Raw genomic sequence first — 277033 nt, 5'->3', positions numbered from 1 at the left:
TGCCAAGAAAACATAGGAAAAAGCAATACAATTAACTAAAACGACCCAAGACGTCCTTAAAAACCGTAAGATTTAAAAAAAAAAAAAAGTTTTTCATTCATCAAGCCATTACTCAACAATCAACATTACGAGGGAGAGGACCGAAGAGAAGGGGCTGTGTGGGAGAGAAACGAAAAAAAAAAATAAATAAAATAAAAGACAAAGAAAACAAATTTAATGATATTTTAATCATTTTGTGAGTGAATAATACTCATTATTATTAGTGAATATTGTTCGCTTACCAATTTTTTTTTTGTTATAATAATAAAGCTGTTTGAAGTATATTTTTGTATATTTTTATCAAAATAATTTTTTTTTGTGAGACTCCTAGGAATGAATTCGTCCAACGGATCAATTGCTAGAAATTTGTGGAACGTGCATGCATGGAATGAGGCAATTAACATGCTATAGCTCCCCCAGTTTTGCTTGACTCAAAGGCGACGATGATGATGATCTCCTACGTTAAATGAGTGGGACCCAAAGACCCGTGGAGTAATCGAAGGGCTAGCTTGGGAGGCAGGCTTCAGTGAGAATCCCCATTGACACGTGCAAATGTGGCCACCAAGGCAGCAAAGGTGACGTGCGGTGCAGAGGTCCTGGGCTGAGAGGTTGTCAGATCGACCACGTGGAATCTGTCGGGACATCGGAACCTGGTCAACCTTATCCTTGTGCGGTGTATATCACGTATCCTATCTAAATCGTAATAAAGGATCAGATGGGTGAATTGCCTGCTGAAAGTCCCCAGCCACACAGTGTGAATCAGCGATGGAGTCCAGGAGCCTTACGTTTACGTGGGACCGACCCAACCCAACTAAGATAAGCCCTACATGTCCGTCCGCATCAGGTTTCTAAATTCTAATCATGTGGTTCACACTGCAGCCTGAATGATTTGATTTCTTTCTATAATTAGTCAAACTAGAGGCACGCACGTAAATGGAAAATGGAAAATTACCTGCAATAGACGTTGAGGTCTTTTGTCTCTGTCTTTGTCTCTGCCGAGAGTAGCTGAATCCCAGCGGACAACTATGAATTGTCTTCGTCCTTCTGCAAATAATTAGACACACTAGGCACTAGCTAGTAGCTACCACCCCAATTCACACACGTAATCACAATTCCTTTTTCTAGGATTACCCCACTTTCGGAAAAAAATTGTATAATTATTTATGCTTTTTAGAGAGGACGGTCCAAATTAAATTTTACATGCATTATATAAAATCTTTAAATAATGTGGCAAAAATGGAGGAGACTTGGTACACAGGGGATGCTCATCCGTCCCCTGTGTGCATTTTATTATAAAAAAATAATTTTTTATTAAAAAGTTGGCTTTAATGTCCCATCAAAACCAACTTTTTTAATAAAAATTTATTTTTTTATTATATATGGGTGATGGGGGACGGATGAGTGTCCCCCATCCAGCATTTCCCAAAATGGAGAGGTTATTACTCATCTTGAGGGAGTGCTTTTTGTTTATTCTTTGTAAGGCGAAAACTCTACTTCACTTGTAATTTTTGATTATTTATTATTTCTGTAAAATAAAAGTAAAAACAAGAAAACTAAAACGCAAATTTAGGTAAAATGTAATTAAAACTCACACGACTGCAAATGATGTTTAATTGTTGGACCCTAATCTCAATAATAAATTCACTTTCGTGTGAAAAAAGAAGACAAATGAATTGGAAAAGTTCAATTAAAGCACCAAGTCAGCATCCAATTAATTGACATGGAGATCTGGGCCCCACCCACACACAAGTGGGGGGGTGGGGGGAGTGGGATTAACATGTTTGAATGTAGAGGTGACGTGTAATTGTCATGCCAAAGTCCATCACATATCAGTTTAGTGACAACCCACTTGGATGAGTGATCGAGTGGTGTCTCCCATTCTAGACGCGCCGCCTTTGGCACAACGATTCCTTTCTTCGCAGCACAATACCATGCAGCCTCGTCATAAATAAAAAGGAACGCATTACGCATACATAATTAGCCTCGTCTCAACAGTAAATGATGTTATTTTTAATTTATTAAATAATATTATTCAAATGACGCTAATTAATTAAAGATATAGTTTTTTTTTTTTTTTTATTTTTTTGGGTGTAGTGAATGCATTTGAAAAGCCTATAGAATAAACTTACTTTTTCTTTTTATCTTTTTTTCTTAGCTAATCGGGGGAAAGGGGAAGGGGGGACAAGGGACTCTAGCTAGAGTAAACTTATCATTTGGGCGAGTATGACATTCTAAGCAAGTAGAAAAATGCACAAACTTCAAACAGAAAACAAAAAATTATGCACAGCACTACTGAACTTCCAATGATTTTGGAAATGATAAAAGAATAATAAAATATATATAGAGAGAGTTGACACCGTGGTGGAATATGGATTCATGAAGAGAGAGAGAAATTAAAAACTAAGAAAAAGAGGAAAAAAAACAGAATTCAATAAACACTTCTGGGATGCTCGCTCAGAACAAAACAAAAACTAACAACTTAAGATCATTGTTTACTAAGAAAAAGAAAACGTTATCATTATTGTTTGATGGTAGAGATCGATTATTTTCTTTTGTTTGAATCTATAGATATATATATAATATAATAAAATTGCAAGAATAAAAAATATTACATTCCTTCTCAATGATGACTTCAGGTGAGGTGACAAGAATATATATATATATATATATATATATATATATATAAAATTTTAATCAATTTTATAGTTCAAAGGCAGCTAGAGATGGAACTGGAGTTGTTATGAAGTTTGTAGCCAATCATAATTGATAACCTGGAACAAGATTCCTATTTGAATTAATTATTTAGATATACTAAAAACAAGTATAAATTTTCAAAATTGTCGGCGATTAAAAAAATCTTAATTACCAGAAATCACCTGACATGGGGAATCACCTTTTATTCTAAGAACATGGGAATCACTTGAAAATTAATACAAGCATCTCCGGTTTGAAACAATAAAAAAATTACTGGGCATATCTTCTTTTTAAAGCCACTAGGAAAAAAGTTATCCTTAATTAATGTTCTTTAATTATATCGATAACTCTAGTTTAGACTTCTAAAGTGGAGGCTATAATGACCATACCTTGTGCGCAACCATTATCATTTATCACTACTGGGGTTTGAAAAGTTCTGTTAATTAAACAACCACAATCTGTTTATATATATATATATTAAATATTGGAACGTACACTTTTATTTTTCCTTAAGTTTAAATATTGGAGCACGTACAAAACAACGAGATTCGGACAACAATAGTGATTATTAAGTTGAATAATACACTAGAGCTAGGTTCCTCATACCGTGCTTAGTACTGAAAACAATGGTAAAACAAGCTAACGTAAGGAAAATGAATATTAATATTACAAAATAATTTTCAGATGTATATATATATATATATACGTTATTTTTCTAAGTGTCTTATATTGCTTTAGTGCAATATTAGCCATAAATATATATACACATACAGCTCTTCGAGTATGGAATCAATTAGTTTGCGGCTTTATGGTCAAGTTATAGATGTAACAACCTATAGGCTAGATTAAAGTGTTTTTTTTTTTTTTTTTTTTTTTTTTTTTTTTTTTTTTTGAACAAAGTAGCATGTGCTACCCAATATATTGCTAAAAAAGCCCAAGGCTTACATCATGAGAAAGAGGTACAAGACCCCTACAACTCTAAGTCAGAAGGATCTGACTTAAAAACAGCTGCCTTAGCAGAAACTCAAACTTTACAAGAATTACATTGGAGTCTCTCTCTACATTAACGCACACTCTCAAAATAAAAGAGGGCCTATCTAGCATTTAGCCACTAAAAATTCCAGTAAAATTTAAGCAATACAAAGACAGGCTGTACTAGAAGAAACAAGAGAATGCACAACACAGCAGCAGAAACACCCAAAGCAGGACGCCGGCAGTGGAGGAGGGCCAACACTCCGCCGGAGCGGCGGCGCGTGTAGAACACGCGCCGGCACCAGAAGCACCCAGCAGCAGATTCGACGCCGCAGACCCCAAGCGCCGACAAGCGCGGCTTACAACGGCGGAACGTGGCCTTCACGCGCAGTCCGAGCGTAAAGGCTCTCTGGCGCGTGAAGACCACGCGCCGATCTCCGGTGGACCTCGCGGCCGAAACTCCCGGCAGTAGGGGCGGAAGACGACGGGTAACACAGCTGGGTGGCGCGTGTCTAACAGAAGTCGACAGAAGTGCGTAGATCTGGCGTCGAAAAACCGAGAAAAAAACAAACTTAAAACCGGCCAAAGCACTCTGTCGGCGACACCGGAAGCCGACCACTCCACAAACCGGACATCTTGAGTTGGATCTCACTGCCAAAACACCATAAGAAAGAAACAACAGAACAAAAACAACACAAGCCACCATAGCCCAAAAGGGCTAGGGGAAAACCAGCCACCACCGGTACAACCCGGGGGGAACAAAATCTCTACAGCTCAAAAGGCTGAGAGAGAAGCAAAAGGCACAGCCGGGAGGAGGGAGGCAGGCCTCCCTCCTCCGGCCAGACAGCAAGTCACCGAAGAGTCTCTCAGAAACAATAGACTTAGAACCAGGCCAAAAAAAAAAAGCTTCCTCCCGCTAGATTAAAGTGTCTTAGTACTATGTATGTGCATGATAGTAAGCCATTGAATACTGATAGATAAGTAAAGCCGCCACAATAGAAAAATGCTACCTTTTGGTTAGTGTCGATAGAATATTAGGCCGCCGTGAAAGTCAGCTGTGAATCGTGGTGATATGTTATGATTCTAAATATCTCACATGGCTTAAGTGCAATTCTAACCGTGTACATATAAGCCTATTAGCACCCTCTTCTTACAAGCTAGTTTTCAATAGTAAGTTCTACCTGAGATTTTGTATCGGTATATATATATATATATATATATATATATATATATATTTTCGGATATGATCAATAATTTCATGGTTGCAATCTTACCCTTCAATATAAGATGCTTCCTTTTGTGTGTGTTTATGAGATTTTTTTTTTTTTTTTTGGGTGGTTTTGACTTATTTGTTAATGTATTTGTCTTTAGAAGAGAAAACAAAGAAAATACATATGTCGCCAAAATTCATTTGAAAGAAATGAAATGAAAAAAAAATTAAATTAAGGGACATTAGTGGTCCACATTTGATTAAGCAAAATCAAAGTTGTTGAAAGTTTAGTAAGGAGCAGTACGTAAATAATTAAAGGTAGACATCAAGCTTGACAAATGCCCCCTAAACGCCACTGAATGGCGTAATTATCAATTAAAAAGAATAAGCAAGTTGGAGACGCACTGCCCCCTCAAGCACAATTGGCCATGTGGTCGCCACCAAACCCATTTGTCGTCTTTCCTCTTAGATCACCATCGGCTCCAAATTGGTTTGCCTAATCTAAAAACTGCTAATCAACTTGGTCAGTAGTTGAATAATATCCAACGGTTGGAATGAGCTTGGAAAATGAGAGATGTTGAGACGCACGGTATGTTAGGCCAAGGCCAAAAAATGTCAAAAGTAGATAGAGTCAAAAGGGAAATGTATATATCACCAATATGATATATATATCATCGCTATTAAAGAGAAATGATTGTTATACAACTCTTTACACAATTCTTGTACAACTCTTACAACTTGTTTTCAAACTAACCATTGGATTTGTTTTCTTACATGTGATCCTACATATCTTATGTTTGATTTTTAAAAAAATTGTTGGAGTTGTATAAGAGTTGTACAAAAGTTGTAAATGTATCATATCTCAAATCATAAACGGCCTTAAAAACAGAGCTTACAATTACTTATTACATGGGACGAACACGTGGAAAAACACTTTCACTTTGAACAACTATCCAAGTAGACAAATGAGTGGCGCATAGACAGTCAAGTCAAACCAATAATTTTTAATTCGTGAGCAACGCCCGAGTTAGAGTGGGCACATGCATGTAGACTGAAACCATCCAGACGGGAACTGTCCAGTATCCAATCATATATTATTATTATTATTGTCTATGCCCAAGACCAGGAGCAAGTCAAGTGACGTAGGATGTCTTCTGTCTATTTTCACAGCTTTTACTTTTGTTCCTAATTCTGCTGGGCCGTTCTGGCAATCAGGCCCTATATGGTACCCTCGAGTCAACATCGCTTTCTTCTTTTCCCCACTCTCCCAAGTAATTATATACTCGTTTGCTAACGTTTTCTAAACAACGGGTTGGACACACAAGCTACAAATGACAAGCACAAATATTATTAACTGATCAATGAATTATTTGATTCTATACACCTTTAGCTAATTCCTACCGGATGTGGTAGGCCTGTAACTCTATTAAGTCTCTTTCCACCGTCCCTCAGTCCCCGCCACGCATATTCTCCTGTATCTTTTATATACAATATAACCCTTACAAATTTTCAATTAATCCAACTTCTCTCATACATGAATGTAATATGTAAAACATATCTTCTTGTGTGTGTACATTTTTACTATATGCCAAAATAACACAATGATATGAGTGAGTTCATCACCACCAACAAGCACACCCTGTAAAGAAAGAAAAAGAAAATAGAGTAGGCAACATCCCCATTCCCCTGTTTATGTCCCTAAACTTAATAAGAAAACATAATAGAAATGGCCAAAAAAAAAAAAAAAAAATATGGAGAATATTTAGTAGATGTTTCCTTCGTGATGATCCAAAGAGAAGCACCTGCCCACCTGCTATCTCTAACATAAGCATAGCCATAAACAGACTCACAAAGATAATAATTGCAATTCAAAAACTGCATATTTACGTAACAAATTAATCCAAGAGTCTTGAGGATTACAATATTTTAACGGAAGTTGCATGCAATTAAAAGAAGACTCAGGATATAAAAATTTCAAAAGATCAGTCCAGAAGAACTCCTGGTACGTACTATAAGTATTAACTTTAATTGGGGGGGTGGGGGTGGACTTCACTTGTAATCGGAAAGGAAAAAACGTCACCGAGTCCATTCCATTGTGGGATCAGCAGCTAATGCTACTCTACACTTTTTAATGTGATTGAATTAATTATTAAAACAAAAAAAAAAAAAAAAAAGGGAGGGGGGAACTCTAAAAACAGTTCCCAAATGCGCATCATTGGGGATGGGCATGTACCATTACCATATCTTATTTTGTAAGAACTAATCTCTGATGCTAAATTCATTAGAATTTTTCTCAGTATGTATTGAGGATGAGGACTCTTATATTCCATTGAACAAGTTTGCGTGTTACTGCTGGCTACTAGTGACTGGCTCAATAGGTTGCCAGACTCTTGAAAGACGTAAATTAACCTAACCACTAGCACAACTCCAGCTAATTAATCATCAAACCTGTAAAAATGGTCATTTGACATATTTAGAAGGTACAGAATACAATAAACTTGTGAGAACCAACCTGGACAGGGAATTCTGAATTTCAAAATTCAATGCAGAAATCAGGGAATTGATAGCTCATTAAGGTCCTGAGGGTTCCACATGCGTAGGGGAACCTCATCAAGAATATTGATGCGACATTGGAATGAAACTTCATACTTCTTGAGCTAATTTCAATTTTCACGGAGACACCAAGAGCTATGGCCTCACCTTTAAACCTATGCGCCGTATGGTTGGGACTACTCCAAAAAGTCCTCAAATTAGAGATTTAGTCAATTATGGACTACTCCAAAAAGTCCTCAAATTAGAGATTTAGTCAACATTAAAGGCTACCAGCTGCCCCCCACCCCCCTCCTTTTCTCTTATTGATAAGTTACACACGCATCCTGTGGGTCTAAAATCTAGGACTTATTGGGGAAAGTACTACTTGAGCCCAAATTTATTGGCAGGAGCTAGTAACTCAATTTGAAACATGGTAATATTAAAATCATCAATTTATCTGATAAAAAAAGGCCTAAAGGGCCCATTGCTGCCCTTAACTGAACACTTGTCCACCATGATCTCTTCCACAGTAACTCAATGCTCTTTGAAACGCATACTAGGACACATTTTTTTCTAAGTGTTATTCATCTATAAAAAATCATAACCCTATAGATTTTTCAAGCACTCCATAGTTAGTTTATACTTGCAAGGAGGCTTAGTGTTCATGAATATTTACTGCCATAATTGTTTTTCATTTCATATAAAACTTTCTTTCTTTTTTTAAGATAAGTGAGTGACCCCAAGGGAATGGATGGGTGTGGTACCTGGCCGGTTGTGCTACCCCATCGAGTTAGCTATAAAACCTCCCGTCTCTCCAAGTATAAACAAAGTTGACAGAAATGATATTGAGGTTTTTGAACATAATTATACCTGAAGCCACTCATCTTTACAACAACACACCTATAGAACAAAACTTAGCACCAATAAGTTCATGTATAAATGTCCATTCTATACATTCAACAACTGTCTCCCTTGCTATTTGTTGATTGTATCATATATATATATATAATAGGAGAATCACTCAGAACATTGCATAATATTGTGACAAGTGGCGTATTAAAATGCAGTCAAGTATTCATTTTAAGTTAAACGGTGAGTTTAGGTTTGTGTTAAAATGTGGTAGTGAACTCAGTCTCTATTTGCATGCTAAATAAAAACTAAATCCCTATTTTTTCTCTCCAAAAAAAAAAACCTGAACCCTATTTTGGTGTGTGTTTGTGCTATCTTTATACGTGAAATAACATAATTTCAGAGGGCCTTTCAAAATTTATACATGAATTATGTGATCTCTTACTATACAAAATTACGGGTTAGTTTTAAAATTTGCACTCGTGGATGTATGTAGTGCTGTTATTAAATCTACCAGGAGCAACGACACTCAAGAAAAGAATAGAGTGCTGAAGTAAAGATTTTTTTTTTTTTTTTTTAGGTGGTTCTATAGAGGTTGAATTTAACGTTAATTTAGTCTAGGGTATCTATTTAATCCAAAATTATGTTGCATTAACGTATCTTTATGTTTTATATATACATTTTTTGTGACTGTAAACTCATTTTTTCCTTAAATGTTTGTTTATCGAAAAAGTTTTTTGAATCAAACATCGATCTGAATTTGGGTTTGGGTTGAGATTTGAATTTATCTTTGCTTTGTTTGTGAAATATTTGGTTGAGCGGTTATTTATTTGAATGTTTTGTCTTTTTTTTTTTTTTTTTTTTAATTATTCATTTGTTTGATTTGTCAGATTTTTAGGCACTTTTTGTAAGTACAAGCAAAAGAAGGAAAAAATTTATTGGATTATTATATTTGAATGTTTTGTCTTTTTTTTTTATTATTATTATTCATTTGTCAGATTTGTCAGATTTTTAGGAATTTTTTGTAAGTACAGGCAAAAGAAGGAAAAAATTTATTGGATTATTACACAGCAAAGGAACATAAATACTTTCAAAACACAAAAGAGATGTTGAGTGAAATATTTTGTTTTATTTTGTTTTGTATATATATATACTGTTTATTTTGCTGTGCATTTTTTAATGTCTGAAATTATATTGGTTTTATTTATATTGAAATATAATAGGTATCACATCAACAATATCAAAGAGTCCAACTAATTGTCTATTGATACTTTGATAATCAGAAACTAGGTTTTATTCTTGCTATTCATTTAATTAAAACTACACCTATGTAAACAATGATTTTAACATGTTTTATGGGATTTTTTTTACCAATTGGTATGATTTACTCAAATTTTTAGGCATTAAATATTGAGTAAAAGATTTTGATTTATTTTGTATTCATTTAAAAGAGAAGAAAAAAGAAAAAACCTTTTAATTTTGCTATGTATTTTTTTTTTCAAAAGTTTAAAATTATATGGTTTTTATTTATATTGGAAGAGGAATCAATAGGAGGAGAGCCTATAATCAAGATAATTTACAATATACGTTCACGTATTTTCATTCTTAATTATTCCTAAATTTTTATTTTGTTTCTTAAATTAAATGTAGCATTCTAATAGAATAATTCAAAACTTTTTTTTAAACTACTTTGCACATTATCTATTACTTTTTAAACATAAACACGTGGAATCAATAGAAGGAGAATCAGTATAATAGGGGAATCAATAGAAGGAGAGCCTATAATCGTGACATGTGGCATCTCATACAGTTGACAAATGTACTTATTTTTGTGTTAAAGCAGTTTTCTTTTCCTAGAAAATACTGTAACCTATAATCGTGACATGTGACATCTCATACAGTTGAAAAGTGTACTTATTTTGTGCTAAAGCAGTTTTCTTTTCCTAAAAAAAAAAAAAAACTGTATGATAACTGTCGTGTAAACCAAATATCTGAAATCAAATAACTGTCATGTGTCAAAGCCACAAACTACAAAAGACGGAAACATTAGATTTTGTAGCAACATAAATTCTGTAGGTTTTACAAAAAACGAATAATGAATATACAGCCACCACCGAAATCATAAATCATAAATCCTATACGGGGGAAGTACGTTCATTGTATATGTAGGAGTTTGAAATCCTAGAGGTAGGGAAAAAAATGAAAAGACAAACCATATATGAGTGTTTTTTAATTCTGTCTTTATTTTTTTGGTGGTTTTGTTCGTCTGTTTTTCGTTTTTTATCTTTAATTTCTGTTTTAATTTATATATTGGAAAAAATGTATACAAAAAAGTAATGTATTGTTGTTCATTTTTCTCTGGGTATAAAAGGCACATCGTTTACGTGCATAATTGATTGAGGATACTGAGAAAAAGTATACAAAAAAGATAAATTTTTTTCCTATTATAACAGTATTTTTCGTTTTTCGTTGGTTTGTCCTTACTTTATGTGGTTTTGTTCTTTCACTTTCGTTTTGGTGCTTATTTTATGTTCTAATTTATATATTATTATTTTTATTCAAATTGCTTACTTTTCCTTTTGTAAATTTCACAATAAATTCAGGGAAATAATAGAGAGAGAGAGAGAGAGAGAGATTCCTGTTTGTCTTTCTTTGTATTGAAATAGATATCATACCAACAATATGAGAGATTTTTGCTAATGTTCCTAATTTTGTCTCTATAAATTTGGTTGATCAATTTGATTAGCTTTTTATATTGTAGCAGCTTATAGGGTTGATGTTATGAGATTTTTTTTTGTTCCCGTTTGTGTGATTTATTTGGATTTTCAGGCATTTTTTGGAATATATTTGTTTGTTGTACAGAAAAGGAACAAAAACTCTACCAAAGCACTGAATAGATAATTAATTTACAATGAATTCAATAAAATAATTGAGAGAGAGAGAGATTCACGTTTGTCTTTATTTTATGTGGTTGTGTCATTTTGAATAACAATAGGAAATTCTCTCTCTTGCCATACTTTTAAAACATAGATTCTCTTTACGAAATTTTACTTTGAATTCAGAAAAATGATGGTGAGAGAGAATTTTCTATCATTGTATTTGGTACAAGGTATGACGATTTTTTTATTTATGTTGTTGTCCATTGAGTATTTTTTTTGCATATGTAATGCAGTGTTTATGTGTGTAATTGATTGACAACATTGGGAAAAAGTATACAGAAAAGAATTCCTATTATATTAGTGTTTTTCATTTTTTTGTTTGTTTGTCTTTATTTTTATGTTGTTATATTCTTCCATTTTTGTTTTTTGTCCTTATTTTCTGTTCTAATTTATATATATATATATATATTTAATTTCTGTTCTCAAAGTAGTTTCTTTTAAGTTTTGAAATTAAATTATAATAAAGAATCCTGCACATAGTGCGGGTTATGAGCTAGTTTTTAGTAAGACTTGGACCAGCATCTTGTCTACACCCACCTCTTGGCCACCTGAACCGCTGCTCAGGAGGTCTCTATTATGCCACGTAAAACGTCAAGTTATCACACACTTCCAATTTCATCATAGTATAACAAATTATCTGATGAAAGCCAATTGACTGAAGCTACTTGCCTCTAAAAAACTACTAACAAAGAAATGCCATCCTATCAGAAACTTTACATGGCTCAAAACAACATCAGAAGACAAACACATGTTTTTATAAGGCTCGTGCACACATGTTCTGATTAATAATATGTGAGACTCCGTCAACAAATAATTCACTTCATAATCGGCACGTGTTTCTTATTATTTGAAACATTAGACAAAAACAGTGAGCAGAAAAAAGACAAGCAGAGAGAAAATGTCCTTAACTTTATAATTTTCTTTTGGCCAAGCGTAAAATAAATAACTGCACCATGGATACAGAATCAACGGCTTTTATTTCTTATCCCCTTATTTAATAGTATTAACAATAAAGATCATCCCAACAAATGCTTTCCAGAACTCTACCAAAGCATTAACATTTCATTTAGGTGTCACCCAAAACTGGATATCCTATTACTTATTGCATCTCCAAAAAACAATTCAGATCAATAATCCACCAATAACACACTATCTTAAAGACCCAATTCACGAACCATCAACTTATGGTCAAATTAACCACAACCCAACAAAGACAACTTACAAATTTCGATGCCCAGCACTTCATTCCTCCTGTTTCCTTGTTACATTATTCTTCTTGCCGTATATCAAACCAGTTTCCTGAAGAAGAAAAAAATTCCCAAATCGCAGAAATTAATAAAACAAGTAATATTGGTATAATAATAAGCTACAATTCGGGGATCTTTAATTGCATATAGGAAAAGCGTTTGAGCAACACCTGAGAGTCGGGAATTGGTTTTCGTTTCTCAACGTAGCGATTAGGATCCGAAGCTGCAAGCGCTGCCCTTTCCTGCAACCAAAAGAACACACCAAGCCTCAGCCCAATCAAAAGCAGTTGAATTTGCTGTGCCCGAATCGAGATCAAGAACGAACAGGGACAACCACCTCTTGTTCGCGCCTGAGGTCTCGGGAGGGCTTGACCCAAAGGTAGTAAGCTAGGGATCCGGCCACGACCCACGAAGCCAGGTTGGTTCCTCCTCTAAGGCCTCCCATCGCATTGCCTACGAAGGACCTCGCATTTCCCAATGCTCTTCTCCAACTGCTCGCCATCGAACCGAAATTCAGAGCTTGTTAGGGCTTCTTCGCTAATGGAATTTCTAGGGTTTAAGCCCAATTTAGGGTTTTGACCTTTGGTTTTATCGATTCTTTCATTTAATGTCTGCTAATTTAACTGCAAGGAATTGCGACCAGTGAGAACGATATAATGGCCAATGGCCAACAGGATTGGGAAATTTTTTTGTACACGTGTCTCGAAGTTACGGGGTAATTGAATGACTCGCCGCCTGTGTCCAACAGGCTTTGGAGAGGCTGTGGGACCATGCGACAACCTGCAATCCTATTTTTTCATCTCTTTAAGTTGTTCAAATTTTTAAAGTTTTGGCAGTTTAATAACAAGAAATTCTGATCTGTCCAATTTGTGCTCCTCAATGAGCCAACGGTTCTGATAGCTGCTACGCCTCTTCTAACCAAAATAATTAAGAAAATGCTACACTCTTAAAACGCTAACATTTTGCGCTCCCTATCGTGACAATGCTACTCTCCGCGGATGGAATTAGGAATTTTTACGGAAGGGGGTTAAGGTATGGATGAGAACTATGTTAAGACATGGACTGATGAGCTAGCACCAAAAAATTCTAATTCAAGATAAATTAACAGGAAGTGGAAACACCTCCAATTTTTAGAGAGAAACATGAGCTTCCTTGCATAATAGGAATACTCCAAGACAACTTATATCATCTTCATTGTAACAATTATGTTAATTCTACCTAAAAATCTCTTTACGATGGTCTAGAGGGCCCCCTTATCCCCTTATCCCTTGAGCCAAGTGGGGCATGCATGAATGAGTTGTTTGGGCCAGTAGATCCAGAGCAAATAGGCTTGACTTGGACATTCTCAAGTGAGACGACTAGCGCACTCGATCATTACTTGTTGAGGAGAAATACTTCTCTCAATTCATGCTCTGAAAGAGTCACACATACACCCTAATACATGTTCCTTGTTGTTGAGGGCTCCTAGCTGATAATCGCATGTCCCTTTCAAGCTCAAATTGGATCACATACAGTATCTACCCATGGCCATTCACCTCTAAAAGTGTCCCCAGATCTCCCTCCTCCACTCTCAGGCTTTTTGCTGCTTCTAAGGCCTCAACTTCAAACACTATCCTCAACCCACCAGCAAGCAAACTATTCGCCTTAATTCACACATTCCTTCGATTCAATCTATTAAATTAATATTTATCGTATTCACATTTACACTATCTCCTTAAAATATGTGATTCTTGGGTATGTTTCAGCATACTCAAAAACTTGTCCGATATGTTTCAACATTTGACACCATAAAGAGAAATTTCGGTCATTTTGGTGCCGAAACTTGCAACAAGTCCATAGGCATAACAGAAACCAAACTAGACACGCTATTCTCCATATCAATATCTACAGGAGTTATGTTATTTGCACATACTCGTCATGTATATACATTGTACACACACTCACAATGAGTGTGTGACTCATGCATGTAGGGCCCATGTAAAATGAGTTCCACATGCATGAGTCCCACATCCATTGTAAGTGTAGGTACAAAATATGTAAGGTGTGTTATTTTTATATCACATTAGTGTAAATCAAGTGTACATCATGATACATCGAGTGTAAGACCCCATACATGTGAGACTACATGCATGAATTCTACACCCAATGTGTCTTGGTATGCCCTTTATGTACACCAAGATGATATAAAAAATATATATATATATCATTAGCCGGGTACAAAAACCATTTTTCCATCTGGGGAGGAGTCATTCTTGTGTACAAAGTGACAAAAGGAAAAGCACAAACCACCAGACCCTTAAAGAAGTATTCTGGTCCCCAACTACAAACATATAAAACCAAATAACAACAAAGAAGACAGGACAGATACTAAAACGACAATTGACACCACAGGCTAGATAGATACTACGGTAGGGGAGGCTTCAATCTCTCATGGATCGCCTGGGATGCAATCATACTCGCACAGAGAGAGAGAGAGAGAGAGAGAGAGAGATGGAAGCGGGAGAGAGACCGATACAACTAGCCACGTTTCATTTTCTCCCCCACTTCCCACAATGACCAACTTTACAGCAATGAAAGCAAAGCAATCTCACATGGGCACCAACTGCCTTAATTTGCTTTCCTCTATCTGATTCTCTCTCTTGGCCTCATTTGCAATTTATTTTCATTGTAGGGGCCTCATTTTTCTTCAAGATGCGCGACTTTGGTCACATCTTTGCTGGATCTGTTGTATTTCATGTGACTCTTGACAAGCTGCCCAGCTGCAATGGCAGACAACAGGGAGAGCTCCCCTGCCAAAACTGCACCAGCTACAATGGTGGCCAAAAGCCTTGAGTTTGATCCTGGTGACTCTTTGTTCGCACCCTTGACACCGAGTAAATTCAAGCAAGCGGACTGAGAGGCAAGTTGAGTCCCGCCTCCAACAGTACCCACCTGACAGAAACAAAAGAAATCAAACGAGCCATTAAGTTTCATATCAGTAATTTAACTAAGGCACATAATCCCCTCAAACTACCACCTCATTGTCAATGTACCCTCCAAACTATCAATTGTGTCAATGTCCCTCCTTAAACTACCAAAAAATGTCAATGTCCCCCTAATAACAAAAATGCCCTTCATAAAATTATTAAAATAAAATAAAAACTAAAAAAAAATTATTAAAAAAATATAAAATAACAAAAATTTATTCCAAAAAAAAATAAAAAATTAAAACTGTTTTTCATTTTATTTTTTTAAAAAATAATTTTCAGTTTTTTTTTTCATTTGTTTTATTTTTTAAAAATAAATAAATAAATTTCAGTTATTTTTTCTTTTTTCTTAAAAAAAAAATTGTTCTTTTTCGTTTTTTAATTTAATAAGAACTGGTTTTTCTTCTACTTTATTTTTTCATTTGTTTTATTTTAAAAAAAAAAAAAAATTAAAGTTATTTTTTGTTTTCTTTTTTAAAAACAAATTAAAAGAATTTGTTCTTTTTTTAATTATTTTTTTTTCGTTTTTTATTTAATTTTTTTAAATAATTTTTTTTTTATTATTTTTTTTAGTTTTTTAGTTTTAGTTTTAATTTTTTGAATTTGAGGACATTTTTGTCTTATTAAAAAAAAAAATAGGGTCAATTTTGTCTTTTTGTTAGTCTTAGGGGGAACAATGACATTTTTTGATAGTTTAGGAGGAATATTGACACAATTGATAGTTTAGGGGGTACATTGACAATTGAGTAGTAGTTTGAGGAGTTATATGTACTTTTCCCCTTAACTAATTATAACTATGACCATTCGGAATTTCCAATTACCTCAATAGAAGGCATGGTCACAGAGACGTGAAGATCCTTCCCATCATTGACGGCTTCCATCATGGTGATGCAATTAGAACTCTCCACATTTTGTGCTGGATCTTGGCCAGTGGCAATGAAGACTGCAGAAACAATGTTGCTGGCATGGGCATTATATCCACCAAGAGCACCAGCAACTGCAGATCCAGCGAGGTTTTTGAGCACGTTGAGCTCTACCAGGGCAGCTACGTTGGTCTTCAAAACTTTCTTCACCACCTCTTCCTTGATTATCGCCTCACAAACAACAGATTTCCCACGTCCTTCAATCCAATTTATGGCGGCAGGTTTCTTGTCCGAACAAAAATTACCTGGACAATTAAGTAACACGTAAGTACCAGGAAACTAAACTGAAATCGCCATGCTTCATCCAATTATCTATTTGCTAAATCAATGACACTCACACCAACCTAAGGTAGTATACTCACATACATCCAAATGAAGAGAGATATCTAAAGAGTGAGCAGATGCAATAGTTATATCTTTCTTATTTGTAATGTTAAATAATTCTAGCATCCCAAAAAAGACAGCTGCTTATTAAAAGGAGTAGACTACTTAAAATAATATGACTTGAAAGGGCAGATCTTTGAAAATTTCCTCACAGTTGAGGGCCAGAATTAGCTCTGACAATTATTTCTCAATAAGAAATAGGAATGCAGACGCAGTGATGTACAAACTACTCATAATGTTCTTTTCAAGATATAAATGAATGCATCCTCAAACAAAACTACAGCTGTCATGTGAGAAATCTGCTAGTTGTTGTACAAATTGACTACTTACATAGAAAACTTAAATGCACTTTTTTCTGTTTTCAAAACTAGAAATACACTTTTGGACATGTTAGACATCCATCTAAGGGGATGCCTCGAAAATGAGTAACGCTAGAAGTCCCTCTTTTGTCATTTTTGTATCCCTTCAAGAATGATGTGACTTTTAAAATTACCATTGACCTTGTGATAGATCATTATTAAATTTTAATCAAGTGGTGATTTTAAAAGCCACATCATTTTTAGAGGGACACAAGAGTGACAAAAAAGTGACTCCTAGAATTACTCTTCAAAAAGACTGGTAGAAAATGACTCAAATTTCAAAATAATTAGAAAAAATATAGAGCTCAGCTCAAACTGTAAGCCAGTGTGAAAGTATCAACATATTAAATGACAGCAATACTATGTATAAGTATAATAAACCCCCAAACGACTCCATCAACAGATGCTGACAAGTGCCATGTTAATGATATTGAAATACCATCAAGAAGGACAGGAAGTCCACAATTGCGGGCAACAAGGACAAGAAGCTCTAAAACTTCCAAGAAACAGTGAGGAAGGAATATGCTTTTCTAACTCAGTAAAAGATATAGGGCTTGAGTAAGATGATTTAAAAAAATAAAAAATAAAAAAAAAATCAGAATCAGTAGAATAATTGAATAAACCAAAACAGTAGGCTTAAACCAATTTCAATGGCCACTGAACTGGAAATTCTGAGCTACTATAGTAGCAAAGTGCAAGGAACTAACCAGAGATGCCAATAACATCCATGTCAGGGAAATCACTTTGAAGGAAATCCAGGACGTTCTGAACCCCTTTCGACACCATGTTCATCCCCATCGCATCCCCAGTGCTGCAGCTAAATCTGATATAGAGATTCTTCCCAGCCATACCACAATGAATGCCTTGCAGCCTCGCAAATCTACTTGACCTGCAACCCAAGAAACAAATAGCACCATGACTGAAATTTCTTAAAACTAATGCTCCCTTTAACTTCAATTAGTCGCACTCTTCACTTAATAATATTAATTTGTTTCGGATTCGAGATACCAAGAACCTCACTCATTGCCTAATACAACTATATAACTCAATTGAAGCGACCGTTTCATTTGTTTTCATTCTCTGTAGAGAGAAGTGTGTTGTTGATGAAATTTTCTTAAAAACAATTTTTTGGTTTCAAAACACAAATCTGGATCTACCAAAAAATACTTTTCACGTTTGTATCGCAACAAAACACTTGTTCAGACCAAAACCAAAAATACAAATTTCAAAAACATAATCAAATATTCCCTAATTACTGATTTTATTTTTCCCTCTTTCTTGGAAACGAAACGTTAAATCTGATTTTCTGAACGTTACCATCACTAGTTTTCTTTTCCCTTTCTGGATAGGCTCCGAGGGCCACTAACGTCACTTCCTCTTTACAGTTTTGCTCAAGTATCTCAGAAAACAAACAGAAAGCATATAAACCCACTGGCCAATCAACACCAACAAGACCAGAACAGACGTGTCCACGGTATCAAAAAATTATGAACGTCAACAGATTTCAATTGAGAGGGAAGGAAAAATGAAAAGAAAAGACAAATCAAAACCCAAGTCAAACACAAAAGAGAACCGTAAATACAGACAAACCAATCAGAAACATCAATTGAGAGTTTAAAGCAAACAGTAAATCAACCCAAAAAAAAAAACCCCATAAACTCGGGAGAAAATGGAATCCCGAGAATAAACCTGACCTGTTGAAAACCACGGACAGAGTGTCGAAATTGAGTGGATCCTCCAAGAAGAACTTCAAATCCGAAGCCCTCTTGGCCGAGCCAAACCGGACCACCGGGGCTCTCGTCATCGCGTCCCTCAACAACGTGCTGTCTGCTCCACCAGAGGCGTGAATGGCCTTGCACCCTCGGTTGGTGCTAGCAACGAGGCACCCCTCCGTGGTGGCCATGGGCACCCAGTACTCGAACCCGTCGAGCAGCAACGGCCCGGCGATCCCCACCGGAATCTGCACGTACCCCACTGGCATTTCGCAGCACTGCCCCAGAATTGACTCGTAATCGAACCCTTCCAGAGGCAAACCCTGCAGCGACCTCCCCGTCGTTCTCTGCAGCGCTTCTCTCCGAATTGAAGCCGCTCGCTTGCAGTCCCCGAGCCTCGATTCCAGCAAGTACGACGGAGTTGTACAGTCGACGACCGATTTAATAATCTCATCATCCTCTTCGGAAGACAGAGATTGAATTACAGGCTCAGGATCGGGCGATTTGGATGATGAAGGAGCAATGCGAGGGGTACGGTCGTCGACGAGAAAGTTCTGGTGGTGGGGGTCGTCGAGGTCCCACGCTTCATGGGAAGCGCGTGAGATGAATGACTGGACGAAGTCGATGCCGAAGAAGCCGAGGAGATAGATGAAGGAAGCTATGAGGGAGACAATGGCGGCGATCTCGGAGAGCGTGACCACGTGGAGCGGCGTCGAGTTTCGGATCTTGTCGCGCCACCGGTGGAGCAGGTAGTATGCCACCGAGAAGAAGAGCGTGAAGAACACCGCGTTCGTCAGGTACAACGGCAGAGGCAGCGCGTCCGATGCTCTCGGCGTTGGCGAAGGAGACCGATCATCCACGGCTCCTAACGACGACGATCTTCCGCTTTGTGCGTTGTGATCGGTCTTTCGCTGTGGCGGAGGCCTTGGTGGCCGCCTGCGAATGTCCATTGCACTACGATTTTTTTATTTTTTTTTCCTGTTAAATCCTCCTCCTTCTCTCGTTTACCGAGTGGTAAATTGGGGAAAAGTGACAAAAAATGACAGAATAGAGACTTAGAGAGAGCGGGACGTGAGTGACAAAGCGCAGTTTCAGGACCAAGAAGTGGCGAGTATTATATAGCCGGAGAGTGTATACACGTGTCTGATGCTGCCGTGGTTGAGGCCCATGTTTGGTCCTTGACAACTCATTCCTCCCGCTACCTCGCAAGCGCTTGACCAATTTTCTTTAACCAAGTAAAAAAGCCAAAAACAAAAAATTGTGAAAATAAAAAGTTCTTTATAAATTACCGTTGGCCTTTTTCTAATAGTCTCACCAAATTTTAGTAGCCGAAATAATATTTTAACTATTCATGAGAATAGGAGCGGTGCTTCGTAACGAGAAAGGTGAGGTGATCTTGGCAGCGGCTCAATTTTTCCCCTAGGTTTCGAATCTTAGCATGGCTGAGGCGGACCAGGCAATTGCTATGTGGAAGGCTGTTGATATCTGTGAGGAGTTGGGCTATACAAAGGTTGTGTTTGAGGGCTATTCTTTGTTGATTGTGGAGTCTTTGAACCAAGGTTTTCCTTGCTTGAAGAACTATGGACAAATTATTGAGGATACTCGGGTGGTTTTGAAGAGCTTCTATTTCTCTACCGTGCAACATGTGAAGAGGGGTGCTAATCAAGCTGCCCATATGCTTGCAACTCTGGCTTTGTCTCAATTGATTAATTGTGTTTTGAGATGGGCTTGTCTCTCTGCTATTCGTCATATTGTAATGACGGAGCAAGTTTTTTCTTAATTGATTAATGAGACCCATATTTTCAAAAAAAAAATGAAAATTATTCACTATCACTATTTAATTTTTAAATAATACTTTTTTAGATTTCTTTATTCTTTTTCTATTTAATCTATTTTGAATGTTTGTCTTTTCTTAACAGTTATATTTTTTAATATTTGTCTTTTTCTAACGGCCATATTTACGAATATTTGTCTTATTTTAATAGTCATATTTTTAAAAATCTGTTTTTTCCTAACGACCATATTTTTAAAAATATGTTGAAATTTTGCAACTCTCGATAGAAGGGCGACTATTTCAGAAGTAGGAGTTGGGAGAAGAAAATTGGAGAAATAAAGGAAAAAAGTGGTGCCGTACTAATTCGCGTGAAGAAGAAAAAAAAAAAAAAAAAAAAAAAAAAAAAAAAAAAAAAGAGGAGAGAGAGAGAGAGAAAAATGACATTTTTTTTTATAGTTTTTTGTTAAATCAGTAAGGCTGTTGTAAGTGATTTTTATGCGTTTTCACCCAAATAGCTAAAAAATTATTTTGTTGAGATTATTAAGAATGCTCTTATCAAGTTAATCACGAAAATAAAAATGTAGAGTACTGTATAATAGTTTATGTGACACTCGTCTTAATAAAAGAGTAAAGTTATAAATCATATTTATTTTATTACTATCTCATCTTACGGACGTGTTAATGTCAATTAATTCTTGGTATTGTTACGTCATGTCTAGGTCTGTACAAACAGGGCAGTTATAACCGCTTTCAAAAGTGGTTATAAATAACCGCTAACCGCCTAGACGGAGATGCTTAGCGGTTTTAGGGGGGCGATTAGTAGCTTACTAACTGCCTACCCTTAATATATATATATATATATATAAAATTTGTTTGTATTTGGTTATTTAGATTTATTAATTTTGTACCAAAAGTTCTAAAAATTATTATTATTTATTTTTTTTGAAGAAATTAAAACCTACAAAAAACCGGTAAAAAGCCCAAAATAAAAAGCAGTTTTCAAACCGCCGGTTATAAACATAATAACCGTTAACCGGCAGTTATAAAAATAACCAGTAACTGCTTAGGCAGAGGCGGTTGCGGTTGTTAAAATTCAATAACTGCCTTTGGCAATTGCGGTTAATAGTTTTAATCAATAACCGCTAACCGTAACCGATTGTATACCCTTAAGCACGTCAGTATTCTAAGATAAAAATATGTTTTTTAACGTTACTTTTTATAAAATGAACAATATTATAAATTGCACTCTTGTTCCATTCGATGCCATGTCAACTTTTGGTACAAAAGAAAAATAAAAATCTCCGAGCTAATGGATGCTGTCATTAGGCCACTAAAATAAAAATGAGACGAAAGTATAATATATAATATTTCTCTATATATATATATATGAAATGTTCCATGAATTTGTAAACAAAATTGTCATAGAATACTGTAAAAATCTTTCAATTAATGTTCGGGTACAATGAACTAATATAAAATATGGTTACATTCAGTTAGAGAGTGAGGTGGAAACCTCTGCTTGTTTTATATGGTGTAAGATGCTTGGTCAGATGGAAAACAAGGCTGCGGCCTGACAGGCCTGTCACCTGTGGCTTCGGAGGACTTGGGGGCCGGGGCTGCCATTGTTTGTCATGGTATGGAAACGAGTGTCAGTGACGGTGAGTGGCCCCAACAATTTAGCCAAAGTTTCTACGTTCGTCGTACACGACGACGGAAACCAGAGTGGCCTGCTTCACGTTTTCAATTAAAAAAATTTGAGTTTTCAGTTCCGGCAATATACAGTAAATCGGTGAAATTTGGGCAGCTTTTTTTTAACATCACCTTCATTACCGGAAAGAAGCCCCAAAAAATGAATTTTAAGTGACCAACGGTTAATACAAATACAAGAGTAAAACAAGGTGATTCCACCGCCCGAAGGTAAAAGCTCTGCCCATAGGCCAGTGCAGTAACCAGAGATAAATAATCTACACCCACTAAATCAAGATAAAACCTGACTTAAAGCAGCTATCAAATATAACAGACTAATATTACATGAACATACATTTGGGCCTCTCAATACAATAAAGCACAACTCAACTAAAGATAAGAAGTCTGGTCTAGCTAAAAGCCACCTAAAAGCCCATATAATATCAACCCATTACAAAGATACACTGTGAAAATACAATAATATACAAACCCAAGCAGAAAAAAATTTACTGCCCTCGCTAGAAAAGAGCTAGCCATTGCCTGAGTCGACGCGTGCAAGACACGCGCCATCTCCCGAGACCCCAACAGCATCCAACCACCATAAACCACCACCAACTTCCACGAACTAAGCTGAGTAACGAAGCGTAGCCCTCACGCGATGATCCGGGAAACTAGTTCCCGGTGCGTGCAGGCCACGCGCCGGTCAGGGACAGTAGTGAAGGTGATGTTACCTATTCGGGACAGTAAATTGTTGAGAATCCGAATTCGAATCCTAAAACTTTGTGTTTGAGTTTTGATAAAATATTGATCAAAGCGATAAGAAGGGTGACACCACAGCATCCAACACTGGCCAATTTCATAAGGGAATGAAGCTACAGCTGCTCGAAAATGGAGAATAGGGGCTTCATATGGCCACGTAGTTTTACTAGTGTTTAGATCGGGTGGAGCACTTTTAGGAAGCTTGTAGTCACTGCCCTTCACTTTTAGTTGCGTTTTGTGCTTTGCCTTTGTTAACACTTTTTCAAAAAAGAATATGTTTAAAAAAAAGCTTTTGTTTCTTCTTTTCGGCAATGGCTCTGTGAAAAAAGTTAGATGCCATCATATTCATGCCAACACGTCTCAAACCTTCCAGCTTTCCCACCTACCATCTGTTGTATTTCTAGTAACAACATGAACAAGTCAACAATCCACAAGATAAAAACAAACAGAAAAAATTAGACTGTTCTTTCCCTTAGAAATGGCTAATCTCTGACATTACGACACGCGTCGTGGTTTCTGGCTAGCCTATATAGCTACGCAAATTGGAGCTTAGTTTCCCGACAACGATTTCAAGAAAAAACCCCTATTGGGCCTTTTTTTCATGATCAATGAGCCAAGCAGTGGATGGCGGCCACCGACAAACTGGGCCTGCGGACAAGGATCGTGGTGCAAATTGGATCCCTGAAAAATGATTTGTGAAGGGACGAAATACCGTCTCCTCCTTTCGCTCTTTTTTTAATTTTTAAATAAAAAATAATAAAATAGTGTCTTTTAATATCACATTAAATGACACTTTTATAATTTTATTAATTTTTAAATTAAAAAAAAAAAAAAAAAAAAGGTAATGGGGGGACGAAAACCGTCATCCCATGTATCAGCTCTCTTAATAATTTAGTTAGTAAATTGAGAGATAATTTATATAAAATTTATTTGCTCAAATAATTTTTAAATTGTCCGATAAATCTTATATAAGCTAATCTCACATGTGTTGTCGAAATTATTTTATTAAAAAATTGCTAAAAATTTTTATCTGATTTACATCCCCTTCGGTGACACTACTACCATACCTAGATGAGGTTCTTAGTCCATAAAATTTCAATATATCCAAATATATCGGTATATCAATAGCTTTAAAGGAGGCTGTTAGTATATATGCATGAGACACCCCTTCTTCGTTTAAGTGGTCAGGCAATTTAAAATTTTTTTAAGAAGATAGATTCGTATGAGTGGAGACCCTTTTTTTTTTTTTTTTTTTTTCTGTCTCTATAGAATAAAGCTAGTTTCAAGTATAAATAGACGTAAAACCAGTGATGGAATATTTTTTTTTTTTTTTTTTTGAATAAATAGCATGTGCCATCATTAATTCTGCAAACAACCCATAGGCTTACAACTTGAAAGTAAGGGGCAAGACCTCCCAACTCTCTAAGCCAGAAGGATATGGTTTAGTAAAACAGCTGCCTAAGCAGAAATACAAATTTTACAATAATGACACTTGAGCCTCTCTTACAATAACGTTCACTCTCTAAAGAAAGATGGTTGATCTAACAATTAGCCAACAAATATTCCCATAAAATTTGATCTAAACACAAGCAGGCTGTGACCGGAGAAAGACAAGATAATAATATAAACACAAAAAGCAGAAACACCAAAAAACAAGCTGCCAACAATAGAGAAGGAGGCCAAAGACGCCGGACGGCGGCACGTGTCCTACACGCGCCATCACTGGAACCACCCAGATGAAGATCCAATGCCGTAAAACCGGTTGCCACAATGCATAGCCTGAAAAAGGCGGAGCGTGGCCCTCACGTACACCAAAGAGCAGTGAGAGCCCAGGAGCGTGGACACCACGCGCCGATCACCGATGACCGACACGACCGGAGCTTGCGGCGGCAGGGGTGGAAGATGGAGGGAAACGCGGCTGGGGGGCGCATGTCAATCAGAAGTCGGTGGAGAAGTGTAGATCTGGCTTCCAAAATCAAAGGAAAAAATGTGAAAAAACCAGCCAAAAATATCCCGTCGACGACACGTTGGCTCGGCCACTCCCCCATTGAAAACGTCTTGAGATGAACAATCCTGTCAAAATGAAAGAAATAACAAAGAAATGCAAATAACAAGCCACTATAGCCCAAAAAGGCTAGGAGAATGTCAACTACCACCGGATTTAGGTTGGGAGAAAACTAACCCCAATGGACTAATTCAAGAGGAACAAAAAACACCCTGACTCATGAGGAGCCAAAGGAAAATCACCACCAAGAGGGAGTGGCAGCAGTGATGGAATTTGAAGCCGTTTCCAAGTCATCATTTCATACGTACGTGGTCGGTGGTTATGTTCAAAGTCGTATTCCCCCTCCTTTCTTCCTCATTGTTGTTTCATTTCCCTCCCCAAGACTTATTAAGGCTTGGGAGTTAACTCGAAGACGAACCACTGTTGCAACATTATCCTGATTTGCTTAAGCGGCATGAAGCACGATGCATAGGAAGTCTTCCATTGGACCACCTCAATCTGTTTTGGAAAATGATTGACTAGACGTAGCTATTTTTTATTTTTTTTAAAAAAAAGAAAGAAAGAAAGACAAAGGAGGTAATCAGAGGTGACTACTTTACCTAAATGTGGCTATGATAGTATCTGGAAGTTGGGCAATTGTACAAGAGTGAGCTATACGGCGGAAAATTGCATGCGCTCCTTCAAGCCCAATAGATTCATAACTTTATTGTTCAGCTCAGCTCAACTGAGAACACCAACGGTACCCAAACCAATAAAATAGTAAACCAAAAGTTTTTCATTTCGAAACTCGACCTAACCGGAAGTGGAGAACAACTTAGTTCTAAGAAGACATCTACAAACGTGATTCACATACAATATATTTTTCAAAATAAGGCAACGAATTTAAGATTAATTGGTGCAAATTCGATATCCTCTCTTTTAAGGCTGTAAATGAATCTAACCGTTTGGAAACCGTATTAATTCGATTCAAATTTAGTTAATTTATTATACAAATCAGGCTTAAACATAACTATATATAAGTTTGTTTATTCAACGTGACAAACTCATATAAATTTGGTTTCACTCTTACAAGTTAATATAATATCATTTTTATTATTTTATAATACTATTTTTTTAAAAAAAAAAATTGTAATGAAAATATCTTAAATATTTTAAAAAATGAATATGATTTATTTTTTTTGCCTAATGTGATAGATAAATCTTGAATCATTGTGATTATGAGTTTTAATATAAATATGTGTGTAGTGAATGTGGTTATAAACTACAAATCATAAGTATAAATTTGAGATTGAATTGTTTAAAATTATACTAAATACTACATTTCATGAGAAAAAAAAAAATTATATATGAGTTACTACTAATATAGTGTTGGTGATATTAATTATTAGGGAAAATTATAGTTTAGCCCCCCAAATTACCATCCGTTTTGCGCTTAGCCCCACAAACTATCAACACTCCGACTCCGGCCTACCAAACTACCAAAACCTTTGAAAAAGGCCCCATTTGGCGAAATATCTCCATATTACCCCTGCCACGTGTCATTTTTCAATTAAAAAAAAATAAAAATTAAAAACTAAAAAAACTAAATTTTTATTTTTATTTTAAAAAAAAAAAGAAAAAAAAAAAGAAAAGAAAATATGGGGTGGCTACCGAGCCACCCCCTTGGGGAGTGGGGTGGCGCGCGGCCACCCCCAGAGGCGGCGCCACCTCTGGGGTGGCTCGCAGGCCACCCCCGAGCCCTAGGGGTGGCTTACGGGCCACCCCGAAGTCCATTTGGGGTGGCCCGAAAGCCACCCCTAGGGCTCTAGGGGTGGCGCGTGGCCACCCCCAGCGGCCAGGGTGGTCTGCGAACCACCCTAGAGGTGGCGCCGGCCACCTCTGGGGGTGGCTCGCAGGCCACCGCACTCCCCAAGGGGGTGGCTCGACAGCCACCCCATATTTTCTTTTCTTTTTTTAAATAAAAATAAAAATAAAAATTTAGTTTTTTTAGTTTTTAGTTTTTATTTTTTATTATTTTTTAATTGAAAAATGACACATGACAGGGGTAATATGGAGATATTTCGCCAAATGGAGCCTTTTTCAAAGGTTTTGGTAGTTTGGTAGGCCGGAGTCAGAGTGTTGGCAGTTTGTGGGGCTAAGCGCAAAACAGGTGGTAATTTGGGGGGCTAAACTATAATTTTCCCTAATTATTATAAGTTTATAAATACAAATTAATTTAATTAATTAAATCAAATTGTAATCTTAATAATAGTTAAGTAACTAACTACTATTAGTATAGATTTACGAAAAAATAAATAATAAAGATGTTTATTTTATAAGGAAAATGAATAAGTTGATTGAATTTTTTGTAAATAAGCTTCAATTCGTTAAAAAAAAATAAGAATTTGAATAGTGTATTTAACTTGGTGAGAAATTAAAATTGAATACATATTGGCCCTGTTTACTAAACCACTTCCCCTCCCTCCCCCTCCCTTTCTTCCTTTTTCGTACAGGAGCTGTCAGTTTGAAATTGACGCACACTCCATGAGCTGGCTTCTTCAATAAGCCAAGGCTTTCAATTTTCCAATTTCACCCTTCTTTACTGTTCATGTCAAACAAAGGGGCTAAGACCGGTCTGCATCTTCACTGCAGCGCAGCCTTTGTATTACTTGTTCTCCTTTATCTTTTCTATCTCCCCATCCCTTCTACTGCAGCGACAGAAATTTTTCTAACACCCGCCAAAACTTCATCCTCCTCTTTTTCCCTCTCTCAGCTCATTCACTTCCCTCAAAATATCTAAAATAAACCAAGAAAATGCGATCACCTCTCTTCTCTCACTTCGTCCACGGCTAAAGAGGTAGGTCTATTCAAACGCCCAACAAATTTGAAAATCTGGTCTTTCATAGTCGAAGAAAATCTCCAAATAGATTTGACGAATTTCTTTCTCCTGATCTCACACAGACCATGCATGTGCTCATTTTCCATTTTACCCTTAATTTCATTCTTCATTCTTTGTAATCTAGCCACTTTGCACAGTGCGTAGACCTTATGCCCAACAAATTTCTGCAACCCACAGTAGCAAGACTCTGCACTAGTTGAAAACTCGTCTCCCTAAACCTCTCACTCCACTGACCCAGCTGACTCCATCAATTCCATGTCTTCCTTGACAGGCGATTTTCATCAATAGCCATTATTTCCTACATTTTCACCTCAACCACTCTACGATTAGCCCAAGAGACAGACGATACGCTCCAAATTTTGCCTATAAATGTCTTCAATGTCTTCCCCAAGGCAGCAGCAGCAGACGTTAGTGAAGCTTGGGTCCAAGACACTTCGTTCTGCACGGGGTAGCAGGTGCTTGGCCTTCAGCGGTGCAGGCTCGGCCGGACGGACGCCGACTTCTACAGCCACGGGTCCACGTACCAGATCACGTTCACAGGTGTGCTTTTTTTTCCTCTTCCCAGATTTTGATCATTTAAAGTGAAATATTTGGTGATTTGAATGCCAGCTCTTGATACATGTAGTTTGCATGCATGTCATTGTGATTTTGGTTTTTTCTTGTTGGAAGGAAAATTTGGAAAGGTGAGAATAAAAGAATGTGTCTCCATACAAAACAATGACAAATTAGTCAAGGAAAAATTACTCAAACACAAACGCTAATCATACAAGACGTTTATCATCAAACTAACGAACAAATTTGACAAGAGGATATCCAAATATTTTGATAGTTTGTATTCCGTAGGTCTGAATTATTTGTAATCATAGGACAATCCATCCCACTACTTCTGGGTTCTAGATTTCAAATGAAATAATGAACCCTCTGAATTTAATACATTCATCAATGTTAAAAAAACATGTAAAGTTGGCTGAATCTAAGTCGAATCCGGTAATTTCACTCAATAATTTCACTGCCATAATACCAATATGATTAACCCAGATCTTCTCTGAGGTTTTTAGGAGGCTGCCAGTTTTTTTTATTGGGGTATTTCATGTTTGTTGTCTCCCTGTATGTGAGGTTCTGTCTGATTAGGAATTTGGGTGTTTAGTTGCTGTTTGTATATAGCAGAATTTATTTGTTAATCCTTTTCGGAGGGTTTGTCCCTAATTAGGATGTTGGTTCCTTTTCTCTTGGGTATCTAGATTTCTTCCAGTTAAATGCAACCAGACGAAATAATCTTTTAGTATTTTCAGAAATCTTAAAAGATTAGCACATCCAAACGCCCTATAAAGCCTTAAAGCATTTAATTTGTAACTCCTGACTTCAGTGTGATTTTCCAGAGTTAAAAAATAAAAAATAAAAAATAAAGAAAATAATATTAGAGGTCATCATCTTTTCTGTTTAATTTATTTCTTTAGCTCAAATTTAGTTAAAGACTGACTAGCCAAATGTAAATGCCCTAACCCTTCCACACCCTTAGAATTAAACAGAAAAGATGAGTAACCAACAGGGCCAAACAACATATCAATCTCCATCTGGAAAACAAATAAAATCATGCATTTTTTGATCATTTTTAAATAAAACAATTACACAACATAAATTATTAATTGTATACTTGTGTTTGTCACCGTTCACTCCAGTGCCCACGGTACTACCTACGATCACGTGCGACAACTAAAAAGGTATGATGCTGTGGGCAAATTTCAACGATTGATTATCTGTTTTAAACTTTGTGACGTGTTTTAATGTCATTTATATTCCTTAACATCTATTGTTTTTTTTTTTTTTTTTTATTGCACATATATATGAAACATTTTCATAGATGTCATATGTGAATACCCCACGAAAGTCCCCAAGGAAGCATCCTGTACCAACCCCATCCACCACAGGGTCGAAACCCCGTAAAATGAAATGGACCGAAGAGCATGAGTTAACACTAGTTTATGAACTGTTGGATCTGGCAACACAAGGTGTGCGACAGTCATTCAAGGGCCATTTCGCAAACATTACTGCTAATTTGAACAAACGTATTGTGGGAGATGGCGTCCAGTACAGTCAGGATCAGGTGTCGAAGAAGATAGGAAAATTGAGAGAAAATTGGAAGAACTTCACTGACCTCCTTACTGGCCACGTTGCGACCGGAGCGGGCTGGAACGAGGTGGACAACACGGTCGCTCTCGATGAGCGTCAATGGGAACAACTGAAAACAGTAATTCTACCAATATCATTTGTTCAATTACTCTATGAACTTGACAAATGTTATTCGTCCCCTAACAGATTCACAATGTGTTGCAGCAATACGGCACCAAGAAATTTTACAAATTCAGGAAGGGTGCGCCGGCGAACTACTCCCTATTGAACAACATCTTTGGAGGGACAACTGCAACTGGTCGGTATAGACATGCTAGCACACGTTCCCCCCCGGAAAGTTCGGACAGCGACGAGGTCGCATGCGTAGACCTGAACCTCACACCGGCCATAATCGACCTCACCGAACCCCAACAGCCTCCCCCACGGACTCACAAGAAGAAGGGTAAGCGGGTTGCGTCCCCGACAAACCAGTCGCCACACAGTAGTAAAAGGTCGTCGAAAGGAGAGGCGGTTATGCATGACCTCAATCAAGAATTCTACAAAATCGCAGATCACATTGAGCGTACACTGATCAAGACCGAGACCGTTGGATCTGTTGGAAATGCAGGTTGTAGCACCGGGCGTGGACGAGATTGGCTCCTTGATGCAGTTGCCATAATCAAGACATTGGCCGTTGAGTTTGGATTGAATGCGCATCAACAACGTAAGGCGTGTGAAGCCATGTCTGTCAACAATTACGCGAAGCTTTTCGTAGCAATGGAAGATGCGTGCCAGAGAGACTGGATGATGAGTTTTGTTCGGGGCGATGACGATTGAACCTTGTTTATATTTCGTTCTTGGCATTTCACTAGACATTTTAATGCCTTTTAGATGTGTTTTTAGTTTGGATATGTTATGACTTATTACCTTGGTTATGTAGTGATATTTTCGACTTTATGATATTTAGATTCCGTACTTATTCCTATTTAGTTATATTAATAAGTTGTTAGTATCATGTAGGTAATATTTTTTTATATGATTAATTGACATGGATGGCCCTGGTACATCGAGCTCGAACTTCGACGCTGTAAACAGGGTAGATATTATGGATGACGAACCCAATTTGGATAATATGGATGACGATGAAGATGAAAACGATGGGCCAAGGTACACACAAGAAGTCCTTGAACAGTTAGAGAACGCATTTCATAGACTGTTCAGTGTGCTTCAAGAATTGAATTATACGATGCAACACATGGACCGAGTTGTGCGCATTCCGCAACGCACGTCTTCCTTGACGGGTGCAATGTGGATCCATTGGGTTTTGAGCAATCCTAACCCGAATACATGCTATGAGCGCTTCAGAATGTTTCCCCCCACATTCATGAAACTATGTTGCACCTTAAAACATAATGGTTATCTCGGAAATAGCCGCTATGTTAAAATCACTGAGCAAGTAGCAGCCTTTTGCCTAATAGTTGCACAGGCACAGTCACAGAGGACGGTGTGTGACAGGCTGCAGCGATCAACTGCCACAATTAGCAAATATTGTCATCGCGTATGCAAGGCACTTTGCAGGTTGGGAAAGACAATCATACAACCTTGTAGCACCGAGATTCCTCATCCTTACGTCGCCAGTGATACTAGATACTACCCGTGGTTTAAGGTAGTCAAATTTTATTATGTGTGTTTGTTTGTCATTATTCAAATTTTAACCATTATCCAATTTCAGTATTGTATAGGTGCTATCGATGGCACGCATCTGATGGCACGTGTGACGAACCACAGTGACGTCCCTTTTCGAGGCAAAAGCTCAACTCCGACACAAAATGTTATGTGCGTGACGAACTTAGACCTTTGTTTCACGTTTGTCTGCAGTGGTTGGGAGGGTAGCGCACACGACGCAAGAATTTTCACTGAGACAATAAACGATCCAACCATGAACTTCCCAACGCCAGACGAAGGTACTATAGTATCATCAAGTGTCCTTATCGGCATAATACTTTACTATTTAGACAAGGCTATACTTACAATAAATGAAAAAACATGTATTTTGTAGGATACTATTATTTAGTGGATTCAGCTTATGGTTGCTACAAGGGGTTCTTACCTCCATATCGGAACGAAAGATATCACTTGGAAACCTTTCGCCGGGGCCGACCCCAACCCAGGACTGATAAAGAGTTGTTTAACTATCGGCATTCATCATTGCGATCGACGGTGGAGCGTACATTTGGGATTTTGAAGAATCGGTTCCCAATTTTGGAAAATATGCCCCCGTACGAGGTACCAGACCAACGATTACTGGTGATTGCGTGTTGTACTATACACAACTTCATCCGCAAGGACTGTGGGGATATTGATCCATTATTCAGACACGCTCTACAACAGCTATACGGCGAAGCTTGGATTGATGTATCACAGCGGGTTAATATGCCAGGTGAAACGCATGTAACACCTGGACTACGACCAGATCAATCACGGTCGAGTGCAACGTACATGGGGGCATATCGGAATACAATGAAAAATAGCATGTGGGAGTGGAACAATGTGACATAAACGTCAACATGACCAAAGTTTGTATATTAAGTGATGGATATGTTTTGTTGTTTATGACAAGTAATGTGGTTGTAATTGTTTTAATGACTTAAGTCTCCGATATGTTGAGTTGTAATAGATTAGAGACGGGTATGGTATTTGACCAATGATATTTAACTTAAGTAATGTATATGTTTATAACACGAAGGATTGTGTAATTCTATTTTTCATAGTATTAAATACACAAAGTCTTTTTGTGTCAATACATGTTCGGAATGCTATATTTTTAATAACACCATGACAAAAAAATGTAGATAACATTCAAAATACAGAGGTGCTCAATTTGGTGCATATATAGATATAACATTCAAAATGAAAACATACAAATAAACTATATCCATAATTGTTATTTTAACATTAACTTAGTATTTGTAGTTCCACTATAACCACACACATAAAATACTAAAAGCAAAATCACTACTAACAACGCAGTTTTAACCATCATCCAAGTTGTATTTTGACCCAACCCAAACTCTCGCCGTATTTTATCATAATGCTTTTTGCATTTTTTTCCAATCATTGCATCAACTTTGTCATTTTGACCCAATTCTAAGTCCCGCCGCAGTTTGTCGTAATGTTGCTTGCACTTTCCCTCAATAAATGCTTCAAATTTGTCATTATCAACAACCCTTTTGTCTTCCATTTCTTTCAGGTATTTCGCCAAACCCTTCTCGTAAGGTGACATTTCCTTATCAGCCCATACAAAAAAATCACAATCACCAGCTTTCTGGATGGGAAGAAAACAAAAATGTCATAAAATATTGGATGACAACATATAACACAAAGCTAATATCTGAAATTACCTTGTATTTAAGACATCCGTACCACTTTTTACCGGGGTTGCTCGAGGTCCAAGAGTACCTTATTCGTGCAGGAACTCCACATTTACATAACGGAGGACCACTTGAGAAATCACTAGTTGTAGACATATTTACGCGTGCCTGTATCAAGAAGCATATCGAAAAAATTAAATTTGAACAAAAATTTAGATAAAATATTAAAACTAAAATAAATAAATAACATACACAAAAGAATAAAAAAGTGAAAGAAAACCACTTTAATGTTAGAGGTCATCATTTTGTTTTTGGATAATTTTAAGGCAGAATCACATTACTTGTATTTAGCTTACTATTCCTGCAAGACCTAAACCGTGCACAAAACTAAGTGCTCATGCAAACTGAAGTACCAACTTCTGACTCCAAGCCCTCATCCATCACTCTTGCTCTATAGCAATAATGGTAGCATCATTTTTCCTCAAAAGGAAAAAACTTGTTCATCAGGAAAACAAACACATAGCTAGGAAAGTACAAAAAGAATCAAAACCACATATAACTAGCACTAATACTGCACAAACTGCCATATAACCTTCTAGAGAACACAACATGAGCAGAGGATTCCAAATTGAAGGTGAGCAGACGTGAAGATTTTATATTACTAAAACTAGTCTACTGCTACTGATATTTAATGCTCTATCGTATTAAACCATACTCTCATAATTTGTTCACAGAAACTTGTTCATCGGGAAAACAAACACATAGCTAGGAAAGTACAAAAAGAATCAAAACCACATATAATCAATTGGAATATAACTAGCACTAATACTGCACAAACTGCCATATAACCTTCTATAGAACACAACATCAGCAGAGGATTCCAAATTGAAGGTGAGCAGACGTGAAGAGTTTATATTACTAAAACTAGTCTACTGCTACTGATATTGATAGTAATATTTGGGAAAAGAGTCATTGAGGAGAGTAACAAGCATAAAACATCAAGGCATGTTAATGCTCTATCGTATTAAACCGTACTCTCATAATTTGTTCACATAAATGGTTCAAAATTTAAACCACTGAACTTTTGCATTCAAATACTTGCACAACATAAATGGTTCAAAATTTACAGGAAAACAAATAGGAAACGAGAGCAACAGAGTAATATTTATTGAGACAAACACGAGCAAATGAAGCTGAAGCTCATGGACTGACCTGGAAACCTCTTCCCAGAGGACGGCTCTTTTTTAACGGAGAGAGAGGCACGGCGTCAAGGCAAGAGACTAGGTTCATGGAAACTCCAACACTCACACCCACAGAGAGAGAGAGTGAGGAGAGATAGGGAGATTAGCTTGCTTTTTTGGGCTGTTGGTGTGGGTTCGGTTTAGAGGTTGAGGGAAGAGGATGGGGAGATAGAAAAGATAAAGGAGAACAAGAAATACAGAGAGGTTGCGCTGCAGACCGGTCTTAGCCGTGGACGAAGTGAGAGAAGAGAGGTGATCGCATTTTTTTGGTTTATTTTAGATATTTTGAGGGAAGTGAATGAGCTGAGAGAGGGAAAAAGAGGAGGATGAAGTTTTGGCGGGTGTTAGAAAAATTTCTGTCGCTGCAGTAGAAGGGATGGGGAGATAGAAAAGATAAAGGAGAACAAGTAATGTTTAAAAGTCAGGTCCTTCTTCAAAAAAAAAAAAAAAAAAAAGTCAGGTCCTTGATTTTTTTGTGCACCGCCACCAATGAAAATACTTGTCAATATTCCAAAACTATAGAGAGGCTTCTGGTACTGACAGTTGTTTGAGTATCTGTTAAAGTTCTTATTTATTTATTCTTTTGGCAAAAAGTTTAGATTTTTTTTTTTTTTTTTTTTTTTTTTTTTTTTTTTTTTTGCTGTTCTACAAACATAGAATAGAATTTTACCCCAAGACTTGTAATTAAGCCGAGTATTAAATAATTATGTTAGGTTCGTTTAATTTTATTCTTAACATGAATTGATTAGCTAGATAAGTTGAATTTATTTATTTTTCAAATGAACTTAAACTTGTTCATGAATTTTTCAAGTAGTTTTTTTTTTCTTTTTAAATTCATACTAATTATTAATTAATTAATGATAATATTTTATTATTATAGTTAATTAGATAAATTAACTCGAACCTTAAACAATCCAATCATAATTCTATATATATATACGCACACACATTCATCTACGAGGGGTGCTACACATGCACCCCTCATCCACCCTTCATCCTCCATTTACAATAAAAAAATTAATTGTAAGCAAAAAGGTATCAGAGACACCTTTTTGTTTAAAATTAATTTTTTTAAGTAAAAGAGGTGGACAAAGGGGGGATGAGGGGAGGATTTTTAGCATTTCCCTTCATCTACACATAAACACATATACTTATGATTCTATCAAGACTTATAAATTATAATTACAATAGTTTAAGCTATAGTTATTATATTAAAAAAAGAAAAAGAAAAAAAGAAAAAAAGAAAAAAGAAAAAGAAAAACTAGAAACATTAAAACATGGGCCGCATAAAAAACCTAGAAACGTTTTAAACATGGGCTGCATCAAGTTCAGAGCTGAGACGTCCACATTGGAGAGTCCGGAGGCTCACTGTAATCCCAGTCTGGCTCAGTACACGGATAGCAATTAGGAGGACTGGCCCAAATGAAATAAGAAAAAGAAAAAAAGTCATGAAAGAAATGTGTATGATGAAAACAACAATCAATTACAATTTTGGAGCAAGACCCCTTTATTTTTGACTGAAATTTCTTATAAATTGATTTATAGAAAATTTGATACAAATTATATTTAAAATTGATATGTGTGCCATTTGGCATGTGAAAAACACACGTTTTAATAGCATGTGAAAAGCACTCGCTTTTTAAATAGTATTAATAAAAAAATATGTGTTCCCAAGGGGTAGCTCAATCAGATGAGGACCACGCCTCATGAAGCGGAGGTCACTAGTTCGAATCTCCCCTCCTCCTTCTTATGTAATACATGCCACTCTTGTATGTTTATAGCAAATTTATCACAGACTTGTTTGTAAGAAATTTGTGTCCCTTTATTTTAGTTTCGCAACCCAATTTTTTAAAACCAAATTAAATTAGCTTTTGAAAAAAAATCGAACACCAAAAACGTCCTACTTTACGTAGTACATGAGATTTCTATAATGGATAAATGGTACAGCTGATTGAAATAAAGGTTGCTTAAATAGCTGATTGAATAAAAATAAAGATAAAATGGAATAAAAATGTTGAATATAACATTTATGTATTACCTTTCTAATTATTATTATTATTTTTTCAAAAGCTTACTAATAATGTCAAACACTACCGATAAGGCGATAAGGCGATAAGGTACAGTTGTCCAAAATCCTACAACTACATGGTGGGAAATATCCTCAACAATTAATAGGTGGACTTATCTATTAATTAAGCCCATTTATCAGTCAAGAAGGCCCAACTCTGTAGTCCAGCTGGCAAAGCTTGAAGCCCAAGCCTATCCGGGAGCAAGGTTGGCGAAACCCAAGAAAAGCTATGGAGATATTGAGGTTATGAGATACTCGGAGACGTACCGGAAACGTCGAGGCCCACGTTCCAAATACAGAGGAATTCGTGTTCTGAAACGTGGAGAAACATGATCCAAAGAAGTGAGCTCCCACATTTTAGAGACACTTGAAGACCCATATTCCAGCCACATGGAGACCCACGATCAGAGAGTTGGCCTCCTCTATATTCGGGGAAACCACTATAGATACATGCAGACATCCAAATATGCTCTATCTGAAATTATTGTTATTAATATATTGAGATACATGAATAATTCTACATGCATATTAAGTGTCCATAAAAAAATGAGGTGGCTTTTAAAATTATCATTGGGCATGTGATTGATCAAATGATGATTTTGATTAAATGGTAATTTTAAAAGCTACCTTATTTTTTGATGAACACTTAATGTATTATTAGAATTACTCGAGATACATTCTATCCAAAAGTTGACTTAAGCATTGGAGTGGGACTACCTGACACTCTCAGCAAGCTCTTCTGTTGATCTTAATTCATTGTTTTGCGGAGAGAATGGAAAACTTTCTAGGAGCTTGCCCTATGAGGCTACTTCTTCCTTTTTTTTTTAAAAAAAAAGATAAAAATCAAAAATAAAAAATAAAAAGAAAGAATAAAAGGGGGAAAATTCCAATGCTACCCCGTTATTTACTTGCCTTCCAAAGGTTCTAGACAGGTACCGAATGCATCTGTGGAGTATTTGGATGCATCTGTTGTACTATTATGCCCGGTCGGCGGTCAATGCCGTGTCATAGAAATTCAAACTATCAAAGTTAAGGTTAAAATATAACTTGATCCTTAAAAATCCTCCAATTTGTAGTTTTTGCAACATGACCTAAAATAGTTAAAATTTACTGAGATAAAAGTTATAAAAATTTAAGAGACAAAGGTTATAAGCACTTAAGAAATAAGAATTATAATGTTATTTGTGTAAATTAAATTTATTATTGTTAATGTAGATGTAAAAAAGACGTATAACATTCAGACTATTTCTCTATAAATAAAATTTTAGATATAATTGAATAGTAAAGAAAAAATGTAGCCAAAAAAATGTCTCGGTGTATAAATGAAATGTAAGTCATAGCCGGATCACCTTAATTATCTTTGTCTTTCTTTTTTATTTTCATGTATTTCCTAGTAAAATCACGTGTATGACAATGATTTAAAAAAGCAACAACAATATTTTTTTTCCCTTTAAATTAGATTAAAAAACCCATTCATAAAATAATAGATTGGAATAATTTATTTTAATTCAAAACATCAAACTGACATGTGCCTTCATCTACCTTCTATCCAAAAATTGACGAAAGTTTATGTAAACATCTCTCTAAAAAATTGACGCGTGTTATATGTCTAATTAAAAATAATAAAAAAATTAAAATAAAAGCTTTAATTTAAAAAAAATGAAAAAAAAGGAGGGGTGGGCTCGAGGCCACTCCCGTTTGGCTTGGGGTGTCCAAACCACCTTGGCCACCTCAAAGAGCTAAACTTTAAACATTTCTTTTTTTCCATTTTGTCTAAAGGGTGGTTCGAGCAACACCTCTCTCTTTTTTTTTTTTTTTAATTTTTAATTTTTAATTTTTAATTAAGCATATGACACGTGTCAATTTTTTAAAGGTATTGATATAGACTTTTGTCAATTTTTGATAGGGGTGTAAATCCGGACCGGATATATCCGGCCAGGAAACCGGCTCCAGGCATTACCCGGCTCCGGGAAACCGGGAAATCCGGTTGGAACCCGGGTACCCGGGGTACCCGGAGCCGGAGCCGGGTATTTATTTCAAAAAATCCCGGATATACCCGGGTACCCGGATCCGGGTAGCTTCAGCAATTAAAAAAAATAAATTTACCTCCTTACCCTTGCATTACATGGCTTAGGAACTTAAATAGGAAGGGCCTTTTAGTCTTTTTTCCAAACATTTGGTTGCCCTACCTTTTTTGGTTTTCCCCCAAGCCCGCAAGCCGCCGTTCTCACAAATCTGTCAAAATTCTCCTTACTTTGATGGTTGGAAGGCGTTTGAGAGTAACCCATTTCATCCGACTGATAACCCTGGTGAAGAAAAGGAAGCCCACGTGCAGCACCAGTTGCAATGTTGAGCCGTTTGTCCCAGTCAAGGACTTCAAGGGCCCCTGTCCGATTTCTCAGCAAAAGATCTAAGCTCCCATTGACCATATATTCATACACAAGGAGGTTCTCCTCGTCGAAAGAGCAGTACCCAAGCAATGGGACTAGATTTTGGTGCTTTACCTTTTCCAAAGTTTCCATTTCAGCAATAAATTCTTGGTGACCCTGTGTTTTAGCTTCGCATAGCTTCTTAACTGCAACTGTTTTTTCCATTAGGCCAGAATACAGTTCCAAAACCTCCATCTCCAGTTATGTTTGTCTTGCCGAAATTGTCGTTGGCTTCAAGAATATCAACCAAGGTTAATTTCAGAAGAGGCTGCTCAAACATGGCTACATTGATGATGCTCAAAGGTTCCTTCGATCTGCTGCTTCTTTAGAACTAAGATTCTGATCTTTAAAACAATTTTTAATATACAACCCGGACCGGATACCCGGTTTTACCCGGATACCCGGGTAAAGTATCCGGGTAAAACCGGGTACCCGGACACTCTGGATACCCGGGTCCGGGCCCGGGTGTTTAAATCCTAAAGCCCGGGGACCCGGAGCCGGTTCTCGGGTTTCACCCAATACCCAGGAACCCGCTCCGGATTTACACCCCTAATTTTTGAATAGAAAATTAGACGGAAGTACCATTTCTGTCTTTAACTATAAATGAGATACTATTTATAATACAAAATGAATTAAAAAATTAAAAAAAAAAAAAAAAAATCTTTAAATCACTTGGATAAAAACATATTTGAAAGCTTATATATTACTGGTATAAAAAGACGAGAAAGAAAGAAAAGTGTGGAATATTGGGGTGAGAGTTGGAGACTTTCCGGAAATGGCAGCTCAGAAGGGAAGCGTGTGTGTGACCGGTGCCGGAGGGTTCGTCGCCTCGTGGCTCGTCAAGCTTCTCCTCTCTAAGAACTATTTTGTCCACGCAACCGTTAGACAACCCGGTAGTTACCCTATCATTTTTCTTTGTTTCTTTCTTTCTCGCCTTCCGTTCTACTATATTCTAGTACCATCTTGTGTATTTGATGCTTACTTTTTACGCGTTGACATTTTAAAGATTCTCTGTTTCATCAATCTTGCAATGAAAATTACCGTTCTTTGTGTAATATACTGTTTTAAGTTTTAGTCTTTGTCACTGTCCCTTGCGTATCTGTGAAGAGCGAAGTCATTTCCAAGACGAAGAAGGCATGTCTTTTACTCGGTTGCAATTCGAATAGAGTTCAACCACCTAATCTATTTGTGCAAAATAAAACAACAGCGGTCCCAAAAGCTTAAACTTATCAGAAATTATAAATTTAATAATTTAATCAATCCTTTAAAACGCTCCCCACGATTGTAAGCTTAAACTCTTCTTGTAGAGTTATGCTCGAATTCATAATTTCTAAATCACTAGTTATCCCGAAAGCTTAAATTTATAAGAAATATCAAATTTAATTATTTAATTAATACCTTAACAATTTATTTAAAAAACTATGAAAATCAAATGGATGCACCTTCAAGAACAACTCAAAACCCAGAGTAAGAATTTTCTGTGGAATGACCTTGAATGTCATTTACTACTTTCATATTTAGAACAAATTCGTATCCAGCAAAAATTTAGAATTTATCCCTATCTAGGAGAATTACTTTTGATTTGCACCTAAATGGTTTTTTGAAGGCTCTTTAAGATGAACTTCTTGGAGATTCTGTGCAGGAGATGCAAAGTATGCTCATTTGAGTAACTTTGAGAATGCATCGGAAAACCTGAGACTGTTGAAGGCAGACTTATTGGATTACAACTCTATACATTCAGCAGTTGAAGGGTGCATAGGAGTATTCCATGTTGCTAGTCCAGTTCCTTCAACTAGTACTGTACCAAACCCTGAGGCAAGAATACTTAACTTTGATTTTTCTTTTTCCCCTTATGTCATCACTTTTGCATTTATTGGCATAGAATCTGTCAAGAAACATCCTTAATAACATACTTGTAACAATTGAACATGCAATGCAATGTAGTCATTCTGATATTACCTTCCTAAGCTATATATTTTCATATACCTTTTGTGAAGGTAGAGGTGATTGAACCTGCTGTAAAGGGCACGCTTAACGTGCTTAAAGCAAGCCTTGAAGCAAAAGTTAAGCGAGTTGTTGTTGTGTCCTCTTCGGCTGCTGTGTTCAAGAATCCATCATGGCCCAAAGATCAAGTGATGGACGAAACATGCTGGTCTGATAAGGAATACTGTAGGACTACTAAGGTAACCAATCAGAAAATGCAATTGTGTTTAGCTCATAGCTCTATTTTATACACTGCATTGTTCCAATACATTTTTATTGATATCTGTTGCATAACAATTGTCCAAATCTTTCTATGTGTACTCTGAATGTATAATTATGCCTTTCTACCAGAACTGGTATTGTCTTTCTAAAACAGAAGCAGAAAGTCAGGCACTGGAGTTTGCTAAAAGAAACGGGCTTGATGTAGTAACTGTATGCCCTACACTTGTTTTGGGGCCAATTCTGCAGCCTACAGTGAATGCAAGTAGCTTAGTTCTCATTAGACTTCTGAAAGGTACTTACCTGTGACATATATATCTGTATTGTATAATTCCAATTTTTTTTTTTTTTAAATGTTATGTTTATTAATAGTAATCTTTTTGTCACAGAAGACCTTTTGTAATTGTATCTAAAGGTGTTAATGTGTTTTTCACTCTCTGTGTGTGCCAATGAGGATGACTATTAGCATCTCGAGTTAAAGTTTCATGCTTTGAAAAATCATATACACAATTTAGGATTAAGTCCAGAATGCTTGAATATACTTTTCTTTTTTCTGCACCACATCGTTCTCACTGTTCCTTAGTTTTTCAGCAAGTGGCTGTAGTGGTACCTTTTTGTTAGGTTGCAGTTGCTAATGATTAATGTATTTGAGAGAGTTTCCTAAACGCAGTTTCTGTTAAGTTGCAAGGAAGGGGCTACAATTCTCTAAATTTTTACTATCTTATCAATTGCTTTCAAGCAGAAGGGTATGAATCAGTAGAAAACAAGGTCCGACCGATCGTTGACGTACGTGATGTAGCTGAGGCACTGATCCTCGTATATGAGAAGCCTGAGGCTGAAGCAAGATACATATGCACAGCACACACTACCACGGAAAAGGGTCTGGTGGACATGCTTAAGAGTATATACCCCCACTATAACTATCCTAAGAAGTAAGCTTCTCTTTAAGCTATTTATTTAACTAAGGGGATATTTTCAACTTGATATCTATTGATTGATCAATGTGGTCATGTAAATGGGAAAACAAGGAACTAAGTATCATCCTTAGTAACTTTTATTTTCTAGTCCTGTATATAACGCATATATACTGGTTGCATTGGCAGCTTTATCGAAGTGCAGGAAGAAGGTGTCAGGTTGAGTTCCGAGAAATTGCAAAGTTTAGGTTGGAGCTACCGGCCATTGAAGGAAACTCTCATTGATTCTGTCGAAAGTTATCGTGAGGCCAGGCTCTTGGATTGAAAAGAGGTGGTTTTAACTTCCCAAGTAAGGGTAGGTTTTGTTAAGAGGACAATTTGGCTTAATAAATGATTCGAACAATTTGAATCTCTCTTGTAAACTCAATGTATGTTTGAGTTGTGCTCCTCGAGATTGATTTACTTATCAAAAAGAGTCTGTACGTACCTCGACCTCCCTATGTTAAGGCATATGGCTGTTTAAATATAATCAGTTGTAGTCTTGTAGATTATATATATAACTGCTTTATTGGTTGTCATATCAAATTTTGTTTCGCTGTTATGGTTCAGACAGGGGCTGCAGAGCCTTGTTGTCTCTTTTAGTGCATGAATTTCTGTAAAATTTAAGGAATCTGATAACAGGGAATTTCAATCCCTTTAAATCAATGTCTTAAGCAAAACTATAATGCTGATGAAATCTGGTTTCTTCTAGAATCCAGACTGTGGGCTTGACAATGTTTTCAACAAAAAAAGAAATGGAAATATCCTTCCTTGCTTTCTTCGAAGTTATTCTTGTTTTTTGATGAAGAAAGTTACTGAAACCTCTAAATAGATTAGATTCTTGTGCCCCAAACAATGAACTATTATCTCCCCCAACCCAAGGGCCCCGACCACGATGTCTTGTGGTCCCTTTAATTACAGTATTGCCTGTACTAAAAGTGTGGCCCAAGACAGGTGTATTTGGACCCCCTTCGAACTCAAAGCCCAGCCAATGCCTTGTTACGTAACATATATGTCTCTATTGCGTACCCACTAACCGGCCGACGGTGACCCTCTTGTTTTTTTTCCAATTATAATATCACTACCTGACCAAAATACAAAAAATATAATGAACACGTAAATTCATGCTTACTTGAGAGCTAAGTCACATCTTGCTGATTGGAATTTAGCCGATAAAGAATTTTCCTAGCTTCTTTAAATCCGTTATAATTACTTGCGCTGTTTTCTAAGTTTCGGTCACTGGCTTTTTTGTTATTAGATCATCAACTTTTTTTGACTTTCTCACACTGGACAGGCATCACCCCATATATATGTCTTACAACTTCGGAAAGATTTATTTTTTTGGTAAATCTTTGCCCAAGCCTATTTACAATGAGAGGCGATATATAGGGGACGGGAAAGCAAGCCCTTTTTCATAAAAAAAAAAATCACATCAAATGATACTTTTTTTTTTATTATATTTGATTTTTTTTTTATTTATTAAAAAGGGCATGTTGGGGGACGGTTTTTGGTCCTCCAAAAATCATTTCCCATTCACAATGCCTTCCCCCTCCTATGAAGAGGCACCCATTTTCTTAGAGAGAGTCGTCTTGCCTCTTATGTATTCTATTCATCTATTTGTATCAATTTACTTAAAATGAAAATGAGTCATTTAATGATTAAGATTATATTCATAAATCTAACGAATTCTATTAAATATAATGATTAGATTATATTCAAATGCAATAAAACGAATTCTTGACGATAAAATGAATATATTTTTTTTTTTTGCCATTTAATTTAATTTCGTGATCCATGTATCAGGCTAGAGGCTGGGGGTAGAGGGTACAAACTACAAAATGAGAAGTTGAATTTGTTTGAGTAGAATGGGGTTGAGCACTTGTGATCACTACTCGTGAAATAGTATATAAGCATACCTACCCGTTCGTTTAACGAAGGAAAATAATGATTCATGTCACAACCTGCATCATCATATAAATTTGTTTATTCAACGTGACAAACTCATATAAATTTGGTTTCACTCTTACAAGTTAATATAATATCATTTTTATTATTTTATAATACTATTTTTTAAAAAAAAAAATTGTAATGAAAATATCTTAAATATTTAAAAAAATGAATATGATTTATTTATTTTGCCTAATGTGATAGATAAATCTTGAATCATTGTGATTATGAGTTTTAATATAAATATGTGTGTAGTGAATGTGGTTATAAACTACAAATCATAAGTATAAATTTGAGATTGAATTGTTTAAAATTATACTAAATACTACATTTCATGAGAAAAAAAAAATTATATATGAGTTACTACTAATATAGTGTTGGTGATATTAATTATTATAAGTTTATAAATACAAATTAATTTAATTAATTAAATCAAATTGTAATCTTAATAATAGTTAAGTAACTAACTACTATTAGTATAGATTTACGAAAAAATATAAATAATAAAGATGTTTATTTTATAAGGAAAATGAATAAGTTGATTGAATTATTTGTAAATAAACTTGAATTCGTTAAAAAAAAAAAAAAAAAGAATTTAAATAGTGTATTTAACTTGGTGAGAAATTAAAATTGAATACATATTATTTCTCTTACCTCAGAATGACTTGATGTAATGTTTAAAAGTCAGGTCCTTGATTTTTTTGTGCACCGCCACCAATGAACATACTTGTCAATACTCCAAAACTATAGAGAGGCTTCTGGTACTGACAGTTGTTTGAGTATCTGTTAAAGTTCTTATTTATTTATTCTTTTGGCAAAAAGTTTAGATTTTTTTTTTTTTTTTTTTTTTTCTACAAACATAGAATAGAATTTTACCCCAAGACTTGTAATTAAGCCGAGTATTAAATATTTATGTTAGGTTCGTTTAATTTTATCCTTAACATGAATTGATTAGCTAGATAAGTTGAATTTATTTATTTTTCAAATGAACTTAAACTTGTTCATGAATTTTTGAAGTAGTTTTTTTTCTTTGTAAATTCATACTAATTATTAATTAATTAATGATAATATTTTATTATTATAGTTAATTAGATAAATTAACTCGAATCTTAAACAATCCAATCATAATTCTATATATATATACACACACATTCATCTACGAGGGGTGCTACACATGCACCCCTCATCCACCCTTCATCCTCCATTTACAATAAAAAAAAAATTGATTGTAAGCAAAAAGGTGTCTCTGATGTCACATCAGAGACACATTTTTGTTTAAAATTAATTTTTTTAAGCAAAAGAGGTGGACAAATGGGAGATGAGGGGAGGATTTTTAGCATTTCCCTTCATTTACACATAAACACATATACTTATGATTCTATCAAGACTTATAAATTATAATTACAATAGTTTAAGCTATATTTATTATATTAAAAAAAGAAAAAAAGAAAAGAAAAACTAGAAACATTAAAACATGGGCCGCATAAAAAACCTAGAAACGTTTTAAACATGGGCTGCATCAAGTTCAGAGCTGAGACGTCCACATTGGAGAGTCCGGAGGCTCATTGTAATCCCAGTCTGGCTCAGTACACAGATAGCGATTAGGAGGACTGGCCCAAATGAAATAAGAAAAAGAAAAAAAGTCATGAAAGAAATGTGTATGATGAAAACAACAATCAATTACAATTTTGGAGCAAGACCCCTTTATTTTTGACTGAAATTTCTTATAAATTGATTTATAGAAAATTTGATACAAATTATATTTAAAATTGATATGTGTGTCATTTGGCATGTGAAAAACACACGTTTTAATAGCATGTGAAAAGCATACGCTTTTTAAATAGCATTAATAAGAAAATATGTGTCTCCAAGAGGTAGCTCAATCAGATGAGGATCACGCCTCATAAAGCGGAGGTCATTAGTTCGAATCTCCCCTCCTCCTTCTTGTGTAATACATGCCACTCTTGTATGTTTATAGCAAATTTATCACAGACTTGTTTGTAAGAAATTTGTGTCCCTTTATTTTAGTTTGGCAACCCAATTTTTTAAAACCAAATTAAATTTGCTTTTGAAAAAAAATCGAACACCATAAACGTCCTACTTTACGTAATACATGAAATTTCTATAATGGATAAACGTCCTACTCGGAGACGTATCGGAAACGTCGAGGCTCACGTTCCAAATATGGAGGAATCTGTGTTCCGAAACGTGGAGAAACATGATCCAGAGAAGTGAGCACCCACATTTTAGAGACGCTTGAAGACCCATATTCCAGCCACATGGAGACCCACGATCAGAGAGTTGGCCTCCTCTATATTCGGGGAAACCAACTCAAATCTTCACTATAGATACATGCAGACATTCAAATATGCTCTATCTGAAGTTATTGTTATTAATATATTGAGATACATGAATAATTCTACATGCATATTAAGTGTCCATAAAAAAATGAGGTGACTTTTAAAATCATCATTGGGCATGTGATTGATCAAATGGTAATTTTAAAAGCCACCTCATTTTTTGATGGACACTTAATGTATTATTAGAATTACTCGAGATACATTCTCTTAAAAAACTGACTCAAGCATTGAAGTGGGACTAGCTGACACTCTTAGCAAGCTCTTTTGTTGATCTTAATTCATTGTTTTGCATAGAAAGCAAAGAACTTTATAGAAGCTTGCCCCATGAGGCTACTTCTTCCCTTTTTTTTTTTTTTTTTTAAAAAAAAGATAAAAATAAGAAATAAAAAATAAAAAGAAAGAAAGAAAAGGGGAAAAATTCCAACGCTACCCCGTTATCTACTTGCCTTCCAAAGGTTCTAGACAGGTACCGAACACATCTGCGGAGTATTAGGATGCATCTGCTGTACTATTATGCCCGGTCGGCGGTCAATGCCGTGTCGTAGAAATTCAAACTATCAAAATTAAGGTTAAAATATAATTTGATCCTTAAAAATCCTCCAATTTTTAGTTTTTGCAACATGACCTAAAATAGTTAAAATTTATTGAGATAAAAATTATAAGAATTTAAGAGACAATAGTTACAAGCACTTAAGAAATAAGAATTATAATGTTATTTTTGTAAATTAAATTTATTATTGTTAATGTAGGTGTAAAAAAGACGTATAACGTTCAGACTATTTCTCTATAAATAAAATCTTATATATAATTAAGTAATAAAGAAAAATTGTAGCAAAAAAAAATGTCTTTGGCGTGTAAATGTAAGTCAGTCAGATCACCTTAATTATCTGTCTTTTTTATTTTTTATTTTTTATTTTCATGTATTTCCTAGTAAAATCACGTGTATCAATGATTTAAAAAAGCAACAACAATATATTTTTTTCCCTTTAAATTAGATTAAAAAAACCCATTCATAAAATAATAGATTGGAATAATTTATTTCAATTCAAAACATCAAACTGACATGTGCCTTTTTCACATGATTGCACATTTATTAAGCTTGTATTGAAGGAAATTCTCTTAGCCTAATTTGAAAAAGATAAAAATAATTTGTATAAAAAATATAAGAAATAAATTAGAAAAAAAATTATAGAATTATGAGTTCATTTTGGTGTTTATTAATTTATTTTATGTTTATTTTATTGTTTTTAAAATTGTTAATACAAACAAAAAAAATTAAAATTTTGTTTGAATGATTTAGAAAAAAAAATAAAAAAATTGTGTTGCACAAAATCTTCATAGTGGGGTCGTTGCTTGCCAAACATGAATTTTAAACAAATAAGAAATAATGAAAATGCAAACACGCAAACACCCTGTACACTGAATCTCAAACTTTAACATAAATTTAAGAGTAGCATTAAAGTTAAGGATTAAATACGTTTGACTCATTGTGGGTAAAGGTTTTATTTTGTTGCTTTCTGTAATTTATTTTATATAGTAGATAGTACATCGTTTATGATTAAAGAGAGAAATAACACATTCGTTTAACTTCCATTCAAAAATTGATAGAAATTTATGTAAACATCTATAAAAAGCTGACATGTATCATATGTCTAATCATAAATATTAAAAAAACTAAAAATAATAAAAACTAAAACATCCAAGAGACATACTTTAAACAATTTTTTTTTTTTTTTTTAATTAGCATATAACACGTGTCAATTTCTTAGAAGTATTGATGTATACTTATATCAATTTTTGAAAAAAAAATTAAAAAATAGTATTATCTTTATTTTTAGTCATAAATGAAATATTATTTATAATACAAAATTAATTACATGGGGACAAAAAAATAAAATAAAATCTTTAAACAACTTGGTCAAAAACATATTTGAAAGCTTTATATATTACTGGGTATAAAAAGACGAGAAAGAAAGAAGAGTGGAATATTGGGGTGAGAGTTGGAAACTTTCCGGAAATGGCGGCTCAGAAGGGAAGCGTGTGTGTTACCGGTGCCGGAGGGTTCGTCGCCTCGTGGCTCGTCAAGCTTCTCCTCTCTAAGAACTATTTTGTCCATGCTACCGTTAGACAACCCGGTAGTTACCCTATCATTTTTCTTTGTTTCTTTCTTTCTCGCCTTCCATTCTACTATATTCTAGTACTATCTTGTGTATTTGATGCATACTTTTTACGCGTTGACAGCTTAAAGATTCTCTGTTTCATCAATCTTGCAATGAAAATTACCTTCCTTTGTGTAATATACTGTTTTAAGTTTTAGTCTTTGTCTCTGTGACTCTGTCCCTTGCGTATCTGTGAAGAGCGATGTCCTTTCCAAGACAAAGAAGGCATGTCATTTACTCGGTTGCAATTCGAATAGAGTTCAACCACCTAATCTATTTGTGCAAAATAAAACAACAGCGGTCCCAAAAGCTTTAACTTATCAGAAATTATAAATTTAATAATTTAATCAATCCTTTAAAACGCTCCCCACGATTGTAAGCTTAAACTCTTCTTCTAGTGTTATGCTCGAATTCATAACTTCTAAATCACTAGTTATCCCGAAAGCTGAAATTTATAAGAAATATCAAATTTAATTATTTAATTAATACCTTAACAATTTATTTAAAAAACTATGAAAATCAATTGAATGCACCTTCAAGAACAACTCAAAACCCAGAGCAAGAATTTTCTGTGGAATGACCTTGAATGTCATTTACTACTTTCATATTTAGAACAAATTCATATCCAGCAAAAATTTAGAATTTATCCCTTTCTAGGAGAATTACTTTTGATTTGCACCTAAATGGTTTTTTGAAGGCTCTTTAAGATGAACTTCTTGGAGATTCTGTGCAGGAGATGCAAAGTATGCTCATTTGAGTAAGTTTGAGAATGCATCGGAAAACTTGAGACTGTTGAAGGCAGACTTATTGGATTACAACTCTATACATTCAGCAGTTGAAGGGTGCATAGGAGTATTCCATGTTGCTAGTCCAGTTCCTTCAACTAGTACTGTAACAAACCCTGAGGCAAGAATACTTAACTTTGATTTTTCTTTTCCCCCGTATGTCATCACTTTTGCATTTATTGGCATAGAATCTGTCAAGAAACATCCTTAATAACATACTTGTAACAATTGAACATGCAATGCAATGTAGTCATTCTGATATTACCTTCCTAAGCTATATATTTTCATATACCTTTTGTGAAGGTAGAGGTGATGGAGCCTGCTGTAGAGGGCACACTTAACGTGCTTAAAGCAAGCCTTGAAGCAAAAGTTAAGCGAGTTGTTGTTGTGTCCGCTTCGGCTGCTGTGTTCAGGAATCCATCATGGCCCAAAGATCAAGTGATGGACGAAACATGCTGGTCTGATAAGGAATACTGTAGGACTACTAAGGTAACCAATCAGAAAATGCAATTGTGTTTAGCTCATAGCTCTATTTTATACACTGCCTTGTTCCAATACATTTTTATTGATATCTGTTGCATAACAATTGTCCAAATCTTTCTATGTGTACTCTGAATATATAATTATGCCTTTCTACCAGAACTGGTATTTTCTTTCTAAAACAGAAGCAGAAAGTCAGGCACTGGAGTTTGCTAAAAGAAACGGGCTTGATGTAGTAACTATATGCCCTACACTTGTTTTGGGGCCAATTCTGCAGCCTGCAGTGAATGCAAGTAGCTTAGTTCTCATTAGACTTCTGAAAGGTACTTACCTGTGACATATATATCTGTATTTTATAATTCCAATTTTATTTTATTTTATTTTTTTTAAAAAAATGTTATGTTTATTAATAGTTATTTTTTTGTCACAGAAGACCTTTTGTAATTGTATCTAAAGGTGTTAATGTGTTTTTCACTCTCTGTGTGTGCCAATGAGGATGACTATTAGCATCTCGAGTTAAAGTTTCATGCTTTGAAAAATCATATACACAATTTAGGATTAAGTCCAGAATGCTTGAATATACTTTTCTTTTTTCTGCACCACATCGTTCTCACTGTTCCTTAGTTTTTCAGCAAGTGATACCTTTTTGTTAGGTTGCAGTTGCTAATGATTAATGTATTTGAGAGAGTTTCCTAAACGCAGTTTCTGTTAAGTTGCAAGGAAGGGGCTACAAGTCTCTAAATTTTTACTATCTTATCAATGCTTTCAAGCAGAAGGTTATGAATCAGTAGAAAACAAGGTCCGGCCAATCGTTGACGTACGTGATGTAGCTGAGGCACTGATCCTGGAATATGAGAAGCCTGAGGCTAAAGGAAGATACATATGCACAGCACACACTACCACGGAAAAGGGTCTGGTGGACATGCTTAAGAGTATATACCCCCACTATAACTATCCTAAGAAGTAAGCTTCTCTTTAAGCTATTTATTTAACTAAGGGGATATTTTCAACTTGATATCTGTTGATTGATCATTGTGGTCATGTAAATGGGAAAACAAGGAACTAAGTATCATCCTTAGTAACTTTTATTTTCTAGTCCTGTATATAACGCATATATACTGGTTGCATTGGCAGCTTTATCGAAGTGCAGGAAGAAGGTGTCAGGTTGAGTTCCGAGAAATTGCAAAGTTTAGGTTGGAGCTACCGGCCATTGAAGGAAACTCTCATTGATTCCGTCGAAAGTTATCGTGAGGCCAGGCTCTTGGATTGAAAAAGGTGGTTTTAACTTCACAAGTAAGGGTAGGTTTTGTTAAGAGGACAATTTGGCTTAATAAATGATTCGAACAATTTGAATCTCTCTTGTAAACTCAATGTATGTTTGAGGTGTGCTCCTCGAGATTGATTTACTTAACAAAAAGAGTCTGTACCTCGACCTCCCTATGTTAAGGCATATGGCTGTTTAAATATAATCAGTTGTAGTCTTGTAGATTATATATATCACTGCTTTATTGGTTGTCATATCAAATTTTGTTTCGCTGTTATGGTTCAGAGAGGGGCTGCAGAGCCTTGTTGTCTCTCTTAAGTGCATGAATTTCTGTAAAATTTAAGGAATCTGATAACAGGGAATTTCAATCCCTTTAAATCAATGTCTTAAGCAAAACTATAATGCTGATGAAATCTGGTTTCTTCTAGAATCCAGACTGTGGGCTTGACAATGTTTTCAACAAAAAAAGAAATGGAAATATCCTTCCTTGCTTTCTTCGAAGTTATTCTTGTTTTTTGATGAAGAAAGTTACTGAAACCTCTAAATAGATTAGATTCTTGTGCCCCAAACAATGAACTATTATCTCCCCCAACCCAAGGGCCCCGACCACGATGTCTTGTGGTCCCTTTAATTACAGTATTGCCTGTACTAAAAGTGTGGCCCAAGACAGGTGTATTTGGACCTCCTTCGAACTCAAAGCCCAGCCAATGCCTTGTTACGTAACATATATGTCTCTATTGCGTACCCACTAACCGGCCGACGGTGACCCTCTTGTTTTTTCCAATTATAATATCACTATCTGACCAAAATACAAAAAATATAATGAACACGTAAATTCATGCTTACTTGAGAGCTAAGTCACATCTTGCTGATTGGAATTTAGCCGATAAAGAATTTTCCTAGCTTCTTTAAATCCGTTATAATTACTTGCGCAGTTTTTCAAGTTTCGGTCGCTGGCTTTTTTGTTATTAGATCATCAACTTCTTTTGACTTTCTCACACTGGACATGCATCACCCCATATATATGTCTTACAACTTTGCAAAGATTTTTTGTTTTGGTAAATCTTTGCCCAAGCCTATTCACAATGAGAGGCGATATATAGGGGACCGGAAAGCAAGCCCTTTTTCATAAAAAAAATTCACATCAAATAATACTTTTTTTTTTTTATTATATTTGATTTTTTTTTTTATTAAAAAGGGCATGTTGGGGGACGGTTTTTGGTCCTCCAAAAATCATTTCCCATTCACAATGCCTTCCCCCTCCTATGAAGAGGCACCCCTTTTCTTAGAGAGAGACGTCTTGCCTCTTATGTATTATATTCATCTATTTGTATCAATTTACTTAAAATGAAAATGAGTCATTTAATGATTAAGATTATATTTCATAAATCTAACGAATTCTATTAAATATAATGATTAGATTATATATATTTCACATTCTATTAAATGCAATAAAATGAATTCTTGACGATAAAATGAATTTTTTTTTTTTTTTTGCCATTTAATTTAATTTCGTGATCCATGTATCAGGCTAGAGGCTGGGGGTAGAGGGTACAAACTACAAAATGAGAAGTTGAATTTGTTTGAGTAGAATGGGGTTGAGCACTTGTGATCACTGCTCGTGAAATAGTATATGAGCATACCTACCCGTTCGTTTAACGAAGGAAAATAATGATTCATGTCACAACCTGCATCATCCAACGTGAGGGTCCCTTTCTTGACTATACTTTTACATTACACGGACAGCTCCTCAACCTTTATCCAAATCCTTTCTTCTGTATTACGTATATCTACGTACCAATTAGCGACGGAACCGGTATTTTCAATATTTAAATTAGGGGTTAAGTAAAAGAAATTCGGGGTTAAGTTAGATTGTTAAATATATATATATATTTTATTAAAGTCTAAATTCTTTAGAGATTTTGAATTTATAAGCCGCGGTAAAAATGAAAGTGTTTTGTTCCTTTTCAAAAGAATCATTTGACGGAGATTATGAATTCATGTTAAACTAGAAAGAATCCAATGGAAGAACCAAAAAGTGCAACAAGTCTACCTCCGGTCTTTTCAACACACACGTATCAACGTAGGATGCCAGAAACATAGAGAGAATTTAACATAAAAATTTAGAGGGAAAATTCTGGATATTACAAATTTACTAATGAATATATATATATATATATATATTTTATGTTTGATTTATTGGTTATGTAAGAGGAAAAGACCAAAAACACCCGGTGTTAGGTCGTTGTTGCCTGTTGGCCTTTGTATGTGCTGAACACCCTTATTTATCAGTACGTGCAAAAGCAAAAGCTAACGGATTACGGACTGTTTTAGATGAGAGAGGTTTTTTTTTTTAATTTTTTAATTTTTTCTGGGTTGGGGGAAAACATTATATGATGATGGTAGGGTCCCACAACCACAACCTCCACAAGCTGTCGGCTTTTGTTTGAGAACTCTGGAAGACAAAAGGGACCCTACTTTTTTTCCTTCTCTTTCACACTCTTTCCCTTCCCTTCCTCCCCCTCTCCCCCCCCCCCCCCCTCCGCTGCAAATCATGACTCTCTCTCTCCTCCTCCAACGCCACCCATGAAGAAACCAAAAGAAAAGGAAAATCAAAATCCCTTCTCTCCTTTCCCTTTCCTTTTTCTTTCCCTTTCCCTGCTTCTACCGCACTACTAAAACCAAACCACCAATACTGTTGGTGCTAATACATGTATTAATACACCAAGAATCTTTTACAGTCTCTGACTTGACCACCTTTTCGTAGCCCAGCCCATGCTTTCTCTATTTTTCATCATCCAATCCCACCACCGACCTCTTGGCCCATCATCCCCACCTCCTCTATTCTAGGGTTTTCCTTTTTTTTTTTTTTTTTTTTTTCTTTCTTTCTACTTTCTCTCCCTCTTTTTTTTCGCTTATTATCGATTCTTTAGGGCTTATTACCTCCATCACTGTGCTTTCCGATCTCTTCCTTCTCATTCACGATTAGCTCCCCCACCCCCTCTGTTTCTTGGATTCCCTTTCCAAATTCTATATGGATATCCAGGATATCTCGTCGTCAAAATCTAGGGTTTTTCTAGGGTTTTTCCTTTAATATGCTGCTTTCTGGTTATTGGGTCGACTTTAGTATCTCCAATTTGATCGTATTTTTTCGAGAATCTTGGGCTTTTTCTATCTGAACTTCAATTGGGTTTTTTCTTTCATCACTTGAAAATTGTCATTCATGGCGTACCAGTCGATTCCGGGTCCGGGTTCGGGATCGAGTTCTGGTTCTGGGTTTCAGTTCTTGAATTCCCCTTTTGGTGATACGACCTATACCAAGGTCTTTGTCGGGGGACTGGCCTGGGAGACACAGAGCGAGACTATGCGACGCTACTTCGAGCAGTTCGGTGAAATTCTAGAAGCCGTCGTGATCACTGACAAGAATACTGGTCGATCAAAAGGCTATGGTTTTGTGAGTATTTATTGTTTTCAGTTTCTGGGTTTTTGTTATCTTCTATCTTTCTTCTGAAATGAGTATGAGTATATAGTGTACGTAGATGCCAATCATAATCGTTTCACGCGATGATCTTAGAATTGATCAGAGCGGTCTGTATGCCACTTTGAAATTTGGAAACTTCAGCTGTTTGTATTTATCGATATGTGCTTTCTTGAGTTTATTGGTGTTATACATATCATCTGCGCTAGTTAATGTATGTGAATCTGCCTTGTTCAGTGTCAATGGGGAATTATTTGTTTGACTATTGAGTGACTTGATTTTCGTTCGGATTTACATGGAGGGTTTAGGTGACTTTTCGCGACCCTGAGGCTGCTAGGCGAGCCTGTGCTGATCCAACTCCAATTATTGATGGCAGGCGGGCAAATTGTAATTTGGCTTCGGTTGGGCGACCCCGGCCTTCTATGCCTTATGGTATGATATTTTTGCTGGCATTTGTCCTAATAATTTTCCTTTGGAGATTTCACTTTTAGGTCATATTATTATATATCTGAGGTAGAATTTTTTTAAAAGATTCATGACACTGTTATCTCGCACTTTTCAAAATGTTGAAAATGTTGCCATCTGGATTAACTTTCTTTGAACTCTCCATTCTTGTACTCAACTTAAGTTTATTATCTATTATCGGAGGTTTGATTTCTGTGTATCACCAGTTGGGATGCTGCCCTACTTAAATGACATATTGACTGATAACTTCATTTTGGCATAGCGGTGGATGTCCCCATCTGCCTTGTTGGTCATATTGGTAATGTATAGCAGATATTTTTTTTGATAGGTAATGTATAGGTAATGTATAGCAGATTTATGCTGTTGAGGGAATGAATATTTGACATACACTTTGTGTTACTATGTTAAAGTGGACACTGATTTTGTCAACCTCAAGCCATTCTACAAGCTTTTTGTATTTGCATGAAGTAAGCAGTTGGTAGGGCAATAAAGGTGCCTACACGTCAATTTGTGTCCCTTTTTTATTTTTTTATAGAAAAATTACTTCTTATTAAACGTAGAAGTAATACTAAAAATTTAAGATAATTGAGCTAGTTTGATTTTTAATTTCATCCAGTTTAATTTTTGGGGCCCTTTAATTCATCTATATTTGTTAGTCTTCTTAAGTACTATTTATTTCTTCTGTTTTCCTTTATGTGTTTGCTTATTATAGGACGTCTAAGACCAGCAGCCCCATACGTTGGAAGTTTGCAAGCCACCCGGGGGGCTTACATGGGAAGTTTTGGCTACCAGCAACCAGTTTCTTACAACTACCAACAAGGATTGATGTATCCTCCTTATGGGTAAGTTGTGCATTTCAAAGGCAATAGTCGGCTTAGATTGTCTATGTTTGAGTTTCAAGCCCAAACTCCTAATTTAGAAAAAAAGTATCATTTTATTCTTCTTGATTTTTTTTAATAGAAGCTTAAGTGAAAATTAAATTCTAATAATTGCATTTGTGGACACCTAAATAGAAATGCTTTGGCAAGTAGTGACATGCCTTTTTTTTCCCTCTTTCTCTTAACCTATTACTTTGCTTAGATGGCTCACTCGGAATATGAAAAATAATTGAGTTGATTCAATTCTGCAATTATTGTTTGCATCTTTATCTGGCAAAAGCTCTATATTTCATTTTTTTTGGCTAGTTGTTGGGAGGTATTTTTGTTAAATGTAACACTTTTTCTCATCTCAGCATGTATTTCTCTCATGGGCTTATGTGCACATACACTCACTGCTATTATTTATTATGGGACTAGGTGATAGACCTCGGGTTAGTGCCTATCAGAAGCTGAATGTTCTCCACTTGTGCTCTATATATGCTTGTTAACATATGTGCGAGGTTCAGCAACCTGGGAATAATTGGTGACCACATTACTTAATTAAGTGCATGCCCTTTGCAACTACTATATTTTTCGTGTTTTTTTTTTGTGTTGCATATGCCGATCACAACATGTGACTTCACTTAGGATGGAAATAAGAGTACTCGGGTCATTCCTTCAGAAATCAGGGTTGAATTCATCCAGCGTACAGTGATGTGACATGTTGTGATTGGTAATTGCAGGAATGCAAAAAGTGGTAGTTGCAGAGGATATGTGGCCCAGATCAATGTTTATGAACAGGCAAGAATCATGATAGAGTTTGTTTGATAAGGAGCACAGATTGAGTTGTTAGTCTCTGCATTTAGTTGATGTATTCTTTAGGCCTGCATGAGATGGCTCATCAGTAGGATAGGGACCAATTAAACCTATGGTTTACTTGGGAAACATTAGTAATTTCACTGTTATGAATGATGTTGTATGTTGTTCATCTCATGTAAGGGTCCAAGATATGTTTGCCATTTATACCAGATTTGTGCATCTAAATAATCTGGTCTAGTGCTAATCTTTTAAAAAAATTTCAATGGTGGTTTTATCTTGCAGGTATCAAGCATATGGGCCTGAATATGTCTATCCACAGGTCCAAACTTTCAGCTGTAATTGAAACCTACATTTTATAGCAGTTGAAAAGAATACGACTATACTGCATGTTTCTTGCAATAATTTTTTGTGTTGTATTTCTTCCTGCAGGGTGTTTACAACCCTTATGCAGGTCAGCAATACTATCAGATTTATGGAGTACCTGGGACAGTTAACACTGCTGTTTATCCTTATGGACATCTGGGTCAAACTATTCCTGGTGGTCATGGTTATGCGGCAGTGCCCAGTTATGCTATGCCGGGTCATCAGATAGTACAGTTTGGTGGACCTAGTGTTAATGCAATAACAACTTCACCTATGCCTACAATTCAATCACCATATCCTACAGGTACTTTCTCTGTCCTAGAAACTAATCTTTGTTACTTAACAACATGAATTGCCACTTGCACTTGGGAAAGAGAATTACACCATATGAAAGATTTTAATCCTTTTTCTGCTATCAATTTTCCAGAAAACATACCTTTGTATTTTTTCTTTGCAAAACTATTGTTTATTGCTGCATCGAATGGTTCTTTTATGTTACTCAAGCCTTCTTGATGAACCTCACCATTAAAATCAAGCCTTTAATGTTTAATTCAGCAATTTACCGTAGAATCCAAACAGTTTCGACAGAAAATATTCGATACAAGCTAGAAAGTAAGCTGAAAAAAAAAACTTCTTATTTAAATGATATACCAAATCTTGTATTATAGCATATGCATCAGTACCATCCATAAGATAGTTAAATGAGAAAGTTGTAAAACACCTTGAAAGATCCAGGAAGTTAATTTCTGAGTAAATGGTGATGGAATCAGACTAAAATTAGACATTTGATGAGTAGATGAGATAAAGGTGTGGATAAAGATGAATGATTAAAATAGGGAAATAGTAGGGAGTTCACATCGAAGAAAGCAAAGGAGCTTTTACCAAAAATGAGGCAATAAAGCAAGTCTTCCATTCTTGCTGCCAAAAGGGGGAGTCAAACTCAAAATCACACTTGCTTAGTAAATTTCTTCTTATCAAGATCAGCACATTGTATATTCCTGATTAGGGTAAGTACATTTGTCTTGTCAGGTATGGCAGCACCTGTTGCAGCACCACAGTTTATGGTTCCTGCTCCTTCTCCTCAGTATATGCAAGGTAGCGGTTCTGACCAAACAGGGTGAGGGGTTGATCAAGGTGAGTGCTACATCTTAGGATAGATATTGCACATGATCATACCCATATATGCGACATGCCACCTGAATGATCTTATTGTTGGAGACTGTTGTTTGCTTTCAGGTATCCTTAGATTGCAGCAGGACTAAGAGCAGCGGAACTGCTACTTGAGTGGCGGGCTTCGGATCTAGCCTTGCAAATTATATATTTTGCATTCTAGAGGTACAAATTCCAAATTTATTTATTTATATTCTCTGAACATCTAATATGTTTACTCTAAATTAATATGAAATAATGGAGAAGTAGAATGTACAAGTTTTTTTTTTTTTTTGGGGGGGGGGTGTTTATTTGTTAGTTTTGGATCTTATTTTTCTGGTTTTTACATTGATTTGAAGGAGCTTCTCTTCAGCCCAACTTCACATCCCAAATTCTACTTGTTTCTAATTTAAGTATTTATGCCGGACATGGTCTTATATCACTTGTATGTTGTGCAGGTCGTACGTAGTCATTCTCACCAGAGAAGTCAAATCAAATGTCTGAGTCGCTCCAGATGGAGGAGAAGGGATATGGAAGATGCGGGCTGCTCTTCCTTTAGGACCTTTACCCTAGTGTATCTAAACCCTCGTATAATGCCTCTGCTCAGGATGAGTAGCAGGCAGCCATGGATTGATGGGTGCTGGAATCGGTTTCTAGCAGCCATGTAGGAATAAAACAGTGTAAAAATCATCACTTAGAATCAACATATGATTCTTTTGTAGTCTAGCCCCTGCATTTTGGGTGTATAGATAGTCTCTGGTGGTCTGTGTGGTGTTGGGTCCATTGTATTTAAATGCGATTTGAGTTCTGTGCATATTAGTGCTAGGATTTTTATTTTTTTTGTCAAAAATTCAACTCCTGCATCTTGGACGATTTTTAGAACCTGGCTTCAAAACATGGAGACGCAGGTACATATCCTATTTGAGAACAATTTTTGTGTGTACTAATATTCCTTCAGATTTGAAGGCGTGTCTTCCAGCAGGTAGGCAACTATACAAGATCCTCAATATAGGTTGGATTATTGGTCATTAAATTATCTTTTCCTTGCTATAGTTTTTTAATAAATTTCAAACTGAGCCAATGTTACTCGAGCCCAGTTCTGTATTGAGGATCAGGGTCCTTTTTTTCTGAGCATCAAATCAAGGGTCCTTCAAGGTACTTAGGCCCCTTTTATAAAGGGATAGAAAGAATATAGATAGACTAAAATGATGGTCTTTGAACTCTTCTTTTATGTCCCAGCACGTGCAAGCTAGATACAGTGTAGGATGTTATGTCCAAAGTTCGTTTTCTTTGCAAGTTGTTTATAGAGAATGTTGCGCAGGCGGCATTATTTTGTTGTTGGACAAGGTCCTCACCATTTTTCTGTCCTGTTAGCCTCGACAGAGGATTCAGAGATTATCTTCCCTTGAATTTCCACGATTACCCATGATTCTGTATCTTAGTGAGATGGCACATTTTAATTTTCTTTGGATTCATGCAACATGTGTATGCACATAAGGTTTTAGAAGTGCTTAATTCTGTTGAGCTTTTCACTGGATCATAGGGGATTTCTAGGCTTTTGATGGGGCCTGCTCTGGTAGGTGGGTAGTCGAAATTATTGTGTAAATTATATGCATTTGTATATATATATATATATATATATATATATATATATGTCAATTTAATAGACTAAATTGGAAATATTTTTTTTGTGACATAATTTGAAAGAAAACTTTGTTGTTCTTTGTCCAATCAATCAGACGGGCAGATTCCTTCTCACCAAAGGAATTGATGAAAAAGCTTGTAAATGATGAGACTGCCTACACTGTATATATTCCACAACTATGTTTTGTTGAGTCATAAGTGGAGTCCCCATAGGCACCTAAATCATTTTGCATGTAGTGGGCCAGGGATAATTGTGGTAGGTCGGTTCTTTGTCTTTTAGGTGGCATTATCGAACACAGCTGTTGTTGGCTCCACTGGCATTGACAAACAAGTATTGTGGAAGCAACAATTACGGCTTTGGGCTTTTGTTTTTTTTCATTTCCCGGCCATTCAATTTGGTTCAGAGGCAAATGCGAGAGAACTATGTTGCTCAATTGCTGATCCTCATTATTATTATAAGCAAAAAGACCAAAAATTCATTAACAGTTTGAGCTCGGTTTAAAAATTGGTTTAAGTAATCTAGACTTGTATCAAATGGATCTCTAGGGTACAAAAAAGAATCTTAATGATTCCTCTACTATGCTCCTGTATTAATTCTCTTCGAAATTATAATTTTACCTCCAAATATAAAGGAAAAGAAAAGTGCTGGTTTGTAAGGGGGTTCAAAAGAAAAAAAAATTGTACAGAATTTGGATAGAATGATTGATTTGATATGAGAGCATATCACGAGGATAAAATTATAATTTTAAGAAGTCATGGGCTATGTACCATATTAAACATAATGCCTTATTTATTCGAAAAATGCTATGTATTATATTTTTATTTTACTGTCGATGATGTAGCACTGCAAATTAGTCATTGGTTCAACTCTTCTTAAACAAAAAGTCAATGTTACATGTTACACCGTCATTCCACTTACATCTTACTAGCTGATGTGACAGTGTCCATCTGTCCAGTAAGATGATGTGAGATAAAAATATAATGTATAATATTATTCAAGGGCTTTGTAGTGTCATATCAACAAAGTAGATAAAAATATGGTGTATAGCATTATCTTATTTATATATGAGTAATATTATAAATTATATTCTTATCTCACAATTTTAATGTGGTAATCTTAAATAACTCTTTGAATAAGTTCTTGTTAAAAAAAAAAGAAAAAGTAATGCTACATCGAACACAAGTATTCCACAAATTTTTCATAAAACTTATGTGACAAAGTCTAATAGTCATTGAATATATTCTTTTTAACAAGAGTTACTAGACCTTCTTACGTCAGCATTGCGGTATACAAACATAGTATATAACAAATTTTTTTTTTTTTTTTTTTTTTCTTTGTAAGGTGTATATATATATATATTTAGGTGGAGGGTTATTTGTTTTTCAAAAAGTATGTATTTTGGGTCTAAAAGGCAACATACATTTGTTGGACGAGTTTCTAGGTCCTGGGCTGGGCCTATAAACAATGATATGACAACTCCCAAAACCAGCCCAACCATTGTACACACTTCACTCTCGTCCAATCCAATTCCAAATCGCCGCTTTGTTCTCTCTCTTTCCGAGCAGAGGCAAAATCATGGCGACCACTTCACCAGCCAAAGAACCCACTGAAACCCCATCCAAACCGCCACCCCTTATCTCCCAGAGCCCCATCACCCCCCCGCCCGTCAAGCCCGAGACTCCCACCACCACAACTCCCACCACCACCACCACCACCACCTCCACTCCTAGGCCTCCTGATCCACCGCCTTCCGATGCCGACGTCATCCAAGTCCCCAGCTACTCCCGTAAGTCCCTTCTTCACCCTACAAAAACCTTTAAAGTTTTCGTCTTTACACGTTTTGTGGTACTGGGTCAGTTATTTATTAACTAATTGGGCTAAATCCTCGGATCTTAGGTTGGTTCTCATGGAGCAAAATCCACGACTGCGAGGTCCGGTTCGTCCCGGAGTTCTTCGACTCTGCCTCTCACTCCAAGAACCCCAGGTTGTACATGTACTACAGGAACTCCATCGTCAAGCAGTTCAGGGCCAACCCTTCGAGAAAGCTCACTTTTACGGACGCAAGAAAGACCCTGGTAGGCGACGTGGGTTCCATCCGCAGGGTCTTCGATTTCCTGGAGGCCTGGGGTCTGGTCAACTACTCGCCCTCCGCGCACAACAAGCCACTCAAGTGGGAAGACAAGGAGAGTAAGTCGGACGCCAAAGGCGGCGGCGGAGCTGCTGCGACGGTTGAGTCTTCCGCCGCGGCGGCGGCTTCCAATAGAGAGAGTTCTAACAAGGTGGTGTGCAGTGGGTGCAAGCTCGTTTGCAGTATTGCTTGCTTTGCTTGTGATAAGGTGAGTTTGGGCGTGTTTTTCTGCTTGCTGGCAATGTAAAAGTTTTTTGCTTTTTACTCAGCGGTATGCTTATCGTTGCAAATTTCGGATATGTATGTATAGAAGGGAATTTCAATTCGATGGGTGGGAACTCTTAGTGCATCTGTAATTTGACTCTGAAGATTGTTGATTTCATAAAAAAATGGTTTAGAGAAAGGACCGCTACTAAATTTTTAGATTTTTTTTTTTTCCTTTCTTTTTCTCTTGCGCGAGGTAGATTTTTTAAAATGCAGTATAAGTGTAACACCTCACCAAAATTCGGTAACATAGGTATATGCATATTATCTATGCGTACTCGTGTCTTGTTGTATATGTGGAAAAATTTGGGGTTAGAGGATTTTCAGCATCATCATCATCATCATCATCATCATCATCTGTGGCTTGTATTGTAAGGTCGAGCCATAAAGTTGTGAGATCTGTTTGATGCAAATCACAAATAGTTGAGTTCCTCGTAGGATATTATTTATTACTGCATACTGCAGTTAGTGGCTTATCCCTTTTTTTATGACCGTATTTGTTATGCATCTGCTCACTATTATGCTCCTGTGTTTCAGTGTTTTTCTTTTCTTTTTATTTTTTTCCTTGTCTATTTCCTTCACTGGAATGTGGCTGATCCTTGAAATCCCTCTTTGTTTATCAGTATGACTTGACTCTCTGTGCAAGATGCTATGTTCGTGGGAACTACCGGGTTGGTGTCAACTCTTCAGATTTCAGGCGGGTTGAGATCAGTGAAGATATGAAGGCAGATTGGACAGAAAAAGAAACTTTGTATCTTCTAGAAGCTATTATGCATTATGGTGATGACTGGAAGAGGGTTGCACAACTTGTTGGTGGAAGAAGCGAGAAGGAATGTGTCGCTCAGTTCATGAAGCTTCCTTTTGGGGAGCAATATCTTAAATATCCAAACTCTGGGGAGGTTGATAACAAGTATAATGCAATGAAGGATCAAGTTGATGCTGGATGTGGTTTAGAAAACTCTGGTGCATCATTCCCCAGTAAAAGAATGTGTCTCACACCTCTTGCAGATGCAAGCAACCCAATTATGGCTCAGGTATATAGATATGTGGCTGTTTCAGAGTTCCGTGTTAGGCATGGGGTTAATTTGTTCAGAGAACCTGATTACTACTCAAATAAACAGGACCTTAGGATTAGGAATTTAGGGCAAGTGGATGATGCTAGCACCCATAACAAAGGTTACTTATTTCATGAGCATCATTTTGTAGGCGTAGGTATTTTAATGGAGTCTTCTTTCTAAAGAACTGTATTTAGTTGGTTTAGACTGAGAGGGCTTCTTCTTGTGAAAAACTCAATAAGCTGAACATAAGTGCTCTAATAATAACCATAGCCTTCATGTCTGCTGTGGTATTTATGGAGGGAAAGGAATGGTAGGAGTTTTGAGGACCGGGAGAGGACTTTAGAGGAGATTAAGGCTTTATTTTTCTATATTTTGTATCTTTGGAAAGCTGTTTTTGTTTTCCTTTTGGTGATTAGTTATCATGATTTTCTTACTCTTTTTTCTTATTTTAGCTAGGTGTTTTCTTTTGTATACTTCTTGTATATCTGAGTGCCTTACGCGTTTAATGATATTTTGATTATTTATTAAAAAAAAAAAAAACCATAGCCGTGGTCCTCCCTATAAGGTTTTCATTATGACCATTTCAGTCTGTGGCTTGTCTTATAGTACAGGTGTACCTGGGTCACTTCTAGTCTACCTTTTTTTAGTATTATGTTTGGAAACTCGACCAGATGGATTGAGGTTATGACTTTTTGAGTGAGTGAGATTTTGCAGTTTATGGCTATCTTTTAATATTCAGCCAATCAATCCAAGTTGAGGGGCGAGTCAAAGTCATCTTTCAGGTCTACTTGGAAAGATTATAAACATTTATTTTGATATCAACGTCGTTAATGTTAAATGTGCTTTATCCAAATATATGAGTTGGCAGTACTGCTCTTTATTTATTTATTTTGATTGAAAGCAATGCTGTTCTTCAAAAGGTCAAATTTGACATTTATGCTTGGAACACTTCTCAGGCTGCATTTCTTTCAACTCTGGCTGGTGTAAACGTTGCAGAAGCTGCTGCCCGAGCAGCGGTTATGAGTCTCTCTCAGGTGGGCCATGGAGCAAATAGAGAGCATCTTGGTACTCTTGCCAGGAATACAAAATTGCAAGGTATAAGTCGTTCTGATCAGGAACTTGTCTCAATCATTTAGGATTTGGATTTGCTTTCTTGGCTGCGTTGGGCTGGAATTGGGCTTAGGATGTTAGCGGTTTGCTGTGGAAATCAGCACAAAGTTGACAAGTTTTCAATTTTAAGGGATTTCAAAAAGTGTTACCCAATTGATTTGCGACGTAACTCTACAGGTCAATTGGGACCATTTTGCAAATTTCAGCAAAACATAGGACAGCCTTAACATGCCTTTTAAATAGTCAAATAAGTGGTACCCAGAACCTGAGTTGGGGGATATACCAATGTTGAGACCACCCCAACTTTCCGTAAATTAATGGCTTATTTCTGATGCAGAAACTGAGGTTGCATCCAATGGCGACACCACCCAGGGTTCATTGGATGGAGCTTTTGTAGAAGCGAATTCACAGATTCAGAAGGAACAGCTAGATGTGGAGAGAGCAATTTCTGAGATTACACAGCAGGTTTGCATGATTCTGTGTCATATTTATATGCTTCTGTAACATTATGCATAATTTGCTGACAATTTGGAGTTTAATGCAGATGAAAGCGATACAAAATAAGCTTGTTCATTTTGAGGATCTAGATTTGCGGATGGAGAAAGAATGGCAACAATTGGAGCAAATGAAGAACATGCTCTTTGTCGATCAGCTTGCCCTCTTGTTTCATAGAAGTTCTGAAGAACGAATGGAACAAAAGAATATAAGAACAGATTGACGTCACATGATTCATGAATGTCTATACACTAATCTATTTTTGCCCCAGCTGTCTATTTTACTTACCAATGGGATCTCCCAAACCTACTCTCAAATTGAATTGGTTGGACCGTAGTAGTTGCAAAGCGGCGCACCTGTTATCCTGTCCTGACTAGTCTAACAAAAGAGAGCAATAAACCGCCCATTTAAGGAATGGAGTTTAAGTGGGTAGTGACTAATCTTGTCCTTTATCTTTGGCATGTGTGTATTTGTATGCAAATATATAATTGGGTTGATGGGCAGATCTGATCTCACGTCTTCAGGTATCCAAATCCACCAATGTCATTTTTGGAAGAAAAGGATTGGGATGCATTGAAGTGATAGATAAATCTGCACAGAACGTGTATGACTAAATAGCAATCTGTTTGCTGAGCAACTCGTTGATTGAATTCAGGGAATTTACTTCAATATCATTCAGGGGGACCGACCTAAAAAAATTTTAGATGTAACATGTTCGATGTACAAAGCTAGTGAGCCAGAACTCTAAACCAAAACTTTATGTTCTGGTTAATGTTTTCTCAAATAAACCTGAAGGATGCTACAGCCTGCAAAAACCAATTAAGAGATGCATTTCAGTAAATTAGTGATAAGCCACTTCCTTGGAACATGCAAATATTGTCTAAATGCTTAAACTTTAACAGTAACTAATGTTTGAGACTATTTTTCCACCTTGCTCGAAACTGGTTTTGCATAAAATTGAGATAAGGAAGAAAATACTGAAAAGTTATTCTCTGCCATTCTTAAATTCTTGAACCAACAATGTTAAAACATTTCGTTGGAACAAATTGGTTCTTGTAAAATTGAAATTGATGTGGCAATCTACACGATTTTCACATGCTGTTATATAGGTAAAAAAAATTAAGCAATAAAATTTGACAGGTAAATTTAATTGCTTGGTGGAGGAAGAAAAAGATCTTATATACATGTGTGTGCGCGCGTATAAAAGGAGCTAAGCAAGAATACGTCACTTCACCTTCTCAATGTTGAAACTGTATTTCTCTGATTCTTCCTCCATAAACTGCAGGGAAATATTGAACAATCAGTATCTAGTATTGAATGTGCATTGTGCGCCTTGGACAAACTGACAATCATATGGAAGCACAAAGACTTTAATGTTGCCAGATCTACCTGTCCGGTCACAGTATATAGTCTGTTGATCCAGCCATTGGATGCCATCCCAATTGCTGAAAGTAAACGTCTGCGACTTTCACCGGGATTTTGTAGCGAATACTCGATATAATAGAACCCTGTTTTTGAATGAAATTAAAAAATTAAAATCATTTACATTGATGTAAAGAATGATATATATGTAGAATGTATGTATGTCTAGGTGTTGTCTTTCAAGACCATTAGCATAGGAGATTCCATGCAATGACGTTGCCGTTAAATAAGAGGATGTTTGTCCGAAATTCATCTGTTCAAACAGTTATTTTGGACTGTCTGGACGCGGATCGGAACAGGTGAGGCCTGAACAGCCTATATTTACATTGTCAGAGTGGCTGCAAAAGGATACGCAGTTAATTACCATTTGAGGCTTTACAGTCTATGAGTTTCGCTGCCACGCCAGGAGGCCTTTGCCAGCTTCTATCCAGTCCATTAACCTGTTTGAACACATTTAACATGTAAAAATGGCATGTAATTAGATGAACAAGCTTCCTACTGAAGAATATATATTTAGATTCTGTAAAATCCCACCAGAGTCTCAGCAAAAGCATCAACTTTGCCCAAAGACTCCATCCTGGTAAAATCCGCTCCAAGCCCCGTAATCACAACGCTGACTGAAGCAACCCATTAAGCGATTTCAATAGAGAGGGATAAAATACTGAATACATGGATCCATCAGGAAACTACCATTTGAACTGGATGCCTCTCCTGGGTAGAAAGCTGTTATCGATTTAAATCCATTAGGCTCTCCTGCGCCCACTTGCCAATCTGCATAAAAACAATCAGCCATTGGCATTAACAACCACAAGCTGTACTCAAAACATAAATCAACATTAAAAAAAAATTAGTAAATACTGTTCACCTTGAGGAATCAGTATCTTGAACTTGTTCGCGTCGTCTGTATAAACACGAAAATTCTCTGGTACATCTGAAAACTCATATGATATTGAATTTGAACAATAACTTAGGATCAAGTACAATCTTTAAGAACCCAGAAAGAAAAAGTACGGGAAAAACAGAGACAGGAATTTTCACCGTTCTCAGCCAATGCATTTGGAATGATCAACGGAAAAGTTGCAGTAGCTGCTATCTGAAGCACAAACTCTCTTCTTTTTGCTCCGAATCCTTCTTGTACCCGAAAACTGACAAGAAGATACATAATCAAAGAACAAATTACAAAGAGAAGGAAAAAGACCAAAACTTATGGTGGTTTCCTGTACCGTGATTCTCGATGTTGTTGTTCGCTGTTCTTGCAACATAGTACATTATGTTTTGTGCCGGAAGAAACCGAACCAAGAGTCTCAGTAGTTATGTCACGCGCCAGAACATGGAAACTAGTAGTATTCGGATTTCGTGGACCTTTCTTATTGGATGAAGCTGTGAAGTGGCAGACGGGAGGTCGCAGCGACAATGGATACGGTGAGGAAACAGACGCCATGCTTTCTAGATATGCTTCCCGGCCATATCCGCTTTTTAGCTATTCTTTTTTCTATTTTTTTTTTAAAAAAAAATGTTTTGGATAAAGTTTTATTTAAATTAGGTTTGGAAAATTTCCTCTAATTTAATACACTAATATATTAAATTAGAATAAAATTTTCAACTCAAATTTTTTTTTTTTAAAAAAATTATTCTTTTATATTTGGCTATTTTATTTTATTTTTTATATCAAACCTCATTGAGAAAAGAAAAACTAAAGGTATCATTTTTTTTTTCGTAGGGTTTCAAAATCTTTGTTGAATTTATGCTGAATATTTCATTTTTATTTTATTTTCTCTTGTTAACCAGTTGAATATTTAAGTACTTTTATTCACCATGAGCATGTCAGTATAAGGAATTTATACGTACTTATTTAAATACGTATTTCGTATCCAACAAATTTAGGAACCCACCATGCCACGTCACCTGTGTGCCCTAAGAGTAGCATTACTCTTTTCTCAATGAAGATTTAACGGAGTTTGACTTGTCATCATAGCCTGATAGGTTTGGATTTGTATGACTCATTAAAAAAAAGCAGTATGGATATATGTTATTAATAATAAATTTATTTGATAAAATTTTATTTCAAATTAAAATAGATTTTTTTTTTTTAATTCAGTCTATATATATAATAAAAAATACATATGAAAATTACATGTTTTAAAAATAAATAGTAATTTAGTAAATTAAATTAAAATATTTTTTTTTTTAAAATTTTACTTTAGGAAAAACAATTTTTTCATTTTAAATTAAAAAAAGGACACATTTCTCAGCAAAAGATGGATCGAAGCCAAAAGAGTCATTTGTCGGTTACTTCCGTCTTTTTCTTTACTACTAACAAGATTCCACGGCATTGGTAATCATGAAATAAAATAAAAATCTTGCCGACCTGAATTTGTGGTCGAAAATTGCAATCACACAGTGATGGGAAACTAATAAGTCAATTTTTTTATTGAGTCCCCATTTTTTAAAAATCTGTTGAGGTCAAATTTTTCGTTATTACCAATTGGAAAAAGAAAAAGGCGTCTTTGCAAGAAAGCCGCTTTAATGCACATCTCTTTCCAATAAGCATCCAAGGAATATTATATATATTATATTATATTATATTATATTATATAATATTATTAAAATTAATTGTGATTAACGTAATAATGTAATTTGAACTGTCACGTCAGTTTGTAAAGAATCGTAGTAAAAATTATAATGCGTCGGAGAGGCCTTGTGGGGCTTACCCACCCAAATAGAATAGTGGATTGTCGGAGACTTGCTCGGACAAGTGAGATAAAAATTTATTTATTACTGTTCAAATTATTTGCTGTACAGTACTAAAATTGACAGAATCTCTGTCCTCCAAAGGTGGTGGCTATTAAGTCAAATACAACTCTAGGTTTTGATTATCTGCTTACTATTGTATTATATCCCTTTATGGACCAACTACCCATCACCAACCCTCCTCGGCTATTATTATTATTCTGCAAAACCCAATGTTTTTGAATCTCTGTGGAATTCAATACACAAAGACGAGAGCAATTATTGTAATTGTAGTTATATAATTGAAGATTACTTGGAACGTAAAGAAAAAGAAAAGAACAAAGAGCAAAATACAAAATTGACAGACCCTATCCCTACAACACTGCACGTACGAAAACCAGCGTACTCGCTTTTTGTCTGTGATAGGTGTCATTGCTGAAGATATTTTTAGTGTTTATCTGCAACGTGGCATTTTTTTGTAGCGAGTATCCAAAATTAATACTCGAGCTGGTGGGTTTGTACGAAAGCAAATTAGGGGGGCTTTTTACCTGCCCTTTTTTAATAAAGGTCCGCTCCGTATGAGGCAAGGCATGAAAAAGAGGAAAACCCCAAATTTTTTAAAAATATAAAAATATAAAAATAAATAAATATTCAGAATTCTCGCAATTCTTTATTAGAAAAAGCTCTCCGGAGCACCACTGCGTTTCCGTTCCGAAACCCTAGAATTTGCTCCTCTCTCTAATTTTCGAGCTCCGCTATTTTTTTCTCTAAATTATTGGTGAGTCACACTGATTTTTTCCGATTATTTTCCGGTTTTCCTTCATTTTTGCTGTATTTTTCGTTCTTCTTTAACTCCAAATTTTGGAAATTATATTTTTTTCCTTTTTATTTTCCGTAATGTTTTATTTTTCTTTGGTTTAATCTTTAATTAAAAATTAAATTTTGCGAGATCCACGTTGAGGAAATTTGAGGGAAAAAAAATAATACAAACAAATCTTCACTCTTGCAAGGTTTTATGCTAGTTTTGCAGTAAATGTTAGGGTTTTCTTCTTTGTAACTTTCACTAGATTTTGCCTAAGAATGTCTCCGAGATTTGATGAGCCAAACTCACTTCTAGGTTTGAATTCTCAAGCTCACAATTAAAGATCAGTGCTTTCACATATTCACTCACAGAAGTTTGAATTTCACTTTCATTTATTTTAAATAATAATTATCAGTGTGAATCGTAGATTACAAGTTGTTTGGATAATCTAATAGTACATTGCCAAGTTTCCTTCTTTGTTTTTGTTTTGTAGATTGGTGCTTGTTGGCTAATATAATAGTGTTTCGCGTACTAGGGTTTGTTTTGATAATCTGAGAGTAAAATTTCAAAGCTCCTTCTTTCTTTTGGGCTTGTAGATTAGGGTTTGCAGGCATTGTATGAAAAGTTAGCAGTGGAAGAGAAAGATGTCAGGATCAGAGACGGGAGTGATGGCGAGTAGAGAGGCCTTCAGCGTGGGGCTTCAGCAGAAGACTCAGCCGCTCGTACAGAACATGCGCTTGGCGTTCGGTGTCGACAGCGGTTCCGTTTACAAGCCCGTCGGCGCGGCTACAGCAGCCTCAACCTCGACCTCGACCTCGCCGACTTACCAACCCTCCGGCGATGGTGGATCCACCACCGCTATCGCCGGTGGTGGGGCCATGGTTAATGTGAATGTGAGCAGTATGGGTGGTAGTGGCGGTGAGACCGTGAAGAGGAAGAGAGGGAGACCCAGGAAGTACGGGCCAGATGGAGCTATGGCATTGGGTCTCACCCCTGCGCCTCAGTCTGTCACGGTAAACCAGTCAGGTGGAGTCTTTTCTTCTCCTCCTCCTCTTCCTTCGGTTCCTACACCGCCTTCTGGAGGCCCAGCCTCACCCACTTCGTTCAAGAAAGCTAGGGGTAGACCGCCCGGTTCTAGCAAGAAGCAACAATTGGAAGCTCTGGGTAACCGTTATTTTCCTTGAATCTTTATGGGTTTGATGTCTTTTGCAGTTTATTGGTCTGTCGCGTGTTTAGTTTAATTGGAATGTTTGAGATATTTTGGTTTTTAAGTCAATAGGAGTTTTGACCTGTTCTCATTCTTAATTTGATTATCTTGGTGCTTTACTTAATAGATTTTTTTTCCGCCTCAGCTGCCTGAGGGTTTTTTGGTCCGGGTTTCTGACAGGGAATGGAATGGTTGGTGTTGATATAATAAAGGACTATGACTCTGTTAGAAAGAATAGGAAAGCAATAGAGTTATGCAGGAGCTTGGGAACTGTTAGATCTGTTTGTCAGATTCCTGATTCGGAATTACTTTTCTACCCCTGCTTGTTATTTGCCCGTTGCTACTCTTGGTGATTGGAATTTTAATGAATTTCCTGTTAATTTTTATGTATATTATGCGAGATATAGTGAGTTGTAAAAACTAATGGTTTTTTAATTACAGAATTTTTCTAATTGCAAAGTTTTCTGCTAATCTGACATTACACAATTTCTTCTAATTGTTTTTACATATTTGCAATATATGACTCCATATTGTGGTCAATCTGAGCTTTGTACTCTGTATTTTTAATTTTTTTTTTTTTTCTCTCTGATGGAAAGGAAAAAAAAATACCACATAAGTACAGTTCCCCAGCCCTCTTCCCAAACCAAAAAAAAAAAAAAAAAAAAAAGGGGGATGGAAGAAAAAGTGAAGATGACCTTTCATATTTATAACAGGAATGTCCTATGTCAAATAAAAACAAAAACAGAAAAGAAAGGAATCTATATCCAATGGGTTTGGTAATGTATTTTGATTCCTCTTTATTGCCTTCCTATTTAGTGCAGTGGACGTCGTTCATGTGTTATTGGGCTGTAAATTACATTGGCATAATTATTATCTCATGGAGGATTCTGCTTGCAGGATCAGCAGGTGTTGGGTTTACACCACATGTTATCACTGTGAAAGCTGGAGAGGTCTGTTTTTCAGCTTTTCCATACTTTTTCATGGATCTTATCTTTTACTCTCTCTTTGGTGTTGCATTTGAACATTGCTGAAATCTAGTTGTATTTTTTTTTTTTTTTTTTTTCTTGAACTGCTTCAATTTGCTTATTAATAATTGTTCTCTTGGGCTAGAGCATATATCTCGGTTGCAAGTGTAATCGTTTTCATTTGAATGGCAAAAGGACTTGATCATCTCCAATTTGCTTTTCGATAGTGTGGGAGCACATGGAATTATTTAATATTCCTCAAGTATTAATTCCTTATCATAATTTTAGATGGCTGATTGATACATTTATGACCTTAATAAGTTAGTTCTTAAAAGGAGAATATATCTTTGAAAAATTCTTATGCATGTGAAAGGCATCTATTTCACTAAAATATCCACCCAAATAGTTCTGCTGAAAAAAGAATTCTACTGAAGCCACTGCTACAGGTCATTTGTTATTGCTTTGAAGTGGTGCCAAATAAGCCTACATCTTTACCTTTTTCGTATATTTATTACACGAGCTTTGAGTTAATAATGTTTTGTTGAACACAAACACCATGTCTATGCTATTAAGTGTCTAAATCAGATTTGTGTCTGAAGCGCATATATAATTATTTCCAATCCTAAATTTCATTTAGCCTAATCCCCAACATTTCATAGTCTGACCTGGATTGGACATCTTTTTTGTGAAACATGTCTCGTGAGACAAATCGAGCAAAGATTAAACTCAAATTAACAATTTTTGTTACTTATCAAAAAATAAAAATGTTGGCTTGTCAAAAATTGGAGGTAAATGATAAACTCATCGCCCTGGGATGGAAATCTAATTGTTGCTATTTCAGGAAGAAAATATTAGGATCAGTTTTACCAATTCTGGAAATCAACAAAAGGTTTTTAGCTTGAACCATTCTCCAGAAGCATACTATCATTTGTCCTACAACTAAGTGTGGGGTGCTTGTGATGTGTGATGCCCGGATGCAGGCGAGATTTTTCAATTGCGTAAGTGCTGGGTGCAAACTAGAAATGGAAGCTCCACAATACGTGATTGTTATGAGTTGTTGACTTTCTCGCACTAATTTAGTATATGATTGGGTGCAGTTTAGAAATTCTGGACTTTAATTTCTGATTTCGTTGGTGTCAATCATGCTCATGCTTCTTTATTTATTCCAACTTATATGGTGCTTGCTTTTTGTACATTTATGAAATCTAGAATCATAAAAGATTAGACGATTAGGAAATTTAACATTATGTGTTTTCTATTTTCAGGATGTATCGTCGAAAATAATGTCATTTTCTCAGCATGGTCCAAGGGCTGTCTGCATCCTGTCAGCAAATGGAGCCATATCTAATGTTACTCTTCGCCAACCAGCCACATCTGGAGGAACTGTAACTTATGAGGTTTGTCAGATTGCTAACAACTTTTCTGCTGGCATTCCCTTTATTATGAGGTGAAACTTTAATTTATGAAGCGTTGGCATTTAGACCTGTCAACTATTGTAGGAAGTGTTATAAATATCCTAATATTGTTGGTGGCAGGCAACTGCATTGGAATTGACATGGCAGTAATGAGAAGAAAGTTTAGACATTGGGGATATCTATAGTAGCAGTAGTGTTATCAAACCCATTGCTTTTATGACCAAGAATGTATTTACCTTGTAATTTTTCGAAGTACTTATCGATGGAGATGTCTAAATTTCAGTCCTTCAAACATGGATACCAAAGACGAGGGGGGTCTTACTGTGGCCATTATTGGGTATTTTAAGGGCAATACTGAATATTGGCTCATGGAATTTTTCCTTAGATGGGAGAAAAAGCTGAATAGAGATTTCAACTTACCTGTAGATTTTGATTAAACGTATAATAAATCTTTGGACTTACTTGCTCCTTTGCCTTGTATCTATATTGCTACATGTGAACCATGTTTTGCTAGTTCATGATATTCATTCTTTTTTACATAATTTTTCTTAATATTCAGGGGCGGTTTGAAATTCTGTCCCTTTCTGGTTCGTTCCTGCTATCTGAAAATGGTGGTCAGCGGAGCAGAACTGGGGGTTTAAGTGTGTCTTTATCTGGCCCAGATGGTCGTGTTTTAGGTGGGGGTGTGGCAGGTCTTCTCACAGCTGCATCCCCTGTTCAGGTGCGTTTTGTTTTATTTGTTTCCTTTGCTTCTAGATTTTCAGCTGTGGGAGGTACTTTGTTAAAAATAAATTTGCGTTTATATCACTTTGCAAATTATGTGATATACCAATAAACGGTTGAGTTGTTTTATATATTACATTATGTTGAATAATTCAAACCAATAATAGCTGAGTTAAAAGTATTTTTGGCAATTATTCTCCCTTTGCTTTGTGTTCTATTATCATGTCTTTCACTCTCAATCTAATGGAACCCAATGATACTGAGCTTTCCCGTTGCAGGTAGTGGTGGGGAGTTTTATTGCAGATGGTCGAAAGGAATCAAAGTCAGCAAAACAGAATTACCAGATGGAAGCTTTGACTGCCCCACCAAAGTTTGCCCCTGGTGGTGGGCCAACAGGGGCCAGCAGCCCGCCGTCACGCGGGACCCTTAGTGAATCCTCAGGTGGGCCGGGAAGCCCACATAACCATAGTACAGGAGCTTGCAATAACAGTAACCCACAGGGGATGTCTAGCATACCGTGGAAGTGAAAACTAAACAACCCCTTGTACCTATTAATCTTTTTAACCTATTTGTGTTGTAGCCTTGTAGGGAGGCAGGGGCTCTAATGTTGTGTTTTCATTTATTTTTAAGCCTTCAGAGACCATTTGTAATTCAGGCCCTTGTGTACGTCTGTAGAATAAGGACTAGAATAGTTTCCAGCCTGAACATTGTTGGCTGCTGCCTGCTGAAAAGTGCCAACCAGTTAGTGACAGGTGCCCTTTGCACTTACTAAGTTAGAAATTAGAGAGAGAGCTTCTGCTCTTAGGAATTTCTTTGTTGAGATGGTGTTTTAGCTTGTTATGCTTTGCCTTACTGTAGCTTCTCTTGTTATTGATTATGGTTATAAAATTGTGCCAATTTTCTATTTCTGTATGTCGGCGTGGACTATTGCTTATTCTGTCTCTACTTTTTTTCGTCGGTAGAGCATACCTTATATCTGGATGCATGTCCCCCAACTTAAATTAACTCCATGTAATTTTGGATTTATGTTATTTAGTAAACTGTTAATACTCGACTGTCTTATAACTGAAATTAAGACAGGAAATAACGTGATAGTAAAAATTAATTTTTCAATTAATTTTTTTCTTCCACAAGACCTGGAAACCACGTAAAGCCAATTTCAAGTTAAGCTTTAAGAAGAAAAAGCCGTTTCACTTTTGATGAAAAATGAAGACGGATACAAGTTATATGACAATCATATAATAAAGGTGAATAAAGTTACTAATTACTTAATTTGTAAAATGGTGCCAACAATTATTTGTTCCAAAAAAATTTCCAGGACCCCTGCCAAATTTTATTGGCTATTGGATAAAAAATTTGTTTTTGTTTTTTTTTTTTTTCAAAACAAAAATATTAATGAAAAACACAAAATACAATACATTTCTAAAAATATAAAAATAGGTTTTATATTAATGTCACGACTCACATCTAAAAAAAAAAAAAAAAATCCTCAATATACATCAACATATTCATTATGTTATCCGTAAAAGGAGAAAATTATTTTTAGGGTTTGCAGTTGTATCAAATCGATACTACCAAAATATTTTGAAGATCCTTCAAATAAGCTATCTAGATATCTTCGATGCCCCCGTTCTTGGTAAAGAAGGAACACCTGCTACATCAAGCTGACTTATTCCAGCTTTCGTTTTGACAGAATTTTAGTAGTGTAAGCTCTAATCCAATCCAGTTCCTTTATTTATTATTTTTTTTTTTTCATTTTTTTTTTCTTTTGAGCTTTTGAGATAAATATACCATAGATTTCTGTGCATGGCATTTAAATCTTGAAACTGCATACAGGAACATAGAAAATGGATTCTCTTACTCCCTCGCTCTCTTCAACAGAAAACGCAATGAAAAGATTCCAAGAGCAAAAGTCTGCCAAAACCATCCTCTTGTATTTGTGGGATCAACCCTTTTTGCTAGGTGCCACGCATATATAGCCTCAGCAATATGTAGTGATGCAGCTAGAACAAATACCATCCTTACTATCCTCATTGACCGGAAGAGGAAAAGACTCATAGCTCTGAAGAGTGGCACAGGTCCTATGTCTGGTATAAAAGCAGCGCAGAATAGAGTGCTCATTCCGATGACACAGAATAGCCACGCATATATAGTAGGACCATCCAGAGTTTTCCTCTTTCTCTGTTGCCAGTAAGAGATGGTTGCAGACATACCCTCTTGAGGGGTCACCATTGGGACATAGCCAAGCTCCTCCTTTGCTTTAAGGAAAGAGAAGTAATGGGTAACACCAACCTGTCCAATAGGTGACCAATTCAGCAAATATGATACGGTATTCACAGTTATTGTATCTAGCATTTCTCTTATATAAATAGGTGAGGAAAACTACTCTTCACATTCATTTATCACGCCCATTTCACATTGACTGATGTAGCGTGTTTTAAGTAGCTTTCCTTTTGTTTTTTGAAGTTGTAGACTTGGGAAGCCACTTAAAACACGTCATGTCAATCGGTGTAAAATAGGTGTGAAAAGTAGCATTACTTTAAATAAGCACACTACCCAAATTCGTCATAGTTCATAGTATCTATACAGTGATATGGAACAAGGATAGCAAACTAAACTATCAACATTAAAAAGCAGTTCATCCGTTGATGGCTTAACCTAAAAGAGTAGCATAAATTGCGGAGTGCGGACCATCTTAATCGTGGTAGTGAAACAGGCTACTAATCAAGATGCTAGTGCATTATACTTCTTTATCAATAATAAGTTGGCCTACGAGGACAGCAAAAGATGGAACTCTGGACTTGAGGATAGTCGGACCTCACCAAAAAAGTACAAATAAAGTGTGACTAAAAATTCAATAGCCATATTGCAGGCAAAACATCCTTGTCCTTCTCAGAGAGGCTTAATAAAATGCATGGAGACTGGTTTCCTGATGACAATTTAAATCTTAATTCTGTTTGACTCCACTTCTAGGAATGCAGCAATGGACCAATATTAAACAAACCTGAATTATATTCAGCATGAAAGATGGAACGAACCTTGTATACTTCAGTAGGAAGCATCAATGGCTGAGGAAGCCACCACCGATTCAACCATGGATACAACAATGTATAGATGCCCCCAAAAATCCTCCCCAGAAGAAGTGCACGGGGAACAGATAAGGAAGCTTTTGGCAGGTCATAATCCAAACTTCTGAGCAGAGGTCGGATGAATTCAAAAGTGTTCACTGGACACCCTGTAAAAACGTACGGTTAAGTCAGTTCTTCCTTTCACAGTTTAAGCATTCTTCTCATTATCTAAGAAACTCATGATGCAGTTCGAAAAATATTTTCTTAAATTTCAAAGCATTTCTGGATTATTTACCATCAGATACAAAGTATGGCTGGCCAGCAGCAATTGGATGTTTTTCTTTCCCAGGAATGTCATCCAACAGTCCCATGCTTGCCAATATCAGTGCAAGTACAAGGTTATCCACATAAACCCAGTCTGTTTTTACACTTGCTTCACCAATTTTGAACGGCAGCAGACCTTTCTTTGCTAGGGATACTATCCTAGGCAGGTGTCTCTCTTCACCTGGTCCATATATAGCCGCGGGACGAACCGCACAGGTATAAAGACAATTGCAATCCTTATTCCTATACATCGCAGAAAACCCCACAACTTTTAATGATACTTCACAACAAAAAAAAAAAAAAAAAAAACTTGGAACCCAACCCACAAGGCATACCATCACAGCAGACAACAGATATATTGAAATCTACAAAAGAAGCTACCCGCACATAACTGAACTTGGACAAACTACATACACTATCTTCAATTTGCTTTATGAAAAAAGTTAAAGACATCAATGAAACAATGAGGTTTTAACTCTAAACCCATATATATGATGCATTCCCATCTTTAATCTTTATTCTCCATCTACAACCTTTCTTTCCTGCAAATGTATTCACAGCCACATCATCATTTTGATACATATTATCACAAAAGCATGGTCAATATCAGCACCCATTTTGTCCCAAAAAATATCGCTTCAGAAGGTAGTCCCATGTGCTGCCCGATATCAATATCCGAGACAAAAGAAACCACACCACAGCACAATATCTTATGGAGCTGCGAAAAATAAAAACCAAAAACTTACTTGAAACGACGACCATTGCTCTTTAGAACCAACTGTTCGGCAACTGATTTACTACGACCATATGCATCAACATGATCATCTATTGGGAAATAAGGTAGGGCCTCATTGCCGTTCACAATCTCCTTTCCCCCAAACACAACATTGTGTGTGCTCACATAAACAAGCCTTTTGACCCCATGCTCAAGGCAAGCGTCCAACACATGGCAGGTCCCATTTATATTGACCTCATCAACACGACCGAACTGGAGCATTTCTTTACCTGACATGCCGTATGAAGCCAGGTGGAATACACAGTCCACACCACGCAGTGCTCTCTCAACATCTTTTTTGCGCACAACATCCCCTGTTCACAACATACCATACCATTATCAAAATTTTGGGTCAAAGTGACTCAGCAAAGAACATAAAGCTGTTTACTCAAAGCATTTAAAAGAAACCCCATGTTCACTATATATATGGCAAATGTTCTAACTATCATAAAACCAAACTCTAATACATTCTTAGAATAACATTTAATTGAATGGTTCAAATTTCACACCTCATCTTAATATACAAGGCAGAAACCTACAATGAAATAAAAAACAAATCAAGAGGAAATAATGGGTATACTCAACACCGCTTATCAATATGGCCCGCGATTTTGCAAGCTAAAATTTCATTTTTAAACAAAATCACATTAGTGTCCCCATTTGGGAGTCCATTTTTTTTTATTATTTTTTTTTATAAAATTAAAAAAAAAAAAAAAAAAAAGGTTGAAAACGTGGAAAAAAAATCCACGTTTTCATATTGCAAGAAAAAATTAAGATTTTGAAGGCGAAACTGCGATTTAAAATGTCAAACTGCGATTTTACCGATCGCTTACATTTTTTAAAATCACTATTTTTTTCAAATCTCAAGTTTTGAAATGCTAAACCAAACTACACTTCATCCAAACATTTAAGCTAATGGTTTGGACCTAATGGCGGTATAATACTCATTCACGCTTACGATATTTTCCAACCTGAGACTTAATTCCTTTACACTCACCCTGCATACTCAACATGATATATGGCCAAAATCTGATCCATTTAATTTTAAAAAAAAATCGTTATAATTTTAAACTCCTCCATAATTATGCTAAAAAAAAAAAATTGTAAAAGATCTTAATCTATAAAGGTGAGGCTAGATCAATCAATTCAATGTTCCAAAGGCAAAGGAAAGCTCAGATTAAATGGTAAAGCTGATAGGATCCAATGGATTCTATAAAGAGAAATTAAAGAAATAGGAGAAAATGAGAAAGAAGAGATCACTTCGAAGGGATCGGGCCTCCAATATTTGCTTCAAGCAAAGGTAGTTTTTCTTCAATGTCCTTGCCATACGGCATCTACAGCTTTATATAGGGGAAAACAAGCTGAATTGAGTTTAATGAAAACATTGTAATTTGTAGAAAACAATTAATGAAAGACATTGTATCTTGTAGAAATTAAACACTCAAAAGCATAGGGACTCAACAAATGGAAAGGTTCAAGGCATGGGAACTAAACAAATATAGGGACTCAACAAAGAGGAAGGTTCGAGAATTGAGAATCCTATCATTCCCCCTCCCTTAAAGTCAACATTGCCCTTAAGGTTGGGTACCAATGAAAAGGCGGCCTCTGACACATGACGGGCTCGAATTTCATGATAACCAGAGCGAAGATCCAATTTAGAGAATTGGTGTGCTCCTCCCAATTCATAAAGTAACTCATTTATCACAGGAATAGGATACTTATTTTTAAGAGTAATACCGCTTAAAGCACGGTAGTCCACACACAAGCACCATGATTCATCCTTTTTGCGTACTAGTAATACTATAAAAGAAGAGGGACTGATACTAGGTCTGATAAGGCCAACAACCCGCATCTTATGCATAATCCTTTCAATCTCTGTTGTTTGAAAGTGAGGGTAGCGGTACAGTCCCTCATAGGTTGGTGCACTCCTAGGCAAGAGGGGAATCCGGTGATCATGGGACCTGGATTCTTTGGACATTGTTGTAGTTTCACTTCTCAATTGTAGCAAGTAGCCTTTACAGGTCTTCGTCAAAATGTGTTCCATGTAGTGGCTATTGATAGTGGTGACGGTGTTACCACGTTTCCCTCGGACTATGACTCTTTTCCCGTTCAGAGTAAATTTCATGGTTAGCTTGGAGAAATTCCGCATTACATCGCCAAGAGTCCTCAACCATTCAATGCCCAAGACCACCTTGTAATCACCAAGCGATAATAAGTACAAATCAACTCGCAGCTCCAGATCCTGCACTGCGAACTTAACATTTGAGCACTTATTTTTACACGTCAAGGTACCCCCATCAAGTGTGACATCAAATGGCTCGCAATCCTCTGTTGGAATTGAGAATCTTTGTGCAATACTCGCATTAAGGAAGTTATCAGTGCTACCTATGTCAATCAATATTGTAACTTGCTGGCGCTTAAGGAGACCATTAACCTTCGTGGTTTGTGGGTTTGAGCAGCTGGCCAAGGCATGTATAGTGTAAGTCACCTCGTCGTTGTCTCCACCAATAGGCTCATCATCTTCTTGTGCAGCCTTGTCACTGTCCATTTCTAGTGCCATTTGTTCCACCATCGGCTCGATCATAAGTAGTTTCCCTTGTTTGCACATGTGCCCTCTATGCCACTTCTCATCACAATGCTAGTAAAGCCTCTCTGACTGTTTTTTCTTTAAGTTCTTCTTGGGTCAAATGGGCAGTCTTCCGGATTGGAGTTGAAGAAGAGCCATTCTCATCAGCGACTGGCCTACTGATTGCCTGAGTTGTTTGGCGTGTTTCTTCACTAAGCTTTTCTTCCTGTACTCTTGCAAATGAAAATGCAGCTACTATGGTCCGCGGCCTGTAAGTCTTGACTTCTCTCCTAATATCGGGTTGAAGTCCCTCGACGAATGTACTGAATAGTTGTCTCTCCGACCAATCATTGGTACGATTGGCCAAGCGCTCAAATCGGCTTTGATATTTACTAACTGTGGAGGTTTGTCAGATCTTTGCTAGTTCACCGTCGACATCCTCAAATGCGGAGGGGCCAAATCGTACTAAAAGCCTTTCCACAAATGTCGCCCAGGTGGGCAACCCATGACTTGCTTCAAACCAATCATACCATTGAATGGCTTCACCTTCAAGATGGATGAATGCAATGTCAACCCTAGAGGCTTCTGGCGTTCTATGATAATGAAAAAATCGTTCCACCCTTGACACCCAACCGGATGGGTCATCTTCATCCCATCGAGGAAAGTCCATCTTCATGTGTCGAGGATTGTAGTCACGATTGCGATGTCGTGTTGCAAGTGGGGTTTGAGGTGGAGATTGGCCCGTGCTACGTTCTTCCTGGATGACTTGCGTAATAAGCTCCTTTAACTGCTTTAGAAATCCGGAGTCAAACTGTCTCTAGTGGAGTGTCCTCCTTGCGTGTCGTATTACTAGTGGAGCCCATTGAATAAGCTGTTAAATCAGAAATTCCTAGCACACACTTCTGGTTGCGTGTGTAGGGCTTAAACCTTCTTTTTTTTTGTGCCATTATCCGGAATAGGCTATTGGTAGAATAATAAAATTTGACCTAAAGTTGTCTTAAACCCACAGCCAAACTGGCAAGTCCAAGAACAAAACCAGAATAACATAAGCCGAAAACAAGAATAAGTGTATCATTATACTGGAATAGGCAGGAAAGAAAGCACACCAAAATATGCTAAACCTGTAGCCAAACAACAGTTTTTTTTCTTCAAATAAAAATTTAGCAACGACTTTGATTTCACCACACAAACCAGCAGCTCACGCCAAAGCTCCATGATTGACTGGGTAACGAACTACCACGTCACGGTTCCACTACCACCATAGCGGCGGCAATAGGGAAGAGAACCACCAACATAAAGGGGAATTTTTTTTTTTTTGTAGCCAATAGCCCAAGAACGAACGCTCTGATACCAAATGATAGGATCTAATGGATTCTATAAAGAGAAATTAAAGAAATAGGAGAAAAGGAGAAAGAAGAGATCACTTCAAGGGGATCGAGCCTCCAATATTTGCTTCAAGCAAAGGTAGTTTTTCTTCAATGTCCTTGCCATACGGCATCTACAGCTTTATATAGGGGAAAACAAGCTAAATTGAGTTTAATGAGAACATTGTACGTAATTTGTAGAGAAAAATTAATGAAAGACATTGTATCTTGCAGAAATTAAACAATCAAAAGCATAGGGACTCAACAAATAGAAAGGTTCAAGGCATAGGAACTAAACAAACATAGGGACTCAACAAAGAGGAAGGTTCGAGAAGTGAGAATCCTATCAAAAGCACAGAAAATCGATGGTTAGAAGAAAAAAGTAGTATGGAAATGGAAGATCAGACCTTGGATGCAGTGGACACCGTGGTCTTTGAGGCGGTGAGACCAAGGCGATGCGGTTCGGAGATCAAAGGATCGGACTTGGCGAGCGCCTCTTCTCACGAGCTCCAAGCAGAGAGCGGACCCCACAAACCCCAGCCCACCGGTCACCACGAAGGTGTTCCCCTCTATGCCTTCATTCTCACTCAGGTACATTTTCTCTCTTTGCTTTGTTTCCTCACAAAATAGTCTCCAAGACGAGTCGGACATTACAAATTTACAAGTAGGAGGAGATCGCGGGATGGGTTAGTTGCACAACACATAACACATTGGTGCACAACAATTACATGACAAGAAATATTGGTGGGGCTCATGCATTTGGGACCAACATGCATGAGTCTCACCAATGTGTCTTGGTGTGTAATTGTTGTGCACTAATGTGTTGTATAAAAATCATTTTTAAGAGATCGTTTCCTGTTGGCGTGACGTGGCAGTGGAAAATGGTCAAATAAAATAAAATAACAATTTTACCCCTTTAAAATATCTAATCGGCTCTTGATTCGTTTCCGTACATGAAAGGTTTTGGCAATTTCGGGTCCGACTCATATCTCAGTCCCCATCAGCCCAAAGCCCATATAAGCTCAAGTAATATAACTTTTATTGTAATTTATGCAAATCAGCATCACATGGCAATTAACATTTCATTAACAATTAACGTGATAAGTATAATGTAAACTGTTAAATTAATTAGTAAGAAGTTTTTAATAAAAAGCAATTTTAATTTTTTAATTTATTTTATCTTACAATTCTAATATGGTAATTTTAACCAATCCTTAAATTAGTCATTTTATATTTATCAACAGTTAGTTAAAATTACCACATCAACATTGTAAGATAAAAATGTAATGTAATATATATATTATTTCTCTATTAAAAAAGTTATAATATCCTAGTACCATTCAATTTACTATACCTGCTTGTCTTATGGTGAGACAGATAAAATATAGTGAAAAAGAGTATTAATTTTTTTTTTAATCAACATAGTGAAAAAGAGTTGTTTTTACTTCTATATTAAGTTCAATTTATTCAATTTTTAAAAAAATTAAATTTATTCAATGGTCTAATGGCCATTTAATATTTTGACAAAAAATGAAGGGCTAGCTGATGTGTTATTGTGTGTTAAAATATTAATTAAATATATATATTTTTTTATTAATTTAAACTTTTAAAATAATTAATAATTTAACATAATATCAAAATAAAAATTATAAAAAAATAATATTAAAATATTAATTAAATAATTAAATTTTTGGGTTCAATTAGTGTCTAGCCATGCATGTCAAGCAGTCCTCGAAGAATTCGAATGCGATTACCAGGATCTGGAGGGACCAGAGAGCAAAGGTTTGTGGTACAGAAATCTTATTTTCATGTTAGACCAGCCATCCAATTCCAGAACAAAATTCAAGAATTTTAATTTAATACAATATTTGAGTCTAGAGCACTTGGCAAATTAAGCTGCAAAACTTGAAGACTCTTCCATTCCACTCTATGCATCTTCATTGAACATGGGACAGTTCTTTCGTAAAAGAAAAAGGGACAGAGAATACAAAAAATGTATATTATGGAAATATGAAGACGTACACAGACACAACCTTAGTATATGATCCCACAAAGAAGAAAAGGAAAGGAAAGCTTCTAAAAGAAGTTGAAGTTGCTGAATCTCAAGCTTCCACAACTCGCACTGGTATAAGAACTTAGGAGCTCATTCTGGGCAGACCAGAAGTCAGCTTTCAGACCACCTCTCCTTACTGCTTTAAGAATTTTGTTCCGATGTGCATATCCTGTGACCACCACCTTCTGCCTATTTGCATCAACTTCCACCTTCTCTATCCCAATATTATACATCATGAACAAGGATCAAACCCAGATGCAGATTAACTCAACGTACTGTACGTTAAGGAAAAAAAAATGACAATGATTGGTTGAAATCAATGAAAGCTTGACGTGCCCTGCTAAATCAAGACTACTATTTTGTGAAAAAGCAATCAGTGAATTATCATTGAATAGCTGAATAAACTTATTCCAGCTTTCATTCTGACAGAATTTTAATAGTGTAAGCTCTATTCCAGTTCCTATTCTTCTTTCCTTTTCTTTTAAATCTTGAAACTGCATACAGGAACATAGAAAATGGATTCTCTTACTCCCTCGCTCTCTTCAACAGAAAACGCAATGAAAAGATTCCAAGAGCAAAAGTCTGCCAAAACCATCCACTTGTATTTGTGGGATCAACCCTTTTTGCCAGGTGCCACGCATATATAGCCTCACCAATATGTAGTGATGCAGCTAGAACAAATACAATCCTTACTATCCTCATTGACCGGAAGAGGAAAAGACTCATAGCTCTGAAGAGTGACACAGGTCCTATGTCTGGTAAAAAAGCAGCGCAGAATAGTGTGCTCATTCCGATGACACAGAATAGCCACGCATATATAGTAGGACCATCCAGAGATTTCCTCTTTCTCTGTTGCCAGTAAGAGATGGTTGCAGACATACCCTCTTGAGGGGTCACCATTGGGACATAGCCAAGCTCCTCCTTTGCTTTAAGGAAAGAGAAGTAATGGGTAACACCAACCTGTCCAATAGGTGACCAATTCAGCAAATATGATACGGTATTCACAATTATTGTATCTAGCATTTCTCTTATATAAATAGGCGAGTAAAACTACTCTTCATATTCATTTATCACGCCCATTTCACATTGGCTATTGTAGCGTGTTTTAAGTAGCTTTCCTTTTGTTTTTTGAAGTTGTGGACTTGAGAAGCCACTTAAAACACGTCATGTCAACCGGTATAAAATAGGTGTGAAGAGTAGCATTACTCTAAATAGGCACACTACCCAAATTCGTCATAGTTCATAGTATCTATACAGTGATATGGAACAAGGATAGCTAACTAAACTATCAACATTAAAGAGCAGTTCATCTGTTGATGGCTTAACCTAAAAGAGTAGCATAAATTGTGGACCATCTTAATCATGGTAGTGAAACAGACTACTAATCAAGATGCTAGTGCATTATACTTCTTTATCAATAATAAGTTGGCCTACGAGGACAGCAAAAGATGAACTTTGGACTTGAGGATAGTCGGACCTCACCAAAAAAGTACAAATAAAGTGTGATTAAAAATTCAATAGCCATATTGCAGGCAAAACATCCTTGTCCTTCTCAGAGAGGCTTAATAAAATGCATGGAGACTGGTTTCCTGATGACAATTCAAATCTTAATTCTGTTTGACTCCACTTCTAGGAATGCAGCAATGGACCAATAAACAAACCTGAATTATATTCAGCATGAAAGATGGAACGAACCTTGTATGCTTCAGCAGGAAGCATCAATGGCTGAGGAAGCCACCACCGATTCAACCATGGATACAACATTGTATAGATGCCCCCAAAAATCCTCCCCAGAAGAAGTGCATGGGGAACAGACAAGGAAGCTTTTGGCAGGTCATAATCCAAACTTCTGAGCAGAGGTCGGATGAATTCAAAAGTGTTCACTGGACACCCTGTAAAAACGGTTAAGTCAGTTCTTCCTTTCACAGTTTAAGCATTCTTCTCATTATCTAAGAAACTCATGATGCAGTTCCAAAAATATTTTCTTAAATTTCAAAGCATTACTGGATTATTTACCATCAGATACAAAGTATGGCTGGCCAGCAGCTACTGGATGTTTTTCTTTCCCAGGAATGTCATCCAACAGTCCCATGCTTGCCAATATCAGTGCAAGTACAAGGTTATCCACATAAATCCAGTCTGTTTTTACACTTGCTTCACCAATTTTGAACGGCAGCAGACCTTTCTTTGCTAGGGATACTATCCTAGGCAGGTGTCTCTCTTCACCTGGTCCATATATAGCCGCGGGACGAACCGCACAGGTATAAAGACAATTGCGATCCTTATTCCTATACATCACAGAAAAACCCACAACTTGTAATGATACTTCACAACAACAACAACAACAACAACAACAAAAAACTTGGAACCCACAAGACATACCATCACGACAGACAACAAATATATTGAAATCTACAAAAGAAGCTACCAGCACATAACTGAACTTGGACAAACTATATATACTATCTTTAATTTGTTTTATGAAAAAGGTTAAAGACATCAATAAAACAATGAGGTTTTAACTCTAAACCCATATGATGGATTCCCATCTTTAATCTTTATTCTCCATCTACAACCTTTCTTTCCTACTACATATTCACAGCCACAGCATCATTTTGATACATATTATTACAAAAGCATGCTCAATATCAGTACCCATTTTTGTCCGAAAAAATATTGCTTCAAAAGGTAGTCCCATGTGCTGCCCGATATCAATATCCGAGACAAAGAAACCAGACCACAACACAATAACTTATGGAGCTGTGAAAAATAAGGAATGAAAAACCAAAAACTTACTTGAAACGACGACCATTGCTCTTTAGAACCAACTGTTCGGCAACTGATTTACTACGACCATATGCATCAACATGATCATCTATTGGGAAATAAGGTAAGGCCTCATTGCCGTTCACAATCTCCTTTCCCCCAAACACAACATTGTGTGTGCTCACATAAACAAGCCTTTTGACCCCATGCTCAAGGCAAGCGTCCAACACATGGCAGGTCCCATTTATATTGACCTCATCAACACGACCGAACTGCAGCATTTCTTTTCCTGACATGCCGTATGAAGCCAGGTGGAATACACAGTCCACACCACGCAGTGCTCTCTCAACATCTTTTTCGCGCACAACATCCCCTGTTCACAACATCCCATACCATTATCAAAATTTTGGGTCAAAGTGACTCAGCAAAGAACATAAAGCTGTTTACTCAAAGCATTTAAAAGAAACCCCATGTTCACTATATATGGCAAATGTTCTAACTATCATAAAACCAAACTCTAATACATTCTTAGGATAACATTTAATTGAATGGTTCAAATTTCACACCTCATCTTAATATACAAGGCAGTAACCTACAATGAAATAAAGAACAAATCAAGAGGAAATAATGGGTATACTCAACACCGCTTATCAATTTGGCCCGCGATTTTGCAGGCTAAAATTTCATTTTTAAACAAATCACATAAGTGTCCCCATTTGGAAGTCCATTTTTTTTTTTTATTATTTTATAAAATTAAAAAAAAAAAGTTTGAAAACGTGGAAAAAAAATCCATGTTTTCAGATTGCAAGAAAAAATCAAGATTTTGAAGGCGAAATTGCGATTTAAAATGTCAAACCGCGATTTTACCAATAGCCTACATTTTTTAAATTCACTATTTTTTCAAATCTCAAGTTTTGAAATGCTAAACCAAACTACACTTAATCCAAACATTTAAGCTAATGGTTTGGACCCAATTGCGATATAATATCCATTCACGCTTACGATATTTTCCAACCTGAGACTTGATTCTTTTACACTCGCACCTGCATACTCAACATGATAAATGGCCAAAATCTGATCCATTTAATTTTTTTTAAAAAAATCATTATAATTTTAAACTCCTCCATCATTATGCTAAAAAAAAAATGTAAAAGATCTTAATCCGTAAAGGTCAAGCTAGATCAATCAATCCAGTGTTCCAAAGGAAAGCTCAGATTAAATGGTAAAGCACCGAAAATCGATGGTTAGAAGAAGAAAGTAGTATGGAAATGGAAGATCGGACCTTGGATGCAGTGGACACCATGCTCTTTGAGGCGGTGAGACCAAGGCGATGCTGTTCGGAGGTCAAAGGATCGGACCAGGCGAGCGCCTCTTCTTACGAGCTCCAAGCAAAGAGCGGACCCGACGAACCCCAGCCCACCGGTCACCACGAAGGTGTTCCCCTCTATGCCTTCGTTCTCGCTCAGGTGCATTTTCTCTCTTCGCTTTGTTTACTCACAAAAGAGTCTCTCAGAGATTACCAATTTACAAGTACGAGGACATCGCTGCCTGCTGGCGCGACGTGGCGGTGGACGCAAATTGCCACCTCCTATTGTACATAAAAGGTTTTGGCGATTTCGGGTCAACTCATATCTCAATCCCCATCGGCCCAAAGCCCATATAAGCTCGGGTAATATAACTTTTATTATAATTTATGCAAATCAGCATGTGTTAACATTTTAGTAACGATTGACGTAATTATTAAATTAATTTGTAAGAAATTTATAATAAAAAGTAATTTTAAAAATTATATTTTTATCTCATAGTGCTGATGTGGTAATTTTAACCAGTCTTTAAATTAGTAATTTTATATATATATCAACAATTAGTTACAATTATCGCATCAATATTGTAGAATAAGACTGTAATATATATATATATATATATATATATCATTTTTTTATAATAAAAGTTATAATATCCTAGTACCATTCAATATACTATTCCTGCTTGTCTTATGGTTGGACTTATAAAATATAGTGAAAAAGAGTTGTTTTTAATTTTATATTAAGTTAAATTTATTCAACTTTTAAAAAAATTAAATTTATTCAATGATCTAATGGCCATTTAATATTTTGACAAAAAAATTAAGGGCTAGCTGATGTTAAAAATAATTAATAATTTAACATGATATTAAAAATAAAAATTATAAATTTTATAAAAAAATAATATTAAGATATTAATTAAATAATTAAATTTTTGGTTTCAATAAGTGTCTAACCATGCATGTTAAGCAGTCCTCGAAGAATTCGAATGCGATTACCAATTTACCAGGATCTGGAGGGACCAGAGAAAAGGTTTGTGGTACAGAAATCTTCTTTTCATGTTAGACCAGCCATCCACTTCCAGAACAAAATTCAAGAAATTTAATTTAATACAATATTTGAGTCTAGAGCTAGCACTCGGCAAATTAAGCTGCAAAACTTGAAGACGTACTCTTCCATTCCACTCTATGTATCTTCGTTGAACATGGGACAGTTCTTTTGTAAAAGAAAAAGGGGCAGAGAATACAAAAAAAATAAAATAAAATAAAAATGTATAATATGGAAATATGAAGACACAGACACAACCTTAGTATATGATCCCACAAAGAAGAAAAGAAAAGAAAAGGAAAGGAAAGCTTCTAATTAAAGAAGTTGAAGTTGCTGAATCTCAAGCTTCCATAACTCGCACTGGCATAAGAACTTAGGAGCTCATTCTGGGCAGACCAGAAGTCAGCTTTCAGACCACCTCTCCTTACTGCTTTAAGAATTTTGTTCCGATGTGCATATCCTGTGACCACCACCTTCTGACTATTTGCATCAACTTCCACCTTCTCTATCCCTATATATACATCATGAACAAGGATCAAACCCAGATGCAGATTAACTCAACGTACTGTACGTTAAGAAAAAAAAAAATGACAATGATTGGATGAATTGAAATCAATGATAGCTTGACGTGCCTTGCTAAATCAAGACTGCTATTTTGTGAAAAAGCAATCGATCAGTGAATTATCATTGAATAGCTGAATGATATGGTTGCCAATTTGCTTATCTACATGATGCACTGAATAGCTGAGAAAGAAAGCAACATATTTACCTTTCAATTTTGACAAGCATTTCCTGAGTCTTTTCTCATGTATTCCCACCATCTCCACCTTTAATTCTACAGTCTGCAAAACAAGATACCAGGCTTAACTAAAACTTGCTACAGAGGAAACAATTGCATTTTCTTAGAATAATGAGTAATGCCCTGTTTCTGCTTACTGGAACTTAAAGTTCAATATCGTAGTTGAAGCAAGAAAATAATAAATGCCGTGAAAATCAGTGAGTGTCCATTTAGGACGCACCCACAAAGAGCAAGACAAAGGACCTCAAAGACCGCAATGAAAACATAGGAAGTGTAAATTTTATGTACCTCCATGAAGAACTCTTGCTAGGTTGGGAATATGATAAGCTGATGATGACAGGAATGGACGAATAAAGTGAAACAAAGACAAGGGTGTATAGAAGTAACAATTGGAATGAGGGAGACAGGGGAATGTCAGGTATATATATAGCGCAGAAAAGGCATGAAACTGGAGTAAACAATCAAGTGGGGCCCTGGTTGTCGGGTCTGCTAGTAGAACAAGGTGAGATCATCTGCTTTGTCTACTTTGCTTTTTCAAAGAGAAAACTAAATAGACACAAAACCCAGAGAAGAAGAAAACGGTTAACATCGAGATAGGAGTTGATTTTAGGACTAGCTTGTGAGAGCTCAATCTTCAAGGCTTTCCCGTCTGCGCAAAGCAATGTGAGTCTCAAGCATTTGAAATGATTGGCTTTGACGGGTCCAACTTTGCTTTTTCTTGGGGATCCTTTGGGGGGCTGGGGAGGGAGATCTAAATCACATGCTGCATTCATGATCAGATGATCTTATCCCTCTATTCAAGCCAACACATTGGTAAAGTTGCGATTTAGTGTTGGTGGGTCGATCTGATCTATCTAGCGTGTTTACACTAATCTTTTTGTGATAAAGTGAACTCTTTACTTGCTAAGTGTACATGTACCATAGTCATCCAAATTGCAAAATGGGAAAAAGAAAAAGAGCAAATGAAAAAGAAAGAGAGAATAAAAACTTCTACACGCTCAAGAAATAATAAACTACGTACACAGCAAGTTTGGTATTTTTGGGTACGTACTAGATAAGATTTTGAGTAGAAGTTATATATATGTTGAGACAGATGATCCTGTCTTGCAATCCCATTGAGTTATACTGACTCGTGTAGCCATCACATTGCTTCTTAAAGGGGAAAAGTCGGGAAATACTTTGGTCTTTCATGGGCTTATTGGAAGCAGCTCTATGTCGATTACAAAGGAATATATAATAATAAAATACGTAAAGAACAGAAAGGGGTGGTGGCGCAGTTGGCTAGCGCGTAGGTCTCATAGCTTCTGAGTGATCCTGAGGTCGAGAGTTCGAGCCTCTCTCACCCCATAGTACTTTTAATTTTATTTTGTAACCAAAAATAATTAATTTTCAAATACAAAACTCGAAAACTTGACAAATTTACGTCATTCAGCTCAGACTCGATCTAGGTGGGTTCCATGGATAATACTGAAAAATACAAAAAGATGGATTATATTTATGGGGATGGGGCCCCGACAAAGATTCAATCCCGGTGCTTGGGATTACCATGAAGAACGAAGGAATTGCTTTAATTTAGAATCTGGATCTCGAATTTTTATACTACATTTCTTGAGAATCACATCATATTTTGGTCATAGTTTGTGCTTTTTGAAACGGGTCGCAGTTGCATGCCACATTCTCAAGTGCGGGGGCCGGAGGCTAAAATCTTGTCCTTCAGAAAATAATATAAAAATAAAAAGAAAACGGGTTAAATGCTCTTTTAGGTCTTTTAACAACCTCGATTTACAAACATGTCACAAATATAGTATAAACATAATTGGCACATATGTTTATTCTCCATAAAAAAAAAAAAAAAATTTACTTAACAATATGCCACGTCAAACCTTCACAAACATAGCGGCATGCCACATTCTCAAATGCTAGTGGGTTGAAATCATAAATTAAAAATTAAAGTAAAAAAAAAAAAACAAAATTAATGTCTATGGTCTACATTTTTATATAATCAGTACTCCATGTAGTCTGAATTTTATAGAATAGACGTTTGTAAAATTTTAGAATCATAAAACTTGCGTGTGTGTCTATATATATATATATATATATTAGTGAAAATTTCAAGTTTTAATTAATATTAAGATAATGTAACTTTTTCAGCACATACAATATAATGAATAAAAGTTGAGTATTCTTCTATTCAAATTTACTATAAAGATTGCTGATCGTCCCATTTGCTAGACTATGATCAGGAGCTGTATTTGCATCCCTCATTTCGTGCTTCACACTCCATGATAAAAAAATACACGTGTATATATTATACAATTCAAACTATACTATATAATATACACATTCACCCACACGTATAACATCTATCTGATATGTTATACTATACGTATAGAAACACACAAAATTGTCTAAAATAATATTTCACATTTTATACAAATACTATAAATGTATATCGCGTACTATAAGTATATTATATCTACCTTAAAAAGAATTAAGTATTGTCAGGGATATAAATATTTCAGGTAGACCTAGTGGGGGAGGGGCCTTATATAATAAAAAGACAAGGCAGAGGAGGGATCATCTTCCCTGCCACTAAAAAACCTCTCGATCTTTCGCTCCTTCAATGTCTCTCCATCTCTTAGCTACTCCCTCTCTTTCTCCAACTCCTCTTTGTCTCTCGCTCTCTCTCTCCCCATCTTCACTTCTCTTTGTGATTACTAGCACACACCTGATATATCTCTCCACCTCAAACACATATATGCTAACGTATGCATTAGAGTGTCTTCAGTCTCCAGTCGGAGACCTTTTGATTGTCCCTTTCTTTTGCAAGTACACTGCCCTTTGAACGAGAAACCCCATAGAAGCTTTGTCTTGACTCCTCGAAGTGATGGATACCCCTTTACGCTGACGAGTATCCGACCCAAAAAATGCTCTAACAAATACTATATACATTATATATAATACTCTGTATGATATATAATATACATACAAATAATATTTACATAAATACAGACATATAAATTATACATGTAGTACATATTATACATAGATTAATATTGTAGCAAGTATCAAATAGTATATATAAACATACATGTGTGTGTTTTTTCATATATGATAATATATAAGAGCACTAGTAGCAGTTTCCCTACCATTTTTCTTACATTTAGGGAACAAAATTACTTTTTGCTTCCCTATAAAAAAAATCTTACAATAGATTCCTTTAATTTTCACTATATCAATTAAATACTCTTTTTTAACCTTATTTTAATATTTTTTTCTTTTTCTTACTTTTATTTTTATATCCATTTCTTTTATTCTCTCTCTTGCTTTCTCGTCTTCTCCGGCTGATGGCAAGAAGAAAATTGATAGTCAATGGCAAAACCCTCCATAAAAATCATCATCTCATAAAATCATTCACAGCCCAATCCTCACAATTATTAAATCCAGTACCACCCACCGGCCGATCAGCCGAAGATCCACCGGAAATCACCCCCTGCTTCGTCGGAAATTGCCTTACCTGGGTTCACAGGTGGTGACCCACCGACGATCGGCTCCTCTGGGTTCGCGGGTTCCGGCGATCTCCCTTTCCATCTACATCTCTCTCTCCTGGTTTCATTCTCTCAAACTCCCGATCTCTCTCTCTCTGATCTCTTGGATTTTCTCTCAGTATCTCACGGTCTCTCTCTTTTGTCTCACCCTCTGTTATTCTCGACAGAAAGAATGAGTAAAAGAAAGGAAACACAAAAGAAGAGAAGGAGATGAAGGAGACGAAGTGATGCGTGAAGCCAGCCGTGAAGGAGAGAGAGAGTCAGAGAGACAAATTTTTTTCATTAAAAAAAGTGTTTTGAAAGCTACAATGCTACCCAACAAAAAAATGTAAATTTGGGGTATCTATTGTGGAGTGATTTTTGTGAAAATTTTCCTATATTTAAGGAAGAAAACCAATATAAGGAGACTACTGCTAGTGCTTTAATATAATTATCATATCTTGTCCTATCTATATAATTACTAGAAACGAAGTCATGCTCGTAAATCAATTTTACCTAATCGGGAGTTTTAAGAAAATGATGAAATATTTGAAATGAAACTTTAAGGTCCTGTTTGGAGGGAAAAATGGATTTTTTTTTTTTTTTTTAAGGGGATTTTCTTCGCGCAAACCGCCTGGCTAAACGGCGGCCGTTTAAACACAAACACAAACCCAACCCATTAATTTCCCAACCATCACTCACGGCACCCCCATTCCAATTTAACCCAAGGGCATTCGGTCATTTTCCCTAATCACTCCCGCCAACTCGCAGCGGAGAGACGTACTATGACGTGGCAGTCTTCGATTTGTTAATAGCCCATCGGTTGATTCGGTTTGCAGTGGACCAACCTGTATGCTGTCTGTTCTCTCTCAGGCTCTCACACGCACACACAGAGGAAAGAGAGCGCTGATCGGCGGCGCCGTCGTTTCACCTGCCCGGCAACTTAACGGTAATATTTCTGTTTCTTAGAATCATCTTATTTCGTTATTATTATGACCTGCTTCGTATTTGTTTATTTTTAAATAAAACTTAGGGTTTGTTTTGCTCGTCACATTGTTTTCTCAGTGCTTGGTTTGATTCTCCAGAGTATACATGCGGAAGCAATAAATTCTGACTCGTATAACATTTTGGATTTGATTTCGTAATTCGATGCATGATTTTGGAGTTTATTAAGTTCTTGATTGTTTTGTCACTGAGTAGCCAATGGGATGTTAATAGGTATTATTTTCCCCTCTATGATTGTTTTGTCACTGAGTAACTTCTTGAAAAATATCATTCCCATGGATTCGTTCCCTCTCATTTGTTAGTAGGCATTATTTCCCCCTCTATATTCCTATGGTAATAGTGGTTGCAGCAGCAATGACGAAATTAGCTTGGTTCCTTTCTATCGTCTTCGGTAAATAAGGAAGCAGTTGAACTTGTATCTTTTCCTATAAAGCTTCCGCATATCAGTAGAAAAATAATATGATAATAAGTAATTAAGTACCAAAGGCAAAAAGTGACGTTTCTAGGGTTCATCAATGCCTGAATTAGGTGAGATGTGGTCATTGGAACTTATCCTGCAGCCCTCTCCTCGCACTGCTCCACTCCCCGGGCCCAATTCAGGGAAAAAAAAACTATATTGTCTAATAATCTCCAAACGCAATTGAGTTGGGATATTTCATATTTGTACACATGGGGTGTACATAGATAAGCAACCAGGTCGGGTAGCTGGAATCTTCTTGACTCAATGTTGGAATCTTTTTTTTTTACCTCACTGCTGGTAAATTTTATATCTGAATTGCTTAGGTGCTTTACTTAAAGATATTTAACAATATGCAGTGTTTCTGGAACTATTTTTTTTTCCCCTAATGTTCCAATTTTTCATATTTGTCAAGTCTTTGGTTGAGGTAGCCCTGGCACCCATTTTTAAAAATACTTCTTATTTGTTTGATTTATTTATTTTTCGATTTGATGCATTGCAACTATATAGGGGCTCTGAGGTTTTTCTATACTTTTTCTTGCTTTGATATTTTGTTTTTTGTTTTTTCCCCTTCAGTTGTTTTATGAGACTTTTTGTTATGTCCCAAATTTGTTCTTTGCTTTGTTTCCAAGGTTTTCCAGATTGGTTATGACTTGGTTTTTTGGATTGGATTGTAAACTCAGCAAACCAGTACAGGCTTTGTAATCTCTGTTCTCTCTCTCTAAACCCAATTGTTTTCTTCAAACTGACTTTGCTTTTGATTGCCCAGATAAAAAAAAAAAAAGAAAAGAAGCAAGAAAAGAAAGCCTAGAATCTGATTTCTGTAGTAGCAACTGTCGCAGTTTTATGCGTAAATGGAGATTGATTCTGATATCGACAATCAGAATATCAAGTCATCGAATGAAGAAGGCACATCGATGCCAACGGACTCAAACGACTCGTCAAACATTCAAGTAGTCCTCAAACTTGCATCTTTTTTTTAATTTTTTAATTAATAGTTCCTTTTGTGTTGTATTTATCTGGTTTGGTTGCTGAGAAACGAAGGAAAAGTATTGGGAAATTGCTCAATTTTTAGTTTCTTTTAATGAGCTAAGCAATTGTTTGGTATATGCGTTTAGGGTCCCTTGGCTCAGGTCCCGAATTGTGAAAACATCCATGATTCAGTATCTGAACGTTTTCATTTTGGGGGGGCCCTCACCAGTTTTCTGAACTTGTTCTGACTTACCCATTTCAGATTTGAGCTTAATTTTGTTGTTTTGAATCGTGTGTCACTGATTTTTTTTGTTTGATTTTGCATCAAAGGGAAATAGTAAAGGAAAAGAGGAGCTTAGTGAGTCCATGGATAAGCTGCATCTTGAGGGATCATCATCTGGGCAGGCAGGGACTTCACCATCCTACTTCAGGAGAAAACCAGTTATTATTATTGTTGTAGGAATGGCAGGTAATATATAGTAGAATCTTATCAGCATTGTTTGAAAGTTTAGTTGTTATACTTCGTCAAATTTGTTTGTTGAGGCTTTTGAAAACTATTTGATTGTGTTTGTGTTTGGAGATATTGATTGAAGGATGTGTTTTGATTTTGCTTAGGGAGCGGAAAAACGACGTTTCTTCATCGGCTGGTTTGCCACATGCAGGCTTCAAATATTCGGGGTTATGTGATGAACCTTGACCCTGCTGTGATGACCCTTCCATTTGGCGCCAATATTGATATAAGGGACACTGTGAAGTACAAGGAAGTGATGAAGCAGTTCAATCTAGGACCTAATGGTGGAATTTTGACGTCGCTTAACTTGTTTGCTACAAGGTTTGATGAGGTATAGCTTACCCGTGCAGTATCTGCTCTAAAGTATTTATATTATTCTGCAAGGAGGTCCTAATTGCTTTGCTCGTCCAGCTTCATCTTTGCTGTTGATGGCGCCATGGCTCTGTGATCTATAAAATGGGTGGTCTTGCACCCAGTTTTCAGTGTCCTCCTTGGATTGTCACAATTATAAACATTCTAAAGAATTGGAATGTCTAGTTTGGAATTGTCTGGTTTAAGCATATTGATTATATATTTGGTGTGATATCTATGAATATGCTTGCATAGGGGCGGCACTTTTCGGCCATGGATACTTTGTAGTGGTGGGATGCGCTTATTTCTGAATTTATTTATGCTCCCACTTCAAATTTTTTTTTTTTTCCTTTTCTTTATTGTTGTCTCATTTTTCATAAAGTGTATATTATAATGGTAATCTTTATAACACCCAATATCAGGTTATTTCTATGATTGAGAGGCGAGCAGATCAGCTTGATTATGTTCTTGTGGATACTCCTGGTCAGATTGAAATATTCACGTGGTCTGCTTCTGGTGCTATCATTACAGAAGCTTTTGCTTCAACCTTCCCCACCGTTGTAACTTATGTCGTCGATACACCTCGTGCGTCAAGTCCAGTTACTTTCATGAGCAATATGCTATATGCTTGTAGTATACTTTACAAGACACGGTTGCCTCTTGTGCTGGCATTCAACAAGACTGATGTGGCTCAACATCAATTTGCCTTGGAGGTATGAATTTGATTAACATTTTTTGTGAATAAGTTATATTGAAGTTAGATGATTTAAATCTTGATGCTTCTGTTTGTTGATAATTTTTGACTTCCTATGTCGCTGAATGTTAGGAACTAAACCCAAAAAACTCGAACTTTTATAGAATACAAATTTAATGAATAAAAAAGTAATCGAAATATCAATCTGTTTATAGATTTAAAGGGTAAAAAAGTTAAATCTTATTCAGTTATCCAGTATGTTTGGTGTGTTTTTGGGAGCTAAATTTGGATAAACTCATTAGTAATCAGGTTACATATGGTGGGTTTAAGTCTGGATTACTCAAAGCTACGCATTTTCTATCATGCCAAACTTTGGTAGTGGTTGTGAGGGAAAGATGTGATGTGTTTCAGTTCGTCAAACTTGCGATATGTTTAAAATGTGACCACTATCTTAGGTTCATTCTGGTGTCAAGGATATCTTTGAAATTCCACCTTGCTGGTTAGTCCTTTCTCTTCAAAGCCAAACGGGAAAAAAGAGAGGAAAAACAAATATCCTCTCCTTTTGCTTCTTTTAAACCAATTTTTCTTTTAGACCAACATATTGACATGGCGGTCTAAATCTGAGTCTGTGGAGCTGTTTCTCACCCTTTTTACCTGGGACTCCAAATATTTTTTCATTTCCTTAGTTGTCTGTTTAACTTACATTTACAACAGCAGGCTTCACTTTGTGTTTATATCCTTGTCTCTGATGATGATGTGCATGCAGTGGATGGAAGATTTTGAGGCATTTCAGGCAGCAGTAAGTTCAGATCAGTCTTACACATCTACTTTAACTGAGAGCCTTTCCCTTGTGCTGGATGAGTTCTACAAGAATTTACGGTCTGTTGGAGTCTCTGCTGTTTCTGGTGCTGGAATGGAGGCCTTCTTCAATGCCATTGAAGCAAGTGCTGAGGAATACATGGAAACCTATAAGTATTGCTTGAACTTGATAAATGTTTTCCTTGGTTTTTTTTTTGCCCTCTCCTACAGTTATATTGATTGGGAACACTATTGCTACCTTAATGATTGAAGTAAACAATCAAAATTTATTTATTTGCTGCTTATTCTTGTTTGTGTAGGGCTGAACTTGACAAGAGACGGGTAGAGAAGCAACGTTTGGAGGAAGAGGGTAGGAAGGAAAACATGGCTAAATTTAGGAAGGATGCGGAGAAATCTAGCGGAGAGACTGTTGTTTTGAGCACCGGTCTGAAGGAAAAAGGAGACGGGAGTAAAACCATGATGGATGAGGAACATGGAGAGATAGGAGAGGAAGATGAAGATGACCATGGTAGATTCGCTGAAGATGAAGATTTTATAGATGAGGATGAGGATGAGGATGAAGATGAAGATGAAGAAGTTGCCAGATTCTCCTTTTAGTAGACCACTTGTGCTGGCTTGAAACACAGTTTTGTATAGGGCCTTCGATCACTAGTAACCAAACCACTGATTCAGTTTTGCATCTGAATTGCGTATACTTGTGGTTGCATTCTTGCTCACAGTGTGCTGTTAAGAATGATTAAATGTTCCAGATTGATGCCCAAGTCTCCATATCGTTTGCCGCACAGGATGACCAAAGCAGCTCTTGTTTTCTTTCCAGTAGTACCTGGGTGCGCCTACGGTGCATGGATTAATTAAAAAAATGAATGTAAAATTGAAAAAAGAAAATCCCAAAGTATAAGCAAACACGGAAGGCTTGAGTTTTATCATAGATAAATAGAGAACAAGAAATCATACTCAAACACCTCTTACACACATTTTCTAAATATTATTTAGTAGGCTGCTATACGATTGTCATACAATGGAAATGATTTGGTAGTAAAAATTAACCTTTGATTTTTTTTTTCTATTTACATTTTTACAAGCTCTTGTTGATACACAGGCTAATTTTCAATGTAACGTCATCTAAATTGTATGCCAGTATTATAACAATTTACTAAATAGTATTATTCTATTATATTGTTCAATACATACATGATATGGTATAATGTGTCAACAGTAATTAATGTTTGAAACACCAAAGAATAATGTTAATAGGTATTATATTCCTCTCTATGATTCCTACTTGCCATGGCAATAGTGGTCGCACCAACGAGGAAATTAGCTTGATTTCTTTTCATCGTCTTCGGTAGAACTTGTATCTTTTTTCCTCTATAGTTTTCATATATCAGTTGAAAGAGATTTGAAACGTTTACAATTTTTTCTACGTGTGAATCTTACATATTCAATTATTAATTTAAAAATAATATTATTGCAATTGTATAAAAATTATAAACATATAATATCTATTAATTGGGCCCTACTCCCTGGGCCCAATTCAGAGAAAAAAACAAAAGGAGAAAAGAAATTGGGAAATTTGTAAACCCTGTGCTGAATAGAATCCTTTTCTGTATTTCAAATGCATTCCTTCCTTATTTTGAAAAATTATTATTTATTTTTTTATTTTTTATAACAATTTTACCCTCTCGAGTCTCGAACCTCACCATTTCAAAAATGAAATGGAGAGGATCCTTCTCCACCTCACTAAACACCACCACTTCCTCGTAACCTCTCCCCTTACTGAGAAAACCCCTCCCCTTCCATAACCAAATCTCTTAAAGCTCCCATCACCCACATTTCATCTACTCGATTTTCACTATACACAGCTTCCTCTTCACTGGAAGTCGCAAACACCTTCACAATCAACGCCCCAAGAGGCGTTGTATAACCAAATTCGCAGATTTCGGTTCAGCTAGACTAGAATCAAGGTAAAGGCTAGAACCTTCATTTTATTTTTATTTTTATCTTTTTTTAGCTTTGTTTCGATTTAATGTTACATGAAACGGAGTCTATTCTTGATTTTAGTAAAATTATTTTGGAGTTTCAGGGAGTTGTGTTTCTTCGATTTTGATATGGGTAATAGGTTGTCGAATGGAATAGTCTATGGGTTGAAGATTTTGTTAAAATGGAAAAAAGTTTGAGTTGAAGATTTTGTTTCAGATTTAGTTTGCTACTAAGGATTTGTTGTGGTTTTTATTTTTTATTTGGTAGTCTTTGATTTGTTGGTGTTGAACGTGAGTCTATTTTGTGTAGAGTGTGCTGTAATTTTAATTTTGTAAACGAGGAGAATGTTAATTTGGACTGTTGGGGAGTTCAAATAATGTTTTGGGGCTGATGAATGTTGATTTTTGCTGTGGAAGTTTGTTTTAAGGTGTCGAGATTTATGTGATAAATTTATTCAAGGAAGTTGGAGGCTGTGTAGCTTGGGTTCAAATCCAGGTTAAGTCTTTATGTTTGGCAGCTATATTTATGTATACTAGTAAAGTATTTGGAGGAATTTTGATGCTGCTTTGTTGTGGTTTAGGGGATGCCATATAGAGTTGCTTGCAGCATGAGGTTTAGGCTCTATGAGATAAGGGATAATTATTATCATGTTGTCACTCATAGTGCAGATTTTCTTGTTTTAAATTTAGTTTATTAGAATAAATATTAGTTTTCAGGCATTGACGAAGTGTCATAAAAAATTTAGGCACGGAGTGAGTTGTTGTTGCAACTTTTGGGGGGACGACTTGGTTTGATAGTGAACGAGTAAGTAGCTTAGTTAATGGAATTTTTCAGAAATACTATTTTGGAAGCTTCTGCATGAGACTAAATTATTTCTTATTATTGGATATTTCTTTTACTTGTTGCGGAGATTACACGCACTTGGTTAATATATTGCTCGATATTTTTATGGGTAATTGTTTGATTTTATTTGGAAGATTGGATATTATCAGAGTTTGATGAGAAGAATATCAATATTATTGATGATTTTTTTAGATAGAGTCAAATCTGTGAGCATTGTGTAACCTTATCCTTGGTCTATGATATTTGATGTCTTTGTGGCATAAATGATGTCTTTGTGGCATAATTGATGTCTTCGTAGCATAATTGATGTCTTTATGGCATAACTGTGATTTCCCTATAATGTGACCTTGGATAAATTCATTGTGAAAATATATTTTTTGAAATTTGTTTGGCTCACGGTATTTTGAAATGTGAAATATTACTTAGCTTAAACTTGCAATTCCCCTAACCCCATTATATATGCTACTTACTGGTTGTTAGCTCATCCTCGTTTCTTTTAAATTTTTCAGAACAAGCAGGTGGTACCTCAAGTTGAGATACTCATAGCTGAAAGTTGGAGTGAGTTCTTGGAGTCTAATTAGAAGTGGAGGTTTCAATAAGTAAGTTGTAGTGTTAGTTATTTGTTTTGTTGAAATTTGAGACTTGGAGTTTATAGTTTCTAAATATATTGGACCAAGATTATGCTGATGGGGGAATATATCTTAGAGACGAATTGAGATTTCTGATTTATTGTATTTGACAGTTGCACAGTATTTTAATGAGAAAGTGTGTTTTATTATCAAGTGTTGTTGAGTTATTTATATAGCTCTAATTTTTGTTTACAAATGATTTGGTGGTATGAATAATTGGTTATTGGGTGAAATAGAGTTGGAAGAAGAAGATATTTCAAATAAGTGTAAGGTCAGGTCTAAGTAGGTGTCGGGTTCTGCTTTGAACTTGGGTTGTGACAGTTTAGGGGCTTTATTTATCAGATATCTAACAAGATGCGGTGTTTCTGGAACTGTATTTTTTTTCCAAATATTCCAGTTTCTCATATTTGTTAAATCTTTGGTTGAGCTAGCTCTGGCACCCATACATGATGCATGAGTAGTGAAATTTCAAACCTGTTAAGTTTTTGAAATATTTATCATCTTTGATTTCTGGAATGTATAACTTAATTATGGATGGCCTGTCTAAGGCTATAGTTATTTCTTTACTAGATATCTTACTCTAGTTATTTATGAAATGAATTGCAAAGTTGTATATTTGTTAGTATTTATTAGTAGCGTGTTCTTCAATTTTCAAGTTTTTACTGGAATAAACTTTCGTTCATGTCATGCTGTTTATTAACAAAAAATGACTGAGTTTCGCATTACTATGATGAACTTTAGATGTCACAAGACACCATGAAACATAAAAGTTTGATATTCCTCTGAATTTCTTATACATATAGTTGATTATTTTTTTTTTTTTGGATAAGTACATATACTTGAAAAAATTAATATTTATTTATAAAGTTCTTTCAGAACTTTGAGTATAGGGTATGGTAACCTGTAATTGGATGCAAAAGCAACTTTTGCCGATCAACATAGATCAAATGCTTATATTTCTCTTCTTCTATTTTTAAGTTTATTTCTTATTTTTCATTTTTCATTTGGATTGATATAGTTCACCTACTTCTTCAAGCCTCACCAATTGCTTACTTATATAGTTTAAAGGTGGACCTTGAAAGAAGCTTAAAACTAAAAGAGGAGCTAAAATTGGCAGCATGGATGCGCAAGATTTTGCTGATACTTCACAACTGAAGCCATCTGTTGTTTTAACTGGAACAGCAAAGGAAGGTAGTGCCGCACCTCCTATCGGTCTTGTTGACATTGGCACAAGTGAGAGTGCCTATCTCTTTCGAGTTGCACTTCCTGGTGTCTGTAAGGATCAATGTAAGTTTCCTACCTTTTCTTTATTTATGCATGGCCCTTGTGCGTGTCTTTTGCCATTCATTTGAAACAGGTGAATGACTTTTGAAATTTATTGTTTCATCCCTCAGCAAAAACATCATTAAAACTTACTGGTGCTTTTGCTGCAAAAAAAAAATAAAAAAAACAAAACATTAGAACTCTGCATGCTATGAACTCCAGTTTTCTCATTAAATAGTGTATAAGATAAAGATAATGAGGACCTAGATAATGCTTGCTCTAGCAGGTAAGGTAAAATGTGAGATCCAACGTGATGGGAGGGTTCATATAGAAGGAGTTATAACTGGTGGAGTTCTGAAAGACTCATCAACTGTATACCTGATGAAAGTCCAGGAACTATGTCCACCTGGACCATTCACCATTTCTTTTAATCTGCCTGGACCAGTAGACCCCCGATTGTCTTCTCCAGCTTTCCGGCCTGATGGCATCCTGGAAGTGGTAGTTATGAAAAATAGAACACCGCCGCTAGCTGCCACGTTCCCGCCTCCATGAGCTTTATGCACAGAGTTGCTTTCTTTTTGCTTTGGGGAGGAAGGCTTTGTGACACACGGATATACATGTTTGCAAAAATCAACTGGTTTAATTTCGTGTATCAAAGATTTAAGGCATTATGCATATGAATATTCACTTTGTTTTAAATGGATGCTCAATTAAGAGCTAATTGAATGAATTTGGTCAGTGTTATTTGTTATTCATTATTTCTTAGCCATTGTTCCTTAAACATCATGAGTTTGGCTTGTGGTTGTGATGTCAAAAGATGTGCTATTTGAGTTTGCGGTTTCAAAACGTGCTATTTAAAAAGAGTAATGCTATACACGACCCCACATCCCCCTCCTATCCTCCTAATGTGGCGTGGTCCCTCATAGTATTTGATGCATGGAGATTGGTTTTTTGGTTTAGAGGACCACGCCACATAGACTTTAAGAGGATAGAAGGAGGATGAGGGGGTGGTGTATAGCATTACTCTTTTAAAAAATAGCGATTTGAAAACGTGATTTTTAAAAACGCAGTTGACCTTTAACATCGTGCACTTTTAAAAATGCACACCCTTACTTGCGATTTTTGAAAACGTAAATTCTTTCACGTATTCAAACCAACAAGTTTTAAAAATGCACTTCCAAGCGATGTATTTTTTGTGATTTTATTTAAAAATACACATTTTACTTGTAAAATTACATGGGCTGACGGAGAACCGTAAGGTATATTGTCATGAATGATCACTTTTAACAGTTAAAATATTCAGGAAGTAATATACTACTACACCCATTTCATGTAGTGATTGCACAAAATCATAATCTTCTACCATTTGACTTGCACATCATATTTTTGGAAAATTTAGTATTAGCATAAGCAAATTGAACATCCAATGGCCAAATTGTTTATTAACACACTTCAGGAAGTTGTACGTCAAGTCAATGTTTGGTAGGAAGCCGGCGGTTGAAGCCAAAATTTGAGTTACCAAACGAGTTCCCTATTACGATATTGACTGAATTGAAGACGTGTTTCACGAAGTCACTCTCGTTCGTTTTAGTTGGAAAGAGAGGTAACAAACACGACGCAGTCATGCTTCAATTCAACAAAGACGGCACAGCTAAAGGATCGTATTGTCCTTCCAAAGCATTTGGTAGTACGTTGAAATTCCTTCGTCAAGTTTCAAACAAAAGTATGTTCAAAATTAACACTTGATGTTTAAGCTTGAGTCCAAAGAAAATGCTGGTGTTAGGCAGCTGTCTGAATAAAACAGAAATTTGTGTACTCTAATCGTGTGAGCTACAAGACTTACTTGTTTCGAAATATAAGATTCACTTATTCGGAATAAGTAATTAAGCTCGATCTCCCAATAGAGGGTGGTCTCTGCTCGTAATACTTACAAGAATAAAATTGCTGTTGGTTGATTCAAGTTATATGTAGCACATGTACAACGTAACATTAATTGTATGCTACTTTTCTAGATTTTTAGTCCATATATATATATATGCTTATATAATATTGAGTTTTTTACTGAATTTTCTTTTAAGAGTAATGTTATACATCACATTTTTATTTTACTTTATAAATGCAACATTGTTAATTAGTCTTTGATTTTCTTTTTTAATGAAAATATTCAAGAACTAATTGACAATGCCATGTCAAGAAAATAAAATAAAAATAAGACAAAAATATTATTTATATCATTTATCATTTTCGTAGAAAAGAAGAGAAAAGAAAACTGGGTGTCTTTTAGCCGATTTCATCGTCATGAGATCGCCATATATTCTTTCTTTCTCTCTCCTAGGTTATCATCGAAAAACCAACAGAGAAAGAATTCAAGGTCCCTTCTACCGACCTACCACAAGTGTCAAGCCTGTCCATAGAATACATACCAATATACCATGATGATGATTGATGACACACACCCATGGGCACCAAAAGTCCAACCCTTTCAACGAATCGAGGCAAAGCAAAAGCATATACGACAAGGATTTTTTATTTTTTTTTAAAAAGTCTTTCTAAACAATAAAAAATAATTTTTACCTTACATCATCAAAACATTATTTAAAACCAAAAATAAAAAATAAAAAAATTATCGAACATATATATATATATATATATATATATATATATATATATATATATATATATATATATATATATAGCACAAGCTTCCATACTATATGTTGAGTAATGCTACACATCATCCTCTTATCCACCTTTTATCCTCCCAAAATTGATGTGGCTCTTAAAATCACCATTGGATCAAAATTCAATAATAATCTATCATAAATTCAATGGTAATTTTAAGAGCCACATTAAATTTATGAGGAGAAAAAGAGGACAAGAAGATGATGTGTAGCATTACTCATACATGTTATATACGCAGATATTAATGTAATTGATGTATTGTTATTAAAATTATGAAATCCCGCATCTTCGAGGAATAACAGACTAGACTGGTCAATGGTCCACCCTTCCGTCACCATCGACGAAACTCCCAAATTATTTCCAAGTTGCAATAAATATATATAAACATATATCATATACAGCCCACAACCTCCACAAGGACCACAAGTAAAGGATTTTCAGCAGCTCGATCTTCCGGTACCTAAAGCCTAGAAAGACGGTAGGGAAGGGGCCCGAAGGCTTTTCAAGAATGGCGCTGAAAGTGCTTTCAGCGCTTGACACTGCAAGAACTCAGTTATACCACTTCAAGGCCATCATCGTAGCCGGCATGGGCCTCTTCACCGATGCCTACGACCTCTTCTGTATCCCTCCGATCTTGAGGCTGATTGGACGGGTGTACTACGAGAACGAGTCCGAGGACGAAGAGTACAAGATTCCGCCGGGCGTTGTGTCGACAATGGTGGCTATGTCTCTTTTGGGGACCGTGATTGGTCAACTCGTGTTTGGTAGGCTCGGTGACCTTGTCGGAAGGCGCCGCGTGTACGGGCTCGCATTGATGACCATGGTGCTCAGCTCCATAGGATGTGGGCTTTCGGTATGTACGACGAGGAGCTGCGTTCTGGTGAGTCTCGGGTTTTTCAGGTTCTTGTTGGGGATTGGGATTGGTGGAGACTACCCGTTATCGGCTACGATCATGTCGGAGTTCGCTAACAAGAAGACACGTGGAACGTTCATAGCTGCAGTTTTCACGATGCAGGGGTTTGGGATTTTGGCTGCTTCCGCGGTCACGATGGTGGTGTGTGCCGTATTTGAGCGTGCATCAGGCAATGCTGTTTCGAAAGATCCGACGCCCAGAGAAGCTGATATCGCATGGAGACTGATACTAATGCTGGGTGCTGTCCCAGCTGGGTTGACATATTACTGGCGGATGATGATGCCTGAAACTGCCAGGTACCACTCAATATTTCCTCTATCCTCTTCCTTTCTTTTCTTTGTTCAGATTTTCTATTCGTCAATATTATTTGTCTTTATGAAGTGTACAACTCAAATGACATGAAAGCATTTGTCTTTTTGTTTGTGTTTTTTTTTTTAAAAAAAAAATATTTTGATGTGATATAATTTCAAATATTTTGTGTTTTAAGTTATTTATAATTATTTTTAATTTCAAAACATGTAATTATTATTATTTTTATTTTTAACAAAGATAAAAAGTGTTTAATTTTATGTCATCTAATTTAAATGCTTGTAATGTCACTATCAAGATTCAAGACACCAACAATAATGAGTTAATTGTGCAGAACACAAGTTGGGTGGCACATTTTCAATCCACAAACTCACATCCTCAAAAGACATTTATAAAATTACAAATTTGCATTTTTAATACAAATTAAATAATAATAGAAAAAGATTTAAATTTGACTCTTAATCCACCGTAGAACTCTTATTAATTTAATGACCAAATGGGAATACTTAATTAACAACGACTATTCTATAGAATTGTATAATTAAGGCGATGAAACATTAGTCAGATTTACACTCAATAATTCTAATAAATAAAATACATAACACATCTTATCAATAAGCAAATCAATCATGCCAACACTTCAAATGAATAGATCATCTTCATCATTTCAAGCTAGTGAAATAAATTGTTGTCTTATCTAGTGTTATAAATGATGTTACGTAATACATATGTTATACATATGTTGACACATTATTCAAAAAGTTTGAATGATATGACATCATTTATACCGTTAGATGTAACATATTAAATCATAACAACTATTTCAAATGGAATGAATGATCATGTATTTATGAATTATGATCAAGGTATTATTTTTGTGAAACTTGAACAACCTAATAAAGGGGGCCGTCGAGCCATCTATTCTAGGCAGCCTGAAATACGGGACCCACCTACATAGGGCAGGTGGGCCCCACAATTCCATCTATTAGGCTATCAGGATTTCGCACTAGAATTCAAACAAGTCTAAAATCTAGAAAGAGTTGCAGGACCACCTAGATAGCTAAGTCCCACATTTCAAGCCTAATTTATGTGAAATTCGGAAAGCCTAATAAAAGATTTAATTAGAATCCCGATCCATTAACCGGAAACGACAAAGGAGATCGAGATGGGTTTGAAGATAGAACAGATTTGTGTACAATATTTGCAGATCAATTTTTGATATGTTGATTTCATTGATATGCATAACAGATATACAGCTTTGGTTGAGCAAAATTATCTCCAGGCAGCTAAGGACATGGAGAAAGTGTTGGAAGTTTCGATAAGTCAGATAGAAGAAGACAGCCCACCGCCACAAAATCCACCATCTTATCCCCTCCTCTCAAAGCAGTTCGTTCGTCGCCATGGGCGTGATCTATTCTCTTGCGCCGCCTCATGGTTCCTTGTTGACATTGTCTTTTACAGCAACAATCTCTTCCAGTCTCAGATATACAAACGTTATGTCCCAGGGAGTGATAAAGTGAATGCCTATCAAGATGCTTTCAATGTAGCAAAACTCCAAGCGATTGTAGCAATCTGTTCCACAATTCCAGGCTACTGGTTCACTGTCTATTTCATCGATCGCATTGGAAGAGTCAAAATCCAACTAATGGGTTTTTTCTTGATGGCAGTTGTTTATTTAGCGATTGGGATACCCTACAACATGTACTGGGGAGAAAACACAAATGTAGGTTTCATGATGCTCTACGGGCTCATCTTTTTCTTCTCCAATTTCGGGCCAAACGCTACCACTTTCATCGTGCCGGCGGAACTCTTTCCTGCTAGATTTAGATCAACATGTCACGGCATTTCTGGTGCTGCTGGGAAGGTGGGGGCAATTATTGGGTCTATTGGGTTTCTGTGGGCTTCGCATAACCGGAAAGAGGATGGTTACCCCAAAGCAATAGGAATGCCTGCCTCTTTGGTGATTCTGAGCGGAGTTTGTATTGCCGGAATGGTGGTAACGAAGTTTTTCACACGAGAAACGATGGGGAGATCATTAGAGGAGAATGAGACTGATGAAGAGCGTACATACTGAGCTTGCTTTTATGCAGTCACATTCGTTTATTGCTGCCTAGAGCTTTCTCTACCTCTCTCCTTCTCATCATCCACAAGCCCGGCTACAGGAAATGAATGCATGATGTTTAGGACTTTGTACATGCTGGAGAATCGTCTGCACATAAAGAGTAAGAAATACCGAGTCTTAGGCCAACACTTTTCCTTGTCGTTTGGTCATACCGAATTGTAATATTTTCAACAAAAGTTGGGCTCAAATGTGTATGTTTGATTTTGGGTTTTGATGGTCCAACCTGTTGGATTTTCAATCTTATGTGGTTGTGCTACAGCCTCCGTAACGAAAAAAAAAAAGAAAAATAAACGAGAATAATAAATTTTGATAGAATAATTCAAAAAATTTTAAACTTCCTAATTTTAAGGTAATTTGAGAAACGAACCCTAAACTTCTTAAAACAATTATTAGAGTTGAATCATAATCTTTTCATATTTTTGTTAATCAATTCTCATGTTTGAATAATATAGGTAATTAAACAAATGTGGAGAAAATGGAAGTCTAGGTTGTAGGATCGTACCCTATCCCATGGTTGAGAGACACTAATGTGCATTGATGAGATCTGGCCAGCTGAGTAGGACATGGGCCGATGATTCAGGTTTAAAAATGACCAACTATCAATCTGGTCACTAAAAAAGAAAAACAAAAAAATATATTAAAGGATTGATTAGTACCGTATAAGATGAGATAGTAGTCAACTAAGAGAATGATTTTTAATATATATATATATTTTTTTTTATTGAGTAATTCACAATGATATAAAAGATAAAAAGTATTGACACTCTAGAAAGCTGAAATTGCATGGAAGTTGATATTGATGTTGGGTACAATTCCAGCTCCAATAATGTTCTTTTATTTTTGGTTAAATATAAATTTATTCTCTAACTAATCACGTTATTTTATTTGGGAGTTTTTAAATTTGATTTTTAATTCTTTGAATCTATCAATTTTTATTTTTTTTATTTCAATCATTCAATTCCATTCAAAATCGTTAAAAATAGTGATGTGGAAGGTTCATGGGATGATTCATGAACCATCACTGGTGGAATAATAATATAAAAGAGATTTATGTGTTGGCGACTGAACCAAGTAGAAAGAAAGAAAAATATGTTGAATAAATATTCAGCAGGTTGCTAATTGCTATACTTAATTGGTCAACCATCTTCGTTGACATGTTTAAACTTGAGTAGTCCAAATTAAGAACCTCTCTTTTTTAGAGAGAGAACGTCTGAAACTTTTAGAGAGAGAGAGACCTCCGTGTGAGTTTGTTTTCGCCGGAGGGGGAGGCCTTACGCCTCCCCCCCTCGGCGCTGGTTTTGTCCCCGAGCCTCCGTGGGCGAGGGTGATTTTTGTCCCCCTGGTTTTGTTTCCAGTGGTGGTTTCTTCCTCCTGGATCTAGATCCGGTGGAGGTTGTGTCGTTTTTCTTTGTTTTGTTGTTGTTTGTTTGGTGCAAACAGGAGATTCCTGGTCCAGGACCGTGGTGATCGGCGGGCGATGGTGATTTCCTGCAGAGATGTTGTCAAAGCTAGATCTACAAGACTCGGCTGGAATTTCTCCGACAAGTACCTTTCTGTTGTGGTCGCTGGCCTCCTCTGGTCATGGTGGTCGCTTGAAGAGCCCGTGCAGTCGTTCTGGTTTTGATGCGTGACCAGCACGCGCCGGGGTTTATTTCTCAGTTCATGCGCGTGTGGGTCACCGGTCACTTATCCGGTCTCGGATAGTGACGATCTAGACCTTTGGAGGTTGTCCAACGCAAGGGGGTCCCCGGTGAAGGTGCGTGCTCCACACGCTTGGCTCCGGCGGCGGTTCTTCCGGCTCTTGTCTTCCTGGGGTTTTCTATTTGCCTTTGTTTGTAAATTCTTGCTCTTATTCACAGTCTACCGCAATGGTAGCTGCTTCAAGCTAGTTTTCTAGCTTTGTGGGTAGAGAATCTTTTTCTCTACCCACTCCGACAGCCTTCGGGCTTTGTATCTCGCCTTCGGGCGTTAGCATGGTTGTATTTGGGTGCCTGTATTTGGTTCTCTGTGTAATGTTCGTCCTGATTGTAACCCTTTTGGGGCGATTTCTTGTAATGAAGATGGCTCTTTGCTTGTTCAAAAAAAAAAAAAAAAAAAATTAAGACGTGTCACTGGCTCCCACTGTGGGGACTGGGGAGGTCCCCACTGGTATATACTAGTGAGAACTCAGAAGAAGAAGAAGAAGAATAATAGGTCCACGTACTCCGCAATCCGCATAGACTGAATCTGAATCTAAATCCTTAACCTATCGAGTTCTCAAATTTTAATTTGTTGATTGGCTTAATTACTTTTCTTTTTTTTTTTTTTTCCTTCTTGAATTTTTATTTTTTTATTTATTTTTTTTTATTTTTTTTTTTTCACTTTGGTTTCGTTTTCGATTATAGGTGGTATCTCACTAATGGGCATATTACGTACATCTGTCAATCTGTCGTCAATAAAACTAACAGATTTCACGATGCTCTATGGGCTAATCTTTTTTTTTTTTTTTTTTCTCAAATTTTGGACCAAACATGATGTGGTTGTTTTCAAACTCAATAATAATACCACTCGCAATAGTGCGAATCACTGTAGGATAGTGTCTACATTGAGGGTGTCGATACACATGGATTGTATTGGTTGTATCTATTAAGCTTTAATAAAATCAATTCTAATTTATCCCTAGAAAATGATGTTTTTGTGATTTTTGTTTTTTAAACTAACAGAAATTAAGTGCTGGAAAATAAATTAAAGTTGAACTTAATGAGATGGAAAATAGGGAATTGATTTCACCGCTATTCTTGTAACAATGACTATCATATTAACATGTGATATTCATTCTAGGCATGATACTACTTGTGTGTGTTTGTCAGGCACACAACAATGTGTCAAGAAAATACAATCATAAATAAATAAGTGTAATCCATCATTACTAAGCATGAACTATCAAATTCATTAACTTTAATTGGTTACATACAAACAATGATTTAGTGTAGCTCATGTTAGGATTAGTACAAATCATTTACCTAAATTACTCTAATCTAAAATGTAGCATGACTTGTTTATCCTAGGCATGAATTATCAAAATCAATTATTGCATGTTCAAATAATATCATTGCATAACCATTACATTTATTATCTTTTGAACAATAAATATAATTTGAGTACAATCAAAATAAAAAGCTTTCTCATAGACAAGATAAACATTTTATCAAGATTGCATTAAACATTAAAACCAATTACAAAAATGTAATCCTCATAGTTACACAGTCACCAATGCCTAATTAAAATAGAAAAATCCTAAAGAAAAACAATTAAGTCATTGATACTTTGATAGGGTTTATCAAAACCCTATGGAGAGCTTAACCATTCATGGAGGTCCTTGGATCACTTAATGTTATTGAGCACTCCATACACGAGCACTGACCACGAACACTCTCCCTCTTTCACGTCCTGTTTTTTCTCTGTTCTTCTTCCTAAAAAAAACTAACCTAAAGACTAAAAAATGACTAAGAGGAAGGAGAGAGCCCAAATGGACGTTGGATTCACACACACACACATATAAAAGAAGAGGTTTCTTCATTATGAGGTAAGGCATCTCCGATGATCGTTCCGCACTGCCCAAAGGTCAAGGAATTCTGCGTCTGATTTTATTCCATGCTTTTTCATCAGTTGTTAGAATTGTTGCGTGCAATTCTGCATTTCAGCACCGCTTTGTCGCTCGATCGACATGATGCGTCGATCGATCGACCAATCGCTCGATCTATTGAATTGGTCGATCGATTGACTTCGATCTTGCAAAATTCTTCATCCGTTTTAAGCTCAATTCTGAAGGTTTTTTTGATCTTTTTCCTTTAACCACATGAAAATATTAAAAACACTAAAACAAAGCAAAATGTTATATTACAATGAAATTAAGGGTTTAACAATAGCAAATTAAGAAGCTTGAATGTCCAACATTCAAGACCTATCAATATTTCGTGTCCCGCATGCACCCTCCATCTTTTTGTTCAAAATTTTTCAAACTCATTTTATTTTTTTCTTCTCTCTTCTTCCTTTCTCCCTATCCTTTGTATAAAATGTAGCCACTGGCCACTGCCCTTACGAAATTCAAGCAACTCCTTTCTCTCTTCTTTCTTTTTCTTCTTTCTTCTTTCTTGTTTCTCCTATTCTCACCCAAACACAGAGATGAAAAGAGAGTTTGAGAGAGGGTGAGACTGAGAGATCGAGATCGAGAGAGAAGAGAGTCTGAGAGAGGGTGAGACGGAGAAGGAGAGATCGAGAGTGAGGGAGTTCGAGAGAGAGAGCTGGGAGCCAGGAGAAATGCCGGTCGGAGCAGAGAGGAGATCCGATGAACCCGTGACCCAGAGACCTGATCTTCCATGGATTGACAACCGATGGAGCTAGAAGCCGATTTCAGGCGACAGGGCAAGGAGTCGACAACCACAGAACCAAGGGAGGCTTCCAGTGGAATTTTCGGCAGCCTGAGACATGATTTTCGGTTGATTTTATTGGAAAATCCTCTAAGTAAATAACTCTTGTAAATTAGTTTAATTTATTAGTTGATTTTATGATTTGGTGTTTTGGATTTCGATCGGCTGTGTAAGGTTGGTTCATCTTTGGAATCTCCAGACTTTGATTCGGCTGTAATTTGTTGCAAAAAACCTTCTGCTCTTAGCTGAAGTGTTTGGTTTTATTTCTGGGTAATTGTTGGTGTTCGGCTTTTGCCTTCAGATGTTCTGTGGCTGTTTTGGGTGGGGTTTTGTTGGGTGTAGCTTCTATTTGTTTGTTGCTGTGTTTTGCTTTAAAAAAATAATGATATTTTTTTTAAAAAGTAAAAATAAATAAATTTAGAGCCATTTTAGGGTCTTTAAAACGGCTCCAATTAGTTAGAGTTGTTTTGGATGTCCAAAACGGCTCAAATCGGTTTGAACTGTTTCTACCAAAGCAGCTCAAACCGGTTTGAGCCGTTTTTGCTAAAACAACTCCTACCGATTTGAGCTGTTTTTACCAAAGTGGTTCAAACCGGTTTAAGCCGTTTTTGTTAAAACGGCTCTAATATTAGAGCCGTTTTAGTTCAAAGCGGCTTAAACTGAGACTTTAATACGCAATATATTGAGCCATTTTGAAATCGGCTCCAAACATTTTGAGCCGTTTAAGGCCTTGGTACAACCTTGGTACAGGTGAGAGTCGTGAGAGCAACCCCTACTATGGGTACATGCACCAAGGTCTAACTACATAATTAACGTACACATTGACATTCATGACAGATATACAGCTTTGGTAGAGCAAAATTATGTTCAGGCAGCTGAGGACATGGAGAAAGTTTTAGACATTTCGACGAGCCAGATAGAAGAAGACATTCCAACGCCACAAGATCCACCATTAATTTTATCCGATCCCCTCCTCTCCAAGCAGTTCGTTGGTCGCCATGGGCGTGATCTATTCTCTTGCGCCACCTCATGGTTCCTTGTTGACATTGTCTTTTACAGCAACAATCTCTTCCAGTCTCAGATATCTCGATACTATCTCACAGGGAGAGATGAAGTGAATGCCTATCAAGGTGCTTTCAACGTAGCAAAACTCCAAGCAATTGTAGCAATCTGTTTCACAATTAATTCCAGGCTAGCTACTGGGTCACTGTCTATTTCATCGATCGCATTGGAAGGGTGAAAATCCAACAAATGGGTTTTTTCTTCATGGCAGTTGTTTATTTAGCAATTGGGATACCCTATAGCATGTATTGTGACGATCACACAAATGCAGCTTTCATGATCCTCTACGGGCTCATCTTTTTCTTCTCAAATTTCGGACCAAACGCTACCACTTTCATCGTGCCGGCGGAACTGTTTCCTGCAAGATTTAGATGAAGATGTCATGGCATTTCTGGTGCAAGTGGGAAATGATGGGGAGATCATTAGAGGAGAATGAGATTGATGGTGAACCCAATGAGCTTGCTTTTATGCAGCCACATTAATCTCTCTCTCTCCCTGTGTTTGTGTTTTTTATTATCAAAGGCATGCATGATGAGTCTCCCTTATCTCCATCTCATCAAGGCAGAACCTGTGATTGTAATGGAAGTGGCAGAATTCTTGTGTACGTGTAAAGATGGAAAATCGTTTGTACATAAGAGTGGAAGGACGTTTGCCATGGCGCACTATTTTCTTCTGAATTTCCGAGTCTCAGACATATAGAAATTGATAATAAAATAAAGAGATAAAAGAAAAGGACCAAATATAAAAATTAAGGTAGTTCGGCCTATAGTTTACATCAACAAGTTAAATCTTTATAAATTATATCTTTCCTTCGTAATATGATTTGAGTACAATGCTCTATTTATAGAGCTTTACATATGTTTGGGACCCTATTTTTTTAACAACATTATTGGTCAACGTATCAACAATTATTGTTAAAAATAGGATCCCACTACACTCTTTCTACTATCTCTCACATTATTGGTCCAAGTAGACAATGGTGAGATATGAGTGGGATGAGAGTGTACAACCAATCATTTCTCTTGACATAATTGCAGGGTTTTGACCGTTCCGACCCGTTGGGGCACCCATATATGTAGTGGACCTAGTCAGCTTAATTAGTTCATAAATTACTTGGGTCTTGGAAATAATTAAGAATCCAACCATCTAAAAAAAAAAAACAAGAAGAATCCAACCATACTAATTAAGAGTTATACGTGGATCGAATTAGCTTAATTATGATTAGGGTTCTCTTAAAAAAAAAATTATGATAAGGGTTAAATAGAGTATTGGTACATGTGATTTAAAGTTTTTATTTTTTTTGCCACCTATGCTTCAACTCATATCGTATATGGTATCTGGGCTATCGGAAAAGACAGAAATAATACATTCGTCCAAATTTTCGTCTAAAAACTAACTGTAATCCACGTATCTACTTTCAAGTATTGACAAATGTCATATGCATTAAAAAAATTAAAAAATTAAAAATTAAAAGCTTTAAAAATTAAAAAAATTGAAAAGAATAAAACTTTTTTTTTTTAAAGTATTAAAAACTTACCAAAAAAAAATTGGAAAAAAGAGAGGAGGGGAGCCACCCCCTTGGCCGGTCTGGGGGTGGCTGAACCACTCTCATGGCCTATGAGGGTGGTTCGGCCACCCCTAATTAACTGCCAAAGAACCAAAAAAAAAAAAAAAAAATGATTGGGGTTTTGCCCTTGGGGATTGCGAAACCATTTCTGTACTTTTTTATAGGTCAGTGCTATCTGTGATACAAATTGAATTACATAAAACAAAAAATAAAAATTTTAGACAACAAGAAACAAAAATGTGTTTAACTGTTATGATTAAGACTCCAGTCCCACTATTTTCAAGAACCCATCTCCATGTTTCGCAACCCAAACACCCCATCAACTACGACGACTACAAACTTGATGGGTTCGGGTTCAAGTCAGAGGGCCAGTGGGAAGAGGCCGGAGTCTTGGGACGAGAAGACAAATTAGTTGCTATATCCTATATATATATATATATATATAGAATTAGAGGCTGTGTTCTTGGGGCTCTATTTGGAGAGACCAGAGAGATTATTGTACGGTGTCGTTTAAGGAATCGGTGTAAGTTTACTTAATTTGTGAAATTTTGTGTTATGTTTTAGGCCGAATGAGTTTTTATTGTGGTTGATATATATAGATCGATTCATCTATTTCTGACCTCCAAAACTCATTAAAAGAACAAAATCAAATAACAAAGTAAACGAGAAATTAGACTTAATTACCGCAGTGATCGACTTAATTACTTTAGTTCTCAAAATGGCAATTATTAAAAACAAATGAATGATGGGACTCTTTGCAATTCTAAAATTCGGTGTAATTTTCAATAAACATAAACTGCATACCACTTGAATTGCTTCTTCTTAAACGCAATTTTCAGCTTTTTTGGGTTTTTTTTTTTTTTTTTTTTTTTTTTTTCAAAGTGCATTTGTCCATCTGAAACGCAAGTCCGAACAAGTTCCGATTAGACTAAGAGTTGTAGGAGTCTTATTGGATGAATATAAAAGCAAATAAAGATATATAGAGACAAAAATTAAAAGAGAAATAGGTCGTCTAATTCTCTCTTTTTTAACCTATTATTTTTGGGTTATGGGCATCATCAAATGAGGTTAGGGTTAGTGGGTGAAAATTGTTAGGCTATGCGGAGCTTGGTTTTTGTGTCCGACCCGGTCTGCAACAAACCCGGTTCGATATTGGAAGTGCTACAATTTAAATGAGTTTTTATTATTATTATTATTATTATTATTATTATTATTATTATTATTATTATTATCATTATTATTATTCTTTCTTTCTTTCTTCTTTCTTTCTAAGGTTTAGTCCATGCATGGAGCAGAGTGTTGGGCTGAGATGCCTGTGCGGAAATTTGTTGATCAGTTTTAGTGTTTTGACCCAATTAATTAAGGGTCGTATTTATAGGGGTGCTGTGATCAAGTAGGTTTCGCAAAAATTCAAAGACACATGATTAATCTACAATATATTAGATCATATTCTTGTTATATATATGTGTATATGTATACGGTCTAGCATGTATATTTAACATTGTCTTAGATTGTCATAAATTCTAGATATATAATAGTATAAATACGAGGTAGTTTGTATTAGTATAGTAGGAATTGATAAGCTTAAGTTTTGCTTAATTGGTCTCGATCAATTGTGTTTTTTTTTTTTCAGAAACTTCTTTTGACTATTTTCTTTACATCGTCTACTGAAAGTACTATCTCATGTACGTACACGTACACACCTCCCCTTCTCATATGCATAGTTACTCTCATTCGCATTGTGAGTACTCGTAGTTTTCAATCTAGAATAGTTAATTAAAATCCATTTTATATAGTTTAGTTAACGAGTTTTAAAATGCACTATACATCTAATTATCTATTTTTAACTCTATATTTTTTTTTTATTACTTTTCATTAATTTTTTTCATTATAGTATTTTTCTTTCACGTGGGTCTCGCTTGATACCTCCACTACTTTACACACTTTCCCTTAAATCTCTACTATAATTAAAGGAAGAACGTGGAGTGGTGGAGGGAAAAAAGAAAAAAAAAAAAAACAAAGTTGAAAAGGTGGAGATAAAGAATAAAAATAAAAAAATAAAAAATAGATAAGTGAATAATATAACTCTACTTGTAGAGTTGCACTATTTATGGAATTAAGAAAAATCTATTCTAGAGTTGGAATACATAAACTGATTGAGTCTTTTTTTAACACTTTTTTTAACTATTCTAACTTAAAGTTGCAAATAGATAATCTATTGGGAGTGTTAATTCATAGTTGTTAACTAATTAACTTTATTTTAAAATCAACGGTATTCGCATTTTTCCATTATTTCGTTTTCACGATGTATTAAAAAATCTAAAATGAATCCTTTTCATATATATATATATATAACTTGTCTTGGAAGTAAATTAAAAGTAAAGTCCAACCCATAAAAAACAAGAGAAACACCCAAAACGACCGAACGGAACTAGGATAAGATCGATCCTCGTTGTTCCCTTCTCACGACAGACAAATTATGACATCAATACATATATTGAGTCCGATCCGAATATCCGTGGAATCATGGGACGCAAATAGTCAATACTCGGCTCATCGGTCGTCACCATCAACGAAATTACCTGCGCAGGTATCGTCTAATCGTTCCATGTAGAAAGGATTTGAGGTCACGCCAGGCACCAAGAACATCAATGTTCAGCATGTTCAATCAAAGTGGATAATCTGTTTAATTGAACCATTTACTAATCAAATAAAAATCAAAAATCAAAAATCAAAAGAAGTTAATATGGGTGGTTAGACCTAACCAATCCATAAACGGTAAATCGTTTAATTAATACTTTAATATTATTTTTTACGTGTGGGCTCAATTTCTCTTCTTCTTTTTTTTTTATTTTTTTTTATTTTTATATATATATAATAGGTAAGACTCAATATATGAAGTATTAATTAAAATGTGAAACTCAAAAATGCATGCAAATAGCCACGTGCAGTTTGACACGTGTACAGTGTCGTACACGTGTCAAACAGTTAGACACGTGCATTTTGACACGCGTGATACGCGTGTCAAATGTGCATGTCACGAACTGCACAATTTGACACGTGTATTAGAATACACGTCTCAAACGGTTTGACACGTGTATGAAAATACTTGTGTCAAAACGGTTTGACACGTGTATTCTAATACACGTGTCAAATTGCTTTTTTTAAAAAAAAAAATTCTAAATTGTTAGCCACGTGTATACATACACGTGGCTAAATGTATTGCTTTAAAAAAAAGAAAATTGACACATGCAGAATATTTAAATAACAATTTTCTTTTAAATAGCAATATTTTAAAATAACCAGTTTCGAAACTGGTTCACTTAGAACTGGCCGGTGGTCGTCCAATTAGAACTGGCCGGTGGTCCGGTATTGACGAGAGAGAGAGAGAGAGAGCGAGAGACAGAGAGGGCGAGAGAGAGAGAGATAGAGCGAGAGACAGTGTTGACGTACGGAGAGCGAGAGACAGAGAGTGAGAGAGAGCGAGAGACAGAGACAGAGAGGCGAGAGACAGAGAGCGAGAGAGTGAGAGAGAGCGAGAGACAGAGACAGAGAGAGTGACGGAGAGCGAGAGACAGAGAGCGAGAGAGTGAGAGATCGAGAGTGGGTTGGAGTGGCTGTGAACCTGCGTGAGAGGGAGGGCTGATCGGCTCGGTGAGCTCAGGGGAACCCAACCCTGCCCCCACCTCGCCGAGTTCCACTCCAGGAACGGCGCAAAGCCGTTCCGGGCCCTACAGAACTGCCTCCGAGTGAAACCACCCAGCAGGTACGCTGCAGTCCGACGGAACCCGACTGACTTCCGGCGGCTCCAGTGATCTTCCAGCGAAACCCGTGAGGAGAGGATACCAGAACCGCGACCCAGCCGGCCCTCCGGCGTGACCCCGCGAGAGACAGAGACAGAGAGGCGAGAGAGAGAGGTGAGAGCGCGCAGAGAGAGAGAGAGAGAGCGAACGAGAGTACTGTATAAAACAAAAAAAAAAAAAAAATCTTTTTGAATGCTCATCAGGTGGGCGCGGGATAACTCCCGCGCGCCTACCTACACCATTCCGGGACGTGTATTTAAATACACGTCCCCAATTGTTAAAATTTTATTTAATTAAAAAAATTATATTTTAAAAAAATAACATTTTGACACGTGTATTTAATACACGTGTCCAATTGAACACACGTATTAAATACGCGTGTCCAATTGTTAAAATTTTATTTAATTAAAAAAAAATTATATTTGAAAAAAAATAACATTTTGACACGTGTATTTAATACACGTGTCTAATTGGACACGCGTATTTAATACACGTGTCTAATTGGACACGTGTATTTAATACACGCGTCCAATTGGACACGCGTATTAAATACGCGTGTCCAATTGTTGAAATTCTATTTAATAAAAAAAAATTATATTTAAAAAAATAACAGTTTGACACGTGTATTTAATACACGTGTCTAATTGGACACGCGTATTAAATACACGTGTCAAATTAGACGCGTGTATTTAATACACGTGTCCAATTGGACACGCGTATTAAATACGCGTGTCCAATTGGACACGTGTATTACATACACGCGTCCAATTGTGGCGGCTGTACAATTAGACACGTGTCTCATAAGACACGTGTCAAATTGGACGCGTGTCTACAGTAACCGGTACTGTAGACACGCGTCCAATTGTCAGTATTTTTGTAGTGATACCATGTTAAATTATTATTTATTTCAAAAATTTAGGCTTCTATATAAGAAAGAGTAAATTTAATTGCTTAATTAATATTTTAATAAGAGGATAAGTACTTTGAGGCCATGAGTTACTCCATGATTTTTGTTTTTATTTTTTATTTTCTTATTTGCCTTTGGGATTATGTGCTTACAGAAGGTGGATAATCATACGAAAAAAGTTAAGGTCTTTTAAGAATTACTTAATTTCGTCTTTGGGTGAGGGGGTGATCGATGATCCCAACTACACCTTTTAATGGCGAATCATCTCCTTCAGAGCAAGAGGTTATTGGCTATTTTATTTTGGATTAAGATCTTTAACAATTTATTGTCCAAATATAAAATTTATGTGTCCAAATAAGATGAGGTAATTCTTGTACAACTTTTATACGATCCAGACATATTAATGGAACTTGATTATGTAAAAATTGTGCATAAGAAATGTGAAAAAATCATTTTCCTGCCTATCTGAGCTATCTATCTGATTCTATCCGGACATGGGTGTTACCATTGTTATCCAAATTGCTAAAATCCTCATCCCTCTCTCAGGTGCTAAAGATTGGTGGACCACCCAATAATTTTTTATTTTATTAAGACGGTGACTTTATTTAAATTAATTATTCATTTGGAAATTGGAAGGAAGGAAGGGCATGAATCATTGGAATTGGCACCTTACAAAACTACAACGCGTACGTATGCAGACTCAAAAGTCCAACACCACAAGCACGACACAGTTTATAAGCGAGGAGGTCAAGCATGCTGCATTTCAGCCTCTCCCTCTGGTATGGAAAGTACAAAAGCTAAATAGAAGGAAGAGAGATCGATATCTCTAAAGACCTTGGAAAAATTTCCAAGAATGGCGTTGAAAGTTCTTTCAGCCCTTGACACTGCAACAACTCAGTTATACCACTTCAAGGCCATCGTCATAGCCGGTATGGGCCTCTTCACCGATGCCTACGACCTCTTCTGTATTCCTCTGATCATGGCACTCATCGCACGTGTATACTATGGAAACATTGAAAAGGAACACGACTCCGTGAAGTACTACTACAAGGCCGTCCCACCCATCGTCACTTCAATTATGCTGGTAATCGCTCTTTTGGGCACTGCCATCGGTCAACTCGTGTTCGGTTGGCTTGGCGACCGACTTGGAAGGCGCCGCGTGTACGGGACCGCATTGATGATCATGGTGCTCAGCTCCATAGGATGTGGGTTTTCAATATGTACAACGAGGAACTGTGTTTTGATCAGTCTCGGGTTGTTCAGATTCTTTTTGGGACTGGGGATTGGTGGAGACTATCCCTTGTCGGCTACCATCATGTCGGAGTTTGCTAACAAGAGGACACGTGGAACACTCCTGGCCGCAGTTTTCACCATGCAGGGCTTTGGGATTTTGTCTGCTTCCACGGTCACGATGGTGGTATGCAAGATATTTGATGCTACATCGGACATATCGACGACAGATCCGACGCCCCAAAAGGCTGATATTGCATGGAGGTTGATATTGATGTTGGGGGCAATTCCAGCTGCCACTACAAAAATATTGTCAAATTGCCACGTGCATTTTGACACGTGTACGGCACTGTACACGTGTCAAAATGTTTGCCACGAGTATTTTGACACGCGTCTTACGCGTGTCAGATGTGCAAGACTCTAATTGCACATTTTGACACGTGTACAGAAATACACGTGTCAAATTTGACACGTGTATACAAATACACGTGTCAAACGGTTTGACACGTGTATTTAAATACATGTGTCAAACCGTTTGACACGTGTATTTGCAATACACGTGTCAAACCGTTTGACACGTGTATTTGTAATATTTGTGTCAAAACGGTTTGACACGTGTATTTAAATATACGTGTCAAAACGTTTTTTTTTTTAAAAAAAAAAATCCAAATTGATTTTGATATTGTTTATTTAAATTCCAAATTTGGAATTTTTTTTCAATTTAATTTTGTTATTGTTTATTTAAATTTATTTGGGTTAATAAATTTTTGTTTTTTTTTTTTCCAAATTTTATTATTTTCGAGAGAGAGAGACGTAGAGATCCAGAGAGAGAGGGAGGCAGAGAGAGATAGGGAGAGAGAGTAGAGAGAGAGAGGGAGGCAGAGAGATATAGGGAGAGAGAGTAGAGAGAGAGACATAGAGATACTGAGAGAGAGGCAGAGAGAGATAGGGAGAGATACACAGAGAGAGAGAGAGAGAGAGGTAGAGAGAGAGAGAGAGAAAGAGATAGAGAGGAAGAGAGAGAGAAAGAGATAGAGAGGAAGAGAGCGATAGAGAGAGAGACCGAGCAGAGAGAGCTGGAGAGAGGGCGGCTCACCGGCGGGAAGGGCGGATGCGCGGTGGCCGGAAGCTGGCCGCTGCGGCTGTGACGGAGAGGGAGAGAGAGAGAGAGAGAGGGAGAGAGAGAGAGGTAGAGAGAGAGAGACCGAGAACACTGTACCGAGCAGAGAGAGGTGGAGAGAGGGCGTCTCACCGGCGGGAAGGGCTGATGCGCGGTGGCCGGACGTTGGCCGGCGAAACTGTGACGGAGAGAGAGAGAGAGAGAGAGAGAGAGAGAGAGAGGGAGAGAGAGAGAGAGAATTCAGATCGGAACCCAAATGGGTTCCGATCTGTATGTACATATATATATATATATATATATTTAATCTATTATTATATTATTATATTATTTGAATTTTAAAAATTATATATATATATATATATATATATATATATATATATATATATATATATATATATATATATATATACACATATATAAGCGGGAAAAATAAACTTTTAACCGGGAGAAACCAAACAATTGGGCACGTGTACTGAGTACACGTGCCCAATTCGGGACGTGTATTTAAATACGCGTTCCCAATTGTTAAAATTCTATTTAATAAAAAAAATTAAATTTGAAAAAAATAACAGTTTGACACGTGTATTTAATACGCGTGTCTAATTGTTGAAATTATATTTAATAAAAAAAAAATTATATTTGGAAAAAAAAAAATAACAGTTTGACACGTGTATTTAATACACGTGTCCAATTGGACACGTGTATTAAATACACGTGTCAAATTGGACGCGTGTATTTAATACGCGTGTCTAATTGTTGAAATTCTATTTAATTAAAAAAAAATTATATTTGGAAAAAAATAACAGTTTGACACGTGTATTTAATACGCGTGTCTAATTGTTGAAATTCTATTTAATTAAAAAAAAATTATATTTGGAAAAAAATAACAGTTTGACACGTGTATTTAATACACGTGTCCAATTGGACACGTGTATTAAATACACGTGTCAAATTGGACGCGTGTATTTAATACGCGTGTCTAATTGTTGAAATTCTATTTAATTAAAAAAAAATTATATTTGAAAAAAAATAGTTTGACACGTGTATTTAATACACGTGTCCAATTGGACACGCGTATTAAATACACGTGTCCAATTGGACACGCGTATGAAATACGCGTGTCCAATTGGACACGTGTATTAAATACACGTGTCCAATTGGACACGTGTATTAAATACACGTGTCAATTTGTGACGGCTGTACAATTAGACACGTGTCTCCAAAGACACGTGTCAAATTGGACGCGTATCTACAGTAACGGGTACTGTAAACACGCGTCAAAATGCATGCATTTTTGTAGTGCATGCGTTAACGTTCTATTGGCGTATGATGATGCCGGAAACTGCAAGGTAAACGTATTTTGTTTATATAAGTTCTTTTATTTTTAAAATTTTTACATGTTTTTTAAAAAAAGTTGTTGATATAAAATTTTGAAAATAAACGTTAATATCTCCGACGCCCCATATGATGTTTGAAACTGCAAGGTAAACGCATTTTGTTTATATATGTTCTTTTATTTTTAAACTTTTTACATGTTTTCTTAAACAAGTTGTTGATATAAAATTTTGAAAATGCACATACTAATCGTATATATCTTAAACACACATTAATTTAGTAAATTGGATTAAAATAGGAAAGCTTGTTGGTGAAGGAATTGAATACCAACGTAAAATCAATGCAGCTTGTTGGTCGGACGTTGGTCCATTTGGCAACACCTTCTCCTTATACTTGATGCAATTTTTTTGTTTTTTTGGATGATTGTATTATTAGTCTATGGGGTTGACCTAAATTATAAATCGGGATAACTTCATAAAAGAGTATCGAATTATACGTCGTTTTGCGATAAGGGTACTGAACAAGTAAACGTCTCAAACTGGAGTATCTAAGTTTTCAAACGTCTTACTTAAGGGTACTCTGTTAGAATTTACCGTTAAATCCTAACGAAGTACCCAAAATACCCCTATTTTTTTTAGGAAAAAAAAGAAGAAAAAAATGCTAGGATCTAGGTTTTGGTCAAAATTTAACGAAATTTCCAAAATACCTATGCCTGAATGTTTGAAAATTTTTGTAAATTTTTTTTTTAAAAAAATATACAATGGTATTTTGTGAATTTTTATAAGATTTAACAGCAAATCTTAACAAAGTACCATTATGTGAGACATTTAGAAACTTGGATACCTCAGTTTGAAACGTTTGCTAGTTCAGTACCCTTATCTCAAAACGGCGTATAATTCGATACCCTTTTGTGAAGTTATCTCTTACAAATCACTTCATGTGGTATAAAAAGTTCATGGAAAGTCTTTGTGATCTTGTGGTAAACTATAATTAATTACAAATCACTCAATGAACCCGTTATCCGTCCACCAAGTTAACAGAGTCAGTTAGTGGATTATAATACAAATGATATTTAAAGGTTGTCTCACTATTTATATAACGTGTTAAACTAACAGATTCTGTTAACTTGGTGGACAAAAGACGGGTTCAAGGACTTATTCGTAATTATAGTTTACTACAATGACCATGCATGAACTTTTTGTACCACATAGAGTAATTCATAATTTAGGACAACCCCAGGAACTAGTTGTGCAATTATCCTATTTTTTTTAATAGTAGTAAAAAATGATTGTAATGGGTTTTTTTTATTTAAATAATAATAAAAAATTGTTAATGTGATATAAAAAGTGAAAAATAAAATAAAATTAGAATGCTATGAAATTGATGTTTTTTGGGAGAACTGAAAATAAGAAAAGGGGAAGGGAGGGGCCGGGTTGTCAAACGGGCCGACCTGGCCCTTTTTGGTAAAGACTTTCTACATGGAAATTTTGTTTAAATGGTAATAAGAATGGATTATGAGATACAAAAATAATACACACACGCATATATATTTGTGATACTCACATTAGATCTCATTAATTTAATAGTGAATTTGCAAATATAATGCGTAAAATATATGTATGAGAAATGACGAAATGTAAAGGTAATCGAAAGGAAAATTTATTATTTTATTTTTAAAGAGAAAAGCTGTTTTTTATTTTTTTTAATAAATGGAAATTAAAAAGTGGGAGAAATCTTTGCCATTCCGTTTTTCTCCAGATATACAGCTTTGGTGGAGCAAAATGTGGTCCAAGCGGCTAAGGACATGGAGAAAGTGTTGGAAATTTCAATGAGTCAGATTGCGGAAGAGAACCCACTGCCACTAAGTGAACCACCCTATCCCCTCTTCTCCAAGCAATTCTTTCGTCACCATGGTCGTGATTTGTTCGCTTGTTCCTGCTCATGGTTTCTTGTCGACATTGTCTTTTACAGCATCAATCTCTTCCAACCTCAGATATACGGAAATCTACCGTATACAGACAAAAATGCCTATCAAGAAGCTTTTGAACTAGCAAAACTCCAAGCAATTATCACAGCCTGCTCCACAATTCCAGGCTACTGGTTCACCGTCTATTTCATTGATCGTGTTGGTAGAGTCAGAATCCAAACAATGGGTTTTCTCTTCATGGCAGCGGTTTCTTTGGCAATTGGGATACCCTATAAGCTACATTGGCAAGATCATCACACAGGTGCTGGTTTCAAGGTCCTCTATGGCCTTATCTTTTTCTTCTCAAATTTCGGACCAAACACCACCACCTTTATAGTGCCCGCGGAGCTTTTTCCAGCAAGATTTAGATCAACTTGTCATGGCATTTCTGGGGCTGCTGGCAAGATCATTTCTGGGGCTACTGGTTCACCGTCTATTTCATTGATCGTGTTGGTAGAGTCAGAATCCAAACAATGGGTTTTCTCTTCATGGCAGCGGTTTCTTTGGCAATTGGGATACCCTATAAGCTACATTGGCAAGATCATCACACAGGTGCTGGTTTCAAGGTCCTCTATGGCCTTATCTTTTTCTTCTCAAATTTCGGACCAAACACCACCACCTTTATAGTGCCCGCGGAGCTTTTTCCAGCAAGATTTAGATCAACCTTCCATGGGAAGGTGGGGGCAATTATTGGTTCCGTTGGATTTTCCTTGGCTTTACATACTCATGAAAAGGAGAATGGTGATCCCAACCCAATTGGAATGACTGTCACATGGGTAATACTTGCCGGAGTTTGTGTTTTGGGAGCGGTGGTGACATTTTTGCTCACGCCTGAAACTATGGGAAGATCATTAGAGGAGAATGAGAATGATCATGATGAACCCAAAGAGCTGTGTTTGCGCAGAAGACTTACAGCTACTACTAGTGTGCGGTCACTCGATCCGTCGCCCAATTAACCATGAAGCTGCTGTGGCCTAGAGAGCCGTCTTTCTGTGTCTCTAATATTTACGTGGGTGTGTGTTTTATTTGATCACAAGCATCATGCTTAATTAGACTATCACTATAAATTGTATGTCATATGTAATATTATTTCAGAAAAATCTTTGCAACACATTTGCGATGTTGTCATTAGTTTTTAAAATATCTGTTCTGTTCCTTTTACTTCTTCATCACTTTGGTGCCCAAGAATTCTTCGTAATGATGTAATCCGAACCCTTTGATGACCCATATCCAACGGCCCATACCCACCTCAAGGATGTCCTACACACCCTACAAAGGAACAGCCTTGCTTGTTTTATAATAGTGGGCTTGGGCGCAAGCTGTCTCAGGCCTACACGACTATTGGCTTTCTTCTTACATTTTTCTTCTCACAAGTGCCTTATTTCATTGAAAGTTGATTTGACTTTTAAAATTATTATTATATTAAAATTTATTAATAATATATTTTAAATTTAATAATAATTTTAAAAGTTACATCAATTTTAAGAGAATAAAAAAAATATTCAATAGCATTATTATATTGTGTGAGATTAATTTGATCTCATTTTGAGTGAAATAGAAAAAGGTCATTTCATGATTAAAATATTATTTTATTGTATCTTTTTTTTTTTCTTTTTTTTTGAGGGGTTATTTTGTTGTATCTAAGTTTCTAGTAGTATACATAATCTTTCGTCACCACTTAAAATTTTTAAAAGATATGACAAGATATAGTAATATACACACCATTAAATATGTAAAATATAATATTGACGACAAAATAACTCATTTTATTTCACTTCACAAGTGAGGAGGATCCCATTCCTCCTGCATAAGAATGGTCTTCTTCCTCATAATATTGTTTTTGTTTTTTTTTTTTCTGAACGAGAATCTGCTCTTCTTTTCTCGTATTTCACCTTTTTTTTTTTTTTTTTTTACCCTTCACTGTCGCCCTTACAATTCTTAGGGTTTGACAGGTTAACTTGAAACAAGCTAGGAACCGACAAATTTACGCCTAGCCTCCAGGGCACTTGAAAGCAAGGAAAATAAGGGCTTATGCCTTGAAACTATGAGACAGCATCAGCATGTCTACATGGTATGGCAAGGAGATCAGCAAGGTGCCTGAGGATTTGGAGGTGGCTGACGGCGCGGTCTTGTATGGCGGCGGAATGACGGAGGAAAGACGCACGGAGGTGGTTCTCTGGAGAGGAAGCTGGGTGCTTTTTCCGGCGAGTAAGACGGGGCGGAGCGGTGGTGGATGGATCTGCGGTGGACGGTGGCTGAGAAGTAGATGCACCTGGTGGTTCTGGATGGGCTGCTGGCGGCGCATATCGTCGGAGCTGGTGGCTGGAGGACAGTTTCTCAAGTGCGGAAGAGGCAGGTCTGGCTTGACCCCAATGAGTTCAACGAAATCTCCATGGCCTTTGCTTGTGCTGAGACGGCCAAAAGGCTTTTTTTTTTTTTGCAGAACAGTAAAAAAGAAGAGAAAACTTGAGTCTCTTTTCTACAGGAACAGTACGAAAAGGAAAAGAAAACTTGAGAACATTTTTTTTTTTCACAAAAAAAAGAAAAGAAAAAAGAGACAAACCAAAAGAATAATAATAAAAAAAAAAACAACAACAACAATACAAAAAGAAGAGACATCTGCGGGGAAGTGAGATTTCTTGTGTGGTTTTTTTGTTTTGTTTTTGTTTTTGGTTTTGTCAATACTATCCAAGATCTGAAGTGAGGCGATATGCAAAATAATGACTATCAAGAGAAAAATGAAATACAAGAAAATATAAAATTTCACAGGATTATTGGATTGAACATTGACGTTAGCCTATTGCTCTGATACCATGAAAGAAAATATAATGATAAAATAAAATAAAGTAGAATAATAGAAAATAGACAAGATTTTACGTTCGGTCTATGACCTACGTTCACAGGATAAAGTTTAAAAAGTTATATTTTACTCTGATTTCGATCTTTTGATGTTTTTCACAATACAAAAGACTCCTATTTATAAGAGAATTTGGATAGATAAACATGATAATCAATCATGTGATTTGATTAGCATCAAATTTGTTACAAATAAATCAATCAAATCAAATTGATTTGATTGATTATAATTACAATATATTTTTCAAATCAAATCCCCCAATATATGGAGAGTATAGTGCTATGGGAGCTCTGCTCAAAAAGCCCCAAAACAAATTGTCATCATTTAGGTCAAGAGTAATGCTGCTTTCACATTTATTTTATACTTATTGACATTGTGTATTTATTTAAAAAAAAAAATAAATAGAAAAGTCACTTTAAAACACGTTAAGTCAGCTAATGTGAAATAAGTGTGAAGAGTTTAAGCCTGATCGATAACTATTATAAGAGACAATAGAAACCTGCTATTCTCATACTAAACAAATAGAATTTGCCCACTGAGTTTTATTTTGTCAATTATGCACGGTTAGGGACAATACACAAAACATGTATTACCCAAGCATGCCCAAAATAGTTTTGGAAGTAAAGTAATTAGAGTCCAACCCATAAATTACAAGCGAAACACCCAAAACCCCCTCCCCTCCCCTCCCTTTATTTTCACATCTCCCAAAAAATATCAACTTCAAAACATTCTTAACATTTTTTATTTTTTATATCACATAAATAATTTTTTTTTTTTCATTTAAATAAAAAAATTCACTATAATACAAATTTCTTTTATTTTATCATATAATATTTTTTATTTTATATCACATTAATCACTTTTTACTATCAATTACTTTTTACTTTTACTCGATAAGAAAATTTTTCCATAAAAAAAAGCAGGGGAGAGTTATTAAGCCGGGCCAAGATCGATCCTCGTTGTTCCCTTCGCACGTCACACATGCATCATCATGACATCAAATATTGAATCCAATCCGAATATTCATGAAATCAAGGGACACAAATAGTACCATGAACGAAATTACCTGCAGGTATCGTCTGATCGTTCCAGGTACAAAGGATTTGAGGTCACGCCAGGCTCAAAGAACATCAATATTCAGGCTGATCATACAAAATGGATAATCTGTTTAATTGAATCATTTACTAATCAAATAATAATTAAAAAAAAATCAAAAGAAGTTAATCTGGGTTAAACCTAATCAGGTACGTCTTAAATGGTAAATTATTTAAATAATACTTTAACATATTTTTTCACGTGTGGATTAAATTCTTCATTTGGAAGGAAGGAAGGAAGGGCATGAATCATTGGAATTGGCACCTTACAAAAGTACAAAACTACAACACGTATACAGAGTCAAAAGTCCAACACCAGACGTACGACACAGTTTATAAACGATATCTAGGAGGTCAAGCATTTCAGTCTCTCCCTCTAGTATGGAGAGTCTAGTTAAGAGCTAAATAAAAGGAAGAGAGATATCTCTAAGCCCTTGGAAAATTTTACAAGAATGGCGTTGAAAGTTCTTTCAGCCCTTGACACCGCAACAACTCAGTTATATCACTTCAAGGCCATCGTCATAGCCGGCATGGGCCTCTTCACCGATGCCTACGACCTCTTTTGTATCCCTCCGATCATGACACTCATCGGACGTGTGTACTATGAAAAGGTTGATAAGGAGGACTCGAAGTACAAGGTTCCACCTGCCGTCACTTCAACTATGCTGGCAATGGCTCTTTTGGGCACCGCCACTGCAAAAAAAAAATGCCTTTCTTGACGTTTTAATCTTGACATTTATATAAATGTCAGGATAATATTTTTTATTGTGGCACATTGTCAAAAAAATGTCAGGAAAAAAGAAAAAAATTCCTGACATTTCACAATGTGCCAGGAATGTTAAACTTTCTTGACACATAATTTTATTGGTCAAGAAAATTATAAAAAAATTTGTGGCTTTTAAATATGTGCCAGAAAATTATAATTTAATGTCATATAATTTTAAATTCCTGACATTTAGACATATGCCATGAATATTTTTGGCAAAATTAAAAGCCCGCCTAATTCTAATTCTGTTTTCACGATTCAATCAGTTTTCCTTTACTAACTGATGCACACGTACGCATTAATATAAATTTTTCCTATCTTTTTGCTCCCTTTCCCCTCATATCTCTCCCTTTCCCCTCATATCTCTCCCTCATCTCCCGTAAATAAGTAGCATTATTTGTTGTTTTTTTTTTTTTTTTCAATTTTTTCCCCTCATATCTCTCCCTCATCTCCTGTAAGTAGCATTATTTGTTTTTTTTTTTTTTTTTCAATCTTTTTTCCCCTCATATCTCTCCATCTCAGTATCTCTCTCTCTCTCTCTCTCTCTCTCTCTCTCCGGATGCAGCGCTGCCCTCATCGACTCGATCTCCTCCCTCGAACTCCATCGGTATGTTACCCCTATCTATCTCTCTCTCTCTCTCTCTCTCTCTCTCTCGATATCTTCCATACAAGTCATCTTTGAGAGAATGATAAACTACTGATGATAAACTACATATGAAAATGCAGGAATGAGAATACATGTTGGGGAATATTTTGCAGACAAAATGCAAGGACTTGGGATATACACCTTCAGGAATGGGGAGACACAGTCCGGATTGATTAAAAATCTAACTAAATACTTTTGTAGCTTGTTGATGACTATGTGATTGATCATATTAATTTTTTGTAACAACTAGTATAGTACTTGGATGTTTCTTAATTAATAGTTGGGATTGTTTGATGCTATTTTGTTATATTAATTAAATATATAATATGTTTTCCCTTGGTTATTTGTCAATTTTGATTATATATTTTATAAGGTTTTAAAAAAATTGATTATATTGGAATAATTCCAGTATAATCAAATTTTTTAAATTGAAAATCAACTTTCCTGGCACATGATATATGTGCCAGTAAACTAATGGAAACTAAGGTTTAGTGGCACATAAATCATGTGCAATGAAACACGATTTTATGGCACATATATTATGTTTCGTGGCACATATATATGTGCCAGAAAATTGAGTTTCTTGGCACATGATTTATGTGCCAGCAAAATTAATTCCCTGCACATATATCATGTGTCAGAAAATCAATTTTACTGACACATAACTTATGTGCCAGGAAATTTTCCTGACACATAAGTTATATGTCAAGAAATAAACTTTCTTGACTACAAAGCTACGACATTAGAGATATGTGAGGAATTATAAAAAAAATTCCTGATCATTGGTCAGGTCTACAAAAAAATTCACAGTTACTAGCACGTGTTAATATATTCTTTTAATATATGTTAACACGAATATACAAAGTGTAAAATAACTGGTGTTGATAAGTCCTATTATATATTTTATGGAGTTACTTTAATAATCTATTATATTTTGGTAATTTATATGTATATATATAATGAGGTTGGTATTCACAGCATATGCAACCTCTTTTCTTATTTTATTAACCACATGGAACTTCATCAAATTATGACTCTAATAGAAAATATTTCTTATGACGTTTGCCTTTATTGAGTCCTATTTCAAATAATAAAAAAAATGTTATTTCTTATTTAATGATTTAATTATTATTTGGTTAATGTCGTTAAACATACCTCAGAAATCCATTCTCAATAGGCTAGCAAGACGAACCATAGCAGTGTCTGGATATTTTCTAATGATGAGTATGTACTATTAATTTGTTAGAACTTGTATTAAGGTGATTAGCTAGTTGTCAAGGAATTTGTCTTAGCTCCATTTAGAGAGGTAAGTGGATCCTCTACCCCTTTTAAAATTATTTTATGTCATATCATTTGATCCATTGATTCTAGTATATTTACAAATAATTGTTCTAGTTATGTATTTCAAATTTACATTGATGCATGAAGGATTGTTTTAAAAAAGTTTTGATATGAAAGTCGTCGGTAGAAATGATATTTTTGAAATCAACGGTTTTAAGAAAAGCTTTAGTTATAAAGGACTTTCTAATTATAGTAAATTACTTATTTGATTCCCGAGATGGGAAGTTACCACTTTTTGAAATTAATGAAAAGAGGAGTGTAAAAACTCTCTCACATGTTGCCTCAATAGTTATCAAGCCTAGTGAAAAGAATAAGAATAATTTATGAGAATGAGAAATATTTTTATAAATGAGACACGTGTGTGGAGGAGACTATTTTTTGCCCCAGAGATATTCACAGAGATTCACAGAGGTTTAAGCTCGGTACCGTTGCTTGGATGGAAGTGCAACCGCTGAAAGACTTTGAGAAAGCGGTAATCCATCCCTAGGCCATGCTAAGTGCACTTTGATTAATTAGCTGACGGGACAGGCCTGTGGCCACAGTTTACCTTCCTGGGGTTCTCATTGGCCACGCAACCCAAAGTACACATGGCGTAATAGTGTACATGGGCCCTATTATGAGAAATCAGTTTTACGCATATATGAATAATTTTATGTTTCAAATGAAAGAATATGTTTTAACTTGGTTTTATTGAGAATTGTATTGCATTTAATTAACGATATGAGATAAAGGAGTTTAGGAAGGATTTTCAAGAGATTCAATTTTTGAAAAAAAGGTTTTAAAGAAGAAGGTTTATCGTGTTTAAATAGTTATGTGTTAATTGTACCTTGAAATGCTACAGAAAATAAATTGTTTTAAGTAAAGGGTTTTAAAGAAAATGAATTTAACCCAACTATTTTTTGGTTGGGGATTTACTTACTGAGCCTTTCGGCTCATTCAGTTTTACTTTTTGTTTTATGGTGATCAGGAGTTAAGTCTATGAGGCCGGAATGGGGGCGAGGGTAATAATTAAGTCCATTTAAGCTGCATACTATTTTTCTTATAATAAGTTCATTGGCACGATGATGAATTTTTAATAAAGAATAATAGTTATATTTTTATTTACAACAAAACTTTTCTGCATTTTATGAAGTTTAAAAGAATTGATGTTTTTACTCTATTATGCATTTCAAATCGCATGTAGCAATTGCTCTGGTAAACCTTTGTAATCTTTGCGCCCCTGAGAGAGTAAATTGACGATTCTACCCTTTATCGGGCCGGGGTTGTTACAACCAGTCAAATAACATTAGGGCTAGTTTCTTAATGCTTTTTAATTAAAAAGCAAAAAATACTTGCATTACAATTAAAAAGTAATTTAAATTACCTTCTAAAGAGCATTTGTAAACAATTAAAAAGTGAAATATCTTTAAAATATCAGATATCAATAATTTGAACATGGAGGAAGGGAAATGTTAGAGATGAGTCTTTCATCCCCCCTTGACACCCTCTTTTCCTTAAAAAAATTGATTTTTATTAAAAAGTTGTCTCTGATGCATGTTATAAAGGGGTGACAAGAGGGATAAGGGGTGCATGTGTAGAAAGACTCCATGGAGGAAGGACATGGAATCCATTTATGGGTTGAGACGTGTCTTCCGCCATAAAACACGAGCATGTTTTCTCTTTTGTATTTGGCCAAAAATAAGACCAATTGAAGCTATCTATAAATTACGAAAGTGGCGCTGTGCCTGTGAGATAAACCGGTTGAATTGGTAAATAATAAGGAAAATGACTCTTACACAACAATTGCACAAGGTCTTAGAAACATGGGATGGGTCCTACAAGGTGGGTTCCATCGCATGGGTCTCACGTAGAACCCATCCCATGTCTTTAGAGTGGTGCACAACTGTTATGCAACTGTTGGTAGAGTGGGCTTCCATTTCTGTTACTTTCAAAACTCCAACTAAAATTTTGAGGCTGTGTATATTAAATTATTTGTTAATATTTTTGTTTCGACAAAAAAAAAAAAAAAAAAAAACATTTTAACAATCGGAAGCAAGTAAGATTCCAATTCGTAACATGGATGACATCAGGCAGGGTGAATTAATGCAATTTGTATCAACATGGACAGCAGGTTTATTTTTACTCTAATTTTCTATAGTTTTTAGAGAATATCTAATATCTTACTACATGTTTATACACGGGGAAGGGGAACCATTCTAGGTACTCATTATCTTGGAAGTTTCATGTGTTCAGAAGAAAATTGTTGAGCGGAAAACCCCAAAAAGACAAAAAAAAAATTATCCCACCTACATCGTCTTGTAAACCTGACCAGGACACTCCAATGATCGATTGCTTTCCGACTCATGTTTCCTGCTTCTTAAACCAGGACACCATATAGTATTTGTCGGCTGAGAATCTCCGTCCAGCGCGGGTGTAACTGGTGTCAGTACCAGAATCCAAGAAATAGAATCTCTGGACAGAAAAATCAAAGATAAAAAACAACTTATATTGCGACGATGCTGCTCTTGGGGGAGACATACACCTATAATATTTGAAACAAAGATTCTTCATCGCTATCTCCATTGGACGACTTCCATTAGAACATTGACATGGGTTATATTATCCGTGTTAGACCATACTCCATCAATCTCTCCAGACAAACTTCCACCAATCACTCAAGGAGACACACCATCACAATATCAGGAACCAAGATAGGAAAGTCTCAGCAATCGCATAAGGAAACTATCAACCAGAATCAAAGTCACCGCAGTCATACAGACCAGGATGGCAACACACCTCATACAAGGCAACCCCCCAACGTTCACCTCCTGTATAGGACAGATTCCTTACATGCACACACCCAACGTTCACATTCTGTAAATGGACAGCACATTGAGTGCTTGCTCCTATCACTCCTATTGTGTATAAATACTGTAAAGCTATTACTATGAAAGACAACTAGCATTTCCGCATTACAATACAATATCTTACATGGTATCAGAGCATCCCTAAAAGAAGCTCACGCTGTTTTTGATCCTATGGCCTCTTCTTCATCCACAGCTACAACTTATATTTTTCCTAACCTCACTCCTTTGGTTTCCCTCAAGCTTGAGGGTCCCAACTACATCACATGGTCTTTTACAATCATTCCAATATTGAAAAGCCATGAATTAATGGGTATCGTTGATGGATCCGAACCGTGCCCTTCCCAATTTCTTCCTCCTACTCCTGACAAGGAAGAAACCTTGAATCCTGCTTATTCCCTTTGGGTTAAGAAGGATCAATTTATTCTTAGTTGGCTAAATATTACTCTTTCTGAGAATGTTTTATCCACCATATATGGTCTACAGACCTCTCATCAAGTCTGGAAATTTCTTGCCACCAAGTTTGCATCTCCGTCTCGTACCAGAATTGCACAGCTTCGTCGCCAATTGCAAACTCTCCAACAAGGCTCCAAATCGTGCGCTGAATATGTGAACTTTGCCAAACTCTTGGCACACCAACTTTCTACGGTTGGCAAAGCTATTGATGATGACGAACTGATCACCTACATCCTTGGTGGTCTGAATCCGTCCTTCAATCCGTTTGTGGTCTCCCTCTCACTTGCTACCCGAGACTCCTCCCTCACAGTTGAAGACTTCAACACTGAACTCCAATCCATTGAGCAACTCATTGAGAATCAACAACAATCCATTGGTACAGATACATCAGTTGCACTGCTTTCCCACAAGCCTTCATCTCATTCATTTCCCAGGAAGCCTCGACCTCCTCCACGCACCAATACTGCCCACCGCTTTCCTGCATCAGTTCAGACTCCTCCACGGGCCCCTGCCCCACGTCAATTCTCCCCCAGAAATCCCGCACATCAGCAATCCTCTTCCCCTCTCAGGTATTCTCCCTGCCAAATATGTGGTAAGACGAGTCACCGTGCACTAGATTGTTTTCACCGGATGGACTACGCCTTCCAAGGACGCCACCCTCCTGCTCAACTTGCTGCCATGGTCGCTCAAAATTCAGTGCAACCCGAGGACTCCACCTGGTATGCAGACAGTGGTGCTAACCATCACTTGACTCCTGCACTGGATAATCTCCATCTCCATGAACCTTACACCGGTTCTGACACCATTGCGGTTGGCAATGGCTCAGGTTTGCAAATCACCAATACTGGTTCCTTAACCTTAACTACTGATAATGCCAAGTTACATATGTCTCGTGTTTTTCATTGTCCACAAGCTCTAGCAAATCTCTTATCTATAAATCAATTCTGTAAAGAGAATCAATGCTTTTTTATTCTAACTGACACTCACTTCTTTATTAAGGACAAGCTGACGGGCCTAACCCTCCTGGAGGGAAAGAGTGAAGGAGGACTATATCCGATCAACACATCCAGGATGGTTGTTCCCAAAACCCGGCTGCTCAGTGCCCTCCTTGGTGTCAAGACCTCTGTCGATGTGTGGCATTCTCGCCTTGGCCACCCCTCCTCCTCCATCGTTCGTGATCTTTTGAATAAACACCACTTACCCTTCACTGGGTCTCTATCCAATAAAGAAGTGTGTGAACCTTGTCAATTAGCTAAAAGTAAACAACTCCCTTTTCCCCCTTCCACCCGTGTATCCACTGCCCCCTTACAGTTGATACACACTGATGTATGGTGTTCTCCAATTGTCTCTTTGAGTGGATTTCGATACTATGTTTTATTTATTGATGATTTTTCTAGATACTCTTGGTTATATCCTTTGTCTCTCAAATCTGATGTTTATAATGCTTTCCAGAAATTTAAGTCTTTAGTTGAAAATCAATTTTCTTCTCGCATTAAACAATTGCAGTCCGATGGTGGTGGTGAGTTCCTGTCTAAGCAATTCACCTCCTTTTTAGAAACTCATGGTATTTTTCATCGCATTAGCTGCCCCTACACGGCTCAACAAAACGGTCTAGCCGAACGAAAGCATCGCCATGTTGTAGAAATGGGGCTATCCTTGTTAGCCCATTCTGGCCTCCCTCCAACATATTGGGTAGAATCTTTTCTTACTGCTGTGTTTTTGATAAACAGGTTGCCTACCTCTTTGCTGCAGAATTGTTCTCCTTACTTTATGTTATTTCAACAAACTCCTGATTATTCCTTGCTTAGGTCTTTTGGTTGCTTATGTTTTCCTTTTTTACGTCCTTATGCCTCTCACAAGTTAAAGTTTCGCAGCAAAAGGTGCATCTTCTTGGGCTACGGCATGCACTACAAGGGCTATCGATGTTTAGATCCTCTCTCCAACAAGGTGTTCATCACTCGCCACGTTGTCTTTGATGAATCCACCTTCCCTGCCAAACTCACCACTTCCACCATCCCTGCTGCCCCCTCCCCTGCACCCGATCCTATCCTCATTCCCACTGCTGCTATCCCGCCTGTGCTTCAAGCCAGCCTCCCCTCCTCACCTCTCCCTCCAGATCCCTCCTTCCCAATGGACCTTCCTGCTTCCCCTCCCACCCCAGCCAGCCTTCTCTCTTCCCCTGCTTCCCCTGCCTCCCTCCCTTCCCCTGTTTCCCCTGCCTCCCTCCCTTCCCCGACTGTCCCTGCCTCTCCTTCCTCCACCTTCTCGGCTGCCCCTCCAGACCCTTTACTCCCTGCCTTATCCTCTCCTTCCCCTCCCCCTGCTACTCACACTATGATCACTCGCTCCCGTACTGGTTCTTCACGACCTAAGGACTTCTCGAACTACCAATTATTTTACTCCACCCGCCATCCACTTCGAGCTCTCTCCACTATGGTCACCCCCCTTGAGCCCACCTGCTACACCCAAGCTGCTGCATCCCCTGACTGGAGGGCTGCTATGGGCCTTGAGTTTGATGCACTACTTGCCAACGGTACCTGGACTCTTTGTCCGCGCCCTCGGCATCACAACGTCGTTCGCAACAAATGGGTTTACAAGGTTAAACGCAAGCAAGATGGCACTGTCGAGCGGTTCAAAGCCCGCCTGGTTGCCAAGGGCTTCGACCAACGCAGTGGCATCGATTTTACAGAAACCTTCAGCCCCGTCATCAAGTCCACTACAATCCGTGTGGTCCTTGCCATTGCAGTTCACTTCAACTGGAGCATTCGTCAACTGGATGTCTCGAACGCCTTTCTCCACGGCCACCTCACCGAGGACGTGTTCATGGAGCAGCCTCGCGGCTTTGTTGATCCCACTCACCCTCATCATGTTTGCCGATTGCACAAGGCCATCTACGGCCTCAAACAGGCCCCAAGGGCTTGGTTCACCCGCCTCTCTCAAGCTCTCCTTGAGCTCGGTTTTCATTCCTCTGCTGTTGACACCTCTCTCTTTATTTACTATCATTCTAATGTCACTCTTTATCTTTTGGTGTATGTAGATGATATCTTAATCACAGGGACTGACTCCACTGCATTGCATTCCATCATTGCACAACTCCAATCCGTTTTTGCTATGAAGGATCTTGGAGAGCTTGGTTTCTTCCTTGGCATGCAAGCACATCGCGATTCTCGTGGCCTTCATCTTCGGCAATCCAAGTACATCATTGATCTCCTCCATAAATCTTCGATGGCTGGTGCCAAACCATATGCTGCTCCAACTGTTTCAGGCTCCAAACTCTCAGCTGCTGCCGGTGAACCTCTTTCCGATCCGGATGCTGCCACCTACCGCCAGGTCGTGGGCGCCCTGCAATACAGCACTATCACAAGGCCGGACATCGCCTACTCCGTCAACCAATTATGCCAGTTCATGCATTCTCCCACCTCCGCCCACTGGATTGCTGCGAAACGAGTGCTGCGCTACCTTAAAGGCAGTGTTGATCACGGTCTCTTCTTCCAAAAAGGCTCCCTTACCCTTGAAGCCTACTGCGACTCCGATTGGGCGGGCGACCCTGACGATCGCCGCTCAACCACTGGCTTTGGTGTCTTCCTTGGACCCTGTCTCGTTTCTTGGTGCGCCAAGAAACAACCTGTCGTCGCTCGCTCCAGCACCGAGGCCGAGTATCGCGCCCTCGCCACTGTCACCACTGAAATTTACTGGCTCCGGATGCTTCTCAAGGATCTCCGCCTCTCTCTCCCAGTCCCACCATCCATCTGGTGTGACAACATTGGCGCTCTAGCTCTCGCCTCCAACCCCGTCTATCATGCCCGTACCAAGCACATAGAAGTCGACTACCATTTTGTCCGTGAAAAAGTCGTCAACAAGGATGTTCTTGTCAAGTTTGTTTCTACTCACGATCAGCTCGCAGATGTCTTCACCAAAGGCTTGACGTCCACCCGCTTTCGCTTCCTCCGATCCAAGCTCAAGGTTGTCTCCGTACCCCCTTCAGCTTGCGGGGGGCTGTTAGACCATACTCCATCAATCTCTCCAGACAAACTTCCACCAATCACTCAAGGAGACACACCATCACAATATCAGGAACCAAGATAGGAAAGTCTCAGCAATCGCATAAGGAAACTATCAACCAGAATCAAAGTCACCGCAGTCATACAGACCAGGATGGCAACACACCTCATACAAGGCAACCCCCCAACGTTCACCTCCTGTATAGGACAGATTCCTTACATGCACACACCCAACGTTCACATTCTGTAAATGGACAGCACATTGAGTGCTTGCTCCTATCACTCCTATTGTGTATAAATACTGTAAAGCTATTACTATGAAAGACAACTAGCATTTCCGCATTACAATACAATATCTTACAATCCGGCCATCTCGATCGGCAAGATAACTTTGGCATTTATTTTTTATTATTATGAGAAATAATAATAATAATAAAAAAACAAGTATTACCCAACATGTCCTAAATAGTTTTGGAAGTAAAGTCCAACCCATAAATTACAAGAGAGAAATTAACACCCAAAACGACCGAACGGAACTAGGATAAGATCCTCTTTAATTATTCCCTTAATTCGCACGACACATGATCATGACATCTTGCAATATATGTTGAATCCGATCCGAATATTCATGGAATCATGGGACACAAATAGTCAATAGTCCGCTCATCGTTACCATCAACGAAATTACCTGCAGGCATCGTCTGATCGTTCCATGCATGTACAAAGGGCGCCAGGCTCCAAGAACATCACTATTCAGTCTTTAATTTTCGCGTGTGGATTAAATTCTTCATTTGGAAATTGGAAGGAAGGGCATGAATCATTGGAATTGGCAGCTTACAATAGTACAAAACTACAACACGTATACAGACTCAAAAGTCCAACACCACACGCGTAACGACACAGTTTATAAAAGAGGAGGGTCAAGCATTTCAGCCTCTCCCCCTAGTATGGAAAGTATAGTCAAAAGCTAAATAAAAGGAAGAGAGATATCTCTAAGCCCTTGGAAAATTTTCCAAGAATGGCGTTGAAAGTTCTTTCAGCCCTTGACACCGCAACAACTCAGTTATACCACTTCAAGGCCATCGTCATAGCCGGCATGGGCCTCTTCACCGATGCCTACGACCTCTTTTGTATCTCTCCGATCATGACACTCATCGGACGTGTGTACTATGAAAAGGTTGATAAGGATGACTCGAAGTACAAGGTTCCACTTGCCGTCACTTCAACTATGCTGGCAATGGCTCTTTTGGGCACCACCATCGGTCAACTTGTGTCCGGTTGGCTTGGCGACCGACTCGGAAGGCGTCACGTGTACGGGACTGCATTGATGATCATGGTGCTCAGCTCCATAGGATGTGGGTTTTCGATATGTAGGACGAGAAACTGTGTTCTGGTGAGTCTTGGGCTGTTCAGGTTCTTATTAGGCCTGGGAATTGGTGGAGACTATCCCTTGTCGGCTACTATCATGTCGGAGTTCGCTAACAAGAGGACACGTGGAGCACTCCTAGCCGCGGTTTTCAGCATGCAGGGCTTTGGGATTTTGGCTGCTTCCATGGTCACAATGGTGGTGTCCAAGATATTTGAGGTGTCCAAGATATTTGAGGCTACATCGGACCTATCGACAAAGGATCCGACGCAGGTGTCGACAAAGGATCCGACGCAGGTTGATATTGCATGGAGATTGATATTGATGCTGGGGGCAATTCCAGCTGCGTTAACTTTTTATTGGCGTATGATGATGCCCGAAACTGCAAGGTAAATACTTTTTTTTTTTTACATATATTTTTTAAAAAGTTGATATAAAATTTCACGTAAGAATCATATATATCTTAAACACATTAATTTAATAAATTATATTAATAAAGGAAAACTTGTGGGTGAAGGAATACCAACGTAAAATCAACGCAATTTGTTTATGCCTTTGATTTTTCTGAGTTGTTCAGTACAAAACGTCTGTCGGACGTTGAGTTTGAAGAAAAGGATACTAGTAAATGGAAACTGTACGAAGACGCGTGGCTTGGCCTGCTTATAAATGGGACCTGATGCAATAAAAACAAAACAAAAAAGAATTAAAAATAAAAAAATAAAAAAAAAGTCTTTCTTGACATTTATTATGTGTCAGAAAATTTATTATGGGGGCAGAAAGTAGGTATTAACATTTATTATGCGTTAAGAAGTAGATATTAAATATCAAGAAATCATTCTTAACATTTAATTCCCCACCTATATTTTTAAAGCTTTTGTAGTCAAGAAAGTTTGTTTACTGGCACATAATTTATATGACAGACACATAAGTTATGTGTCATTAAAATTGGTTTATGGCACATGTTGGCCCCGTTTGAAACTCTCTTTCTCCTTCATTTCTCTTTTTTTCACTTCTCTCAAAAAACATCAACTTCAAAACATTCTTAACTTTTTTCACTTTTTATATCACATAAACATTTTTTTATTACTTTTTAAATAAAAAAACTCACTGCAATACATGGAAAAATTCTAGCACTTCCCTTTTTTTTTTCTTTTCTTTTTTTCTTTTTTTTTTTTTTTTTTTTTTGATTTTTTCATATAAATTATTTCAACTTTATATCACATCAATCTTATTTTCTAATTATTAAAAAAAAAATTCCTAAGAAAAGGAGAGGGGCGAGGGATTTTCAAACTGGTCAATATATATGCAGGAAATTAAATTTGGTAAACACTTTTGACATGGACATTTTGTTTGAACGGAAATAAAAAAGGATTGATTTGAAACGAAGGTTAAAGGAGATTTCAATTTTTATAATTTTATTTTTTTTAATAAATGGAAAAATGTGGGAGAAATCTTTTGCATTCTGTTTTTCTCCAGATATACAGCTTTGGTGGAGCAAAATGTGGTCCAAGCGGCTAAGGACATGGAGAAAGTGTTGGAAATTTCAATGAGTCAGATTGCGGAAGATTATCCACTGCCACCAAGAGAACCACCCTATCCCCTCTTCTCCAGGCAGTTCTTTCGTCACCATGGTCGTGATTTGTTTGCTTGTTCCTGCTCATGGTTTCTTGTCGACATTGTCTTTTACAGCATCAATCTCTTCCAACCTCAGATATACGGAAATCCACTGGATACACACAAAAATGCCTATCGAAATGCTTTTGAACTAGCAAAAATCCAAGCAATTATCACAGCCTGTTCCACAATTCCAGGCTACTGGTTCACCGTCTATTTCATTGATCGTGTTGGTAGAGTCAGAATCCAAACAATAGGTTTTATATTGATGGCAGCGGTTTCTTTGGCAATTGGGATACCCTATATGCTGCATTGGCAAGATCATCACACAGGTGTAGGTTTCAAGGTCCTCTATGGCCTTATCTTTTTCTTCTCAAATTTCGGACCAAACACCACCACCTTTATAGTGCCCGCTGAGCTTTTTCCAGCAAGATTTAGATCAACATGTCATGGCATTTCTGGGGCTGCTGGGAAGGTGGGGGCAATTATTGGTTCTGTTGGATTTTCCTTGGCTTTACATACTAATAAAAAGAAGAATAGTGATCCCAACCCAATTGGAATGACTGTCACATGGGTAATACTTTCCGGAGTTTGTGTTATGGGAGCGGTGGTGACATTTCTTTTCACGCCTGAAACTATGGGGAGATCATTAGAGGAGAATGAGAATGAGAATGATAATGAACCCAGAGAGCTGCGTTTGCGCAGCAGACTTACAGGTTCTACTAGCGTGCGGTCACTACTCGATCCGTCTCCCAGCCATGAAGCTAGCGCTGCTGTGGCCTAGAGACCCATGCATTTTTCTGTCTCTAATATTTACGTATGTGTGTGTTTCATGTGATCACAAGCATCATGCTTAATTAGACTATTATTATAAATAAATTGTATGTCATATGTAATATTATTTCAGAAAAATATAATCTTTTCAACACATTTGCGATGTTGTCATTAGTTCTTTTTTTTTTTTTTTTTTTTTGTAACCTCGATGTTGTCATTAGTTTTTACAATATCTGTTCTGTTCCTTTTACTTCTTCATCATTTTGGTCCCCAAGAATTCTAGCTTCATAATGATGTAATCCGAACCCTTTGATGACCCATATCCAACGGCCCATACCCACCTCAAGGATGCCCTACATACCCTACAAAGGAACGGCCTTGCTTGTTTTTTGACAGGCCCAATATAATGGGCTTGGGCGCAAGCTGTCTGAGGCCTACACGACTATTGGCTTTCTTTTTACATTTTTCTTCTCACAAGTGCCTTATTTCATGGAGTAATGTTACGGACTATTATTTTCTCGTTTGAAAGTTGATTAGGCTTTCAAAATTATGATTATATTGAAATCTAATAATGATACATCTTAAATTTAATGATGATTTTAAAAATTTTAATAACTTTAGAAAGATAAAAAGATGGTCAATAACATTACTTTATTTTGTGAGATCAAATTGATCTCATTTTGACTGAAATGGAAAGAGGTAATTTCATAATTAAAATATTATTTTGTTGTATCTAGGTTTCTAGTAGTATATATGATGTTACGTGTCATTTAAAATTTTTAAAGGATATGACAAGATATAGTAACATTCATACCATTAGATATGTAGAATATAATATTGACCACAAAATAAACTCATTTTCATTACACTTCAAGTGAAGAGGATCCCATTTCTCCTCCATAAGAATAGTCTTCTTCCTCATAAATTCCACCATTGGTGATAATGAAAGCAAACACATAATCGTTGTAAGCCTTTCTTTCTTTCTTTTTTTTTTCAATTACATAATCGTTGTAAGTTGTAACCTCTATTGCCATGCTTTTTCAATACCATTAATGGAGTCCAAGGAAATTTTATGAAGAAAAAAAATAAAATTTCTCATGTGTTACTAAAAAAGCATGTACTTCTTACATATTAAGGAATACATGACAATATTATAGATTAGATTAAAAAAAAATTCCTTAAACTTAGTTTAATTGGAAAGAAACTTATATAGAGATTCCCAACAATTTTACTGCGCGCCCAGATTGCTAACAATCCAGTTTACAACTGTAAGAGAGCTCTTATGATCGACTCGGACAGATAAACTTCATAATAGTTCTCTCATATTTTCTTCTTGAATTACTAACTAACGATATGAATCTAAACAGCAAATTGGTGAAAATCGGGATTTGATCATAAAATCTATCCTTTTTATAATTATTTATTGAGATGACTCAGCTCCAACCTGTCTAAATATATAGCTCTAATGCTTTAATAATATTATTCGATCTAAATCTTTGACGAAAATCACCTGATATTTAATTCGTTAATAAAATATAAATCATTAATCGATTCACTACTTAAATATTAATTCGCCACGAATGGGCCCAAAAAGTGATTTTTTTTTTTTTTTTAATTGGATGGTGGTTCTTAATAAGGAGCTGCTATATATGTCTATGATTGAATTCCATTAATTTTGTATTTGCTTCCTCAGAGCTCTCAATAAGGGGACTCATCTCCGTCCCTCTATGTCTAGTAGGGCGGTTGTTGTGAGGGGTTGAGCTACAGCAGGTTGGTGGTGCAATACTACTAGCATTGCTAGAGAGCCTTGGAATTTTATTTATTTCTCCACGGTGCAACCAGCTGCTAGCTAGCCGGGTGTTGTGCTGTGGGAGCTCTACTTAAAAACCCCAAAACAAATTATCATCCTTTAGGTCCAGAGTAATGCTGTTTTTCACATTTATTTTATACTTATGGAAGTATATATATATGTTTTGAGGCATGAGTTTAGCCTAAATGAGAATGAGAATGAGAATAAGAATATATTTGGCATAAATATTCTAACAGTTGTTACTTGATAGAATCAACTCTGTTGCTGTAGCTATACCACAAACCAACTCTTTTTTTAATTCGTTTACCGAATTGTAGCCTGGCCTGCACGGGATTTACCTGTGTACTCGTTCAATTCAGAATTTATTTGATCAACTAATGAAACGGCTACAATTTTTAGACAGCCAATGATTCTTGCAGAATGAGTTCAAATTCCTAACAATTAGTTTACAATTGTGAAAGAATCCTGGATAACTAACCGATCCAACAGGTTTCAAATCTTTCCGAAAAAGTGGCCTCGATCACAAGGGCCCTTTGACTGCTCGAATTGGAATAAAGCAACTGCACTGTACTGTGGTGTGAATCTACAGGCCAATCAATGGTCTAAAGGAGATATGCTCGTGGTAATACGACACTCAGACCAAAACAATTCTCAAAGTCTGATGAAGCATTTAACTCGATCTTCGCTGACCTTTATAATTTGGTCATTTGCTTATAAATATATACTTTAGTTTAGGGTAAAAATTCAATTTTACTTATCAATTTCGTGGATCATATTGATTGAGATATGAGTATATAAGTTTGTACAAGTCATTTTAATTCAATTTATTTAATTAAATGTGTCAAATCTTTAGATATTTATCCATTAATTTCATATTAAATTTGTGATAAATTCACACATCCTATAAAAATTGATAGCTTAGTTTAACATTCTTTAATTAGTATCAAGACTAAAACAACTGTATTCTAAAAGCCAAACCCCATTAAAAAAAACCAAGAAAACAGCCCACATCTGTACACGTAATGCAATTGTATATATATTAAAGAGTAATGATTCATTGCCACCTTTTTATACAACTTTTTGCCACATTGCCTATGTGACAAGGTGGTCTCCTACTACTTTTTGAATTTTAAAAATAAAATAAGGTGAGGGACCACCTTGCTACCTAAGTAAGGTGGTGAAGTATAAAAATGTGGCAATGAATCATTATTCTATATTAAAGGGCATCGTACCTTCTTCGCTCCCTTGGCACCAAACAACGATTTTAGGTTTTATTTAATACACGTAATGTAAGATTCACGATCCGCATATTCTTATGGTCTGTTTAGGTCGAATGTTATTCAATATTTGAACCGAGTTTTTATTTGAAAACCCGAAACCTGCAACCAAGTTGAATAAAACCCGACAGTTGTTTGAACATAGTTTGAATGTAGTTTGAATTTCGAGGTGAAACGATAAAAGCGTGAATTTTATTCTTTCTATGCTGGCAGTTAACAAAGGTTGACTTTTGAGTTTTGTAGCATTAAATGCTACTCTAAAACCGATTGTTCAGTGATGAGATGGCTATGCTAGAGTTTTCAGACGTAGGCCTAAGGCAAGACTAACGTGTATGTCGATATATGCTATCTGTTTTTTTGATCTTGTGGCGACCGTTGGAGTAAATCACGATGTACAATGGTTGAATCTCGTCCGTCGGTTGCATTCGTACATATCTGTGTGCACACACCCAACCACTCCCACATTGTAACGTCTGCTTCTTCTTTTTTGGAATAGTAAATTCAAGAAAAGTAAAATTAATAAAAAGGTAAACTAAAAAAAATTAATTTTTTTTTTTAAAGAAAAATAGGAAAATGGGGTGGCTCGCAGGCCACTGCGGCCCCTAGGGGTGGCCGTGCGCCACCCCCTGACCCCCCCCGCCCCCCCCCCCCCCCGCGCCGAAAGCCACCCCAAATGGATTTCGGGGTGGCCTTAGGGGTGGCTTTCGGGCCACCCATGGGGTCGAGGGTGGCCGCGAGGCTACCCATAGTGGCCGGAGGTGGCCGCACGCCACCCCCTGAGCCCTAGGGGTGGCTTTCGGGCCACCCCAAATGGATTTCAGGCTACCCCTGGGGTGGTCGTGCGGCTACCCCCAGTGGCCTGGGGGTGGCTTTCGGACTATCCCAAATGGATTTCGGGGTGGCCGGCAACCCCAAAACACTATATATATATTTTTTCAAAAATAAAAATAAAATTTTAGTTTTTTTAATTTTTAATTTTTTTTATTATTAGTTTTATTATTTTTTAACAGAAAAGTGACACGTGGCAGGGGTAATATGGAAATATTTTGTCAAATGGGAGCTTTTTCAAAGGTTTTGATAGTTTGCGGGGCTAAAATGATATTTTTTCCAAGATTAATTTTTACTATACCAATCATTATGCACAACTTTTCATACAATTAAATCATTTCTTGCTATTAAAAAATATACTTTTTCAATCTCAAAAAATTAACACTTATTTTCATAACATCAATCATTATACACAACTTTTCATACAATCCAATCATTTCCAATCACTTTCTATTATAAAATACTTTCTTCCAATTTCAAAAATTTAAAACCCTAACACATATTCAAAAAGAATATGAATATATTTGTTAGTAATTTAATTGGCTACATTCTGTATAAACAAAAACACTTTATATAATGGTTGCGAATTAACAGGATGGTCGGTTTTCATTTCAGAATCTTCATGTATTCAGACAGTTTTCAAATCAAAGCATGTGACTGATCACAAGCTTCTAGAAGATGTCCATGAAGAGTTCTTGCAAAATCCAAAGCCAAATCAACCGGTTCCTGCGCAACCGTCCGGATGAGCCTTTGAAGGGGTCCGGACGCCCCTCAGTGTTCAGTAACTTTACGTTGAAGATGTCTGGACGACAGAGCAACACCATCCGGACACTAGGTCAATCAGTATTCTACAAGGACACTAGGACACTAGGTCAATCAGTAATGTTACATCCACCTAGGCAAAATAGACTAAGACAATTACAAAATACAGCTGCTCAAAAAACCTAGACTACAGAAAGATGCCTCTACAACACCATAAAACCCTACTTGATCTAGGAGAGGGCACACAAACTAAGCTATAAAATAGCTTTGAGTACCAGGTTTTGATATTAAAAAAACAACCCAGCAACTGCATTCAATAGCAACCATACATTAACAAAGACAAAAAACTACAAATGCACTAGCGGACCATTTTTCCCACTTCCCCTTTTTTACTCAACTGTTTGCAACCTCCAGTAGGTCCGAAAACTGAGCCAATCCTCGCCCGAAACCTCCGGCCTCACCTGAAAAGAGCGCCCAAATTTTCGGTATAGATCCGAAATTAGCGAAACCGAACTTGCGCCCCTGCTACGAGAAAACCGGAGAAGCAAAGTTGCCCAATACCAAACCCCTCCGCGCCCTAAACCGCCGTTCCAGTAGAAAACCGCCGCTGCTGCTGCAATCAACCACAAAACATTTGAATGATAACATACCACGCGTGGCCAGCCCGACCAGCAGTGCCGTCTCAAAGACTCCTGTATGAATTCGGCTCCCGCGTGGCGTTCCAACCCAGCATTGCCACTTCACAAACACCGATCCAAAGGCCAAAACCCCCGGCAACACGAATCAAACCGGAGACCCAAGGAAGAGAAACAAAAACTTGGAAACTGGAGAAAATCGTCTGCTGTTACCCCCCACAAATCGAAAGAAAAAACCACATCTCCATCCCAGAAGAATGAGAAAACACCACCCCTTCACCTCTAAGGTACCAGCAAAGCCCAAAGAGAGAAATAAATTTATTTATAGACAAAAACTACTACAAACCACTAAGGAGAAGGGAAGCGTTAGTAACACGCTCAAAAAGGGGTTTTAGCCTTCACAGGAAAAAAATCGCCAGAGCCCCTTTTTCTTTTTTCTTTTTTTTTTTTTAAATGACGATTTTGTGAGTCCACTCCAGCTATTACTAATAATTGAAGCTATCTATTAATTACGAAAGTGGCGCTGTGAGAATTGAATAAACCGGTTGAATTGGTAAATAATAATTGAGAAATGGAGAAAATCTAAAATGAAACCTTTTTAAAAACATATACGTACTAATTAACCAACGAAACTTTTAATGTCCCTTCTTCGCTTCCCTGCTTTGGATAATGTATATATAACTTGAAATTTAAGGGCTCGTTTGTTTGTGTGTGTGATTTTTGTTGTAGTATATTTTACTATTTTTAATTTATTATATTTAAAATTATGATTACTGAAAAAAATTTGTTTTTTGAAATTATGTTTAGATCGTTTAAAGAACTTGAGATAAAATTAGAAAAAATTAAATAAAATTTGAATAGAATTTTAATTCAAAAAAATAACCCTAACATGTTTATGAAAAATAATTAAAAAAAAAAAAAAAAACAAGTATTATCCAACATGCCCTAAATAGTTTTGGAAGTAAAGTCAAGTCCAACCCATAAATTACAAGAGAGAAATTAACACCCAAAACGACCGAACGGAACTAGGATAAGATCCTCTTTAATTATTCCCTTAATTCTCACTACACATGATCATGACATCTTGCAATATATGTTGAATCCGATCCGAATATTCATGGAATCATGGGACACAAATAGTCAATAGTCGGGTCCTCGTTGCCATCAACGAAATTACCTGCGCAGGTATCGTCTGATCGTTCCATGTACAAAGGATTTGAGGTCACGCCAGGCTCCAAGAACATCAATTTCAAGATTAAATTCTTCTTTTGGAAATTGGAAAGAAGGGCATTAATCATTGGAATTTGGCACCTTACTAAACTACAACGCGTATACAGATCAGTCAAAAGTCCAACACCACGTGTAACGACACAGTTTATGAAAGAGGAGGTCAAGCATTTCAGCCTCTCACTCTAGTATGGAAAGTTTAGTTAAAAGCTAATTAAATAAAAGGAAAAGAGATATTTCTAAGCCCTTGGAAAATTTTCCAAGAATGGCGTTGAAAGTTCTTTCAGCCCTTGACACTGCAAAAACTCAGTTATACCACTTCAAGGCCATTGTCATAGCCGGCATGGGCCTCTTCACCGATGCCTACGACCTCTTCTGTATTCCTCTGATCATGAGACTCATCGGACGTGTGTACTATGAAAAGGAGCTCGTGTCCCAAAAGTACAAGGTCCCACCCGTTGTCATTTCAACTATGCTGGTTATCGCTCTTTTGGGCACCGCCATCGGTCAACTTGTGTTCGGTTGGCTTGGCGACCGACTCGGAAGGCGCCGTGTGTACGGAATCGCATTGATGATCATGGTGCTCAGTCCCATAGGATGTGGGTTTTCGATATGTAGGACGAGGAACTGTGTTCTGGTAAGTCTCGGACTATTCAGATTCTTGTTGGGAGTGGGGATTGGTGGGGACTACCCCTTGTCGGCTACGATCATGTCAGAGTTCGCCAACAAGAGGACACGTGGAGCATTCATAGCCGCGGTTTTCTCGATGCAGGGCTTTGGGATGCTGGCTGCTTCCGCGGTCACGATGGTAGTGTGCAAGATATTTGAGCGTGCATCGCCCAAATTGTCAAAGGATCCAACGCCCAAGGAGGTTGATATCGCATGGAGATTGATACTGATGATGGCTTCTGTTCCTGCCGGATTAACACTTTATTGGCGTATGATGATGCCCGAAACTGCCAGGTACGTACATAGTTACATTTTATTTAATTACGTGTTAATTTCAATTTGGTGTTTTTCAATCAATGGATATATATTTGGTAATCTCTTTAATTAATTTAAGTAATGTTTTTATCGATCCCAGATATACAGCTTTGGTGGAGCAAAATTTCCTCCAAGCGGCAAAGGACATGGAGAAAGTGTTGGAAGTATCATTGGTTGAGATTGCGGAAGAGAACCCGCCGTCACCAAGTCCACCACCCTATCCCCTCCTATCGAAGCAATTCTTTCGTCGTCATGGCCTTGATTTGTTCTCTTGCTCCTGCTCATGGTTTCTTCTCGACACTGTCTTTTACAGCAGCAACCTCTTCCAGTCTCGGATATATGCACAATATCTGTCGAATCAAACAAAATTGAATGCCTATCATGAGGCTTTTGAAGTTGCAAAACTCCAAGCAATTATCACAGCCTGTTCCGCAATTCCAGGCTACTGGTTCACCGTCTATTTCATTGATCGTGTTGGTAGAGTCAGAATCCAAACAATGGGTTTTTTCTTCATGGCAGTGGTTTATTTGGCAATTGGGATACCCTATTCCAAGCTTTGGGAAGATAGCAAAAATGTGGGTTTCATGGTCCTCTATGGCCTCACCTTTTTCTTCTCAAATTTCGGACCAAATACTACCACCTTTATAGTCCCCGCCGAGCTTTTCCCGGCGAGATTTAGATCAACATGTCATGGCATTGCTGGGGCTGCTGGGAAGGCCGGGGCAATTATTGGGTCAGTTGGATTTCTGTTGGCTTCACATGATGAAAAGGAGAAGGGTTATCCCAAAGCAATTGGAATGACTGCCTCATTGATAATTCTTGCCGGAGTTTGCCTCATGGGAATGCTGGTGACATTGTTTTGCACGCGTGAAACGATGGGGAGATCATTGGAGGAGAATGAGAATGACGATGAACCTAATTTTCAGCCCCGTCTGTGGAGATTTCTTAAGGGTAAGGTGAGTGTGGTGTCAGCTTCTCCGAATGAAGAAGCTGCCGTGGCCTAGCTAGCTAGACAGAGCAATCTTAATTTCCCTAATTACGTGCGTTTTTTGTCAAAATTAAACCATGTTTAGGACTTTTTAGCTACCTTAATTCTGTCATGCTGGATTGAATTAATGTGTGCGCCGATAGTGATTAGAGTACAGTCGGTCATATATATGTAATAATTAATGGAATCCCTCGCAGTAGAAAATTCTTAATTTGTACATTTGGTACATATATAGTGGTCACTCAATTGTACTTTTAACGTCTTTTTATGAATATGCAACAAGAGATTATCAAGATCCTTGTGGGAATTGGTAATAAAATTTAAATTATATGATTTATCACGTCGAATTTTTGTATCACGTACGTAACAGTTATACAGTGATTGAGAAAGAAGATTAGTTTACATAGAGTACGGTTAAACATAGAATTAATAAAGGCGTTTTATTATTCTACAATATTATATATATATATATATATATATATATATATATATATAGAACCAATTAAGTCCTTGGTTATCCCTTCGATCTTCTATATCTTTTTAGTAGGATAAGAAGCCATTTTGTTGATTCCACATAGCCCTTCAGGCTTCCCAGTGTTTCTCTTCATCCTTATATAACCTTTCTCTCCCCATTTTGGTCCCCAAGAGTTCTTCACAATGATGTAATCCACACCCTTTGATGACCCATATCCAACCGCAGTCACACCGTGATCTAGCTCTGTTCCACAACGGCCATCGAAGATCCCCTACAAGTCCAAAATCTCTTATATTAGAGCTTAATATGTACAAGCATGGGTGGAATAAGAATTTAAGATGATGGAGACGAAACTAAAAAATGAAGATTTTTAGGATAAAAAATTAATTTTGGGTCTCGAACTCATTAAAACATAAAATTTAAGAGAGTTTTTAATAATTTTGAGGGGACAGAAGCTCAGGGCAGTTTCACCCCCTGCATATATCTAATCATTGTACGTAAGTATTAATATATAGCTGGAAGGGGCGGAACCATGTTTAAAATTTAAAAAACTTTCTTAAACTATGTAGTTTTTATAATTTTAACCCCTTAAAATTTAAATTTTCCTCCCCCAAAAAGGGGTTTGATATATAATTTTTTCCCATTTCAGAATTTTTTGTTATAGTTGGCAGAAAGCTTACGCCACTGTAGAATTGGAAGCCTCTGCCAGAAGCGTCAATAGCCACACTCAGGGGTTGGTTTGCAAGTGCCTTCAACAGGCTTTCTTCGTTGTTCACGGGAACGTCATGGTAGCCACTGATGGTCACTACTTCCGATACATCCTGGAGAGATAGATTTGTAGAATTTTAAAATAAATTTCGATTTTGGTAAAACAAATAAATAATAATAATAATAAAAAAGATAAAATTAATTGGAGGTCATGTTAGAATACTTGCCATGCATGTTCGAAAAAATAGGAACGAAATGAAATTATAAAATCATCTAATTTAGTACACTAATTGATGTGCAATTTATATAATAATTAAGCACATATATATTTACATGTGCATCAAAATATGAATTAAATCAATAATAAGATATCACACAAATCTAATCTTAACAAACTTAATGTGCTGAGTAAACCCTTTTTTGCTATAGATTTTTGGTGACAAACAACCAATTTTACCGATCCGAGGTTTCAGATGGATTAGGATTGCCTGTAATTTGCAAATCATTCGAACAGCTCCACAAAGAGGGCAAGTAAGGAACTCACTTGTCTCGGACAGGTGAGCCTCAAATTTTAGGCTGCCCGTGGCAGCTCGGCCTCTCACGTGCCTTCTCTGTAAGGGCTGCTTAAGCAAATTGCAGGCGATTCATATCCGTATTTGATTGCTTTTATTTTTCTTACCCACTTTGACTGAAATAAACGGACAGTCTTTTTGTATCACAGGCCCAATATACAAGTTTTGAAAATGGGCCTCTGCGCAAACAGTCATAGGTCCAAGATTTAGGGTTTTGTACACACCTTTTTCATCTCACAAGTGCCTTCTTCCATGAGATAAGGGTAGTCCTCTTCCTTGTGAATTCCACCATTAGCGACAATGTAAGCAAACGCATAATCCATGAGACCCCCATTACAGCCATTGTTGTAGGTTTTGTCGCAATCAATCAGCTCTTGCTCGGACAGAGAAGTCAAATTTCCTGTAACCAGTTTGTTTATGCCCTCTACTGCGGCTACGGTCGAGAAGGCCCAGCAGCTACCTGCATTTTCACCAAATATTTGTCAAGTCTACCGCATTAATAATGATATACGACAAGAAAATTAAGATTCCGACTCACCAAATGGGCCACCAAGCCTACGGTCAGTTTTTTTATCTTTAAAAAGCAATCCAAGGATATACGATTAAGATTCCTTGCTATTTCAATTGCAAGTAATTTATGTAGCACCTCACAAAGAAGATACTACAAGGCCTATTGTCTGGAATATCTGGGATGACGGGTTTACTTGTTTAGAATAGGTAGTATCAAATTTGAGAGAGCCTCTATAGGACCATTTGTTCGAAACCTGCTCGAGCATGTGAGTCCTCTCACATTTGTTAAACGCATTATTAGCAATTTCGGGCTCTAAATTGCTAGGGATATCTAACTAGGCATATTGTGATTTTAAGGCTTAAGTGCAATTTTGAACCGGGATAGTTATTTGATAATGATCTAAAGCACGTGCACCAAAATTAGGTTTAATCCTTTTCTTTTCTTTTTATTTCTTTTTTTAATTTGTAAAAAGCTGTGATATATGTTGACATATAAAAAGATTAAAAAAAATATATTTTTAATTTGTATCAATGATTTTGAATTAAAATTAACTATATACTAAATGCATAATATAAACAATACTGCGCATAGAAGTGATAGAACATTAAACACTAAAGTAGTTGATGTGTGAGAGGGAGGGAAGAAGAACTAGTTTAGAAGATACTTGCCACACGAGCCTTGGTTCTTGACGGGAGTGACAGCCCCTTTCTTCCTCCAATCCACAGACTTTGGCAAATCCACGACATCTTCGTAAGTAAATTCTTTGGGAGACTGACTCTTCTTAGGCAGCTGATCATGATCAGCCTTCAGTCCCAGATACATCTGTTTGAACTCTTCGTGGCTCAAATCTGCAAACTCATTTAATCCAAGCCAGTAGTTACTAACCTTTTTGTTTGTCTCATCGATGTGTTTCAGATTATCCTTAAAAATCTCAAATCTATGCAACTTTTCCTCCATACTCTCGTAGCTTTTGTTGTGTTTTGACATCCACGATTCAAACAGCTCAATCAGCTTACCCATGGACGTCAAATCGTCCGGCGAATACCCCACGATGGAGAAATCGCGAGCAAATGCCGAACAGGCAAATAGGCATACGGAGCAGGCGAGGAGGATCTTAGAATATGAGGAAAGAACCATTTTCGTAATTGGGGTTTAGTAAGGAGAAGAACAATTAATGAAGGGATGGAGATTAAGGGGAAGCTGGGGGTCGTTTTTTATATGGGATTATGTTTCCTATATGTTGCTTCCAAGTAAAGTTGATGGGATCTTCAACTGATCAATAAATACCGAGTCTTTAAGCTTAATTAATTGGTTCTTTAGCTGGCTTTGAATCCAAGTATACATGATCGATCAAATGCCTTAACAATCGGTAGATGATCGAGGATTGAGGAATTATATGGTGCTAATGCTATAGTACTGCATACACAAAAGAATTTTCAATGAATCTGCCATCTCAAAAACATCACAAGGGCAAACGCATTTACTCTCCATTTTACTTTTAACATGGATACAAGTATTGACGGAGTATGATCGATCACGTTGCCATGTCTTAGCATGATGTACATTATAGCATATATATAACACAATAATATATGGACAGTAAAATAGTTAAGATTAAATGAATAAATAATGTATTAATTATGTTCATTGGGTAAGGAAAAAAAAATTAGTCATTACCGCTAGAAAAGTTAAAAAAATCCGTTAATGTGCCACATCAACCCCTATCATTTGAACTCAAGCTTCGTACTATATATATACCACAATGTTGTGCTGATGGCACAGCTTTGTGATTGTGTGCAGCTGCAGCCAGTAACACGCTAAAAAATTTGAAATACTGTACCTTTTGTCAAAATTTGTGTAAGCTGACCAAGTAATGACAAATATCTATTTTGTGAACTTTAAGAGTAATGTTAAGGACCATCTTTTTATCCTCTCAAAGTTTATGAGACTTTTCAAATCCCCATGAAATTTAGGATGGATCACTATTGAATTTTGACTTAGTAGTCACATAAACTTTTAGAGATAAAAATAAGATTCATAGCATTATCCAAACTTTATTTTTCTGCAACAAGAAGCTTGAAGCTATACACAAAAACAAGGAGGAATTTTAGGATTATTCTTGAATAACTTGGAGATAATATGTTATGACATTAGAAGTTACTTATTTTTGTAAGTCTTTTGTTTCCATTAGAATTAGGATTGAATGTTGGAGAAATTAAAAAAAAAAAATGTTAACTATGAATTGTAAGTGTCTATTTAAAGATACAAAATAACCAAGAAGCTAATTTATCAATCGTTTATGGTTATTTATTGAGAGATTTATAATTTTTCGAACTAACTTAAAATAAGGAAGTCAAGAATTCTTCAAATTATCCTACAAAAAATATAGTTCTTTTGTTAATTTTGCATCTCACATTGCTTAGGTCTGCGCATAGCATTATTTTAGTTTTTTTTTTGTTTAATAATGTATTTTGAAGTGAGATAAAAGTTATAATTAATTGTTTTTACATTTGAAAGGATTTTGTATTTCGATTATACTGGATTCAGAGTTTCAATCTCCTGCAAATCGTTTAGAGATGTTGGTCTGTTGACCAAAAAGCCTTTGCTATAATATTCATAAATTTTTTTTTAAAAAAAAAAAGAAAGAAAAAAGCCTTGCTAGCTATAATAATTCCCCGTGATACGTTATTTTCCCGGTCGGCTCTCATTAGTTATCATTTTTGTTTGGAGATGACTCAGATGAGCATGTACGAACTATGGGTAGACAGACTATTACAGGAGATAGCCGTACGTGGACCAAAAGTTAGGTGACTTCAATTTTATTTAGCAGCATTCTTTGGTCTATGAACAATCCTACTGTACTAAATAATTCAATTAACCTATGATCTTTGAATGGTCTTCTTCTACACCTAGCTAGCCAGCCATTTATTGTGACTTCCCCTACCATCATATTAATGCAAACGAGCATATATACAAGAGGAATCAGGGGCCACTATTCCCCTCAGTTTTTAAATTATTGCTTTGCTTGAGCCGGAACCAAAAACTTATGGGGCCAAGAATCTTCAGATTTGGTCTGGAGAAAAAAATAAAAATTGGAATGAATACTTTTTATAAACACAAACTAGTTTATATAGAATATAATACTATTTAGTAAATTAGTATACTATTTAAATAAATGGCTAATGAATGCTTCAATGTAATATTATTGTTTGACGAGCTTTGTTGACAAAATACATCAAATATTAAATGATTGATTATTTAAGGAATGAATCCTATTGCCTTTGTACTCCCGAATTGAAAGCTGTATGAATTTTACTGTAGGATTCCCCGAATTGAAAGCACGCCCATGATAAGATAGGCCCTGTGATTCCAATTTCAGTAAATTCGAACAGTTAATAATTTTTTTTTTTTTTAAAAAAAAAAAAACTGAAAAAAAAATGATAAATAAGAAAAACGACAAAAGAAAGCAGCCGTAGGCGTGGTACCAACCTATTACGGGGTCTCGTAATAGATCCCAAGCAGCCTGCAGCAGTGTTGGGTACGAGTTGTCTTGTCTCTCTCACCGAAAAGAACACCACCACTCTCACGTGTGCATATAAAAGCTTCATCATATTTATTTCGGTAACATCGAAGAAGACACGGAGGCCTGATTATTCAGAGAAATTATACATATCTTAACATTTTTTTTTTCCTAAAATGATAAAATTTATGAGATTGTGACACATTATGTTAAAATTAAATTTTGAAAAAAAATATTTAAATGTCTAGCATTTCTTGATTATCCAATAAAACCGGCCGTGCCCATGACATCTTTTATCTTTATGGATGGAGATATATAAATGTTTAAGTACATTTTGATCTATTTAACTATATATTTAGACACATAAATTTTATATAGACTCTGTCATAATTATGGTCTAAATTACTAGTAATTTGTATAATAATTTAAGCGAAATCTCAATTTCATATTTGATTCATCTTTTACATGTTGATGTTTAAATTGCTAATTATTTAAACAATCTTATAAAACGAAGAGTTGCAAGTAAAGTTGATAATTTTTTACATAATTGTCGTATCTGATACGAACATGACACAAAATTACAGGATTATGATTTATACTAAACGGGTTGACTCGTTTGCCGACACGAGTCGGGTTAACATGACCCGTTAACTTGACCGTGCCGTATTCGGGTTGCGGGTGTCAAGCCAATTAATAATCGTATCAAGTTTAAATTGACATAATCGAATTGACAAGTCAAACGGGTTCACCCGAACCCAATCTAACAACCCTAGTTGCAGGACACTTATTTCGAGCAATTCCAACATGCTTAAAGCAGAGTTTGAATAGATACATCCCGTAACCTTCTACAATATCGAACCGTTTAAATTTCTAGCAATTTTGGTAAGTGAATGCACCAAATTTTGAGGTCCGTCACAATCTTTGTTAGATAATTAGAATCATAGATGATGTAGGCTGAGAGTAGGGCCCTGAGGCAAATTCGGAGTAATAATTGGGCACGTACGGAGGCAGAAAGTGGTGGGCTTCGTAATTAGGGGCAGCTCCCTTGGATTCTCAGAAATCCAGAAAGGAGAGCGCTCCTCCATGAATGATTGAATTCCATTTCGTATTTTTGCTGAATCCTCAGAAAGAATAGCTCTCTCGATAAAGGGACTCATCTACGTGACGTGTCCCTCTATGTATGGTAGGGCGGTTTGTGAGGGGCGGGGCTGAGAGCAGGTCGGTGGTGCCAGGTCCGTCCCTGACCCTCTTTTATTTATTACCACCTAATCTTACTCACCTGCTCCCTCATGCCTCTTTCTTTCCTCCAATACCACTTGCATTGCCGGAGCCCTCCAATTTTGTTTCATCCTATACACTTTTTTTTTCAAACTGTCAATTTACTATTATTTAGCCTTTTTGTCTGTCACGATTGTTATGTTGAATGAAAAATTAAATTTAACTAAAATATTTTAAAAATATCTTGATTTTGACAATTGAAAAACTAAAATTACCCTATTTATTTATTAATTAGTAAAAAAATATAAAGATAATTTTAGTTTTTTAATGATCAAAATATTGGTATTTTTGAAATGTTTTGGTCAAATTTAATTTCTCATCTAATATAACAATAAAGATAGACAGAAAAGACTAAATTGCAATAAATTAATAATTTAAAAAGTCAAAACATGACAAATATTAGTTGACAATGGTTTATACCCATGTCTTGAACGGGAATAAATTATATAAATGGTAATTCTTTATACGAAACCAAAGTCGACAGAAAGGTAATGGTCCGGATTAATTAATTTCATGCAATACCCTGCACAGAAAGAGAAGGAAAATTAAAGAAAGAGAAATCGTGCATTTGGATAGTCCTAGAGAATTACCAATTGTTAAGGTGCAAATCTCGAGGCCAATCAATGGTCTAAAGGTGTAAAGGAGACGTACCCTATATCACAAGAACTAGCTAGGGTCCCTAGCCCATAGAAGGAAGGGATTAAAAACCAAAAAATAAAAAAATAAAAAAAAAATTTCAGGGCTAGGAAAGTAGGCTTATGTAATATTTATATAGGCGCAGCAGTAGATCGTAGCTGTTGTTATCTTTTACTTGGCTGAGTCTCTAAGCTCTGGACGATTTTAGTTAAGCAGAGAGTCGGACACCTTTTATTACCTGATCATACTACACGTGCACCGCCGACGCGTTTTGATGACATGCCCAGAATTCGAGACATACACACTATTCATCAGTCGCCACCAAAAGAGAGGAGAGATAGATTAATTTTTTAATTTAATTTATTTAATTAAATGAGTTATAGTCTTTAATTATAATTTTTTTTTTTTAAAAAAAAAAATTGTCTTTAGTTTAAATCGAGTTTGTCTAACTGTAAGCAAGAGAGAAAATAAGGATTAAAAAAAAATAAATAAATAAAGTAAGGGATTCGATGATCTTTGTTTCTCTAATTAATGAAGGGCGGGATTATGTAGGAGAAATAGAATTTTCAAAAAATATAAACGACTATGTATAATGACCCAAAAAAAAAAAACGCTAGTTACATTTGTGTTATCATTCCAAAAGGATTAGTCAATTTGTAGTTTTCTTAGAATCTCTTATAAAACTCAATTTTACGCAGTAATTCAGCAATATGAAACTTAGCACCTATGAGTATCTTTATAAATCACTCATTCTATTTGAGCTATTTATTTATTTCTAATATGGGACCAGGGTGTTACAAACTTCCATCTTTAAACATTTGATATCATTTATAATGACCCAAAAAAAAACGTTAGTAACATCTGCGCTATCACTCTCAAATGATTAGTTAATTTGAAACTTTTATAGATTCTCTTATAAAACTCAATTTCACCTAATAATTAGGCAATGTGTGATTTAACACCTATGAGTATCTTTATAAACTATTCACTTTATATGACACTTTTCATAACTTTAACAATAGTGTAACGCCCTAGTCCCATTTTAGGAAAAGATGAATAATTTCCATATAACCCATACGTAGAAGAATAAGGAATAATATAACCAAACATTAAGCTTTTGAAAAATGCCTATTTTATTGGAATTTCAAAAAATAAGGAATAATAGAACCAAACATGAAGCTTATAAAAAAAAAATGCCTATTTTATTGGAATTTCAAAAAAATTGGGTAGTGTTATAGATTTTACACGTCGGAATAAATAAGCCCTGCACTTGAAACATTAATCCAAAAACATGCTCGAGCACCCCGAGGATTTCACTTAAAAATGATGGTTTTATTATTAAATATATAATAAGTTCATTAACAGATTTTAGAAGAGAAAAGGATTAGGTGGTGATGATCTCACTGTGCAGAGGGCGACCCTCGTGTTATCTCTGTGAAAGAAAGCCTGAGGATGCCTGACCCTGTATCTCTCTAAACATATATATGCTAACATACGCACGCATAAATCTCTGCAACCAGCTTTGCATTTACTACACCCACACACATGTACACAAACCAACATCCTCTCATTTTTATAACATTATTTTCCTTGCTTCTTCTCAAAAAAACAAAAAATTTCCCCGTTTGGGTAGAGCCGTAGACGCTTTCAGGTGCGCCTCTCTAGGCTCCCCACCATATAGCCTTTTGTGAACCCAAAAATCTCCCTCCGTTATTAGAGCTCCTCCTTCTCTTACGGTTTCAGTGCTTCTCCTCTTTATAGTACGTATTAGAGCATCTCCTCCCTGCTTGATTACTCATTCAGTCATAATCACTCTTTTTCTCAACTCTCTGGGGAAGACATGTTGACAATGGAGGAGGTTCTGCGTGAGCTCGCTGGGCAAGACATATACGAGCAAGGTTTGCCGCCCGGGTTTCGTTTCCACCCAACTGACGAGGAACTCATCACCTTTTATCTCGCTTCCAAAGTGTTCAATGGGAGCTTTTGTGGCGTGGAGATTGCCGAGGTTGACCTTAACAGATGTGAGCCTTGGGAGCTTCCAGGTATATATATATATATATATATGTCCATCCATCTCATGTATACTTGTTGCTTGATGTGCTTATGGATAACCCATCAGAGAAAATATTTTCTATTCTTTGTTATTGAAATGAGTTTTTCTTCTCTTTCTGGGTGAGATGTAATAGTCAAGACGAAGTAAATGAGCTTGAGCTGTGTCATGCTCTACGGTCAAACCTATATGCAGCCTCTGCTGTTTGGGAAATTATAGAAATAAATGTTTCTTTCTAATATATTGCTAGAGCTTCATAGCTTAGCTAGAGGATCTTATGGTTTAAAGCTGCGTTGTGCTAAAAGGGTTTCTTAACTATCAAACAACACTTCCAAGAATATGTCTATACATTTATTTTTTTTCTGATCGAGCTACAATAATATCCTCTCTGTAGTTAGCAGTTCGTAAATATTTTTCTGATCGAGCTACAATAATATCCTCTCTGTAGTTAGCAGTTCATTAGTTCCCATGAACATATACAATTTTAGTTAAAATTGTCCTTGTCGATTTCTTCAAGATTGAGTATGAATCACTGATACGCCTTTAAGCCTTACCCCACCAGACATTTTTGGTCAGAAAATCTATCACCACCTGCTAAAGCCGTCCACCTTCTGACATATCGAAATGGTTAATAAATGTGCATTGAGAAAGAAAAAAGGGGAGAGGAAATTAAACTTGTCTGTGTTGTTCCATTTCAGATATGGCAAGGATGGGGGAGAGAGAGTGGTACTTCTTCAGCTTGAGGGACAGGAAATACCCAACCGGGTTGAGAACAAACAGGGCAACCGGAGCCGGGTACTGGAAAGCCACTGGCAAAGACAGGGAAGTCTACAGTGCGTCAAGCGGAGCCCTACTTGGGATGAAGAAGACCCTTGTTTTCTACAAGGGCAGAGCCCCACGTGGCGAGAAGACCAAGTGGGTCATGCACGAGTACCGCCTTGACGGTGACTTCTCCAATCGCCACGCGTGTAAGGTAACCGGACCCCTACCCAAAAACTTTCCCCACACGTGCGCCGTGACAAATAAGCTATATATTACCCTGCAATTACATGACATCCACTCCAACTCTCTCTTTTGTCACTTTCTGGGTTGACTTCTTTTGTGTGTTGAATCTCTTGCCGGTGTGCATATATGCGCCCACTACACCATTTTCACTAGTAAAAATTAACCCTTTGGGTAGATTTTGATGTGACTTGGATTGATTTAACAAGCTCTTTTTTTATGTTTTTGTAAACAGAAAGCGAAATCTTATGCTATATATTTATACCTTAAACATGCTTCACCTTTATTCAATACTGCTGCATTTTCTGTGAATCCTCTATAGAAATAGGGACAATTTTAGAGAAAAAAAAGTCGGCCATGCATTCTCAGGAAGTGAAATGAGGGAGGGCCGTGTTTTGCTTCTCTATGCAAGCTGCTTATAGTTTTGTGAACTGATTGTTTTGCAGGAGGAATGGGTGATTTGCAGGATTTTTCACAAAACTGGGGAGAAGAAACATCTGCTTCTCCAAAGACAAAGTTATGGGCGCCTGGAAGCTGCTTCATCGCCCAACAGCGTCTCCTTGCCTCCATTGCTAGAAACCCAAACAACATTATTAGAATCATGTCAATTTCAGAGCCCAATGCAGGGTGTCCAAAATCCTTTTCTGATGAGTAACCAGGAAAATGACATCAAAAGCCTATTGAACCCAGCTGTCTCCCAATCCCACCTATTCCCAAAAAATGGGCTGCAACCCTCCTTTTCGCCCATTCCCACGACAATCACAAGCACCCCCATCGAAACAAACAAAAACACAAACACCAACAACCCATCGCCATCGCCATCACCATCACCATCACCATCGATGCTCTTCAAGTCCCTGCTCTCACATCAAGATTGCACTCCTAAGGAACAGCTCACTATTCAGAAACAGTGCAAGACAGAGGCGAACTTTTCCCTTTTCCAAGCACCAGCCGATGCCAACTTGCAATGGATGGATAGGATTCACCCAAACCCAACTCAATATCAAAACCCCTTGCTTTTTGAGATTGATTGTGGCTTGTTGGGGCTCTCAGCGTTTGCTTCTGCTCCTCTTGCAGATGCTGCTGCCAATGACATGTCCACTTCAATTGCTTTCAACAGGGCCGGCTTTTAGCTGATGTTAGATACTCTGCAGTATTTCTCGAGAATCTTGGCCTTCTGATGTTGAATTCACCTAGTTTAACTTTTTATATTTTTAGTTTTAAATATACATATCGTATATCTATAGAATCTAATGTGTACGTACTGTTACTATAAGTGTAGATCCATAGCCCATCCATGCACGCATCTATGTATTATTGGACTCTTTTCTGCAGCTTAAGATTTGGGAGTTGTTTTTTTTTTATTATTATTATTATTATTGTACAAATATCTCGCTTTTCTTTGGGATCATCTCTATCTTTGATGTGATGGCCACCAGGCCATGGATGAGATTGGAGGTGTTCATATTATTTGACGTCACCTTTATTACTTAAGTGTAGATCAATGGAATTGGGTCCCCTTTCCATCATCCCATCAGCATGCGAAGTGGTATAGGTTGGCTGCTAGGCCCTCTGCGCTACCATAATAGGCTCTGTTTAATTAGGGAGACATGATGTTTACAATGCCTGCCACAGTGAGTTAAGCGTCTCAAGCTGTAAATGCTTAATTAACCCATATATTAATGTATATTTCTTCTGCGCAACAAGTGCACGAATGATGCCAGCTTTGTAGTATTGCATGACATACATGGACGGGGATCCCCAATAATGATTCCCCCTGCCCTATGTAATCGAGCTGGTGGCTGTGAAAGGTCTTCAATGGGCGCACCCATCTGCTTGGACAACTATGACACTTGGTAGGTAAATTCCAAGCAGGGAAGTCCCCTCTCACATACTCTGCCCAAAGAGAAAAGGGCAGAGATAATAGGCGGAATCCCAATTGTATAAGATCTATGTCTATATTATCTAGAATAATTGGTCCATTACATTGCTTTTTGTCGGACAAGGATCCCTTACAATAAGGGATCCTTCATCTTACCTCTGCCCCCATTCTCTTAAGGCAGAGGTATGGGAGAAGAGCTCTCCACGAGCAAGACAGCCTTGTCCAAGTAAGAGGCCCACCCGTGAGGCTTATTTGAGCAGGTAATAACAGGAAATCCGAATTCTTTTGTCGCAGGAGAATTGGCTGTTAGGAGACACATTTCCACTCTCCATTACATGAGAGAACCTTAGAGACTGATAAGCAACCATATAAGAGGCATACATGAATTGACAAACGTTGACCTGTCATCAAGCCTTGTCATGCGTCATGATTGATAACAGATAAAGGTATTGGAGCTCATCATGGCACTATAGCGCTATAGCTCTGTGGATCGAGAAAGAGAAGCTTAAAAAATAAAAAATAAAATGGACATTTTATTCAGCTTCAATGAGGTTTTCTTGAAACCTATCCAATTAATTTTATTATTATTATTATTATTATTTTTTTTTTTTTTTGGGGGTGGGGGCCTTTTTGTTGCTTTTAGCCTGGAAGTTTCTCTAGCCTTTTTCACCTCTAGTGCGGTTTTATCTGTTGTCTCATACGACTTATTCCACCTTGCTAAGAAACCTCAAGGTCTTATGATGAGAATGTAAAATGTCGTATTTTTTCCCTTAATATTTAATCTCTTATACTTATTTAATATCTAAATGTACTCATTATTCTAATATTTTGATTTAGGATGCAAATTGAGGCATTAAATGCAAAACAAAGCTAATTGGACGATTTTGGACAGATTTAATATCAGTTCGTAATCTGGGCATAACTCTCTCATAAAAGCTCCGATTGAGATGATTCAAGATGTTGTGAAACGCCAAGAAAAAGATCTACAACTTTTATGTTTTGCGTTTTGAGAGATACCGGATGAATCAAGGTAGGAATCGGGCTTGAAGTTGACGTTCCGATGTGGATTTGATGCGATTCATTTTATGAAGTTTTCGAATATGAAAATTTCTTTACTTTAAACCTTTTCATAATCATCCAATCAATTTCAGCCAAGCCAAGCAATAAATAAAAAGTTAAAGCAAAAGGAAATAAAGAAGAGATTTGTGGGGACCACGCAGAAGAAGACAACATGAAAGGAGCATCTCTTTCCATGACAAGGCAAATTGATTTTCTCTCCATACTTGGCTGATTTGTGGGGACTTAAATAAGGAAAGAATCGATAAAGCATATGGCAACAAAAGTCCCCATTGAAATCATCACCTTCCTAGTTATCCTAGCCTTTATTTTATGTTTAATATTTTCTTTAATTAGTAGATTTGTGTATTGTTATTTTAGGATAGTATTTACAATATCTTTCTTTAGGAGATTTCCTAGGTTTCTAATACATGGGATGAAACATGTATAAAAGGGGGGAACCATTACACACAACACACACCTTCTACCTTACATCTTCTATCTTCCATCTTCCCCCTCTTCTCTAACTTCTTTGAGTCATGGCCCTGCGTGGCTAAACTTTCATAATTAGTCGAAGGAAACGGAAGCCTCGGAATCAATAAAACTGTGAGATCTAATTTGTTTTTATTGTTCGATTTATGCTTTGAGTATCGGATGTTCTTCTTTGCCTAATTCCATGATTGTCTCGTTTAATTGCTAGGAGTACTACTAGTTTATTATTCGTTGCAATCTATTGCTAGGATGGATATCAAATCCGTAATTGTTTGATCCCTCCAATCTGTGAAGCAACTAAGATTTAATGATTTGCTGCTTCTCAGTGATTATTAAATCTTAGGAAGAACATCCGACGAAATTAAATGCAACCGCTTGTGCTTGTGTTGTTTTGCTTCATTGATCTCTCTAATTCTTAAGGCTGCTACTAGATTAAACCTATAGCGCTTGTCTTAGGTTGTTTAGTAGTTAGGGTTAATTAGAGCACTTGTCTTCTAATTAACTACGACTAAGGAGAGATAGAAAAATAGTTCCAACGGTGAATATTCAAGTATGAATTGATATATATTTGCATCGATGATCAGTTGTAAAATTCCGACGGTGGAAGTTGACTTAGACCAATGTTTTCTTACTTGATTGATATTTTAAATTGTTTCTTTGTTATTTTTCTTAAAATTATTTTCATACTCAAAACCCCCCATCCTTGTTCATGTAGCATAAAAATCCAGCTAATTATTCTCCGTGGGATCGACCCTTACTTGCACTACTACATATATTTTAGAAGTAAGGTTTTTATTTTTGGGTGCTTGCGACAGCACGCCATCTTGGCTTCTCCACCTTGCCGATATCTTCCTCCTCCATGTTTGCCGGATTCTCTCTCGCGTTGGCGTCCGATTCCGAAACTTTTTGATTTGATTTTTTTCAAAGCTAGATCTACAATCCTCCATTGGTCCTAGCATCACACGGACCACTCCTCCACTCTCACCGGCGAACTAATTTCCCGACGCCACCGACTATGTCCTTTTCTGCCACCCATGTGCCGGACCTCTTCCATCGGCCAATCCTTGTTGTTGCAGTGTTTTGGGTTTTGTTGTTGCTTATATATATATATATATATATATACTTGGGTTATTGTCTATTTTTAGGGAAAACTCTTGTATTTGAATTTGTGTTGGTACTCTTTTTTTTTTTTTGTAGTTTCAAATTCAGACTTTAACAGTGTTTTTACCACTTTATCCTCCTTCGAGTGGTAGTTGTTGATCACAAATGAGGGTATAGATAGGTTTGTCTTATTCTGTACCTCTTTAGTTTATAAAACCGCCTTGTGTGGCCCCTTGAATAGACCGAGTCATTTATTTGTCTCATTTCCTATTTTTTTGTATATATTTTAGCATTGTTTTGATTTGTTCTGAGTCTATTGTTGGAAAGCCCACCTCTTATTTTTTTTTATAGAATCAACCACTTTTTCTTCCTTACGCCTTAAGGATTAGGAGTGGTAAGGATCACTGTATAGGTTTGACCAAAATTTTGAGGCATACCAAACACAGGTAAATAAGAACACATTTTCCAAAAAAAAAATTTACATCAAAACAAACCTAAGTTTAATTAGTTGGTTAATCACCAAGCTCGCACACGTTAACTCACCCGATTATTCTAACCCTGATCCATGTAACTGAAACAACGGCAACATTGACATGATTTCAATAAGTAGATTACTGAGAATTACATAAGCTCAACATGAACAAGATCGTGGATTGAGGATGGACGCTCCTCCTTCCAGACTATCTCACAATGTACTTCCAAAGCTCTTGCTTTGCTAAAAAATGAGCCAATTGGTTGGCTTCCCGCCTCACAAGCTTCATTGACTGGTAACTCTACAACAATGTAGTGACAGTCCAATTCATACCCAAATAAGCTTAACAACTGGTTTTAAATGGCACCCCATCAAGATTAAAGATATACAGGTCATATAGGACCCGCTAACTAGATAATTAAATTGCCCCCATCCCTTGCATAATTTCAGACAATTCAGTCACAATTTCTTGAAAATTAAGTGGGCTCATTTAATTTGTGTCCTACCAATAGCTTTCAGCTATTCCAATGTTCACCAGTTACAAATTCTCTCAAGATCACACCACTTCAAAAGCCAATGTCGGATTCAAAACCCAAAACACGTACAGCCTTTTCATTGAAATTAGGATACAACAACACATTTAACATAAGCAATCAAAACTGAGCTGAAACCGTGTAGTCGTATTATTGACATTATTAAGACCGGGCAATCTTTGTATTGATTGGATAAGATATAATTGTGGGCAAAGCCAAAGAAAGAAGAAAATTGCTCCGAAAGTTCCACAAACAAAAACAACACACATACTTCTCTCCAAATAACTACTCACTGAAATTCAACAATTACACGATCATGATGCTTATTACATACCAAATTTTAACAAAAAGAGAGTGCATGTTTGCAGACAAGCATGTTTAAGTGATCAAGATGCCCCTGTAAGAAGAGAAAATTTACAATTAGTCACAATCAAATTGCATTTACAAATTTACACAATGCGGGCGAGGTAAGGCTCAAGACAAATGAAAAATGTTTTGCACGTTGAAATAGAAAGAAAGTTTTCTAATAGCCCTAAATTTGGATCACAAGACATAACTTCAAAGACTCCGATGAGTCTATCTTATTTGGATGGGAATATCCAAATCTCCGAATAGTCATCTAAAAACTCCATGTTCGGTCACAGAGGAGACTGCCAGAGTCCTGGATGTTTATAGAGGACTAAACAACAGCATGTTTAGCATTATTGAGATGCGAAAAAGTAACAAATCATTTTATAGAAACCATACGCTTTAGTCTGCATTGTGCAAGTATGAAGAGTGATAAACATTCTGAAGCGGGAAATGAATCAATCACCGTATATTGAAGAGAGTGCAAATCAACCGGACACAGAGTGAGAGTGAGAGAGACAGAGAGAGGGGAAACATATGCTATATGCATCAAAGGCTTAGACCAATTGTATATAATAACTGAAGAAGGTAATCTAACACTTTAGATAATATAGAGTGTAAAACCACACAGGAAGAGGTTACCTAATCAAAATATAGATTACTACCCAACCCACCAACCATCCTCCCCTTCAAGGTAACACAAAATAGGCGGACATTTCCCTCAACAGCTTAACAGACATATGATGAGCATAAACCGTAAGCTGAAATAGATAACAGGATCACAAATCACAAATCACCTTCAATATATTTGAAAATTACATGAAAGCTTGTACATTTTGAACCCTTAGGTGGGCAAGCAGCCTTATGAGGTCGCAACAAAACAGTCTAAAGCGCAATCTTTGCAGCAAAATGTGTAGCATTTGGGCCAACTTCAACCGCGCAAAATTCTATCAAATACACGGCAACTAAAATCTCATTCTCTAATCCAGTTTATAATCACTTAAAATACATGCATATCATAGTCAAAGCCTAACCCTATACGGCTATACCAGAACATGCATTACCAGATAATCACAGCCTCAAATAAAATAAGAGCAAAACCCTAACCCTAATCCTTGCACAAAAATAGATAAATCAGATTAAAAGCAGAGAGGAAAAGACGGACCGAGAAGTGGAATAGAACGGGGATCTATTTGGAGGGCTTCTGGGACCTGGAGGAGGAAGAAGAGGCGTAATCGGGAGGAGAGTAGACGAGAGCAGCGACCATGGCTCCCGGAAGAACCACGTACTTTGCCAGCAGGGCCAGCTTCTTCACCAGTGGCTCTCCCCTCATCAACGCCATCGCTCGCTCTTTCTTCTTCGGAATTCGATCTCGATTGTCTTGTGGGACTTTGGTGGTATTGGCTTCGACGACCAGCAGCAAATGGTGCTTACTGCTTACGCCTTTTGCTTTTGTTCGCACCAGAAATATGAAAGCCCACTTGTGATGGGTTAGCTTGAATTTAAAAACGTGCATTTTGGGCTTGGAACTTAACAAAGTCTTGGTTGACCAAGATTGTCGCAACATTTACGGGCTGGCGAGTTCAACTGGGCTTTCAATGTCAGTACATCTAGGAGGATGAAGATAATCTAAAGGGCACATTTGGACGGAAGAGTCGATTTTTTTTTTTTTTTTTTTTTTGTAATAATTATTTTCGTATTATTATTATTATTATTTTTCATTAATTATTTTATTATTGGTTGCGTTACAATTATTAGAAATAACTATTCTCCTAAAATTAAACTTGCCTATCAAATTTTGTTGCTTATTTTTTTAATCATGCTGTGTCATGCACTCGACAGTCGACACACAAGTCCATATAAAAAACAGTCAATTGCAACTCGACAACTTGGCCTAAATGGATTTGGATTAGATGTTGTAAAAAAAAACAAAAAAAATATGTGCAGTAGTTTGTTATGGCACCTAAGCAAATCATGCCGAATTTTTTAGAAAATTTCTTATAATTTACGTATAAGAGTGTCATGTGTTATTTTTAAACATGTGAGAAATACATTTTTTTTTTTATTAATGCTATTAAAACAACATGTATTTTTCACATATCAAATGATACATGTCAATCTTATACGTGGGTACAAATGGATAATTTTTATCCATGAGGTAATGATTGTTACTAATATGCGACAAAAATGGAAATTACTTAAACCGATCAGATATGTCCAAACTTTGGATGGGCGCAACTGCGCAAGTGGAAAAAAATGAAGCTTCGCTGCCAGAAACAAACATTGAATTCTCTTGGACTAGTTTGGTACTAAATTTTAATCCTGTCTCTTTCCCAAATAGTGTGAGAGAGTGGCACCACCAACGTTCACCTCTTATCCTTCACACAGTTGGGTGCATCAAAATTTCCTGGCTCAGAAAGAACCAACAATCGACACATTCATAATCATTTTATGGCAGTTTCTCCACCTCAAAACCTTTCAACCTTCTCAACTCCTTATCTTCTCCTTCATACCAACTCTCTCCCCCATGTGTACTTTCAATATCATCATCACCATCTAATTGTTCTATAGCATCATCCTCTTCTTGTTTGCTTTCCTTGATCTTCAACAATGGCAGATGAATACTCAGGCAGGAAGAATTCCAATACCCAGCTCTTGGAAGAACTTGAGGCGCTCAGCCAATCACTCTACATATCCCACACTTCCACCAACCGAAGACCTGCCTCCCTTGCTCTTCCTAGAAGCTCTGCTCCTTCTATCCCATCCGCTGATGAGATAATTCCCACACCTAAAGTAATCGGGGAGATCAAACCCAACAACAAACCACGAAGACGTATGTCCTTGTCTCCATGGCGTTCCCGGCCAAAGCTTGACGATGAAAACGAGCACAAGGATAGACAGCCAGAGAGGAAGAGGTTGGACGAAAGAGCAACTTCGTCAGCAGAGAAGAAGGGAATCTGGAACTGGAAGCCAGTAAGAGCTCTCTCGCATATTGGTATGCAAAAATTAAGCTGCTTATTTTCTGTCGAAGTTGTCGCTGTCCAAGGCCTTCCAGCTTCAATGAATGGCCTTCGTCTCTCTGTTAGTGTTAGAAAGAAGGAAACAAAGGACGGAGCGGTCCATACAATGCCATCAAGGGTCTCTCAGGGAGCTGCTGATTTTGAAGAGACCTTGTTTATTAGGTGTCATGTATATTGCAGTTCAGGGAATGGCGCAAAGCACTTGAAATTTGAGCCCCGTCTATTTTCGATATATGTGTTTGCTGTTGATGCTCAGGAGCTTGATTTCGGGAGAAGCTCTGTGGATTTGAGTCAACTAATTCAGGAATCGGTGGAGAAGAGCTATGAAGGTATTAAATCACAACTTATTCCAAAAGCTTAGCGGATAAGAGGACATGAATTTACTTATTTAATTTATATTCTAACAGGTACCCGGGTTCGGCAATGGGACACAAGTTTCAATCTTTCAGGGAAGGCAAAAGGAGGAGAACTAGTTTTGAAACTGGGATTCCAGATTATGGAGAAAGATGGGGGGATTGAAATCTATAGACAGGCTGAAGAATCAAGGTCAGATAAATCTACTAAATTCTCGTCTTCTTTTGGTCGCAAGCAGTCAAAGACATCCTTTAGTGTACCTAGTCCAAGGATGTCGAGCCGTAACGAAGCTTGGAGTCCTTCACAGAAAGGAGCAAATACAGCAGATCTTCATGGAATGGATGACTTGAATCTCGATGAGCCAGAGACAGAGCCAGAGCCAGCGGCAGCAAAGTTGAAAGAACCAGAAATAAAAATGGAAGATCTCGATCTTCCTGACTTCGAAGTTGTGGATAAGGGCATTGAGGTTCAAGAAAAAGAGGAGGATCCCGAAAAGTCGGTTGAAGAAAGATCAGTGTCAAGCGAGGTTGTCAAAGAGGTTCTGCATGATCAGGTACATCTCATAAGATTAACCGAGCTAGATTCAATTGCTCAACAAATAAAAGCTCTAGAGTCTATGATGGGCGAAGAAAAAATTGTCAAAACAGAGGAAGACTCTGCATCACAAAGACTCGATGCAGATGAAGAAAACGTAACGAGGGAATTTCTTCAGTTGCTTGAGGAAGAAGAAACAAGTAAATATAAATTCAATCAACCTGATGAAATTTCACCTCTCCAGATTGAAGGAGCCGAGGATTCTACAGAATCCGAGTCCAAAGTGTACCTCCCAGATCTTGGCAAGGGCTTAGGCTGCGTAGTACAAACAAGGGATGGGGGCTACTTAGCTGCCATGAATCCTCTAGATACTGAAGTTGAAAGGAAGGACACTCCAAAGCTAGCCATGCAAATATCAAAACCATTTGTTCTACAATCACATCAATCCACAAGTGGGGTTGAATTGTTTCAGAAGATGGCAGCTATGGGGCTTGATGAACTTAGCTCTATAATCTTGTCTTTGATGCCCATGGATGAACTGATGGGTAAAACTGCAGAACAAATAGCTTTTGAAGGCATTGCTTCAGCAATAATCCAAGGGAGAAACAAAGAAGGCGCTAGCTCAAGTGCGGCTCGTACAATTGCCGCAGTAAAACTCATGGCAACCGCAATGAGTACAGGCAGGAAAGAGAGAATTTCAACAGGAATTTGGAATGTGACTGAAGAGCCATTGACAGCAGAGGAGGTTCTGGCATTCTCAATGCAGAAGATTGAGGCTATGGCAGTTGAAGCTTTAAAAATTCAGGCTGAAATTGCTGAGGAAGAAGCCCCCTTCGAAGTTTCTCCACTCAACATCAAGATTGTTGGGGGTGGTGGAAATGATCAGAATCACCCCTTGGCCTCTGCTGTTCCACTTGAGGATTGGATAAAAAACCATAGCTTTAAGGCAGGTGATCCAGCAGATATCACAATAGCAGTGGTTGTCCAGCTGCGGGATCCAATTAGGCGCTTTGAGGCAGTTGGAGGACCTGTGATAGGACTTGTTCAAGCAACAGCTGCTGACATCGAAGTAGACAAGTACGATGAGGAAAAGAGATTCAAAGTAAGAAGCTCCTACGTTGGAGGTTTGAAGGTAAGGACGAGTGGGGAAAGAAACGCGTGGGATTCCGAGAAGCAGAAGCTGACTGCAATACAGTGGCTGGTTGCATATGGATTGGGAAAGGCAGGGAAGAAAGGAAAGATTGCGGTGGCAAAGGGGCAAGATTTGCTTTGGAGCATTTCCTCACGAGTAATGGCCGACATGTGGCTGAAGCCGATGAGAAATCCAGACGTGAAGTTTGGAAAGTAGGAGTCTTTCTTCTCCTTTTTCTTCTTCTTCTTCTTCACTCCACATATATCAAGTACATTCATTTCATTGCCATTTCCATATTATCAGCATCGCTTTTCTTATCAAGATTGTAGATTTAATAAAGATATTTTGTAACAATAGAAAATACAGTTTGATTGAATCTGTTTGTTGTTCGAAACACAAAGATGATATCAGTGACGGGTTATAGGCATATAAATCAAATAAAATGCAGCTGAATTCAAATATAATAGACTTGGCCAACACTGAATAATGTCCCTTTCGTTAACATGTATAACGAGTACAAAAGATGAAAAGGATTCAACAGTATTAGGAAGATTGACAGTGCAGTATCTACGGGCCCAGTCGTGGGCCTCTCGGCCCAAAGGAAGCCCCACCAAGCATAATATACGTGCGATACATTATTACTGTACCTGAATAATGTTAAAGATAACTTTTTTTGTCACTCTTGTATTCTTCCATGTGGGTGTTGAAATCACCATTGAGTTTGTGATTGACCACTATTAAATTTTGATCAAATGATAATTTTAAAAGTCATCTCATTCTTATAGGAACACAAAAATGACACGCGAATCACTTCTGAATTGCTCAACTGTACCCCTTGCATACCCCACCCCAAACCGCAATAAATTCTTAATGATATCCATCTATTTATTAACTTGTTTATCTAAGACCTGTACAAGAAGAAAAATGAGTCGGTGGTGGTATTCCCTATGAGAAAAGCAAGTTAAGAGCTTTAAATATCTTGTCATTTTGAACCCATCGCCGGGGTTGACATAAAAATGGAAGTGAAATTGTGAGGATGCATCACATCCCATATGAGTTCTTTTAACCTTCGATACATGCCTAATTGATCCCACTTACCAATAAAAGACGGGAAACTTCTATAAAAGGTGAAGTGGTCCACCTCACAGATACACAAGCTCTTTTACATTTTTTGTTTTCATTTTGTTCATACACCCTATCAAATTCACTCTCGTTTACTTAAGCATAGAAGGTACATAGTTCCGTTGTCACCCTTCACCTACCACTCTGAACTTTGGCCTTTTTAGAGGTTTCAACATCATATGTTTGACGTGGATGAGTGCTGTATCAACAACCAGTAAATATTGCAAAAAGAACAAGATCCCTTCTTGAAATAATGAAAGAAAGTCAGTTTCATTAACAGGCGACAATTATGGCAAGCTTGAAATTCCTTTACGTACGTGGATAGGCATCCAAGCAGGCATACCAGTTAACTCAAACTCTCAAAAGCTTCACGACAGTAACCATAATTGCAGCGGCGCCATTGCTTTTATACATATATATATATATATATAAAGTACATACACGTGGGTGAAAAATAATTAAGTTCTACATTTTAGATACATTATAAATAGTATTGGTAAATATAACACAATTAGACTTCAATTTTCAATTAGCCTTATCTGTTTGGACAGGCAAATTTTAATAATTTACAATTCGAACAGGTAGATAAATGCGAGAGAGTCCCTATGAGACCTATTTGACCGTACAAATCTAAAAATCTCTATCATGTTCGCTTACATTTTCCCAAACTTTATAGAATACTTCTAAACTCAGGATGAGATCCTTTATAAGTCTCAATCCAAAAAGCATAAAAAATAGAGAAAACTTGTAGAATCCTTGTAAGAGATCGAGGCTTTCTGTCCAACAGGCAATGGGGCTCTGTTCGAGCAAAGAACTCCTAACCGGACAAAGGAGGATTCCATAAGCCCCTTCACATGTCCTACCCAATTAGAGGGAGTAGGGCAGGTCACAGTGATCCCCAACTAGGAACCTCATGATTGCTAGTTAAAGAGCATGCATCATTATTTTTTTTTTATTTTTTATTTTTATATATCCACGCAAAAGAGGGAAGAAAGATTCGAACTAGAGATTTCCGTTTCATGAAACGTGATCACCAGCCGATTAAGCTATCCCTTAGAGACCATGCAACACTTATGTTGAGTAAACAGCACATGTAAAGGCAATTGTAACAATTTTTAAGGAGAATTAGGGAATTTTTGTTGGGTGTTAAATTTTTGAAATCATAATTGAATTTTTATTTTGTTTACAAATTTTGAAATTTAACTTTTTAAAAAAAGTCAAATAAAATATAATTTATTTTTTTAAAAAAATAGAATCATAGTTATATTTTGTTTCTAAAATTTTGTATCCAAACAAACATCACCATGTGCGCCGTTTTAAACAACGTGGCCCATCAAGAGACGGCCAAATTTTGGGCTTTCTGGATTTTTGTGTTGGGCAATCTGCATCAGCCATTTGGGAAAGGACACGTACGCCATGGCGGTGGTTAAAAGAACCTACATCACCCCACGTGGCACCTACATTTAGCTAATGGTCTTCACCGGCATTAGTTAGTGCATTGTCATTTGACAGGTAGATTTTCCAGGGCCTCTCGATACGGCAATTGAGTTTTTTTTTTTTTAAAAAAAATTAAGGACTGGAATTTTCTAAAATGTTTTACAACTCACACATAAAAATAACATATATATTTTGACATGTAAAAAACACATGTTATTTTAATATTATATACATTTTACATGCTTTTTTAATAGCATTAATAAAAAAAAATGTGTGTTTTTCATATATTTAAAGAATACATGTCATTTTTATATATAAGCCGTAAAAAATTTATAACAAACTGACTTATAAAATTTTTTTGTCCAGGAATTAATATTGTTATCTTCAATAATAGCGTGTAGGAAATTTCGGTGCCTAAAAAAAACCTTATTCATGATTTGAAATGACCATTATCAATTGGAAATATTCAAAACAAACAGTTTACTAGGCGAGCATTTTCTCCATATTAGTGGTATAATTTGTTTAGGGTTTTTTATTTTATTTTTATTTTTATAAGTATATCAATAAGAAATTACAACAAATAAAAACATGGAAAAATTACATTTTAGTGCCCTAAATTACCATCCGTTTTGCAACTAGCCCTACAAACTGTCAATACTCCGACTTCGGCTCCCCAAACTATCAAAACCTTTGAAAAATATTCTATTTGGCGTAATATTCCCATCTTATCCTTTTCACGTGTCATTTTTCAATTACAAAATATTTTTTAAAAAAAAAACTAAAAAAAAAATTAAAAAATTGAAAACAAAAAACACTAAATTTTTATTTTTTTTTATTAAAAAAAAAATAGAAAAGGAAGGTGTTTGGGGGTGGCTGCCTTGGGGAAGGGTGTGGTCGCAAGCCACCCTAAAGGTGGCACTCGTAGGCCACTCCATTTTCTTTATTTTTTTTAAAAGAATAAAAAAAAAAATTCAGTGTACTTTTTTATTTTTTTTAAAAAAAATATTATTTTTTAATTGAAAAATGACACGTAGCAGGGGTAATATGAGAATATTTCGCTAAATGTGGTCTTTTTTCAAAGGTTTTGGTAGTTTGGGGGGCCGGAGTCGAAATGTTGACAGTTTGTGGGGCTAATTACAAAACGGGTGGTAATTTATGAGGCTAAAATATAATTTTTCCTAAAAACATTTGGGCTGGAACAACCCAACAAAAAGCCTCGAATTAACCTTATCAATGATGGTAAACATATATTAAAACAGAATGCATCAAATAAATGACACGGCCCTACATATTCTTGGTACAAAGACCACGAAAAGTGGTTGTCAATAAGACGGTTTGATAAGGTGCACCACGAATGGTGCAGCCTAGAGGTGTAAAAAGGGTCACAAACTTCGAAAGGTCCAATAACTTAATCTATAATCCAGCAAAAAATCAACTGCAGTAAAGAAAACACTGATGATGGCCAAAACGAAACTCATGGTAAAGATAGCTTTAACTGCCCGAAGAAAATTAGGAAAAGTTAAAAACAAAACAAAATTAAGGAACAACACCGACCATTGGCGAGGCGGCGGCTACCCGTGTTTTTTTGCATGATGACTTTTCTTTTAGGAAGGAATTGTCAAAGGATGTCTCTATCAATCTTAGTAGTTGGCATGATTCGGAGAAAGAACCATTACTTTTATATTTAGATTTTATCATATAAAAATAGATTATATTTAAATGATTATTTAGCACAGTCAGCATCATATATATATATATATATATATGACTCCGGATCTAGCTAATTTGCCGCGCAGTGATTATGATTTGAGATTTCTTCGTTACTCTTTTTGGTAAGTTTTGTTAATGCATTTCAACAACTCCTCTTAATTTATCACATATTTCCAATTAAAATGTTTGAAGGAGGTAAGTCTTTGGTTTATTAGTCTTCTTTTTAGTATAATTTTCTTATAAATTCATGTGGTAGTTTACATTTTAGAGGCCGACATAATAAGTGTTGCAATTACTTTCATATTAACTATAAATATAATAAGTATTATGTAGACGGTTACGTGACAATCTATATTGAGTAATGTTACACACACTTTCACTTCCTCATACTCATTTTCACACTTCCTTATATGGCTTTTAAAATCATCATTGAATTAAAATATAATAAAGATCTATATCAAAGCCAATGATAATTTTAAAAGCCATCTAAAAGAGTGTGACAATGGGTGTGGAGATGTGAGAGTGTGTGTAGTATTACTCATCTATATTTTAATGATTGACATGATAAGTGCCAGTAAACTGCTATGCTAGTTTTTAAGAGACTTGTAAAAGTTGTAATACTCTAATGTTTAATCTTCCACAAACTCAAAAGACGCATCGATCTCAACATATATTCTAGCAAAACAAATAATGCTCTTAGCAATAGTTAGACCGTCTGTGTGCAATGGCTTACCATCACCATTGGCAATCTAACTAAAGCCATTAGGAGTTCGAAACTTCAGGGGCACGCGAAAGAACTTCACCGTAACAAGCAACGGGTTTAACACGTTGACAGCTCAATCCGTTGCATATTTTGATAGAGAGAGCCAGCAAGATCCCCAGCCACTTGTCATTATATGTAGATCTTAATGCTCTTTTTCTTCTTTTTTTTTTTAAAATTTTTTTTAACTCAAATCCATTGAAAAGCGATGTAGAGATAAAACTGTCAAAGCACTTTGTGGTTGTCAGATCTAATTAGAATGGCGACTATGTGCCATAAAATTGGGTTTCTTTTAATACTAAAATAAAAGAATGTGGTATACCATTATCTCAACTTTGCATGACAAATCCATCTAATCAAGCATTGTTGCCAACAAATTAAGCCAAAAAAAAAAAACAAAAAAACAAAAGAGAAGTGGGAGAGGAGTGCATAACATGGATGATTGGTTCATACATAGGGTATATATATATATATATTAAAATCCTTTTATTTATCTTTGTGAGGGGAAACGCAAAGAATGTCTCATTACTATAAAGTTAAACGAGTATATATATTAGACAAACTACGAATAAAAAGAACACAAAGGTTGCTACTTGCTAGGCAATCGAGAAAGAGGAATGTGGAAAACCTCAACGTGATGTCTGAAAAATCGTGGCCACAACGATCCATTACAGAAGCCAGCTTTTTTCAAACTTTTTTTTCTCTCATCACTCTTTCGGCCTACTAGATTTTGTTGGTGCCTCAACTGGGTGCACAACTTGGGCAGTTCTTGGAAGCGCAAGACCAATATTTGGCCCATTAATTTGTGTACTGTCTCTGCAAAAAGCAGAGTTTTGTGAATACAATATATTTAGCAGTTATCTTTTTTGTCACTTCTTTTGGCCAGCCAGTTTTCTTTCTGCTTGACGACAAAAGATTGGGCAAAGGGTTACGGAAAAGGTGAAAATGGGAAGCAAAAAGATATATATAAATGACAATTACCAAGTACAATTATTCCATCTTCAATGAAAAAAAAAAAAAATAGACCGTTTGGAAGCCGAAGATTAGTAGGTTCTACACGTAGACTCGAAATCTTTTTTCTTTTCTTTTTTTCAACGGTTGACAAATATTCTTGGACTTTGTTCACAACTTTTTATCATTTTTCTTTTGAAAAAAAAAATATATATATATTTTATAGTTCTGAGCATAAATTTTACATGGACTTGAAGGTCTCTGACTGTCCGAACCATAGGACCCAGTTGTATATGTTGGAATTTGTTGATGAGGTCAGCATCAGCAGCGAGTTATATGGGTCAGAGCACGGTGTCGAGGGACGTTGAAGGGTTGTTAGCAGAAGCTGCTCACTCACCTCTCTTCATGTCTTGAATCTTGATCTCCATCTGGGAAATTCATATTAACAAACTAGGCATCTTTTGTCCCCATACAGAGATTCCATTCAGGAAGCCAGTTAGTTCACGTACCAAGAGATATATTTTTTTTCCTATATACAAGGAAAGATTACAGTGGAGCAGAGCTGTAGTGTCTGGCGGTTACTTCTCTCTCTCTCTTGCTCTCTCCCTCTTCAAAACCGCCCCTTTTTTCTTCTAAGGCTTGGGTACTCCAAATTCGCTTACTTCGCCTGCCTGTCTCTCTTCTCTCTCACATGAGCCTGACCTGTCCCCATTTGCTCTGAAGTGGTAAGGAATCCGAAAGATCTGAATTTTCGGGTGTTTTCGATTTGCTGATGTTGATGGTTGTTCTAGTGTGTTCTTAACTGTGTTGTTTATCGACTGGTTACTATTGATTTGGATTCGGTATGTGGGTGTGGTGACATTTTAAGTTTAGTGAATTTATGGCTGTGATGTACTCTGCCTGTGGGTTTGACATCCAGGACGAGGGAATAAAAACCCATTGGCTCTCTTGCAGTAAGAACGGGTTACCGATGAGTGTGTTCGATCTGGTTCAGTAGTGGGAATGGTTGGTTGGTTGGCTGTTTAGTTTGTGTGATCTGGTTTTTTCTTTTCTGACAGGTTAATTCTAGATTGGGGATTTGATTGATTGGTGGAAGGATGAAGGGAGGAGCTGTGCTTGTGGCTATTGCTGCTGCAATTGGTAACTTCCTGCAAGGATGGGATAATGCTACAATTGCTGGTACTTCTTCTTAAATTTAATTGATTTTTATATCTTTTCGAACTTGAACCAAGACAACTTAATCCATATTATACTAGTTTGTGTGCAATGAGATTTAACTTGACGGAATTTGTTATTAATAGTAATTGATTTCTTTTCATGGGCTCCAACTATGGCATTTTCTTCTTTTGCTTTGTTTTCATTTCTTTTTTGGTCCCCATTTGGCGCTGAATGTCTAGTCTCAATGCGTAAATGTTAAAAAGTAACTACTCTGTGATCTGGTTTCTTTATCTTCAGGGAGTATTGTTTACATAACGGATGACCTTTCTTTGGGAACTACTATGGAAGGTCTTGTTGTGGCTACCTCGCTCATTGGAGCCACAATTATTACAACATTCTCAGGACCTGTATCAGATTGGCTTGGTCGGCGACCAATGCTTATAATCTCATCAATGCTCTACTTTGTAAGTGGTTTGGTAATGGTCTGGTCACCCAATGTCTATGTCCTATGTGCAGCAAGGCTTTTAGATGGATTTGGAATTGGTCTTTCGGTTACTCTTGCACCGGTGTATATATCTGAGACTGCCCCACCAGAAATAAGGGGATTGTTAAATACTCTTCCACAATTCACTGGTTCGGCTGGCATGTTTTTAGCATATTGTATGGTTTTTGGGATGTCACTGACGACCTCACCTAGCTGGAGGTTAATGCTCGGAGTTCTTTCCATTCTCTCTCTAATCTATTTTTTCCTAGCAGTATTTTTCTTGCCTGAATCTCCTCGGTGGCTTGTTAGTAAAGGAAGGATGACTGAGGCAGAAAAGGTTCTCCAGAGATTACGTGGAAGGGAAGATGTTTCAGGTTCATTCTTTTATTGCAAGTTTGTTTTGTTTGAGGGCTCTTTGCTTGTTTTTGTTGATGCACTTGGTTATCTTGACTCAGACGTTGAATGGTGTGCATCATTATCTCTAATTATTTTCCATATATCAAGTTCATGCCTGATTAATCATTCATTCACAAGATAACAAAGGCATTATATGTTTGCTTTTTTGGGGCATTGAAAGAATTTCAAAATATTGTTTTCGACATTAGTGATTTGGAAAATTTTCAAATCATATTTACTGTTCATAGGTGTCATTGTTGTTTGGCATTGGTTGCATCTATGGAGTGATAGTGACTGTTTGACTATAAGAAATTTCTTGGGTCATGTTTTTTGGTTGATAAAAAATCGGTCCATAATAATGAATTTGATTCCATGATTTTGAATCTAAAGCGACAAAATTAGAAATACTAAGCTTTAAAAGATATCCGTCAAGATCCTTAATTTAAAATAGGTTTAAATACATAACGGAGTATAAATATTTCAAACTCATTGTAAGAGAATATCCTTAAATTCAAGACATATAAGGTTGTAAAAAATATGTTGATTATATAAATCAATTGACTTAATATAATTATGATTGCCAAAATTGGAACCATTCAGGTTATTGTGAAATGGTTTTGGAATATGTCACAAATTTTATGGTATGATACTTAGAGAGAGACCTCATATGACAATATCTTCTGCACTGTTATGTAAGCTTGCACTGGAAAATCTGCTTCATTTTGTTTTTTGGATTGTGCAGTAATACCAAGTGTTAGAGAACATAATGTAAGCCTTAAATTATTAAGAACATATTGTTTCTGGAAGTGGATTTTTCTGACACTTTCTGAGAGATTTTCCATAAATCCGATGAATGGGAGGCATAGAAGCATAAGTTGCTGAAGGAAAGAGAGTTTAATCTTAACTATGATCTAAAGAAGCAATATTCAATGAGCTTATGTGGTTGTACTGTTCCGAGATAATTATCATTTCGAGCGACATGTTGTCTCTCACTCCCTTGTTAAATGAGTAACTTTCGTTCTTTCTTTTTCTTCCTTACATTGTGCTTCATATGAACATCTTAGTTCTTGTTTTCACTAATAAAAGAAAAAAAGAAGGAAAAAGAAAAGGAGTTTTGCTTCTTACGCATCTTATGGCATTAAAATCTATGAAACAGAAGTTTTAAGGTCATATGAAGTTTTTCTCTATAGTCGTTGATTGTCTGTGACTAATTTATCATGTTGATCTTGCTAAAGCATCTTTGATCCACAGGTGAGATGGCTTTGCTAGTTGAAGGTCTTGGAATCGGGGGTGAAGCATCTATAGAAGAGTACATTATAGGTCCTGCTGATGAAGTTGCCGATGATCAGGAATCAGCTGCTCGTAAAGACACAATCAGATTATATGGACCTGAAGCAGGCCTCTACTGGGATGCCAAACCTGTCACTGGACAGAGTGCTCTTGGCCTTGCCTCTCGCCAGGGAAGCATGGTGAGCCAAACTGTGCCACTCATGGACCCTCTCGTGACTCTCTTTGGTAGTGTCCATGAAAAGGTCACTGATACAGGAAGTATGCGAAGCATGCTTTTTCCTAATTTTGGCAGCATGTTCAGCACCGCAGAACCTCATGTTAAAAATGATCAGTGGGATGAAGAGAGCCAGCAGAGGGAAGCTGAGGACTATGCATCAGACGCTGCTGGGGAAGACTCGGATGACAATCTGCATAGTCCACTGATCTCTCGTCAGACAACCAGCATGGAGAAGGACATGATTCCCCCTCCTTCCCATGGCAGTACTCTGAGCATGAGGCGCCATAGCAGTCTCATGCAAGGAACGGGGGAAGCGGTTGGTAGTACAGGTATCGGTGGTGGCTGGCAGTTGGCATGGAAATGGACTGAGAGAGTAGGTGAGGATGGAAAGAAGGAAGGAGGATTTAAAAGGATTTATCTGCACCAGGAGGGAGGTCCTGGAACCCGACGTGGGTCCCTTGTTTCACTTCCTGGGGGAGATGTTCCAGCTGACAGCGAGTTTATTCAGGCTGCTGCTCTAGTAAGCCAGCCTGCTCTTTATACCAAGGAGCTTATGGAGCAGCATCCAGTTGGACCAGCAATGGTTCACCCTTCTGAAACTGCTTCAAAAGGACCAATTTGGACTGCCCTTCTTGAACCAGGGGTTAAGCGTGCGTTGTTTGTTGGAATTGGAATTCAGCTACTTCAGCAGGTAGTAAATGGTTACGTATCATTGATTTTTAGTGCTATACTTTTTTGCTCCAATTGGATTTGAATGAAAGTGGGGATCTAGTTAGCACTATTCTGATCCAGTGAGTAGATTGCTTTAGTTTTCTTTCTTGTTCTTCTTCTTTTGAGGCCCCTTCTTTCCTCTTGTCATTTCTTTCATAATGGTTCACCCATTTGGAAACTGCTCTTAGAGGGCAATTTGGGCCAGTCCTCTTGTATTAGTGGTTAAGCATGCATTATTTGTTCGGTTGGAATCCAAGTAGTTTGTGGTTTGTAATTGGTCATTTTAACTGCTTAACTGCTATTTCTCTAATACTTCTGCTCTCGGTCAGTCAAACTAAAAGCAGTGACCCAGTTGGTACATTTCCAATCCATCCATGTCTATTAGATTAGCTTCATTCTGTTAATCCCACTTTTTAGATCCTATCTTTTGTCTTTCCTTCCCTGTTATTTTAAATTTAAGGAAAAAAATACTATAGAGGTCCCTATGGTTTAACCTTTTATCAAATCACTCCATAAGGTTTAAAATGCATCAAATCACTCCTTAAGGCATACAACGTATCAAATCATTTAATAGTGAACAATACTACATAGGTTGATGGTCATATCATATCCAATAAAATTTTGACGCATATACATGTCAATGAGTCAGCACCAATTAACTTTGCCACACTGTTTTAAAAATGTCACATCAGGAAAAAAAAAAAAAACTAACAAAAAAATGAATTGGAAAGAATTTTTTTTCTTTCCCTTTCATTATTTCTTAGTGTTTTTTTTTTCCTTGATTTGGCATTTTTGAAGTGATGAAATTAATTGGTGTTGATTCAACGATATGCACACGTGTCAAGATTTTATTGGATATGATGTGGCTATTAATCTACATGCCATTGTTAAAAAATCTAATGGATGGAGTGATTTGATGCGTTTTAAATGGTGTGATTTGATTAAAGGTTAAACCACACGGGCCTCTATAGTATTTTTCCCTACTTTAAAATGTTGGTTTCCAAGTCATGAATTCTTGGAAGGAATGGAGAATTCGAACTAAGTCATTCTTAGTCCCCTGCCATAACCATTGAGTTCTTTCCGCTATGAAGTTTTGTCATTATGGATACCTAAAGAGCTGTTGTGCGACAAAAGAAATGATGGTTATATTCACATTTATGGACTAGATTTCCTGTGTGGTACCAATGGGATTGCCAATCCTACCTCACATCTTGCCTTCTCTTGCTCTTATATTTTCCTAATTTACTTATATTTTTTATTTTATTTTGAATTCAAAGCTTGTGTATTCTTCTTCCAGTTTCCTTTGCATGGAAAACTTGTGTGTTTGGTCAATTGAGTTCTTATAATGCTATATGGTTAAGTTAATAACTACATTTTTTCTATATGCATTGGCAGTTTTCCGGAATAAATGGGGTTCTCTACTACACTCCCCAAATTCTAGAAGATGCAGGTGTTGAAGTACTTCTTTCGGACTTGGGCCTTAGTACAGAGTCTGCATCATTCCTTATTAGTGCATTCACAACCTTGTTGATGCTTCCTTGTATAGTTGTAGCCATGAAGCTCATGGATATTACTGGTAGAAGGTAATTTATTTTTTCTCCTGAATTTTAGTTTATCACATATTCCTCGGGTGGGTGGATTAAATCAAGATCTTCTCTCTTACATATTTTGCCTAAGAGTAGAAGATAGGAACACTCATCTTTTTGCACATGTTTCATATTGCCTTTTAGTTCTGGTATATGTGTCCCTTGCATGAATTATTCTCTCCTGATTAGGACTAATGAACCCCTATTGCAGGACGCTGTTACTTACTACAATTCCTGTGCTAGTAGTGTCGCTCATTGTTCTAATATTTTCACAACTTGTGGATATAAGCACGGTTGTAAATGCAGCATTGTCAACTCTTTGTGTCATTATCTATTTCTGCGTTTTCGTCACGGCGTACGGGCCAATTCCTAATATACTCTGCTCTGAGATCTTCCCCACAAGAGTCCGTGGCCTCTGCATTGCTATCTGTGCCCTTGTGTACTGGATTGGAGACATAATAGTCACCTACTCATTGCCAACGCTGCTCGATGCAATTGGCCTAGCTGGTATCTTTGGCATCTATGCTGTTGTGTGTGTCATCTCCTGGATATTCATCTTTTTAAAGGTTCCAGAAACCAAAGGCATGCCCCTCGAAGTCATCACTGAGATGTTTGCTGTTGGTGCAAGCCAAGCTGCTGCTGCCAAGAATGAGTGATCGAATGCTTTCAAGCTGCTGCTGTTGGAGAATTTTTGCTTCTTGTGCTTGCATATTGAATGAGAATATATTTCTGATTCAAACAAATTGAAATTTTTTTGCGTTGTATGATAAATTGTTGGAGGCCATTTCAATAAATAGCATAGTTTTTATGATTTGTTTACCCATTGGTAGCCCACCTGGTCTTTCAGGGACTTGTAGCGAGAATCATTAGTTTAATCCCAGTTCTGTAGCCGTATTTTGGACCAGCTTGTTTGGTACGATGATTTGTGTAGGGTGACAATTCGTGTTTGCGTGTCAGGTTAAGGTTGTGTTAGGACATAAGTATAAGATTATATATGTCAATTTTAATCTGACTTGTTTAATTTAACGAGTTAGACCTCTCAATCTTAACTCGCTAATTTCGTATTGAATTTGTATCGGGTTTATGTGTTATATCAAAAACTATCAATCTTAAATGTTACGTGTTGGGTTTAAATCGTATTAATATTATATAAATTATGTTGAAATATAAGTATAAGAGTACGTGTATATAACACCGTTACTTTATTTTGTTCGCCAGGCACCATCACTTCAACTAAATCGTAAAAACAGAATTCTCTTCTATTGCCTTTTTTTCCCTGTTCTTTCCGGTATTGACCAGCTAATTGTGGGCTTATCCTCTCACATTGAAGATAACGTAGACAAAATCTCGCAGCCAAAGCATTAGGCACATTGAGGCTATGGATCTCAGTAGACACCTTGATACACTGGCTATCTTTATTGCTAATCATATTGTGCGAGTCAGGAACGACCTTGGCGTTGCTAACAAGATTGATAATTTTTTATACAATCCTCCCGTTTAATTAAATGAGTCGAATTAAAATTGACTTATATAATCTTCTACCTATATTTCGACACGACTTGAATCCGACATACAACATTTAGAGAGAGAGAGAGAGAGAGAGAGAGAGACCAGCTGCCAGATGGTACAACAAGAAGTGAAACGAAAATGGTGCAGCCAGCAGGTAAGGCTCTGAATACATCGCAATCTACGTACAAAAAACTGAAATATGAAGTAGTATCATTCTATGTACAGTGCAGACTTGGCCTTTTAACTTTGGATATCAGGGGCGGACTAAGTTAAAAGGTTACAAAAATTTCGAAGCAATTCATAATTATCTGGACATGTCTGGTAAAACTCGGAAATCCAGTGTTCGCTGCACAGCAACTCTATTTGATAAATGACAGTGGCATTCCCAGAAGCCAGATGTAACTCAAAGTTTCTGTGTTTCTTCCGAGGATGACTTGCTTTCAAATGAAATTGAGGCACCATCTGATTTTGGAGGCATAGAATCACCAGTTTGATTATTAAACGGGCTCTGTTCTATTTGCTCACGTGACCTTGGTTGCTCCTTGAATGGTCTCCCAAAATCTTTAGCATTTCTAGGATCTATCACTAAATTATTGAGTTTTTGCTCCTGCAACAAACAAACAAGAATTTTCAGAAAGGAAAATTTCGAGGGGAGGGGGAGCAAGACATGCTTTAGAATAAAAACAATTTCATTGAAGTTCTTATTTTAATTAAACAACTTCTGTAGTCAATTACACCTATAAAAGGATGCTGGGTAGAGCTGTGAGTTGAGATAGATGCATGGAAATATGCTTAAATTTAAAAGGCAAAAATTGCTGTGTCAAAAGAAAAACAACCTAGTTTAACCACTTCGGTATCAACTTGGTACATATAGGCCCTACAATGAGATATATTTATGAACCTCTAGCCTGAAACATGGATACATTATAATAGTAATAAACTACACCAATATATATAAACGAACTGATTAAATCAAGGTAAGCCCCTAATGACAAGAAGGATTAAATAATCCGAACAAGACAGATTTGAGAACATCTAAAACTTTTCAGAGGGACCAATTTAATATTATGGTAAATTCAAGTACTCCAAGATTATCCTTATTTTTTACCATACAAGAATCTAAGGGCAGAACTCTTAGTTGGTCGATTGATTCCAAAACCCTAATTATTGTAACAATTAAGGCCATGACAATTCTACGGGAACCAGTATTACCATGGCATGATCTGCAGGCATTACTGTTGGAATCAGCATTGGGAGTTGGTGGACTAGAAATTCAACCCCAATCAGATTCATTATATATGGGAATTGTATCTCCTGCGTTTGGCAACATCATCTAAAAGTGCACCTAAACTCAACAGGGTCTTCAGCCAGACTTAAGGTTGACTACAAGGATCCCAATTTCATAGGATCAAATTTGGTAACAGCTATCTTAGCTCCACTTCAAAATCATTCAACTACATCCAGCTTTGCAAACTTCAAGAAACTGGATATTGTATCCAAATGCAAGAAATCACCTCCCTAAAGGCTGTGAATGTTATAAAAGATATTGAGCATAGATATATTTCCCTATTTCTAGTAGCAAGCATTGTGCAACACAGTCCTTAGTACTTACAATCTGTAGTGCTTCAAGCTTTCTCTGCAATGCCTCATGCTCAGCTCGAATACGAAATGGAACACCATGCTTTTGATGCACATTATTTTGTGCCATGTCTTCATCAATCTCACTAGCTGTTGTTGCAAAAGGATGATTCGCAGGAATCCACCTAATTGAATCAGGGTCAACATCAGGAGGTACGGATTCCCCTTCTTTAAGGAACACTGTCGGTCTCTTCCACTGGTATGCTCGTGACCTCCTTTTCTGATGGATAGCTTGTTGCTCTTCCGTCAGAGTGACTGGGGCTAAGCGATAAACCTTTCCACACATTTCGATGGTTGAATTGCTTTTCCCAACTTTCACCAATGGATTATTGAATGGATCTTCATACTTGAGAGGCCTTGAGCTGCATGAAATTCGCAAGACAAAGCACATCACTATTGGTGCAAAGATAATGTCATCACTGAAAACTTGGGAAGTGAATTAAACAATGGTTAATATAGAAAACTACAGGCAACCAGATCATATGGTAAAAACACCCTCCAATTACATCATGCGGAAAGCTTTTACAGTTCAAAGCTCGAGAACAAATTGATCCACGGAAAACAGGGACGGGATTAAGGATTAGGTTCATACATGCCTCTTCTATCAGATCTTAGCTGGCCACGTCTGACAAGATCAGCTACAGAGCCAGGACGGCTGTACTTCAACTTCCTTGCTGCATATACTCTTACAGTGATGACCAAAAACGCAGTTGCGATACATAATCCTATTGCAAAATTACGCCCACTGTATCTATTCATCTGAGACCAAAACACAAACACCCATAATTATTTGTGCATCGATAACCGGCATATAACTCTCTTAAAAAATGCAATAACATAACTTTGAATCTTAAAATGTCCCTAAAATTTCCACAGCAGAAACCCTAATCTCAATATCATCTAGTATTACTTCACAGCACAGACCCATACAACAACTCCTGAATCAACCTTGTTTACCAAAACCAAATCGATCAACTAGTCACCACCCGCTTTATACTTTCAAACAAGATAATATTCGATCATTTTATACATTAATGGCTGGTAGTGTTATAAAGTCATCATTATAAGCATTCCACGAGCTAACATCAAGCACACACACAAACCCAATAATTATATCCCTTCGAAGTTATCTATACAGCCGTTGCTACATCAAATTGGATAATATAAACCACATCAATCAAAAATATCACGTGCAATTGAGATGTAAGGCAAAAGTAACAATTCCGCAGAGGTGGTGAATGCTGAGACAGCAAATTATAAACCGTTTAATCCAGTTTAGGGCTATTCAATCCGTCTCTAATTGGATTTCAAATTTCAGTGTGAGATTAAGAGAGAGAATTTTACCACGAAAACCAGGGGAGGGAAAGAGCTTATCATTCCGTGGAATTTGGCAACTGGGTCTTTTACAGTCACGGTAAGTCTCTCACTCTTAAAAACCGATTCATCTCGGTCACTCTGGTCCTCACCCCCGCAACCCGCCGAACCGGTGACCGCTCTCACTACGAGCAACTTCCGGTAAGGCTTTAGTCGGCTCCGGTTCACCCCACCACTACTTAGCCCGAATTCCGGTCTGAGGTCCACTAAATTCGAATGCTTTGAACCCCAAATTGGCGGCTTTACATAAAAAATAATATTAATTAATTAATTAATTTAGAAAAAATCAAAATGTTTATGGAAAGGAAAGGGTATTGGGGTGATTACCTGGAAAGAAATGGGATGGAATTGGAGAGCCCCAGTTGATGCCATTTAGGGTTTGTGGATTTGGACGATCTCATAAATAAAAGGCGTAGCACTATGAGCTAGGATTAGGGGTTTTCTGAAGATTAACCGTTGAACCCTACGAGGGTTCTGTTGTGAACGAAATCTCAGAACTGTTCCGCATTTGGTTGAGATTTTGTAGTAATTAGAGTAAATATTACTTGTTTAGCAAACTCTTCAAGGTGGGATCCGTGGCGCAATGGTAGCGCGTCTGACTCCAGATCAGAAGGTTGCGTGTTCGATTCACGTCGGGTTCAATTTTCCTCTTTTGAAATTTACTTTTTTCATACTTTGGACCTAACACGTGGAGAATGTGTTTCCTCCTCATCTTTTCACCCTTTCGAAATTACTTTTTTCATATTCATGATTTTTTTTTTTATTTATTTATTTTTTTTTTATTATCAATTTTGCAATCATACTTTCAAACTTTTATAAGTGTCAACGTAAGTGTATTCATCTTTCATTTTTTTTTCAATTTCACCGTTCCGTTAAGATTTTTCATTAAATTCTATCAAAATTTTTAAAATATCCTTGTATTTTTTTTAAAAAAAAAATAAATCATAAAAATTTTCAAAAATTCAGGCAAATATATTTTTAAAATCTCGTTAAATCATGACCAACGCTTCAATCCTTGAAATTTTTTATTTTTTCTTAAAAAAAATGGGGGGTATTTTAAAAATTTTGACATTCCTCAGTTAGGATTTAATGAAAAATTCTAATATGGTTGAAATCGAAGAAAAAAAAAATTGAAATATGAATATACTAGATTGACACTTATTAAAGTTTAATGATATGATTGCAAAAGTGAAGAAAAATCATGGGTGGTAAGTGAAGTTTTCACTTTCCTTTTTTATGGGACGTGGGCCACGCGGCTTAGATGATTGGAAGTGAATCCATTAGAATTGAAAGACATGTCTCTTATATCTTATTTATGGGATACATATCTCAATTCTAATCGTTCAAATTCTCTTCTTTTTATCCTTAATTTTCCTTTTTTGGTGGGACTCGACTTAGATGGAATTGTACCATTATAACTGAGACATGTGTTTCTTATGTCTTATTATAGGTTACTTATCCCAAATTTAATTAGAATTAATGGACTAAACTTAACACATAGAGAATGTGTTTCCCTTTTGTTTTTTCACCCCTAGTTTTCCTTTTTTATGGGACGCAGCTAAAATAATTGGAAGCAAACCCAATAGAATTGAGAAATGTCTCTTATACCTAGCTTGTTATGGGATACATATCTCAATCCTATTTGTTCAATTTTTAGCTAGTCTAATTTTAATTAGAATTGAGATGTTTCCAATAGAGGAAATGTTGGACAAAAGTACAGTTTTCCTAAAAGAAAATGGTGGTGGTGGTGGGCATGAAGCACAGCTTTCCTTGTTCGTGGGAGTGGCCAATTTGCCTTTTGCTAATTGCTAATTGCTCTGCACATTGATTAATATATAGACCACTTTCTATATTTCCTTCTCGATCTTCCCACTCTCCTCCAGCCTCACTGGTTTTGCTGCCAAGATTTATGCATGTGATTGGCCCCTTGGAAGCGTGATAAACATATGGGCACTATCGAGTATAGGGATTGGTGGGTTAGGTGTGGGCACATGAATTATATATATATGCACATGTGAAGAGTGGACAGAGCCGGTTGGCCCGTTCATCACCTTTATGCCTCCCCACACTATCAAACTCATAATACTATTTTTGAAGTTAATATCTTTTTGCTCTTTCCAATTAATTATATCACCTGATTGAGTAACCTGATGATATGGGACCGGGATTCTTTGCAATTGTCCGTTTCTCGATTGCGATGAAAACGGATAAAGAAGGCTTCGATGGATGGATCGAGTACTCCATGTGCCCGAAACAATTGTTTGTAAACGTCTGCACCAATTGTAGTGCGACTGCAATCGATCAATCAATAATAAAAGTGCTGATCGAACATCAATCAAAACGAAGGTTTTTGGTGCCACCATTTCAACCGATTGATATATTATTGGTTGATAGCTAGGGCCCGGGAAGTAGTGATAATGAAATTAAATGAAACGTGCAGATAGTGTGAAAAGCATCTAAATTAACATGAAACGATTTGGCGAAAGAAGGGAGAACAGCTCAAACGAGGGCCTTTCCAACTCATCGGGTTTGCATGCCGCCTTAACACGATTTTTACGTACTTATATTTCTCTTCCTTTTTCTTTTCTCACTCGATCGCAGCCTCTGCTTTAGGGCATGATAAAGTATAATAATAGGTTGAAATTGCTGCAATCATGTTCAGAAAGTTGACATATATGGTTAGTGGGTCTTGAAGACCAGATCCCAGCCACCATAACAGTTGTCAGTTATTAAACCATGGAAAGGTGTAGTAACCCACAAGATTTCTTAGTAAACATTGAGAGAAAGTTGTGCTTTAATTTGTCGATCAATTTGCAATTAATAATAATATTTAGAATCAAAAGTGTGCACATGACGCCCTTGTAATTGGTTACAATATGGTGTACTTGGAGTCTTGGATGGTCCACCCATCTTCGGTCTTCTCTCTTTTTATTTATTTTTGGATGGTCCAAAGATAAAGGAATAAAAGGTTCATGAATATATAGAATTATTACAAGGAATATATATATATAAGGTGAAGGTGGTCTACACTGTCTTCTTTAGGTCAAGACAAGAAAGCAAATGATAGTTTTTTTGAATGAATCCACTTTGTAAGATTGGCGATTGCGAAGCACGTATTTAATGATATCTTTACCAACTATTCTATTATTCATTAATTGCTGTTTGTCAATTGTCAGTGGGTTATCAGCCCTTGCATGTTAACATCAATTGTAATGGCTGCTGTGATTGGATTCGGCTTCTTTGCTGTACTTTAAAGTACAGCATAGCATAGGTGTTCTAATTTGATGAAGGGTTAGAATTGATCCTGCCATTTATTAAAACAAACGTTGCTGTTTTAATTTGAAGCAAAGAAAAAATGACGCCGTAATACTCATTTGTTTTTAACAATTCCTGCTCTGAGTCTCTATCCGGCGACCAAACTCCGAACCCTTGACCACCGGCGAGTTTCCAACTAAGAAGGCGACAGAGAAAGAGAGATCCGGCCACAGAGAGCCGGATTCGGCCAAAGAGCTCCCAATCCCAATTCGGCGATAGAGAGCCAAATTCGGCCGTAGAACTCCCGATCTGGGGACAGAGAGCCGGATCCCGCCATAGAGCTTCCGACTCGGTGACAGAGAGCCAGATCTCTCTCTGTCCGGAAACCCACACATACCGCATGTGGGTTTCCGGCCGAACCTCTCTTTCTCATGGTCGGATCTCTCTGTCTTTGTCGCCGATTCACTCTTTCTTTGTCGCCGTCTTTGTCAAGAGCTCACCGGTGGTCGGGATTCAAGGTCTAGTCGCCAGATATAGACTTAGAGGAAGGAGTGTTACAAATGAGCATAACGACGTCAAACGAGATTTTGCAGTATCATTTTTTCTTTGCTTCAAAACGGCAACGTTTGTTTTAATGAAAGGCTGGATCAATCTTAGCCTTTCATCAAATTACAGTATCTGTGTTGTACTTTTAAAATACAGCACATAAGCCGGATCTGTTGTGATTAATGCATAATTTGTATTTTTCTTTTACTTATTGCACTTCGGGAGTTGTCAAATGCCGATACACTAATGGGAATTTGCTATATTTTATATAATCCTAAAGGTTTGAATAGATATTTTTTGTATTTTTATATAACCTCCCCGTAAAGGTAGAATTAGAGGTAGACGGGTGGCTTGTGCACCACCCAACCCTGATCAAGTTATGGGTTTCTATGAAATGAGACACATGACTAAGCCCCAAAAAGTCCCATGACCAGCCATGAGAGCAGTTCATTACATGGAATAGGAACCATGTGGTAAGTACAATCTAAACTGTCAAGTTAAGAAAGATATAGTAAATCTATATACCTGTATTTGTCGCACACTAAGTAATCATATTATGAATATTTTATTTTGTTTTATGTTCTTAAAATTTGTAAAAGATGAATACCATGTTTTTTTTTTTTCCAGAATATTAAACACTTATTTTAATAGGGATGATGTTATTGGATATGATTGGTGTAACAACCCGATGTAATAGTTCATAATTAACAAAATAATAAGCAAAATATTTAACTTGTCAAATTAATTAGCTAGTGACTAATTTATTAAATATCACATTCTTAATTAATTTATTAATTATAAACTGTCACATCAATATGTATAAAACCGCCCGCCAAGCATTTTCCTTTCAATAATTACTATAATTAGTGGAAGTTAAAAAAAGAAAAAAAAGAAAAAGGATAGGTTAACAATTTGAGAAATCCCCTAGTGGCATAGGTATACCTTTCAAAACGTATGGTGGATTCGCCACGTTGGTCCCATTCTTGATTCCATGGCCCGCACTAAAATATATCATGCATAATTGGGGTCCCATTGGAGTAATTCTTTTCCATAATTTCCATTTTTCTTTTATCTCCAATTTGCCAACAACCATTATCAAGAAATAAATCTAATTAATAAGAAAATAAAAAAAGTTTATCATCTGAGAATTCAGAATTGGGACTCTATTGCAAAAGGGTATACATTTTTTTGAAGTAAATGAAATTCCGACCAATTCATTGAATGTACAAATATGATCTTGTCCCTTTCATTTTGCAACATTTCCCACCATTTTTTGTCTTTTTTGTTTTTTGTGATGATACCGAGAACAAACCTTCAAACGCTCTATCAAATACATAATTACATACACGTAACCAAATACAGAGAAATCATAATCAAATCATCCAAACCCTAAAATCCTAATATGTAACAATAATTATATATAAATCCTAATCTAACGTTTGAACCGAAATTTGAAATTAATTGGTTTCTCGGCTAGGACTAGGGCAAGAACCTATCATCGGTCTGGTCCTTGAATCCGGCATCAGCCTGAGCTCCACCGCACTTTTGACACGTGGCGACCACCAGGATCTGACGGCAGGAGGGGCAGGAGGAGTGTAACCCCAGCCACGTCTCGATGCACGCCACGTGGAAGGTGTGGCTACACTGAGGCAGCACGAGGATCTCGTTGCCGGCTGCGAACTCCGAGAGGCAGATCGGGCACTCGGAGGAGGATAATTTGGCGGCGGACTCGGCGGTGAAGGTGAGCTTCGGGAGCGACTTAAGGATCTTCTTCTTCAAGCCTTTGTTGGCCAGAGCCGCCGCCTGAGGAGGGGGAAGAGAAGGCGGTGAGGTGGTGGTGTTGCTTCGGGAGTTTGAGAGGCGACGGAGCCACGCGCAGCGAGCTACGGCGACGAGGCCGAGCACGCAGATGAGTGCGCAGAGGAGCGCCGCTAGGATCACCACGAAGTCGGAGTCCACCGCCACCGTCTCGCGTGACTCGGCGGTGGTGGTGATTATGTGGGCCGACGACGAGTTCCCCTCGCCTAGGGATCTCAACGTACGAGTCATGTGAAGAAGCGAGAGCGACAGAGAGAGAGAGAGAGAAAGAGAGAGTGTGTTTGTGAATATGTATATAAGTTTTTCGTTAGTGCTTTGAAGGACTTTATAGCTAGAGACGAGGAATATTCCGGGAAATATGGGGATTTGGTTTTCGTTTTTGAGTGGCTTTTTTTAGTCCAATTCGTTCGTGGCCCTCTTTAGATTCTCCCAAAGACTTTTTTTTATTTTTTTTGACTTACATGGATTCATCTTTATAGTTTTACTGTTAACACAGTTCACCCAAAAGGAATTTACAATTACTTTATCGATCCACAAGTTATATTTTTTCTTCCAATTTTTATAAGTTTTATTGTGTGAGACGATAAATCTTTTACTATAAATTCCTTATAAATTAACTTGACAATCTGCCTGATTATAACAAATGAACTGTGACATTAATTTATAAATTTACATACCCCTTTTTATCACATTAATCATTAAACAATTAAACTTGATTATGATGTAACACTGTTATTAGTGGAGGACAATCATGTCATGGAGTTATTTATTAGACGCTATATGTTATTAGAGTAATGTTATACTTCACACCATAATTACACTATATGCTGCTAATGCTGAGGTGGCATGGATTAATAAGATGCTGATTCTGTTGACTGCTGACTCATGTCAAGTCAAGTCGGGAGAGTTTGATTGGGTTGTGAAGATGAGCATTTCTCTCTTCTATACACACACGGCAAGGACGTTCAAAATATATATATGCCAACAAAACTTCTTTCTCCGAGTTAAGAGAATGCAATTAATTTGTAAGAAAACTTGTCCCCTCGGCTCACTAATAAGCTTGACACGGCTTGGCTCAACCACAAAGTGACTCAGACGGCACATCCTCTACCAACTCACGATTTTCACCATATCGGCTACATCTTGGGAGTTCAAGTTGAGTTTTGGTACGTAGAACAAGCTCAGAATATAAAAAAAAGTCTCACGCGCTATATATGCATTTAAATAAAGACGGCACTATGGAAATGTAATGAAAAGTAATACGGGGTTACTAATAAAGCCCCCTCCTCGATCTGAAAATTAATATAAATTGACTCACCTGCAGTCCGACACGTGTACACCTAGCCTCTTCTTGCCAATGGAGAGCCACAGCTCCATTTGGTTAAAGCTGGATCAAGAAAAAGTTCTACGCAAAGAGCCATCCACCATTGTGAGCTGAGCGCACACATTATCATACCATTCTATATTAATCCTCCAAAGCAGGAGAGTTGCTTCTTTACTCTGAATGCAGACACACTGCATGTCCAAATCATGAAAGAATTCATGTATATTTTAAAGTAGGTAGCAATATTTTATAGATGGTGTTTGCCATGGAAGGGACCAAACATACTTTTTACCTTCTCCTGTGTCCTCTTAAACTCTAAATTCTAATGATATGCCGTACATTGAACTGTTCCTATATAAATCATTCAATTCCACATTTGAAAACCACCACACAGCAACATCCTTGTCATGATGACGAATGTCCTTACCAAGCAGATCGTATATGACCTTTAACTAAATCTACTGACATCATCAACTATGAACATGTCTTTTGTTAGAAGATATGAAATCTCAAGGTCCCCCCTGCACTGTCACTTTCTATGACCCAGTCGGCCTTAACAAAAGGAGTTCAGCCTAAAATCTAGGTGACAAGTAGGACCTTTCCCAGATGGGTGGCAAATTCTCAACCTCCATGAACTGGGGCTGCCACGGGAGGCTGAAATTCGGGCAAAACAAATTTAGATAAATAAATTTAAGGAGTAAAACTTCACTCATTGAGCTTCTGAAAATTTCAGTTCCATTAATCAATAATCTGTCCCTGCTTGTTGGCTGTCCAACAGAATACAAAATAACACGTGTTCGGCAGGTACATTTCTCACCTCCAAACAAATAAATGAAGTTCCGTTCCTCACAAGTCATATCTCACATTCCATCTACCATGGACGTCAGCATTGAATGTCCAATTGTTTTCCCTGATCTGCAGATAGGGAACCTGAAATAAAAGATTGAAAGGAAACAAAAAAAAAAAAAAAAGCATGAGAAAGTGAACAAAGGGAACCTACAACATTAAGAAAACACAAGGTGAAGACTAAGAGGTGGAAACAGTGTAAAAATTGACTTTGAGGATAGAAAAAAATCCAGAATGGAGAACAGAAGACACTGCTAGCTGAAAGCTCCCTATAAACTAATCCAAAAATGTAAACCAGGAATATGCATACTTGTGTTTCACTCACGGAAGGGAATATACCTTGTCAAACACTTCATTGCCAAGTTTGTTTTGATGAGTCACTTCATAGCCAAGTTTTACCCTAACATCTTGGTCCTTCTGAAAATTGAATACGCTCCAAGTAAATTCAGCAGCTCCTCTTGACTTCCTCTGCCAAAAGCATAACAACATACATAAGGACATATTCATTACACCCAATTTCCCCAGCAGCTATAATGACATTGTCAAACAAGGTTTAGCACTACAATGGCAATGCTTTCTCAAAACTCAAAAGGAAAAATCAACCTCTTTAAATTCTTTGTCCACATCCCACCGCCCCTTGATATTAAAGCTTAAGAGGCCATCAGTTGTGACGGGAAATGACTTCTTCCCACGTACACTATACCGTAGCTTCTCACGCCTATCATATTGCAAACCAACCCCAAGGCTTGCTGATAACTACAATCGATAGTAAAAAGAAAAAAAAAAAAAAAAAAAACATCAATTATACTTCAAGAAAGAAAAACAAGCTTCCCATAATAATGGTCATAAGATATCAATGCAACCCATAAAGTGAAACATACATCTGGGTAGAAGTGTCTTATCACTGCACTGAGATAACTCGGAGCTCCAAACCTTGTATCTAGCTCTCCATGTACCTGACACGTACACAGAAGAAAAGGAAAGAGAATAAAACCGGTCCAAATGATTTCACATACTGTAACAAAATATCCATTGATATTGTTGTTCGCATTCCCAGAATTCCAGTTGGACCAAAAACAATAACAGGCAACAACAGATTTGGCTGGATAAAAACTCCCATCAAAGGCACAAAAATTCCAACAAGAAGTTTGGTCTAAGACTTCCCAAAAAGCTAACAAATGGGTCTAAAGAGAAAATTAATTGATATGAAATGGATAATCGTTAGCGCAATTGATTGCACAAAAAGAGAATTAGCAGAGTAAAGAGCTAAATTGGTAAAATTTTCAAACTTCAACACAAACGAAGAGAAAGAGAGATAGAGAGTGAATACCTGCAAGTAGGTATTGGAGTCGATGGGGAGCTTTTCCTTGGCGTGGATTCTCAGAGCTTTGGAATCTCCACCAAATCTGAGAGAAGTCTCCATTTTGCGAATGAATAGAAGTTACTATCAGAAGTTATTACTAGCAGTGTTTGGTGCAGTGCAAACCCTAGCCCCAAATTATAGATCCCAAAGCTGAATGCCCAAGCAACTGCCCTTCTCTTCTCTTTCACTCATTGTTATTATCTTCCAACTAAAGCTCACGGAAGGTAAAGAATTGCTTTACCCAATTTACCTTCTCGTGTAAAAATAGATTAAGGGATAATTCCATAAAAAAAATATTTGAAGTATCGGCTGTTTTGAAAAAAGCGTATTGAAATTTCAAACATTTTATAATTAAGGCATTTAAGTTTTCAAACGTCTCAATAAAGAATAATTCATTAAGATTTGTTGTTAAATCCTACAAAAATTTTCAAAATATCCATGTGTTTATTTTTTTTAAAAAAAAAATTATAAAATTTTTCAAAGATTCAAGTATGGGTAATTTTTAAAATTCCGTTAAATTCTAACTAATACATAAATCCTAACCATTTTTTTTCCCTAAAAAATAAAAGAGATATTTTAAAAATTTTGACATAAATTAATAACAAATCCTAACGAATTACCCTTTATTGAAACGTTTAAAAACTTGAATAGCGTAATTTGAGACGTTTAAAAGTTCAGTACCTTTTTTTTTCTTAACGGTCAAATACTTCTACCCTTTAATGAAGTTATCCCTATTTTTAACTAAATGTTTTGAATATTTCATCTTATCAACTTGCTTTTATAAAGATAATTATTATTTTTTAATTTAATATATCGCAGGATGGGATGAAGACCCTCTTGATTGTTGATATGATAACTTCAATCCTTCCTTGATTTTTTTTTTTTTTTTTTTTTTTAAACAAGTATTGATCTAGTGGTTAATTTATAATGTTTGTAGATAGTTGTGAGATAAAATTATAGTTTTAGCATTTTACCGAAATATAATAATAAGATACAATAAATCACAAAAAAAAAAAAAAAAAAAAGGAGAAACATTTTAATGAAATGACAAAATCTAAATCACTTCACTTAAACTAATGATTAAAATTTTAACAATTTCACAATTCTCATGAATCTCTAAAATAATATGTTAAGAATTTCAAAATAAACCTACTTTAAAGTTACTCTAGAAATTTAAAAGATTTGAGACCCTCCCTAAAATACACAGAAAATCATATGCTCGAAAGAAGCCTGTACCTGCTGGAAAATAATTCTTGACCATAAAATGATTCATTCCATTACGCTGAAACTATCCGCAAGCAAACTAGAGACCAACGGCCCTGTTAATTTGACAACCGATCAGGCACTTTGGCACAAGTGTAGCGCTAAGAGTCCATGCCATTACATAAATAGTAATGTATAACAACATAATTTTGCTTGCCAAAAGTGAAAAGAAGGTATATAATAAACTAAGTGAGAGCACGTCAAAATTCTGATATCATTGTCTACCCAAAAGAACAAAGAGCTCAACACAGGTTTTGGGGATGGGTGGGTTAACGCTTTAAACTCATACAATAATATACGCCTTTGTTATATCTCATCAATAATCTCAAGAAGATCATCCACCTCCTGCCTCAAGGCTGCAATTTTCTGCTGCTGCGAAGCAACCCGATTCTCAGTTTCCCGTCGCCCAGAATTCTTCTCATAGCAGTCCACCACTGTTGCGTGTTTCACCATCAGCTTCTCTTGCAAATCTCTCTCCTTAGCAACCAGCTCCTCCACCTATAGAAACGACCAAAGAGTTGGTAATTACTAATACTGAAACAGAGGTGCGAAGCAGCTGAGTAAAATAGTGTTTGTTCTAAGACATCCAAACATATAGTACAGTTTTTCAGTTCTTTCTTAGGGCAGTAAAACATGGAAGCACCTTTTAAAATAGGGTTAAATGCATAATTTGATGCAGGGGGTTTTACTCGTTAATCAAAAAGGTACCCGAGTTTTAAAAAGTGACAACTGATACATGTACTTTCCAAGGTTATCAAATTTATACCTGAACATCTACCGATAAAAAGAACTTAATGGAATTTTTGCCATGTGAATAAAAAGCCATATCAGACCAATAAAATGTTTGTCACATGTACAAAATGCCAACTCATCCTTGCACCTAATAAAAATAATTATAAAATAACCAAAAAAGAAAAGGAAAACTAAATAAAAAATAATAATTATAAATTTTGTTTTCTGGTTATTTTATAATTATTTTTATTAGGTGCAAGGCTGAGTTGGCATTTTGTACTCGTGGCAACATTTTATGGGTCTGATATGGCTTTTTATACATGTGGCAAAAATTTACAACAGTTTATTGAACCCCTTTACGACTTTAATTTTTTTATAAAAAAAAAACCAAAAAACTATTAAGAAAAAAAATCTTTTAAAAAAATGAAAGTGGTGGGCCACCCCTGAAAACTCCCAAGGGGTAAGTGTAAAGATGAGTTGGTATTTTGTACTCGTGGCAACATTTTATTGGTTTGAGATGGCTTTATACATGTGGCAAAAATTCTGTTAAGTTTTTTAACGGTAGATGGATAGAGGTATCAATTTTGTAAACTTAGAAAGTACAAATATCATATTTATCACTTTTTAAAATCCAAGTACCCTTATGATAAAGTGGAAAACCCCATATATCAATTATGCATTTAATCCTTTAAATTATAGCTTTCAACATCTTACAAGTTGGATAACAGGGCCAGTAATTTAGTGCAGGAATAACTTTCAATTTGAATTGCATTGCAATGGCAAATGTACAATAGCAGCAACAAATAAACAGCAAACCTTTGATAATATCGGAGCAGCCTGTGGAGAGGATTGCAAGAATGCCAGCAAGGGCTTCAAATCTTTTGAGAGATCTTTCAACACACCATCTAATGCTTTCCGAGCTGCTTTACAAGCTTGGACATCTCCTGTCCTTGAAAGATCACGTAATGATGCCTCCAGCTTATCATGAATTGTTAAGCATCGGTTCATGATATTGTGGACCTGCTGAACTGCTGCTTGAACCTAAAATAATGGCATGGAATATATAAATACATTATATATTTAACTTGTTTCTGATAGTAAATCAAGATCTTATATAGCACATAGCAACCTACTTACCTCATCCCACTGCAACTTTGCCAAATAAGATGGAGAAGATTTGGAAATTGACAAATCTGCATGCGTGTAGATAATGCAGGCAACAAAAAGAAAGAAATATCCAGAAATCAACATCAGTGGCTCTCTAAACATTGAGAGGCTGTTGAACTTGTAATAGACCTGCAAAATAACCAAATAGATATCCTAGGATGTGAGAATTCAGAAAAATATGGGAAATTATTTGAAAAAGAAATAGGCCATATCCCTCCATCAGAATCTCCTACCCATGACCACTCCAAGACCAAGGACAACGCAACTATGTCATAAAAGAGAGAACAAAGACCCCAATACTCTGCTTTCTTCCTTACATAACTGAACCATGTCCCTTCTCTCATACTCTTTGAAATCCATAAATCCTAGATTTTTCTCAACCTTTTGATGGCAACTATCCCTTCCAAGTTCCAAACCTACCTTAAAAACCCTAATCATTGCCGCCAGAAAAATTCCAGCATTAGATTTTCTCTAAAACCATAACTCATCACCTATCATCATGTAATACTGACACAAACTGAACAATACAAAGGCTGTCTACGTCAAACAGCTATTTGATATGTAACACAAGAAGATTCACCCAAAGGAGAGGGATTGCATAAATGTCACTAGGCACAAATAAGAAGTTTTCTTGCTAAATAAAACATCCTTGGTTAATCTACTATTATATAATTCAGATTATTAGTTGCTTAATTAAGTACATTACCACTGTCTCACACACTATCTTAGGTTTTTGTTTTCTTACCTTTACAAATAATAGAAAGCTATGAACTTTGATGTTTGAAGCCTCAAATTAATAGTGAAAATTTAAAACTCAATGTATAATACACACTACTAGATTCCAAATGGTAACGGCCTAATGTTTTAATAAGGATAAAATGATAACACTTCCAATAATTTCTATTATCCTTTTAACATCACATATTCACTTGTATGGCATGGAGGCTTTGGTTCAAATGCTAGCACTTGAGGTATTTCATGTTACTTGAAAAGAGGTGACTTTAATACCTGGAAATACTGATTATGTTCCGGCACAACATTGGTCTTTTCCAGAACAATCACTGGTCTACCAACAACATCCAAGTGGGACAATTTTGTCTGTGATGAATCATGTACGAAATAAAGAGAAGATAAAAAGGGAAATTTCAAATAATTAAAGAAATGAAGAAAGGATTGAAAACTTGGACAAACAATAAAAAAAATGCTGGCATGCGAACTTAAGCTCGTAATACCTCTTGCCATTGTTTCACAGGAAATGGAGCAGATACTGAGATATCTCTAGAACCCTCAGGCAAAACAACCTGTAGTACACAAGCACCGAGTCAATATTAGAGAGATCTTTTCTTTTTGAACAAACCGGCTGCAGTTCATGCTTATAACACTTCCTGGCCACACAGACTATTTATTAAAAGGATCTTGTTCCCAAGCAATTTATAATTACCATATGACATAAAGTACAAATTAATGGAATAGTGGTATGAAAACACATTAAAATAAAATAAAATTTTTTTGGCCCAACAAACAAGTTCAGCATGCACTCAGGAAAAAGGGGGATGATCACAGCATAGTCTCTCTAAAATTTCTTGTTCTATTCTTGGAAAAGCAAACTTCAACCTAATATCAACCCAACCTTACCCCACAAGCTCATGCATGAAAATCAATGTTAGACCCTAAAATAGCAGTTTAATCCACATGTAGTGGTTAAGGTACTTTACAGTTGTTCCATTCCCATGGCAGCCTCTCAAGAAACTCCATTAACCCTAGCCCCACCTCTTTCAGTTGCCCCATCTCAACCCCTCATTATTTGAGTTCAGGCTACCTTTAGAAGATAATAACTTTTATCAGCAGAATAGGGGTGATATAGTCTGCTGCCATACTTGCCCCATTGATATTCGTAAACTAATAAGCAATATAGGATAAAGGGATCAAAAATCAAATACCAAAAAGTATTATCTTGTTACATACCTTTACAATGAGAGTGTCAATAACAACCTCATCCATAGGGGAACCAAAGGACATGTTAAGGTAGCGCTTTCTCTCCGACTCAAATAAGAAGTCCTGAAGTGGCAAGCCATATCCAATGGTAAAAGCAGTTCTCCAGCCACCAAAAATTGGATACCTAGGTTCAATTACCAGTTCTGTCTGCAATTGGAGAGACAACTATAGTCAACATCATTAAGCAATTCAAATTATCAATCCACACAGATTAAAATATCAACCTTTTTAAGGTCACCCCATAAATTAGATGTTGAAATGTTGCCAATTTCATCCCTATAATAAACAGAATGAGCTCTTGGAGGCAATTTTGCAACAAGACGCTTAACAGCTGATGCACCTCTTATGTAGGGTCTGGCCTGATAATCAAGCCTGCATCAGGAAATAAGCAATAATCAAACTTCCAATTTTTTTTATTTTTATTTTTGATAATAATCAAACTTCCAACTAACTCGGTGATCAGAAGAAAAAGGCATATAGACATAGAAAGAAAATGAAGACAGACCTAGAAAATTCCCCCTTGCTTTGAGCACCTCCATGGATAAGATTGTAATGTTCTGTCACTTGCACACTGCCCCAGTGGGAAATCTCTAACTCCCGTACCAATTCCTGAGCAACTGCAAAGGGTTGATTTCCCTCGAAATGAACAACTATAGGTGAGTAAGAGAAGGGAGGAAGATTCTCGTAAGGACCATACTTAATCTCGGAACCTTGAATCTTTGTATTTTCAATTTTTGTAAAAGATTCAATTCTTGCATCAGGAAGTTTTACACTGAGTGATTGGACCTTGGCCATGTAAGGAGAGAGATAGTGTGCAGTCTCATAGAAGACAACAAGCTGTATATCAGCCTGACTAATTTTCTCAGGAAATGGTTGCAAGGCATGTGTAAAAACAGCGAAGACATCCAAAGTGAAGGTGTCCCCCTTGCCCAGCCCCTTAGGTAAAGATACTGAATAGAAAGTCAAGGCAGGAGGCATTCCTTTAGGGTGGACAACTTCAACAGGCAAACTCACAGCGGAGCTTTTTGCTTTTCCTTTCCCTTCATTAGGTGTTGCCACCAAATGTGCCAAATTTTTTGCCTGGTTATCAGTAAAGGCCAATAAAACCTCTGATACCAAATCAGTTCCTTCATTCTCAACCTGCAAAGCATGGTAGGAGAGGGAGAAAAAAAAAGTCAGATTTACAAAAGCACTAGTATAGACAAACAAGTCATTTGATTTAGTTTCTCCCACACAGTTCCTGGTGATCATGGCATGCATCTCCTATCCTCTTTTTTCTTTTTTCGTAAAGGCAGTATCACCGTACTTCGGATACATATACCACTAACCTCTAAACAAATTATTAGACTGAAAAAGAAAAAGAAAGGAAAAAGAGTAAACGTGGATTTTTGCATAATATGAATAATAACAAAGAGCATACAATGAAGGCAGAAAAGGGACATATCTAGTACCTTTAATGTTGATGTGATACGCACAATTTGAGATGTCAAATCAATCTGCAAGCAAGGAACAAATCTCGTGAGTAGCAGGTACCAAGGATTGACAGTATGAGAATATCACAACAATAGACAAACTATGTTTAATAGCTAGCAGTCCTCAATGAGTCATGCGTACTATGTTATTATGGTCTATTTATGGAGGGTTAATTTTGTATTTGAACCCTAGGAAGACAAGCCGAACAGAGGAAAAAAAAATAAACCGCTAGCTAAAATATATTGGATTATACCGCGAGTACTATATTAACAGAGTTTGTGCGAATCTATGTAACTCCATCAGATTATAACATCTAGGTAAAAGAAGGCAAAATATAACAACACAAAAACAAAAGCTTTTGGCATCCCAAAATGAAACCAAAGTTAAAGGTTTCAATAGCAAGTTTGAGAAGGTGTCACTGCACAAGAGGTGAAGCACCTCTCAGTTTTCGTAATCTCCTTCATCAAGGGCCTGTTTGGTTGTCCTTAAAACTCAAGTTTTCTATGTCATTTGAAACAAAAATCTATAACTACAGTCATCATTGCGAAGAAAAATAAGAAATAAAGAGCATTTTTCTTGAAATGATTCAATGTAAGTTATGAAATTCTGGGCGGATCTTAAAATGTTACATCACTTTCCAAACACAGCCTTATACATTAGACTGTACACTGCATTGCAAACTTTAATTTCTGAGTTCACCATTTAAATCCTAAAGAAACAGATCCAAAAGCGAACAACATACGAGATCTCTTTTAAAACCCTAAACCCTAGAAAATTACGAATTGAAAAGGCAAAATTGAAGAAAGATCGGAGCGAGACTTACACGTCGGTCAACCTTGGAGAGGATCAGATCGGATAGCACTGGCACTGAGAGCAGAGCAATGGTAAAGAGAAGGAGATCGAACCTTGACCCCATTCTCATCTTCGTCTTCCCCGTATAGGGCTCTACGGCTTTGGGTTTGGGAGCTACGATTTGCAGTCGTTTGGCCCCTCTAATAGACTAATACTGTGAGTGAAGTTGTGGACTTTCATTTCGCATGGAGGTTTTTCATTATCCTTTTTTTTTTTTTAATCACACGTGTCATAATAATTCTTTATTTATTTTTTTATCCTTTTGATTTTTTAACCCTCCTGAAATTCTGATTATTTTTACTTTTTCCGCCTTAAGAAGATATGTTTATTTTTGGCTTGAAAAAATATTTTCATGTAAATTAGCCACAAATCAATATAATAAATTGTTAAATGTTTCTTAGCATGAGAAATATATGTTTTTTTAACGGTATGTACTTCTTACATATTTTTTTAATTACATTAATAAAAAAGCATGAATTTCTCATTATTTTATAAACATATATTACTTTTTAGGTTGGTTTGTAAAAATTAACTACAAAGTGTCATTTTTGTGTATTGACAATTATTTTTTATTTTGAATTATTTGTTAAATTTTTAGGGCATCAAACAAGGGCAAGATTCAAGCACAATAAAATGATTTATGAGTTTGAGTGTAATTGGGATTCCTTGTTAAGTAACTGCACACCAAGACAATATTCGCTGCAGTTAATGCAAAGAGGATAGCAAATAGAATTGAATACACATCCATCTTCTTCGCACCAAATACCCTGTCATGGAGCATCTTCAATGGTTTTAGTGCAAAGTTCTGGGTGTGCTTGTTGGTGCATCCAAAGCATCTTCCAAAATTTTCTTTTAAGAAGAGATGCCTATGGTGCAAGTGCACTCAAGTATTCTTTGAGGCAAGATCTATGGTGTTCCGCAGCCCTCTGGTCGACACACATCCTCAATCTTGCTCGTCACCGTCCTCTAGTCCAGCCACTACTTGCTACGGCCAAAATGCTTATCGGTGCTCGGCACGTGGTCCTCACGTGCTAGGGTGTTCTCACAACTTGGGTCACAGGTGAAGGCCATGCTCTGTTCCCTTTGCCATGTCTGGTGGCGTCTAGTGGCTTGTGGTGTTCGATTATTGGTGGGGTGTTTTCTGACGACACACGCGCCGTCTTCGGTGGCGGTTTCTCCTCTATCAGTAGTTCTATTTTGAGTGTTTTTTTTTCATTTTTTTTTTTTTTTGTTAGTTCTTTGGCAATTTGCTCTGTGATTATTAACCTAGTCATTGCTTTTTGCCCTGAATGTGTGACATTCTCCTAGTTCAATGAAAGTTCAATATCATCGTAGAGGCATCCTTCTATTTGGTTAAATTTTATTTGTAGCAACTGTTTGCGTTGGTCGGAGTCTTGTTTTAGCTCAGGTTGGGTGCACACCTTTTATGGTGATGTAGTCCCCAAGGTTTAACTCAATCGGCTGGGGACCACGCCTCATGAAGCAGAGGTCACCAGTTCGAATCATTCCTCCCCCTCTTGTGTGGACATATCAAAAAAAAAAAAAAAAATCCTTTATGATGGTGTCTTATGTACACCTATATGGTGGTTTATTACGTACATTTCTTCATGATTACTGAAAGTTTCAACTTTCCTTCAAAAAAAAAAAAAAAAAGTATTTTTTTGAAAACAATAGTTAGAGATGAGCTATTTTCTTCACTTTTTTTTTTTTTCTTCATGTGAGACTTATTATTTCAAAGTTTACATGACATTAGAGTAAAGGTCATGCGTTTGAATCTTGACTCTACAATTAATCGCCAATTTTAGTTAAATATTGTGTTAAACCCCACTTGTTGAGCGAGAGTTTGAACTCACATATAAGGAAAATTGTTAAAGTATTAATTAAATGATTAAATTTACTATTTTTTATTATTAAATTCACATTTTCATATTATCTTAAGTTTTTGAGATAAATAGTGATTTAATAAACAAACTCCTTCCATAACAAATACAACCATTTCCAAATTATATATTTTTTTGGTAATCTTTCCAACACGGGTGTTATTGTTCTAGTTCTTGTCAAAAAGAGTTGCCACCATTTCACGTTAGTCACATTCAGTGATATCTTCATGTGAATATATCAGACTTGTCTCGTGTCCTTCAATTGAGCCATCATATTCTGATTACATCCTTTATAGGATTTAGGGTTTAGGGATGCAGCAGAAAATTACTGTGCATTATATATTAACTTGCATGCAACGGCTTAACGCAGCTTTATTGCCTAGCAGGTCTTGTGTTTGGTGAGAAGCTTTATTCCTTCTATGGAGCTATCATATTCTCCCTGCCGGTTGTTGCCGTTCCGATAGTTTTCTTATTGTCTTAGAGGTGACCCATCGTCCGGTCCAGTCCAGCCGTTCAAAAATCCACATCCGTTTGTGGAAGTAACAGATCTTTTACTGACAAGTAATGATTATTTCAGACATATAAAGGAGGTCTTTTACTGATAAGTAAAGATTGTATCGGACATAGAAAGGACCAATGTATAATAGTATAATACAGCACTCGATAGATTTCGAATCAAATTATTTGGTTAAAGAAAATGGGTATTCTGTATATATGTTCATAAACAATGGGATTTAGTTTAAGTGTCGGGTTCAAGAAACGGATAGTCTGTGTATCCGATAACAGGATCAGGTGTGTAAAAGGTGCTTCTGTCATATTTGTTAAGCTCTGCATTGATCTCAAATCTCCTTGGCAAATCTGGGTTGGCCAAAAACCAGCGCCCAAAAGCAACTAAATCTGCATTACCAAAGGCAATTGCTTCATTTCCACCATCCCTATTGTATCCACCTGCAACAATGAATGAACCCTTGAAGGCCTTCCTCATGGGTAGCAGACTATGTTTAGTCTCCCCCTCCACAAACTGGGTGATCATCCTTGGCTCAATCATATGACAATAGAGTATTCCATATTTGTTTAAGGACTCGGCCATGAAAAGGCCAAGAGCTTCAGGGTTGGAATCGCCACAGTCATTGTAATCGGCGAAAGGAGAGAGCCTAATGCCGACTCTATTGGCCCCAATCTCATCAGCAATGGCTTTAATTACTTCTAGTGGGAAGCGACAACGATTTTCTAAGTTCCCCCCATATTCATCTGTTCTATCATTGACTTGATCCTTCAGGAACTGATCAAGCAAGTACCCATTGGCTCCATGAATCTCCACCCCATCAAAACCTGTAATTTTGATTATGAATTTTCCTTTACGGCCAAGAGAATTATAGACGACCATGGAAATTAGATATTGCTAAGTACTTCAGTTAAAGAAATTTCAGCCCAACAAAAGACTGGTCGGAAAAAACCAAAGTATGCCACCTGCTTCACTACAAGTCTACAAATTGTATGATGGTCCACCGTACAAAGCCTGTATTATCAGCCCACACACCGACACAAGTGCATGCTTGTTATGCCACTGGATGTCAAAGTACTTCTATAAATATCGGTAGCGGCCTCGTTTGGTAACGGTTTTGAAGATACTTTTCTCAAAACCTTTAATAAACATTTGTTAAATGGAAGGGAGGGCACCCACAGTAGGCGTGCCCCTCCATATGCTTTTAATAGCACACTGAAAAAAAAAAAAAACCCTTTGTCAGGAGTTATAGTAACTCCGTCGCCTGGCTTTAACAAACAAGCGTAACGCCTGTTAGTTACGTTGATAGGCGTTATGCACGATAGTGCACTTGTGGAGTAACGCTCAAATGTTCATCCTCCCCATCAATGGGGGTGAGACTATATATATCCTGCCATTGAATGGCCGTTGAGGTATCTACAAATCATGAGAAATTCTCTAGTGTAAAGTGACCATTAGGTTCTCTCCCAATTTGTTTTGAGTTCTCTTAAACTTGAATTTGTGAGTATTACTCTAGTAATTCTGATAGCGTACTCCACCGCTGGGAGGAAAGACAAATTGTTGGAGAATCATGCAGAACAACACATTTCAGTACAACTGAGATACTATTTTAATTGCGTGGTGCATTTCAATTTTGTAACACAATTCAAAACATAAGATATTCTTCAAAACACTTTTCAAACATGAATCTCGCCAAAAAACACTTCTCACCTTTGTATCAAATCAAAAGCTTTTTTCAAACCAAAGCCAAATTAACACCATTATCATATATAAAAGTTCTCTGTCAAGGATTACCTGCTTCCATGGCATTTTTTGCTGCAATTCTGAAGTCATTGACAACTTGAGAGATTTCATCAGTTTTTAGCCGTCGAGGAGGTGGGTAATTTGCTGCGCTAGTGCCATCAATATGAAACTCAGCTGTTATTGGCTTTTCCGTGCTAGATATTGGAGGCTGGCCATCAGGTTGATAACCTATGGAGCATGCTATTAAAAGGTCTACATATATACTAACTCTTAACACTCCGGTAAGAATCCGAGCATCCACAATGACTTATGTATTTTGGATTTCTATGTAAAATGGCTAACCAACACCTCTATAAATACGTTTTTAATTACTTTTTCTCTCTGTCTCTCCCATCTGCAATATAAATTTATTAAAAAGATTATTTTAATCGATTCAAAAAAATTAAATAAGATGGTGTATGATTTTTTAAAAAGTGACTAGTTAAAATAGAAAAAGTAACTTTTGTTTAGCCATTTTAGATAGAAAGTAGATAAATCATGGAGATGCTCTAACCATGCTAATTACAAGTCCAGGAACAGAACATATGGGAAAAGAAAAGTTACAATAGTCGGAAACCCTGCCGGCATGCCAAAGTTGGCAAAAGAATATGCCCCCTTTTTCATGAACAGCATTCACAATTGGTTTCCATGCTTCAACTTGTTCTCTTGTCCAAATGCCAGGAGTATTTAGGGAACTTCAAAAATAAAAATAAAAATATAAGTAAGAAGTATATATGTGATGTTTTCACGCTTTGTATAAGCGGAAAATGGAAATTCAACACCCCAAAAAGAATTTAGAGGGATAGACACTTATCCCACTTACTGCAATGATCCCATTTAATGGACATCACCACTAACACCACTCATATCTTATTTGGCAATTCACAATGTATAATTATACGATTTGTCTACGCCCACCTACCAAAAAGAAAAAAAAGAAAAAAAAATTCTAACCATTCATTCCAAACATGAAATTTTAGTTATTTCTAGAGTCTAAGGCGCAAGAAATTTTATGTCTAAAGCAGAGAGACACTCAATTTTTGTCTAAAATCTGGTGCTGTAAGAATAAATAAATGACCTTAAAAATTTGTCAATGCGAAAAAATAGCACATGCACACCAAGATGATTACCCTTGAGCAGTGTCTGATATCCCAGAGGCTTCTGTAATCAAGAAGCCACCCTTTGTTGTTCTCTGAGCGTAAAACAAAACGGCATGGGGTTGAGCAACGAAGTTGTAAGATCTCGTTCTTGTTAACGGTGCCAAAACTATCCTACACATCCATCAAAACGTCAAGTCGTTAATAAAGAACGCAACCAATCTAAGTGGGTTTCAATCATACTCACCTGTGAGAGAGATTGAAGTTTCCCATCCTGTGGGGAGTGATTAGGGGTATTGCTGTTTTCTCCATCTCTCCTTTCTTCAGCCATGGATGGGACTATCTATAGGTCAAGGGGGTCAAGCATAGGTTTAAACACATATTTGGTAATTGTAATTTTAAAACTTTATTTTTTTTAAGTAATTTAGTTTCATTTCGCTTCATATATGATATTTAATTTTTGAAAAAAAACTGACTTAGGAAAAGACAATATTTGCTGCAATTAATGCAAAAAGGATAGCAAATAGAATTGAATATACACCCATCTTCTTCACACCAAATACCCTGTCATGGAGCACCTTCAATAGTTTTAAAGTTCTGAACGTGCTTGTTGGTGCATCCAAAGCATCTTCCAAATTTTTTTTCTTAAGAAGAGATACCTATGGTGCAAGTATATATATGCACTCAAGTATTTCTCATATATTTTATGAACATATATTATTTTATTATACTGGTTTGTAAAAATTAACTACATATTGTCCATTTTTGTGTATTGACAAACATATTTTATTTTGAATTGTTGATTAAATTTTTAGAGCATCAAACAAGGGCAAGATTCAAGTACAATAAAATGATTTATGAGTTTGAGTGTAGTTGGGATTCCTTGTTTAGTAACTGCACACCAAGGTCCAAGACAATATTTGCTGCAGGTAATGCAAAAATGATAGCAAATAGAATTGAATACAAGTACAATAGTTAGAGATGAGCTGATATTAAGAAATACTTTCATTTTCTTCACTTTTTTTTGGTTCTTCATGTGAGACTCTTTTATTTCAAAGTTAACATGAGATTTGAGCAAAACTAATGAATTTGAACTTTGACTCTGCAATTTACCATCAATTTTAGTTAAATATTCCATGTGTTAGGTCCCATTTGTTGAGTGAGAGTTTGAGCTCGTACATAAGGAAAATTGTTAACGTATTAATTAAATGATTAAATTTACTATTTTTTATTATTAAATTCACATTTTCCTATTATTTTAAGTTTTTTATTTATGCTCCGTTTGTTTCGGCATAAATGATTTTGGCATTTTACGATGTTTGGTAGGGGGCGAAAATAATGGTCAACGAAAATCATTTTTCGAAATTAAACTCTTAGTTCTTGCACGCATGTTTGATATCCGATTGCCGGAATCCAACAATGGTCGGTCGTTAAAATTCAGGCGGCGCCAGAGTCCTGCAACATCCGGCCACCGGAATACTGACGGCGCCGAAATTCGGCAACATCCAGCCACGGTTGCCGGATGCTGGTGGACCAGATTCCGGCCATGGTCAGAAGCCGGCCAGATTTGGCCAAAATGGCCAGAATCAGGCCGAATCTGACCGGATCCGGAGGAATCTGCCCAAACATGCTCGTCGAAATCCAGCAACGGCGACCGGACGTTGCTGGATTCTGGCGACAGTAGCATTTTCGTATTTCGTAATTTTTTCGTGCGTACCAAATGCCGAAAAATATTTTCGGAAAAATTATTTTTTCTGAAAATAATTTCGTCGAAAATATTTTACGATGTAAACCATTTTACGTTGAAATAAACGGAGCATTAATAGACAAACTCCTTCCATAACAAATATAACCATTTCCAAAATATATACTTTTTTGGAAATCTTTCCAACACGGGTGTTATTGTTCTAGTTCTTGTCAAAAAGAGTTGGCTACCATTTCATGTTAGTCACATTCAGTGATATCTTCATGCGAATGTATCAGACTTGTCTCATGTCCTTCTATTGGGCCATCATATTCTGATTATATCCTTTATAGGATTTAGGGTTAAGGGATGCCGCAAGAAAATTACTGTACATTATTAACTTGCATGCAAGGGCTTTCGAGCAGCTTTATTGCCTAGCAGGGCTTGTGTTTGGTGAGAAGCTTTTATTCCTTCTATGGAGCCATCATATTCTCCCTGCCGGTTGTTACCATTCCAATGGTTTTCTTCTAGGTGACCCATCGTCTGGTCTAGTCCAGTCATTCAAAAATCCGCATCCGTGTGTGGAAGTAACAGATCTTTTACTGATAAGTAAAGATTATATCAGACATATTAAGGAGATCTTTTACTGATGAGTAAAGATTGTATTAGACATAGAAAGGACCAATGTATAATGGTATAATACATCACTCGATAGATTTCAAATCAAATTATTTGGCTAAAGAAAATGTGTATTCTGTATATCTGTTCATAAACAATGGGATTTAGTTTAAGTGTCGGGTTCAAGAAACGGATAGTCTGTGTATCCAATAACTGGATCAGGTGTGTAAAAGGTGCTTCTGTCATATTTGTTGAGCTCTGCATTGATCTCAAATCTCCTTGGCAAATCTGGGTTGGCCAAAAACCAGCGTCCAAAAGCAACTAAATCTGCATTACCACAGGCAATTGCTTCATTTCCACGATCCCTAGTGTATCCACCTGAAACAATGAATGAACCCTTGAAGGCCTTCCTCATGGGCAGCAGACTACGTTTAGTCTCCCCCTCCACGAACTGGGTGATCATCCTTGGCTCAATCATATGACAATAGAGTATTCCATATTTGTTTAAGGACTCAACCATGTAAAGGCCAAGAGCTTCAGGGTTGGAATCGCCACAGTCATTGTAATCGGCAAAAGGAGAGAGCCTAATGCCGACTCTATCGGCCCCAATCTCATCCGCAACGGCTTTAATTACTTCTAGTGGGAAGCGACAACGATTTTCTAAGCTCCCCCCATATTCATCTGTTCTATCATTGACTTGATCCTTCAGGAACTGATCAAGCAAGTACCCATTGGCTCCATGAATCTCCACCCCATCAAAACCTGTAATTTTGATTGTGAATTTTCCTTTACGGCCAAGAGAATTATAGACAACCATGGAAATTAGATATTGCTAAGTACTTCAGTTAAAGAAATTTCAGCCCAACAAAAGAGTGGTAGGCAAAAAACCAAAGTATGCTACCTGATTAACTACAAGTCTACAAATTGGGTTGATGTTATTCTATGAAGATGATGGTCCACTATACAAAGCCTATATTATCAGCCCACACACCGACACAAGTGCATGCTTGTTATGCCACTGGATGTCAAAGTACTTCTATAAATATCGGTAGTGGCCTCGTTTGGTAACGGTTTTGAAAATACTTTTCTCAAAACCTTTAATAATCAATTGGTTAAATGGAGGGGAGGGCACCCACAGTAGGCGTGCCCCTCCACGTGCTTTTAATAGCACGTTGAAAAAAAAAAAACTTTGTCAGGCATTATAGTAACACTGTCGCCTGGCTTAATAACTAACAAGCATAACGCCTGTTAGTTACGTTGACAAGCGTTATGCATGATAGTGCACTTGTGGAGTAACGCTCAAATGTTCATCCTCCCCATCAATGGGCGTGAGGCTATATATAGCCCCTCATTGAATGGCCGTTGAGGTATCTATTACGGTATATTTTATCAGTTTAGATTAGACTAATTGTTATTTTAGTTAAGTTTTTGTTAATTAGTTTCATTTCTGTTATTCAGTTTTGTATGAGCTGGATCCTAGCTGTACAGTCGAGTTGGATTCTTAGTCTTAGTATAAATATTTGACTCTCGGTTGTAATTCATTTACGCACATCTATCAATACAAGAAGATTTTTTCTCCTCTCAAACACTTTCCTCTCTCCAAGCTTTCTTTCATTACTTTCCTTTCTAAAAGTCAATATGGTATCAGAGCAACCGTCAATGGCGTCTGGCTCTTTTTCTTTTGCATTCTCTGATTCTTCTAGTCCTTATTACCTTCATCACGGGGACAGTTCCGGCTCCGTTCTCGTTTCTCAACTTCTCCAAGGAGACAATTATCACACTTGGAGCCACTCGATGATCATGGCTTTAACAGCCAAGAATAAGCTCAAATTTGTCAATGGATCACTGAAGAAACCATCTACTGAGCTTGAAGATGAATTTCACGCATGGAATCGCAGTAATAATATGGTGTTATCCTGGATCTTGAATTCTATGTCCAAGGATATTGCGACGAGTGTGATCTACATCAATTCGGCTGAAGAAATGTGGACCGATTTAAAAGATCGTTTTTCACAGAAGAACGGGCCTCGGATTTTTCAATTGCAGAAGGCAATTTCTTCTCACTCGCAACAGAACCTCTCTGTCAGTGAGTATTATACTCGACTCAAGGGGCTTTGGGATGAATTGACCAATTACAGGCCAATTCCACAGTGTTCTTGTGATACTCCGAAAATTCTTGCTGATCATTATCATCAAGATTACGTTTTTCAGTTCCTCATGGGACTGAATGACAGTTTTGCTCAAATCCGAGGGCAAATTCTCCTTATTGATCCATTGCCGTCGATCAATAAGGTGTTTTCTCTAGTGATTCAGGAGGAAAGGCAGCGCATGATTTCTGTTAATCCTGTTCAAGTTGAAACTGCTGCACTGCTGACGAAGACTGCTTCATAGTACCAGAATCAGCCGAATCGTACTGGCAAACCACCGTTTCGCAAAGAAAGACCTGTATGTACTCACTGTGGTTTACTCGGTCACACAATGGAGAAATGTTACAAGCTCCATGGTTATCCCCCAGGGTACATATTCAACAAGAACAAGCTGAATTCGTCTTCAGCTAATCAAGTTCAAGAAGCTGATCAACCTTTCCAGGTTCCTCAGCTGTCTATATCTCAGGAGCAGATTCAACAGCTGCTGGCTCTAATCAAGCCGTCTACTTCAGTTTCTGAAGTTTCATCACCTTCAGCACATCAAGTCGTCAACTCTCAGGACCATTTGTTTTCTAATATGGGAGGTAATAGTTCTCATTCCATTCCTTTTTCTTTTGCTTCTTTCCTTTCGAAATTGAAGCATTCTATGGTTAATTCTGTAATTTCCTCTGCTTCTATTTCTGTTTCTATTTCTTTGGATATGAAGCATTCCGTGTTTTCAACTTCACATTTACCTCCGCATATTTCATCTATTAATCTTCATTCTTGGATTATCGATACTGGTGCTACTGATCATATGATCAGTACAGTATCATTATTCACTTCAATTACTGCAACCATTTCTTCTCGTGTAAAATTACCAAATGGCAATTTTGCCATGGTTACTCATATCGGTACAGTTAAGCTTTCTGAACATCTTATTTTACATGATGTTCTTTGCGTTCCTTCTTTTTCTTTCAACTTGATTTCGGCTAGCAAGTTGATTAAATCTCTTAATTGTTGTCTAATCTTTCTTGCTAATTTCTGTTTCATACAGAGTTTGTTGGATTGGATGACGATTGGAGTGGGTAGACAGCACGGTGGTCTCTTCTACTTGATGCATAAACCACGTTTACATTCTGCACAGGTTTACTCTGCTTCAATAAAGAATACTTCTAATGACATATGGCATTATAGGCTAGGTCATTTGTCACATTCTAGAATGAAATTGTTAGAAAATTTCATTTCTTCTGTTCCTTGTAGTACTGATTATGTTTGTACAGTTTGCCCTCTAGCAAAACAGCATAAGCTTCCTTTTCCATCTAGTATTTCTGTTTCACAGGCCTCATTTGATTTGATCCATTGTGATCTGTGGAGTCCTTTTAATGTGAAATCCAATAATAATGCTAGTTTCTTTTTGACAATTGTGGATGATTTTAGTCGTTTCACTTAGGTGTTTTTGTTACATTCAAAATCCCAAACTCGTTCTTTCATTCAATACTTCTTTCAAATGGTTGAAACTCAATTTCATACCAAAGTTAAATGTTTACGTTCGGACAATGGGGTTGAATTTGATATGGTAGAATTTTTTATGGCTAAAGGAGTTATTCATCATCGATCTTGTGTTGAAACTCCTCAGCAAAACTCCATTGTTGAACGTAAACATCAACACCTTTTAAATGTAGCTCATGCCTTGCGTTTCCAATCACATCTTCCTTTACATTTTTGGGGTGATTGTGTCCTTACAGCCGTTCACCTCATTAATAGACTTCCGACCCCTTTACTTTCAAATAAATCTCCTTATGAGATATTATTTTCTAAACCTCCTTCTTATTCACATTTGCGGGTCTTTGGATGTCTTTGTTTTGCTTCAACTTTAACAAGAAATCGTCATAAGTTTGATTCTAGAGCTGTTCCTTGTTTGTTTTTGGGATATCCAGCTGGTGTCAAAGGTTTCAAGTTGCTTAACTTACAAACTAAGTCCACTTTTCTATCTCGGAATGTGATTTTTCATGAGTCTATTTTTCCTTATAAATCATTTTCTAAATCTGATTCCTTAGATTTTAATCATTCTGCTTTACCTCATTCTTTTTCTGATTTTCCAGATTCTGTTTCGCATCCTATTCCACATATTCCTTCACATACTCCCTCTGTTCCTATTCCACATACTTCGTTAGATAATGCAGATTTTGTTCCAAATTCAGTTCCTGTCTCTACTGATCCTACTTTTGTTCGACGATCTACTCGTGTTAAATGTAAACCTGGTTATTTGCAACAATATCACTGTAAGCTTGCCACTCACCCATCTTCTTCATCCTCTACTGACGAACAAGGTATTCCTTATTCCCTTTCATCTTGCATTGCTTATGACAAACTTTCTTCTACTCATAAACATTTTTGTCTTAGCCTTTCTTCTCATGTTGAACCGAAATATTTTTACCAAGCCGTTAAATCACAGTCTTGGATAGATGCTATGCATGCTGAGATATCTGCACTTGAACTTAATAATACTTGGACAATTGTTGACTTACCCTCTCATAAGCAACCTATTGGTTGTAAATGGGTTTATAAACTCAAGTACAAGGCCGATGGCTCTATAGAGCGTCACAAGGCCAGGCTTGTTGCCAAGGGGTACACACAGTGTGAGGGCCTGGATTACTATGACACTTTTTCTCCAGTTGCTAAGCTCACTACTGTGAGAATTTTACTTGCTGTTGCTGCTGCCAAAAATTGGTTTTTACACCAATTAGATGTAAATAACGCCTTTTTACATGGTGATTTACCCGAAGAGGTTTATATGACTCTTCCTCCCGGTTTTGATTGTCACGGGACTTTATTACCTGCTAGTTGTAAACAGGACACCTCTAAAGTCTGTAAACTGAACAAGTCTCTGTACGGTTTAAAACAGGCTTCAAGACAGTGGTTCTCCAAATTCTCTACCACTTTACTTAATTCGGGTTTTAACCAATCTCGCTCTGATTATTCTTTGTTTACCCGGGTTCAAGGTTCTTCCTTTGTGATTCTATTGGTTTATGTTGACGATATTATCTTGGCCAGCAATGATTCTCAAGCTATTTCTCAGTTGACAGTGTTTTTGAACAATCAGTTTAAGTTGAAAGACCTCGGCCCTCTGAAATTTTTTCTTGGTTTAGAGGTTGCCCGAAGTGCTCAAGGTATTTCTGTTTCTCAACGAAAGTATACCTTAGAAATCATTGATGATTGTGGTCTCCTTGCTTCTAAGCCTGCAAAATTTCCTATGGAGTCAAACTTGAAGTTATCTCAGTCTGATGGTGTTTTGCTTGAAGACCCATCAGTTTTTCGAAGATTAATTGGTCGTCTTCTCTACTTGACAATCACACGCCCGGACATCTCATATGCAGTGCAGAAACTTAGTCAGTTTATGGCTCATCCTAGACAGCCCCATCTTGATGCAGCATACAGAATTTTGAGATATCTTAAAGGGTCTCCTGGTCAAGGTCTTTTCTTCTCAGCTTCTTCCACTTTTCACTTAAAGCCTTTTTGTGATTCGGATTGGGCAGGATGTCCGGACACCCGCCGTTCCATCACTGGCTTTTGCGTTTTCTTGGGAGAGTCTCTTATTTCCTGGAAATCCAAGAAACAACATACTGTTTCTCGGTCTTCCGCTGAAGTAGAATACCGATCCATGGCTTCCACAGCATGTGAGATTGTTTGGCTTCTATCTTTACTTAAGGATTTCAGGATTGATCACCCACAAGCTGCATTACTTTTCTGTGACAGCAAGGCTGCCCTCCATATTGCTGCAAACCCGGTTTTCCATGAGAGGACCAAGCACATTGAGCTTGATTGCCATCTTGTTCGGGACAAAATCCAAGAAGGCATTCTACGGACTCTTCACATTCATACTCAGCATCAAGTTGCTGATATATTCACCAAGCCTTTAGCTTGGGGTCCTTTTCAGTTGCTCAAGTCCAAGATGAATGTTATTGACATATTCCCTTCATCTTGAGGGGGGGTATTACGGTATATTTTATCAGTTTAGATTAGACTAATTGTTATTTTAGTTAAGTTTTTGTTAATTAGTTTCATTTTTGTTATTCAGTTTTGTATGAGCTGGATCCTAGCTGTACAGTCGAGTTGGATTCTTAGTCTTAGTATAAATATTTGACTCTCGGTTGTAATTCATTTACGCACATCTATCAATACAAGAAGATTTTTTCTCCTCTCAAACACTTTCCTCTCTCCAAGCTTTCTTTCATTACTTTCCTTTCTAAAAGTCAATAGTATCTACAAATCACGAGAAATTCTCAAGTGTAAAGTGATCATCAGGTCCCTCTTAATGTGTTTTGAGTTCTCTTAAACTGTGAATTTGTGAGTATTACTTTAGTAATTCTGATGGTGTACTCCACCACTGGGAGAAAAGACAAATTGTTGGAGAATCACACAGAACAACACATTTCAGTACAACTGAGAGTCTGAGATACTATTTTAATTTTGTGGTGCATTTCAATTTTTTAACACAATTCAAAACGTAAGATATTCTTCAAAACACTTTTCAAACATGAATCTAACCAAAAAAACACTTCTCACCTTTGAATCAAATCAAAAGGTTTTTTTCAAACCAAAGTTGAATTAACACCATTATCAAATATAAAAGTTCTCTTTTTGATAAGTAATAAACTGATCTTATTAAAAATGTATTTCAGTACAACTGAGAGTCTGAGATTGTTAAAGACATATCATCTACGGTTAAACTACTCCTATAAGTTCTCAAGATGAAGATAAGACCTAAAAGATAGGAGCTTGTGATAAGATCCCTAGTTTAAATTCAAATCTGTTTGTAACTGATTAAATCACATTGATTAATCAGATTGTAGTCTTCTATTCCTATTACGATTGTACTCTCCTAAACATATGTAACTACCTGCTAGTTCTCTATATATACAAAGAGCCTATACCAACATTTGGTAAGGTAGCACAAAATATACACTTAGTCTTCAAGTTTTTATAGAGATACTATTTTAATTTCGTGGTGCATTTCAATTTTTTAACACAATTCAAAACATAAGATATTCTTCAAAACACTTTTCAAACATGAATCCAACCAAAAAAACACTTCTCACCATTGTATCAAATCAAAAGGTTTTTTTCAAACCAAAGTTGAATTAACACCATTATCAAATATAAAAGTTCTCTTTTTGATAAGTAATAAACTGATCTTATTAAAAATGTAAGGTTCCCCTACGTACACTGTAAGTATACAAGAGAAAGCACCTAACTAGAAAGCAAAAAAGAAAAAGCCCAAAAAAAGAAAGAAACCCAACAAACCCTCAAAAAGCCCAATAAAAGTTCTCTGTCAAGGATTACCTGCTTCCATGGCATTTTTTGCTGCAATTCTGAAGTCATCGACAACTTGAGAGATTTCATCAGTTTTTAGCCGTCGAGGAGGTGGGTAATCTGCTGCGCTAGTACCATCAATCTGAATCTCAGCTGTTATTGGCTTTTCCGTGCTAGATATTGGAGGCTGGCCATCAGGTTGAAAACCTATGGAGCGTGCTATTAGAAGGTATACATATATACTAACTCTTAACACTCTAAGAATCCGAGCATCCACAATGACTTATGCATTTTGGATTTCTATGTAAAATGGCTAACCAACACCTCTATAAATACGTTTTTAATTACTTTTTCTCTCTGTCTCTCCCATCTACAATATAAATTTATTAAAAAGATTATTTTAATTGAATAAAAAAATTTAAATAAGATGGTGAATATTTTTTTAAAAGTGACTAGTTAAAATAGAAAAAGTAACTTTTGTTTAGCCATTTTAGATGGAAAGTAGATAAATCATGGAGATGCTCTAACCATGCTAATTACAAGTCAAGGGACAGAACATAAGGGAAAAGAAAAGTTACTATGGTCGGAAACCCTCCCGGCATGCCAAAGTTGGCAAAAGAATATGCCTCTTTTTTCATGAACAGCATTCACAATGGGTTTCCATGCTTCAACTTGTTCTCTTGTCCAAATGCCAGGAGTATTTGGGTAACTTCAAAAATAAAAAAATATAAGTAAGAAGTATATATGTGATGTTTTCACGCTTTGTGTAAGCAGAAAATGGAAATGTAAGACCCCAATAAGAATTTGGAGAGATAGACACTTCTCCCACTTACTGCAATGATCACACTAAATGGACATTACTAACACCACTCATATCTTCTTTGGCAATACACAATGTATAATTATACGATTTGTCTACGCCCACCTACCAAAAAGAAAAAAAAAAATTCTAACCATTCATTCCAAACATGAAATTTTAGTTATTTCTAAGTCTAAGGAGCAAGAAATTTTATGTCTAAAGCAGAGAGACACTCAATTTTTGTCTAAAATCTGGTGCTGTAAGAATAAGTAAATGACCTTAAAAATTTGTCAATGCAAAAAAAATAGCACATTCGCACCAAGATGATTACCCTTGAGCAGTGTCTGATATCCCAGAGGCTTCTGTAATCAAGAAGCCACCCTTTGTTGTTCTCTGAGCGTAAAACAAAACGGCATGGGGTTGAGCAACGAAGTTAAGATCTCATTCTTGTCAACGGTGCCAAAACTATCCTACACATCCATCAAAACGTCAAGTCGTTACTAGAGAACGCAACCAATCTAAGTGGGGTTTCAATCATACTCACCTGTGAGAGAGATTAAAGCTTCCCATCCTGTGGGGAGTGATGAGGGGAATTGCTGTTTTCTCCATCTATCCTTTCTTGCCCTCCTCTTCTTCAGCCATGGATGGAACTATCTATGGCCTATGGGTCAAGTGGGGCAAGCAATTTTTTTTATTATTAAGCTTGGCCTATCAAATTTAGGTTTGATATTTTATTCATATTTGACTTAGAATAAGAAATCCTACTTTGAACCTGTCCATGATCGCTGCTCAGTACTCCCACAAAGTCTAACCACAGATAAATTTGAGATTAATTCTCTCAACGTCGATCAATATTTTATTCATATTTTAAAAGACATAAGGGTGACACACGATAAATTTTTAGAATTACCTCTTTTTTTTTATTCTTCCAAAATTAATATGGTACGGTCCCTCGATAAGGGACGATATATTTGTAATGTCCAATAAAATATTTAATGAATTTATTAAGATAAAATATTTAATGAATTCAAATTCGATTTTGAAAACGTGATCTATGAGTACGGATCTACGTTTTCACTGATCATTTTGAGGTAAAACACTAAACTCGTGTTTTTTAGATTTTTGGTTAAAATCTTGAAATGTGAGTTTAATCTAGTGTTTTCTTTAGGTAATGGGTTACTTGGAACTTGCTTGAAACTACCCAAATCATAGGTTTTGGTTTAGTGAATTTTTTGTGAGTTTCCTCAAACTCTAACTTTTAGGTATTTAATTTTTTAATTGAGTTTTTATATGATTAACTCTTAGTAAATGCTATTGGGTTAATGATATTGTGTTTGGGGTAGTGTTTTATAAATTATGGTTTAAAGTTTAGAAACCCTAATTTGATTGGTTAAATTAATTTAGGGTTTTTAAATGTTTAAAACCTAGATTTTTAATTTGTGGATTAATTGTGGTTATAATGATGATTAATCTCAAATTAGCTATAAGTTTTGTAAAAATAAGTATTTATGGGTTAGGTTCTAATGTTAGTAAAAATAAATAATTATGGGTATTTAGTTTAAATAATATTTGTGAGGTTAACCTAAGATTTTCTTTTGGGTTGATGTTATTTTAAATAACGGTAGTGTTTTATGTAAAAGTTTAATGAATATAATTTGAGGGTTAATATTATTGAGAAAATGTTAGTGGGAAATAATTCAGAGATTAGTGAATATAATTTTAGGGCTAATATTATTATAAGTGTTAATGAAAATAATTTATGAGTTAGTAAAATTAATTGCGGGTTAGTAATTAATATTATGAGTAAATAGTTAAATAGTGATTTTAATATCTAACCCTTAGTAAATACTTTGGGTTAGTATTGTTTGAGTTTTAGTTAGTGTCTAGGACTTATGGGTAGATGTTTAAAACCCTTAACAATATTATGGGTTTTCCAATGGTTTAACTTTAAGCGATTCACGTGTTAATTAAGGTGTTAATTATTTAAAGTGCTAAATGGTGCAATGCATAATTCTACAATGATACATTACAAGGTGGTGTCTAGGAGACCTAGTGCTTAAATCCGCCCAGCCAAGGTGAGTATTCTACTTACTGATAAACTATTATTTTTCATATATTAATGAATTGCAAAATGTATATGATGTTTTATAAATCTAAACCGACTATATGTTGATAATATGTTTTGGATGTATTAAGTAATTTCAATTATGTTGAAATATATCAATGATGTTTATGAGAAATTATGTGTGACTGAAAAGTGTGATTTGAACTGATTTGAAAGATTTGATTGTGAGCTGTTGTTGAGATTTAAATTACGGAAATATTGATTGATGAAGTGATGTGTTAAATTGTTTATGGATTTATACAGAAAGCATGTGTTAAAATGCATAGTTCTTGAAAAGCAAAAGTATATGGTTTTGAGTATAAAGCATTGGGCTGAAAAAGACCTTAGGGCTAGCATCCCATATGGCATAGGAATAAAGACCAATGAACTAACATCCCTTATGGCATAAGATTAAAGACCAATGGACTTGCATCCCCTATGGCATAGGAATAAAGACCAATGGCTAGCATCCTGTATGACAAAGGATTAAAGACCAATGAGCTCGCATCCCCTATGGCATAGGAATAAAGACCAATGGGCTAGCATCACGTATGACAAAGGATTAAAGACCAATGAGCTCGCATCCCCTATGACATAGGAATAAAGACCAATGGGCTTGTATCCCCTATGTCATAGGATTAAAGACCAATGGGCTTGCACCCCATATGTCATAAGAATAAAGACCAATGAGCTCGCATCCCATATGGCATAGGAATAAAGAACAATGAGCTTGTATCCCCTATGTCATAGGATTAAAGACCAATGGGCTTACACCCCCTATGTCATAAGAATAAAGACCAATGGGCTAGCATTCCTTATGGCAAAATATTAAAAACCAATGGGCTTACACCCCCTATGTCATAAGAATAAAGACCAATGGGCTAGCATTCCTTATGGCAAAATATTAAAGACCAATGAGCTTGCATCCCCTATGACATAGGATTAAAGACCAATGAACTAGCATCCCCTATGGCAAAAGATTAAAGACTAATGGGCATGCATAGCATTGTTTTTCTGAGTGTGATGTTTTATTGATTTGATATATAGTGGTTGCTTTTACAGGTCTCCTATATTTGTTTTCATGATAATCTGCATAACTGATTTAAAAGCATTGATCCATCTATCATAAAAGTAATATAGTAGGTGAGAATGTATGTAGTCTCCCACAATGAAACTTCTATGTATAATTTCAGCTGTAAAGTATGTTTTAAATGTTTTCTATTAGTCAATGTTTGCTATATCAGTTATGGGGGTTTTCAAACAAAAATTTTTAAAATTGGTGGCTGTTATAGTGTATGCATGACTAAAAATGAAAAGTTGGTTATTTGCGAAAACTCAATGAATAGCATACATCTAAAGTTTTAGTGTATTCATTTATGCTAAGATGGTGGGCTCATAATTTCACCTGTGCGGATGCGGCAACCCCCGCAACCGTGCAGACGTTTATACTTTGGTTGCAGGTTTTGCGGATATAGATATTGTCTCGTCCACCTAGCGTATGGGATGCTATGATTGGAGCATATCGCGATAGTCATAAGTCACGGACTCATGGGTAGTCCGCATTTTGGGTATTTTATTTATGTCTCATGTCCTACGTGGCACATGTATTTGTTGAGCCTGTAATTTGGTATGTAATTAGTGTAATGTGTTTTATAAGCCTTAAATAGATAGATTTGTAACTGACTCTTGTTATAATTAACTGTCATGTATTAAATATATTTCCGCTTATAATATGTGTTTCGCTGCACATTGATTATTATATTATGCTGTTAGATGTAACTCTGATTATCAGGTACATGTTATGGGGCATGTGTCATATGTTGACTAAGCGATATGTAGTTGTGCCACTATGAAGATCTGTTTGTATTTTTTTTAAAAAAAAAAAAAAAAAAAGAGTCGTCACAATATTGGCATATACTATTAGCAAGCTACATAGCTTTGGAAGATAAAATGTGTATAATACATTAATACTACTCATTGCTAATCATTTGGACTACAAAATTATGAAGATGCAACGCTGCCAAGAGGGCTTGTTTGGATTTGGAGTTGCTAAGGAAGCTACCTACTAACGTGGCGCTCGTGGGCTCAAGCATTTTATTTTAATGCATTAGGTATGTGACTCGTTTAATTGTAAAGGATTTCAATCCGCTAGGAAGACAATGTCAAATAAATAAATAAATAAATCTCAAATTCGTAAGGTGATTGTGAGAGACTACTTATAGAATGCACCTGATCGGATAAGTAGTTGAATATCCCAATTTTTATTTCATCAGTTGAGTCTCATAAGTGTTCTCTTACAATTATCTGTCCGAATTTGAGAAAATTTGGACAACTAATTGTAGATGATCCTGATGGCTTCCTAGCCAGCAACTGAAGTATGATTTGTCAACATAGTGAAAAATTAGCCCTCACTCCTACGGACATGAACACACTGTCGAAAGCTGTTGCAGACTTGTGGGCACAGCAGCACTGCCAAAAAAACTCAAAAAAATGTAGGGAAAACAGAGGATTAAATATAAGCGCACACAACACCAGAAAATGTCTAGGCATTATATAACATATGAGAAAGAACTTCATAACCTTGAAGTGAGAGTCGCAATATTTAATTAATGTTATCATTTATGCAACCTCAATCAAAACCGTATGCGAACAGTACAGCTAAAATGGCTATCCCAATAGTATACAGACAATGTAGATGCCTAAACAAGCTGGAGTGGAGTGGACCCTTGATGAAACCGTGCTTCTTCTGTTCTTCATACAAAAGAATCATTAGCTGAAACTATTGCCATTTGGAACAAAAAGGCAGTCGTCGTTCCAATCAAAACCAATAAAAAGAAAAGGTGATGGTGATGGTGATGGTGATGATGAGAGATTCAATCACCATGAACTTCTCATAGCGCAGAACAAGCTTACTTTCATTCAGGCAGTACTGCTTGCAAAAGCTCAATATTTAGTTCAAATGTAGCTCCAGGCTGCAAAAGTTCACAAAAATTTGAGGGAGGACAAGTCATAACCCCAAAATTTTCTCGGGTATAAACTGTAAAATAAGAATGCATGAAGAACATGGATATGATATTAAACATTATGGTAGAAGATAAATGAAGCCATCAAAGCAATACAAAAAAGTAAGTGTGTGAAAAAAAAAAAAGAAAAAAAAGAAAGAAAGATGCCAGCGAGAGTATATGCATAAAAAATTATAGAAGAAATTCAAGATTGAAGGGCTTACTGGGATCTCGTTCATTCCCTTTTGGCCATATCCAGCCTCTGGAGGAACAAGCACAGTTCGCTGCAATAAGAGATGATTTAGAAGAAAGGAAAATAAAGCAAGGGTCATAAGTTTAACAGTATAAAGATGATGAGAAACTAAAAGAGTAACTGCTTCCTTAAAAGAGTATATTTTTACGAAAATGGGAAGATGCTATCACCTTTCCCCCTACTTTCATCCCTTCGGTTACTGAGTACATAGCCGCCGGGGGTTTTGGTGCTGCCTGTGCAGAAAACAAACCATTTGGGCTGTCTACAAATTCACGCTTCCTTTCTTTGCCTGGAGGAGCTCCAACTTTGAACTCGTATGGCTAGTTAAAGCACAATGAACTGTGGATTAGCGGGTCTAGCTATTAGTTCTGATTAAAAAAAAGTTGTGCTCTCTCTCACACTCCACACACAAAGAGGCAAAGGCGAGAACCTGGGCAATACTACGATTTCCAGCCAAGAGTTTAGATTCTCGACTTGACACAGCTGTAATCCCACGGTACCTACAGTCAAAGTGCACCTGTAGAGTATGAGCCAATACAAAGGTAAATCTCTATCCATATATATGAAAACAGAATATCTTCAACTCACTTCACAATCAAACCTGAACTGTTGATCCTTTTTCAGCTACTGGACCCTTTCCCTCAACCACGTCATAGTATTTTAAGCCATCACCTGCTTCAAAGGTAACATAAGGCAAAAATACAGTAAGTTCAAAAACACTAACTAAGAATGCTCACAACTGCCTTTTCCCATAACTTTTGCAGCTATTAGCAAGTTAATGTGTTTCAATTAGTATATGATTCAAAGCAACACTTAGTCACAAAATCAACATATCAGGCATGAGCAGGACAAAATTGGTTTGTTTTACTTGAAATAAAACCACAAACACAAAGAGACAGGTCCCCTGAGACAGGCCATTTTATGATGTTCCTTGTCATCAAGGATATGATTGCCCCCACCCTCTCTTCCTTTTTAAATTTTAAAATAATATTCTTGGAAGTCTTTACATTATGTAATTATGAAACATTTATGAAGTAAAATAAACAAATTCTGAAAAAAGTGAAACCCTACAAAAATAGAAAAAAAAAAAAAATCAAACTTTTTGAAGCAATAAATCCAAGAATGCCACAAATTCTCTGCAAAACACCCAAATGTAGTAACAGACACAGCTCAAAATTGCCCCATAACCCATCAATTACCATTCGCAGTTGTTTTAAATCAAATCAGTCTTCACAATTACAACACAAACAAGAATATAAATATTAATCAATACAACTAATCACATAACACTCTATTACCAACATTTAAATAACCACAAAACCATTACAAGAAATCGAAGCAACCCATGAACCCACATACACATCACAATACGACAAAGATTAACAGACAGAAAAGATGAGTGACCAACGGCTAGTGAGGTAGTCTTCAAGAGGGATGGCCTTCTTGTTGCGTCGCTCTCTGGCCTCTGATGGTGGAGAGTGAGAAATGAGGATGAAAGGCAGAGAAGAAATCAGAATTGCGGACCTTCTCGAAATGGGTATTGGAAAAACAGCTTGCTTTGGACACTGTGCTTGGTTTGTGGTGGGTTTTGCACAGGGTTGAAGAAGATGACGATGATCAACGGTCCCTTTGTCTAAGCTCCTAACCGAAGCCATGGCCGTTGAAAGACACAAGCGAAGGTTATAAACCGCCCAATGCCCATATATCCCTATCCTCTTCCCTTCAACCAAAATTACGCTTATATCCCTCCTCGTATATTAATCCATTGGTGAGGATTTTCTTATAAACAAAACTAAACATAATACTACTTACCAAAAAAAAAGAAGAAAACTAAACATAATACTAAACATTTTTCTATACTAATATATGGTTGGACAAATTTTGAATTGTATAATGAAGTTTAAGATTAAATTTGAATTAAAACATGGATCCAAATCTGGTCACATGTACTAGATTTTAAATCCGAGGGACTTGTAGGATTTAATTTTATTTCAAACAATAATAGAAAAAAAATTACTCACACTAAGCTATACATAGTATTTGGTGTTCTAATTAAATGGGTCAAAACTAGAAATGTTGATGTGGGGGCAAAATGGTCCACCTAATAAAAAATATAAATTTTATTAAAGATTTTAAATTTTGGCCTTAAACGATAAGCACTAAGCTTGGTCCGTGACATATATAATTTTATACACGTCTCAATATGACTTGAATCAGACACATAAACACGAATTGATACTCATAATTGCAAGTGAATTATCATATCAAAAGTCATGGTTCCTAGGGCCTCTTTAGTTTCGTCTTTGTTGGCATGTAGGGACGGAACCAAGAGCTCTAGAAGGCCATATCCTCTCTAGTTTTAAATTTTTTCCTTATTTTTTGTACCAAGATTTTATATGCTTATTCTAGGTAGATTAATGACGAAGAATATTAATCTCTATGAATACAAGTATGGTTTTATTCACTTATTATTGTTTGTAGTACAAAAGTTTTATTTATAAGAAAAATTGTGGTAGGTGAGAGAACATAAATATGCTAATCAAATCTTTAATTACAATCAAACCTAAATAGAGGATATTTCAATATTAATCTAAAAGTATTAGCCTAATATGAAAAACATAATAATATTCTAACAAAGATTCAAGGTTGTCGATCAACGAGTATAATCAAGGTCCACTTAGTAGGTCGCGGAAGCCATCGTTGCTCGTCGAACGTTGCTCCCGTGGAAGATGCACGCCGGCCATGATGTCTACTGTTTGTTTAGGAGAAAACCCATCTGCTTCCGCACCATACGCATGGTTGCGAGGATTTGCATGCGTTGGGGATTGCACAGGTGAGTCACCGGGGCTGCTTCCGTTCAAAGCCCGGGGCGAAGATGGTCCTCTCCCATCATTCTTCTTCTTTACAGCCTTTCTACGCCACTCTTTTAAGGCCCTCGAAGTTTGTTCGTCAAAGATTGACTTCTTCATCGTTGATCCCATCTGAAATGGTAAGAAACCATTCATAACCAATCCATTGAATACAAAATTTTTGAAAAAGAAAGGTCTAAAAGCTGCTACTGTTGAATTTCAACATGCATTTAATGTGTGTTGAGAGTGATTAGAGTATCATCAGCATACCTGAGTAACAAGGGCGTACAGTGGAAGTGTGGCATAGCTGCACACAATTTGGACTCCTACCCTGTTCAATTAGGAATATTTCAGTAAGTTATTTGGAGAGTTTAATGCCAATAATATGAATTAGGATGTTCATGAAGGCACCTTCTAGGAAGCTTTTATAATGGTCTAATGTAATAGTTGTACTAAAGATTGTTCGTTTGAGGTGCTTCAGACAGATATGTGCAAGAACTATGACTTACCCGAGGACAACCCTTAAAATTATGAGAGCAAAATCCTCGTGAAAACAAGATCTCAACCCGAACTCATACTGCATCAAGAGTGAGCATTAAGAATTCCAGCAGTGAATATAGAAATAATCTTGAAAAAGGTGAAGATTTATTACCCATATCCAAAAGAAATATGTTATCTCGAATGCGTTCTGGACAAGTAAGAGTCAGCTTGTTAGAAACACTTTATTTCCACTCAAAAAACAGTTGACACTTGACTCTGTTTCTACCCTGCTGAATCTATGCAACTCTTTTCTATGATATATCACTGCAAAAGAGTAGGAGGAAACTCAATAGTACCTGGAACAAGACGAAATGGATGAGATAAAGAACTAATCGAGGCCAACTAAACCAAAAATGCCTGTCAGAGACTTGCACTAGAGGTATTCCTTGGACCACTGCATGCCTTTCTTTGATTTCAAGTGCCATATTCGTTATTATGCCTTGAAGCTTTGTCCCGACTGCCAATATCACCTTTAAACGACCCCAATCATTAGTCCTTGAATTATAATCCACATACTGAGATAAATTTCTATGACAAGTTTCTTACAACTAGAGGAAGTATGGACACCCAAACCATAGCATCCCATCCTGCAAAGGATAAAACCAATTACATCCTTGTTAATGTCGAGTGTGAAATATGAACACTACTTAATATTACCAAGGGAAAAACTAACTCCATTGCAGAAAGTAAAAAAGACACACAAGAAGAAAGACTAACCACTAACATTAACAAGCAGAAAGACCACAACCGAACCCCATAGTAGTGGACTGCCAGCAGCATGAAGAAAAAAGTGAGGAATATGGAAATGATTATCATCCCATAATCTCAATGTCAGGAAGGTAAAAAATTGTTAACCAACAGCAGAATGTTAAAAACTATTGGCACTTTACCTTATTCCCACAACCACCTTGAAGTCATCTTCTAATGATCTCTTGATATATTTCTGAAAGTCAAACTTACTTCCAGGTGCTAAATGAACCTATACAACAAGGAAACAATCAATCTATCAATAGTTACCATATAAAGATGATCCTAATTTTCTTGTATTGCAATGAAGAAACTCACAGTGATAAATCCATGTCGCAAGGCCAAGTAGTCAGCCTTACGAACAGACCGGAAGAATTGTCGAAAGAAGCAGACCTGACAGAATGGAGCATTCAAGCATTACGTGAACAATCACAGGTTTTCAAGAATTCCATCTTCAAACAAATTGAAAACAGAGACAGAGAGATATTTCTTACAAAGTAGAAGGTGACCGGTGATTTAGTCCAGAAACTAGCGTGATCCTTAACAAACGATGTCTCATGAGTAAGCCTGAATCTTGTAGGATCTGAAAATTAGCACACACCCAATTCAGCACTAAAGAAGTAAATGCAGCATTTAATAGACTCGAGTTTCCATGCTGGTAGAACATAAACTACAAAATTCAATAGCAACAAATTAATAGTAAGTGATCGTCATCATTCACTAATATACCATTCATGAATTCAGGGTCATTAATGCTATCCCGTTCCCATTCCTTCCACCCACGAATCTGCAAAAATAGAGAATCCGTTTGATCCGAACACCCTCTTGTGTCACTTGCTTCCAGGTACTTGTTATAAGACAACTTTAAGAATTACAGTTAATAAATATGGACAAACCTGAATGTATACCCACCTTTAATCTTCCAAGCATCATTGTTATGGCACTGTATATCACATGGAATACTGCTAAAAAGAATATGAAGATATGTAACTGATGCAAACCATTCACTGATATAAGCGGCACGTGCCCCTACAGTAGGAAAATTAAGAATGAAATTGCAGCAGTAGTTTTGACCAGGAAAGGGATTAAATGTGTCAATTCGATAACTTTTGTTAGAATATTAATTAAATGATTAAATTCACTTATTGTGGTGATTTAAGATGGTATTAAAATAGAGGTATTGAGTTCGAACCTTGTATACATAATTCACTCCCTCTTTCAATTAAATACTAAAGGTGTTCGGTTTTCACTTACTTATTAAGGGAGAAAAACAAAGTAAGAACTTTAAAGCCTCAATCAAAATGACGATATCTTTAGAACATATTGTCCCATTTCCAAGTGCTAAAGGGATTTGACAAATCATTTCCAAAATAAGTAACCACAAAATCTAACTTAATGGACACCTTAAACAGCATATTAATCCTTTTGAACGACTAGAAAACGATCAGATTTTCTGAAACAGCTAGCTCGGTCGACTTCTTACCAGCTTGCAACCTGGACCTCCGCCCTCAGCTGCGAGATATCTACGGTCATACCGTAGGAGCTTGCGATGATGCTCCCCCTCGCCCTTCTGAGGCTCATTCTGTGGTTCTTGATGCAGGCCCCCTCCTCTAAGGGGGCAAGGTAACATTGTATCTGCAACCTTTATGGGAATACAAATTCTAGAAATGTAGCTTTGCCCAAACGTTAAGAGTAAAGAAATAAAGCCTAAAACCATAAGCTCTGCAAAAATTAAACAGGAAGAGAAAATCTTGGTTATTCTGCAGAAATATTGCTGGCCAACTGCATAAACCAAAACTAATACAAACATAAATAAAGACTAAAACGAAATACTAAGAAACAGAATTGGTGCTTTTACCGCCTTTAACTTTCTCCAGAGCTTCAAACAAAGCGTTCTTTTTTCTTTCTCGAAACCACTGAGAGAAAAATGACAGGTTAAAAGTTTTTCAGAGAAGGTTACTTATAGGCGAATAAAATAGGAAAACAAGAAGAAGAAGAAAAAAAAAATATTTCTCATGCAAAAACAGAGATATTTCCAGATATTATTCTCCAAAGGAAGAAACATGATCAAGACCAACCAATAGCAGAAACCTATGACTTAAATCACACAACCCACATGCATATTTTCTAATGTCTCTCTTTAGGAAACCAAAACAAGAAGAAATCCAATCCCTTGGACACACCCATTAACCCCAAAGGAATCAAATTACCAAAAAGATTCTCTAAGTTAAGCAAGATATTCACATTTCTAAACCAAATCTAAAACTAGAGAGAGAGAGAGATTGAAAAAAATATATTTCTCATGCATCAGCCTTAATATGTTTACCTCTCCAACCATATGAAGAACTTTCTCCAAAATTATAGAAATCACCACGATAACCGCACAAACCACCGCGACAGCCCACGTTGGGGTCTGATCGAGCTCCCTTGCAGGAGTGGCACCTTCACCGCCTCCCGCCATTTACAACCTCCCAAACAAGCCCCTTAGATATTACTTGAGCGTCAATAAGTTAATAACAATACTTTGAGAGAATCCACGACACCACATTCATCAGAAATTTTTACGAGGTTTGAGGGCAAAAGGGTGTGTGCGCAGAGAATTTGAGAGGATTCAAGACAGCATGAAGAAGCACGGTGTGTTAATTAAGGGCAGTTTTTAAGGTTTCGGTTTGGTTTTTCTTTCTTTCTTGTAACGGTATTAAACCGGGAATGTACGGATCAGGGAGAGCGACGGTTGGGAAGAATGGGACATTGCCCATCCCTTTGAGATGTAATTTCGAGTTTGCCATTGTTTGAACCGATTTAGAGAGAGTGAGAGTAGGGGATTTCACCTAAAATTGAGGGTTAAATGGATGGTTCGCAAATGTGAGAGAAGGGTCCAACTGAAAATTCAATTATGCCCCAGGAACCAAAAGGCAAAAGACTATCAGAGATTGTTTGCAATCCTTTAAAAATAGACATGCATATACTCGAATGACACGTGTCAGTTGAGAAGACTGAGTTAAAAGAATTTTTCGCAACCTAATTTGAAAGAAAATGCTGTTCTTGCAACAATCATTGGGTAAAAAAAAAAAAGAAACCAGTTCCTTAAAGTTTATTTTTAAAATTAAATTATAATTTTACCAAATACCTATTTTAAAACCGTAAACACAAACAGATCATAACTATTGTGGCCTATTGGGTTATTAACTTCTATCACCAATAGGACAGTTCAACGAATGGTTGGTGGACATCTTCAAGATCAATGAGCCCCAAAAAGGACTGCAGCCCAAAATGGAGCCCAATGTCTCAAGCAGTAGAGGAAAAATAATCAGCGCCGTTGCCGGGGATCGAACCCGGGTCACCCGCGTGACAGGCGGGAATACTTACCACTATACTACAACGACTTGCTTGTCTTACAATTCTTTAAGACCATATTCATATCAATGCACAGACACAATCTTTCCTTGAGACATGATAAATTGCTAATGCTGGGCTCCCATAATTGCAAAATTAATTTGATAATTCTTGTTTTCACTACCATTTACCCTCTCCCCTTCGTCCCAAGAAACAAAGGTCACTTTTGTTATTGAAATTATTTTTTATTTTCAAGATAAATGCACTAATAAATAACTTAAAATACAAAATATTTTTTTAAATTTGTATTCTTTTCTTAAAATAACAATATTTAAAAAAAAAAAAAAAAAAAAAAAAAAAAACATGTGCCTATACCATTAGTAGCTAAAAGCCAGCACTCAATCATTGCATGAATCCGAATATAAATCTAAGAATTTGAAGTCTCTACCATGTGGGAGGACAGAAGGTTTCTTCAAGATTGAAATGTCAAACAATACAAAATCACATGAATGTCTCAACTCTACCAAAGCAATCCTTATACAGGGTCCAGTTCCATTTGCCAACAAGTGGATCCAATTACATCTTACATCATACTCTATCTTTAGTATGTTTTATTAATGTGTTTTGAAAAATGGTTTTTTTTTTTGGGTGAGAAAATATTCTTAAGTGACATAAAGGTATAATTTTTTTGGAGTGTCTCGTATTTTAGATTTTTTTTATTTTTTGTTATTTTATGGGTTCGTTTGATAAAACCTTTTAGATGATACTTTTTGGTTGGAAAAGTGAGTCTGCTTGGTTGGATAGGTTGCTGCACTGGAGCTAGGTATTGTAATATAGCAGGAGAATCCGCCGTGTCAACTACCACAATCGTGTATTCCGTTACTCCCTTTTTCTTGTAAAGTAGTTGCTACCTGAAATGCTTTTTGAATGATAGTAAGATAAACAAATTTTCTGAAGTAATATAGAACAAAAAGTAATTTTGAGGATTTTATATTTAGAGTTATTTGTTAATAATGTTTTTGCTTTTGTGCTAAAAAGCAAAATACATCCCAAAAAACATTGTCAAACGATGTCAATAATTTTTGTTTTAAGAACAGAAACAAAAGATCGAAGAAAATAATAATAATAATAATAATAATAATAAGCAAAACCAATCTATGCATTTGGTTAACAAATCCCGGATCCAGTCATCATAATTGTTAGAAGTTAAAACCCTCTACCCTCGGAATGGAATGGTGAATGGATGCGTTAACCCACAGATTAGCAACGTGGCACAGAAAATCCAAGAGCTGCACATAATGGTAAAATCAAAATTAAATTGAAAAAAAATAAAAATCCAGGCTCTAGCTCTGTATATCTGAAAAAGAAATCAGTGGCTTGTTGTTCAAGGCAATCTAGAACTAGAAGAGAACTGGTTTTGTCGGGAATCACTTGGAACAAAGACAGGAAGCTGACCACCCCTCTGTGATCTACCTTGCTGATAGTAACTTGATGTAGAACCTCTATCCAGGCTAGCAGCCCCTGAGCTGCCACTTCTTGACCCTCTGGGCGGCTGTTCATTCACAACAGGGCCACCAAAAAATATTGATTGACCTGTGTACAATAGCTCTGATCCAAAACCTCTGGAAGACGAAGAAACAAAACGCCCGGCCTCTTGATCCCAGTAGACTGAAGATCTTGTGTTTTCTGCAAGACCCAAGTTGTTATTTCTCATCGGCATTCGTGCTACATTCTCGCGAGCTGCAATTTCATGTTGTTCACTTTGTCTCCTTGATGAAGGAGATTGATCTGCCGATGATTGATAAATAGGATTGAAGTGATCTACGTTTACAGTTTGCTGCTCCAACGGTGAAGGTGCAATGTTGGAGAGTTGAGGACTGCTAAGGTTACTAATACTATGCTGGCATGTTTCACTATCTTCCTTGCTGACAAGACTGGCTGGATACGAGCTTCTGGGAGGAGATAACCTCAATGTTCCAGCTCTAGCATTTCTATTGTGAAACCCTTGATCGGTACTGATTGGACTGCTTCTTCCACTCACATTGCTACTGGATATACGATCAGCATCGTATGGATGATGTCGAGAACCAACTGGACGAAGCACAGATGATGATGCTCTAGCTTTTGCGGCCGCTTTAATTGCTTCATTAGAATCCAATTTAGCAAGTTTCCATGCACTGATTCGGACTGGACGCTGGGGTGCTTTTTTCCCCATGTCAGATGACTGCACTGCATCTGGATCCACCGTGGATGGTAGGCGTCCGGGCTCCAAATGTGGTATAATTTCATCCTATTCATTAGAGACCCAAAAAGTAATGAATATTGCACAAAGTTCATTTTAGTGAAGAACCACACAACAATGCATGTTACAGCATGCCCAAGCCTAGCTGAATTGCTCCTTTAATAAATTGTTAGACAATATAATCATGAATTTAGCCAGAACAAACTCTTCCCAGTATAATCAAAGAGTCATTCTAGTCTTTCTAGATCCTTGTCTCTTATATATGAAATAAAGGTGGTAAGGTAATACCTGGTGGTCCATGAAGATTCTTGGAGGGGTACACCAAGCACCTTTATATTGCAAGCCCATTCCAAGAGAGCTTTTGCCACTTATAGCAGTCACAGCTGAACTGGTTGGTGATGATGCCAGACTTTGCTGATCACCACCGTCTAGAGATGGTCCAGGCGGTTCACTTTGTGTTCTCATGGCAACGACATACTCATATGTGGTAATACCCTGTAGCAAAAACAATGGAGGTTCACCACATGCATGTTTAGATAGGTAGAGAGGGTGGGTAGGTCATATAGGAAACACACCTTTCGAATCAGAATCATGTGGAAAAAGAATAGCTCCCCCAAAGGCACAGTGGCCAGAAAAGAAACAGCTGTGCATAAGGCCTGTAACAATTTTAAAGTTCATGTAGTTAAGACTTCGCAATTCCTTTGACACTCCAATGTGTGAAGATTAATTTAATTATTCACCAAAAGAAGAGAAATAAAACAGAAACACTGTAAAATTGAACTGAGAACTGGGGATACTACATGCATTTCAAAACATTTTAAGCAGAAACAACCTTAACAGATGCAAAAGGTTGTTATTAATCAATACCCAGCAAATTAAAAAATTAAAAAAGAAAGGAAGAAATCTCAGTGTAACAAACCTGTAACTTGGCTTTATAATGCGGAAGCGCTGCATTAATTATAGACAGATAAAGACCCATAGAATAATATGAGGAGACAAAAACAGCCAGACTATATATCAGTTCCATTGACATAATGTTTGAGGTAGACATTATACAAAGAGCCTAGTAGGATTATATAAGAAGAAGCCAAAATAAGGCCCACTTTATCCAGTTGACAGAATCCCTGAATGAGAACCTCATACGTAATAACATTAATGGTCTCAAAACAATATATCCTTTTGGATTCTTTACCATTTTTCTTACCAAGAAGAATCCAATATGAAAGATTTAGAAAACGTCAAGAAAGAAAGAATTGGGCAGATATGCCTGATGAGATATTTCTCAGCATGGATGATAAGTGCAGACCATGGTAATTCTAACAGGCTTATAAATAAATAGTTGTATATTAGTATTATCTACAAAAACCATGTGAGAGATAAAATCATAATAACACCTAAAAATATTAAATAATACAATCTGAGGGCATACAAAGCAGCAAACATACCACCACAGTAGCAAAGGGCGGCCGGGAGAATCCAACTCCAAGTTTCTCAGCTATTTGATTCTCTGTACCCTTTTTATCAACAAAGCACCGGACAAGCACCGCAATGCCAACCCCGCATTCAACAATAAGCTGTTATGCACGCACGTAAAAGAATTCAAGAGAATAAATCTAGTTCAGATTGGAGGATGTAAGCAAAATAAACAAGTCATATTCCAAGGTAATGAGAAATCCAAACAAGGATCTTATCTTAAAACTTACCCAAACAAGGCTCACTGCCATAAGGCACACAAATGTCATGTAATTTTTCCTCCCCACACAGTTATTCAACCACTGCACCGTTAATGCGGATAAGTTTAGTCATGCCAATTAAAATAGTTAGAGATATAGGCTGGATATTTAGAGATACTAACCAAAACTAGGTGTATCACTCTTAAAATAGCAATCATGTGACATAATTGCAATCATCTAAGTTCCTTTTTGGACCACTATGAGATAATTTTAAATAACTCAAGGTCTTAAAGTACATAAAGCCACAGACTGACGAGGGCGAACATTAGAAGATTTGTGAAGCTTACCCGACAATGATGATCAAATCCATCAACGCATTTGTCACAACTTCTACAATGTTTGCTGAACTTACGTACCTACAAAAAATAAAAATAAAAAACACACAACATGACCTCGTAGCACAACTCCTCTCATTATTGGTTTAGTAAATAGTAAGTAAATGAAGATCAGACTAACTCAAGGTTCTAATGAAAAGCACCATTTAACATAATGCGATAAATATGAACTCTCCCATTCTTCTACAACAGTATATTTCACCAACAAACATTAAAAAACAAAAGCGAAGGTTGAAATCTATTTTTGAAGTTTCAATTGAAGAATTTTGTTCACACGTGACATGTCTATGTGAAGATACATATACCTAACATGCAAAGCAGAACATGAGGTGAGCCTCCAAACAATCCTCAAGCGGCAAATATAAACCAAATCCTAGGTGTTGCAGTGGTCAATTCCACTTTTCTTTACATGACTTTGAAAAGTAAATAAAAAGAAGTGTTAGATGCTCACAAATCTCATTCCACAAATTATCAAAGGAAAATGTATAATCTCTCTCATTAACAAGTGCAACTCTTGCCACTTTTCAGTACTAAGCATGTGCTCACAACTCCTTCTGTACACCTTAATTTGCCTCTTCAACGAATCAACTATATGTGTGTCTCAAGGTTTATTCTCCCGATGGCCTAAAAAGCACCGGGAACATGTTACGATCACCTCCCTAAAAGAGAATCAAGATGCATAAGTGCTTCATCAACTAATGAAAATTCAAATAAGGCAACTAAATGAACCAGACATCGGGAGTTTACCCAAGACTTGAATTGCTGTTCTGCATAAATTCTTTTCTTTTCTTTTTTCAGTTTTTCTTTCATTAGTGGGCATGTGTGTGTGTGCTTGTCTGGGTGCATGTTTGGGAGGAAGGAGCAGTGCTATATAAGCAAACCATGTTAAATGCAATTGAAATGAAATTCTTCTTTTCTGGTTTTTTTTTTTCCCATCAAAATAAACCTTGCCAGTAAGAATCCTGTACCTCAGCATTACACAATGTGCAAAATAAAGCATCCTCATCTCCAGATTGTTGCTGTAGAAGATCATCTCTGCGACAATCTTCTTTTACAAGAAAACCACAAAAGAAACCTCCAAGTTTTGAACAACAACTCGAACTATGCCTACGAGATCTTCCTCCATCCTTTAATCCTATCTTGATGGGTTCTTCAATAGCAGATGCATTCCCTAAGATAGCAATTACACACCATGCCGCTTCGATGAGAAATTGAAAAGAACAAAGGCATAAGGAGGAGCGAATATCCTAAATTTATGCACTGGTCTACCAACAAGGAAAAAAATGAGTATCATTCTCATTTCAGTTAAAAAATCTCCGCTTCTGCAATTAAATTGCAAAAAGTCAGAGGCTGAACATATTAAGGAGGTTCCCTGGTGAAAATCTGACATCCTTTGGTGATTTCAATCATTTGGTTGTAGAAGGACCATTAATCAATTCCCTTTTTTTTTTTCCTACTGGTCCAATACTCTTTGTAAACCTTGACATGAATCTCTAATGCGATACTTCATTTATTATAATGTAAACACAAAATGAAACTTAAACTAAATTGAACTGAAAGACACTAACAACCTGTGTCATTGCGTGCTTTATAGGCAGATGTCTTGCCAGCTTCAAGCAGAATTCCAGGATCAGCAGGATCAATAGCCGTGCATCGAACATAAAGAATGAATACAGAGAGTGCCTGAAATGATAGTCAAGAAATGAGATAAAGGCCAAAATACCCAACATGGAATCATAAAGGGAAAAGGAAAACTTTAGTATCAGGCTTACCAAGACAGAATAAACACCAGCAGCCACATATTCATAGATTTCCTTGCCCAGAAATGGGGCCAAAAATGCATAATATGCAACAGAGAGCAAGAAAAAAACCGTTATAGCCACAACCTGTAACAGAATGAGAAATAAGGATCAGTATTTCATTGTCAAAATCAAATAGAAAGTGGAGACCATCTACCAACTCTCAAGGCTTCCCAAATCATGGATCCAACTACCCATGATAACAATTTGTTAATATAACATGATTCTAATTCTGCTTTACTGTCTCAATTCTCACAGAGACACACCGAAATTTTATTAAAGTAATTTGACATATTATAAAAATTAAGATACCAATTTTACGTTAAATTGAATCTTAAAAATTTTCCTTTCTTCAAAATGCAAAGCAACATAACACGAGAAAAAAAAAAAAATTAAAAAAAGCTCAGCAACCTAGTTGGTTTCCCAGATGTCTCAGCAACCAACTAAGTACACATTCACAGTTCCTAACTCCCGCATAGTTTAGGAGAAATAAGATAAAAATTAAACAAAAAAACAATTAAACTAGATTCAAAAGAAGTATCAGTGACCAACAAAAACCAAAAAAAAAAGAAAAAGTATTGGCTTTATATACAACAAAAGCCCCCGCATTGTTACCATTCACTAAAAGCCCTTAAAAAACCACATTTCCGAAAGAGAATTTGACAGACCACCAAATGTATATCGTTTCTACCTGAAATGTGTGAGCCGGTAGTTGCCATCCATGACGCCGAGCCATGACCAAAATCTCACTTTCAACTCGTCAAGAAAACAACCACATTTAAAGAAAAACGAACTACCTCAATCTAACCCAGCCCCAGAATGCAAATCCAACTCAGAATTTCAGAGCTGCTGGCTCAGTCCCGTCCATTCTTGGACTGGTTTTTTTCTTTTACCAATCACAGCAAATCCAAGATTTCAAAAATGTTTCTTGAGGTTTCAATCCCGACCCAGATGGCAAAATCCGGTTTTGAGACGACCCACCAAGTTGGTTTCGAGTTTAAGGGCTTGTAAAGTCCGATTCATAGATCAAAAACCCCTTGGAAGAAGAAGAAGAAGAAGAAGAAGTGGACTGTTTAACAACTGAGTTAGACCATATTTGATTTATTAACATGTTTTTCACCACAGCGTTTTATCCTACTCTCTCTTGTTTGGCTGTTTGATTCCCACCATTCGTGCCGGCGTAGGACAATTTTAATTTCATTTTTTTTCCTTTTATTTATTCATTTTATGCTCTTTCTTATCTTTTTATGATTTATATCAAATACACCCTTAAAAATTCCAGTTTTTTTTTCTTTTAAAGGCCATCGAATTTTGACTTTTACAAATACTCCAAATCCAGGATCGCTACATTCTCAACTTTTATGGGAAGTTGGGAACCATCAGATTCTCTTTTTCGGAATGATTAATATTGTAGGCTAGGTGGTTTGTATGGATATACTCCGCTGATATCGACCCTTCAGATCAGAGGTAATCGGGCTATCTTTCTGTTAACTGGTCAAACTCAAGCTATATATGTGATTATGTTCCACCGAATTTCTGTTCCAAATATCATCAATATGTTTTCTTTATAAATATATTTATCTTGTTATTGGCCGGACTAATCGCAAAACGTGTTATAAAGTATTAATTAAATATATTTTTTTTTAATGAACATGTGATTTAATATAGTATTAAAATAAAAGTTTTAATTTTGAACCTTATTCCTATAACTTACTTTTTATTTGTAAGGGTTCACTTATTAAGCGAAATTTTTAAATTCGAATATTATCTCTTGGCGATGTTAAACACTTTAACACGTCCCCTTACATGTGGCAACTTTTGCCAAATATGTGTTCACCATCATCGCCCAAAGAATTTGCTCTGATATTATGTAAAAGTTTATAAACTTTACTCATTCTCAAAAGATGCATTGAGAGAGGAGGGATGTTCATGGCTTATAAAGTCCCCAGATCATATATCTTTTGGAAATGTGAGACCCTTTAGCACGTCCCCTCACGTGGGTAACTTTGGCCAAACACGTGTTCAACATCGAGAGGAAAAGGTTCATCGTGGTCCAAAAAACCTGCTCTGATATCATATAAAAAGTTATGAATCTTACTCACTCTCAAAAGACTTATTGAGAAAAGAAGGGTATCCATGACTTATAAAATTTTTAGGTCATGTATCTCTTAATGATGTGAGAAACTTTAACACTTAATATAAAAGCAAACATTGTTTAAAATAAAATAAAAAAAATAAAAAAAGCAAAGATTGTTAGAATGTAGCCAAAGATAGAGATGGGGTTTTTAGTGGTCATAATATTTTATTAGAAAAATAAGCAACTTTGACTTCATATATGGTTGGCTCTTCTGAATTGCTCGAACAATATTAAACTTTACATTGTCACAAATGAGCCAAATATTATTTTAAAAACAAAAACAAAAGGGCACCTTGAGTTGCTTAGATGCTTGGTTTAGGTGAGTAGCCTCGACCATTTAACTAAAATATCTTACTGTTTTGTTCGAGATGGACTTTATTTCTGTCGTTTTATTGCAATGCTTTAATGATAAACTTTTTATAATCTAGAGGAGACGTGGACCCTTAATTTGTATAAAGATTGATGCAATGTCCCGCTAATGATTTGGAATCTTCTTTATTATTATTATTATTATTATTTTTTAATTCGAAGTTTCCTTCCCTCTAAAGCGACTTAAGGCTCCCCTTAAATAAAAAAATCTCATTGATACCCATCCGTGGTTTACTTTTCTTTTCTTTTAATCATAAATTTTATATATTTTCAATAGCACCCAAAATGCTTTAAAACGATATGCTATTATATATATATATATATATATATATATATATATATATATATATATATATATATTTTAATGTAAGACTTAATCTGTCTATTAGGGAGATTGATATCTTTAGAGTCTTGGGGAAATCATTCGATCCAAAAGCTTGAACTTATAAAATTAAGCTCAATTCAATTATGCTGTATTAACCATTTATATTGTAAAAAAAATATAATGTAAAACTCGATCTTTTTACATTTAGGGTACGTTTAGAATTGCGATTTCGTAGACAAAAAATGTGATTTTAAACCAAATTGCAGAAAATGAACCATTTGAAAATTGCGTTTTTTAAAAATTGCAATTTGAAAACGCAAAAAACTGTTTTTTTAAATCGCAGAATTTTAAAGACTAACTTATGATTTTAAAAGACAAACTGCAATTTTGTCAAACGCTTAACCGTATTTTTTAAAATCGTTTTTTAAAATCACACATTTTAAAATTGCACGTTTTGAAATTGTAAACCTAAGTAAACCCTATATAGTCAACAAAATTAAGCATAAAAATGTGGTCAGTCTCACTCATTCTATTGTATTTTGGATCCTTTCGAAGATTCAACAAGTGGGTAACCAGAAGAAGATGAAATAGAAGAAAAAATGTGGAATGTCATCATGTTCACCCATGTGAAATGAAAAGTGAGTGATTGCATAAATGAAGTCGACTTACTAAAATAGGCAAATGTGTAAATATAGGCTTCGTTAATTCTCTTTTACATACTTTTTTCCCTGTTCATACAATAATTACAACAATGTAAGTAGGAATTAGATTGTTAATTAGCATCTTTGAATTGGATTAATAGTTTAATCATCACTTATTCTTAATTTAATCATTTAATCAATACTTTAACACTTCCCTCACGAGTGGCTCAGACTTTCTTTTAATAAGTGATGCCCAACACGTGTAATATTTAATTAAAATGAGAGGTAAATGATGGAGTTAAAATTCAAACTCAAAACCTTTTGGCTACGAGACCACTAACTTGTGACTTAATTAGTTGTAGATTAGAGCTACTCTTTTGGATAAAGATTTTCAGTAATTTTGTTATCCGAATTATTAATTTTAACCAAAGGTAAAATCAATGGTGTGTGATTCTTCATTTGCTCCAGCTGGTTGATCTTGTCTTCTTGAATCATGCCTGTCAGTCATGGAACCCTCAATCTCTGAAAGGTCAGCATCAGAGTGGTAAGATCTTGGGGAACTGAAAGCACCTTCAATGTCTGATTTATTGGACGGCCGGCACTTGTGGAGCAAATGCAAGGGTGATGTTCCCCGGCTTGGTGTGTTTTCTCCACTCATAAACCCTGAAGGACTATCTACTACTCCACCTTTCCTGATCAACTTCCTTCTATCCTTTGCAGCCTGCTGCCATTTCTTGAGAGCCTTTGCTGTTTGTTCCTCAAATATAGCTTTCTTCATATGAGATCCCATCTAGGAATGTGAATATATATAGGCGTCAAAATCTTGAGCTAGCATAAGATATACGAAAACGTTAAGAGTGTGCTTAGCCCTATTGTTAAATTATCACTTATCCCAAAAATAAAAGAGTGCGTTTCGAATTGCGATTTCGTGGACAATAAGTGCAATTTTGAAACCAAATCGTATAACATAAATAGTTTGGAAACTACATTTTTAAAAATTGTAATTTAAAAATACGGAAAATCTACTTTTTCAAATCGCAGGTAAGATGATGTTTTTTTTAAAACACAGAATTTTAAAGCAATGCCCTGGGACCAGGCTCGAGGGAAGGAGAAGCTACCTAACAAGGCTAATTTGCGATTTTAAAGGTAAAACTGTAATTTTGCCAAACGCTTAACTATATTTTTAAAAATCATTTTTTCAAATCGCACATTGTAAAATCCGTTATTTTAAATCGCAAACTCAAACGGACTCTAAGCTGATAAGAAGAGATAAATTTAATTATTAATCAATACTTTAACTCCCCCCTCGCATATGGGTTCAAACTCTTTTTTAATAGGTGAGGCCTAACACATGGAATATTTAATTGAAATAAGAGGTAAATGAAAGAGACAAGATTCAAATTCAGAACCTTCGCTTTGATACCATGTTAAATTATCACTTATCTCAAAAGCTTAAGCTAATAGGAAGAGGTAAATTTAATCACTTAATTAGTACTTTAATAACTACAATTCCATAGGTCAAACAAATGCACGCTTTTAAATAAATTGCAGAGCGTGTCCTATTTGGAAACATGTTTGAAAAACATGACAGTTTGAAAATGTGAAAGCATGCAAGTGAGTGTGTTTTTAAGAATTGCGTTTTTATTATCTCCTTTTGAAATTGTTATTTTTTAAATTGCACGTTTTGAAACCGCTAAACTAAATATAGGCTACTAAATTTGAAAAAGAAATATATATAATCTTAGAGGGACCTTTCTTCACTTCCAAATAAAAGGAATTTTCATATTAATGTGTGTTTTACTACTCACTTGTGTTTACCAAGGCATAGAGAGGGAAGGTGATATAGCTGCATAGGAACAGAAGGGCTACTCCAAGGGAAATCCTCGTCAGTGTTGCAGGCAAGTTTTCTTGGAAACATGGTGTGATCCCAAACTCATGCTGGGCATCTAGATAGAGTTACAACAATGTTGTAAGAGTTTTTTATTTAAAAAAAAAAATCACTAGTTATCAAATATAGGATAAAATAAAGTGAGTTAAAAGAATAGGGTTCAAAATAACTTACACAAATCCACAAAAAAATATGCCATTTGGAAAGCATTCTGCACATATGGCAAATTACTCGAGAGTTTATAAGACTATGAAATTATATAAAGCTCAACAAGTTACTGCAATAAATATATTTTCAATTAATTTCACTTTATCAATTCATATGTACTACCAAAGATGAACAGGAGGCGTTAAAATTTCATTTACTTATTCTCTGTTTCTTTCGATGTAAAACGATTTCCGTTGTAAAATATTTTCGACGAAATTATTTTTCAGAAAAAATAATTTTCTCGAAAATAATTTTCAGTGTTTGGTTCGCACGAAAAAATTACGAAAGACGAAAATTAAAGTCAGGCGACTTCTGGCCAAAATGGCCGAATTCCGGTCGGACTCCTCCGGATCCGATCAGATACGGCTGGATCAATGGCCGGATCTGGCCAGATACGGCTGGATCAATGGTCGGATCTGGCCAGAGCCGGCTGGATCAAGACCGAATCAGGCAAGAGCGGGCTGGATTCAGGCCATTTTGGCCAGATCCAGTCGGCTTCTGACCATAGCCAAAATCTGGATCGTTGGCTCCCGCGACGGCAACTAGATGTCGCCGGATTCCGGCGCCGGCAAGTTCTTGGTGGCCAAATATTGCCGGATTTAGATGCAAGCTAGATTTCGATGATCGACTATTACCAAATTCCAGCAATCGGATATCAAACGTGTGTGCAAGAACGAAGCATTTAATTTCGAAAAACGATTTACGATTTTTCGTTTTTTAAAAATTAAAAAAGCTTTTACAGTCGAACTGAAAATTATTTTTGTTGACCATTATTTTTACTTATACCAAACATAGTAAAATGTCAAAATTATTTTACGTCAAAACAAACAAAAAATTACCGAAAGTGTATTATCATATCAAAAGCTATCGCCTCAGCAGCCCCAGTGTTCCATCTTTGTGTACTACCATGTCATATCATTAATTTTTTTTTTTTTTTTTTCTTAAATTCTAAATGAACTTTATACGTTCACAACATTATGAAGAAGAGCAGAGTTGAATGCTGACCTGGAACAAGGTAAAATGAATCAAGAAAAGAATCCACTGGGGTCGATTAAACCAAAAGTACTTGTTGCTTGGCTCTACCACTGGAGCTCCCGTAGCTCGATCTTGAATTTCTTGAGCCATCTCTATAATGATAAGTTCAAGCTTCGTGCCCACCAGTAGAAGTATCTGCACAAAGAAATATCATATACAACAGCTAGACACTTAAATCTTGCATAGAGAAATGTTAGAGACCACTCAACTATCTTAATGGTGTAGTAGGGTCTAGCTCTTGGATTTTTAACGAGGGTTAGTCCAATGACTTCTAAAACCCGACACGTCAACAGGGTGAAGTAATTGCAAGATAATGGTGTACCGTAGTTTTTAGCATTACTCCTTTTAGTTATATGAAAAGAAATTTTATATACAACACTTTTATTCGGACTTAATAAAGTGTAATAACCCTTTAATCAGCTTATATTCAACTACTACTAAACTTTTTCACATTACCGTAATAAAATAAAAATATAATATATAACATTGCTGGTTAAGAGATGCATCTATTACAAAGAGGGGTGCTAATGACACGCAGGCGAGCGTGTACCATTCTGCACCAATGATTCAATGAAGTCAAAAAGAAATTTTCAATACCATGATTACCAAGACAAGATTTTTATATTAAAATATAGAAAATAATATTAGAATTCTTTAGTGTTTATTTGTGCATCGTTTTATAGAAGCAAATGGGCAGTACTAGTAGGTTAAATGGGTATTTTTGATGGGTTGGATTTTTGGGCTAAGTGAGCTTTTAATTTTGAGATGTTTACTTTCCTTTTTATATAAGGTTTGGGTTAAATATGAAGATGATTTTTTTTTTTTTTAGGAGCCAAGTCTAATTTTTGGGCTCAAATATATTTATTTAACTATATATAACTATTTTTAAGAAAATATTTCAAAATCGGGGGAGCCATGACTCTTAGGGCCCCTTGATTTTAGGGTTGTTAATTCATGTTTTTGGGTTGGGTTTTGACCGACTAATTTAATTAAAAAAATTATACCTCGTAACCCTAATCTTCTAATTTTTTTATTGAGTTCGTATTGAATTTGTAGGTCGTATAAAAATTGACAACTTTAAATGTTGTATGTCGGGTTTATGTCGTATTGATGCATGTGTATAAGGCTATATAGATCAACCATAATCCAACTACTTTAATTAAACATGTCAGATCCTTCAACCTTAACCCGCTAATTTCGTATTGAATTCGCATATCATATAAAAAATTATCAATCTACCTGATTTTGTCTGTGTATGAGAGAGAGAGAGAGAGAGAGAGAGAGAGAGAGAGAGAGATTTACTGTAGACATTGAGAAGCACTAAGATGAGGGCAAAAATCCATAGAGGAATACTGCAAAAATAGGAAGAAAATATAAAAACAAAAATCTTGAGCAGAAGACCCCATTTGTAAAGGCAACAAACACAACTGTAGAATTGGATCCAAAGATGGACCTGATTCCCACGACCATTTTAAAATCATCTTCCATATATGGATCTTTTAATATACTTATGGAAATTAAATTTACTGTTTGAAGCGAAATGTGCCTGCACCATATGTTAATTTTTTTTTTATTGAGTTTGTATCGAATTTGTAAATCATATAAAAATTGGTAACTTTAAATGTCGCGTGTTGCGTTTAAGTCATGTTGATGCATGTGTACAAGGCTATATAAATCAACCATAATTTGACTCTTTTCATTAAACAGGTCAGATTCATCAACCTTAACTCGCTAATTTCGTATTAAGTTCGTGTCGGATTCACATATAATGTGTAAAAAATTATCAGTCTACCTGATTCTGTCTATGTGTATGAGAGAGAGAGAGAGAGAGAGAGAGAGAGATTTACAGTAGACATTGAGAAGCAAGAAGATCCCACTTGTAAAGGTAACAAACACAACTGTAGAATTGGATTCAAAGATGGACCTGATTCCCACGACCATTTTAAAATCATCTTCCATATATGGATCTTTTAATATACTTATGGAAATTAAATTTACTGTTTGAAGCGAAATGTGCCTGCACCATATATTAATTATGCATATATGCATACCAGGACCAAATTATAAAAATACTTCTTTTGAGAAGGAAACAATAAATTTTTTTACAAAAAAAATAAAAAAATAAAAATAAAATTAGAGAACTAAAGTTTCATTGAAGCAATAACGTGGTCCTCCCTAATTGATTCCACTTAACATTTATAAATCCATGACGCATGGTCAAATAGTCCACCTTTGACACAGAATGAAAGAATTTATTGCAGCCAATTCCAATCCGACAATCACGCATAGCGTGCTTGGTTGGGTGGCTGTATGTTAAGCTTACAATCCATGTGACTCCAGGCGTGGTTGAGAAGCCAGAGTCAGCGAACCTAAATCTTGCTGGGTCTGAAAAAACAAAATCGAGGCCCATCAGCCCAGTGAATTTTGAGGTAAAAATAGAGGATGAAAGCATAATTTTACATGAAGGAATTACCGTTACCGTTCCATTTATTCATCTAGCTGATCAACATCCATAAGCAAATCGTAAAAACGAGAGATTGCAAGGTTTGAGGGCATGTGAATTGTGATGTAACTTTTCTTTGATATATTGAAATTGTTATTTTTTTTTTTTAGTTTATATAAAATAAATAGTTTAAACTTTCTTATTTACTTTATAAACTCATTTTATTTAATTACGAACAACAATTTTAGGTGAACCTTTTGGGATTCTACAAGAAAATATTAAATCCAATTTTCTTCTTAAAATTTGAACTTAAACTACCTATTTTATTAAAAATAAATAAATAAAAAATACATCAAGTAGAAGAAAGAACATGATTCAAAGGAATAACAATGCTACATAAATCTGACTTTTAAAAGGTTATAATATTCAGCTTTATCTTTTTAGTGGATCATTATTTTTAAGGAAGAAATATTGTAGAGATCCTTGAAATTTAACATTTTATCAAATCATTTCTTAAGATTTAAAATAGATCAAATCACTCTTTAGATATGCTTCATTATTAAATCGCTTCCTCCATATATTTGTTGTGCAGATTTTTAATGAAAATTATGACACGTAGATGTAAGATCACGTCTGACCCAATAAAATAACTCCAATTTATAAAAATATCACCTCAACTTGTCACATAGCAAAAATAAATAAAAAAGTCTTAATAATAAAATAACGAGACTTACTTTAGCTTGCGCCATAGCCATAGTAATGAAGCTGTAGAAAACATGAAAAACAGCGAGGACGAATATGAATATATGCAATTGGTGCAACCCAGATTGTGAAATTAGTGGCACTTTGTCCTAATAAGCACAAAAACTTCAGGTTAATTACAATTCATTCTTCCTCAAAGCTACTTCTAATTACATACCGACACATGTTAGCAAATTGTAAAATAGTTGTAGGTGTATTACAATTCCATTACAAACTTACGTGACAGTCTACATTGTATGGAATTGAGTGTCACGAGATAATTCGCATTTTAGTAATTAACATGATAAGTGTCATATGGATTGTCAATCAATTTGTAAACGTAAATGTCAAGTGGACTGCCGCACGACAATCCACATTTTAGTATTAATTTAATAAGTACCATGTGAATTGTCACGTTAGTTTGTGAGAGACTTATAACTACGGTTTTAAAGTTGTGTTTCAGAATAAGGGTGGTTGGTTCTTAACCATCAATCAAACAAACAACTACTTGGAAAGGGGGTGTGATAATAGATATTGGTTAACAATGCTAACGAGTCATATCAACTCTAATTAAACGGGTTTAGACTTCTCAACCATAACCTTGTGTTATGTTTGCGGATCGCATAAAAAATTGTCTAGAAGGGACACTGTCACACCGGGTTTTGCACTCTCTCAATTGGATTCTCAAGATCCCCTAATACCACTATAAATATGACACCAAGTGTGACAGATCGAAGACTCTAACCAGCTTTAATTTTCTCCAGGGCTTCACTCATGGCCTTCTTCCTGCGTTTCTGAAACCACTGTCAATCATGACAGAAAAAGTGAAGTTAGGGGATTTAATTTACACAAACCCATTGACACTAGCTAGCAAAAACAAACTACCTTTCCAATGGAATGAATTCCATGTTCTATTAACAAAGATAGAGTCACAAATCCAGCACATACAACCGCGATAGCCCATGTAGGTGTCTGTTGCAGAGACCTTTCTCCTGGAGCACTAGCAGCCATGGCTTCAAGTTCAAGCAAACTAGAGTTGGGTTAAAGTTCAAACACTACTCTTAAATTAAGCAAAACTCTTTCTAGAACAAGTTTGCATTTCGTAGGCAACAAGAGGGAGGATCTAAGCAAATAAAATAATCTAAGAAAGTTAAGACATGCCAAACAATTGTCATATGCTTCATGTTTTTTTCTGCAGGGACCGAAAGGGTTGGTAATCTTAGGAATGCCGTTGTCACAACAAACCTCTTAATGCATGTTTGGTATTATAAAATCAAGCCGGCTGTTGGAGCAAAAATTGAGAATGACGCCACTCAAAATACTCCCTGTGTGGGGTGGATCGAGAAAATCCATCCAATTTAATTTATTACAATAATATTTGTTCTTAGAACACGTGATTCTTACGTTCATTTTTAATAGGATTTCTTAGAATATTAATTAAATGTTAAGTTTTTGAGATAATTTGTGTTTTAATATGGTATTAGAACAAACATATTGGGTTCAAATTTGTCTTAATCATTTACCTTTCATTTCAATTATTCTATGTGCTATATCTTCCTCGTTAAAGAGAGTTTGAGCTTATACGTTAAGGGATTGTTGTGATATTAATTAAATGATTATACCAATCATTTTCTATTGGTTTAAGCTTTTGAGATAATTGATTGACGATTTAACACGATTAATAAAGCATGTGAGTATATCCTTAAAGTATGTGTTTTTTACATGTATTTTAAAAAAATATATATGAAAATCAAATTCTTAAAAACGGATGCAAATTTAATAGATTGAATTAAAAAAAATTATTCCAATCCAATTTGAAAAAGAAAACTTTGTTCCAAACTTAGTAGAATGCATGGATTTAGCCGTTTTGGGACATTTCTAATTTTCTATTACTTGTTTTTAGACTTTGTCAAAATTCACAAAATCAAATAGAGAAGATGGGAAATTCCGCCAATAGCTTGTGGACAAAATATATGTCATATAAGCTATAAACTAATTTAATTATTTAATGACGTGATAAGTGCCACCTAAACGTGACACTATCATATTATTCACAATAAAAATTGTAACATTCCTAACTGCGTTCAATTTAAAATAATGGTACTTTCATTTATTTTTATAGATAAATATTCAGATAATTTTTTTTAAAATCATTTAATTAAAGATACTCATTGTGATTGTAGGAGTTCTATCCTAATCAAAAGGGATTAGGGCAGTGTGTGGGGAGTCCATTGGTGATCATAGGCTCGCAGTCCATGCTATCATCCTTCTCAACGTTAATTAAGGTTTCCACCTCCAAGCATTGTAATTATCGAACCCGGATAGCACAACTGCTCGATTTTTCTCATCTTCAAACCGTCTTACCATTTTCATTATTACAACACTTCCTCTCTCTCTCACGGTGCGTGTTTTTGTTTTCAAGCAATGGCTGCTGTCTCGAGTTCGTTGATTTCGATGAGAAATCCTCAAGCCCAGTTATCTCCTGGTAACTTTCCTCTCCCACTTCTTTCTTTCATTTTTTTTTTCTTGATGTGTGGTTTGTACAATCAGGTCCTCTGTGTCTTTCTTGCTTGCGTTCTTGAACTTAATAAATCTGGCAGAAGGATCTTATTGATCAAGTTGAAAGATTTGTTAGAGCGTTCTTTCCGTTTTATTGAAGGCGCTAATGTCTACTGTTCTTAGTTTTTGTGCTTATCATTCTGTCTGTCTTAGAGAGCTTTGATCTGGAAATTCGCTAGTTTCCCGGATGGCTTTTTGCAAAAAGCTTTGAAATTTAGTGTGGTTCTTGGCAAGAATGAGAGAAAGAAGGTAGTGGATACTTGTGGGCTTGAGCGTGTTGCTATGACAGATGATAGATTGACTTATATAATATCATTGTTATGTGGGATCCTGATCTTGCTCGGCCTAGGAAACCCCACTAGAAATCCGAAAGTAAATTTCATCAGAAAACAAAATGGGGTCTCGAAAGTATCGAATCCCCTTGGTAAAGCTGCAGTCTTTGTTGGATATTGGAACTTGGGCATTTGGACCTGTGTTTCAGAAATTTAACTGGGTGTTCTTTCAAGCTCCGAGATTCTTTAGGGTCTACTTGTGGTGTTTAGGTTGGAATTTTTCACTTAATTTTGTAATGGTATCACCTCCTCTATCACTAATCTTATGATGCTCGATCTCAGATATATAAAAACACTATAATATTGGTATTCTTCCAATTTTGGAATAGTCTAATTGCTTTTTCTTTCTTTCTTCTTCTTCTTTTTTTTTTTTTTTTGAATATTTAAAACATGCATTGTTACCCTTTTTGTATCTTGTCACCGTAGGAAGCAGTGGTTCTTGAATTCTAGATGGCTGGCATACTTGACAGTTGGTAGAGGTTCATTTTACTAAACTATAAATTCATTCAACCTGATGTCCAAGTTTTATTTTGGATCTTTCTTTGCGGGAAATATTTGAATGTGTGGTTGTTGCTCACGAAAGAACCACCTAGTATGTCTCTGCCTGTGGAGCAATGGTTCCCACACTGACGAGCATGTTTTCTGTTTGGTTTGACAGTACTGTTTACTTATCTATCCCTGTGAACTCTTTTCTAGGATCTACTATGAAGCCATCGAACCAATTTCTTGGGAATGCAGCCCCCTCCAACTTGTTGCTTAATACCAATCGTGTAGGGAAATTGCAACTTTGTACATCCAGAAGGCCGCTCATAGTTCAAGCTGGGTACAGGTATTATCTTTGCCATTTTTTTCTAATCATAATTCTTTGTAGTCCTTGTCTGTGATTATGATATGCCAAGTATGGTGCAAAAATGCATAATAGATTTTGTTTTTGTCAGTTTGAAGTGAGTTGCTCAATCTATGACATGTTTACCTTTGAATTTGTATGTTCACGTTTTATTTTATTTTCGGTGGAGATGGGGGTATTGTATTATATATGACTAGAAGTTCTAAATGCCATTATCCTGCTTATATTGTGTAATTACAGTGATCATGGAAGGCCAAGCAGTGCAAGCATCTTTGTAGGTGGCTTTGTTTTGGGAGGACTCATAGTTGGCACACTCGGTTGTGTATATGCACCTCAGGTCTGGTTCTTTTTAATTTACCTGTAATTAACTTTTCCTGCAAATGGTAGAAGCCAGTATACTGTGGGGTGTACACCTAATACTTCTGTTATCCATGTGTTAAAAGATGCCATGTGTTGATTCAACGGGTTATCCACTTTTAAATGATCATAATAGTATTGTCTACATTTTTTTAAATATCTAATGGTGTGGCATTGAGGAGATTCCCAGTGCTGCAGTCGTCTATGTGCTATGGGGCCTTATGCTTCTCTTTGATAGTTGTATGCGGCAATCCTCGGATTTCTTTTTTCTCACTACATTTCTAATCTATATTTTTCTCCTACAGATCAGCAAAACACTAGCTGGAGCTGGAGCTGACAGAAAGGATTTGATGAGGAAACTGCCCAAATTCATATATGATGAAGAAAAGGCCTTGGAGGTGGGAAGTTGCTCTTGACTCTATCTGTCTATAATCAATTAGCAGGATAGATCTTTCGAGGCATTTACTTTACTTGCTTCTAATTTCTAATCATGTAATATTGTTTTTTGTTGCTTTATCCATATTTCTTTGCTCACTCAGGTACCCTAGTGTTTTGCAGAAACGTTTTTTTTCCCCATGTTCAGTTTTTCATATTTTTCTACATAAAAAAAATCTACTTATCAAAAAAAGTTTTTCATATTTTTCCTCAAAAGTCACTTTGTTTTAACTCTGAAATTCCTTGAAGTACTTTTGTTTCTGTTTACATTATCACTCTCAATGTTTATGTTCTGAAACTTTCGTGCATTATGAATGACCCTTTCTTTCTATAGAGAACACGGAAAGTACTGGCTGAGAAGATTGCACAGCTGAACTCCGCCATAGATGGTGTTTCTACTCAGCTCCGATCAGAAGAAGAGCCAAATGGTGTGGATGTGATCTCAGATGAAGTTGAAGCTGTCATATAATTGCTCTTGATTATGTCATGGTATAAATGGCGTTCTCTACCAGTAACTTCCAGATTAATAAATAATAGTTGAATTTCTTGTAACACCTTTTTTTCCCCTCAACAATCAGTTTAGTTGTTTTTTCAACATGGTGACTATTTAGATTGGGTCTAGATATTTTGTCAAATATTATTCAGGTGAATTGCCAGGAACCGGTCGCAAGTGTTATTATTCTCTACATGTGTTTCATCCTGTGCATCAGCTACTATTTCCATGACAATGTTTTGTAACTCACCCAAGTTAATCCTTCTCAGGCTAGTTTTGTTTTGTTGAAGTGTTTGCAAGGGATCCAGATTGGATGATATTGCATTGGGTATTATATCAAGTTGTATATCCTATCCCTTAGGTCATTATAAACCCATTGCTCTTGTTGATGGTAGCTTGTAATTGCTAAGGCCAAAGACCCTTAAGAGAAAATCATTGGATATCATCAGTTTATCCAGGAGAGGGATAATCTTGGACATCCTGCATTTTTTGTCACAATTTATCATGAGGTGGTTCCTGCCCCATTTTACCGTTTCATTTTCATTGGTCTCTAACAGGTTATATAGGTTCTTGAAGAGCCGTTCACCAAAAGAAAGCATGGATTATTTACAAGAGTAATGTTAGAAACCACATTTTTATCCCACAATGTTGATGTGGTAGTTTCAACCAACTCTTGAATAAGTTATTATTTAAAATAAAAAAATAAAAATCAAGGGTTGGTTGAAAAACGTGGTTTCAAACATAATTGTTCTCTTATATATCAGTGAGGGAAATATGGATCTTGGAATTATTTGGGAGATATCTTCCTCGTGGTTGTTATTTCTGCAGCATGACAGCTAGAATATGGCAAGCGGCGTCAATGTTTGAGTTGTTGCTTTATGTGAAGTAGATGGACTCATGTTGTAGAGACTTTTAGTGTTCACAACCTTTCACGTTAAATTTGTGATGATTCAGCAACTTGGTCCAGGAGCATGGGCTTTTGATCCTAGATTTCTTATCCTCAAAAGTACGAAATGAAACACAAGATGCCCTTGTTTTCTTTCCTTCTCTATGGTGGGAAGATCACAATAATCTCATTTAAAGAGTCTAATTCAATCCAGTACCATTATTAATAGCTTTACAGTCTAACGAGTCTGATAGCATTTCTCTTGAATAAAGATCCCCAAAAATTGATTGCTTGAATTGAGCTTTTATAAAGAGCAGGCGAGGAGTCTACCCCTCTCGAAACAGAAAATTTTAAGAGATCTTGATTCATTTATCTTCTTTATAAAAGGAAAAAGTTTAAGATAGCTAAAAATGTAAAGGTTTTGAGATAGCTAAAAATGTAAATTTGTTGTAGTGAATTAGTCCGTTCTATAACGCTTCGTATGGGAGAATTAAAGTGCCAATGTTTTTCGTCCTAAAGTTAAGGACAAAGATATTCTGCTTTGAATTGAACGTTCTCCACCATCGGCCTTGATTTCTTAACGAGAAGTGCTACACTTACTAAAAACTCATTTCCAAATTATGTGTCTAACCATAGATAAAATCTAATGTTTTGAAAAATGTGTCACCATTTCCACGTCATTTGAGAACCACTTTTCGGAAGAAAAAAAAAATGGAAATAGAGCATATTCCTTTCTTAACAGCCAGAAAATGCGAGACCAAAAAAAAAAAAAAAAAAAAAAAAAAAAAAAAAAAAAGAGCCAGAAAATGCAAGGGCATAGCTGGAAGAAACTAATGGGTGACCAATCTGTGGTTCAGATTATGAAGTTGCAGTCACAACTGTATCTTATCTCAGATATCTTCATGTACCACTCTATCCACACGTTCCTTTAACTCACTTGCAACCATATTTTTTTATAATAATTAAAAAAAATCAACAATGACTATGTGTATGAAATTTAATCTACTAACTGAGAAAACGAATTCAACTGTATAAATACCGAGGAAGTATCTCACTTAACTTTAGTTGCAGCCATGGCCAGCCACGCAGCTCTTGCTTCTTCAAGAATACCAACCACCACAAGGCTTCCTTCAAAGACTTCCAATTCTTTCCCCACCCAATGCTCTGCCAAGGTCTCTCTCATCATCTCATGCATAAAATTCATGTAAGAAGATGTCTTTGTAGCTTTTTGTTTTTCTAAGGTTCTCAATTCATTTTGGTTGTGCAGAGGCTGGAAGTGGCTGAGTTTTCTGGGCTTAGAGCCAGTTCGTGTGTGAGCTACTCCAAGAATGCTAGAGAGGCATCCTTCTTTGATGTTGTGGCTGCCCAACTTACTCCCAAGGTTAATTATCTTATTACTCTTTCTTGTATACACACACACACACAAAACAAAGTACCTTAGATTTGATTCAGCAATCCATTGATGACTCTAAAACTTTGTTAAAAAGGGAAAAAGAAGAAAAAACTAACACCCCTGAAGCTTGGGGAAGCTTTTATTGAGCTTTTTCCAAAAATTCTTGTCCCAAATTTGGGTAAAAAATCAAAATCCAGTTGAGCCAAAGGATAGGCTGCTTGACTAGCCACTTATCCAAACAATCTTGTCCCAAGTTCAAGTAGCTTGCTTTGTTTTACAACCAGCTTAATTAGTCCCACCTTGTAATCTGCAAAATTAGCATAATTCACAAGCTTAGAGACCTATGAGGCACATGTAAGTAGCTCAAGAACTTCACTCAAAAGTTTTACTGTATGTAGGATTTAAATTTAAAAACTAGCAATAATCAATTAGATTAGCAATTATCAATGCTGCGCGTGGGATCAATATAGAGCTTGTCTTTATAGCTGATGGGGTGATGACTATTTATTTATTCACCGGTTAATGTCCCTAACTAATTTGTCACATTGAACATATTCTTTAAATCAGACAACAGGATTAGCCCCAGTCAGGGGAGAAACGGTTGCGAAACTGAAGGTGGCAATCAATGGATTTGGACGCATTGGCAGGAACTTCCTCCGATGCTGGCACGGCCGCAAAGACTCGCCCCTAGATGTCATCGTTGTCAACGACAGTGGCGGTGTCAAGAATGTAAGATAATTTATTTATAAATTCTGAATGCCATGCTTTTGGGAATAAACTTGGTTAGTATTAATCTAACTTTCATTTATCATTGCATATGCAGGCTTCACACCTGCTAAAATACGATTCTATGCTGGGAACTTTCAAAGCAGATGTGAAAATCCTAAACAACGAAACCATCACCGTTGATGGTAAGCCCATCAAGGTTGTTTCTAGCAGGGACCCTCTCAAGCTCCCTTGGGCTGAGCTTGGCATCGACATTGTTATTGAGGTAAAAGATATCATAAAAAAATTTTGTAACTCGAGTGGAGAAATTCCAAGTTGGCTCAGTTTTTGACAGACCTTGTAAGATTATTGAATAATCTGTTCTACAGGGTACAGGAGTGTTTGTAGACGGCCCTGGCGCTGGGAAACACATCCAAGCTGGTGCCAAGAAAGTCATCATCACTGCTCCAGCAAAAGGTGCAGACATTCCAACCTATGTTCTTGGTGTAAATGAAAAGGATTACTCCCACGAGGTTGCTAATATTGTAAGGTCAGTGTTTCTAAATAGTCTATCATGCTAACCAAACAATTATGACTGTACTTGAGCCATTTGATTTTTTATGTCAACTCTTATAGTGGTATATTCTAAACGTTGATCAATTTTTTTTTTTCCTTCTGCAGCAATGCTTCTTGCACCACAAACTGTCTGGCTCCTTTTGTGAAAGTCATCGACGAAGAATTCGGTAAGGGTTCCTAAAATTTGGGAGCATAAATCTAATGAGGGCCTTAGATTGTGCATGCATTAGAGGGAATTTTTGAAAATACATCTTCTTAAACACTGCCCTATTTTGCAGGCATCGTCAAGGGAACCATGACAACTACTCATTCATACACAGGAGACCAGGTAGACAATCAAACACAAGAATTATTCTCTCCTATCAAATTATTAGTGTTATAATGATTTCAACCAAAGGTACTTAATTATAGCCTACATGATCTATTTTCAGAGGCTCTTGGATGCTTCACACAGGGATTTGAGGCGAGCCAGGGCTGCAGCACTGAACATAGTCCCAACAAGCACTGGTGCAGCCAAGGCCGTGTCTTTGGTGCTACCCCAGCTGAAGGGCAAGCTCAACGGCATTGCACTCCGTGTGCCTACACCTAACGTGTCAGTTGTTGACCTTGTTGTTAACGTTGCGAAGAAGGGCATTTCAGCCGAAGATGTCAATGGAGCCTTCAGAAAAGCAGCTGAGGGGCCACTGAAGGGCATTTTGGCTGTGTGTGATGCCCCTCTTGTTTCAGTGGACTTTCGGTGCACTGATGTTTCTTCCACCATTGACTCTTCATTAACCATGGTCATGGGTGATGACATGCTCAAGGTGGTTGCCTGGTATGACAATGAATGGGGATACAGGTGAGGATTCATATGAATTAGACTCATAACTAGCTTTTTTAATGACATGAAACACCTTCAAGGCAGTGTCAATTTATAAACCATCTCTGCTGGATAAATGCCTGGCACACGACCCCGCCTGCAAGAACCGTGTAATAGTTGAGTGAGGGCTCGAACAGCCGATTTCGTGGTATTAACCAAACGAGTCTACCATTCAAACTGAAGCCTCGCGGGCTATAACTAGTTTGCTATTAGTTATAAGTTCATTTACAGAAGATGATTTTGTTCAGTGTTACTTTGATTACGTCCTAACAATTGTGTGATCTTGTTTTGCAGCCAAAGGGTTGTTGATTTGGCTCATTTGGTAGCAAGCAAGTGGCCAGGTGTACCTGCAGCAGGAAGTGGAGACCCATTAGAGGACTTCTGCCAGACAAACCCAGCTGATGAGGAATGCAAAGTTTATGAAGCGTAGATGATTACATATTTTTGGCTGATTGTCTGGGGCCTATGTTTTAGAGTGTTCATTATCACCAAGTGTTTATGTTGTAATGAAGGTTGAGGGAGAGGAACAATTTTATCAAATGATAAATTTGCATTAGTCTTCCACAATATGTCGGGATTAAGGTATGTGACTTCACACTGAATGCTGTTAATCCCCAAATAACTCATACCTTTGGTGGAAAAAAAAAAAAAAAAATCAATTATAAGCAAGAACAATGGATAAGTCGACAATTTAGTCTATTACATTGACATCTATTTTAGAGAGTACGTGATTCACACGTGCACTTTTAAAATGATTAACAAACACACATAACATTTGTCCTTCAAATATGTGAGAGTCACTTGCATCAAGTTCTTCATATGAATTTATATTTCTATTAAATTCTTTGCAATTCAGACAAAGAATTGGAGAAGATCCCGATCAAATGGCATACACATATGTTCAATACTATTTTTCCTATAATACATTCCAATAATTAATAGCAATATAAATAACTTAAATATTATTAATAAATAGAGATGAGAGAATACAGAAGAGAAATGCTTGGTTGTACACTCTCATCTTACTCTTATCCCATCCTTGTTTATGTGAACCAGTAATATTGTTAAAAAAATCAGGGTCCCACTACACTCTCTCTACTATCTCTCACATTATTGATTCACGTAGACAATGGTGAAATAGGAGTGGGAAGAGAGTGTACAACCAAGCATTTCTCAATACAAAATACAAGTCTAGCAATGAAATTGATTTCTCAAAAGAATGCTCCTAGGCCGTTAAGCTTTTATGATAATTGATAAGTTTCTTATAAACGGACAACTCACATTAATTATTACATCAATCATAAAAATTGCGGATTGTCACATCACATGTGATAATTTACGTACACTTATTACATTTTTGAATTAACATGATAATTTATGTAACTTTTTTCTTTCTTTTTTTGAGAAAATAAAACTTTCATTAATCATCATTTTGCTCCGCAATTACAATATCCTGAATAATTGAGGAGCAATCCTCCACCCAGACTTTATTTAACAACTGTGAAAAGAGCAAATTTTGCCAAAAAAATGAGCCGCCCTGTTTTCATCTCTTTTAACATGATGAAAGCTGCAGTGATCTAAGCGAGAGAGAAGAAACTTTGAATCAAAAATAAGTTGTCCTCAACCACTCCCACACTGGCCTTCCTTCTTTAGATCAGAAAGAACACTCAGAGAATCACCTTCTAGTTGTACCTTTTGAATCCCTAAACTCACAACCCAACTGAGCAGCATGCCATACTGCCACTGTTTCGGCAGTGAGGGGATCTGAAATGTAAGGAACCAACTTGGATAAGGCTGCCACAAAAGCTCCATCAGCATCTCTAATCACAACACCTACTCCCATATTTTTTGTTTCTTTGTTCAAGGCGGCATCCCAAATAATTTTCATCTTAACCAAAGGGGGTTTGTGCCATTTCACTCGAATCATACCTGACCTTCCCTGCTCCTCAACCAAAGATTGTGTTGCTGTTGTAAATTCAAACAAGCATTTCCTGCACCACGTGAAGAACCTGCAAGGGAGGCATAAAAACATTCTCAAAAACAAAGGCATTACGCCTTAGCCAGATTTGTCGCGCCACAGCAAAAGCTCTTATACAATCTTATCTGCCTCTTCCAAATTCTGCAACCAAAACTCCACATGGCCCATCCCATCAGTAGGAGCGATGACCATTTTTTGAATCCGTCTCGTGCTTTCCTGCCACACAGCCACAGATGGCTTTCCAGACCCCTCCCATCTGTCCAGCATTAGAACTCTCTCCCCTTGACTGAATTGGATGTTGCATTTCCAGATGATAGGCACTCTTCACCGAGAAAAAACAATGTCTGGTTCCCTGCCAAATCACCTGATCCGAGTGGCCTAGAGGACTCAGCACTAGGCTGCAAATCTGACCGGCTTCCCATGCATCAAAAATAGCACGAATGAGCTCGATCAAAATTCCACCATTTGGTATGGGGGTCTATAAGTTCACAAACTCGGGATTCTCCCGCCATTCCTTGAAGAGGATGATGAATCAAAATGTGATTGGGGGGTGGGGCCCCAAATCCGGATATGCTCTCCATTGCCCACCCTCCATCCAAGACCACGCTCCAACACTTCCCGAGCTTGAGTTATACTTCTCCATGCATGGCCGACGCCCCATATGAGCTTTCAAAAAGTCCCTACCGGGATAGTATTTTTCCTGCATAACTTTAGCGACTAATGAGTCTGGAAATTTAAGCAAACGCCACCCTTGCTTAGCCAATAAAGCCTTATTGAAGACTTCTAAATCTCGAAACCCCGTACTCCCATGAAATTTAGAAATACCCAATCACTTCCAACTCATCCATAGAACCTTTTTGCTTGCGTAATTTTTGCCCCGCCGAACCGACTCACCAAAGAGTTAAAGGGATTTGCAAAGAGTCTTCGGTAACTGAAAAACGGTCCTGCTATAGGTGGGAATGGCTTGAATCACGGCTTTAATTAAAATCTCTTTTCCAGCTTGGGAAAGAAACTTCTCTTTCCACCTAGCTAGTTTCTTGTGAACCCTACTTTCAATACCAGCGAAAGTCTTGGTTTTAGAGTGACCAACCAAAGCTGGGAGCCCCAAGTACGTTTCAAAACTCGTGGTGGCAGAAATTCTAGCAGAGGACCTTAAGGAGTCTCTGAAATCTGTGGGAGTAATTTTACTAGAAAATATCACAGCCTTGTCCGGATTGAGTTTTTGACTAAAAGCTTGCTCATACATATTTAGGATCCTCGGGAGATTCCTCCATTTTGTGAAATTGACCCTCAAAATAGAAGACTGTCACCGCCTAAAAAAAAATAAAATAAATAAATAAATTTGATAATTTATGTAACACTTATCAAGTTAATCATTAAAATATAAATTAAAAAAAAATACAAATATTTTCCTTAAATTACGTACACTTACTACATTTATGAATTAACATGATAATTTATGTAACATTTATCAAGTTAGTCACTAAAATATAAATTATAAAAAAGTACATATATTTTCTTTAAACTACCACCTAATTGTCAATGTCTCTTTAAACTGTTAATTTTTTTTTTTTTTTACATATCCACACAAGAGGGAGAGAGAGATTTAAACTAGTGACTTCCGTTTCATGAGGCGTGGTTCCCATCCGATTGAGCTACTCATTGGGAACTTCTCCAAACTACTAATTATGTCAATATCTCTCATAAACTACAAAAAATGTCAATGTCCCCGATACTAACAAAAAGAAAAGAAAAAATTACCCTAATTATTTTTCAATAAGACATTATAAATTCGGGAAAAAAAAAAAAGTAATATTTTTTTTTTTAAAAAAAAAAAAAAAGAAAAAGAAAAAAAGGGCAAAAAATCTAATAATAATTTTAAAATCAAATCAATTTTGGGAAGTCAAACCCACGTTTTTCCTTAACGGATCAAAACCGCGAAACCGCGAAAGATCGATTTCCTAATCCTCCCCAAAATTCAGAAACCCTGATTGCCCAAATCGCATGATCACGTGTCCTGCCATAAATCTCAGAACTCGAAGCCTTAAATCATTCCGACGCATACCATTTCGTGTCCAATTTGGCGATATCAGGAATGAGACGCGCTCTGATCTTTGTTCTGCTCTTGGCGGTGATATATTCTTCAATTACTGCCTGTCTCTCCAGCTCGGCTATCACCAGCCCTTCCCTCAAGGGTTTCAACCTCTTCAACTCTCTCTTGCCTGCCACGCCGTAAGTAGTCGTAATTTTGCTTTAAATGTATGTATTACATCCACTCAAGGATATAAAAATTAGGTTTTTATATATACATATTTGTTTTAGGGTTTAGTTTTCTAATTGTATGTGGTATGGTTTTGGCCTTTGATTGTAGTAAACGGGAGATAGCAATAGTGGCTGATTTGGATGGAAAAGTGTATTTAGTGGACACTGGTTCAAGGAAAATTCTGTGGTCGTTCTCGTCGGGCCGGCCAATTTACTCTTCATATCAGGAATCCCTTAGCCATGACAATGATAAAAGTAATGCCTCTGAATCAGATAATGAATTCTATATTGATTGCGGTGAGGATTGGGCGCTTTATGCTCATAGCAAGAGCTTTGGGAAAGTGGTACGCAAACTCGCTGTCTTTTTGCATATGATGTTTTCCTATAATTGTGAAATAGCATATGTTTAAACGTTTCAATTGTCAGTGTTAATATTTGAAAGATGTTATGGAAGAATGGAATGATTACCCTGCCTAGTGGTGGCTCTTTTCCTGTTAAAGTGAAAGTATGTTTTTTTGTTCCAGCATGGTTGAGTTGTTGATGCATAATAATGTCTTTGCATTCCAGAAACTTAAAGTGAGTCCTGAAGAATATATCAGAAATGCTCCTTATGTATCAGAGGATGGAGGAGTCACATTAGGATCAAAGAAAACGACTGTGTTTCTTGTTGACACCAAGTCGGGTAAAGTAGTTAATACTTATAAGTTGGATGACTCTCCTTCTACATCACGTGTTCAAGGTGCTGAAGAAAACCCTGTTTTATTGAATGAAGATGCTGAGGAATTCGTAGAGTCTGATGCTTTGAACTTGGAAACAGTTGAGCAGCCGCTTTATATTAAGAGGATAGATTATGTGCTGCAGCATTATTCCCCAGACAATGGCAAAGTTTTGTGGAATGTGGCATTTGCTGAATTTGATGCTGCTTTTTGGTATCCAAAAATTGAGAGTTCTTTTGGTGGAATTTATCATAAATCAAGCAATGACCTTGGCCAACAGTACGCGGGTGATGACAACTCGCAATTGCTTTATCAGTCAGGGCCTATTGTCATCCGAAATCGTGATCATAGGTTGACAGAATCTCTTTCTGTATTTGATAGACTAATAAATGGTCATTCTGGAGGGAGGCCGCTCCCTCTGCCTGCTCCTAGTCACAATTTTTCCTCAGGGGCTGCTGACCAATTACTGCTGGCTCCTCCCAACAATGAAGGCAGACAAATGCTCAGTTTGCCCGCTCCCAAGAATGAGACCTCTGGTATCTTGGTTGTGCAAGATGGAGATGCCAGTGAAATGAAAGTTGCAAGCATATTTACTAAAATCATGGCAAAGTTTCATATAAGGTCTCTTATCTCTTTTCTTCTGGCTCTTCTGTCCATTATGGGCTTTGTTTTCTACCGCCATAGAGCATTTGCAGAGAAGCTTAAGCTGAATAGGCATGAAGATGAACTCAAATTACAAGCTGGGGCTCCCAAAAGGAAGAGATCTCGGAGATTAGGAAGCAATAAGAAAAGTGCCAATAAACAGGAAATGCCGAAAGATAATGCACATGAGAATAATGATGGAAAGACTAAAGGGGATCCAAACGTTGAGGGAAGTGAATGGAAACCACTGGTAACATTTACTGATCTTGTAGATACTCATGTAGATGGACGTAGGATTGGTAAGTTACTCGTTTCTTACAAAGAAATTGCTAAGGGAAGCAACGGTACAATTGTACTTGAGGGAGTTTATGATGGTCGTCCAGCAGCTGTTAAACGTCTTGTGCGGGCCCATCATGATGTGGCTTTGAAAGAGATTCAGAATCTTATTGCTTCTGACCATCATCTGAATATTGTTCGCTGGTATGGGGTGGAGTATGACCAAGATTTTGTTTATCTCTCTTTGGAACGTTGTATTTGTAGCTTAAATGACTTGATCTGCATATGCTCTGAATTTTTTCAAAGTCAAATAACTAAGGATCAGGATTCTAACTTCTCGAACGAGTATACTGTTCGATTACAGTCAATTAAGGAAATTAACAAGGATGTTGAATTGTGGAAGAAGAATGGACACCCTACTCCCCAGTTGCTAAAATTGATGAGGTTAGTTTAATGTCTGCCCATACCTGACCTTTTTTTATCTCAAATTTTATATATTTTTAAAGTTGTTAAATTTTCTATAGCACTCTTTCAATACACTAGTAATTAAACAGAGGTGGAGGTTTATACTTTACAATGTGAATTAATTTTCATTACATATGGTACTTCAAGATTTTTTGCTTGTGTTTCTGCTATGGTTGGTGTGCAAGGTAGGGTTTCCTACCAATATGAAGGTTCTAATATAATTTGGTGAAGACTTCCTTTGTATTCATGGTAAAAAATTATCTTTAGAAGAAAATGGGGGCAGCATTGAATTACATTATATTCAATCACAGTTAGCTGTCTCCATTAATTTTTTCCAATTCGTAACCAATTCCTGCATTCGACCATACTCCAATTTCTAGGTTTCAGTTAGAAGGCCCCCTCTTGCTCTCACTCAGAATATTTCTATATGGTTATTTCCATGATGACATCCAGTATGTTAGGTTACTTATCAAAAAAAAGACATCCAGTATGTTAGGTTGGGTTGTGATTGAAGCAACTTAATGAAAGCAAACATCCGTAATGAAATCATTGTAGGATCTGATGAAGTGTTAATGAGAAACAAAGATTAACAAGTCTCTGATTAAAGTTGCTGCGGCTGACTTCTATTACTCTCAAATTTCCCAAAATTGTTTTGCTGACTATGTAATAGGGCTTTCCTGTAACCAGTGCTGGACCTGAGAGTTTATGCCTTGTTTTTTATTTTTTATTTTGGGGGGGAATCAAAATTATGATGATAAGATTTTTTTTTTTAATTCTTTTTACTGTTGTTACAGTAGTAAAAAAATCTATTAAACACAATTCAAAGATGCAAATAAAGTATTTCATAACCTATTGAATGTATAATAAAAATGTATTTATGAAAGTTAACATATACCTGCCTGGATTGGGAAAAAGATTGGCTATTTTTAATCAATTATCATGTAGGTAATACTTATAAAAAAATTATCATGTAGGTAATATGTATGTGCAAAATAACCATCTCAAATAGGTTCTTGGTGATGATGATAATAATATTTAATGAACATTTTCCTCCATTTTTAGAGGATTGGGAGGGATATTACCAACTGAATATGATACTGGAATGATGAACTGTAATAGGACTGTTAGATCGATTAGGTCTTAAAAGAATATCAACTTTGGTGTCTACTTCTGATCCTGAAAAAACACGTGAGACCCACAAGGGACTATAGACTCGATAGAGAACTTTATAGTAAGGTTTGACATCTTTATTTATGAGGTCAGAAATTACTTTGCTTTAAATTGGAAATTAAATTGAGTGGTTTGTGTGGATAATGGTCATTACTTGTAATTTCTGCTTGCTTCACAAGATCATTCTCTTTCCACATATGATTTTCTCCTTGGACACATAAGATAAACTCCCTTTTATTCATTATAATTATTCCCCTTTATTAAATCAGAGTTGAATAAATTACATGAGAAACTGCCCAGAATTTGACAGAGTACTCGTTTATGCAGAGATGTGGTTTATGGGCTTGCCCATTTGCATGAGCTTGGAATTATACATCGGGACCTAAAGCCTCAAAATGTTTTAATAACAAAGGAGAGATCGTTGTGCGCAAAGCTTTCAGATATGGGTATTAGCAAACGCCTAAGTGGAGACATGTCTTCTTTAACCCAGCATGCTACCGGTAGGTTTAATTGGTCATATTTTTTCAAATTCGAAGTATACACATTGATGGTATGGTTGTTTAGGTCTACAATTAGGCAAATGTTGTGAATCAAGAAAAAATATGAATTTCTTGATGATTTAATCAATCAGCTTTCTTATTGATTTTTATGCAAGTTCAGCAGTGCAGGCTTAGAATTTTATTGTATTTTTTGTCTGATTTCTCTATTTTGTTAACCGTAGGTTGTGGGAGTTCAGGTTGGCGAGCACCTGAACAATTTCTCCATGGCCGCCAAACACGCGCTGTGGACATGTTCAGTTTAGGCTGTGTTCTCTTTTTCTGTGTCACTGGGGGTAAACACCCTTATGGTGACACTATTGAACGTGATGTTAACATTGTGAACAACCGCAAAGACCTATTCTTAGTAGAGAATATACCAGAAGCTGTAGATCTTTTCTCTCATCTCTTGGATCCCAACCCGGATATGAGGTAAGGCTTTATTTTTGCACTTTTAACTTCGAAAGTTATAGAGGTTCTATCCCTAGCCATCAACTTGAAAAATCTAAATAGATTTGTTTGTCAGCAGTCCTCTGTTTACTACACCCTCTCTCTCTCTCTCTCTCTCACACACACACACACACTCTTCCCACTGGAAATATCTTGGCAGTTTAGTGAACCAATAACTTTTTTGGCATCCTCTAGTTGTATATTTGAAGTGTAGTACAAGAAGCTTCTTTGTTGATTTGCTTTGTGACCTATTAGCTTACTTCCAATTGCTAAATGCCACAATATTTCATATCACTGAATTTGAATAGTATCTTTCATTCCTTATACAATGAAATGGCCATTGATATATTGTAGGCCAAAGGCTATGGACGCGTGGCATCATCCCTTGTTCTGGGATTCTGGGACAAGACTATCATTTCTTCGAGATGTTAGTGATCGGGTTGAATTGGAAGACAGGGAAAATGAATCTGAGCTCTTAAATGCATTAGAAAGCATTGCGGCAGTGGCATTGAATGGGAAATGGGATGAAAAGATGGAAACTGCATTTATCAATGACATTGGCCGCTACAGGCGATATAAGTTTGACAGCATCCGTGACTTACTGCGGGTCATAAGAAACAAATTAAACCATTACAGGGAGCTGCCTCAAGAAATTCAGGAAATATTGGGGCCAATTCCTGAGGGATTTGATGGATATTTTTCAAGTCGATTTCCAAGACTCTTAATTGAGGTTTATAATATAATATATAGGTTCTGTAAAGAGGAGGAAGTTTTTCGTAAATATATAAACAGCAATCTAATTTAACTAAATCCCTGCTCCCCTGTTGTTCCTTCCCAACTGTTGTATCCTTGAAATTTAAACTTTCTGCAATAGTGTGAATATAAATTTTATATCACAAAAAGTTTTATGCGTCAAGTGATTATTATAAAAATAAAAAAAAAAAAAAAAAAAGATACTTGCATATATATTGAATTCGCTTTCAATGGTATCTAATTGTTAGCCCACTAAAGCACAGAGTGCATGAGATCCATTAGCAGTACCTCTTTTATTTTAGTCCTATATCCTCAAAACATTTATTATGCATGTTTTGATCTTGATATTACGTTATGTTTTCTGCTTTATAATCCAGCATTGTTTAGGCTCAACTGTTTTACATGAGGAATGGGAGTAGCTTCATCATTTGGTGAGAAAGCAGAACCTTGGATGCTCACCAATTCTTTAGTCTAACTTGTAGAAGCAAAATTGTGCCTAATTACCACTGGACTTATCATATATGTAGTTTTCATGATTTTCATGATCTCTATTCTTTTCTTTTTATTATGTGTTTTTCTTGTATATATTATGTATACTTTGGGTGCCTTTTTGTATTTTTAATGAATTATCTAGCAATTCTGACAGCAAATATGAAAGAGTTTTTATGAGACATATATCTGTCCAAATAGATGAATGGGCTGCTTGATATCTGCTTGGACAAATGGGTTTTATGAGAGCTAGCAATTTTGCTGCCCAAATTGCAAAAACATACTTTTGAGGCAGCAAAATTGTTAGGATCTCTATCTGCTGGTTGGTATTTACGTTAATTGCCAAAAATTCCTTCTGATTTGTTCAGGGCACAACTTCTCAATCTGGAGCAGGTGGATATACTTTTGAATCGAAATGCCAAATGCTTGCTGGCTGTGGCATGTGAACTCTTTAAATTTCAAGACATGCTTTCCTGAGTAGGACCCAAAGCCTATACCAAGCTTTAATTTCCCTCATACTTTCAAACTGAGCAGACTTTTCTTCCATATGTCCAATAATTATGTCTGCATTCTGAACGCGGTAGCATCTTTTAGAAAATAAATTCTCAGCTCCACATGTCTCCAAGAGTTATTTCACCACTAATGGCTAAATAATCAAACTAGTGGTTCGAAATCCCATGTTTATCGTTCTCTTTTGAACAAATAGTGAAATTGTTGTCGCAAAGAGTAATGGTAGGTATTATAATTTTTACTATTAATTTATTAAAAAAAAATAAAAATTAGGTGACAGATTGTATGACACTCATTACATCAATTATAAAATAAATAAATTTTCTTACTATTAAGATATTGTCATGGGAGTTGATAAGGATTTGCATTGTTCATTGTAAATTGAAAAGGATTAATACTATATACCATATTTTTATTTCATTTTGTTGATGTGATATTGTCGATTAGTCTATGAATTTTTTTTTCTTCTTCTTTTTAACAAGAGCTGAACTAATGACGAATTAACAGTGCCACGTCAATAAAAATTATATAAAAGTGAGATGTATAAAATTTCTCATTGAAGAATAATGATATTAATAATACGAGTAATGTTAAAAATCACATTTTTATTCCACTACAATTCTATCATGTTGATGCGGCAATGCCGTTTAGCTCAACTAAAAAAAATATCAAAGGCTGACGTGTCAATAAAATAAGTTTTTTTTTTTAATAAAAAAAAAAAAGTGAGTAAAATATAAGTGTAATTTTTAACGTTAGTTTAATTACAGAGGAAGGAAGGGAAGTCTTCCACACGAGTCTTGTATGAGAAACAGTCAAACTCATGCATTTGGAGAGATCGAGCCTGTGGGAAAAAAGATTCCTGACTATTGTACCTCTTTGACTGTTTCTGTTAATAATGCCACCTTTTTTTTTTCTTTTTTTCTTTTTTTCATTCATCTTGACCCTACTTTGGCTTCAAATTGTGGAAATGCCATTTTTTGTTTATCTTCTTCATTTTTGATTTTGGATAAGATCGTTGTTTATAAAGGATAATTTGGATTAACTTAATTGGCTCTAGCTAAACACCAAACCCAGAAGAACACAATGCACAAACTACGAAGCCCATCCGCCCATGTAAAACTATAAAAGATTCCTCTCAGATTTTACAAATCAAGTTCTGAACTCCACTTCTGTTGGGTTGATTAGTGATTGGGGTTCTCCCAAAGTTCCAAAAAAAATAAAAAATAAAAAATAAATCAAACTCAAGTTTCAATGCCCTTAATTAAGGTTTGATTGATAATCTTACAATTTTTTTTTTATTTTTTTTATAATCCTAATTATTGGATTGAAAAACTTTTCTTTCGATTTGGGTCCGAGAAATTTTTATTAATTCAGTCTATTAACTTCACATATCTCCTTAAAATATATATTTTTAAAAATGCATATAATAAAAATCATGTGTTTTAAGGACTGATATTAGTTTAATAGGCTGAATTTAATAATTAAAAAAAAAAAAAGACAAACAAAAAAAATAATGATTGAGAAACCCTAAACCTGAACACTGATTATACTTGGGAGAACTAAACGCCGGACCAATCTTGGAGACGCGTTTTCACAAACTTTTACAGCAAAAATAAAAATGTGTTCTTCTTTGTGTGACCCACATTCATACCAAGGCAATCATCAGCCGTAGCACTCACATTAGTCGCATGGCCCATGGCCCACAAATTGCCTTTTGATCTGGATTTTGAATAGGTAGTCCCTCCTTTAATTACTTTGCCCTCAAACTAATGGATCATCTTTAATTATTTGTTTGAATTTGAAAGAATTCGATCAGTGATTATGAGAGACTAATTATGAGACTCACCTGACCGGATAAGTGGTTAAACAACCTAATTTTTATTTGGTCAGGTGGATCCCATAAGTGGTCTCTCATAATCACTGGCTCAAATTCTCTCAAATTTGGACAAATAATTCGAGAGGATCCTGATCCAAACTAACCTTCCATTTACACTTAAATTCATTAACTATGGCTCATGCATTGCAACTCATTTTTCAAACTACTACTTTATTTTGAGTCATATTTGGCCGTGAACGACAAACGTAGCACGTGTATGACTCGTGACATAATTTACGAGTGTAAATGCAAATGAGATGTTAGGAGGCCATGTTAGGGGTTCAGTGAGCAATGCGTAATTAACCCTAAAAGGATAAATGTCACAGAAAAAACGCCTCTAGATGATGCATGTGCAACTAAAGTGTGATTATTTTCATAGCAACTAACTACCAAATTTGACTCAATGTGCTATTTAGAACAAAATGGTAGATTTTTCAGCGGTTAGATTCTCTCTTTCTTCTATAAAAATTTTGGTAAGATACATTAATACCTCCTATGATCGATGTCCAATTGTTATAATTAAATAGTTTTATCCACTTAGTGTTAAAATCACTATCAAGAATTAATTAATCATATAAGAATAGTACGTTTGGATACCATTGGATGTGATTAAAGAGATGTAGGTGGGTGTATTTGTAGAGTGATCACTTGCATTTTTCTATATATGAGTAATTTTTATTACTCATTTTAACATAAAACAGATGAGTATGATTACTTACAAAATTTAGAAAACAAAAGATCGATCTTGTTAAATCTGCATTAAGCAATATTATGAACTAGTGAAGACATATTTTACCCTATAATTTTCATTTTTATTTTTTAAAAAAAAAAAAATAGAGATAACATGTAATTCCCAAAAAACCACTTGCAAATCTCCTTCTCAAATATTGGTACATATAACCCCACCTTCCTAACTTCCGGCCAGTAGCATTGTTTCAACCCACACCATGGCGAAAACCCACCTCCTTCTCCACCCAATCCTCCTCCTCCTCCTTCTACTCAACCCATTGCCAAAAGTTTATGGTGTTGGCATAAACTATGGCACCCTCGGCAACAACCTTCCGTCACCCAAGAAAGTAGCTCAGCTCCTCCAATCCACTCTGATCGACAAGGTCAAGATCTACGACTCCAACCCAGAGATCCTCCAAGCCTTTTCCAACACTGGGATCGACCTCATCGTCGCCGTCGAGAACTACCACGTAGCCAACATTAGCTCCGACGTGCCCGCAGCCGACGCCTGGCTCGCCTCCCGCATCGTCCCCTTCATTCCAGCCACTTCCGTCGTGGCCATTTGCATAGGGAACGAGTACTTAACCACAGACGATGACAAGCTCGAGGCTAACGCGTTGGTCCAAGCCATGCAGAACATGCACGCAGCGCTAGTATCACGAGGGCTCGACCGTAAGATCAAGGTCACGACGCCACATAGCATGGCTATTCTTGCTTCTTCGTTTCCTCCCTCGGCTTCAACTTTTGCCTTGAACCTTATGCCGACGATGACAGCCATTGTCGGCTTCCTAGCTGACACCGGCGCACCCTTTATGGTCAATGCCTACCCATATTTTGCGTACCGGGACAACCCCGGCACAGTCAGTTTGGAGTATGCATTGCTAGGAAATGCCACCCCCGGCGTCCATGACCCAAAAGGGTACGCGTATAGCAACATGTTGGATGCACAGATTGATGCTATCAGGTTGTTAAATCGGGGTGAATTTCTCTCCAACTCATAAATCACTTGTTCTAAAAGTTTGAAAGTTAACAAGAACAGATAAATTTAATCATTTAATTTTTATTTTAATACAGGTCTGCCATCAATGCTTTGGGGTTTGGAAACCGAAGAATCGAGATAACAGTATCGGAGTCGGGGTGGCCGTCGAAAGGTGAGTCCGGCGATACAGCGGCTACTCCACAAAATGCAAAGACTTACAACACTAGGTTGATTGAACGTGCACAGTCGTATAAAGGGACGCCCATGAAGCCTAAAGATAAGGTTGAGATATTTGTGTTTGCTCTGTTCAATGAAAACAAAAAAGAAGGGAGAGCGAGCGAGAGAAATTTTGGGATTTTCAATGGGGATGGGTCTAAGGTATATGAAGTGGATTTGAGCTGCCAGTTTTGCAGCAATGGAGGGACAGTAGGGTTTAGTGAGAAAGTCTCCGGTGGATTTAGGGGTCCGTCGGTCTGGTGCGTGGCCAAGCCGCATGCCGATGAGAAGGTGCTTCAAGCTGTGTTGGATTTCTGCTGTGGACCTGGTGGGGTGGACTGTAGGGAGGTTTATGAGAGTGGGGATTGTTTCCAGCCTGACAAGCTTCTTGCACATGCATCATATGCCATGAATGCTTATTATCAGATGCATGGGAGGAACTATTGGAACTGTGACTTCAAGGGCACTGGCCTTGTCACCTTCGGTGATCCAAGTAAGTATACAGACCACATTTTCTCCTACTTTTGTTTTTTCCCAAAGTTTTGATCTCCAAATTACAGCTTTTACTATTAATTTCCTTGGTATTTTTCTATGTCAGATATTAAATTAATATTAATGCAGATCGTAATATGACAACAGTTCATATATATAACACATGTCCCGTTTACAAACTGACATAAATGCAATCAACGTAGCACTTATCATGTTAGCTATCACAGTCAACACTACACTCATATATACTTACTGTTCTTTCGGTTTGTTTGATTATTACTGATTAGGTTATGGAAGATGTCGGTATCCTCAACAGTGATTCATGACCAAGGAATGACGTACGTACGACAGATGTCTTAATGTGGTTGACAGCTCTACTTGTATTGTTTGTTGCTACTATAAGTAAATGTGAAATATATGTTCAGTACTGAGGAACATTGATTTGATTTGGTCCCTACCGAACTTCAAAAAATGGATGCTATTGGGAGGGATTTTGAAATTTTCGTGGGTTTGTCTGAAAAAGGAAGGGGCTAAAAGAAGGTCTTTTCGTTGGGAGAAGATAAAGTTTGATGCACATGGTTAAAGTAAAGGAAATAAATCTCTCCACAATCAAAGGCTTTTTTTGTTTGAAAAAGTTCTCCCTCTTTTAATTAAGGATCCAAAT

General features: G+C 36.5%; 37 protein-coding genes, 1 long non-coding RNA gene, 3 other non-coding genes and 2 pseudogenes across 47 annotated transcripts; 23 read left to right on the top strand and 20 right to left on the bottom strand.

Annotated features, from left to right (window-relative positions):
* Positions 1-6563: 6563 nt before the first annotated feature.
* On the bottom strand, positions 6564-13115 carry LOC133871792 (uncharacterized). Of its 2 annotated transcripts, XM_062309210.1 has the most exons (4): positions 12820-13115; positions 12653-12724; positions 12458-12534; positions 6564-6725 (listed from the first exon to the last, which is right to left on the bottom strand). In XM_062309210.1, the coding sequence occupies exons 1-3, from the start codon at positions 12982-12984 to the stop codon at positions 12478-12480; spliced, it is 294 nt and encodes a 97-aa protein (XP_062165194.1). In that variant the 5' UTR covers positions 12985-13115; the 3' UTR covers positions 6564-6725; positions 12458-12477. The 2 variants fall into 2 exon arrangements, with proteins under 2 accessions (XP_062165194.1, XP_062165193.1); XM_062309209.1 differs by lacking the exon at positions 6564-6725 and having other exon boundaries at positions 12192-12534; positions 12820-13114.
* A 1636-nt stretch (positions 13116-14751) lies between these two features.
* Positions 14752-19915, bottom strand: LOC133870427 (3-hydroxy-3-methylglutaryl-coenzyme A reductase 1). Its single transcript, XM_062307554.1, has 4 exons — positions 18809-19915; positions 17822-18003; positions 16270-16616; positions 14752-15413 (listed from the first exon to the last, which is right to left on the bottom strand). Exons 1-4 carry the CDS (start codon positions 19774-19776, stop codon positions 15159-15161), a joined length of 1752 nt encoding a protein of 583 aa, XP_062163538.1. The 5' UTR covers positions 19777-19915; the 3' UTR covers positions 14752-15158.
* Positions 19916-29793: 9878 nt separating this feature from the next.
* Positions 29794-30943, top strand: LOC133870288 (uncharacterized). The gene is made up of 2 exons (XM_062307377.1): positions 29794-30176; positions 30263-30943. The coding sequence occupies exons 1-2, from the start codon at positions 29874-29876 to the stop codon at positions 30872-30874; spliced, it is 915 nt and encodes a 304-aa protein (XP_062163361.1). The 5' UTR covers positions 29794-29873; the 3' UTR covers positions 30875-30943.
* A 142-nt stretch (positions 30944-31085) lies between these two features.
* Positions 31086-32596, top strand: LOC133871723 (uncharacterized). Its single transcript, XM_062309137.1, has 3 exons — positions 31086-31703; positions 31770-32001; positions 32097-32596. The coding sequence occupies exons 1-3, from the start codon at positions 31086-31088 to the stop codon at positions 32594-32596; spliced, it is 1350 nt and encodes a 449-aa protein (XP_062165121.1).
* A 381-nt stretch (positions 32597-32977) lies between these two features.
* On the bottom strand, positions 32978-33571 carry LOC133870367 (uncharacterized). The gene is made up of 2 exons (XM_062307470.1): positions 33439-33571; positions 32978-33362 (listed from the first exon to the last, which is right to left on the bottom strand). Exons 1-2 carry the CDS (start codon positions 33562-33564, stop codon positions 32982-32984), a joined length of 507 nt encoding a protein of 168 aa, XP_062163454.1. The 5' UTR covers positions 33565-33571; the 3' UTR covers positions 32978-32981.
* Positions 33572-39872: 6301 nt separating this feature from the next.
* Positions 39873-42791, top strand: LOC133871247 (cinnamoyl-CoA reductase 1-like). Its single transcript, XM_062308645.1, has 6 exons — positions 39873-40039; positions 40789-40961; positions 41144-41329; positions 41481-41643; positions 42091-42280; positions 42452-42791. The coding sequence occupies exons 1-6, from the start codon at positions 39922-39924 to the stop codon at positions 42585-42587; spliced, it is 966 nt and encodes a 321-aa protein (XP_062164629.1). The 5' UTR covers positions 39873-39921; the 3' UTR covers positions 42588-42791.
* A 5785-nt stretch (positions 42792-48576) lies between these two features.
* On the top strand, positions 48577-51557 carry LOC133871246 (cinnamoyl-CoA reductase 1-like). The gene is made up of 6 exons (XM_062308643.1): positions 48577-48743; positions 49501-49673; positions 49856-50041; positions 50193-50355; positions 50806-50995; positions 51167-51557. Exons 1-6 carry the CDS (start codon positions 48626-48628, stop codon positions 51300-51302), a joined length of 966 nt encoding a protein of 321 aa, XP_062164627.1. The 5' UTR covers positions 48577-48625; the 3' UTR covers positions 51303-51557.
* A 2263-nt stretch (positions 51558-53820) lies between these two features.
* Positions 53821-59460, top strand: LOC133871248 (uncharacterized). The gene is made up of 8 exons (XM_062308646.1): positions 53821-54750; positions 55083-55206; positions 55952-56081; positions 57198-57234; positions 57345-57582; positions 58308-58412; positions 58515-58613; positions 58886-59460. The coding sequence occupies exons 1-6, from the start codon at positions 54520-54522 to the stop codon at positions 58397-58399; spliced, it is 852 nt and encodes a 283-aa protein (XP_062164630.1). The 5' UTR covers positions 53821-54519; the 3' UTR covers positions 58400-58412; positions 58515-58613; positions 58886-59460.
* A 2107-nt stretch (positions 59461-61567) lies between these two features.
* LOC133871972 (SWI/SNF complex subunit SWI3B) lies at positions 61568-65542 on the top strand. The gene is made up of 6 exons (XM_062309464.1): positions 61568-61858; positions 61969-62408; positions 63088-63498; positions 64479-64617; positions 64970-65097; positions 65177-65542. Exons 1-6 carry the CDS (start codon positions 61648-61650, stop codon positions 65348-65350), a joined length of 1503 nt encoding a protein of 500 aa, XP_062165448.1. The 5' UTR covers positions 61568-61647; the 3' UTR covers positions 65351-65542.
* A 188-nt stretch (positions 65543-65730) lies between these two features.
* LOC133871974 (psbP domain-containing protein 3, chloroplastic) lies at positions 65731-68017 on the bottom strand. Its single transcript, XM_062309468.1, has 9 exons — positions 67773-68017; positions 67588-67694; positions 67415-67480; positions 67240-67320; positions 67084-67166; positions 66914-66989; positions 66517-66635; positions 66362-66406; positions 65731-65933 (listed from the first exon to the last, which is right to left on the bottom strand). The coding sequence occupies exons 1-9, from the start codon at positions 67988-67990 to the stop codon at positions 65907-65909; spliced, it is 822 nt and encodes a 273-aa protein (XP_062165452.1). The 5' UTR covers positions 67991-68017; the 3' UTR covers positions 65731-65906.
* A 1881-nt stretch (positions 68018-69898) lies between these two features.
* Positions 69899-75295, top strand: LOC133871973 (AT-hook motif nuclear-localized protein 10). 2 transcript variants are annotated; one of them, XM_062309466.1, is made up of 6 exons: positions 69899-70057; positions 70678-71245; positions 72186-72238; positions 73519-73650; positions 74228-74389; positions 74670-75295. In XM_062309466.1, the coding sequence occupies exons 2-6, from the start codon at positions 70726-70728 to the stop codon at positions 74916-74918; spliced, it is 1116 nt and encodes a 371-aa protein (XP_062165450.1). In that variant the 5' UTR covers positions 69899-70057; positions 70678-70725; the 3' UTR covers positions 74919-75295. The 2 variants fall into 2 exon arrangements, with proteins under 2 accessions (XP_062165450.1, XP_062165451.1); XM_062309467.1 differs by lacking the exon at positions 69899-70057 and adding an exon at positions 70261-70396.
* A 908-nt stretch (positions 75296-76203) lies between these two features.
* On the bottom strand, positions 76204-83085 carry LOC133871348 (uncharacterized). The gene is made up of 5 exons (XM_062308780.1): positions 82896-83085; positions 78530-78872; positions 77755-78026; positions 77430-77626; positions 76204-76683 (listed from the first exon to the last, which is right to left on the bottom strand). Exons 1-5 carry the CDS (start codon positions 83083-83085, stop codon positions 76249-76251), a joined length of 1437 nt encoding a protein of 478 aa, XP_062164764.1. The 3' UTR covers positions 76204-76248.
* A 1813-nt stretch (positions 83086-84898) lies between these two features.
* LOC133871084 (uncharacterized) lies at positions 84899-88885 on the bottom strand. Its single transcript, XM_062308444.1, has 5 exons — positions 88590-88885; positions 87338-87680; positions 86558-86829; positions 86237-86433; positions 84899-85501 (listed from the first exon to the last, which is right to left on the bottom strand). The coding sequence occupies exons 1-5, from the start codon at positions 88777-88779 to the stop codon at positions 85067-85069; spliced, it is 1437 nt and encodes a 478-aa protein (XP_062164428.1). The 5' UTR covers positions 88780-88885; the 3' UTR covers positions 84899-85066.
* An 866-nt stretch (positions 88886-89751) lies between these two features.
* On the bottom strand, positions 89752-90857 carry LOC133872027 (heavy metal-associated isoprenylated plant protein 28-like). The gene is made up of 3 exons (XM_062309531.1): positions 90746-90857; positions 90428-90500; positions 89752-90169 (listed from the first exon to the last, which is right to left on the bottom strand). The coding sequence occupies exons 1-3, from the start codon at positions 90749-90751 to the stop codon at positions 89970-89972; spliced, it is 279 nt and encodes a 92-aa protein (XP_062165515.1). The 5' UTR covers positions 90752-90857; the 3' UTR covers positions 89752-89969.
* Positions 90858-91719: 862 nt separating this feature from the next.
* TRNAM-CAU (transfer RNA methionine (anticodon CAU)) lies at positions 91720-91804 on the top strand. The gene is given in 2 exon segments: positions 91720-91757; positions 91769-91804. It is a non-coding gene; the product is annotated as a tRNA-Met (tRNA).
* Positions 91805-94687: 2883 nt separating this feature from the next.
* On the top strand, positions 94688-99575 carry LOC133871767 (GPN-loop GTPase QQT2). Of its 3 annotated transcripts, XM_062309186.1 has the most exons (7): positions 94688-94933; positions 96289-96399; positions 96749-96887; positions 97034-97260; positions 97703-97993; positions 98741-98946; positions 99093-99575. In XM_062309186.1, the coding sequence occupies exons 2-7, from the start codon at positions 96301-96303 to the stop codon at positions 99388-99390; spliced, it is 1260 nt and encodes a 419-aa protein (XP_062165170.1). In that variant the 5' UTR covers positions 94688-94933; positions 96289-96300; the 3' UTR covers positions 99391-99575. The 3 variants fall into 3 exon arrangements, with proteins under 3 accessions (XP_062165170.1, XP_062165172.1, XP_062165171.1); XM_062309188.1 differs by lacking the exon at positions 96289-96399 and having other exon boundaries at positions 94689-94933; XM_062309187.1 differs by lacking the exon at positions 94688-94933 and having other exon boundaries at positions 96208-96399.
* An 832-nt stretch (positions 99576-100407) lies between these two features.
* LOC133871048 (increased DNA methylation 3) lies at positions 100408-104259 on the top strand. Of its 3 annotated transcripts, none has more exons than XM_062308401.1 (4): positions 100408-100757; positions 102126-102215; positions 103363-103532; positions 103792-104259. In XM_062308401.1, the coding sequence occupies exons 3-4, from the start codon at positions 103364-103366 to the stop codon at positions 104058-104060; spliced, it is 438 nt and encodes a 145-aa protein (XP_062164385.1). In that variant the 5' UTR covers positions 100408-100757; positions 102126-102215; position 103363; the 3' UTR covers positions 104061-104259. The 3 variants fall into 3 exon arrangements, with proteins under 3 accessions (XP_062164385.1, XP_062164384.1, XP_062164386.1); XM_062308400.1 differs by having other exon boundaries at positions 100412-100757; positions 103307-103532; XM_062308402.1 differs by having other exon boundaries at positions 100417-100757; positions 103307-103532; positions 103795-104259.
* A 2366-nt stretch (positions 104260-106625) lies between these two features.
* On the top strand, positions 106626-109710 carry LOC133871276 (probable inorganic phosphate transporter 1-9). Its single transcript, XM_062308682.1, has 2 exons — positions 106626-107399; positions 108661-109710. Exons 1-2 carry the CDS (start codon positions 106699-106701, stop codon positions 109484-109486), a joined length of 1527 nt encoding a protein of 508 aa, XP_062164666.1. The 5' UTR covers positions 106626-106698; the 3' UTR covers positions 109487-109710.
* A 12284-nt stretch (positions 109711-121994) lies between these two features.
* Positions 121995-128087, top strand: LOC133871975 (probable inorganic phosphate transporter 1-9). The gene is made up of 4 exons (XM_062309469.1): positions 121995-122806; positions 124937-124981; positions 126726-127350; positions 127611-128087. Exons 1-4 carry the CDS (start codon positions 122136-122138, stop codon positions 127887-127889), a joined length of 1620 nt encoding a protein of 539 aa, XP_062165453.1. The 5' UTR covers positions 121995-122135; the 3' UTR covers positions 127890-128087.
* A 9050-nt stretch (positions 128088-137137) lies between these two features.
* On the top strand, positions 137138-137198 carry LOC133872117 (small nucleolar RNA Z247; annotated as a pseudogene).
* A 4694-nt stretch (positions 137199-141892) lies between these two features.
* LOC133871185 (probable inorganic phosphate transporter 1-9) lies at positions 141893-144847 on the top strand. The gene is made up of 2 exons (XM_062308577.1): positions 141893-142692; positions 143780-144847. Exons 1-2 carry the CDS (start codon positions 141956-141958, stop codon positions 144699-144701), a joined length of 1659 nt encoding a protein of 552 aa, XP_062164561.1. The 5' UTR covers positions 141893-141955; the 3' UTR covers positions 144702-144847.
* Positions 144848-151441: 6594 nt separating this feature from the next.
* LOC133871172 (probable inorganic phosphate transporter 1-8) lies at positions 151442-153421 on the top strand. Its single transcript, XM_062308555.1, has 2 exons — positions 151442-152193; positions 152315-153421. Exons 1-2 carry the CDS (start codon positions 151496-151498, stop codon positions 153216-153218), a joined length of 1602 nt encoding a protein of 533 aa, XP_062164539.1. The 5' UTR covers positions 151442-151495; the 3' UTR covers positions 153219-153421.
* An 88-nt stretch (positions 153422-153509) lies between these two features.
* Positions 153510-156647, bottom strand: LOC133871173 (cysteine protease XCP2-like). The gene is made up of 4 exons (XM_062308557.1): positions 156133-156647; positions 155182-155413; positions 154358-154498; positions 153510-153948 (listed from the first exon to the last, which is right to left on the bottom strand). Exons 1-4 carry the CDS (start codon positions 156603-156605, stop codon positions 153733-153735), a joined length of 1062 nt encoding a protein of 353 aa, XP_062164541.1. The 5' UTR covers positions 156606-156647; the 3' UTR covers positions 153510-153732.
* A 5791-nt stretch (positions 156648-162438) lies between these two features.
* Positions 162439-165268, top strand: LOC133871809 (protein CUP-SHAPED COTYLEDON 3). Its single transcript, XM_062309234.1, has 3 exons — positions 162439-162944; positions 163651-163925; positions 164401-165268. The coding sequence occupies exons 1-3, from the start codon at positions 162743-162745 to the stop codon at positions 165085-165087; spliced, it is 1164 nt and encodes a 387-aa protein (XP_062165218.1). The 5' UTR covers positions 162439-162742; the 3' UTR covers positions 165088-165268.
* Positions 165269-169734: 4466 nt separating this feature from the next.
* On the bottom strand, positions 169735-171336 carry LOC133871050 (uncharacterized). The gene is made up of 2 exons (XR_009900816.1): positions 171004-171336; positions 169735-169887 (listed from the first exon to the last, which is right to left on the bottom strand). It is a non-coding gene; the product is annotated as an uncharacterized LOC133871050 (long non-coding RNA).
* Positions 171337-172251: 915 nt separating this feature from the next.
* On the top strand, positions 172252-175254 carry LOC133871789 (protein PLASTID MOVEMENT IMPAIRED 1). The gene is made up of 2 exons (XM_062309205.1): positions 172252-173187; positions 173266-175254. Exons 1-2 carry the CDS (start codon positions 172449-172451, stop codon positions 175092-175094), a joined length of 2568 nt encoding a protein of 855 aa, XP_062165189.1. The 5' UTR covers positions 172252-172448; the 3' UTR covers positions 175095-175254.
* A 5896-nt stretch (positions 175255-181150) lies between these two features.
* Positions 181151-187519, top strand: LOC133870503 (monosaccharide-sensing protein 2-like). The gene is made up of 6 exons (XM_062307659.1): positions 181151-181583; positions 181917-182037; positions 182314-182874; positions 184148-185094; positions 186510-186697; positions 186912-187519. Exons 2-6 carry the CDS (start codon positions 181956-181958, stop codon positions 187354-187356), a joined length of 2223 nt encoding a protein of 740 aa, XP_062163643.1. The 5' UTR covers positions 181151-181583; positions 181917-181955; the 3' UTR covers positions 187357-187519.
* A 702-nt stretch (positions 187520-188221) lies between these two features.
* Positions 188222-191728, bottom strand: LOC133870173 (protein MULTIPLE CHLOROPLAST DIVISION SITE 1). Its single transcript, XM_062307234.1, has 5 exons — positions 191549-191728; positions 191192-191461; positions 190440-190606; positions 189822-190209; positions 188222-188816 (listed from the first exon to the last, which is right to left on the bottom strand). Exons 1-5 carry the CDS (start codon positions 191591-191593, stop codon positions 188613-188615), a joined length of 1074 nt encoding a protein of 357 aa, XP_062163218.1. The 5' UTR covers positions 191594-191728; the 3' UTR covers positions 188222-188612.
* Positions 191729-191790: 62 nt separating this feature from the next.
* On the top strand, positions 191791-191862 carry TRNAW-CCA (transfer RNA tryptophan (anticodon CCA)). Its single transcript has one exon. It is a non-coding gene; the product is annotated as a tRNA-Trp (tRNA).
* Positions 191863-196330: 4468 nt separating this feature from the next.
* Positions 196331-197144, bottom strand: LOC133871000 (RING-H2 finger protein ATL80). The gene has a single exon (XM_062308327.1). It carries the CDS (start codon positions 197069-197071, stop codon positions 196502-196504), a length of 570 nt encoding a protein of 189 aa, XP_062164311.1. The 5' UTR covers positions 197072-197144; the 3' UTR covers positions 196331-196501.
* A 1732-nt stretch (positions 197145-198876) lies between these two features.
* Positions 198877-200572, bottom strand: LOC133871282 (outer envelope pore protein 21, chloroplastic-like). The gene is made up of 5 exons (XM_062308691.1): positions 200341-200572; positions 199892-199966; positions 199614-199766; positions 199350-199478; positions 198877-199094 (listed from the first exon to the last, which is right to left on the bottom strand). The coding sequence occupies exons 1-5, from the start codon at positions 200431-200433 to the stop codon at positions 199011-199013; spliced, it is 534 nt and encodes a 177-aa protein (XP_062164675.1). The 5' UTR covers positions 200434-200572; the 3' UTR covers positions 198877-199010.
* A 1160-nt stretch (positions 200573-201732) lies between these two features.
* LOC133870429 (dolichyl-diphosphooligosaccharide--protein glycosyltransferase subunit 1A) lies at positions 201733-208019 on the bottom strand. The gene is made up of 10 exons (XM_062307555.1): positions 207827-208019; positions 206982-207026; positions 206036-206670; positions 205755-205902; positions 205501-205677; positions 204768-204836; positions 204544-204633; positions 203506-203664; positions 203185-203409; positions 201733-202134 (listed from the first exon to the last, which is right to left on the bottom strand). The coding sequence occupies exons 1-10, from the start codon at positions 207923-207925 to the stop codon at positions 201943-201945; spliced, it is 1839 nt and encodes a 612-aa protein (XP_062163539.1). The 5' UTR covers positions 207926-208019; the 3' UTR covers positions 201733-201942.
* Positions 208020-210376: 2357 nt separating this feature from the next.
* LOC133870430 (putative 12-oxophytodienoate reductase 11) lies at positions 210377-213688 on the bottom strand. Its single transcript, XM_062307556.1, has 5 exons — positions 213367-213688; positions 213153-213293; positions 212587-212717; positions 212035-212211; positions 210377-211067 (listed from the first exon to the last, which is right to left on the bottom strand). The coding sequence occupies exons 1-5, from the start codon at positions 213429-213431 to the stop codon at positions 210475-210477; spliced, it is 1107 nt and encodes a 368-aa protein (XP_062163540.1). The 5' UTR covers positions 213432-213688; the 3' UTR covers positions 210377-210474.
* Positions 213689-215444: 1756 nt separating this feature from the next.
* Positions 215445-224322, bottom strand: LOC133871761 (12-oxophytodienoate reductase 2-like; annotated as a pseudogene).
* A 3972-nt stretch (positions 224323-228294) lies between these two features.
* On the bottom strand, positions 228295-230704 carry LOC133871948 (peptidyl-prolyl cis-trans isomerase FKBP18, chloroplastic). Its single transcript, XM_062309422.1, has 6 exons — positions 230430-230704; positions 229623-229693; positions 229452-229538; positions 229192-229341; positions 228993-229052; positions 228295-228738 (listed from the first exon to the last, which is right to left on the bottom strand). The coding sequence occupies exons 1-6, from the start codon at positions 230674-230676 to the stop codon at positions 228682-228684; spliced, it is 672 nt and encodes a 223-aa protein (XP_062165406.1). The 5' UTR covers positions 230677-230704; the 3' UTR covers positions 228295-228681.
* Positions 230705-231687: 983 nt separating this feature from the next.
* Positions 231688-235662, bottom strand: LOC133871947 (MLO-like protein 9). The gene is made up of 15 exons (XM_062309421.1): positions 235484-235662; positions 235016-235073; positions 234641-234879; positions 234070-234186; positions 233887-233944; positions 233652-233740; positions 233476-233550; positions 233301-233389; positions 233128-233177; positions 232957-232997; positions 232707-232880; positions 232523-232558; positions 232380-232447; positions 232141-232201; positions 231688-232002 (listed from the first exon to the last, which is right to left on the bottom strand). Exons 1-15 carry the CDS (start codon positions 235616-235618, stop codon positions 231688-231690), a joined length of 1605 nt encoding a protein of 534 aa, XP_062165405.1. The 5' UTR covers positions 235619-235662.
* An 809-nt stretch (positions 235663-236471) lies between these two features.
* Positions 236472-236543, bottom strand: TRNAD-GUC (transfer RNA aspartic acid (anticodon GUC)). Its single transcript has one exon. It is a non-coding gene; the product is annotated as a tRNA-Asp (tRNA).
* A 1062-nt stretch (positions 236544-237605) lies between these two features.
* LOC133871341 (protein S-acyltransferase 21) lies at positions 237606-243712 on the bottom strand. Its single transcript, XM_062308770.1, has 10 exons — positions 243294-243712; positions 242576-242689; positions 242375-242486; positions 241772-241974; positions 240756-240824; positions 240439-240510; positions 240181-240309; positions 239311-239391; positions 239024-239230; positions 237606-238783 (listed from the first exon to the last, which is right to left on the bottom strand). Exons 1-10 carry the CDS (start codon positions 243336-243338, stop codon positions 237878-237880), a joined length of 1938 nt encoding a protein of 645 aa, XP_062164754.1. The 5' UTR covers positions 243339-243712; the 3' UTR covers positions 237606-237877.
* Positions 243713-246495: 2783 nt separating this feature from the next.
* On the bottom strand, positions 246496-253399 carry LOC133871722 (protein MLO-like). The gene is given in 11 exon segments (XM_062309136.1): positions 246496-246864; positions 247893-248020; positions 248137-248173; positions 249175-249339; positions 249718-249758; positions 250507-250556; positions 251129-251166; positions 251168-251221; positions 251399-251589; positions 253134-253191; positions 253274-253399. Coding segments are annotated over 11 exon segments (1257 nt in total).
* A 1274-nt stretch (positions 253400-254673) lies between these two features.
* On the top strand, positions 254674-257553 carry LOC133870862 (uncharacterized). Its single transcript, XM_062308107.1, has 5 exons — positions 254674-254873; positions 255976-256108; positions 256367-256463; positions 256789-256881; positions 257253-257553. Exons 1-5 carry the CDS (start codon positions 254813-254815, stop codon positions 257385-257387), a joined length of 519 nt encoding a protein of 172 aa, XP_062164091.1. The 5' UTR covers positions 254674-254812; the 3' UTR covers positions 257388-257553.
* Positions 257554-259308: 1755 nt separating this feature from the next.
* On the top strand, positions 259309-262397 carry LOC133871912 (glyceraldehyde-3-phosphate dehydrogenase B, chloroplastic). The gene is made up of 9 exons (XM_062309374.1): positions 259309-259469; positions 259565-259678; positions 260258-260419; positions 260514-260681; positions 260785-260945; positions 261077-261138; positions 261250-261299; positions 261403-261809; positions 262125-262397. The coding sequence occupies exons 1-9, from the start codon at positions 259371-259373 to the stop codon at positions 262258-262260; spliced, it is 1359 nt and encodes a 452-aa protein (XP_062165358.1). The 5' UTR covers positions 259309-259370; the 3' UTR covers positions 262261-262397.
* A 3332-nt stretch (positions 262398-265729) lies between these two features.
* LOC133871150 (serine/threonine-protein kinase/endoribonuclease IRE1b-like) lies at positions 265730-271288 on the top strand. The gene is made up of 6 exons (XM_062308527.1): positions 265730-266040; positions 266180-266414; positions 266638-268148; positions 269667-269839; positions 270061-270307; positions 270680-271288. The coding sequence occupies exons 1-6, from the start codon at positions 265904-265906 to the stop codon at positions 271128-271130; spliced, it is 2754 nt and encodes a 917-aa protein (XP_062164511.1). The 5' UTR covers positions 265730-265903; the 3' UTR covers positions 271131-271288.
* A 3530-nt stretch (positions 271289-274818) lies between these two features.
* Positions 274819-276815, top strand: LOC133870076 (glucan endo-1,3-beta-glucosidase 12-like). Its single transcript, XM_062307118.1, has 3 exons — positions 274819-275646; positions 275757-276370; positions 276657-276815. Exons 1-3 carry the CDS (start codon positions 274901-274903, stop codon positions 276686-276688), a joined length of 1392 nt encoding a protein of 463 aa, XP_062163102.1. The 5' UTR covers positions 274819-274900; the 3' UTR covers positions 276689-276815.
* Positions 276816-277033: the final 218 nt, after the last annotated feature.

The sequence above is a fragment of the Alnus glutinosa genome, chromosome 6, assembly GCF_958979055.1.
Source record: "Alnus glutinosa chromosome 6, dhAlnGlut1.1, whole genome shotgun sequence".
NCBI classification, from domain to species: domain Eukaryota; kingdom Viridiplantae; phylum Streptophyta; class Magnoliopsida; order Fagales; family Betulaceae; genus Alnus; species Alnus glutinosa.
The sequence above is the reverse complement of the archived record's forward strand: the minus strand, read 5'-3'. Positions and strand labels throughout refer to the sequence as shown.

What these genes read in the sequence shown, in the direction of transcription:
- LOC133871792 (XM_062309210.1), bottom strand. Translation starts at nt 12,984, where the DNA reads ATGGCGAGCAGTTGGAGAAGAGCATTGGGAAATGCGAGGTCCTTCGTA. An exon ending in ACCTCAGGCGCGAACAAGAG is followed by an intron (nt 12,725 to 12,819) that starts GTGGTTGTCCCT and finishes TTTTGGTTGCAG; the next exon opens with GAAAGGGCAGCGCTTGCAGC. An exon ending in AACCAATTCCCGACTCTCAG is followed by an intron (nt 12,535 to 12,652) that starts GTGTTGCTCAAA and finishes TTTCTTCTTCAG; the next exon opens with GAAACTGGTTTGATATACGG.
- LOC133870427 (XM_062307554.1), bottom strand. Translation starts at nt 19,776, where the DNA reads ATGGACATTCGCAGGCGGCCACCAAGGCCTCCGCCACAGCGAAAGACC. An exon ending in CTGTCCGTGGTTTTCAACAG is followed by an intron (nt 18,004 to 18,808) that starts GTCAGGTTTATT and finishes CTTGGGTTGCAG; the next exon opens with GTCAAGTAGATTTGCGAGGC. An exon ending in GGATGTTATTGGCATCTCTG is followed by an intron (nt 16,617 to 17,821) that starts GTTAGTTCCTTG and finishes TTAATTGTCCAG; the next exon opens with GTAATTTTTGTTCGGACAAG.
- LOC133870288 (XM_062307377.1), top strand. Translation starts at nt 29,874, where the DNA reads ATGAAATGGACCGAAGAGCATGAGTTAACACTAGTTTATGAACTGTTG. An exon ending in AATGGGAACAACTGAAAACA is followed by an intron (nt 30,177 to 30,262) that starts GTAATTCTACCA and finishes AATGTGTTGCAG; the next exon opens with CAATACGGCACCAAGAAATT.
- LOC133871723 (XM_062309137.1), top strand. Translation starts at nt 31,086, where the DNA reads ATGGATGGCCCTGGTACATCGAGCTCGAACTTCGACGCTGTAAACAGG. An exon ending in GATACTACCCGTGGTTTAAG is followed by an intron (nt 31,704 to 31,769) that starts GTAGTCAAATTT and finishes ATCCAATTTCAG; the next exon opens with TATTGTATAGGTGCTATCGA. An exon ending in CTTCCCAACGCCAGACGAAG is followed by an intron (nt 32,002 to 32,096) that starts GTACTATAGTAT and finishes TGTATTTTGTAG; the next exon opens with GATACTATTATTTAGTGGAT.
- LOC133870367 (XM_062307470.1), bottom strand. Translation starts at nt 33,564, where the DNA reads ATGTCTACAACTAGTGATTTCTCAAGTGGTCCTCCGTTATGTAAATGT. An exon ending in ACGGATGTCTTAAATACAAG is followed by an intron (nt 33,363 to 33,438) that starts GTAATTTCAGAT and finishes CTTCCCATCCAG; the next exon opens with AAAGCTGGTGATTGTGATTT.
- LOC133871247 (XM_062308645.1), top strand. Translation starts at nt 39,922, where the DNA reads ATGGCAGCTCAGAAGGGAAGCGTGTGTGTGACCGGTGCCGGAGGGTTC. An exon ending in CGCAACCGTTAGACAACCCG is followed by an intron (nt 40,040 to 40,788) that starts GTAGTTACCCTA and finishes GATTCTGTGCAG; the next exon opens with GAGATGCAAAGTATGCTCAT. An exon ending in CACTATAACTATCCTAAGAA is followed by an intron (nt 42,281 to 42,451) that starts GTAAGCTTCTCT and finishes TTGCATTGGCAG; the next exon opens with CTTTATCGAAGTGCAGGAAG.
- LOC133871246 (XM_062308643.1), top strand. Translation starts at nt 48,626, where the DNA reads ATGGCGGCTCAGAAGGGAAGCGTGTGTGTTACCGGTGCCGGAGGGTTC. An exon ending in GTACTGTAACAAACCCTGAG is followed by an intron (nt 49,674 to 49,855) that starts GCAAGAATACTT and finishes CCTTTTGTGAAG; the next exon opens with GTAGAGGTGATGGAGCCTGC. An exon ending in CACTATAACTATCCTAAGAA is followed by an intron (nt 50,996 to 51,166) that starts GTAAGCTTCTCT and finishes TTGCATTGGCAG; the next exon opens with CTTTATCGAAGTGCAGGAAG.
- LOC133871248 (XM_062308646.1), top strand. Translation starts at nt 54,520, where the DNA reads ATGGCGTACCAGTCGATTCCGGGTCCGGGTTCGGGATCGAGTTCTGGT. An exon ending in GATCAAAAGGCTATGGTTTT is followed by an intron (nt 54,751 to 55,082) that starts GTGAGTATTTAT and finishes TGGAGGGTTTAG; the next exon opens with GTGACTTTTCGCGACCCTGA. An exon ending in TTGATGTATCCTCCTTATGG is followed by an intron (nt 56,082 to 57,197) that starts GTAAGTTGTGCA and finishes TTTATCTTGCAG; the next exon opens with GTATCAAGCATATGGGCCTG.
- LOC133871972 (XM_062309464.1), top strand. Translation starts at nt 61,648, where the DNA reads ATGGCGACCACTTCACCAGCCAAAGAACCCACTGAAACCCCATCCAAA. An exon ending in CTTGCTTTGCTTGTGATAAG is followed by an intron (nt 62,409 to 63,087) that starts GTGAGTTTGGGC and finishes TTTGTTTATCAG; the next exon opens with TATGACTTGACTCTCTGTGC. An exon ending in GCAACCCAATTATGGCTCAG is followed by an intron (nt 63,499 to 64,478) that starts GTATATAGATAT and finishes AACACTTCTCAG; the next exon opens with GCTGCATTTCTTTCAACTCT.
- LOC133871974 (XM_062309468.1), bottom strand. Translation starts at nt 67,990, where the DNA reads ATGGCGTCTGTTTCCTCACCGTATCCATTGTCGCTGCGACCTCCCGTC. An exon ending in ATGCTTTTGCTGAGACTCTG is followed by an intron (nt 66,990 to 67,083) that starts GTGGGATTTTAC and finishes GTGTTCAAACAG; the next exon opens with GTTAATGGACTGGATAGAAG. An exon ending in ACAGTTTCAACATTGAGAAG is followed by an intron (nt 65,934 to 66,361) that starts GTGAAGTGACGT and finishes TGGTTTTTGCAG; the next exon opens with GCTGTAGCATCCTTCAGGTT.
- LOC133871973 (XM_062309466.1), top strand. Translation starts at nt 70,726, where the DNA reads ATGTCAGGATCAGAGACGGGAGTGATGGCGAGTAGAGAGGCCTTCAGC. An exon ending in TCACTGTGAAAGCTGGAGAG is followed by an intron (nt 72,239 to 73,518) that starts GTCTGTTTTTCA and finishes TTCTATTTTCAG; the next exon opens with GATGTATCGTCGAAAATAAT. An exon ending in GAGGAACTGTAACTTATGAG is followed by an intron (nt 73,651 to 74,227) that starts GTTTGTCAGATT and finishes CTTAATATTCAG; the next exon opens with GGGCGGTTTGAAATTCTGTC.
- LOC133871348 (XM_062308780.1), bottom strand. Translation starts at nt 83,085, where the DNA reads ATGTACCTGAGTGAGAATGAAGGCATAGAGGGGAACACCTTCGTGGTG. An exon ending in GCCATACTTTGTATCTGATG is followed by an intron (nt 77,627 to 77,754) that starts GTAAATAATCCA and finishes ACGTTTTTACAG; the next exon opens with GGTGTCCAGTGAACACTTTT. An exon ending in TTCCTACTGAAGTATACAAG is followed by an intron (nt 76,684 to 77,429) that starts GTTCGTTCCATC and finishes CCTATTGGACAG; the next exon opens with GTTGGTGTTACCCATTACTT.
- LOC133871084 (XM_062308444.1), bottom strand. Translation starts at nt 88,779, where the DNA reads ATGCACCTGAGCGAGAACGAAGGCATAGAGGGGAACACCTTCGTGGTG. An exon ending in AGCAATGGTCGTCGTTTCAA is followed by an intron (nt 86,830 to 87,337) that starts GTAAGTTTTTGG and finishes TGTGATGTATAG; the next exon opens with GAATAAGGATCGCAATTGTC. An exon ending in GCCATACTTTGTATCTGATG is followed by an intron (nt 86,434 to 86,557) that starts GTAAATAATCCA and finishes CCGTTTTTACAG; the next exon opens with GGTGTCCAGTGAACACTTTT.
- LOC133872027 (XM_062309531.1), bottom strand. An exon ending in ATGCTTGTCAAAATTGAAAG is followed by an intron (nt 90,170 to 90,427) that starts GTAAATATGTTG and finishes ATGTATATATAG; the next exon opens with GGATAGAGAAGGTGGAAGTT.
- LOC133871767 (XM_062309186.1), top strand. Translation starts at nt 96,301, where the DNA reads ATGGAGATTGATTCTGATATCGACAATCAGAATATCAAGTCATCGAAT. An exon ending in AACATCAATTTGCCTTGGAG is followed by an intron (nt 97,994 to 98,740) that starts GTATGAATTTGA and finishes ATGTGCATGCAG; the next exon opens with TGGATGGAAGATTTTGAGGC. An exon ending in GAATACATGGAAACCTATAA is followed by an intron (nt 98,947 to 99,092) that starts GTATTGCTTGAA and finishes TTGTTTGTGTAG; the next exon opens with GGCTGAACTTGACAAGAGAC.
- LOC133871048 (XM_062308401.1), top strand. Translation starts at nt 103,364, where the DNA reads ATGGATGCGCAAGATTTTGCTGATACTTCACAACTGAAGCCATCTGTT. An exon ending in TGGTGTCTGTAAGGATCAAT is followed by an intron (nt 103,533 to 103,791) that starts GTAAGTTTCCTA and finishes TGCTTGCTCTAG; the next exon opens with CAGGTAAGGTAAAATGTGAG.
- LOC133871276 (XM_062308682.1), top strand. Translation starts at nt 106,699, where the DNA reads ATGGCGCTGAAAGTGCTTTCAGCGCTTGACACTGCAAGAACTCAGTTA. An exon ending in ATGATGCCTGAAACTGCCAG is followed by an intron (nt 107,400 to 108,660) that starts GTACCACTCAAT and finishes TATGCATAACAG; the next exon opens with ATATACAGCTTTGGTTGAGC.
- LOC133871975 (XM_062309469.1), top strand. Translation starts at nt 122,136, where the DNA reads ATGGCGTTGAAAGTTCTTTCAGCCCTTGACACTGCAACAACTCAGTTA. An exon ending in ATGTTGGGGGCAATTCCAGC is followed by an intron (nt 122,807 to 124,936) that starts TGCCACTACAAA and finishes TTTTGTAGTGCA; the next exon opens with TGCGTTAACGTTCTATTGGC. An exon ending in ATGATGCCGGAAACTGCAAG is followed by an intron (nt 124,982 to 126,725) that starts GTAAACGTATTT and finishes GTTTTTCTCCAG; the next exon opens with ATATACAGCTTTGGTGGAGC.
- LOC133871185 (XM_062308577.1), top strand. Translation starts at nt 141,956, where the DNA reads ATGGCGTTGAAAGTTCTTTCAGCCCTTGACACCGCAACAACTCAGTTA. An exon ending in ATGATGCCCGAAACTGCAAG is followed by an intron (nt 142,693 to 143,779) that starts GTAAATACTTTT and finishes GTTTTTCTCCAG; the next exon opens with ATATACAGCTTTGGTGGAGC.
- LOC133871172 (XM_062308555.1), top strand. Translation starts at nt 151,496, where the DNA reads ATGGCGTTGAAAGTTCTTTCAGCCCTTGACACTGCAAAAACTCAGTTA. An exon ending in ATGATGCCCGAAACTGCCAG is followed by an intron (nt 152,194 to 152,314) that starts GTACGTACATAG and finishes TATCGATCCCAG; the next exon opens with ATATACAGCTTTGGTGGAGC.
- LOC133871173 (XM_062308557.1), bottom strand. Translation starts at nt 156,605, where the DNA reads ATGGTTCTTTCCTCATATTCTAAGATCCTCCTCGCCTGCTCCGTATGC. An exon ending in AACCAAGGCTCGTGTGGCAA is followed by an intron (nt 155,414 to 156,132) that starts GTATCTTCTAAA and finishes AAATGCAGGTAG; the next exon opens with CTGCTGGGCCTTCTCGACCG. An exon ending in GCTTCCAATTCTACAGTGGC is followed by an intron (nt 153,949 to 154,357) that starts GTAAGCTTTCTG and finishes TTGGACTTGTAG; the next exon opens with GGGATCTTCGATGGCCGTTG.
- LOC133871809 (XM_062309234.1), top strand. Translation starts at nt 162,743, where the DNA reads ATGTTGACAATGGAGGAGGTTCTGCGTGAGCTCGCTGGGCAAGACATA. An exon ending in TGAGCCTTGGGAGCTTCCAG is followed by an intron (nt 162,945 to 163,650) that starts GTATATATATAT and finishes GTTCCATTTCAG; the next exon opens with ATATGGCAAGGATGGGGGAG. An exon ending in CCAATCGCCACGCGTGTAAG is followed by an intron (nt 163,926 to 164,400) that starts GTAACCGGACCC and finishes ATTGTTTTGCAG; the next exon opens with GAGGAATGGGTGATTTGCAG.
- LOC133871789 (XM_062309205.1), top strand. Translation starts at nt 172,449, where the DNA reads ATGGCAGATGAATACTCAGGCAGGAAGAATTCCAATACCCAGCTCTTG. An exon ending in GGTGGAGAAGAGCTATGAAG is followed by an intron (nt 173,188 to 173,265) that starts GTATTAAATCAC and finishes ATATTCTAACAG; the next exon opens with GTACCCGGGTTCGGCAATGG.
- LOC133870503 (XM_062307659.1), top strand. Translation starts at nt 181,956, where the DNA reads ATGAAGGGAGGAGCTGTGCTTGTGGCTATTGCTGCTGCAATTGGTAAC. An exon ending in GGATAATGCTACAATTGCTG is followed by an intron (nt 182,038 to 182,313) that starts GTACTTCTTCTT and finishes CTTTATCTTCAG; the next exon opens with GGAGTATTGTTTACATAACG. An exon ending in TGGAAGGGAAGATGTTTCAG is followed by an intron (nt 182,875 to 184,147) that starts GTTCATTCTTTT and finishes TTTGATCCACAG; the next exon opens with GTGAGATGGCTTTGCTAGTT.
- LOC133870173 (XM_062307234.1), bottom strand. Translation starts at nt 191,593, where the DNA reads ATGGCATCAACTGGGGCTCTCCAATTCCATCCCATTTCTTTCCAG. An exon ending in TCCCTCCCCTGGTTTTCGTG is followed by an intron (nt 190,607 to 191,191) that starts GTAAAATTCTCT and finishes TTTTGGTCTCAG; the next exon opens with ATGAATAGATACAGTGGGCG. An exon ending in AGCTTGAAGCACTACAGATT is followed by an intron (nt 188,817 to 189,821) that starts GTAAGTACTAAG and finishes TGTTTGTTGCAG; the next exon opens with GAGCAAAAACTCAATAATTT.
- LOC133871000 (XM_062308327.1), bottom strand. Translation starts at nt 197,071, where the DNA reads ATGACTCGTACGTTGAGATCCCTAGGCGAGGGGAACTCGTCGTCGGCC.
- LOC133871282 (XM_062308691.1), bottom strand. Translation starts at nt 200,433, where the DNA reads ATGGAGACTTCTCTCAGATTTGGTGGAGATTCCAAAGCTCTGAGAATC. An exon ending in ACTCCAATACCTACTTGCAG is followed by an intron (nt 199,967 to 200,340) that starts GTATTCACTCTC and finishes TGTACGTGTCAG; the next exon opens with GTACATGGAGAGCTAGATAC. An exon ending in GCAATGAAGTGTTTGACAAG is followed by an intron (nt 199,095 to 199,349) that starts GTATATTCCCTT and finishes CTTTTATTTCAG; the next exon opens with GTTCCCTATCTGCAGATCAG.
- LOC133870429 (XM_062307555.1), bottom strand. Translation starts at nt 207,925, where the DNA reads ATGAGAATGGGGTCAAGGTTCGATCTCCTTCTCTTTACCATTGCTCTG. An exon ending in GTATCACATCAACATTAAAG is followed by an intron (nt 206,671 to 206,981) that starts GTACTAGATATG and finishes CATGCTTTGCAG; the next exon opens with GTTGAGAATGAAGGAACTGA. An exon ending in TTGACACTCTCATTGTAAAG is followed by an intron (nt 204,837 to 205,500) that starts GTATGTAACAAG and finishes TGTGTACTACAG; the next exon opens with GTTGTTTTGCCTGAGGGTTC.
- LOC133870430 (XM_062307556.1), bottom strand. Translation starts at nt 213,431, where the DNA reads ATGGAGAAAACAGCAATACCCCTAATCACTCCCCACAGGATGGGAAAC. An exon ending in AACTTCAATCTCTCTCACAG is followed by an intron (nt 213,294 to 213,366) that starts GTGAGTATGATT and finishes ATGGATGTGTAG; the next exon opens with GATAGTTTTGGCACCGTTAA. An exon ending in CGGCAGGGTTTCCGACTATT is followed by an intron (nt 212,212 to 212,586) that starts GTAACTTTTCTT and finishes CATGCTCCATAG; the next exon opens with GTTATCAACCTGATGGCCAG.
- LOC133871948 (XM_062309422.1), bottom strand. Translation starts at nt 230,676, where the DNA reads ATGGCTTCGGTTAGGAGCTTAGACAAAGGGACCGTTGATCATCGTCAT. An exon ending in TGAAGACTACCTCACTAGCC is followed by an intron (nt 229,694 to 230,429) that starts GTTGGTCACTCA and finishes CCTTTGAAGCAG; the next exon opens with GTGATGGCTTAAAATACTAT. An exon ending in AGGGAATGAACGAGATCCCA is followed by an intron (nt 228,739 to 228,992) that starts GTAAGCCCTTCA and finishes GAACTTTTGCAG; the next exon opens with CCTGGAGCTACATTTGAACT.
- LOC133871947 (XM_062309421.1), bottom strand. Translation starts at nt 235,618, where the DNA reads ATGGCGGGAGGCGGTGAAGGTGCCACTCCTGCAAGGGAGCTCGATCAG. An exon ending in TCTGGAGAAAGTTAAAGGCG is followed by an intron (nt 234,880 to 235,015) that starts GTAAAAGCACCA and finishes TAATTTTTGCAG; the next exon opens with AGCTTATGGTTTTAGGCTTT. An exon ending in CACCGGTCACCTTCTACTTT is followed by an intron (nt 233,551 to 233,651) that starts GTAAGAAATATC and finishes CCATTCTGTCAG; the next exon opens with GTCTGCTTCTTTCGACAATT.
- LOC133871341 (XM_062308770.1), bottom strand. Translation starts at nt 243,338, where the DNA reads ATGGCTCGGCGTCATGGATGGCAACTACCGGCTCACACATTTCAG. An exon ending in GATTTGATCATCATTGTCGG is followed by an intron (nt 240,511 to 240,755) that starts GTAAGCTTCACA and finishes TTAACGGTGCAG; the next exon opens with TGGTTGAATAACTGTGTGGG. An exon ending in CGCCCTTTGCTACTGTGGTG is followed by an intron (nt 239,392 to 240,180) that starts GTATGTTTGCTG and finishes AAATTGTTACAG; the next exon opens with GCCTTATGCACAGCTGTTTC.
- LOC133870862 (XM_062308107.1), top strand. Translation starts at nt 254,813, where the DNA reads ATGGCTGCTGTCTCGAGTTCGTTGATTTCGATGAGAAATCCTCAAGCC. An exon ending in TCAAGCCCAGTTATCTCCTG is followed by an intron (nt 254,874 to 255,975) that starts GTAACTTTCCTC and finishes ACTCTTTTCTAG; the next exon opens with GATCTACTATGAAGCCATCG. An exon ending in GTTGTGTATATGCACCTCAG is followed by an intron (nt 256,464 to 256,788) that starts GTCTGGTTCTTT and finishes TTTCTCCTACAG; the next exon opens with ATCAGCAAAACACTAGCTGG.
- LOC133871912 (XM_062309374.1), top strand. Translation starts at nt 259,371, where the DNA reads ATGGCCAGCCACGCAGCTCTTGCTTCTTCAAGAATACCAACCACCACA. An exon ending in AGTCATCGACGAAGAATTCG is followed by an intron (nt 261,139 to 261,249) that starts GTAAGGGTTCCT and finishes CCTATTTTGCAG; the next exon opens with GCATCGTCAAGGGAACCATG. An exon ending in ATTCATACACAGGAGACCAG is followed by an intron (nt 261,300 to 261,402) that starts GTAGACAATCAA and finishes ATCTATTTTCAG; the next exon opens with AGGCTCTTGGATGCTTCACA.
- LOC133871150 (XM_062308527.1), top strand. Translation starts at nt 265,904, where the DNA reads ATGAGACGCGCTCTGATCTTTGTTCTGCTCTTGGCGGTGATATATTCT. An exon ending in CAGTTGCTAAAATTGATGAG is followed by an intron (nt 268,149 to 269,666) that starts GTTAGTTTAATG and finishes TCGTTTATGCAG; the next exon opens with AGATGTGGTTTATGGGCTTG. An exon ending in GATCCCAACCCGGATATGAG is followed by an intron (nt 270,308 to 270,679) that starts GTAAGGCTTTAT and finishes GATATATTGTAG; the next exon opens with GCCAAAGGCTATGGACGCGT.
- LOC133870076 (XM_062307118.1), top strand. Translation starts at nt 274,901, where the DNA reads ATGGCGAAAACCCACCTCCTTCTCCACCCAATCCTCCTCCTCCTCCTT. An exon ending in GCACAGATTGATGCTATCAG is followed by an intron (nt 275,647 to 275,756) that starts GTTGTTAAATCG and finishes ATTTTAATACAG; the next exon opens with GTCTGCCATCAATGCTTTGG. An exon ending in TGTCACCTTCGGTGATCCAA is followed by an intron (nt 276,371 to 276,656) that starts GTAAGTATACAG and finishes ATTACTGATTAG; the next exon opens with GTTATGGAAGATGTCGGTAT.